General features: G+C 61.0%; 4 protein-coding genes across 7 annotated transcripts; all 4 read left to right on the top strand.

Annotated features, from left to right (window-relative positions):
• Nucleotides 1–10,656: 10,656 nt before the first annotated feature.
• Nucleotides 10,657–12,988, top strand: C1QA (complement C1q A chain). Of its 2 annotated transcripts, none has more exons than XM_062193156.1 (3): nt 10,657–10,824; nt 11,506–11,672; nt 12,279–12,988. In XM_062193156.1, the coding sequence occupies exons 2-3, from the start codon at nt 11,513–11,515 to the stop codon at nt 12,851–12,853; spliced, it is 735 nt and encodes a 244-aa protein (XP_062049140.1). In that variant the 5' UTR covers nt 10,657–10,824; nt 11,506–11,512; the 3' UTR covers nt 12,854–12,988. The 2 variants fall into 2 exon arrangements, with proteins under 2 accessions (XP_062049140.1, XP_062049138.1); XM_062193154.1 differs by having other exon boundaries at nt 10,674–10,828.
• Nucleotides 12,989–16,856: 3,868 nt separating this feature from the next.
• Nucleotides 16,857–19,641, top strand: C1QC (complement C1q C chain). Its single transcript, XM_062193157.1, has 2 exons — nt 16,857–17,045; nt 18,860–19,641. Exons 1-2 carry the CDS (start codon nt 16,865–16,867, stop codon nt 19,414–19,416), a joined length of 738 nt encoding a protein of 245 aa, XP_062049141.1. The 5' UTR covers nt 16,857–16,864; the 3' UTR covers nt 19,417–19,641.
• A 3,451-nt stretch (nt 19,642–23,092) lies between these two features.
• C1QB (complement C1q B chain) lies at nt 23,093–28,946 on the top strand. Its single transcript, XM_062193158.1, has 3 exons — nt 23,093–23,191; nt 27,218–27,417; nt 28,289–28,946. Exons 2-3 carry the CDS (start codon nt 27,237–27,239, stop codon nt 28,861–28,863), a joined length of 756 nt encoding a protein of 251 aa, XP_062049142.1. The 5' UTR covers nt 23,093–23,191; nt 27,218–27,236; the 3' UTR covers nt 28,864–28,946.
• Nucleotides 28,947–72,301: 43,355 nt separating this feature from the next.
• EPHB2 (EPH receptor B2) lies at nt 72,302–243,260 on the top strand. 3 transcript variants are annotated; one of them, XM_062190599.1, is made up of 16 exons: nt 72,302–72,403; nt 125,415–125,479; nt 127,920–128,604; nt 203,693–203,848; nt 204,843–205,178; nt 215,540–215,664; nt 224,971–225,133; nt 227,955–228,063; nt 228,792–228,859; nt 236,577–236,699; nt 236,991–237,238; nt 238,149–238,364; nt 238,947–239,096; nt 240,179–240,372; nt 241,632–241,787; nt 242,243–243,260. In XM_062190599.1, the coding sequence occupies exons 1-16, from the start codon at nt 72,343–72,345 to the stop codon at nt 242,349–242,351; spliced, it is 2,964 nt and encodes a 987-aa protein (XP_062046583.1). In that variant the 5' UTR covers nt 72,302–72,342; the 3' UTR covers nt 242,352–243,260. The 3 variants fall into 3 exon arrangements, with proteins under 3 accessions (XP_062046583.1, XP_062046584.1, XP_062046582.1); XM_062190600.1 differs by having other exon boundaries at nt 228,795–228,859; XM_062190598.1 differs by having other exon boundaries at nt 72,323–72,403; nt 225,064–225,133.
• Nucleotides 243,261–259,582: the final 16,322 nt, after the last annotated feature.

Genomic DNA, 259,582 nt, shown 5'->3' on the forward strand with positions numbered 1-259,582 from the left:
CCACTCGGCTAAAGACATGACCACAGTCATGATGACCACAGTCATGGGAGGCGCCTTCTCTTCCTGTGCCCAGTCCATAGGTGGACAAAAAACTTGCCGGCTATCACATGGCCAGGGAGAGGCAAGGTGGGATGTGGACATGGTCTGCCCTGGGCGCTTATCCGGGAATGATGGACCAGCACAGAGCAGGGCTCGGGGAGCTGGGTCTCTTGGCGTTGACAGCACCGCTGGGACCAGCTCTGTCACTGAGGCTGGGCCCGGGCTGGAGGGAGGCCTCTCTTCTTTGCCTTTTTTCAAATGGAGGAAATCTCCACTCTATTGCAAAGGACACTACTCCCTGTTCTAGAAGTGGAGGCAGTGAGCCCAGAGACGGGGACAGCTGCCTAAAGTGTAAAGAAACCAAGAGACCTAAGAGAGGCAGACAGAGGGTCAGGGCCCAGAGGCGGGGGTGTTCAAGCTGAGCTCCAGGAATGGGACTGCTTGGGATGTGGAGGTGGGGGAGGGGCAGGCCTGGCAGAGTAACTCCCAGAACAAGGCAGGGAGGGGCAGCTGGACAGGGAGAAGCCAGGCGGGGGCAGCTGGGGCCTCCTGGGCTGTGTGGGCCCTGGGACCTGGGGATCCCAGTAAAGCTCCTGGAGGGACCCCAAGACAGCAGCAGTGATGGGTCCCACAGAAGCAAGAATTTGTCCTGGGTTTGCCATGGCACTACTCCCAAGTGACAGGGGGACGTGACCACGTGTCCATCAGTGCACGGACGAAGAAGCAAACTGTGGCATCTCATTCGCTGGGCCGTAGCTCTGCCCTAGCGAGAGAGGCGGGCGGCAGAACCGGCAGGCCTTGAACACACCAGGCAGGGAGAAATGGGCCGGGGCCCACAGACAGACGCGGTCAGATCCCACGTTCACAGCCCGGACTCATCCGGGGCCCAGAGACAGGAGGCAGAGGCGTAGTGACCAGGGGCCAGCAGCAAGGGGAGACGATGGCAGTGACAGGTGACAATGACACCACCGTCTCCACACCACTGAGCTGGGCATGTAAATTCAGATGTGGTCATCATAACACCTGCTTGGTGATGACCCGGGAAAAGCCCTGCACGCCTGCAAACCCACTCGGCCCTCACGACAACCCTGTGCCCATGCACTCTCACTGGCCCATCTTACAGACGGGAAAACTGAGAGTCAGGGGCAAAGACGCCTGTGCCATTGAGAGGAACCGGGACTCAGAGCCTAGGGGCACTGCGTCACCTCCTTCCTCCTCTGAGGAGCATCCCAAGATTCCTGCCCTGGGGGGACTCTCGTCTCACCATCGCCCTGCTGCCCCCTGACCTGCTATTTCCATGTGTGCCTCCCTCCAGAGACTGTGAGTGCGCCACAGTGGGCCCGGGCAGTTCTCATGCTGGAATTCCGGCTGGCCAGCCTGGGTGCAGAACAAGCGCCAGGGTAGTGGTGAGAGCTTAGGCTGAGGCCAGGACCCCGGGCAGCCCCTCTGGGCCCCGCCAGGATCCGAGCCACCAGAAGGGTTCTGTAAGGATGTTGCCAATGCCAAGGTCAGCCCTGAAAATGGGGCGGGAGAGGACAAGGTCAGCGCACGGCCGTTCCGTGCTGGGCCCAGCGTGTACCGTGTGGGTTGCTGGAAGCCAAGGCGGCTGCAGTGACAACAGCAGCCCAGGATCCTGCAGAGCCTGTCACGGGGCCAGGGGCTCTGCAGACAGCCACCAGGCCATCTGGATGCCAGGGCTGCGCTCGGGACAACACAGTGCCATACCCTCAGCAGGAGCGCTAGAACCTGCTGGAGGGCGTGCACCAGCCACACCACCTTTGCTGCTCTGGACCCCACCTGACTGCAGAGCTCTGGGGCGGGGGGGGGGTGCTTCTCTCGCGTCTGCAGGCATGCAGGGGCTCACATCTCACCGCCGAGTGTGTCTCCTTCAAGCCCGCGGCAGTGCCTAAGCACACCCGGCCCTGGGAGGGTCAAGAGAGCACAGACCACGGCCTTGGACTCTGGATTCCCATCTGGGTTCCAATCCCACCTCTCCTGCCAAACCAGGGATGGCCTTGCCCCACAGGGAGTGAGCTCACCATCACGAGAGGCATGCAAGCAGACGTTGGATGCGCACCTTGGCTGTCATTGCCACTGAGTGAAATCTCCCAGAAGATATCTACGCTGTATTTTATTTTGAAATTGTCAGGTGGAGATAAAACTTAGGTGCAGTGAAATGCATGGAGCTCAGTGTTACCCTTCGACCAGTTACAAATGGATACACTCAGGAAACCAGTGAGGGGTGGGGAGCAGGATACACACTGCTTCCATCACCTTGTGTCGCCACCCCAGCCGGGCATTTGGAGCAGCATTAAGACCTCCCTCGGGACGCCCTCACCTGCTTCCATTCATGGTACCAGCTTCCTATAAAAGCACATCCTGGGGGGCAGCAGTTTGGGGACACGGAGTGCTTGAGTCCCTGCCACCACCTGCTGGGCCGGCATCCCATATGGGCACCAGTTCAGGTGCAGGATGCTCCACTTCCCATCCAGCTCCCTGCCAAGGCACTGGGAAAGCAGAGGAAGGTGGCCCAGGTCCTTAGGCCCTGCACCCACATGGGAGACCTGGAAGAAGCTCCTGGCTCCTGGCTTCGGATCAGCTCAGCTCTGGCCATTGCGGTCATTTGGGAAGTGAACCAATGGAGTGGAAGACCTCTCTCTCTCTCTCTCTCTCTCTCTCTCTCTCTCTCTGCCTCTCCTTCTCTCTCTAACTCTGACTTGCAAATAAATAAATCTTAAAAAAACAGTTACAGTCCCAGCTGTTTCGGAGGAATTGGAGAGGGTGGACCGGAGGATGGAAGATCTTTTTCTTTCTACCTTTCAAACTAAAATGAAATAATCCTTTTTTAAAATAAATGACACAGGGTGAGGGCAATTCTTAACGGAACAGCGAGGTGACTCCGCACCAGTGGCCTTCCCACCAGGCCCAGACCAAAGATGAGGGGGAGCGAGCATTGGAGGTGCGAGCTTTTAAAGAGGCACTCACTCTCAGGGCCAATTCTGCCCTTAGACCCTCCTGAGAGTCAGCGCCTCCTTACATTTGAGCCCTGGAGACCTCACCGCCCTTACAAAGTCCAGGCATGAGAGCTGGGGAGAGGTCAGGAGCAGGGTGACCACACGCCTACATGGCCCACCGGGGAGCCCCCCCAGGGGGCAGGGCCTCTCCTGAAGCTATGGGCAGGTCTTGATTCTCTCTAATGAGTTCCTTCGTAGGGAGCACCCACCATGTCAGACACCGCACCTGCTATCCAGCCCCCACTAAGGCTCCTGAAGCAGAAGCCACAGGCCAAGGTCGTCCAGGTGAGTCCCCTGGCGCTCAAATTCAGAGCCTGTTTCTCCCTCAGCCTCGTCTATTGCAGCAAGACTGAAGGTGCACTGGGACTGATGTGGAGCCCGGACCCTCTACCGCGCTGACCGCCAAGCCCCGCCCCCTCCCCACACACACCTGGAGGACACGGCCGTCCCCCCTCCCCCACCTCCGGGGCTGCAGCCAGCACTTCCGGCCCCGACAGCCCTTCCCAGGAGCTGTGAGGGGTTCATTTGCATACTACAGGTTCATTTGCATACTACTTAGGAAAAGCCTTCACTTTTCCCACCTGCAGCAAACTCCAGGCTGATTAGCTCTTCCCACATTGGAGAGTTAATTACTCTCCCGCGTAGAGCCCGTGTTTATTTGTAATCAGCGGAGGGCGGCGGGAGGGGGAGGAATGGGGCAGAAGCAGCTGTCATTAGCCCGAATTCCAGAGCGGCTGCAAGGTGGGCAAACGAGGGAGGGAGGGCGGGCTCGGAGTGCACAGCCCGGCTGGGCCGGGTTCGCGCCGCCCTGTGACCCCGTGTGCCCTGGGCTGGCCCCGGGCTTAGGGGCGTGTTGGACAGAGGCCCACAGCAAGCATGGAAATGGCCATGCCCGAGACGCGAGACCCTGGGACAGGACGCTCCCAGGGCCACCTGAGGACGGGCTGGTAGAGAGGGTCCTGGTCCCCGAGACTGGGGGCCGGGCGGCTCTGCTGGCACAGGGACCTGGGCTTTCGGTGACACAGCGGCCCCTCGATGGGTGGGCGTGGCAGCAGTAGGGGCTCATAAAAACGGAAAGTCTCTTCTTAGAGGTCAGAGCCACGCCCGGACGCCAATGCTGGACTGGACCCCAGCCCCTGCGGCCCCCACCCAGCAAGCCCAGCCTTGCCCCCTCCCCCAAGGCCTTTCTCTGGGGCCTTCTACCCACTTGTCAAGTGCCAAAGGATCATACCAAGGTTGGGGGGAGGGCTCTGCCGACACACCGAGGCTGGAGGGACCCCCACCAGTAGTCGGGGCTCCAGAAAGGGTCGGACCGGGTGCCTGGGTGCCCCAGGGCCCCGTTCCAGATACAGAGGCTCTAAGCAGCCCTGCAGATGCGTAGGTGGGGCACAGCCCAGCTCCCCCAGGTGACTCTACCCCACAAGAACCCCAGCTTTGGTCCAATGCCCCCATCATTTTTACAAATGGGGAGGCTGAGACCCAGGACAGCGATCTGTGCAGGGACACTGAGCACTGAGAAGTGAACTTAAGTCCCCAGAAGTGTAGGGTGAGCCGGCGCCACGGCTCACTAGGCTAATCCTCCGCCTAGCGGCGCCGGCACACCGGGTTCTAGTCCCGGTCGGGGCACCGATCCTGTCCCCGTTGCCCCTCTTCCAGGCCAGCTCTCTGCTGTGGCCCGGGAGTGCAGTGGAGGATGGCCCAAGTTCTTGGGCCCTGCACCCCATGGGAGACCAGGAGAAGCACCTGGCTCCTGCCATGGCGGCCATTGGAGGGTGAACCAACGGCAAAAGGAAGACCTTTCTCTCTGTCTCTCTCTCTCTCACTGTCCACTCTGCCTGTCAAAATATGAAAAAAAAAAAAAAAAAAAAGAAGAAGTGTAGGGTGGAGAGAAGACCCCAGGAGGCTGCTTGCCATGGCCCCGGTGTGGGGTTCAGGGTCGGGGAGCTGGGCTGGGGTTCTCGGCCCCAAGGAGGGCGCTGAGGCTCAGGGAAAGAGGAGCCTCCTCCCCCGACTCCTCCCCACCCTGCTTTTGTGGGGGAGCCTCGGGGGTGGAGTCAACAGCAAGAATTCTCTTAGTATAAGTGCTGGGGAGGCGGGCGGCTTCAAAACATTCATGGAAAACGTGTATCCTGAAAATCTATGCGCAGAGTTCAAAACATTTTTACGCTAAAATTATTCCCTTTGCCACGAGCTTTTGGAAGCTGTTGTTTATCTGAAATTTAAATTGAGCTGGGAATCCGGTGTTTTTTATTTGCTAAATCCAGCAACCCCTAGACCCACGCCCTCTTCACCGCTCTCAGCCTGTTTTTCTTTGAAAATGAACCAGTGGGGCCAGCGTTGCGGTGCAGCCGGTGAGGCCGCCGCCTGCAGTGCCAGGATCCCAAATCAGCTCCGCTGCTCCACTTCTGATCCAGCTCCCTGCTAACGCGCCTGGGAAAGCAGCGGCAGACGGCCCACATGCTTGGGTCCCTGCCATCCATGTGGGAGACCCAGATGGAGTTCCTGGCTCCTGGCTAGTACCTTGCCCAGTCCAGGCTGTTGCAACCATTTGGGAAGTAAATTGGCAGATGGAAGATTCTCTCTCTCTCTCTCTGTCACTCTGCCCTTCAGATAAATCTTAAAAGAAAAAATGAACCAAAACCTACTCTGTAAGCTTAACGAGTAAACTGAGTGAGAAAGATGCGTGTCAAATGCCTGGAGCTGGCAAACACGCGGTTGGAGTCCCTGCAGCCTCTGTGTGACCTCTTTGCCGGCTTCTTCCTGAGCTGCGGATTTGGAGCCACCTGCAGGCTGCCCAGGGAATGGTGACCCCGTGTGGGGAGGTAACTCTACCACCCTGGCTGTGTGACCCTGGGTGTGTTACTTGCCCTCTCTGAGCCTCAGTTACTGCATCTTGTAAAAGGGGTGCCTTCATAGCGCTACCACCCTGGGGTTTGTGATGGTCAAGTATGACAGCGTCTTAAGTACCCAGTACAGAGCCCTGCACGCCCCTGATCAGTCCTGGGAGCATCTTGCAAATTTACCAAGACTTCAGCTTCCAAATACCCCAGAGAGGGCAGTGCTTATCCCAAAGACACCACAGTGGTCGCAGCTTTCTCTGTCCAATCTGCTGAGCCCTCCTGCCTCTGTGAGCCCTGGGGAGCTTGGCAGGCATGTTCCAGAACCCGGGCTGCACCCCCAGCAGGTGGCAGCACCACCTCCAGGTTGGCTCCCACAGCTGCTCCGTTTGTTTCCCTAACTCCCTTAATCCCCTTCCTGCAGCTCACCTGCCTGTGTGGTGGCTGCCAGGTGCACCTCCCCCCAGGGGTGCTCTCCCCGCAGGGCACCGTGGGCGCCGAGCTCCAGCTGAGGCCGGGGATGAGGGTGTGGGGGGGAACTTTATTTCTTCCTATTTTTTCTTCACTCTCCTTGGAGGCTTTGCCCTGTTTTGTCTTACTTTTGCTTTTTCGTTCCCAAACTTATCAGGTCGCGGCGCCAGCCCCTGAGTGGCAGGTGGGGGAAGAAGGAGCAGGTGGGAGTTTGGCTTCGTGTCCAGCGCGTGCAGGGGCCAGTGCTGTGGTGCCCGAAGCCCCGCCCCTCCCAAGGCCCACTGCCACCGGGGTTTCTTTTTCTTTTTCTTAAGATTTATTTATTTATCTAAAAGTCAGAGTTACACACAGAGAGAAGGAGAGGGAGAGAGAGAGAGAGGGAGAGGTTTTCCACTTGCTGGTCCATTCCCCAATTGGCCGAAATGGACGGAGCTGTGTCAATCTGAATCCGGGAGCCAGGAGCTTTTTCCAGGTCGCCCACGCGGGTGCAGGGGCCCAAGGACTTGGGCCATCTTCTACTGCTTTCCCAGGCCACAGCAGGGAGCTGGATAGGAAGTGGAACAGCCGGGGCTAGAACCAGTGCCCATATGGGATGCTGGCACTGCAGGCTGCAGCTTCACCCGCTATGCCACAGCTTTACCCACTATGCCACAGCACCACCCCTGCACCAGTGTTTCTAGGTGAGACCGGGAACCCCAAACTCACGCAGTGTGGCTCCTGCCAAGTCACACAGCACGAGGGACACAGGCACTGAATTGAGCCCAGGCTGCCTTCAGCCTGTGACTAATGAGGGACTTTATCTGTGAGGAGGAAAGACGGGCGAGAGCACCCATGGCAGCCTCCCCCAGCCCCCCAGGCGCCCCCCCCCCAGCCCATCTTACTGCGTGGTGAGGACGAGAGAGGAAGGAGAGACCCACGGAGCCTGAAGGAGACTGAGCCGATCCCCTCCACGGGAGGAGGGAGAGTGGATGAGGCCAGGCCCCGGCTTGTCTGTGTTTTGGGGGGTGCGTGTGGAAGAGGGAGTTCCGGGCCACGGAAGGAAGAGGGTGTGAGGGTTGGTGTAGATTCTGTGCCCCCGTGCGGTGTTAGGACCGTCCCAGGGCCGGCCGGGCTCAGCGCTTGCATGTTCCCTGCAGCTTTAGTCATCAGAGTCGAGGTGACCCCCCAGGGGGAGAGGGGACGGACGAGCCGTGACGAGCCCATGCCATGAATCCTGCTGCATGGTATGGTCGCAGCCACGTGCGAGGACACGGACGCACAACCCAGGCGGGTTCAGGAAGGAAGCAAGGAGCGAGCGAGCATCGTCTACCCACACAGAGTTGGAGGAGCCACGGCTGCCGAATGGGCATCTCAGCTTACCTAGGGGTGGGGGAGGGGGCGTGGAGCCACCTGCTGGGGGGCCAGCACCCATCTGCGATCTGCGCTTGACCCTGCAGTGGGACACGGGCCGTGTGCGCCGCACGCAAAGCATGGAACATCGCACTCGGGGTCTGTGCAGCTTACTGCATGCAAATCACACGTCAACGGCCTTTAATGAAAACGACGGCAGAAGCTCAGAGTGGCATTACACACACGTGTGACTCTCCGCACTTGGCCGAATACGAGTCAGAGTGGGAATAGATCTTTATCAGGCAGGGGACGGGGCCGGCCCTCTAGGCCCTGCGGGAGCCTAATTCTGGCATGATCTTGGTCACGGACACCTGCTCCTGTCTACGCACCCCACCAGGAGGGAGACTCCAGTCTAACAATTCCATTCCTTTGTGTGCACAGGATGGGGTGGGCGCGCCACTCAGCCGAAGAACAGGGGATCTGTCCCGACCTCAGAACCCTGGCTGCAGGGGCCCGCCGAGAAACGGGAAGACGCGTCCCTGACATCCTTCTCCAGCCGTGAGACTAGCCATTCCCAACACCTGCTCCACGGGCTGATTTTCGGAACCCCGGTCTTGCATGAGACACGAGTCCACATGGACTTTGAGTAATGCCCACCTTATGTCTCGGTTTTCCTGCGACTCCGCTCTGAGATCTTGACCTTGCAAGCCTCACAGGGGTCTCCCGCCTCCCCCACGAGGCCGTGTTCTGGAGAGATGGGACCAAGCGCCCGTCCCGACGGCCTGAAGGTGTCCCAGTGGCGAGAGTCACAGGGCTACCGCTGACCCACTTTCTTTTTGCCGCCACACTGCACGCGTCACTCCTGCTGCCTTTTATTCCTTGGGAGGTGCCACCACCCACACTTGGAAATGAGGCCAACAGATAAGCGGCGTCCTTTCAAAGTCAGATTCCAGCGGTGTGTGACAAGCCCTCCTGAGGGTCACCTGCCACTCGGGGGACCTCACTGAGTGTTTGCTGTTGGTGAGGTCCCGCCTCTGTAAAGACAGCTGGTGACCGGTGAGAACCGATAAGGTGCAGATGATCTTTGGCCGAGATGCAGATGGGTTCCCGCCGGTAGGGAAGACAACGCCACGCTTTAGCGTTTATTGCCTTATAGAACATTAGCCGGTTTCCTATCTCACTGAGCGATCTCAGGAATATTCCAGAATCCTTGTTGTTTCTACTGCAGTTCTCTGTCCGTGGGCGATTTTTTCATCTTTTGTTGAACAAGCTTTGTTAGCCTGCTTCACTAATAAGCTCCAATAAAATAAAATAAAGCCACCCTCCTGGGCTCGCTCTCACTGTATTTCTGTAAGATCTGGGAGTTAATATTTTTGACCTGTCCTCATGCCAACCCCACCCCTTGCTGTGTGACCTTGGGCGAGTCTCTTTGTCTCTGGTCCTTGGGGTTTTTCTTGTTGTTAAAGTTTATTCAGTTGTATTTATTTGAAAAGCAGAGTGACAGAGAAAGAGAGATCTTCCACCCGCCAGGTCATTCCTCAAATGCCCACAACTGCTGGGGCTGGGCCAGGCTGAAGCCAGGCACCAGGGACTCCGCCTGCCTCCCACATGGGTGCAGGGACCCAAGGACTTGGGCCATGACCTGCTGCCTGCCAGGCGCATTAGCAGGGAGCTGGACCGAAGGGCGGAGCAGCCGGGAATGGAGGTGGCGCTCTGATAGAGGACGCCCGCGTTGCACCGGTGGCTGAATCCATGGCCAAGCAAACACCCTTAGTTTCGTTCCTCCTCCCCCTCCCTCTCCTCTTCTTCCCCCCCCCTCCTCTTCCTCCTTCTTCTCCTCTTCCTCCCCTTCCCCCTCCTCCTCCTCTTCTCTTCCTCTTCCTCCCCTTCCTCCTTCTCCTCCTCTTCCTCCCCTTCCCCCTCCTCCTCCTCTTCTCTTCCTCTTCCTCCCCTTCCTCCTCCTCCTCCTCTTCCTCCCCACATCACCCTCTTTCTGGCAGAATAATCCTCAGGAAAAGAAAACAGCAAGTGCGCTCCCGGGAAGCAGCAGAACGCCCCCGCCGGTGTGGACCCAGCAGGCTGGCCTCCGGTCTGGGAGCGGCAGCGTCTCACCCTAAGGAAGAGTGGGCAGGGTCGGAGCCGGCAGTGAGGACGTGCGCTGTGCTGACAGGTAGTGAGCTGCCCGTCTGTGAGGGGGTGTAGGCAACAGTTCTGCCCAGGTGGTGGACGCCACAGACTGCTGTTTCATTAAAATGTCCATAGACGCTAACCATTGCACACTCACCATGTGCCCAGTGTTTTGCGGGTGCACATCATTCAAATGTTCTATAGGGGCCGACTGTGGTGCAGTGGGTTAGGCCTCCGCCTGCAGTGCCGCCATCCCATATGGGCGCCACTTTAAGTCCCGGCTGCTCCACTTCCGATCCAGCTCTCTGCTACGGCCTGGGAAAGCAGTGTAAGATGGTCCAAGTCCTTGGGCCCCTGTACCCGTGTGGGAGACCTGAAAGAAGCTCCTGGCTCCTGGCTTTGGATCAGCCCAGCTCCAGCAATTGTGGCCATTTGGGGAGTGAACCAGCAGATGGAAGACCTCTCTCTCTCTCTCTCTGTCTCTCTGTCTTTCTCTACCTCTCTCTGTAACTCTGCCTTTCAAATAAATAACTTTAAAAATAAACAAATAAAATGTTCTGATAATCGGATGAGGTAGAACCTGTTGTCCCCATCTTACAGATAAGAAAACGGAGGATCCAAGAAGTGGATCGCTTTCCCGGGACACGCTGGGACCCTCGCTCCCCCGCTGTCCTTTCTTCTTTGTGGGAACACTGCTGCCTTCACCACCATGACAAAGTCCTGCCGGTGACTGCGCCTGGAGGGATCCCTCTCCGCCCCGCCCCCACGCCCACGCCCACACCAGCCAGGCTGGGACCGGACAGCGGATGCTCTTGTCTTGCTGACGTCTGCTCAAAATGTCCCTGGTGAGCTGTGGCCCCTGGGGAAGTTGAGGGGGAGGTCCGGAGAAGGGCAAGGGAGAAGGGATGTGAAACTTGGCCCCCATCCCGCGCCACCCCTGCTGGCTGTCACGCCAGGGTCCCTGGGCAGAGGGCAGGAGCATCCAGTCCCAAGTGGACAAGCCGAAGGCAGGTGAGGCCGGAGCCCGGGAGGGAGGGGCAGGGCAGCTGGGTGGCTGGTGCAGGCGGCCACGAAGCAGGCAGAGGCCGTGGCTGGCTGGCTCTGGGCCAGGCCAGGGCTGGGGTCGGGCAGCTCGGAGTCAGCACCCAGAATGGCTCAGGGGAAGGGACCTCAACCCCCTAGGGCCAGGCCTGGGGGAGGCGAGGAGTGAGGCGGGCCCACAGTTCCTGGGCCTTGATCCCCCCAAACTGAAGGAGCTGGGAAAAGCCTCGAGGTGCCGGAGCCCAGGAGGGGGCCGTGGGGGACAGCGAGCCCCCGGGTGCAGAGCAGTGAGCAGGCACCGGTGTCGCAGTGTGTCTGCACAGCTCCGCCACCTGGACGTGAGAGTGTTCATTAAATAAGGAGCCAACGCTCGATAAATATTTGTTCAATGAAATCGATCAGCCATGGGAGTGTGTGAGTGTGTGCGCCCGGGGAGGGGGGGGGAGAGGGGAGACGTCCACCGGGGTCTCAGTTCTGGAGGGCGCAGTGGGTGCTGCGCTTGTGGCCGGGGCCGGGGCTGAGTATGACCCTGCGGCTGTGCCCGGTGCACGCGTGTCTCCGGGTGCGGCTGCGGTTCTGGGTGTGTGTGCGGGAGAGGGGAGCGGGGGGACCGAGAGGCGCCCCTCATCGCACCTGTGTCTCCGCAGGCACCACATGGAGACCTCGACATGGCTGCTGCTGTGTGTGCTGGCCACCTCCCTGAGCTCTGGGGTGACCCAGGGCGTGTGCCGAGCCCCTGACGGCAAGGACGGGGCCGCGGGGAAGCCTGGCCGACCCGGACGGCCGGGCCTCAAGGGCGAGCGAGGAGCGCCCGGTGAGTACTGAGTAGCCTCCCTCTGCACCTGGCCTCCAGGTGTTGGCGTGGGCGTGGTGCTGAGAGGCAGGAGTCCCTGTGGGCCCCCCACAGCCCCTTCAGTTTGTAACTGGCCCTGGGGGTGAGGGGGGAGTCCTAGCCAGGCCTCTCACCCCCCCACCACTGCCTCACCCTTCTCCTCCAGAGAATGGGTTGCTCGGAGTGGCTCACGTTCTAGAAAAAGCGCTGAGGGTGACGGAAAAGGGAGGAAATCGGGGCAGAGGGAAAGGAACGTCCTGTGGGGTCCTCGGGGCCTCCTGGGTCGTGGCAGACCAGATGGCTGGGCGGAGACGCTGGCAATCACCTGCGCCCAGGCATCGGGGTAGGGGTGGCACGGCGGGGGCAGGGCTGCTCCCGGGTGGTCCCCTGGCGGCTGCCTCTCTCCCAGGTGCCGGCTCACACTTCTCTGCATTTCACAGCAGAGACCCAGAGAGGTTGAGACACCTCCCTTAGGTCACACAGCCAGTCAGAATCCAGGTCTTGAAGGCCCAGGCGCTCCCCTGCGCTGCCCCATTCAGGACTGGCAGGCGCCCGACTCTCACCTCCACCTGCCCTTTCTCCCCTCAGGGGCCCCCGGCATGCGGACGGGCATCCGAGGCCTTAAAGGAGACCCGGGAGAACCCGGCCCCCCCGGGAGCCCTGGCAAGGTGGGCTTCCCAGGGCCCAGCGGACCCCCAGGCGACCGCGGCCCCCAGGGCTCCAGGGGCCCTAGGGGCAACCCAGGGAACATCAGAGACCAGCCCCGACCGGCCTTCTCCGCTGTGAGGCGGAACCCCCCATCGGGCGGCAACGTGGTCATCTTCGACACGGTCATCACCAACCAGGAGGAGCCGTACCAGAACCACTCGGGCCACTTCGTGTGCGCCGTGCCCGGCTTCTACTACTTCACCTTCCAGGTGGTGTCCAAGTGGGACCTCTGCCTGTTCATCGTGTCGGCCTCCAGGGGCCAGACGCGCCGCTCCGTGGGCTTCTGCGACACCAACAGCAAAGGCATCTTCCAGGTGGTGTCGGGGGGCACGGCGCTGGAGCTGCAGCGGGGGGACAAGGTCTGGATCGAGAGGGACCCCGCCCAGGGCCGCATCTACCAGGGCACTGAGGCCGACAGCGTCTTCAGCGGCTTCCTCATCTTCCCGTCGGCCTGAGCCTCCGGCTGTGCCCCCCCCGGCCACGCCCACCACCCCTCGCTGTCGCTGAGCTGTCGCTGTCACTGTAGCCGTGGCCACCGGCTCCTTCTCAGAGCTCCTCCTGCAATAAATGTTCAGCCTCCGGCTGCTGGGCCTCTGCTCCGGTTGCTGCCCCAGGCACTGGGGGGAGGCCCGAGGGAGGGAGAGCAGGCCCGCCCTGAGCGCTTTACCTGCTGTGTCCAGCAGGCTCGGGTCCCCGTGCCGCGCCTGCACCCTGACACCTGTCACTCCGTGGTCTCAGTTTGTACCTCTGTTGGCAGCGCCCACCTCCGAGGGTGGCCTCCATAGAAGAACACTGGGACGGGTGTGGGGCTCCCGGGAGCCTGCGGGAGTTTGGGCTGCCTCGTGTTTACACCCCAGCCCTGAGGTAGGAATTGGAGGCCCATTTTGCAGATGGTGAAACTGAGGCCGGGGGAGGCGGGAGGCCCCAGGCGCCAGGCCAGTATCTAAGGGGAGGAGCTGGGACCCCACGCCTGCTGGTGAACACACTCCTTCCGGTGTTTACCCCTGCCCAGGACAGCTGTACCCAGGAATCACACAGGTGCGACTCTAGCCCCGGGCCAGGAAGGCGGGTCCAGGAATCAGAGAGGAAGTGTTTGGCCCAGGGGCACCCAGCACCCTCCCTGCGGCCTGGGGGCCTGAGCCCAGCCCTGGACTCTGCCCAGCAGACACGGAGGCGGGGCGGCCTTGACCACTGGTGGTGCTGCCCCAGGGCCCCCGCAGTCCCCTGCAGGGGCTGCTCCGAAGGCTGCCTGGGGCGTGGGGGAGGGGAGGAGGCCAGGATGGCAGCCTCGACACGGTCCAGGGCCTTGTGCCGTGAACACATGAACACGTGTGCACACACGTGAACACATGTGTACACACATCAGTCGCAACACATGTGTATGTCACACACATACACCACAGCCACACACAGGATCACACATGCATACACCACAGACACACATGAGCACATCACAGTCATGTGTGTGCACACGCATGCGTCCACAATGGCCACACACATGTACATACATGCACACACCACATGCACGTGTCCATCAGTCACATCCATGCATATGCCATGTGTGGTACCAGATATGCACATGTGTGCTTCAACCACACATACATATACCACACACCACACACACATGCATACATGACACTGACTCACGTGCACACACTACAATCACACACACACATACGCACGCGCGCTGAGCGATGCCTCTGGGCTCACACCAGCCCCCTCCCCCCACACACACACTGGGGGTGCCCAAGCTTTTGTCCCAGCACCCTTAGCACCAGACATCCGGAGAACACCTGCGACCCCTCTGAAGTCCCCCCCAAAGACACTCATACCCAGGGGTGCAGTCCCCTCACCTGCCACGTGCATGGCCTTAGACACGCTTGTGTTCCCGTGTGAGACCCGGATGCAGATTTGGCCTTGACTTCTGCCCAGCTCAGCCATCTAGGGGTGAACCAGCCGATGGAAGACATCTCCTTCTGTCTCTGTCTCTCTAACTCTGCCTTTCAAATAAGTAAATAAATCTGCTTTTTTTTTTTTTTTTTTTTTTGGACAGGCAGAGTGGGTAGTGAGAGAGAGAGACAGAGAGAAAGCTCTTCCTTTTTGCCGTTGGTTCACCCTCCAGTGGCTGCTGCAGCCGGTGCATTGCGCTGATCCTAAGCCAGGTGCTTCTCCTGGTCTCCCATGCGGGTGCAGGGCCCAAGGACTTGGGCCATCCTCCACTGCCTTCCCGGGCCACAGCAGAGAGCTGGCCTGGAAGAGGGGCAACCGGGATAGAATCCGGCACCCCAACCGGGACTAGAACCCTGTTTGCCAGCGCCGCAAGGCGGAGGATTAGCCTGTTGAGCCGTGGCACCGGCCATAAATCTGCTTTCTAAGAAGCACTCGTGCTCCCCCATGCTGACCTCCTCACGCCTGCACCCACACGGGGCCATCCTCAGAGTTCTAGACCTCAGGCCACAGCCCTGCACCCAGCTCCAACTCCCCCTACTCCCCCCCCAGCACACACCTGGGGATCCCCGCGGCCCTGCGCTCACTCCAGGTGGGCTGTGCCCGCGCCTGCCTGTCTTTGGGCCACTTCTCTGAGCCGGTGACACTCAGGTCCCCACCAAACACAGGAGGACACCGAGGCTCCGAGAAAGGAGCTGCTCACCCAGGGTCCCTGCAGGACTAGCCTGCGAGACGGGAGGCTGGCCGGGCAGACCCCAAGTGGCTCCTTCACAGCCATGCAACTCGAAGAAAATGTCGGGGCAAACGGGGGTCCCCGAGTCAGGCCACGGAAGGGCCTCGCCTGCCTCTTCCCCAGGCAGATCTCGGCCCCAGCCCCAGCCCGGACCGGGCAGGACGGCTGAGCGTGGGCCGAGGCTGCCACCTGCTGGACAAGGCAGACCTAAGCGCAACAGCCATGAGGACAGAGGATGGGAGCCAGTGCCGGCCCCACCCGCATGATGCACATCTGTCCAGTCTGCTCCCCTGGCCCCCAGCCGCCCAGGGCCTTGCCCGATGCTCCACAGCCCTCACACCGCACGACAGACGGGGACAGTTGGGGTCGCCACTCAGCGAGGCAGGCGCTGAGCGCTGGACTCCAGCTGGCGCCTGCACGGGGCTGGGCATTGTGCCTGCAGGATGCACTGCCCCGGGTCATGTGAAGGAGGGATCCAGGTTCAAGCTCAGGGCCACGGAACTGCTCCCCAGGAGTCACACGGGCAGCAGGAATGGGGGGAGGCTGGGACCCTCTTCTCCCTGCAATCCCATCTGAGAGGCAGGAGAGGGGAGAAGGTCTCTCAGCTCTGCCAGCCTGGCAGGGACTGGCAGCCCCTCACCAGAAAAACAGGCTCCAGGAGCAGAGGTCGGGGTGCCCGGGGTTAGCTGGGGAAGGCAGCCATGATGGGAAAGGTGAGATCAGCAGGGAGACAGGGCTCCAGCACAGGAAGAGCACCAATGCTCAAAGCCTGCCCCATATACAGAAGGAAAGACTGAGGCCTGGAGAGCCAATGATTCGCTAAAGGAGACAAGCGAGCAGCAGGGCTGGGAGGGGAGGCCGAGGCTGCTGGCTGCTCTGGAGCAGCCTGGCGCCACCGCACAGCTGGCCCCTTCGGGACACCCATCACCATGTATGGCACCTGGGATGGGACATGGACGTCTCCGAGCCCTGTCCTCCTGCTCGGCAGGTGCCCACGAGGCTTGTTCCTGGGGACAGCAGAGCAGAGGGGTCAGAGCGAGGCTTTGGACTCCGACAGGCCGGGCAGCGCGTGGCTCCCAGCCAGGACTCCTGTCTCATGGATCGGTTTTCTCGTTTTACCGGCCGAGGCGGGGGTGGGAGGGGGTGGTTACAACTTCGTCCTAGGACGCAGGGAAACAACTGAGCCTCACACAGGGCTGCCACTGACAGGCTGGGCCTGCCTCGGTGGCCTCTTTGGGCTGGGGGCTTACACGCGCACGCACACACACGCGTGCACACACACGCGTGCACACACAGCCGCCCTTGCAGGCAGTGGACATTTCTTCATTTCCGTCCCTGTGGACCAGGCAGGGACAGGGAGGGGCACAGGGTGTCGCTGGGGTCAGCCTGGCTCAGCACCCGAAAGAAAGTGTGGAGTCAGGACAAATTCCGAGAAAGGGGATGTGGGAAGTGGGGCGAGGGGCGGGGCGGGGGCCGCCCAGCCCTGCCCTGGGCAATCCGGGTTCCGGCCACCCTGACACGGAGTCCTCCTGCCTGGGAGAGGGGACGCAGGTCTGAGGACAGCTCGGTGAGCCAGCCAGAAGCTCCCCGCCCAGGTGAGGAGGGGCCTCCATCCAGGGGACACCCAATGCCAGCTGCTGAAGCATGGCACCAGGGACGGCTTGGTTGGCGTATCCCAAGGGGGCTGGGGCGGGGGCCACGGGGTGGGTCCGAGGACAAGCAGGGCACCCGGGGAGCAAGGCCAGGTGGGCCACCTCCATGCCTTCCCTGTCGCTCCCTCCCCAGCATGGATGTGGGGCTCGGCTCCCAGTCCCCGCTTGGGCTGCACCTGCTGCTGCTCCTGCTGGCCTTGCCACTCGGAAGCCAGGCCAGCGCAGACTGCTACGGCATCCCGGGGATGCCAGGCCTGCCCGGGACTCCCGGAAAGGACGGGCACGATGGGCTGCCAGGGCCCAAGGGCGAGCCAGGTGAGTCTGCTGGGGGGAGGGGCAGGGGCACGGATCCGTCCGAGCCAGCATGGAGGCCGGAGCCCCGGCCCCCCAGGCAGGAAGTGTGCTGCCTCCTGCCACAGCTGCCACCCCATGGCCGTCGCCTCCTCTGTCCTCAGAGCCCGGCTTCAGGCCTCCCTGGAGCCCCACCTCTCGGCATCTCCTCTTCCTCATCTGTGCCAGGGAGTGGGCTGAGCACCTGCCGGGCAGCCGGGACCAGGAAGAAGCCTTGGTTAACCTGCACAGGGCTCTGCGTGCACTCACCCCACGGAGGTGGCAACCCTGTGCCCTGCTCTGAGGCCAAATCCCGCCGGGATCGATTCCCCCTCATTTGGCCAACGTCAGAGCCTGGGCTCAGAGAGGTTGAGCAACTTGTCCGAAGCCGCACAGTGGAATCCTGTGCACCTCTGCCCTCCTGCTCGCTGCCCCCTCCAGTCCACCGCTTGGCAGCACCATGACGGGTGAGAGCCAGGGGCAGGGCCAGGGTCACCGGATGCTTCTGCGACCCCGCGTGCTCTCTCCTGCTTGTCTCCCAGCGCCTCTCAGGATCTCTTCTGTCCTGGGCTCAGAGGGGAGGTCGCCTGCTCAGGCTCAGCTGACCTGCAGCCCAGGTCCCACTCAACACTCCCAAGTCACACGGGGTCTGTCCCCGATGGGGCTGCACACACATCCAGCCCGAGGGCCGGCAGGGGTGGTCAAGGAGGGCTTCCTGGGAGAAGAAAGCAGCGTCAGACGTTAAAGATGGGTGTGGTTTGAACAGAGGCTCAGTCCATCAGTTCATCCAGGATTCAGCTGGACTCGGGTTCGAGTCCCGACTCCACACCGGCTATGGCCTGGGGCCGTCTCTGGCCTCAGCTCCCTTCTCTGTAACATCAGGGAAGTTGAGCCAGACCGGCCGTCCCAGGGGCTGCGAGGGGTGGGGGAGCTGGGGATTGCAGCCCCTAGCCGGTGGCTCCCACGGGTCTCCCCACAAGCTTTCCCATGAGCCAATGCTGGCGGGGGCGGAGCCGGCCCAGGAGTGCAGGGTGTGGGTGTCCTGGGGGCTTTGCGGTTCGGGAAATGTCAAGGGACCTCGCGACAACAAAGGAGACAAAGTGGCTGAGACTTGATTCAGGGCCGGTGGGGGGTGTGGAAACCTACACGGGATAAAACCCTGTTTGGGAACACACATGTACACATGCGTGTGAACACACACACGCACAAACATGTGCGCACACACAGGCGTGCAAAACCGGCGCAAGCTCCGTGGACTGCGAGAATGTCGGTGCCCTGGTTCCGATTTGTCTGTTAGTGACACGCGAGATGGGCCAGCAGGGGAAACCCAGTCTCTTTCCTCCCCCCAAGTTCCTAGGAAGCCACCATCATTTCCAAATAAAAATTTGCACAGATTACAAAGCCGAATTAGGCCAGAGGCCTCGCAGGGGCCGCCGCGGGCTCATCGGGGCTTCCTAGGAATCGCGAGCCATCTTGGGATACGGGTGGAGCTTGGACTTTTGGCTGCCCCCCACCCATAACCCCCCCCCTTACTTGGCGCAGCCACCCGCGGCCCCCCCTCCCGTCTCGGCCTACTTCCTCCGTGACAAATGGCGGAGCTGAGCCAAGAGGCGAGGTCAGAGGTCAAGCCCGTGGGGGAGGCAGGACCTGCCTCGCCTTGGGCTACAGCCTTGCTCCTGCACCCCTCGGCCCGAGAAGACTCCAGAGACCACACACTGCGGTGTGTCCCGAGGACACCCTAGGGTCCCTCTGGCCTGTGCCCTGCCCTCACCGCCTTCCTGCCTTCTCTCTCTACCTAGGAATCCCAGCCGTCCCGGGGACACGAGGACCTAAGGGTCAGAAAGGAGAACCGGGCACACCTGGCCACCCCGGGAAAAACGGCCCCATGGGAACCTCGGGGCCGCCGGGGGACCCTGGCCACAGGGGCCCCCCTGGGGAGCCGGGCGTGGAGGGCAGGTACAAGCAGAAGCACCAGTCGGTGTTCACGGTCACTCGGCAGACCGCCCAGTTCCCAGAGTCCAACAGCCTGGTCAGGTTCAACACGGCCATCACCAACCCTCAAGGCGATTACGACACGAGCACCGGCAAGTTCACCTGCAAAGTGCCTGGCCTCTATTACTTTGTCTACCACACGTCACACACGGCCAACCTGTGCGTGCAGCTGTACCACAACGGGGCCAGGGTGACGGCCTTCTGCGACCACATGGCCAACGCCAAGCAGGTCAGCTCGGGCGGGGTGCTGCTGCGGCTGCAGGTGGGCGATGAGGTGTGGCTGGGCGTCAATGACTACAACGGCATGGTGGGCACCGAGGGCTCCGACAGCGTCTTCTCCGGCTTCCTGCTCTTCCCCGACTAGGGGCACAGCTGTCCCAGCCCCTCAGCTGCCTGCAGCCTTGCCCAGGCCTTTGTCCCCACCTGATGAACTCCTCCTCCAGGAAGCCCGCCTTGATCCCCTGTCCTAGGAGTTCTGTCTCTAAATTCACTCCTTGTACCCAATACCTTCTGGCACCCTCACTGGCTTTTTTCAGATCTTGAAAGAAGCAGGGGGAAATAGAAAGAAAAAATAAATCGGTAAACATGCCTGGCTGATTCCTCACTGTGCGTTCCTGGGATGCTGCAGCTTTAGCGAGGCCGCGGCCACCCTTGGCTGCGGGGCTGGACTTGGGGTGTCTCGCTGGTCCCCAGGGGCTGGCTGCCGTCCGGAAAAGCACTGAGCTCCCAGGTTCACGTGAGCGCGTGCGGTCTCCGGGCCCCTGCTGGATTTGGGGTGCATTTGCCACGGACCGGGTGTGGACTCAGTAGGCTCAGGCAGACAAAGCTGATGGGCTGGATGAATGGGTGAATGGGCAAATGAACCACTAAAGACAGAGCAAATGGATAAAAAGTCGTAAAGAGGCCTCCCACAGCCCCACGCCTGCCACGCCACTGGCATCCCGTACCAGAGCGCTGGTTCGAGTCCCGGCTGCTCCACTTCCAATCCAGCCTCCTGCCAATGCACCAGGGAAAGCAGTGGAGGCTGGCCCAAGTGCCTGGGACCCTGCACCCACGTGGCAACCTGGATGGAGTTTCGGGTTCCTGACTTCGGCTTGGCCCAGCCCTGGCTGTTATGGCCACTTGGGAAGCGAACCAGCAGATGGAAGAGTTCTCTCTGCCTCTCTGTCTCTCCCCCTTTTTCTTTCTCTCTATCGCTCTGCCTTTCAAAATAAATCTTGTTTAAGAAGAGTCATAATAGCTAAGACCTACTGAGCACTGACTATACACTAGGCATTACGCTAAGTGCTTCACGTATAATAACTCGTTTAACAGTCATCGCCGTGCTCTGAGGTGGGCATGAGTGGATGGGGGCACGAGACAGAGAATTGGCCCCCGCCCGTCTGATACCCCAGAGTAGCTCGCAGATTCTGGGGGCCCCAGAAGTTCATCTAAATCCACGGCTGCCCACAAGCCCCCGAGATTTGGCTTTGAGGCTATGGATGGGGCCCAGCTGTGCCCAGCTGCCACAGCCCCTGAGGCCCAGGGAGGCCTCTGTTCGCTGGCTCAGGTGCAAAAAGATAAAAGGCATGATTCCTGCACAGGCTTGGGATGCCCGCGGCAGAGCATGGAGGGAGCCTGGGAGGGGCTGGTCCACGGGTCTGGCTTCTCGGTGTGGTTCCCGGAGGCCCTGGCTGGGGAGGGGGGCTGTCAGAGCAGGGGCTCCAGTGAGTGCTTCTGTGTGGTCAGGGCCCCTCTGATGCTGGCCAGCCCGCAGGAGGGCCAGAGAGAGAGAGAGAGAGAGAGACCTATGCCGAGGGAGAGCAGGTGTCGAGAGCCAGGGCCCCAGCCCGCCTCACAGAGCCCGGACGCCTCTGGTGGGGCAGGGCCCAGGGCACTGGGCACAGCCTCCGCTGCTCCCCCAGCGTCCGCCACTCAGCTGCCCACCCGCTCACTGGCCTCGCAAGGCCACATGGGTACCACTTGCCTCTCATGTTGCTTTAGTTTACAAAATCAATACCGCGCTTGTGTAGCCGCAGCGTCAGATCAGAACCCCGTGCCCGGGAAGCAGCGGCTTCTTTATTTTCCATGGCTGTTTCCTGTTGTCGTCCCTTTGTCGGCAGAGGTAGGCCTTTTGAGAGCACCAGCTGGCCCGCCATGCCGGGAGCAGTGGGGGGAGGGGGCTAGGGCGGGTTGGGGGGCTGCGGGGGGGACGGAGCCAGGACCAGATCCTCAGGCTGGGAGGAGTTCGTAATGCAGGGAGCTGAGGGGTTCAGGTCTTTGCCCGCCGTCTGCAGGGATAGGGCCCCCTTAGGCACAGCCCAGAGACCAGCGGCTCCCACGCAGGGGGCCAAGGCCCAGGGTCCCCTGAGAGCCCAGGCTCCGTGACTGCCTTTCTTCACATCAGGAACGCGGTGTCAGTGCTTGTGTTGGGCGCCTGCCAGCAGGGGCCGGCCAGCCAGGGGGGCCTGACCCGTGGGTTACAGGAGACAGGTGCCCCTGCCTCCCATTTAGGCACGAGGAGACTGAGGCCTGCGGCCACCAGGGCTGCAGCTCCAACTTGGACGTAGCCGATTCTAAAGCCCGGGCTTGGCCCCCTCGCTGCGTCCTGTTCTGAGCCCTCCTGCTTCCACCCTGACACAAGCCAGGTTTCCGCACTGCCGTCTGTGGTGGAGGAATTGGAGACCCCGCCCACGTGGGGGGGGTTCCTCAGATGGGGCCTGCACCTGCAGCCTCCATTCCCCACCCCCACTCCCCGCTTCCCGCTGAGAACCCGCCCGTTTCTCTCTTCACCCCCTCTGGCTCCCTTTGGGTCTGCAGGTGGCTGAGCCCAGAGCCCTTTCCTTCGCTGTCACCTTGTGCAGTCAGTGCTAAACGCCCACCAATCAGCATCCGCAAGCTCTGTGACATTTTTTTCTTTTAATCTCCAAACACAGACGTCAAGAGGCCTCCCACACCCCCAGCTCCCAGTGCTTGGGGGCGACTCTGCCTGGGCTGCTCCTGGGGCGGGGGGAGTGCTCACTATGCCAGCCTTCCAACCCTGCACCTGCCCCTTCCACGGAGTGTGGGCGCCAGCGATCGCTTCTTTCTGGCGACATTTATTTCAAGAGCAATAAACCTAGCGTCATCTAATGTTAAACACCAGCGTCCCCCCGTGGGGACCGGGGCTGCGGCTCACCCGCTCCGCGCTCTGTCTCCAAGCTAACGATCAGCATGTGCCGATGAAGACTGGCCTCTCCGGGCCTCTGTTTCCCGACATGTCAAAAGAGGAGGCTGGGCGAGGTGTCCTCCAAGCCCCTATCCAGCCCTAGGCCAGCCTCATCCCTGGATCGGCAAGCAACAGGCCCCTGCCTGTGCCTACTATTGTCGCCAGCTTCAAGCCCGGCTGGAGGCAGAGGCAGGGGCATAAATAAGTAATGAGCACATTTCAAATGCATTATTAGATTATTTTCTGAGAACAGGGAAAGAGCAGAAGTGCAGAAAGGGGAGGAAGCGGTAGAGATGAGCTCTGACCCGGAGCCTGGGCTGAGAGGGGTGCTGACGGTGAACACGGCCCCCACCTCCCCGCTCGCCCCCACACGCCCCTTCCCCTCCGTGAGCCCATCCATGGTCCTCCCAGGGGCCCGTGGGACCTGTCCAGCAGGTGCAATCGTGGCCCCACCACATGGCAGAGAAAACTGGGGCTCCCGTGCTTGCTCTCGGCTGAGAGTTTTAACTAGTAAGTAGCAGAGCCAGGATAGGAATCAGGGTCCCTAACAGCACCCCAGCAGCCACAGCGCCCGCCGCTGGGAGTACGCTGTCCCCTGTGTAAGATCACGAGGCCAGGGAGCCACCAGCTGTAGAGCCCCACCACCACCACCACCACCCCCACCCCCGGACAGCCTGTGTGCCCCACAGCTGCTGAGTCGGCGAAACTCAACTCGCCACCCCCCACCCGCAGTTACAGTAAACCCCTCCAGGAGGCAGAAATGGGATCTGAAACTGCCTGAGGGCAGCAGGGCGAGGGGACAGCAAGGAGGACAGCGGAAGGGGACACCCAGGGGAAAGCCCTTCCCGTCCCCAGGCCATGGAACTTCCGCTTTGGACGGAGAGCAGCAGGCTCCGAGCTCCTGGCCCCACTGCTGCCCAGCCCAGAGGCCTCGCCGGACACCGGTTCCCAGGTGAGGAGGGGGCTCAGAGCCTGGGGGCGGGGAGGCAATGGTTCCCAAAGTATGGGCCTGGCCACCTCGCCCGGGTGTTCTGCCGAGCAGACGGCTGGTCTAACCCCACAGGCAGGTAAGTGGGGGCCTCCGGCAGACGGCTCCGTGGTCACAGGCTCGAACTGCTGGCCACCTCTGTCAGATCCTCCTGGGCTGCTGGAGCTCAAGCTCCCTGGGGGCCCAGTGCACGCCCTGCTCCACTGTGCAGGTGTCCCGGAGTGGCAGTGGGATTAGAACCCGGGCCCCTCCGAGCAGCGCTGTGTTTCCCAATGCTTTGTTGCTCTTGCTCCCTGGCAGTGAGCTGAGAGAGCTCGTTGTGGTCCTGGCAAGGAGCGAATATGGTGAGCAGTGGAGCTGTGAGTCCAGGAGGGACGCGGGCTCGGGCGCCGCCCCAGGGGCCTGTTCCTCCAGGCGCCGCCGCACGGGGGAGTTCAGGGTCAAGTCAGCAGGGCTCCAGCTGGGGGCTGCAGAACGGTGGAAAGGTCCATGCTGGGCTGGCACAGCCGGAGAGGCCAGGCCAGGTGGGTTTTCGGGACGCAGTGGCTCCTGCAATGGGCTAGAATCAGGATCTCCCTGCTCCCCCACCCCAGCCTCCAGCTTCCCCAAGGAGCCGGTCTCATCAGGACCCTGTTCTCCAGCCCAACAGCGCCCCCACTGGCCAGAGCTCGCCACCCCCTGAGCGAGCCCCTCTCCCCGAGCTGCCATCTTCCCTCCAGGGTCCCACATGCAGGGAGTCTTGGCTGATGGGGATAAGGATAAAATGCTGGCTGGCGCTGTGGCTCACTAGGCTAATCCTCTGCCTATGGCGCCGGCACCCGGGGTTCTAGTCCCAGTTGGGGCACTGGTTCTGTCCCGGTTGCTCCTCTTCCAGGCCAGCTCTCTGCTGTGGCCCGGGAGTGCAGTGGAGGATGGCCCAGGTCCTTGGGCCCTGCACCCACATGGGAGACCAGGAGAAGCACCTGGCTCCTGGCTTTGGATCAGCGCGGTGCACTGGCCCCAGCAGCCATTGGGGGGTGAACCAACAGAAAAGGAAGTCCTTTCTCTCTGTCTCTCTCTCTCCCACTGTCCACTCTGCCTGTCCAAAAAAAAAAAAAAAAAAAAAAAAAAGGATAAAATGCCTCATGCTAATTATGCATTTCCAACACGCAAGGCTCTGTCCTCACGCCAGCCCTTCCAGGAACAGATCCGTCTTAGTCCCATTTTACAGGAGGGTAAACTGTAGCCAGAGAGAAGTGACTTCCCCCATGCCCTTCTGAATCCTGGGGGCACTGCTTCCCTTGTGACCACGGTCGCTGGCCACCTGCTGGCCATTTGTGCGTGGACAACAGGAACAGCCTTCTCTGAGCATGACCACGGCCCCAGCATGCACTGCTCCCAGCGCACCCTGTAGAGTCATCTTTCTATCAGACCACCCGGCCCTGACACCAGCATCTCACCCACCAGGGACAGGGGCCTCTTCACCTAACGCCGAGTTTTCAGATCCAGCTCATGTGGGCTTGAATCCCAGGCACACAGGATCGCTGTGACCTTTGTCTCCACGGCCCCTGCCCAGCCCGGTACTGCCTGGATCCCACGGCTGTCCTGGCATGGGGCAGGGACTAACCCACATTCCCACTTTTTGGAATTAATTAATTAATTTGAAAGAGCGATAGAGAGAGAGGGAGAGACACAGAATGAGAGACAGAGAGACAGCTTCCCTCTGCTGGTTCACTCCTAAAATGCCACAACAGCCAGGGAAGAGCCAGGCCCAACCCAGGAGCCAGGGACTCCACCAGGGTCTCCCAGGTCAGGTGGCAGGGGCCAAACGCTTGGGCCATTTCCTGCTACCATCCCAGGAGGAAGGGATGCTGGTGTCACACATGGCAGCTTAACACACTGTGCCTCAACACACGCCCGTTTTAAGAGTAGGGATAAGCCGCAGTCTCTGTGGGCTGAGGGGCAAAGAGGGAAGGCTTCCTGGAGGAAAAAGACGTTGGCACAATCCTGAGAGTTGGAGAGCGTTGGCTCACGGCCAAGGCAGAACGGGTGCCCCCTGCAGGCGCTGAGACGCTCAGCCCTGAGGTAGTGCAGATGGTGGGTGGAGGCAGCCCCGGCAGGCAGAGATGTCAGTGAGGGGGCCGGGGTGAGCACTGGGCCTCCCAGTGGTCGGTGAGGGTGTCTGCCTCCCAGTCAGAGTGCCGTGTTCAAGTCCCGGTTCTGGCTCCCGACTCCACTTCCCTTGGAGGCACCTGTGACGTGCAAGTACCTGGGTTCCTGCCGCCCACGTGGGCGACCTGGATTGAGGTCACTGTGGACTATCTGGGGAGTGAGCCAGTGGATGGGAGCTCTGTGTGTGTGCATGTGTGTGTGTAGCTGTCTCTGCTTCTCCAACAATTTTTTTTTAATTTAGGTTGAAAATTTCTCAAAAAATTAAACATAGAATTACCACAAGAATGGGAATTCCACGCCTAGGTGTCCACCCACACGAATTACAAACAGGCACTCAAATCCTTGCACACGCGTGTTCACGGCAGCAATAGTCACAGTGGCCAGAAGGCAGGGGCCGTGCGGAATGTCCGGCTCTGAGGAGCGATGAGCAAGAGCCTGCTCTCCCACACGTGGAGCCCCACGCAGGCGCAGGGAGGCGGGCCGCACTGACTCCCGCCAGCACCGCCGGGGGTGACCTTGAGAACATCACAAATGCCCACCCTGTAGGATTCCGCTCGTGTGAAATGCGCAGACTCGGCGCACCCCGGAGCCAGGAAGCGGACTGGCGGTTGTCAGGGGGCTGGGGCCGGGGCTTCGGGAGAAGCTGCTGGCTGCCCAGGGTCTCAGCTGGGGGTGAGGAGACTTTTTTGGGAGCAGACGCGGGCGCCGGGGGCACAACGCTGTGAGCACGTTAAATGTCATCGAGTGCTCGCTTGAACCTGGTCAGCTTTACGTTGCCTGACTGTTGCCTCAATCGAAGAAAGCATAGGCTCAGAGTCGGACTCCAGGGTGTTGAAGGTCCCTCGAGAGTGGATGCTTGGGGCGCTGGCTTGGCTGACCGCCCAGCATGGGCCGCCGGCTTCCTGCTGGGTTCGGTGCGATGATGGGCCCGGCACCACCCTCTCGCCAGAGCCGCAGCTCCCGGAGGCACCTGGGCACAGTCCCCACCCCACAGAGGTGGTCTTGATTGCCGCCGGGACACTTGCTTTGTTCCTTGCTGTGTGACCCCGAGCAGGCGGCCGGGCCCCCCGGAGCCTCGGTGCCCTCTCTGAACCGTGGAGGCAGAGTGGCCCACTGCAGGCTACACCTGCAGGCTCACCGCCTGTCACTCTGACCCCTCCCCTCCCTGCTGACCCTGAAGCTTCCAACCCGTGCCCCATCTTGGGGCTTTCTCCCACCCTTCCGCCTTCCGGAACATTCTTGCCTTTCAGCCCCTCCCGCACCTTCGGAGGACGGCCCAAACACCACTTCTCACAGAGGCCTCCCCTGTGGAGGAGCCCCTCCCAGTGGGGGACTTCCCCTGAGACTAGCCACCCCCACCCATCTATGCAGGCATGCATGCGTCCACCCATCCATGTGTTCACTGTTTCCCATCCCCCAGACACTGAACTCGGTGCTGGGGACACAGTGACACACAAGAGAGATATGGTCCTGCCCCAGAAAGAGAAGTAGTCATAGACTGAGCTTGGTGCTTGGAAAAGCGAGGGGAGGTGCTGTAGGCACATATGGATGGGTGGGTGGATGAATGGATAAATGGATGGATGGATGGATGGTCAGACAGATGGATGGATGGTTGGATGATGGATAAGTGGTTGAATGGGTGGAGGGGAGGGGTGGGTGGGTAGATGGGTGTACGGGTCCATGGGTGGGTGGATGGGCAAGGTGGGTGGGTGGGTGGGCATATGGGTCCATGGGTGGGTGGATGGGCAAGGTGGGTGGGTGGGTGGGCATATGGATCCATGGGTAGGTGGATGACAGGAGTCGCCCTGGTAGTGACCTCCCACCTCTTTCCCCCTGCAGGAGGCAGCAGACTGTGGTGATGAAGAGCCCAAGGGGCCGAGTCCTGGCACTGCTGCCACTGCTGCTCCTGGGTCTGCTTGATGCTTCCCAGGCTCAGAGCAGCTGCACTGGGCACCCAGCCATCCCTGGAACCCCGGGCATCCCAGGGTTACCCGGCTCTGATGGCCAACCTGGGACCCCAGGGATAAAGGGAGAGAAAGGTACAGCAGGCTTCGGGAACACACCAGTGTCTCTCTGGCCAAGACCCCATCTCCTGCTTCCCAAGTCGCATTTCTTACCTCTGAGATTGCAAAACACCTGCCCACCCGTCCGCCCACTGAGCCCTTGCAACAAATCTTCCAGGAGGGAATTCCTATTCCCATTGTACAGACAGGAAAACTGGTGTCCAGAAAGGCTACTGACTTGCCCAAGGCAGCCCAGCAAATGTTCAGGCTGAGACCAGACCGTGGCTCTCCAGCGGGAGAGAGAGCACCCAGGTAGCTGCCCGGCCCTGGGTTAGAATACGCCTCCGGGGTCATTCTGGGGTCGTACCTCCTCACCTGTGAAATGGCATCCAGGCAGCGAGTCCTGCTGTTCCAAGGAGATGCTCCTGCTGTAACGGTGGAGGTGGCAGAACGCGCACAGGCGTCTGTGTCTGTGTCCAGAGCCCACGATCTCGGGCACTGCTCTCTGCCACTTTTCTGGAAAACAGGTTTTTGTTTTGTGCTGTGCTAAACCAAGGGCTGCTTGGGGTGGTGGAGAGAGAAGGCTTCTGAAGTCCACCTCCGGGTGCAGCAGGAGTGAATGAATGCTGCAATTGATTAAGGATGTCTGCATGGGTGTCAGAATGGAGAGGGATAGCACGCGGGCCAGGAATCCATCATCCGTGCTCAAGGCTTGCGCCTGTACAAGTTGGGGTGCAGGGAGGCCTAGTGCACCTCCCTCCCCAGAGCCCTCAGCCCCCAGTGCAGAATGCTGGGCTGCACACAGGCTCTCCAACTCCTGCCCCCTCCTTCTCACAGATGGGAGGCCCCTTCCTTTGCTCTCCGTTGACCTCTGACCTTCTCATTTCTCTTCTGCCTGTTTTTCTAGGACTCCCAGGACTAGCTGGAGACCACGGCGAGTTTGGAGAGAAGGGGGACCCAGGGATTCCGGGGAATCCAGGAAAAGTGGGTCCCAAGGGCCCAGCTGGCCCTAAAGGTGCCCCAGGAGCTCCCGGAGCCCCCGGCCCCAAGGGTGAATCGGGCGACTACAAAGCCACGCAGAAGATCGCCTTCTCGGCCCTGCGGACCACCCACGCCGCCCCGCGCCGCGACCTGCCCATCCGCTTCGAGCAGGTCATCACCAACGAGGAACGCAGCTACCAGCCTCGCAGCGGCAAGTTCACGTGCTCCGTGCCCGGCCTCTACTATTTCACCTATCATGCCAGCTCTCGCGGGAACCTGTGCGTGAACATCCTGCGGGGCCGGGAGAAGCCACGGCACGTGCTCACCTTCTGCGACTACTCCTACAACACCTTCCAGGTCACCACGGGCGGCGTGGTCCTCAAGCTGGAACTGGACGAGGAAGTCTACCTGCAGACCAACGACAAGAACAACCTGCTGGCCATGGAGGGGGCCAACAGCATCTTCTCTGGGTTCCTGCTCTTCCCAGATGCTGAAGCGTGACTCCAGGGGGGAAGGGCAGGCTGAGCCACATCCACCCCGCCCCGCCCCGCCCCTGCCGGCCACGCTCCCTCCCCCCAGCTCCCCCGACCCCCGCTCCCCCGGCCCAGCCAGAGCACACAGGAGAGCTCTGTGCATGTTGCTGAGTGAATAAACTCTTCCAGACCAAGGGACGGGGGTGGACGTCAACTCTGGTCCCAGCACCCGGCACATAGTAGATGCTCAGGAAAGCTGGCCGAGCGAATGACTGGACAGTGCATGGATGCGTGGATGATCTCTGAAAGTAGAAGCCCCACCTAATTGGAGGTGACCAGAAGGCCAGGCGCTGGCTCCTGTGTTATGGCAGCCACACAGTGGGAGGCGGGGCCGGGAACGCCGACCATGCTGCCCCCACTGGCTAGAGCCTTTCCTCACTCCCTCTTCCACGCTCACCTCCTCCCGGGGACAGGTGCACCACGCCTGGGGGCCGGAGGAGGCTGAGGCGCTGAGGGGTGAGGAGGTCACCCACAACTCCACAGCTGGGGTTCAAGTCTGAGCTCTCTTTACAGCAACAGGCCAGGGCCAGCCCCAGAAGCGGCTTTGCACCTGTAACCCACACTGGCCCACCAGGGGTCATAGTTGACCCTGGAACTAGAACCTTCCCTTGCAACTCTCTCTACACCTCCCCATCTTACCCAGTCACCCAGTTACAACAGTTGTCTCTGCCCAACAGCTTCCGCGGCTCCCACCGCCCACCGGCTGTAGTCCCAGCCCACAAGCCTGGCTTCCAGCCCCACTCCTCCACCAAGGCCCTGCTTTCCCGCCGCAGCACCCGCCAGCTCCCTGTTCACCCACCTGGAACTTTCCGCTCTGTCGGCCTAGCCATCCTTAAAGCTCACTCAGGCCACACCTCCTCCCCAAAGCTGGACACCTCTGACCCCACCCCATGCCCCATTTCTCACTCCTTCCCACGTGAGCATGCGCAGCCAGCCTCTGGCTTTTCACTCACACCCACCTGATCCCCCCAGCTAGGCTGTGAGTCCCCTACCCGGCTCACCGCTGAACCCCAACAGCACCCAAGATGCTCTTCGGCCTCTCCATAAAGACTCACTGCCGGAGGGGTGGAGAGCGCAGGACCCGGCCCCAGCCGCACCTGCTCTCCACAGCCCGCATCCCTGCCCCTCGCAAGCCCCTCTACCAACAGGACCCGCAGCCGCTCGCTTGGGGCACCCGGCCTGGCCTTGGTGACCTGTCCCAACCCCAGACTCTGCAGCCAACACCTGGAAGCTTTCCCCCAGGCCCGCCCTCTGCTCAGCCGCTCTGTCCAGCGATGCCAGTGCCAATCACAGGGCCCTGCCATGTTTTTGTGTCTCCTGCTTTAGGTGTGTTAGCTCCTTTCATCCCCAAGGCGTCCTCTAGGAAGTGCATAGCACGCTCCCCGTTTTACAGATGAGAAACCTGAGGGTCAGAGACGGCAAGTCATTGGCCCAGCGTCACACGGCTGGCGAGTGCACAACTGGCATTGGCACCTGTTCCTGTTGGCCTCAGAGTTCTTGGTAAACATGTAGAGGTGTGACCTCCCTACCAGGCCCCTCCACTGCACCCCCCCAGCCTCTCATCAGGCCTCAGGGTCCACATTCTTCTTTTTTTAGACATTCATTGAATTTATTTGAAAGGCAGAGGTACATAGAGAGATGGAGAGAGAGAAAGAAGTCTTCCATCCGCTGGTTCACTCCCCAAATGGCTGTAATGGCCAGGGCTGAGCCAGGCTGAAGCCAGAAGCCAGGAGCTTCTTCTGGGTCTTCCACCTGGGTGCAGGGGCCCAAGCATTTGGGCCCATCTTCTACTGCTTTCCCAGGTCCATTAGCAAGGAGCTGGATTTGAACTGGTGTCCATACAGAATGCTGGCATTGCAGACAGTGGCTTAATCTGCTACACCACAGCGCAGGCCCCTAGGGGTCCACATTCTTGAGCCCCCGCCTCCAGGTCTGTCTAGGCAAGGATGCACTTGACCCCAGGGGCGCATCTGAGTGCTGGCGCCAAGCAGGTACAGAGAACCCTCCCTGCACTGCAAGGACCCAGGCAAAGCCAGCCACGGCCAGGAAGTCAGAGAGCCTCCTGCCCCTGCCTGCTAGTGCCAGGGGCTTTTCTCGGGCCTCGGTGGTCTTGCGGCGCCAACACTCCTCTGCCCTTGGACCACGAGCCCTGACCCTGACTCCCATCCCCCGCCCCCTCAGGACTCAGGACAGTGCCCCTTCCTCCCCGCCCACCCCGGCTTCCCGATCTGCCGGAATCCAAGGCTCCGCTGCGTGTCCAGTCTTGCCCATGGCAGCTCAACATTGCTTACTTGACACAGCGTGCACAGGGATCTAAACTCCTCACCTCTGTTGTGGCTCTGCTCCAAGCAGCGGGCAGGGGTCCCCACCAAGGGCAGATGGGTGATGGGTGACGTCACAGGAACCTGGATCAAGGGTAGCTGGGAGCCCAGAGGTGACAATCAGGTGAGCCAGGAGCAGGTGGACGACCCAGTCTCAGTGGACACTGGACACCCTGGGCCAGGGCTGCCTCGTCTCCCTCCATCCGCTGTGCCTCTCTGCAGAGTGGGCTTCTCCACTGTGTGTGGGTTTTTTTTTAAAGATGTATATTATTTATTTGAGAGGCAGAGTTGTAGATCGAGACAGAGAGAGAGAGAGAGAGAGAGAGAGAGAGAGGGGTCTTCCATCTGATGGTTCACTCCCCAAATGGCCACAATGGCCAGAGCTGGGCCAATCAGAAGCCAGGAGTCAGGAGCAGCTGGAACTCGAACCAGCACCCATAAGGGATCGCAGGTGGAGGCTTAGCCTACTATGCACGGTGCCCACCCCAGGTCTCCCCACTGGTAAGGCAAGTAGATGGCCCAGGTGACACCTTGACCCCACGCTAGCCCCTGTGCTTCAGATTCTAACACCTGCCACTCCCCGTTCCCAGCACTGGGGATCTGCTTGGCCCAGCGTGGAGCAAGGATCCTCCTTGGCCCAATAGTGGAGACCAAGGAGGAGCAGGGCCTAGAGCAGAGCAGCTGCAGGTGCTTGAACAACACCTGGCGATGTGGGGCAGGCAGTCTGAGCCAGCAGCAGAATGGCCAGGAGGGGTCGCTACAATCTGCATTTCCCACTGCTGCTTCGGAGACCACACAATCGCTCCCATTCTACAGATGAGACTACTGAGAATCAGAGAGGGGCTGTTACTTGCTCGTGTCACACAGAGGACCCAGGATCTACATGCAGGTCTGCTGAATCCGCGCGGTTAAGATCTGGGCACTGCCACCCAGACTCCCAGGGCCCAGCCCCGCGGGCGCAGGCGGCTCTCAGGCCCCGCCAGACAGCTGCCACCTGCTGACTCCGGCGCCAGGTGGCCTTCTCCACCTCCACGCGCTGCACTGCAAGCAACGTGCCCTCCCCTGCACCCTGTGCCCCACGTGCCTGGAGCTGGCTAAGAGGAGGGGAGCAGGGTACAGGTCAGAGAAAGAAGCGGGGCTCAGCTAAGTCACAACAAGCCCAGCTATGCGCACGTCCTCTGCCCCGTGTCTCCTCCACACCCACGGTCCCCTTCTGCAGATGGGAACACTGAGGCACAGCAGTTCAGTGACTGGCCTGGGGAGTCACAGAGCTGGGGTGGATGCCTGCAACTCCGTGCCGCATTGCAGCAGCAGGAGTCTCCCGGAGGGGCTATGTTGGGCCGCGGTCAAGGGCACTGGCTCTTGAGTCAGACAGACCTCAAGTTCAAATCCTGCCTGGTTCTCACAGCAGCTGCGTGACCACAGCCAGGTGACTGTTCTGTCCCCCTGCAGACGCGTTGGCCTCGGCTGCTGTCCCGGGTTCGGTTCCTAGGGAGCAAGGCTGAGCAAAGCTGAGGTCTTTGAGCCACGTCTCCTAGGAGAGACAGGCTGATGGTGCCAGCCGCGCTCTGAGCTCGCTGCCACCAGGGGGAGCAGACACCAGCAGAAGGCCGCCGGAAGTGGCCCCGCGGGCAGGTGGACTGTGGGAGCTCTTCCCCCCCCCCCCCGCCCTCCCCACTCTCTGGGTGGGCTATGAACTTCCAGGGTAGGGCCGGGGGGCGGGGGTCAGCTCTGCAGGCCCAAGTTCCGCTAAGCCAGCGTCCTCCAAGTGTGGTCCAGCATCGCACGGCCTGGGAACTCGTGGGAAGCGCCAAGTGCTCCGGCCCCACCCTGGAGCGGGGGGGGGGGGGGGGAGGGGGGCGGGGGGAGGCGGCCGTCTGCGGGTTTTCAACAACCCTCCAGGGGGTTTCCACGCTTGCTCCAGAGCGGGGGTCTCTGAACTTTCTCTGTGAAGAGCCAGACAGGAAATAGTCCAGCCTCTGCGGCCACCCGGGCTCCGCTGCCGCGACTCCGCCCTCTTTCAGTGCACGGATACAGCCCGAGCAGCACCCTGTGCCCGCCAGCATCCGTGGGCTCCACCGGCCGCCGACGGAAAATTCTGGGGGGAAGATCGCTTCCGTGCTGAAAGGTGCCCACTTTCTTCTTGTTCCCTAGGCCACCCAGTGTGGCGACTGTTTCCATAGCCTGCCTTGCCTTGCCTTTCCTTTTTAAAGATTTATATATTTATTGAAAGTCAGAGTTACACATAGAGAAGGAGAGGCAGAGAGAGAGAGACAGAGAGAGAAAGAGGTCTTCCATCCGCTGGTTCACTCCCCAGTTGGCCACAACGGCCAGAGCTAAGCTGATCCAAAGCCAGGAGCCAGGAGTCACCCATGTGGGTGCAGAGGCCCAAGGACTTGGGCCATCTTGTACTGCTTTCCCAGGCCATAGCAGAGAGCTGGAGCAGAAGTGGAACAGCCGGAACTCGAACCAGTGCCCATATGGGATGCCGGCACTGCAGGCGGTGGCACAACCTGTTGCACCACAGCGCCGGTCCCACCTTTCTTTTTTAAAAACATTTATTTTTTATTTATTTGAAAGGCAGAGTTACAGAGAAAGAGGAAGAGAGAGAGAGGTCTTCCATCTGCTAGTTCACTTCCCAAATGGCCATGACTGCTCGGGCTGTGTCAGGCAGAAGCCAGGAGCCAGGAACTCTGTCCAGGTCTTGCACGTGGGTGCAGGGGCCCAAGTACTCGAGCATTAGCAGGGAGCTGGGTTGGAAGCGGAGCAGCTGGACCTCAACCAGCACCCATAAGAGATGCCGGCATTGCAGGCGGCAGCTTAACCCACCGCCCCACGACACCAGCCCCTTCCATGACATGTGTGTTGTATCAGGCATTGTTGGTCACCTGGAGATGATTTGAAGAGTTCGGGAGGTTGTGCCAATGCCGCGGCATTTTCCATAAAGGACTTGAGCACCCATAGTGCTGGTGTCCTCCGGGGTCCTGAACCAATTCCCCCATGGGGACCACGGGATGACTGTGCGAATAAACAAACAGATGTAGCCGAGTTCAGTCAATCCTTATAGACACTAAAATTTCAATTTTCTGTAACTTCCACGTGCTACAAAATATTTCTTTTGGGGACTGACATTGTAGCATGTGGGTTAAGCCTCCTGCAGCACCAGCATCGCATATGGGCACCAGTTTGAGTCCCAGCTGCTCTATTTCCACCTCAGCTTTCTACTAACACTCCTGGGAAAAGCACCAGAGGATGGCCCAAGTCCTTGGGCCCCTGCACCCACGTGGGAGACCTGGATGAAAGTTCCTAGCTCCTGGCTTTGGCCTGGCACAGCTCTGGCTGTTGCAGCCATTTGGGGAGTGAGCCATCGTATGGAAGATCTCTCTCTGTCTCTCCCTCTCTGTGTAACTCTGCCTTTCAAATAAATAAAATAGATCTTTAAAAAAAAACTCTTTTGATCTTTAAAAACGTACACACCATGCTGAGCTGGTGGGCTGCCCGCCAAGGTGGAGTTTGCTGATCTGTGCTGGCACCTGGTGTGGCTCCCAGCTTGCAGGAGAGAACAGGAACTGGAGCCCAGAACCGGCCCACCTGGAGCCTGTGCCCACCCATCGGGCTCACCGGCCAGATGCCAAGCCCAGGGCATACTCTGCCAGACTCACTGGGCCTCCATGCCCTCGACTGTAAAATGGGTGCGGCGGTCCCTGCCCTGAGCCACAGAGGGCGCTGGGTCTCTGATTTTGGCGGCAAGCAGATCCCTGGCAATGTCTGGGCCCCACCCTTGAGGTCCTATCCCACCATCTGCCAGCACCGGGAGGGACCTGGGCGTCTGCACTTTTCTCAGGTGTCCCTGCGGGTTCCGGCACAGGTGGCTCCAGCCCCAGCGCGGGGACTGAGCTGATGGATGGGGAACTGTGACCAGGGGCTCACCGGCCTCTTCTTTCCAGAGTTCAGGGGCTGTGTCGGGGTGAGAGAGGGGGAGACAGACCTCACGCCCTGCAGCTCTGCACAGGATGAGAAATGGTGGGGGGCGGGGGACCCCGGGGCTCAGGAACTTGAACGACAGTGGACTCGGAGAGGCTGGGTTCAAATCCCACCCTGTGGAATGCCCAGCTGTGTCTTTCCTGGGCTACAGGCTCCCTTCCTGTCACCTGGGGGTGACCAGCACACGCACCCCAGAGAGCTGGGCACGGTGGCGCAGCAGGTCCAGGTACTGCCTGGATGTCTGCAGCCCAGGGTGCCTGGGATTGCGTCCCGCCTCCGCGTCACAGCCAGCTTCCTTGGAAGGCAGCAGAGGACGGCTCAAGTACCTGGGTCCCCGCCACCCCACGTGGGAGACCTGGATGGGGCTCCAGGCTCTTGGCTTCAGCCTGGCCCAGCCCTGTCTGGTGCCGGCATTTGGGGATTGAACCAGTGGATGGAAGGTCCGTCTCTCCCTCTCTCTGCCTTTCAGGTAAATGGGACTGTTATAAAGCTGCCGAGGGTCAAATGGGATCCTGTGTGCAAAGCTGCCGGCACCCAGAGTTCTCCACAAGTACCAGCTGCAGCGACAATGCTGGGTTGTTCTAGGAATTAGTGCACAAAAGTCACCTGGGGTTTTGCTACAACGCAGGTTCTATTTCAGCAGGTCTGGAGAGAGGGCCTGACACGCTGTTGGGGGCAGCCGGCTGCCCAAGCGGGGCCACAGTGCAAGTGGTCAGGGTCGGGGGCAGTGGTAACCCGGGGGAAATGCACCTCTCTCCTGCGTGGGCCGTGGTTGGCACAGCCCAACAAGTGCTCCTTCTTCTACTGATTGATGGGATTGCTACTGGGGGCACTGCGATTACATTCTGATGGTGACGGGGGCTGGGGAGTTCAAGGGCAGGCAACGGAAGCAGCTTCGCGCGGATGGTCCTTGTCCCCAGGGCTGAGCCCTGCTGTCTCCCTCCTCGCCCCTCTAGCATCCCGCTGACAATGGGGCACCGGGTGCCCTGCTTTAAACCCCGGCACCCATCACACGCACACACACAGCAAGCTGCGAGCTGTGTCTATTTTAGCACATAGCCAGGAGGCATTGTCATAGGCAGCCCCCTTGGCCAGGAGCAGGAGAACAGGGGCGTTTGTTCAAGAAACCCAGCAGGGCCACCAAGGGAGGGGCAACCAGAGCACGGAGACCTGGCAGAGCAGGATGCACCCTGGATGGGACGTCCAGGGCTCCCAGTTCTAAGCTGGCCTCAGCACCCCACTTCCTGTGCGACCTCAGGCTGGTCGCTAGCCCTCTCTGAGCCTCGGACTGCTCCCAGGAGGAAAGCGGTGCGCTAGATGAGGGGCAGAGGCAGAGTCCCAGGCCCGGGCCAAGCCCGTTGACCAGGAGCAAGGGGAGTTGCTGATTTAAGCCAGGTCACCCGCAGGGAGGAGCAGCAGCCACATCCCCATCACACATGGCTTGTGCAGGAGCCGCGAGGCCCCAGGAGGGTGGCCAGAAACTGCAGTGCCACGGCCCAGACAGCCTGGGAGGTCCACGTCCTGCAAATGAATGAATGGAAGCACAAGTGCGGGAATGAATGATTGGTTCATTCATTCACAGTTGATCCATGTGTGAATGAATGGATCGACTGATGCCTCTCGCTTACTCCAGCGAGCAGAGGGCTTGGAGTCAGAAAAGACTCCAGTCCACACTCGCGTCTGCTCTGACGTCAGCCAGCCGGGATGAGGGCCCAGCCGGTGAGGGCTGCAAGGTACAGGCTTCTGGCCCTGGCCTTGCCCCCTGCCAGTACAGTGTGACAACGACACAGGCAGCGGTGATGCGATTGCCACCATAAGTCACATAGAGGTGCCTGAACGTACACAGAGGACATGCGTGGGCAGCGTGCAGCTCCGACGCCATTTCTGCAAGGGACTCGAACAGCCGGGGGCAGGGGATCTGTAGGAGGTCCTGGATCTGATTCCCTGTGGATACAGGGACACCTGGACACGCCGCACATGACAGGGAACAGCTTTAGGTGGAAGGGACGTGAGCGAGACGGACAGACTGCCCTGCCTAGGAGGACGGGGAACACAGGCCCTGTGGCCCGGGACGATCTCCCTAGGAAAGCTGGCATCTGGAGGGGAGGCACAGGCAGGCAGCGAGAAACTTCCAGAGCCCGGGGATGCAGACATGGGCCTGTTCAATCCACAGCACCCTGCCGCGGGCACGAAGGCAGCCAGGCTGGCTCCCGTCCTCGCCTCCGCCCCGTGTCCCCCTGCCGCCCCACCTCGACTCCCCGCCGAGCTGCCCCCTAGCGTCTGTGCATCACGGGGTGGGGGGTGGGGAGGGGGTGGGAGGAAGACCCTCCAGGCAGCCCAAAGCAAGCAGAGGAAGCCAAGTGCCATGCGCTGAGCACCTACTACGCACTTGGCTGACCCTCCCCGGGGCCACAGAGACAGGGCTTGCTCAGATTCTAGTGCTCTCAGGCCTGGGTTTGAATCCTGCCCACTCCCCGTCAGTGGCCGTGGCACTGTGGGCCGCTCCCCTCCCATCTGACCGACCGCCCGGGACTCCCTCCTCTCCTTGTCAGCTGGGCAGGCATCCTGGTACCAGGCCCACAGAGCAGCCTACTGCAGGGCAGGAGCTCCGAACAGGGAGTCCCGAAACCAGGGCTCCAGTCCCGTGGGGACCACCCTTTGCCCTCAGTTTCCCAATCTGTGAATTGGGGCGATGATTCTGGGCCAGCTTGGCTCAAGCACTCCAAACTTCTTCCAGACGGTGAGGGCTGCGCTGTGGGGGAAAGAGAGGCTGATGCAGAGCTGAGGGGCAGAAGCCCAGGGCCAGAGAAGCCCCCAGCGCTGTGCAAGTCCGCCAGGAGGCCCCGAGCAGACAGGAGCTCATGGCGCTACAGGCCACGCCCCGGAAGAAGGGGCCGAGAGCAGGGCGAGGGAGGGGGGGCCGTCCTGTGCCCGAATTGCCGGCAGCTCACAGCCACCTGCCCCCACCCCCTTCGTTCTGAGCTCTGCTCCGAACCCTTTCTCTGCCTCACGTCATTCAACCCCAGAGGGGATTATTGTGCCCATTTCACAGGCGGGAAGCTGAGGTGCAGGGAGGCGCAGGACCTTGGCCTGCCTCGGAGTCGGCACGTGCCAGAGCCAGGACGGGGCTAAGACAATGTGGCAGCCAAGCCGCCCCCCCGGAAGCGCGGAGGGCGGAGATCTCTAAGGAGTGCGTCCTGCGCCCCCGGCTCAGGGCTGGCTTCCTCAAAGATCGTCTTCACTCGCGGCAACAGCAGCCCGGTAAGGACAGCATCGTCATGTGAGAGAACACAGAGGCCCAGAAGCACGAGGTGCCTGCCCCGGCCACACAGCTGGGGCGGGGCGGAGCTGGCTTCTGTCCCAGGGCCAGACAGTACCCTCCCCAGGGACCCTGGAGCAAATGTCAGCAGCAGGATGCCTCTGTAGAATTCAGGAACACCTCTCGGGCACCGCCCCAGGGCAGAGGCGAGGGGTCAGGGCACAGCTGAGGGTGTTGGGCCCCACGGGGCTGTCTTGAGGCTCCCACAGTGCCCTTCTATCATCTGCTGGGTCCTGGGCACGACACTAAGGCTTTGTAGCATCATGGTGTCCTTAGCTGGGATGCAGGGACCGTTGTCATCATTCCCATTTTATGGGGCTCAGAGGGAGCGAGCCCCACGGGCCACACATTCCCTCCCAGGGAACGCCCAGGCTCCGGGCGCTCAAGCCGTCTAAACTGCAGGCTCAGTGCCTGGGCACAGCAGGTGCATGACCCCGCCCCTTCCTGGTTCCTGCACAGGACCCTTAAAGGGTTAAGTCCCCAGTGGCCTGGCCCATCCCTGTCAACCCCCATCCTCACCGCTGCGTTAGGAGGGCCAGACCGGCCCCTTGCTCCAGGCGGCTGTAGGATTCTCTGCTCAGTGGTCCGCACTCCAGATATTAAATTACTCATAAAATATTTGGCCTGTCCCCAAAGCAGCCGCTGCCTCCTGCCTGCACCGCCACTCACCTCCCAATACCAGGTCAAACTGAGCAACAGAGACGGCAAAGGGGGCCGGCAAATGAACCAACTACATCTTGGGGGATCTGGGAGCCCAAGAAGAAAGAGGCGCTGGTGGGACTGGGAGCTCCCAGGGGGAGGGGCCTGTCTGCAGCCCCCTGCCTGAGGCCCCCAGGCCTGGCCCGGGCCCAGCACTGTGGCCCAGGTCTCAGGACTGCAGGGTGTGAAGAGCCATAACTGTTGACCACCCCAAGTCCTCTGGATAAGGCCAGTGGTGACCTGGAATAGGTTCCCATTGTCTGAGGGGCGAGTGGTCCCTCCTCTCCTCCTCCCGCCCCCCACTCTGTTGCCATAGCAACCGCGGTGGGGGGTGGGAGGCTGGACCGCTCTGCTCCTGGCCAGGCTACCCGGCATGCTCTGCTCTCACCCAGTTTTCTCCCTCGCTGCCCCTGGGCAAGTGGGGGTGGGTGGGCTGGCTCCTGCCCTTTTACCAGTCCGCGGAGGGTTCACATCCAAGGGTCATCACCTCCAGTCCCCTGCCTCCAGGCAGTAGGTTTTCCTGTATTGCTCCCAGGAATGGGACTTTTATGAGTGTGGTTTGACAGAGAATGATTTGGGGGGTCTCTCTCCAGCCCCCTGGAGTTAATGAAGTCTGTTAAGCCATGGGATTAGAAGGTCGGGGTCATGGGTGCAGCCCATGTTTGCAGAGTAACACCCCACCCCACCAGAGCTCCCACCAGCTGTTCTAGAAATGCTAATGCTGGTCGTCTAGGGAACTGGGGAGGGAGTGGGCGGCGTGTCCCGAGAACAGCTCCTCAGAGCCCAGGCCCCGGGGAGCTCGTCTCCTTCCTGCGCAACAGGGGACATAGCTTCCCGATAGTCAGGCCTGAATTCCTAACTCCTGTTGCCGAGACCTGGAGTTTCACAGCTGACTCCGAAAGCTCGGCCTTTGTCCTGGCTCTGCCTGGGGTATGCTGCCACCAGGTGGCGCAGCCTCCGCCCGCGCGTAGGGTTTCCCTGGGACTCCAGAAGATCCTTGCCAGTTTCCATTCCTCCACCACAGCCTATGAAATGACACTGCTTTTGGTTTTTAGATTAAGATTGCAACAGGGGTGGACTTTTTTTTTTTTTTTTGACAGGCAGAGTTAGACAGTAAGAGAGAGACAGAGAAAAAGGTCTTCCTTTTTCCGTTGGTTCACCCCCCAAGTGGCCGCTACGGATGGTGTGTTGTGGCCAGCGTGCTGCGCTGATCCGAAGCCAGGAGCCAGGTGCTTCTCCTGGTCTCCCATGCGGGTGCAGGGCCCAAGGACCTGGGCCATCCTCCACTGCCTTCCCGGGCCATAGCAGAGAGCTGGCCTGGAAGAGGGGCAACAGGGACAGAATCCGGCACCCCAACTGGGATTAGAACCCGGAGTGCTGGCGCCGCAGGCGGAGGATTAGCCTAGTGATCCACAGCACTGGCCAGGGGTGGACTTTTTGTAAGACAGCCACATCCCACATCAAAATACTTGGGGTTGGGTCTGGCGCTGTGTCACAGCAGATAAAGTCACCATCTGCAGTGCTGGCATCCTACATGGGCACCAGTTCGAGTCCCAGCTGCTCCTCTTCCAATCCAGCTCTCTGCTGTGGACTGAGAAAGCAGCAGAAGATGGCCCAAGTCCTTGGGCTCCTGTACCTGTGTGGGAGACCTGGAGGAAGCTCCTGGCTCCTGGCTTCAAATTGGCCCAGCTCTGGCAGTTGCAGCCATTTGGGGAGTGAAACAGCGTATGGAAGACCTCTCTCTCTCTCTCTGTCTCTGTCTCTGTCTCTGTGTCTCTCTCTCTCTAGTTCTTTGTAATTCTTTCAAATAAATAAAATAAATCTTAACCAAAAAATACCTGGGATTGAGTCTGGGCTCTGCCTTCCAATTGCTGCTTCCTACTAAGGCAGACCCAGGGAGGCAGCTGTGATGGCTCGTGCTGTCAGGGTCCGGCCACCCTGTGGGAGACCTGCACTGACTTCCGGGCTCCCCAGCCCCCACAAGCACTTGGGAAGCCAACCAGTGGATGAGTGCTCGCTCTCACTCTCACTCTCGCTCTCACTCTCGCTCTCGCTCTTGCTCTCGCTCTCTTTTAAAAACAAACAAAGTGGGCCGGCGCCGCGGCTCACTAGGCTAATCCTCCACCTTGCGGCGCCGGCACACCGGGTTCTAGTCCCGGTCGGGGCACCGATCCTGTCCCGGTTGCCCCTCTTCCAGGCCAGCTCTCTGCTGTGGCCAGGGAGTACAGTGGAGGATGGCCCAAGTGCTTGGGCCCTGCACCCCGTGGGAGACCAGGATAAGCACCTGGCTCCTGCCATCGGAACAGCGCAGTGCGCCGGCTGCAGCGCGCCTACCGCGGCGGCCATTGGAGGGTGAACCAACGGCAAAAAGGAAGACCTTTCTCTCTGTCTCTCTCTCACTGTCCACTCTGCCTGTCAAAAATTAAAAAAAAAAATTAAAAATAAAATAAAAAAATAAAATAAAAAAACAAACAAAGTAGGTGCAGGCATTTGGTGCCTAGGATGCTTACATCGCATTCGGAGTCCTGGGTTCAAGTCCCGGCTCTGCTTCTGACTCAGCTTCCCACTAATGCTCATCCTGGGAGGCGGCAGGCGATGGCCCACGTGGGAGACCAGCTTGGGCTCTCAGTCCCAGCTGTTGCAGGCATTTGAAGAATGAACAAATGGAAAAAAGGTCTCTCTCTCTCTGTCCTTCAAATAAATAACTTTTTAAATGAAAAAATATATTTAAAAGATCAAATCATTCCCCTTTCATCTGTGGTTTCATTTCCTGTTGTGCCGACTGTGGCCCCACTATATTAACATTTCTCTCAATCCTTTTAAGAGCGAGCGACTGCACTCACACAACCTTGATTAGTGTATTGTTGCAATTATTCCATTTTATTATTGATTGTTAACCTCTTATTGTGCCTAACTTAGAAATTAAACCTTATCTTAGGTATTTGTGGATAGAAAAATACACAGCCTCCATCAGGGTTGGGACCACTCGGGGCTTCAGACACCCCGCGGGCGGTGGGGACAGCCACCCAGAGCCCCTGTGTGGCCTCCGGGAGCAGGCTTTGAGCAACTCTGCACCGCGTGAGAGGAGCCGGGCGACCCGAGGGCGACTCCCGGCTCAGCGGCTTGTGGGCCGTGTGACCTTGGCCGCGTGACTCTCTCTGTGCCTCGGTTTCTTCGTCTGGAGGTGGCGGAAAGCGCTGCCCCGCAGGGTTCGTCTGAGGACTTAGCGCAATCACTCAGTGAAGCGCTTAGAATGGTGCTGGCCGTTAAAAACATCGGTCATCAATATTTAAAAGTGACACAGGGAAGTGGAGCTCCCAAAATGACTCCTGCCCCGGGACTCACACGCAGCGTCCTCCGCCCGGGGTTTCTAATCCGGGGAGGCATTTCAGGGCGGCCCTGCCATTGCTCATCGCCTGCCCAGACTCCTCCTCCAGCCCCCACAGCCCACGTCCCGTCACCCTACCCGTCGGTGGGGCGGGGGAGGGTGTCTCCCACTCCTCAGCCACTGCAACCCCCTCCCCCGCCTCTTCTCCTGCTCCCCTGCTCCCCAGTCCCCTTACTGCTCTAGAACCCTTCCTGGCTCCCCAGGCTCCTGGCTTTCAGCCCCCTCTCGGGACGCTGCTCCCCACTCCCAGAGCTGGAACCCCGGGGCTCTCTGTGGCCTGAGCAGGGGCTGCTTCCTCCCACCCCAGCTCCTCCCTGCTCCCCCTGCCTCCTCCCACCCCCCGGGAAGCCCCTGCAGCCTCCACACAGGGTGCGGAGCCTTGTGGGCATCCCTGAGCCCTCTGCACGCCGGGGGCCTGTCTCAGCACAGCCGGGGCCTCCAGGGATGGATCCAGGAGGTCATCTTACCCTGTTTGGGCCTGGAATGTTCTTGTTTCCAGCTTTTAAAAAAATGTATATTTGGTGCTGGAGCTGTGGGGTAGCCTGTGACACCGGCATCCTGTATGGGCACTGGTTCAAGTCCCGGCTGCTTTACTTCCATCCAGCTTCCTGCTGATGGCCTGGGAAAGCAGTGGAGAATGTCCCAAGTGCTTGGGCCCCTGCACCCACGTGGGAGACCCAGAAGCAGCTCCTGGCTCCTGGCTCCTGGCCCAGCCCTGGCCTTTGTGGCCATTTGAGGAGTGAATCAGTAGATGGAAGACTCTCTCTCTCTCTCTCTCTCTCTCTCTCTCTGTAACTCTTCCTTTCAAATGAATAAATAAATCTATTTTTAAAGTACATTTGTTTATTTTCATCTACCTGAAAGGTAAATGGGAGCTTTGCTGAGATGCGTGGGTCAGGGCCAAGGGTGCACAGGGCAGGATGGGCCTGAGAACCCTGGTCGGGAACTCTGTGCCCGGAACCTCCCTCTGCGTCCATGTGGGTGCCTGGGGCAGAACCTAAGCCCATGGGGGAGGCCACCCCGCCCTCTTCTCTCCCAGCTTCCAGACACCCTTTCAGGGTCTCCCAGCGGCCCCCAGGCCTCAGCTTGCCCAGCTCCTCCTGTCTCTGCTGGCCCCAGGTCAACCACACTACCAAGATCACAGGGGGCCTCGACGGGTGCTGGGGACCCCAGAGTCCTGACCGCCGGCTGCCCTGCTGTGTGACGTGGCCGGGTCTCAGCCCCCTCTGGGCGTCAGGCTCTCGGCAAAGTGGTGGCCGTGGTATGCGGACCCTGTGTGGGCCGGCCTCGGGGCTCCCTCCTCCCCGCACCCAGCCCCACCGTGCGGGAGTGCTTGCAGTGGCATCCCGGGGCCAGGGTGCCGCTGTCTCCAAGGGCGCTGCTGTCAGCTGTGACCCCTGCGCCCCCAGAGGCGGCCAAACAAATGGCCTTTGTGGTCCGGGCGCTGGCGGCCACGGTAGCGGCACAAAGGGGGGGAAGAAAGGCCGCAATCCTCTTAGGGCTGCCCGCCCAGCGTTCCCACTGCGGCCCATCTGCTCCCGGGGAGCCGGCATGCGGGCTGCTGGCCCCGCCACGCAAAGCAAGCAAAGCTGCCTAGGAATGAAAGACAGGGGCCCGGGCCAGCCCAGATCCCCGCGGCAAACACAGGCCTGGCCCGGGGCCTGGGAGGGGGCAGGGCTGATCCCCGGGGAGGCCGCAGTTAAAAGAGCTGCCCCAGGAGAGGGACCCAGGGCTAATCCCTGCCTGCCCCGCGCCTCCCCTTCCCACACCCCTGCAAGGGACAGGGGCGAGTGGGGTGGGGGTGGGGGCCAGGATCAAAGGTGCCCCCTCCTGTGCCGGGCTCTCCCTGGGGCCTCTGTGTGCACCCCCAGCCTTCCCTCGAAGCACTGCATTCTATACACCCGACCCAGGTCACCCAGCTGCTACCCCACACCTCTGGGATCTCAGCTCCGGGCCAAAGCCAGTAGCTGAGGTTCCCGGAGTTTATCTACACTGGGTGCTCCCCCACCATCTCTGTTTCTTACTGCCACCCGCTTGACAAATGGGGAAACTGAGACCTGTAGGCAGAAGGCGATTTGCCGCAAGTTGAAGATCTGCCCGTGGCCCCAGCCTGTGGCCCAGCCGCCACTACTGGTGCAGCCATGGGCTCCGGCGCCTCGCCCTCCCTGTGCACCCCGCCCCCACCCCTCCCAGGTAGGCTTCCCCCACCAGGTGCAGAGCTGTGAAGAGCACAGTTCTGAGCATGTGACGACAGTCCACCAAAACCAGATCTGGGCCTGGCACACAGTAGGTGCCCTGGTGCGAAACAGCTCAGCGCAGGCGGGGCCCAACCCTCCTGTCCCCGCTGGTTGGGGTTTGCCTAGCAGAGCGAGGAAGGGGCCGGGATGAGCGGGAGGCGGTGGCAGCTGAGTCCAGGCTGAATCCCTCCCAGGGAGGGGGCGCAGACCAGCTGCCCCCACCCCCACCCACGCATGGCCCAGAGCCCAGGCGTAGAGGAATCCGGAATATCAGAGGCCACTGCTGACTCCTACACACACACAAATGTCGCACACGCACAAGCAGATACACATATTCACGCACGCTCACACAAGGCACACACATACATCTAATACACACTTGCACTCACACATATTCTCTGTCTCACACACACATGCAGATACACACGTTTGCACACACATTCACACACATACAATCATACACACACGCACACACTCATATCTGGACGTACAAACATGCACACTCACATTCTCTCTCTCTCTCTCTCACACACACACACACACACACACACACACACGGCTCCAACGCCAACCATTGTACAGATTCAGAAACTGAGTCTCGGTAGGGTGGCTGTGGCTGGCTGCAGGTCACCCAGCTCCCGCGCACAGCCCGGCCTCCGGCCCCTCTCTCCTGTCCCCTGCAGCCCCCACCTTCCCCACAGCCTGCCGAGCCAGGAGCGAGGCGGCTGGTGGTTTTTGTCTGGCTTTTTCTCTACTCATTTATTTATTTTCACTTTGAGAGGCAGAGAGGCTGAATCTGGAACTCCAGCTGAGTCTCCTCCATGGGGACCCAAGTACTTGAGCCATCACCTGGGCCCCCTGGGGTGCGCCCTAGCAGGAAGCTAGGGGAGCCAGGACTCAGACTGCGATGCGGGTGCCCCGAGAGGCAGCCTGACGACTGTGCCCCAGGACTGCGCTGTGGCTGGCGCGTTCTGCTCCCGTCGAAACTGGCTGTGCTGGGGCCGGCGCTGTGGCACAGCGGGTACAGCCACTGCCTGCGACGCGGTATCTCACGTGGGTGCCGGGTCTTGTCCGGCTGCTCCACTTCCGATCCAGCTGCCTGCTAACGTGCCTGGGAAAGCAGCGGAAGATGGCCCAAGTGCTTGGACCCCTGCACCCATGCGGGAGACCCGGATGAAGCTCCTGGCTCTTGGCTTCAGATTGGTGCAGCTCTGGCTGTTGCAGCCAATTGGAGAGTGAGCCAGTGGATGGAAGACCTCTCTCCTCTCTCTCTCTTTCTCCCTCTCCCTCTCCCTCTCCCTCTCCCTCTCCCTCTCCCTCTCCCTCTGTAACTCTGACTTGCAAATAAATAAATGAAATCTTAAAAACAAAAACAGCCTGGCTGTGCGGATCTGCCCTCCCCGCGCCCAGAGCTGGAGACGGGCTCTGCTCAGGAAGTGGAGCAGAGTCCACAATTCTCTCTCCTCTCTCCTTCCTACTTCCCACCTTTCCTTGCTTGCTCCCCCTGTCCTGGCTTCTCTCTGCATCTCGCTCTCACTGCCCGTCTCCCTCCTCTCAGCCCCGGCCCCATGCCCCCCTACCCCCGCTGGGTGACTGTGGGTCTGCCCTGCTCCCTTCTGTGCCCTCTGCGGGGAGCTTGCTTCTGCTGTGGGGCCCGGGGTGGGGCCAGGCCAGGGTTGCGCTCTGGGGCCAGCGCCAGCCCGGTCACCACCTCCAGGCAACCCCTTCTCCCCTTGGTGGGTAGCAAGAGGCATGACCGCCAAGAAATCCCTGTCCCCCCAAAGCTGAGGCCACTGAGTTGGGTGAGAACTTTATTTCCCTTTGAAAATGATCCCCCCTCCAAATCCCGGGGCCTCGCCCAGGGCTCCCAGGCAGCCCCTCCCACAGCAGAGCCGGCCTGTGGGGCCTCACTGAGCTACCCAAGGTGTCACCAGATGACCACAGTTAACCTTGGCCTTGCCGGTCATAGGAGGCAGGCAGGCTGGGTTCAAATCCCTCCCGTTCCCCGCCCCTGGCTGAGGGTGTTGGACAAGTTCCTTCCCCTCTCTCGGCCTCCTTGTCCCCATCAGTAAGCCAACGTCACTGAAAGCGGGAATAAGTTGACATTTTCCTGAAGTCATGGAAGTGGCGATTCTCATGCAGGTCACTGAGTGACTGCTGTGCACAGGCCGTTTGCATCCACAGGGAAACTGAGGCTGGGAGAGGGGAGGCAGCCCGCAGAGGGTCCAGCCGCCCACAGCAGCGGTGCCCAGGCCCGAATTCCAGCCCGCATCTCGGCTGTGTTCCATGCACGGTCACACTCAGCCAATTCCAGCAGGGAGATCAGAAGCTCACTTCCCTATTCACAAAGAGAATTTCTCATTACAACGTGGCCCACGGCAGGGGCTGCCAGAGAGCCAGCCACGGATGCCCAGGAAACAGCACGGGCAATCCCAGACATCCTGGCCGAGCCTCCGCAGAGCACTGGGGGCATCAGGGAGGGCTTCCTGTAGGACGAGTGGACTCAGGCCAGCCTCGCGGGGAAGACAGGCCACCAAGGAGGGCTGACCGCCGCTGCTGTGCACTGAGCACCTATTCCGTCCCGGGCACCGTGAGGCACTCTGGGAGGATGGAGAGCCCAGCCCCACTGTCCGCGGGAGGAAGCGGGGAACTAAAGGCCCTGGTGCACTGACGCCGCGTGCCACCGGGCTGCACTGCTCCCATGGGATAGTGTGAGCGAGCGTGGGGGCTGGGCAGAGGGGCACAGCACTGTGCTCTGTCATGAGCAATTTGTCCACAGCAACACGCGCGGGCGGTGGAGTGGCTGAGTCCACAGGGCCGGCGGCTGGGGGGCAGGTGGAGCCAAGGGTTCCTGCCTCCTCCCAGGCTTTGAGTTGGCCAAATACTTTGTGGGCTTTGTCTGTGCAACAGGCACCGCCCCAGACACCAGGGGCACGGCGGCAGGGACGATGACAGCTGCTACCCAGCCTCACGGAGCTGACCCCCTGGGGAGAACTCTGGGTGGAGAACAAATACATGAGTCAGTAAATAAGATCCCGTCTCGGCTGTCTCAGGAAAGTGCCCCCCACCCCGGGCCGCCGGGAGGCTCCGACCTGTGGACATTCCCTGTCTCACCGACCCAGGAGCCGAATTCCGATGCTGTGGGGGCATTGTGGGGGTAGGGCAGGAGGGCCAGGCATCCCCTGATGGCTCCCAGAAGAATCCTTCCCTACCCTTCCAGCCTCCCGCCTCTGCCCCCTCTCCACCCGGCCTCCTCTCTGTGCTCCACTCCTTGGGGCATTGGCCCATTTCTCAGAGCAGGAGATTGAGGCTCAGAGAGGAGCAATCACTCAGCCAAGGTCACACAGCCAGGGCAGAGGGAGCCAGGGCAGGACGCCGGGTCTCACGGATCCCCAGGGGCCACAGGGCTCTGTGCCACGTGCAAGCTGCAGGGAGCCTCACTGTCACTGCAGCCGCCTGGAGGGGGGACCACTCCTGGGTGCAGCAGCCTCCTCACTCCTCGGGGGACGTCCTGTTCCCGCACCATCGACGCCCTGCATCTCCCGTTCATCCCACCCCCAGTGCAGGAGTGGGCACAGGCCCCCGGCCTGGCCGATCGGCACACTTCATCCTTCTCTGCCTTTGGTGACTTTTTGTCCAGAAGTGGGCGTGTGGGGCCGGCGCTGGGACGCAGCTGGCTGAGCCTCTGCCCACCATGCCAGCACCCCACATCAGAGCCCCACTTTGAGCCCTGGGTGCTCAGCTTCCAATCCAGCTCCCTGCGAATGCACCTGGGAAAGCAGCAGAGGACGGGCTTTCTGTGCAGGGAGAGCTCTTGTCAGCACAGGTGGAGAGAATCCTTGCAGATAAAGCCTTGGAGAGGGAAACAGGAAGAGGCAGATGACGGGGACATCGCTTGAGGACCTGGGTCCAGCCATGCCTGATGCCCACAGGGACGCACACCCATCACCTCCTTCTATCCACCCCACCAGACCCCGGAATCCCTGAGTCACACGGGCAGCCACCCCGTAAACGCTTCGTGAGTTGGGAAGATGGTGGGCTGGAAAGGCATTGAATCCCTGAGCCCGGTGCACAGCGTAGCCTCCCCCAGCTCATCCTCACTTCCCCAGGATGCTCCCAGAAGGCGACAGCCAACACGAAGCCACCCACAAGCAGGGGTTGAGTAGCTCCGGTCATTCACTGGACACTCCAGTGAAAGCGGAGAGCGGGCTGGCTGTGTGCATGCACCTCGCACCTCCGCAAAGTCCGGAACGCCTGCGTGAGAGCGTTGGAAGCCAGGCGCTCTGCGTGTTCTCGCCCGGACACTGCAGCGTGGACCATGCCTCCGGGAACAGGTCACCTCTCGTGGGCCAGTCGCCTTCACGCCAGCTGCGCACGTCCTTAGGCCAACAATAACGATCAGGAACATTTAAGCATTTGCTCTTCTGCCATCACTCTTTGCCGAACAAGTCTTACTCATCCTTCAGGGTCCGGCAGGCAGCAGCACGTCCATCGTCCATCATACAGAAGTGCCTGGGGGCCGGTGGGTGGAGCCACCGCCTATGACACCTGCTTCCCACATGGGTACCGGTTCGAAACCTGGCTGCTCAGCTTCCTATCCAGCTCCCTGCTAATGGCCTAGGAAAGCAGCAGAGGATGACCCAAGTGCTTGGGCCCCTGCACTCGCATGGGAGACCCGGGTGGAGTTCCCGGCTCCTGGCTTCGGCCTGACCCAGCCCCGGCTGCTACAGCCATTTAAGGGAGTGAACCAGCAGATGGACGGTCTCTCCTTGTCTCTCTTTCAATCTCTAGGTGTCTCTCTCTCTTCCTCTCTCTCTCTCTCTCTCTCTCTCTCACTCTTCCAAATAAATACCTGAATTTTAAACAACCAAAACCAAAACCAGGGGTCAGCATCGTGGCACAGCAGGTTCAGCCACTGCCTGTGACGCCAGCATCCCATGTGAGCGCTGGGCCAGGCCTTGGCTGCTCCCCGTCCCACCCAGTTCCCTGGGAAGCAGCAGAAGACAGCCCAAGGAGGGGGGCACCTGCTCCCACGGAGGAGACCAGGTGGAGTCCCAGGCTCTTGGCTTCAGCCTGCCTTGCCCTGGCACTCGCTCACTCTCTCTGCCATCTGGGGAGTGAAACAGCAGATGAAAAATTGCTCTCTGTCTCTCTGTGTTTCAAATTATAAATAAATATTTTAAAAAGAAACAGAAATGGTTGGAAGTTTGTCGTCGCCTTCTCTGCCTCCCTAGACCCCTTTCCCACCGTCCGCTGTCCGACCCTCCCTCGGGGACCCCTGGCACCCTGCAGTGTGACCTGTGCCTGTGCCTCTGAAGCACACATCTCTGGAGCAGGCACCATGCTTCATTCATTCATTCATTCATTCATTCAACAAATATTACTGGGTGCCTACTGCACACAGGACCTAGTGAGCATGGGGCTCGCTGCTGTGTGCTGGAGCAGGGAGACCAACGAGAAGGCAGGCCTTAAAATAATGTGTGTCATGACAATGGGGAAGTGGGAGCCAAAGGATGAGGCTAAACCTGGGTCATGGGGAGAGGGGCTGGGGAGGACTTCCACATAAAATGTGCAAAGGCCCTGGGGCAACAGGCTGTGTTTCCCAGAAGGGAAAAGAAACCTGGCAGCCTGGACCAGAGAGCATGGGCGAGGCAGGCAGGCGGGGCCGGAGGGAGCCGAGGGGCTTGTGTTTCAGCATGCAAGCCTTGGGCAGCCACTGAGTGTCGCGAGGAGGGGACAGGTAGGATGGAGACTGTGTTAGTTAGGAGACTGAAGGGACAAGCAGAGCCAGAGGCCAGTTGGAGCACGCAGCAGGGCCCAGGCAGAAACAAAGGCGGGGCCTGGGCCACGGGGTGGCCGGCTGGGGACTTGCTGGAAGGAGTGGGGGCAGGGAGAAGGCACCAAGGCGACCCGGAACTTCCCTGTTTTGCCACCTGGGACGGGGGACAGAGGGCAGAAGGCGGGGAGTGAGGGGCAGGGGGCAGGGCTTGGACTGGCTTTAGTTTGGACACACTGAACTTCAGCAAATGTGGCTCCATCTCTGTTTTCAGCCTTTTCCCAGATGCGACGCCTGGCCCTTCCTGCAGGAAAATTGTGCCCACTCTGCAGCCTGCCCCTGGGCCCCCGCCCTCCCACGCCACCCACAGGGAGCTCCTCCTGACCTGTGCTTATGCTCTGTCCTCGGCCTGGAGCCTCCTTCCGGCCTAATTCTCATGCTCCGTGCACCTCCTCCGAGAAGCCTTCCTGATTTCCCCCAGCCAGGAGTGTGCGTCCTCGGCATGGCTGTCACTGTGGGGCTCTCCGACACGCGCTCCGAGTTGGCAGAGCCGAGCAGGGAGGCATCGCGCCCTCCAGAGACTGGAGCTGCCTGTGACTCAACTCTCTGACCCTACATTTTCATCTTATTTATTTATTTATTTATTTGAAAGGTGGAATGGGAAAGGCAGAAGGGGGGAGAGGGAGAGAGAGAGAGAGAGAGAGAGAGAGAGAGGTCTGCCTTGCACTATTTCAAATGGCTACAATGGCTGGGCTGGGCCAGGCCCAAGTCAGGAGCCTGGAGCTCCATCCGGGCACTTGGGCCATCACCAAACGGCTCTCCCAGGCACATTGGCAGAGAGCCCAGCGGGAGTCAGAACAGCCAGGACTCGAACCGGTGCTCAGATGTGGACTGCGGGGTGTCCAGATTCTCAAACCCGGGCAGAGGCTCCCAGCCGGGGAGGAGCCGCCGGGGCTCCTCCTCCCTGAGACCCCTGGACACTTGGGTTCCCGGAGCGCCCTGCCCCCTTCCGCGTCCCCAGCGCTCCTCCGTGCTGAGCCCCGGCCAGGCCCCTCCCCGACAGTTTCTCCCCGGGACTGGCGTGCTCAGCCGGGCTGCGAGAGGCTGACCGCATGCACTCCCACGCTGGGCCCTGCCCGGCCGGCCGCAGCCCCCAGGCCGTTCCCTCCAGTCCTGACAGCTCTGTCCGCAGCGACACTGTCCCTCCCACGCCAGCTCTGAGCCCCGCACGTGGGAGGCCACAGACACTTCCAAGCCAGCAGCTCCGAGCGCCAGTTCTGCCCCGCCTCGGCAAGCTGGCGCCCGGGGACCCAAGCTGGGGCCTGGGTCTGCTTCCCACCTACTCAGGCAGAACCAGGCTCCAGGCCCTGCCTCCCAGCCCCCACCAGCCCCCACCCCTGCGCCTGCTCCCAGCTCCTCCGCTCCCACCCCTGCCAGGAAAGCTGCCTCCTCACCTGCCTCCAGGATTTCCTCTCGGGCGAGGCCTGGCATCCTCCAGACCCCTCCAGGGACTTTGCTTGTGAGGCCACAGGCTTTCCATAAAAATGAGCCCGACACCACGTCAACCCCACAAAGCACTCGCACTTTCATCTGGGAGAATCTCGGTTTTCGCAGAAAGACGCCATAGGTTTTAGCTTGTCACGGCCTCCTAGTCCTTTGGGATGAATCAATACATGAGCGTGTTTCTGTTTTTTTCGGTCTTCGTATCTAATATAATAAATACAGTACTGGTGGATAGTACAATAATCACCCGCTTAGCAACTTTTTGAAGCCTCCTGTACGCAGGGCTTTCAAAACTTTTGCACCAAAACAAGCTTACCTTTTTTAAAAAAAAAATATTTATTTATTTACTTGAAAGTCAGAGTTACACACACAGAGAGAGAAGGAGAGGCAGAGAGAGAGAGAGAGAGAGAGAGAGAGGTCTTCCATCCGCTGGTTCACTTCCCAATTGGCCACAGTGGCTGGAGCTGCACCAATCTGAAGCCAGGAGCTTCTTCTAGGTCTCCCATGCGGGTGCAGGGGCCCAAGGACTTGGGCCATCTTCTACTGCTTTCCCAGGCCATAGCAGAGAGCTGGATCGGAAGTAGAGTGGCCGGGACTTGGACCAGCACCCATATGGGTTGTCGGCACTGCAAGCGGCAGCTTAACCTGCTATGCCACAGCGCCGGCCCTTTTTATTTTATTTTTTAAAATGTTTGTTTTTATCTGCTTGAAAGGCAGAGTGACCGAGAGAGAGACAGACAGACAGACTGACAAAGAGAGACAGAGAGAATCTCCCGGCCACTGTTTCACTTCTCAAACGCTTATAGCGACCAAATGTGGGTCAGGCTGAAGCTAGGAGTCCAGAACTCGATTAGGGTCTCCCATGTGGGTGACAGGAAGGCAAGCCCCTGGGCCGTCGGCCACTGCCTCCCAGGAGCCGAGTAGCTGGGCCTCGGGCCACAGCTCCCAGGGCTGTGGACACCGCAAGCAGCAGCTTGACCTGCTGTGCCACAACATTGCCGTGGTGGCCTTTGTTTTTAAAGATGCATTTTATTTATTTGAAAGGCAGACTGACAGAGAAAGAGAGAGACAGAGATTTTCGCCCACTGTTTCATCCCCCAAATGGCTGCAAGAGCTGGGGCTGGGCCCAGGCCAGGCATCTGGGTCTCTCCCATGGGTGGCAGGGGCCCAAGGACCTGCGCCATCTTCCACTGCCTTCTCAGGTGCGCTACAGGGGCTGGACCGGAAGTGGAGCAGCCGGGACTCAAACCAGTGCTCCAGTATGCGAAGCTGGTGTCTCCGGCACTGGCTTAGCCCCTTGTGCCACACGCCAGGCCCCACACAAGTGCCCTTCCTGAAGTTCTCTAAAGGTGCTGTTCCTTCTTGGTGCCCAGCTCTCTGCGCACACTGTCGCTCTGCCCCAAATACGCTCCTGGCTATCACCATTCCATCTTGAATCTAAGAGTCAGGCATCCCCTCCTCCAGGAAGCCCGCCAGGATGCCTTTATCTGAGCTGGATGCCCCTGTGCTCCCACCGCCCTCCTGCTGCCCTTGGTCAAGCTCACGGGGCTTCCGCAGCCTCTGTGAAATGCTGTGTGTGCTGAGTCTCCCCCACAGCTTCCCCCGCAAGCTCCGTGCCCGTCGGCACCCCCGAGCCGGGCACAGTGAGTTTTGGAGCTGAGTGAACAGCCTGGCCGGGTGGATAGACAGCACTCCCTCACAGGGGAGCTTCGAGGCAGCTGTCAGGTGACGTGTGTTGGAGGACAATGAAGAGGTTTGCTTCCGGTTGGGGTTCATACAGGCTAAGCCATCGGGCTCCCTGCGCTTTGGCGAGCTGGCGAGGGTACCCCAGAGTATGTGGGACAGCAGACTCCAGGGGTCGTGCTTGGCCCGCACACCCACATCCTGGGTTTGAGTCCCCGCCCACTTCCACCCCAGCTTCCTGCTAGTGCACACGCTGGGAGGAGCAGCGATGGTTCCTGCCGCCCACGTGGGCACCTGCATTGAGTTCTGGGCTCTCGGCTTCCTCCTGGCCCAGCCCCAGCTGTGGTAGGCGTTTGGGGAGTGAACCAGGGGGCGGCAGATTTCTGTCTATCTCTTACCTATCCGCCTATCCAACTCCCCATCTAGCTTGCTTCTGTTGCTTTGCCTTTCAAACACATACAAATAAAATAAATAAAAAATTTCAGGAAAGAGAAAAAAGGAATTGAAAAGGAAATTCAGCGGTTAAGACGCGGATTGGGACGCCTGCATCCCGTAGTGGACGGCCAGGGTCCGAGTCCCAGCTCGGCCTCAGATGCCGGCTTCCTGCTGGTGTGCGCCCTGGGAGGCAGCAGTGACGGCCCAAGTGCGTCGTCCCTGCCGCCACGTGGGAGACCCGGATGGAGCTCCAAGCTTTCGGCTTGGACCTCAGCCAGCCCTGGTTCTTTGGGGCATTCGTGGCATGAACCAGGAGAAGGAAGACGTCTCTGTCCGTCTCTGACTCCTTTTCTTTGTGTGTGTCTCTCTGCCTCGCAAATAAAATGAAAAGAAATAACCAAATTTTACAAGTTGCTGTAAAGATCTTTGGTACAGTTATCCACCGTAGGCACATTCCACATACTTCCGGGAGCCCCCTGGTGTTTGTGAGATGGAGTTAATGCCAGGCCCCTCCTCTCTGCTTCCAGAAAGGGTTTGTAAACTGTGGAGTCCGTGCAAGATCCCCGCATACCTGCCAGAGATGGGAAGGGTCGGGCAGCATGGTCTTAATTAGATTGCTGAAAAACAGCTGAGCCACAGAGGCTGTGGCTGTGGGGTAGCGGGTAAAGCTGCCACCTGCAGTGCCAGCATCCCATACAGGCACTGGTTCAAGACCCAGCTGCTGCACTTCCAATCCAGCTCTCTGCTAGGTCCTGGGAAAGCAGCAGAGGATGGCCCAACTCCTTGGGCCCCTGCACCCACGTGGGAGACCAGGAAGAAGCTCCTGGCTCCTGGCTTCGGATCGGCACAGCTCCGACTGCTGCAGCCAACTGGGGAGTGAACCAGTGAATGGAAGTCTGTCTGTCTGTCTGTCTCTTGTAAATATCTTCTCCGAATAAATAATGAAAACAAGAACCAGCTGAGCCATGATTGCGCCCAACTTCCTCATTTTACAGGGAGGAAGCCGAGGTTCTGACCGCAGGGGGCCAGTGTCACTCATCTCCCGGCGTCCAGTGACACGGAGCACAAGAGAGGTGTTTGCCGTTTTGATTCACAGCCCCTGTCTCTCACAAGGGGCCCCCGAATCAGGGGACAAGTCCTCCCCTGGGCATCAGAAATCCTGGTTCCCAGGCTGGCCTGACCGAACTTGAAGATCCGCCCTTGGCGCCAGTCAACATCAAGAGCTGGATGGACAGGCTCGGACAGCTGTTTGGTCCCATCGGCCAAGCGCGTAAGGAAAACAAAAAGCTGTTTCTGTAGCATTGACCTACAGGCAGAAGGCAGACAGGAATCTGTCTCAAAACAGTTGACCAATAGGCCTGAGGAGAACGGATCCAGCATCCCGAAAGTATTCCAATGCGAGACGATGAAGTCAAAAGCCCTCGCCCCGGAGCTGGCAGGGCGAGCGGAGAGGGACACTGCCCGCTCCTGATGGCACTGGCAATACTGTCCGACCCTGGAGCAGCCAAAGCCTGCGAATAGGGTACGTGCGTCCGCTTGCCTAGGTTAGAAACGCCATCTCTAGGACTTTATTCTAAGGAAGTAAGGACAACTTGAGTGCGGGAATGTGGTTGCTTGGGGCGGGGGTGAGAGAATAAATGTCCAGTCAGAGGACTCGGGGGCCAACTGCCCCCCCGCACACACACACACACACACCCCAGACAGAACGCCCCGCAGCCGCCGGCACGAGCCAGAGCCGGAGCCGGAGCCGGAGCCGGAGCTATGGTGTTGCAGTCACAGTGGCCACGCTGCCCCGTGAAATGTGCTTTGCTGCTCCTTTGCCGATTCTGTTTTTTGGAAATGTATGGTGGAAAACAGGGAGGATGTTCGCTAACAGACGGAAGTGCTTATCCCTGGTGCTGGGACTGTGGCCGCCTTTTCGGGTCCATTCCTCCTGAAATAAGAGGGCGAGGTAGCCGCCAATCCCTCCCAGCTCTGGAATTCTGGAATGCGGGCCCCTCCTCGGCCTGGGGCTCACTGACATCAGCGCCTCCCTCTCAGCCCCAGTGTGGATGGTGACACGCACAGGTGACAGCCAGCAGAAGAGCGAAGCGGCTGTCTCGGGCGTTGCTGTGCGGCTCGGCCGGGTCGTCAGCAGTGGAAGGTGCCGGCGTGTGTCATCCCTGAGACGGCCTCCCGGTGACTGCAGAGGCCGGAAACCAGGTGTCAGAGCAGACAAAGGAGTCCTCGGTGCGTGAAATGGGACTTGGACCCGGGCCTGCCTGAGCCTGGAGGGCCCCGCCCAGCCAGACGGCCCAGGGCAAAGCCAAGGGGGGTGCACCTCCAGGATGCAGGGAGCCCCCACCCCCCGGGGGGGGGCAGGTGGGGAAGATGAGGGCCCCAGAAGTGAATCAGAAATGCCTGGAGACCCTCAGAGGGTTCCCACATTTTGGGAACCCCTGCTCCTCAATGCTTCCTATGGCGAGAGACCATTTTGTTTTTAAAATTTCCAATCTGTTGCAGACAGATCGTTCCATCCAAGACAACACACATGAATTTGCAGTGCGGTATCCTAAGTGGTCAAATTCATAGGGAGTAGGGGCCGCCCGAGACACCCACGTCCCTGTGGGAGCCGGGTGGAGCCCCGGCTGCCTGCTCACGCGCACCCTGGGAGGCAGCAGGTGCCGGCTCAGACGCTTGGGTCCCTGCCACCCACGCGGGACACCTGGCCCAGCCCCAGCTGTTGCCGGCCTTTGGGGAGTGAAGACCTCCATCTGTCTGTGTGTCTCTGTCTCTCCTTCTCTCCCCCACACCCGTCTTTCAAATACAACAAATTAAAAGAAAAGAGAGTGGAATGGTAGTTACGGGGCCTGGGAGGAGGGGGAGCTGGGTGCCCCCGGAGCTCCTGTTTGTAAGAGGAGAAAGCTCTGGAGGTGTGTCCACACCACTGCGAACTGCACACTCTACAAACTGGCTGCAGGTGCCACTATACGTGTTATGTGGAAATGACAGTCCCTGCTCCGAGAAGCATCAGCGCTCACACGGCAGGAAATGCAGGAAACATAGCCGTCTGAGGACACGCAGTAAAATCATCGTTCAGCGGATGAAGTATTGGACACGGGCACCCGCGCTTGGGTGGTGTGGCTTCTGCGCAGCTCTGGAGCCAGCCGCAGCCCCCACCCGCCCATGACCGGCACAGACCTGTATCACACGCACACACAGTGACTCCTCCCTGAAGGAGGTCAAGGGGCGAGTCACTGCCTGCGACGCCGTGATCCTGTATCACAGTGCCAGCTCCCATCCCAGCTGCTCCATTTCTGATCGAGCACCTGCTGATGCACCTGGGAAAACAGCAGAGGATGGTCCAAGTGCGTGGCTCCCTGCCACTCATGTGGGAAACCTGGATGGAGTTCCTGGCTCCTGGATTCGGCCTGGCCCAGCCCTGGGGTGTTGCAGCCATTTGGGGAGTGAACCAGTGGATGGAAGATTCTCTCTCTCTCTCTGATGCTCTGCCTTTCAAATAAATCTTTAAATAATAAGGAAAAGAAAGTGTGGAGCCCCGGTGGCTTGGCCCAGCTCTCCATCTCCCCCGACATCCGCTCTGGTGTCTGGCACAGAGGGAAACATCTCTCCCCGTGTCCCGCCCTGCGCTGCCCCGGACACAAAGGCAGCCACACACCAGTGACACAGCAGCCGTGGGCTGTGTGGCTGCTGACATCACAGATGGACGCAGCTCCGGGAGGGAGGAAGGAGAAAAGCCGCTGCTCCTGGGCACAAGGAAAGACTAATTAGCTGGCTAACCCCTTCCTCCCCAGGAGCACCAGGCATCCACGGCCCCGCCCCTCTCGGATCCCCAGCCATGGCTGCCGACAAGCTTAGGCGGCACTGAGAGTCCACAAGCCTTGCACAGGGCAGCTGCACGTGGTGCAATACAAAATAATCCACATCACTCTGAACTCTGGAGCTGTGTCGGTGCAGTTAGGAACGCACGTGGAGCGTGGCAGCCACGGCCCACGCGACACGGGGGTTCGGCCTGGATATTGCTTTGAGAGACTGTAAAACTCCAGATACACACGTGACATGATTTAGATGGAGAACCTAAATGGTTTGTAATATTTTCTACAATTGTTGTCATTTATCATGGGCAACCCCATCACGGCGTTTAAGCTTGCTATGTAAAATTCATGGCTCATTTCCTAATCTAAACATTGCTTTTAAGAATTTTATTGACAATTTGTTGCTACATCCTCAACAGAGCAAGTGTTTCCAAGTTGAAATTAATTAAAAACTCTCTGAGAAATACAATGGCTCGAAGAAGGCTGTAATTTCGCATTACCATCAACAGAACAAAAATTACCTGAAAAATCTTGATTATAGCAGCACAATTACTGATTTTGCTGAAATGCAGGCAAGAAAAACAAAATTGATAGAATAAATATATAATAATGTGCGAGTCATCCATATTTTTATTTTATTACTCATCCACCCGCCAAGAAACTTCCCAAACAATAATGACGTGCACTCGTCCTAGGTAGTCTGCTGACTTCCTGTCATATTGAAGCTGTAGAGTTACCGGGTCAGCGATGGGACACAGCAGGCAAAGCCGCCACCCACAACGCCGGCATCCCACACGGTCGCTGGTTCCTGTCCCGGCTGCCCCACTTCCGATCCAGCTACCTGCTAATGGCCTGGAAAAAAACAACAGAAAATGGCCCAAGTGGTTGGGTTCCTGCACTCATGTGGGAGACCTAGAAGAATCTCCTGGCTCCTGGCTTCGGATCGGCCCAGCCCCGGTCATTATGGCCAATCTAGGGAGTGAACCAGCGGACGGAAGACCTCTCTCTGTCTGTCTCTCCCTCTCTCTTGGTAGGACTATCAAATAAATAATCTCTAAATCAAATAAATCAATCTTTAAAAGTTAACTTTCAAACGTATAGCATTACATATGTTTTATATTCCATTATAACATGCTGCACGTAATCACATTTTGCTCCACGAGAGACCACACAGACAACAGCGGTTCTGGAAGCTTCTGTCTGCTACATCACAGCTGCCTTCCTTTGCCTATCTGAACTCTGCAGTGCCTGCACGGTGACAAAATCGCCTGTCTGGGTACAGAGTCCCATCAATAGGCAGCACATACCTCTAGCTGCCGTGTTCTAACTGCTGATTAGCTTGAGCCCCAGCTTTGAAAGATTCCCATGTGTGGCACACAGAGCTCTATGCCCCTCTTGCCCCCACACACCACAATAGTCGCACAGTTTGGCCAAGGAACCTGCCCAGGACTGGGACCGCATGTGATTCAAAAGCCTTGTTCGGCGTGCAAACACGCATTTAGTGAGCACCTGCTGGGAACCAGGTCAGGATGTGCCATGCACAGCCCCTGCTCAGGCCTGTCCACGGTCAGCACCTGCGGGAGGTGGACAGCAGAGTGGTCACTCCCACACCAGTTTGTAATTCGAGTGGGCCATGCCTGAGGGTCACTGACATCTGCTCTGTGTAACTGTGACTTTGAAGTAAATAAATACATCTTTAAAAAAAATTACAGTGGCCTGACTCGGGTGTTTTCAACTTTATAACAGTGCAACACGCTGGGTACTCAACAGAAAAACCTCGCTTCCAATTGTGAGTGCTGCTCTGCCCTGGGGTTGCTGACACGCTGTCCGGTCCTCTCTCGTGATGCTGGGCAGTGGTGGGCACCGCGGCTCCAAGTCAGCCCACCACCAGCAGGTGCAGCCGCCCATAACTGGGCCCCAGTGTCTTATAGGATGGGCGGCTTCAGCACCTTTGTTTCATTAGTGTCAGAGGCAGAGAGACAGAGAGATCGCCCACCTGCTGGTTCAGTCCCTAAATGCACGCAGAGGCTGGGACTGGGCCGGGCCAAAGCCAGGAGCCAGGAGCTTCATCCAGGTCTCCCACGTACGTGACAGGACCCAGCTCCTCGAGCCGTCACTGCTGCCTCCCAGGGTGTGTAGGAGCAGAAAGCTGGAATGAGGCCCAGGCGCTCTGATGCGGGATGCAGCATCTTGGCCCCTTAGGCCCAACGCCCACCCCTGGGCGCATTTTCAGCTTAGGAGGGGGTTTTTCAGGAAGTAAGCTCCATGGAGCACCTGCACTTCCCTTTCCCAGAGGGCTGAGACCCAGAGAGTCTCCCTGGCCCAAGGTCACACAGAAAGGGCGTGGCCGAGCTGGGCGCGCACAGATGCCAAGTTCAAGTTCCGCATCCTGAAGCACCTGGGGCCATCTGAGAAGCCATGGAAATGGAGCAGGCTGGGCGCAAAGGTAGCCAGGCTTCCAGGAAGAGTGGGTGGGAGCGGGTGAGAGGGGGCTGGGGTGGGACAGGTGCAGCCGGCGCCCAGAAGCCACCGCTCAGGCGTGGAGTGCGGAGGGAGGAGGCAGGGAAGGGTGACGATAGCCCCTGGGGGCCGGCCGAGGTTTCCAGCGGGGTGACTGGGAGGCTGGGGGTGGGGGCGCGCTCTGGGGTGGGTGGGACTTGGAGGAGGCCCTGGGGACAGTTCCTCAGGCAGAGGAGGGAGGCGCAGGTCTGGAAAACAAACCAGGGCCGGCGCTGCGGCTCCCAGGCTAGGGGTGGGGGCAGCCCTGACTCCACCCCTCCAAGCTGTGCACTCTGGGGCTATCGCCAACCTCTCTGAGCCTCATTCCCACAAGGACAATGGAGCCGGGCAGAGCCCCTTTGTGCCCCCCGCCATGTTTCTTTGTCTTCCTGAGCCAGCCAAGCCCGGCTGCAATGTGCCGGCCAATCCAGGAGTCGCTGGCTGCTCAAATTCCAGTTTCGATTCATTACCGGGACGGCAAATGGACAATGCGCTTGCTCAGTCACGCGAGCCCAGTCCGCGTTCTCAATAGCCACGTCCCGCTGGGTGGCTCCCTACGGGACGGAGCAGGAGGGACCGCGTTCATCTTGGTGGAAAGTTCCGTTGCACAGCTGCCCTGGGTGATGGAAATGGGCAATTTTTAAGTTTCTTTTTTTTTTTTTTTAAAGATTTATTTATTTATTTGAAAGTCAGAGTTACATAGAGAGAGGAGAGGCAGAGAGAGAGAGAGAGAGAGAGAAAGAGAGGTCTTCCGTCCGCTGGTTCACTCCCCAATTGGCTGCAACGGCCGGAGCTGCGCCGATCAGAAGCCAGGAGACAGGAGCTTCTTCTGGGTCTCCTGCGTGGGTGCAGGGGCCCAAGGACTGGGCCATCTTCTACTGCTTTCCCAGGCCACAGCAGAGAGCTGGATTGGAAGAGAAGCAGCTGGGACTCGAACCAGTGCCCGTATGGGATGCCGGCGCTTTAGGCCAGGGTGTTAACCCACAGCACCACAGCGCCGGCCCCGACTTTTTCTAGTAGACACATCCGAGCAAGTAAGAAGAAACAGGTACAGCCGATTTTAATAACACATTTTAGTTAACCCAGTGTATCGCGAATATCATTTCAACATTTCACCAGCACTCTTTTTTAAAGATCTGTTTATTTATTTGAAAGAGAATCTTTCATCTGCTGGTCCACTCCCCAAATGGCCACAATGACCAGAGCTAGTTCAGGCCAACGTCAGGAGCACGGAACTGCATCCGGGTCTCCCAAGTAGGTGGCAGGGGTCTGAGGGCTTGGGCCATCCTCCACTGCTTTCCCAGGCGCATTAGCAGGGAGCTCAATCAGAAGTGGAGCAGCCAGGACTCGAACCGGCGCCCATCTGGGATGCTGGTGTCTCAGGAGATGGCTTAACCTGCTGCACCACAACACGAGCCCCTCACTAACATTTTGTTTTTAAATTCATGAGATGTTTTACTTTTTTCTTACTATGCCTTTGCAAATGGACATGTATTTTTGCAGCTGCACACATCTTAATTCAGACAAGCCACTCTTCAAGGGCTCACCAGTGGTCGCCGCACTGGACACAGCAGTAATAGGATGAGGCCCGAGGGATTCTGGGAGTTCTGCCTCCTTCATCTGTGGCAGTGCTGTGTGACCTTGGGCGAGTTCTGCAGTCTCTGAGCCTTGACGGCTCACCTGTCTAATGGCCCTGATGGCCCGTAGGTGACATTCTCTACGTGAAACAATTCTGTTCTGTTTGTGACGTATACCCTCTTGTCATCACCTGCTCTGTCGCTACCCGAGCAGTGCAGGATCACAGCAGACGGCGCAAGTGCCCTAGCAGGCTGAGCTACACGGCAAGGCCAGGGTCTGCTCATCTCTGCCCCCAACCCCATCTGCCCCGGCTGGCCCAGAGCTCCCCTCCCTGTCTGGGCTTCCTCCTGTGGTTAGACAGGTGTGAAGCTGCTCGGTCTGGTGCCTGCCCTCACCCCCAGGGCCCAGTTCTGAGCTCATGACTCAGGCTCAGCAAACATTGGCCAACCGTGAGGCAGCTGGTGGTTCAGAAACCCAGGCCTGGTGCTGGCGTGGGGGTGGGGAGGGAAGGGCTGGGCTGGGAGATAGGGGGCTGCTGTAACTCCATCTGCTGCTGGGGGTCGGGGTGGGGGTTCCGTTCCCTCCCCAGGCCTCAGTTTCTCGAGTGTGAAATGAGCAAGTCAAACCTGATGACAGCCAGGAGCTCATGCGCCCTGGCGCTATGGGCCTGGGAGCAGCCGGGGTCGGCTCAGCCATGGGGGCACAGCCGCGGCGGCCCTCCTGGACATGGCCGCTCCCCAGAAGACAGGTGTGGCCGCACCTCGGCTGTCCCGAGCTGTGTTTGTGGAGCTCCGAATGGCTCCCAGATCCTTCCTGCTGCAGGTGCTCTCCATGTGTCTGCTGTTGTCACACAGATGTAGGAGGGGACTTCAAAAACCCATGGAAAACAGAATTAAAAGATATGCATATTTTGGTGCCAAAAATTTCAATGGATAGGAGGGAGTCTTCAAAAAGTTCATGAAGGGGCCGGCGCTGTAGCGTGAGGGGTAAAGCCGTCGTCTGTGATGCAGGCATTCCATTTGGGCGCCGGTTCGAGTCCTGGCTGCTCCACTTCCGATCCAGCTCCCTGCTCATGTGCCTGGGAAAGCATTAGAAGATGGCCCAAGTCCTTGGGCCCCTGTACCCGCATGGGAGACCCGGAAGAAGCTCCTGGCTCCTGGCTTCAGTCTGATCCAACCCCACTCATTGTGGCCATTTGGGGAGTGAACCAGCAGATAGAAGGTCAATCTTTCCTTCTCTCTGCAATTCTGCCTTTCAAATAAATAAAATTTAAAAAAAATTCATGGAAAATGAAATTAAAAAATATTTTGATGCAAAGAATTTCAAAATCCATGCATAAGTGGGGTCTTCAAAAAATTCATTGAAAATATGTAGCATGAAAGGCCCTTGCATGAATTTTTTTGCACCAAAATAAACTTGTCTTTTAATTCCATTTTCCAGGAATGTTTTGAAGTGCTCTTGAGCAAGTGTGTGCGTGCATATGTGTGTGTATGTGCGTGTGTGTGCATGTGTGTATATGTGTGTGTGCACATATATTGCTGTCACGTTCGTACGTTGTATTACTTATAAGGCGCTTACCCTGACTGAATTATCATGACCTTGAGCCCACACGGAGCCAGCAGGAGAGGAGGAACCCGGGCACTGCCGAGGCAGCTGCTGGACTTGGCCACTCGGTCCCCACATCCACACCAGGCGGTGCGGTCGCTGAGGCCTGGAGCCTCATTCCCCCAGGGCCCCATGGCCAGCGAGCGGCAGAGCAGGGGTTCAAACCCCGTTCTGCCTCCTGCCCTTTCTCTTCACCGCTGTCGGTGACTGGAGGGAGACCATTCCAAACGCCCCCTTCTGGGAAAACCTGCCCCTCCCCCGCCCCGCCCAACTCCTAGGAGCTCTAGCCCGGGGCGGGGCCCTGGGAGGTTGGGGTCCCTCCCACCGCCTCTGCTGTGGTCCGCACCTGCCTGCAGGGCCATCAGGGCAGTGGGGGAACCAGGCGCTCAGAAGTCTGTCCTTTCTCCAGCCTCATTTGCATAATCCCCACAATCCAATGCAGACCCGGCTTCCCTTTGTGATCTTAATTAAGTGGAGGGGAGACTCCTGGGCCAGCAGAGCTGGCTCCTGTTTGCTCCCCATTGTCCCCCTGTGATGCCACCTCTACTGCTTTGTCCCTGCAGAACTGGAATTCAGGAATAAAAGGTTTGACCTTCCACCCGCGAGTCCCCCATTGCTGGCTCCCCACGGGGCCTGGGTCCATGAGTGTTGAAGGTGCACATGGTGACCCAGCAGAGCATTTGCACTTAAAATGAATCCTAGAGGCCAGTGTGGTGGCACAGCGGGCTGAGCTGCTCCTGGCAACGCCAGCATCCCATATAGGCGCCAGCTCATGTCCTGGCTGCTCTGGTTCCAATCCAACTCCCTGCTAATGAGCCTGGGAAAGCAGCGGAAGATGGCCCAAGTGCTTGGGTCCCTGCCCCGCCCCCATGCAGGAGACTGAGAGGGAGCTTCTGGCTCCTGTCTTCAGCCCGTCCCAGCCTCTACTGTTGAAGCCATTTGGGGAGTGAACCAGCAGATGGAAGACCTCTCTCTCTCTCTCTCACCAACTCCCTTTCTCTTTCAAACAAATAAATCTTTAAAAAAAAAATTAGAAAACAGTAACGAATGCTGGAGGAAGAGAGTAGAATAGGATGTGAGTTAGCAGTGAGACAGACGAGCTACTTCCCATCTCAGACGGTTACAGGGTTGATCTCTGGCCGGCCTTCCAGATGGTTCTAGAGAAACAAGAATGCCCACCTCGTCTCCCGGGACTCCCCTGGGGCACCTGGTCCCAGCCTCCTAACTCGAAGCCCGAGGCCAACAGCCTCGTCCAGTGCATAACCTGGAGACCCTGGCACCTCCCCTGCCCTTGAACTTGAGGAGGCCACTTCCCTTCTCTGAGTTTCTTCATTCACACAATGAGAAGAGTGGAGAAGCCAGGCTCTTCTGAATGTAAAACCCCAAGGTTGTCATCCCCAACACGGGCCGCCTGGACGGCACAGCGGAGGGTGGAAGCCACTTCCCAGGGGCGGAGCCTGTGCAGGGGATGTGGGGAAGGCCCTCAGAGCTGCTGCCCCTTCTCTCGTCTCAGCTCCTCTCCCAGACTCCAGACACCGGTCCCCACACGAGGGCAGGAGAGGATGAGCGCCAACTCCGCCGCAGCTCACCAGGGGATCCGCGCAGAGCTGGTCCCTCTCCCGGGGCTCAGAAGTGCTGCCCTCCCCCGCCTGCAGTGTGGTCCCTCCCCGGAGGCACGGGAGGCAGTCCAGTGGAGGTGAGTGCCCAGGGGAGACAGGCACAGGAGCCCAAGCAAACCCCCCGGGGGAGCGCGCAGGCGTGAAGGGACTAACATGTGCCAAGTGCTCTGGGTGGCCCGGGCAGCCGCGGTTACTGTTACCATCATCCCCACGGTTAGCGAGCCCCCAGATTCTGAATCGTCTGAGTCCTGTTCCGCCTCCCATTCTCGGTTCCACCAAGTGCCGATCACGAAGTACAGATTCCTCATTTTTGATTGGGAAAGGTGTCCTTCCAAAAACTCCTGCGTCGATGTCTTGCAATGCCGAGACTCATCCCAGATCTTATGTCACCACCTCCTAGAAGCCTGCCTGCTTGTCATCCTTTCTCCTCTCCACCCATCCACCCATCCTTCCATTCACCCACCTATCCACCATCCATCCATCCATCTGCCCATCCATCCACCCATCTATCCATCTGTCCATCTGCCCATCCATCCGTCCGTCTGCCCGCTCACCTACCCGTCCATCTGCACTTCCTTCCTTCTTTCCTTCCTTCCAACCTCTCCTCCCCCAATTCGGCAGATACCGCCTGAACACTTCCTTTCTCCTCGGCCCCGATTGAATGTGAGCTGGCTGCATCTTTGTCCTGAAACTCCACTCCTGGGCCGGAACCTTTGCAGGGAGCTCAGCTTCTCCTGGCTGTGTGAGTTTCCTTGCAGGGACAAGGGTCCTTAGAGACTGGGGCTGCCTGTTAGCCTTCTGCGTGCCTCTCTGGCCCCTGTGCCCAGCTGTGTCTGGGCACAGGTGGGGGCCGTGCTCCCGGCCTTTCGTGCCTCCACGCCCAGCTCCCCCACCCTGCCGCACCACTCCCACCAGGCACCCATCAAAACTGCACTTTGAAACTGGCAGATTGGGAAACGCCTGCCCAGTGAACCTCCATAAACTGCGCGGCTCTGGGCGCTGGGATCAAAGCCTCGGGCTCGGGTGCGACGTGGCAACCTTTCTCCCAGACAGGGCCCCTCCAAGGCTGGCAGAGGCGCGTCGTTCCCCCGGCCCCTTTCATCTTCTAACAGGGCAACGGAGGCTCAGGAAGCCACACAGGCACTCAAAGCCACGTGGAGAGCTGCCAGGGGCGTGAACTCTGGTGCCCTAAAATCCAATCTGGTGCCTTATTGACCACTGCACACCCAGAGGCCTCAAGAGGGTCTTATCCCAGGGACCCAGAAGCCTGGTGCCCAGCCCAGCATCCATGGGTCTGCGGAGTGACCTTAGCTGAGTCACTTCCTCTCCAGACAGCAGCTTCTTCCACTGTGGAGTGGGGAGGGCGGCCAGGATGGCGGGAGGATCACAGCAGGTGCCGGAGACCGGCTGTCCCTGCAAGCACACACCCCCACCCCCATCTGAGTCCTTGCCCCCAAGCCGGGTGACCCAGGCCCTCCCAGCTCCTGGGAGGAGGACGCCTCTGCTCCGGAGCTGCAGTAACTCCCAGGGACACCAGGTGGCAGTCGAGAGACTGGCTGCTGGGAGCCGCAGCCCAGCCCAGCCTCCGAGTCACAAAGAGCCAGCCACAGGGCTGGGGCGAGGAGTCAGGCGCTGGCTGGACCGGGCCCTCCTGGGTACTCCTGCAGCCTCTGAGTGGCACCCAGGGTGGAGCTGGGATGGCAGACGTCTGCAGGGGAGGCAGGAAGGCCCGGAAGCTGCTGGCCCTGCGGCCCATCGTATTCCCGGAACAGCACCCTGCTGTGTGCCTTCCCCAGTCTCTGACAACCAGGGGCGAGCTAGGAGGAATGGGGACAGGGACAGGCACCGGGCACAGCCCTGCACACACAGCAAGGTGACAGTGCTGCTCCCTGCGCCCGGAAAGTGCCTGGCAGGAAGGGGCTGGAAATATTCACAGTGGCTCTGGGCCTGGGGAGGTTCTGGGTGATTTTCATTCTCCTTTTGAACTCTTCTCTAGCCATTCTGTTTCTAACAAAATATGCATTACTGTATCCTGGAAAAAATGTGTTTTTATAAAGGAGGAGGAAAGACATTAGCTGTCAAGAGGCTTTTTTTTTTTTTTAAGTATTTTTGAAAAGTATTATTTGAGAGCAGGCGGGTGAGTGGAGAGAAACAAGAGTTTCCACCCACTGGTTCACTCTCCAAATGCCAGGTCCACCCAGGCCTCCCACATGGGTGGCGGGGACCCAAGTCCTTGAGCCATCCCTGCTGTCTCCCAGGGTGTGCGTCAGCAGGAAGCATCCCAGGGGCATTGTAAGCTTGAGGACGAGCGCCCACCCCCGGGGGCAGTCACCTCCCCGGGAAAAGCCTGCCCCCTTTCCTCCGGCAGGGGGAGTGACTGCCTTCCCCGTGCCCTTGGCGCGTTGGGACAACTTGTGTCCAAGCTCCCTTTCCACGGCTGCTCATAGGCTCGCCCTGGGTCACTGGGTGCCGCCCCTGCCCACCGCCGTGGTGGAGCTGAGATAGGCTGAAATATACACACCGCATTCCGTAGATGGAGTGGGAAAAAAAAAAGACCACAAGATGGTTCATCAATCACATGTTGAAATCACAATATTGTGGCTATGTTGGGTTAAATAAACAAGTGGAAATCAATTCCACCTGTTTCTTCTTACTTTCAGTTAGGGACTTTTGTGTTTCCATTGGACAGCGCCGGTCCGCCAGCTTCCGGAGCGCAGGTGTGTGACTCTCCCCACGCAGGCCCAGGGAGGGGAAGGGCCCTCGGCTGGGGTCACACAGCCAACTGGTGGCAGAACTAGGACTTGGGCCAGGACTCTGTGCTGAGACCTCCCCCATCCCCGGCCTGGCCCGAGATGCAGGGGTGGCCCAACGCCTGCATGAGGCTTGCAGATGGGCGTCAGAGACCTGGGGACACCGAGAGGCAACTTCTGTCCCCTCTACAGGCTCTGTCACTCAGGACGACACTGTCCCCTCGGGAGCCCCTCGCACTGCCTTGGGAGAGTCGCGGGGGCCTTGAGCCCCCTCCGGCATGGCTGAGGTCCTCAGCGAAGTCTTCTTCCCACAGCAATGGGAGAGCCAGGGCCAAAGGCGACCTCAGACAAATACCCTTTGCCAATGCCCTCATTCTGCATCTGTGGCAAGTGGGGCCCAGAGAGGGGGAACGCTCTGCCCGAGGTCACACAGCAAGGGAAGGGAGGACTGGGGCCTCCGTCCACGGGGTACAGAGGCCAGGCCAGCCCCACAGACCAGGACGGTGGCCTGGGTTAGCACCCGGGCTGCCCCCCGGCCCTTCTCAGCCAAGTTCGTGCTGCTTCCCTTGCATCCGGGCCACCTGCTCCCTACTTAGAACCCTCTGTGGCTTCCATTCGTGCTTAAAATACGCAATCCAGGTTCACCCTCCTGGCCTTGTCCCCCACATCTCCGTTGCCTGCCGACCTCAGCCGCTGCTCCTGTGTGGGGCCCAGGCCCTTTGCACCTGGGGTTCCTCACACAGGGACCTCCCTGCCACCGTCTGTAGCATCCAGCTTTCAGTGGTCACACGCCCCCAGGCTGGAGCGGTCCCTTACCCACGGCAATCACTGCCCCGTCACCCTGTTCCCTTGGTCTGGTCTTTTCCCGACCTTTACCACGCTCACCATTCTGTTGTACACCAGGGCACCTCTGAAGCTCATGGGAAGATTGGACGAAAAGGAAACGTGTGTTTTCCATGAACTCGTTGAAGCCTGTAGGCTCCTGGACAGCAGGGCCTTGCCCGCCAGGTGCACGGCTTAGTCCCCGCCTCCCCGGTGCCCGCCTTGCAGGGAGGTGTCTGGGTCGTGTCCGTCAATCAAATTTGATTGACAGAGACGCGGACAAGTCAGGTCACCGAAGCCTCCCTCCAGCTGCACCGAGAACCAAGTCTGCAGCGTGTCCTTGGGTAAGTGCCTTCCCCGCCAGGGCGGGAGGCGCGGCATCGCCACGCTGCCAGGAGGCTCGCAGGGGAGGCTGGGCGCGCGAGCACGCGCGAGCTGACGGGTGTGAACGCCGCTCTGTAAACTGTTAAAGCGTGATTGCAAATGCGAGGAGGAGCTGTTGTCATTAGCCCAGGCGAGCTTACGCTGTCTCCCCCTCCCCCTCCCCTCCCCCTCCTCTTCCTCCTCCTCGGAGCCCAGGCCTCTCTGGGCCTCCTGCTCTCACTCGGGCACTCCCCACAGGGAGCAGCTCCCAGGCTGGGATATGCAAATCAGATGCCACCCCAGGATCAGAGACGCCAGCCAGGGCCCTTGGGGCTGATCAGCTTCTGGGAAACCGTTAAGCAGAGGGGTTGTCGCGAGCTGGGAGGCCGGTGCCTGTGGCAGCTCTGGTGGCGGCTGTGATGGGGCCGAATTCCAGGGTCCAGAGTGGCGGGCAAGGGAGCCAAGTGGGCTGCACAGCTGCCCAGAGACCAGGGAGGAAGGGCCTGACCCAATGGCAACATCTAGGCTCCCTGGAGGATCTCAGATGGGGAATAAAAGAACCTTTGGACAGAAAGGGATGGCTGAGAAGGGGGACTTTATTACCATCACTGTTGTAATGTTTAATACGTAAGGGGGCCGGCGCCGCGGCTCACTTGGTTAATCCTCCACCTGCGGCGAGGCATCCCATATGGGCACCAGGTTCTAGTCCCGGTTGCTCCTCTTCCAGGCCAGCTCTCTGCTATGGCCCGGAAGGCAGTGGAGGATGGCCCAAGTGCTTGGGCCCTGCACCCGCATGGGAGACCAGGAGGAAGCACCTGGCTCCTGGCTTCGGATGGGCGCAGCGCACTAGCGGTAGTGGCCATTTGGGGGATGAACCAACGGAAGGAAGACCTTTCTCTCTGTCTCTCTCTCTCACTGTCTAACTCTGCCTGTAAAAAAAAAACAAAAAACAAAACAAAAAAAAGTAAAGACCAGAGACTGATGGATATTTAATTACATAACCTGAGTGAACCACTCTCTCCCTTTTGGCCTCAGCTTCCTAAACTGTAAAATGGGTGTGGGAAGTAGACCAGATGACTCCCTGAGCTGGAGGACACAAGGGGACTAGCCCTGGAGTGGGGCAGATGAGCGAGGTGGGGGCGGGGAGGTGTGAATTCTAGCCCAAGGTGCTGTGTGACCTTGGACAAAGAGCTGATCTGGTCCTCTGCTTCCTCATTTGTCTTTTCAGCCCTCAGAGCTAAAACAGTGAGGGGGGCACTGTGTAAACAGCACCCAGGTCCCCCACAGATGCTGGTCATGGGGGGGCGGCTGCTGGGGTGGGTGGTGACAGGGCCCCCCCTAGAAAGGGCGCAGAAAGGCTGGACCCGCCCGGCCAGTAAGCAGCTGGGCCCCTGGGCGCACTGGGGTTGGTGCTGCTGGGAGCCCCCTCTGCCCCAAGCTGGGACGGGTTCCGGGTCCCTCAAGGCCTGGGCCCCCTGAAAAGTAGACTAGCAGGACCGGAGGAGAGCAGGAGCCGCACCCGGTGGGTCTGGACCCTGGCACGCAGGCTTAGTGGGGGGAGCCTCCCCTTTCTCCTCCCTGCCCACTCCCGAGGTCACTCCCCGCCTTAGGGTGACCTCCTCCTGGTGGCCTTTCAGGACGATGCCCATGTCACATGGACTCTCAGAGATGCCAAAGGTGACCCCATCTCCCCACCTTACGCCCCCTCCGAGCCCAGAGCCCATTTTCTCAGTCTGGACTTTCTGGGGTGGGGGGCTAGATCCTGAAGGGATTGGGTGGCACCCAGTGAACTCCAATCGCCCGCCGCCTCTCTGCCGGGCTCCTGCACCCACCGCACAGGGCGCCCGGCTCCCGGTTAAGTCTCATTTGTCAAGAGTGCGGCTCCCAAGGCCGGGGCCCCCCCTGCAGCCAGCCCACCATCCAGCCTCACAGAGCCTGCTAATGATGACGGTGATAAAGGCTGTCAGAGCGGGCTGGGCCCGTGGAAATGGAACAAGGGGTTGTGTCCTCCCTGGAGGGCCAGCCAGGCACAGGCCCGCTCCATGGTGCCGGCTGGGGTGAGGGCGTCCCCCAGAAAGCCCACCCCCACCGTAAACTGCACGGGCACCCTGCTCAACAGAGAAGGAGAAATCCCCCGTGCAGGGGCTGCGGGAGGGGCTCGCGCTCGCTCAGAACAAGGCCGCGAGGGGCAGCCCGGGGTCTGCCTGCCAGGGCTCGGCCCACCGCTGCCAGCGGGGACGCCCCCAGGCCCTCGGGGCAGCGCCAAGGCCCACTCCCCGAGTCGCAGGCCCCGGCGCCTGGGAAAGCCGCCTGTTTTGTTCCCAGTTCTCCCCCCACCCCTCCATCACCACCACCGGTTTTTTTTTTTTTCTTCTTCCCATTCATAGCAGCTCCGTCCCTTTCGAAGCCGCAGGGACCCGGGTGGCAGGGCTGAGGCGAGGGGGTGGCACTCCCGGGGCCTGACAGGTAGCGTCCGCCCCGGCTCGGGGCAGCCCCCTTCCCTCGCCTGCCCCCCGGGTCCCCTCTCCCAGCCCCTGTCAGCCGCGCCAGACGCTCTCCGGCTTTGCAGCATTCAATAAAAATTGAGAAACATTTGGGCTGAAATCGCTGCTTTATCTGGAGGAGCCACAGCGCCGGGAGAGACCACTGCGGCGCGGGGGGGGAGCCCGGGGTCGCGGCCGCCCGGGCGCGCGGGGTCGCTGCGCTCGGCCGCGCGCGCCGCCCCCGTGGGGGGCCCTGCGGACGCGGAGGGCCGGGGGCGCGGGGCGGCGCGCGGGCCGGGGGGCGCCGGGGCGCGCGCGCGGGGGGCGGCGGCCGGGCCGGGCTCCCCCCGCGCCCGCGGCTCAGGTGGGCCGTGCCCAGCGCTGGCGGAGCCCGGGTCCCCGTTCTGCCCGGGCTGGATGGCTCATTCTGCTGGCTGCGCGGTGGCGGCGGCTGTGTGTACGCCGCGCCTCGCCGCTCCCCCCGGCCCCCCGAGCCCGGGGCGCGCGCTCCCGCCCGGGCCGCCCGGGCCCCGCGGCGCCGCGGCCCGAGGCCCCGGGAAGCGCAGCCATGGCCCTGCGGAGGCTGGGGGCCGCGCTGCTGCTGCTGCCGCTGCTCGCCGCCGTGGAAGGTGAGCCGGCGGGCGGCGATGGGGGGCGGGGAGCGGCCGGGCACGGGCGGCCGCCGGCGCCCACCTCCGCCCTGCGGCCCGCAAAGTTTGCCCGGGGGCTGGCGCGGGGCGCAGGTGGCCGCGGGGAGGTGTGTCCGGCCGCGCCTGGGGGCGCGGGCCCCGCGGGCGCCCGGGGGAGCGGCGGGTGCTGATTGACTGTGCCAGGAGGAGGCGAAGGGACCATCTTGCCGAGGCTTTGTAGCCAGCCCGGCAAGCGCCGCCCAGGGCTGGGGGCTGCCCACGCGCGCTCGCCTCCCCCCGGCCCGGGCAGCCCCCCTCGCGCGGGCCTGGCCTTGCTCGGCACCGGTGGAGGGCCCGCGCGGGCTGGGGGGCCCGGGCGCGCAGTCGGGGCCGCAAAGTTTGGCAGGGAGGCACCGCGGCTGGCTGGGGTGTGTGTGGGGGGGTCCCCGGTCCGCGCCCCCCGGGACGGGGCCCGGCGCCCGGGAGAGCGCGGACTGGCAAGAGTGGAAGCGGGAGCGCCGGCCCCCAGCGCTGGTGCCTGCCCGTCGCCCGCGGCGTACAATGGGGTCTCCTCCCCCGGAGGGCTGCAGGGTGGGGGGGATGGGTCGGTGGGCATCTCTCGGCTGCGCGGGGTCTCCGGGCACCCCTGCCGGCCACCGCCCCGCGCGCGTTAGAGCCCAGCGTGGCGGCTGGAGCCCCGGGAACTCTCCAGCTGCCTCCAGGGCCGGACCAGATGCTCTTGCCATGTGTTGGCCTCGGCCGGGGTCGCCGGGCCCGCTCCCCATGCTGCCCCCCGACCCCCAGGCGGGTCACGCCAGCGAGCTTGCTCGGGAGGGAAAGTTAGCGGGGTCTGGGCGTGTTCCCCGGGAGCGGCCCAGCGTGCGGGCCGAGAGCTGGATGTGAATAATGGCTCTGGGGTGGCGCGCGCGTCACAGTTTATGAAGTACTTTGCACCGTGCGCGCTTCTCTGTGGTTTACGGCGTGCTGCACCGTTGACAAGGTACTTTAAGCTTTGCAAAGTGCCTTCCCGCCGCAGCTGTGTTGGCTCCTTCGGAATCAGCCTTCCCGGGAGGCCAGGTGGGCGTGATTCCTGGCCCCTGGGAACCGCCGGGGCAGCCGAGCCTTAGAGAGCCCAGTGCCCCTCTCTCATCCAGGTCTGGGGCTTTGAAGTTGGGCTGCCGTGGCTGGCTTTTCCCGCCCCCCCCCCCCAAGCAAGGTGAGCCCGTGCAGGATCCTGCCGCTGCTGCGGGGCTGAGTACCCTCTTCTCCGGCCACTTTGGGGTGACCGGGAGCCCCTCCCCCTCTTGCAAACTTCAACACAACCTGATCAGACCTGGCCCCGGAGCTGCGGCCTCTGGAAGTGACATGGGCGGTGTGACTTTGGTGACTTCACTGGCCACGCTCAGGGGCTGGGGGTGGCCCCGGAGGCCAGCTGTCCTCTGGCTCCTGTGGCTTCCCAGAGTGGGTGCCGTGCCGCCCCGTGGGCCCCGGGTGTGGAGGGCAGCCCTGGGCCCCGGCTGCCGGCGGGGGGTCCCAGGAATGTGGCAGAGGGTACCACTTATTAGCTGTGGCTTTGGAAATGACTCATGCGCTGGCCCCGCTATACGTTGCGATGTTTACAGTATTCTGGGGAGCTGGCATAAATATCGCTATTTAGGTTGCAGTTGGCGGTGCTGGAGGCAGAAAAATTGGCCCCCGTCGCCTTGGAAGAGGCCTGGGTGTGTTTTTAATTAGTGCGGGGTAGGTGGAAGGGCCGCATCTGTCCGGCCGTGGCCCTGGCAGGGGGTGCTTGGAATCTGGTGGGCTGTGGCCAGACTGGCCCCTGGCCCTGGGAACAGGGCTGGCCGGCTACTGACGTCACAGGAGGAGCTGGCTGCCCGGCCTGCCACTTGGGGGCAGGGTGGGGAAGGGAAGCCCTGGCTGGGTGAGAGGAGGGCGGCAGGGGGCCTCCACACCTGGCTTAGGGCTCTTCCTCTGCCCTGGATGCCAAGAAATCCAGTCCACTGAGGCCAGGGGGCTGGCCAGCAGGAGGCGGGGCAGGTGTGAGGTGGTCAGGGGCTCTGCCGGGTTTCCCGGGGGACCCTGGGCTGGCTCCCTGTCTACAGGAGCCCCAGGTTCCCTGGGCATACAGTGGTCTAGCTCACCTCGTGGTTTCCTCTCCCTGCCTCAGTTTCCCCATCTGCCCAAAGGGGCACCCTCATGCCTGTCCTGCCCATCATATCAGGACAGGACAGGCGAGTCTGTCCTGAGGGCCTGGGGGTGGCCTCTGGGGGGTGGAGGATGGGATGGGCGCAGCCGGGGGCACGGGGGTCCGCGTGGGAGCAGCAGTCTGGAAACCGGGTTGGAGGCTTGGGGTAGCCGGAGTCATGGGGCTGCCATTCCCTCCGCTGCCCCTCCTCCAGCCCTCAGCCCAGAGCAGGGCCGTCCTGACCGCAAGGCCCTGGGGAATCCCCACTGCAGCCTGGGGAAGGGGGAGAGAGGGTGTGTGTGCGCGCGTGCGTGTGTTGGGGTGGTGTTCTTAGCATCTCCCCAAACCAGGAGACCTCGTAAGCAAAGCCAAGCGCGCAGCCCCTGAGTGGGGGCTGAGAGGGGAGAGAAGCAGAAGAGGCCGGCCCGCCGCTAGATGGAATCCCGAGGTTGGGGCTGGAGAAAGCTCGCCTGCCCTCTCTGCTCACTTCTTTTCCAGGTCTTGCTGAGTTTCCTCTCTGGCCGGTGTGAGCCGGGTCCTGGCGCGGGCAGGGAGACAAGGGACACGTGGGTCAGGGACACGGCTGGCAGGAGAGACTGAGATGCGGGGCCCCGGGAGCTGCTAGCAGGAAGTTGTACGCTGCCTGGGGCCGCTGGGCAGGCGGCGATGTCGTATTTTACAGCCTTAGGCTTTGCCGCCTGTCGTCACTGCCCCTTCTCCCTGCTAGGCGCTTTCTCAGCCACCTGTCCTGCCTACGAGCCACGTCCCCAGGAGTCAAGGTCGGCTTTGGGGCTTCGCGTGGTGCCGGGAAGAGGAGCCAGCGGGTGGAGAGACTCGGAAGAAGCAGGGACCCCTCTGGCTTATGTGGGGCCCAGGGTTGTGGTCCCACAAGCTCTGCTCAAACGACACCTCCTCCGGGTGCCTTCCCTGATCATCTACAGCAGACCCAGTTCTGCTCCTTGCTCTGCCACCGGCTTCGTTTTGCTTTGCAGCACCCATGGCCACCTGCAGCGGTGTGGGAGACTCATCCGTCTCCTCGCTCGGTATCTGCTTGGCCCCTGGGCCGCCCACTCCAGGAGCCAAGAGGCTTTTTTTAATCTGCTGTGGTGTGGCCTCCCCAGCCACAGGGGGCTCCTCCCGGTAGGAGGTCTTCAGCTAGGCAACCCTGAATGAATTGAAGGTGGAGTGGCCCAGTGAGTGGAGAACGGGACCCAGATGAGGGAGGGAGTCCCCCCGGGGGAGGGAGACACCCAGGGACAGCTTGAGCCGGGGTGCGAGGAGGTCTGGGGAGATAACGCATGGACCAGTTCAGCTCCGGCCAGCGACAGGTTCAAGTGTGCCGGCAGAAGCCACGTGCGCCTTAGACGGGCGGGGTGCGTACCTCTCCTGTCCCCGCACCTGTCTCTCCCACCTGAGGCCTGCCCCGCTGCCCCTACCTCTTGGGCGCGAGCTAAGAACCTGCGGCCCTCCGTGGGATTAACTGGGAACTGGCTTTGCTTTCATGTTTGTTTCTTCGGCTTCTCGGTTCTGAAGGAGACCTGCTTTCGTGCGCCCGTCTTAGCCAGGAAATCGGGGCTTAGATTTAAGACCCAAACGCTACGGAATCTACAAGCAGGCTGCTGTGTTCATTCACTTCGGCTTGTACTGTGAGAGTCGCCGGGCCCCTTGCTGGGTGTTGGGTGGGAGAGGGGCGTCGGCTGGGTGGGGAGCAGGGCCTGCTGACCGGTAGCCGGCATGAGGCCCAGCCTCCTGGGCCCGATCCCAGCACTGCGCTTGGGGTGCTCTGGGACAGGAGCTCAGAGCCCCCCCTCCCCCAGCATCACTGTCCTCTGGGACTCCCGTGGATGCCCCGGGAGTGTCAGGCACGGGGCCGAGTGCCTGTCGGTGCGGTCTGTGATGGCTGGGTCCTTCGGTGGCCCCCAGTTGAGCTGCCCAGGCCTTGGGGTCTCCTCCAGTCCACTCTGGTGCTCCCCACTTCCCCTGGCCCTGGGGCAGCGGCCCCACACGTGTGGGCGGACTCCGGCACCCCCTCTGCCTCCTCTCCGGGCTCCGGCGGGGTGGGGGTGCAGCTCCCTAAACCTTGAGGTCCAGGCTCATCTGGAACTGTGACAGGATCGGTGCTGACGTGGCTTCCTGGAGGGGCCTGGCCTTGCCCCAGGTTCCCCCTCGGCAGGCCTAGGTCGGTGCCCAGGCTGCACTTTAGCAAGGTTCGGCCTCGGTGCCAAGGCGGGGCCGGCTGCTCAGCCCGGGACAGTTGCAGGCCAGCTCTGCCTTCCCAGAACTCACCTGGAAGTTCAGGCCTGAGGCCCGGCACCCGCACACAGAAAGGCCCCAGTCAGGAAGGGGCAGGTGGAGGAGGTCTGGGCTGGCAAGGCAGGGCTCCTGACGAGAACCGAGGGGATGCAGATCATGGCAGGCTTCCTGGAAGAAGTGGCCCAATGTTGTGATCTGATCTGCTTGCCTGGTTTGGTAGATGGGGAACAAGGGTAGGAAATCCATGGGGCAGGTGAATTTGCTCCCCAGGTGACACAGGATTCCCGGGAAAGAGGCAGGAAGCTGGCAGAGGCTGAAGTGCAGCCGGCCAGGGCTGCTCCTGGTGCGTGGAGGTGGCTGGGGAGGCCCGGCGGGAAGGAATGTTTGCACAGCTCCCAGGGGTGCGGCGGCCGTTGGTGGAGGCAGCACCTGGAAGCTTCCTGATTGGGATCAGCTCAGCGGTCTGATAAGGCCGCCTGGGAAGTGGTTTAGGGCCTTTTAAAGCGGCTGCCTTCCGGAGGGGGGAGGGGAGGGGCATCAGCGCCCCAGTCCCCGGAGCCTGGGCCTGGGGATGCAGCCCCCTGGGAGTGGGGGGGAGGCTTGCCTGCTCCATGGCCTGGAGGGGCTTCGGAGTCCTCATCTGTAAGCTGGAGACGCCGCTGGCCGAGGCCGGCGGTGAGGGTGAGTGAGATGCCGCAGGCTGCGACCGGCGGGACCACGGACACGCGGCTGGACCACGGACACGTGGCATGCCGGGTGTTCCTTGGTTGTCGTAGCTAAGCTGGGTTGGAAGCACGCACTCCATCTCTGACACTCCCTGGCCCTAGAGCCTGGCGCTGGCCACCTACTCTCTTATTCCGGAGGAGTGGCCCTCGCTGTGTGTCCCCCTGGCTGGTTGCTGCACCTCTCTGAGGCCTGGGTCCCCGGTCTCTGGAGGGAACATCCGCTGAGCACACAGTAGACATTCGCGGTTGCCCCCTTGGGTGGTGGGACACTGGCTTCCTGGCAGTGCACCGGGGGTGCTGGCCCGAGTCTTCCACGGCCAGGGTCTCCCTGCAAGGCCCCTTCAGCCGGCCTCTGTAGGGGCCGTGCCATCCCCTCCCTGAATCCCGGGGTCAGCGTGCCCTGCTCCTCGGTACAGAGCCCGCCAGGCTCCCGCTCCCGTGCCCTGACGATGACACCAGCCGTCCCGTGCCAGGCGCGGCCCTGAGGGCGTTGTGGGTGCTGTCCTGTGGAGTCGCCCAGCAGCCCCACAGCTGGGCTCAGAGAGTGACAGGTCCAGGGATCCCCAGGGAGTGGTGGAACAGGGATTCAAAGCTTCGGCTGGGTAGTTCACACAAGCCACTTGCAGAATGCTCCTCCCGGCCCGGCTCTGGCGGGGGTCTGGGAGGCAGGAGTCCAGCCTCTGACTCCACCCACATCCCAGCAACACGAGCGAGCGGGGAGCCGGTGAGTCATGCAGCTGCCATAAACGTGCAGTCTGTCATTTCAGTGAGGACCACGCGGCTGTAGCTTAGGCCGGCGGTGACGCTTGGCATGGTGAGGAGCGCCGCGGGGAGAGTGGACACCGTGGGGCACTCGTGGTGCCATTTGCAGCCTGCGCTGCCAAACAGACACCAGCTCCTCGGGTTTTCCCAGCAGCGCTGGAAGTAGCCAGGAGCCCTGGGGCCCATTTGAGAGATGGGGAGACTGAGGCCTGGCAGATAAAGCCAGCAGCTTGACCAGGCTTGCCACCCCAGAGGACAGCAGTCCAATCTGAATTCTCAGCCAACATTTGAAAATCAAGAGCAAACCTGTTTTTGGCTTCTCTGAAAAGCAGACAGCCTGGCTACGCCGGGCCCACGTCCGCAGGTGGCCACAGTTGGCTGGGGCCAAATAGCGGCCGCCTCTTCAGCTGGAGCGCGAGCCACCAGCTTGCCCTGCGCTGGGGTCACTCCGCGGCCCCTGTGGGGTCAAGTGTGCCTCCTGGTCCTGCCCCCACACACTGTTTGACCCTGGGGTAAATTGCTTGGGGTGCTCCCTGGACCTCAGCTTCTCCTGTAAACAGCGGGGGGTGGGACACAGCGGTTTGGGAGGCCCCTTGGCTCCGGGACCCGGTGCCCAGTGTCAGGCTCGAGGCCGGGGCCAGGGGGCCTGTGCACATCCTCTCCGTGACCAATTGCCAACCCGAAACCTATCGGCTTCCAACAGCAGTGACTGAGCAGCTCTGGTGCTTTGGTGGACGGGCGGGGGCTCGGGGGCTCCATGGGCACAGCTGCTGCTCCAGGGTCTCACCTGCAGCCTTGCCGCCCTCCCTGGGTAACGCAGAGTCACGTGTTGTGGGTTACACTGTCGAACAAGAAGCTGGGCTCGTCTTTGCTAACTGAACAAGAACTCAAGCCCAACAAAAGACTCGCAGAGAGCATAGATCGCGAGAGTGAGTCCTGGCGGGGACCCGGCCCCAGGAGCAGCCGGTGCTGGGAGGGAGGAGGGGAGGGAGGTGAGCTGGGGTTACGTGGACAGCAGGGGCGCGGGGAGAGCCCGTGTTCGGCCTACAGAAGGCAGGTGTGGGCTAAGCTGCTGCCTACGATCCCAGCGTCCCTTGTTGGAGTGCTGGTTCCAGACCCTGCTGCTCTGCTTCCCATCCAGCTCCTTGCTAATGCACCTGAGAAAGCAGCAGACGATGGCCCAAGTGCTTGGGCCCCTGCACCCATGCTGGAGACCCGGATGGAGCTCCTGGCTTCGGCCTGGTCCAGTCCTGGCTATTGCAGCCATTTGGGGAATGAACCAGTGAATGGAAGATCTCCCTCCCTCCCTCTCTCCATGTTTCTCCTTCTCTCAGTGCCACTCTACCTTTCAAATAAATAAATATTTAAAAAATAAGGCAGGTACTCCCCATTCCTGACCATGTTGCCCTGCAGAAACCAGGGTCCACCTTTGCCCAGTCGGGTTTGTAAAAGTCTGGAGTTCATGGCGAAGCTCGTTACTGAGGTGCTTGCTTGGTTTTGTTCTAAAACAGCCCTGGCCAAGGCAGCCCCCTGTGCCGCCTGGATTTGGCACACCAGCAGAGGATGGCAGGCTGTAGCTCAGGTGTTTGGGGGAAGGAGGTAGCAAGGGTGTTGTTGTTCCATTGTACAGATGGGGAAGTTGAGGTTCAGCGCCGTGATGACTTGCCCATGGTCACATAGCTGGATGGCAGCTGTTGGAGCGTGACTCCTAACCTTGACCTGGGGAGGGGGTCTCTTTTCCTGTCATTTCCTGCCATGGTCTGTGTTTCTTCACCTTCCAGAAGAATCCCAGAGCATCCGACTGTCTGGCAGGCATCTGCCACGTTGCTTGTCTTCCCAGGGCTTCTCTGTGCGGGCAGAGTCGGTAGAATGGAGAGCTCCCGGGCTAGGTTGGCTCTGTGGCTCTGACGTCTCCACGCGGCCTCACGTTGGCCCTTTCAACTTGCCTCTTGCAACCTTGGTTTCTTCAGCTGTGAAGTGAGGTTAGGGAAGGCTTCCTGGAAGAGGCAGCGTCTCAGAGGATGCTTCAGAAACAACCAGATGAGGAAGCGGCGGGGCGGGCGTTCCGGGCCCTGGGTCCAGGCTCTGCAGAGGCCGGCGGGTGTGGGCTGTGCCCAGGAGCTGGCGGGGTCCTGTGTGGCTGAGAGCAGGGCGTGCCAAGCACCGGGGTGGGGTGCAGGCTGCCTGGCCCCCGCAGGGAGGGAGCGTGGGGTCAACATTCCCATTATGGCGACGACATATGTCCGCAGCACCAACTTGTCACTTGGCCTGGGTCCATGGGAAGCCGGAAACGTGTAAGTGGGGAGAAAGCGGCTTAGCGCACAGTGGGGTGTGTCCCGCCTGAATGGAGGCAGGGCCTGGGAACAGGCTCGGCCAGAGCCTGCGGGCCCTTTCTGGAGCCCACGAAAGGCCGTGGCCCAGGGAGTCTGTTCGAGTCAGGCCCCTGGCCCGTCCTCCCCCTCGCTTGTCGCCGTCAGCGGCAGCTGTCACTCCCCACGGTCTCAGATGGCAGCTCCTGCGGTTCTGGGGAGCGCAGTGGAAAAGAGCTGCCAGCGAGCCCCCGGCCCTGGGTGCCCCTGGCCAGCCGGAAGTGCAGCCGTGCCAGCCGAGCCGAGAGGGTGATGGTGCTGGGCCCGCTGGCCTGGGGCCAGCGTTCGCATCCCGGCTCCCCTCTTTGTTGCTGGGCCCTGTCCCGCCACCTCGTGAGTCTTCTGTGAGGATGGTCTCGCCCGCCCCCGGTGTGGCTTGGGGAGTCAGAAGTGGGGGGGTGACTCACAGCAGAACGGGAAGTGGGGGTCTATGCGTGGGGTTGCTTGCAGCAGAGCCTGCCCACAGACCGTTAGGGGCCCTCGTCTTTTTCCTCTGAGCTGACGCATATCCAGCCGGGGCGGCAGGTGCGCCTTCTCTCCCAGCTGCAGGGGGACGTGGCACCTTTTCTCTAGGGATCGAGAAGGAATGACCTGGCCACAGCGGCCAAGTGATGTGAGGACTCAGCCTCGGGACCCCCAGAGGCCACTGTGCCGTTTCACACTGCACTCCACTCCCCACCACCTGGGCCCTCTTTTCCCCTTCTCAGCCTGGCCGATTTGCGCTGCTTCATAAGATCATGTTTAAACCTCTCCTCCTGTTTGAAGCCTGCCTTGACCTCTCTCTGGCCCCTCCCCCTCGGTCCTGGTGGCCCCTGTGTCCTTGGTCGGACCTTGCAGGCGCCCACTTAGACCGTGCAGTGTAGTGCGTCAGCAGGTCTGATTTCCTCCCTACCGGGGAGGTCCTTAGCCGTCCTGGTGTCCTGGTCAGGTGGAATGCGGTGCGGTAGGGGGTGAGCAGCTGAGCCGTGGATGGGTGGTTGAGTGATTGACAGTTAGATAGGTGTGTGCATGGACAGTTACGTGGATTGGCTGATTGAATGAACTGGACAGGTTGTTGGGTGGAAGATGGATGGATGGATGGATGGATGGATGGATGGATAACAGGATGGTTTCTTGCAGATTCCGTAGGTTGGATCATTGAGTGACTGGATATGTAGAGAGACAGAGATAGATAGATAAGTAGCAAAAAATGGTGTCTTGGAGATTGGATGATGGGTGGATGGATGGAGGGAGGGACGGACAGACGATGGCAGACGGCTGCATGTTTTGGATAGCCGGGTGGATGAATGAACAGATGAATGAAGAAGCCAAACACCAGACTGCCGCTCTCCCCCTTGGACTCCTTCTGGTATCTGGATTGTGACATTTCCTTCTTCCCATTTCTGGCCCTGCAGAGAGCTGGCAAGTAGCACGCTCCCCAGGTTGGGAGGAACCTGCTGAGCCATTGCCTGTGGATTTGCTAAAGCCTCTGCACTGGGGCGCTCTGGGGAAGCCGACCTCCAGCGTGGGTTTCCATAAAGTAAATCCTGTTTTCCCAGTGACTTGGCTCGCACTTTCCGAGACCTGCTCCTGCTGTCAGGGGCTGGTGACAGGTGGAGGGAAGAGTGGAGCCTCCCCTGGGCCCCGGCTGCCCGGAGCCTCTCCTCGCTCCACCTTGAGAGCAGACCTATGGGGGCCAGGAGCACAGGAGCTTGAAGCCAGGGGGACAGGCAACAGCAGGCGGACAGATTTGGCATCTGGTCCCAGAAGCCTCTGCTGCTGCCGGGAGGCTGTGCTGGAGGCTTCTGGGAGAGCGCGCCTGGCCTCCTGCAGCCCGCTCTGTGTCTGCTCGTCTGGCCGTGTGTCCTTCCTTCCCAGAACCCCACCTCCTCGCCCCCATCCATCCATCTGTCCATCTGTCCTCCCATGCAGCAGTCAGGTTTGGGAACCTCTAGGGTGCCGGAGGGCATGGAGAGACACAGGCGTTCTGCTGGCCAAGCGCTACTTATATCCTAGCTGGGGAGGGGCAGGGCCTCTCTCGTCCCTGCCTCCCCCCTCTCTCCATCTCTGCCTCCTTGCTTTCCTCCTCCAGCATCAGTGCCATCGTCCCAGCAGCCTCCCCACAGGGAGCCCCCTCCCCACCGCCAGTGCTGGGCACCCCCCACCCCCACCGCACCTACTGGTGCTGCCCTAGCGGGTGCCCAGCATTCCCTCAGCAGGTGCATGGTGGTCATGGACACTGTTTTAAAATTGTTCATTTTTTGGCCAGCGCCGCGGCTCACTAGGCTAATCCTCCACCTGCGGCGCCGGCACCCCGGGTTCTAGTCCCGGTCAGGGCACCAGATTCTGTCCCGGTTGCCCCTCTTCCAGTCCAGCTCTCTGCTGTGGCCCGGGAAGGCAGTGGAGGATGTCCCAAGTGCTTGGGCCCTGCACCCACATGGGAGACCAGGAGGAAGCACCTGGCTCCTGGCTTCGGATCAGCCGCAGCACGCCAGCCGCAGCGGCCATTGGAGGGTGAACCAATGGAAAAGGAAGACCTGTCTCTTTGTTTCTCTCTCTCTCACTAACTCTGCCTGTCAAAAAAAAAAATTGTTCATTTTTATTTGAGAGAGAGAGATTTTCCTTTTGCTGGTTCACTCCTCAATGCCAGAGCTGAGCCAGGCCGTTGGCAGGAGCCCAGAGCTCCATGTGGGTCTCCCATGTAGGGGGCAGGGACCCCAGTACTTGAGCCACCATCTGATGCCTGCCAGGGTACGCATTAGCAGGACACAGAGGAGCCAGGACTCAGACCAGACTCTCCGATATGGGCCGTGGGCGTCCCAAGCAGCTGTGCCAAACGCCCCGCCCCCTGACACTCGTCTTCCGGGTGAGAACAGGCAGGTTCAGGGATGGCCGTGTGCTGGTGCAGATTGAACACCCCTATTCCAAAACTCTGAAATCCCAACGCTCCCCAGGTGTGAGGCTTGCTGAGCTCTGCTGTGATGGCCGAGCAGGAAGTCCCGCCCCCCCACCTGCTGTCGCCGTCAGGACACACGCACGGGGGAAACACTGCGCGTGGGTGGCGTGTATGTGAACCACAAGTGAATTTGTGTTTAGAGAAGGGGGTCCATTCCCAAGATATCTTCTTAGATAGCTGCAAATGTCCCCCCGGGTCCTGTGTGTGATGTGCGGGGGGAGGGGGGGTAGCGGGGAAGACACGGGCGGCTAGGTAGGGTTCTGACACACACTGACTGCAAGGAAGGACGTTCTTCGCGGAGGGAACAGCCTGTGCAAAGGCCTAGAGGCCAGAGAGAGGCTGGTTCCCGGGAGCCACGGGCCATAGTGAACGGAAATGGGAGAGGAGACTGGCAGAGGAGCTCGGAGCCCGGTCAGAAAGGCCTTGAGTGACAAGCCTGGGTGAGGACAGAAGCAGCAGGGAGCAGGGGAGTATCCAGGAAGACGGCCTTGGAGGCTGGCGTGGGAGGACGGCTCAGCCTCAGGCTGCCCGGGCCTGGTGCAGGCTACTCCTGCCCAGCCAGCTGCTCCAGCGTGGGGAGGCTCAGCACAGAGCTGCCACCTGGAGGGCGGGCCAGAAGGGAGAGACCGTGGTAGAAAACAGGCGGAGAATAACCCTGGGGCTGGCCAGGGGAGGCAGCCAGTCGGGCCGCGCCCTGGGACAGCCGCATCCCAGGGGGAGTGCCTGGCTCGCATCCCAGCTCCTCCGGGTCTGACCCAGCTTCCTGCTAGTGCACCTGGGGGGCGGCATGCGGGGGCTCAAGGGCTTCTGTTCCTGCCACTCATGTGGGAGACCCGGATGGAGTTCCAGCGCGGGCTGCCGTGGACATTTGGGGAGTGAGTGGAAGCGGATGGGAGACCTCCGTCTCTGCTCCTCTCCTTCCTGTCCCTCTGCCTTGCAGATAAGTCAGTCAATAAATCCCTTTAAAAACCCTAATACTTCCTGCCTGCCCTCTCCCCATGCTGAAGCCCTGCAGCGCTCGGGGAGCCCCTGGGGACCCTGTCTCCCCTCCCCCTCCCCGGTGCTGCTGCAGGGTTCAGGCACCTTGCTGGGGCCCAGTTCTTCCAGGGAACTTGGACAACCCTAGAAGCATCCCAGAATGCAGAATGTCTGGGCTGAACAGGAGGGGAAACTGAGGCCCAGGAGGGCCCGCCAGCTGTCGGGGTCACCCAATGACAGTGGCAGGCTGCGGCCCCCAAAACGGTCTCCGAGAGAGACAGAGACTTTACCGCAGGCGGCGCCCGTTCCAGGAGCCTTGGCCTTGCCCTCCTGGGTCCTTTAACAGCTGCCTTGGGCCCTTTTGAAAGTCTGGTGGCACAAAAATAAGTCGTGGGCATTTTAAAAATTACATAGGGGCAGGCATTTGGCGCAGTGGTGAGGCTGCCGCTTGGGGGACCCACAGCCTGTACTGGAGTGCCTGGTTCAAGCCCCAGCTCTTCTACTTTGATCCACCTGCCTGGGAAGTGGCAGATGGTGACTCAAGTACTTGGGTCTCTGCCACCCACATGGGAGACCCAGTTGGGTTTTGGGCTCCTGGCTCTGGCCTGGCCCATCCCTGGCTCTTGCAGGCATTTGGAGAGTGAACCAGTGGACGAGTCAGTCTCTCTGTCTCGCTCTCGCCTCTCTCTCTCTGTCTTATAAATTAAAAAAGAAAAAAATTAGTTCACCGCTCTGACCCTTAGTTGACCCTGCTGTAAAATGGGGGTAATGATAGAAACCACAAAGACAAGACAGCATTTAGCCATCGGTTTCTCCCTGGAAGAGCGGAAGTGCCTAGAGTGGTAGTAGGTGCATAGTAGTTGCTCAGGGAACGGTTCCTGGATGAATGAATGAATGAATGATGGGCTCCCTGCAGCCTGCCCGGCAGCGCCCAGAGCCCTTGCAGGCAGCATCCCTGTAACCTTCAGAACGGCACCATGGAGTGGGCGCGGGAATCCCTGTTTGCAGACATGGAGGCCGGGCCTCCGAGGGGGTCCCTGTGACTCGCCCCGGTCCTGGTTCCTGGATGACAGCCCCAGGACCGGCAGCCGGCTCCATGTCTCTGCTGCAGAGCTGAGTGAACACGATGCTGCGCCTGGGGCCCAGCACGAGGTGGGGCTGGCTGGGCGGTGCCCCTGCCCCGTCCTCGCCCCTCCCCGCCCCTCTGCACGGCTCAGGCGCAGGAGGCTCCCACGTGGACTCAGTGGGGGAAGCTCCAGGGCCAGGCGCCCAGATGGGGAGCCGCCCCCGACCCTAAGGGGGTCTCCTGCTGCTCCGTGCCGCTCTGGGCCCATGGCTGCTGCAGAGCCCACATGGGCCTTCAGGTGGTTTCGCCGGCGTGACAGCGCCCAGCGGCCCGCTGGAGGGGCGTGCGCCCTGCGTCCCAAGGTCTCGGCGCCCTGCGTCCCGAGGTGCGAGGCTCCAGCTGCCCGCAGCGGGCCGGCTGCTGGTCTGTCTGGAACGCTGTGCAGACACAAGCACAGCTGTGTTTATTCCAGAAATTTTACATCCTGATCATCTGCTCGCTGGGGTACTGCCTCCCGGTCAGGATCACAGCGGAGGCCCCGCCGAGGCTCGTCAGTCCCTGGGGCAGGTTGTAGTCCTCTGTGACAAGTGTGCTGTGGGGCAGACCTTGGCCAACGGGTGGACCTCAGCCAGCAGGCCCCCAGACGGCTTCAGACTGCTCCGCCCCGGGGCAGCAGGTGCTGGGGGCAGAGGAGCCTTGAGCCTGGCCTCCCCCAGCCATGGCCACCCCAGGGCACAGAGGCACACAGACCTGTGTTAGGGGACTAGACGGGACTGGGTTTGGCACCCAGCTGTGTTGTTTCTCTAGAACATTCCCATGACTTGTATTGCTTTGGGGGCAAAGAGCCACGCTTCCCGTGGCCCAGAGGCCCTGCTCGGCTTGACTGTTGCCCGTTCACAGCTCCGTCACCCACCTCGGTGTTGCGCTTGTGGCCACTCTGGCTTCTCAAACCCTCACAGTTCCTAGGCTCCCCACCACAGGGCCTTTGCACGGGCTGTTCCCTCACGCTGGAATCACCAGGACAATTCTTACCCAGGGGCCGTCTTCCTCAAACCCCAGGTAGCTCCATGGGCTGATGTTTCATTTGTCAAAGTTTTGTAATTTAACAATAGTTCATGCATTGTTTGAGCATCTTTCTCTCCCACCAGACTCAGCCCCCTGACAGAAGCAGGGATCTTTATTTTATTTCATTTTTATTTATTTGAAAGAGTTACACAGAGAGAGAAGAGGCAGAGAGAGAGAGAGAGAGAGAGAGAGAGAGAGAGGTCTTCCATCTGCTGGTTCACTCTCCAATTGGCTGCAACAGCTGGAGCTGCACCGATCTGAAGCCAGGAGCCAGGAGCTTCTTCCGGGTCTCCCACACAGGTGCAGGGGCCCAAGGAGTTGGGCCATCTTCCACTGCTTTCGCAGGCCATGGCAGAGAGCTGGATCGGAAGAGGAGCAGCCGGGACTAGAACGGGCATCCATATGGGATGCCAGCACTGCAGACGGCAGCTTTACCCGCCGTGCCCCGGAGGCAGCGACCTTGACTGAGTTGCTTTGGGCGCAGGCTCCCCGGGCCCGCTGTAGCGCCTGGCCCGGAGCAGGTGCCCGGTGCCTGTGTGTGAGCTCAGGGATGAATGAGTGTGCGGTTCCTGGAGGAGGGTGGGAGGGCAGCCTGCGAGTGTTCTCTGTGGTGACAGTTGGCAGAGTGCTGTGACACCCATCATGTCTGTAATTGAACAGGCTGGTATTGAAGTCTAAAGGGGCTTGGCACGGGGCCAGGCCCCAGGGTCGGGTGTGGGATCCGAGGGGAATCGCAGTGTGGGCCTGGCCTCGGGCAGCTCACGCGCTGGATGGGCACCGCCCCCTGGGAGGAAGGGGCCCCTGGGGACTGTTCTCAGGGATGGACCGATGAGACTCCACCCCTCCAGGAGGGGCAGTGATTTGGGAGGCGACAGAGCTGCCAGGGGGACGGAGGTGCCCCGGTGGACACCGGCCTGGGGCCTTCAGCTTCGCCATGGTGCCCATGGGAGGTGTTGGGGCTCTCTGTGGGCGAGTGCCAGGGGACACCAAGGGCTGTTCTGCCATGGAGCTTTCCTCTCGTGGGTACGACTGACGGCCGTGCCTGGTGAGGAGGCGGTGGGGGGCAGGACTCAGGAGGGGACCAGAGCAGAGGAAGGTGGGCAGGGCCAGCTGGAGGAGGCGATGTTTGAGCGGAGGCGCAGGGGGGCGTCCAGGCCAGCAGGGCGTCCGGGCAGGGACCGCAGTCCAGGGAAAGGCCCTGTGGCCAGAATGTGCAAGGGGGCAGTGGGGCTGGGAGCAGATGACAGCAGGGGACCAGGCAGGACTTTGGCTTCCACCCTGGCTGTGACGGGAATGGGAGCGTTTTTTAAAAGATTTATTTATGTATTTGAGAGAGTTACAGAGAAAAGACACACACACAGAGATCTTCTATCCTGGTCGCTCCTAGATGGCTGTAACAGCCAGGGCTGGGCCAGGTCTAAGCCACGAGCCAGGAGCTTCTTCTGGTTCTCCCACATGGGTGGCAGGGGCCCAAGCACTCGGGCCGTCCTGCACTGCTTGTCCCAGGTGCATTGGCAGGGAGCTGGATCGGAAGTGCAGCGGCCGGGACATGAACCGGAGCCCATATGGGAAGCCGGTGCTGCGGGCGGCGGCTTTACCTGCTACGCTGCAGCGCCGGCCCCAGATGAGGGTTTTGATCAGGGAGAAGACTAGAGTTCAGAAAGCACTACTCTGACTGCCACGAGGGGACCGGCAGGGGGTGATGCAAGTGATGCTGGGGCCCGGGTGGGTCAGGCAGTGCCAGGACTGCCTGCAACTGGCCAGCGGTGCTCCTGATCACTTCCGGCAGAGGTCCCCTGGCCCTGGCCTGTGGCCACCCAGCTGCCCCAGGTGGCTCTGCTGGTGTTCGCGGCTTGGAAGTGTCTGGCTTCTGGCTTCTAACATGAATTAATAATTGATCGACAATTTGATCTCCAGTGCCTCCCGGATCATCCTGGGGGGAGTGGAGGCCAGGGAGCAGGGGAGAGCGTGGCCTGGACCCAGGCCTCCCTGTTAGGATGTGATGGGTGACTTTGTTCTTGAGGCTGGGGGCTGTGTTGGAAGACAGCTGACCTGGGACCCTGCCTGCACCCCGGCTGGTCCTGGTGTGACTGGGGCAGCCCTGACCTTGGTATGTGGCTGTGAATCATAGTCGATGGTCAAGACGCGATCACTGGGGTGGGGGGGTCACTGAAGCTCGGGCCCCGGGAGGCCTCTGTGCCGAAGGAGCCCCCAGGGGAGTCTGCCTGGCGCTGGGTTTGGGCAGCACCTGCAGAGCCTGGGTGGCAGCTGCCCTGGAAGACAGCACCCCCTGGGAAATGACAGGCGGGACCTCAGCTCACGCCTGCCCCTGCGCCTGGTCTGTGCTGCGGGGGAAACAAGAGGCCTCTCCCGCTCTCCCAGGGTGGAATAAGGAAGCCCCTGGAAAGCGCTCCAAGGGCGGGGCCGCCTCTGGCTCCCCTCTGTCCAGATGTGTGGGCCAGTTGCCTCCCCGGGGTGGGCGCCAAGAGCCGCGGGGGCCTGGGAGAGGTGGGGGGGGCGGGAGAGGATGGGGGGCGGGAGGCAAAGGGTTTGGGAAGGGTGTGGGGGGCCCCCGGCCAGGGGCGGCTCAGACAGTTCTCTCTAATTTTTGAGAAAGCCTTTCCCTCATCTTCATATAATTAAGAGTATTTTTAAAATGCCTTGTTGATATAAAAATAGTCCGTTTCTACATGACCTCACTTCATTCCAAGGCCCGCCACACATAGGAGCGTGCGCGCACACACACACGCATGTACACACGGACACACGTGCACACACACGGAGCTAGATTTAAAGCCACCCTTGGCCTTGACGTGAAGAGTCCTGGGTTTTGCCTACCCAGCGGAAAGTATCTTGTGACGCCGCACCCACACGTGTATGGCCCTGGGCACTCCCCAGGCGTGTTCACACTCGCTGTGGCCCCGGGCGCAGGTGACCGTGACCCACCCCATGGCTGCAGGACCATGCTGCCTGTGCCTTGTCACCGCGGCTCCCGCCTGGGACCTGGCCCGCTACCCACGCAGACTCAGCCAGTGCTGAGGCTCGGAGAGATGGAAGAATTATTTGCCCAACTGGATCGTCCCCGGAGCCGCAGCTCCGGTTCTGTCCAAAGTCCCACCCCTGGGCCACCTTTCCAGGAGAGCGGGACGCAGTGTGGCCATGGCCAGAGAGTGCGTGTGGAAGGGCACGCGGCGACACGCATCGCCACAGGGCACGTGTGTCAAGTGTGAGCTTCACAGCGCCGGGCCTCATGACGGCCGTCGTGTGTCCTGCCGTCCTACTGTGTGCTCCCCACGTGGCCTTGCTGCTGGCTGTTTTAGGGGTAAGAAAGCAGACTCCGAGGGGGCCCCGTGGCCTGAGTGGCAGAGTGGGCTCTGAACCCACCCCCTTCCCACGCGAAGCCAGCGCTGCTGACTGCATCAGGCTGGCGTGGTCGGTGGGGACGGAGCTGGGCGTGGAGCCCAGGCCTCATTTCAGCCTCCTGGCCTCTAAAAAGAATACCACGGCCAAGAGGCCACCCTCGGCGGGAGCGCCTGAATCAGGGAGAACGGAGCTGTGCCCCGGCCCCCACGCGGAGGCCAGCCTGGGGCTGCGGTTGGGGGGCTCATGTCTCAGGCCCCTTTGGTAGGGCCACTGCCCCCTCGCCTCTGTCCCGCTCCATGCTCCCTGCTGGCCTGGACCACCCTTACGGGCTGGAGGCCGAGAGGCCGGCGGGAAGGGCCGTGTTTGCTGGGGCCCTGCCTTCTCCTGGGGTCACGAGAGCCTTGAGAAGCGGCTGCCAGGAGCTAGGAGTCTGCTGATCCCAGGAAACCGGAGACGCACGCCGGCTTCTCCTGTGCACTTCAGGCGACGCGCAGATGGCAAGCTTCCGCGTCCCGCGCCTCCGCGCTGACAGCCATGATGACGGCCCTGTTTTACTGAGCATCTGCTTTGCGCTGGGCAGGAGGCTTGATGCTTTTACCTCCATTTCCTCGTAACCCTGCAAGCTGGGGAGACCGAGAGGGTGGTGCTCACAGGGGCCGCACAGCGGGGACTCGGCCCAGCTCTGCCTGGCTCCCGGGCCCCGCCCCCTCAGCCTCTGGCCTGCTGGCTTGTAGATGCAGGCTCTGGGGCCAGTTCATTTCCTCCTGGAAAGGGCGGGCTGGCTTGTCCTTGCAGGCAGGTGCCCCCTCTCCTGCCCCCCAGGGCCTGGTTTGCTGGAGAAGCCCCTCCCTCAGCGCTGTCCATCATCTGGCTGATGGGATTTTGTCTTCCTGGAAGCTGCTCCTCCCGCCCAGGGAAGCCTCAGGCCTCTTTGGAAATGGGTGTGGCCCAGAGCAGGGCTGGGGGAGAGGGCTAGGGGGTTGAAAATGCCGCTGGGCCGAGGGCAGAGCCTCCACTTGTTCTCATTAGCAGCACAGCCTCAGGAGGACAAGCCCATGGGCCCTGGTGGGCTTGGGTTCCAATCCTACGCTGCTGCCTCGGTGCTCAGTGACCGCAGGGGCCACTTTCTCTCTCAGTTTCCCATCATGGAATGAGGATGGAGCTCTGGTCCCGGGAGGCCGGTGCTCCCTGCAGGTGCTTGTTCATTGGTCCTGGTGGCCGTGGTCGGAAGTGGGGAAGTGGGGGGGCAGGCAACATGGTTACACCTCCGGGTGCTCCCTGGCAACGCTGCCCTGGACGGGAGAGGGGGCCAGAGCAAGCAGGCCCGCCTCGGGGAATGCTTGGGGACAAGGAGGCCCCTCTTGTTGGCCTGCGTGGGGAAGGAGGCCCAGGGCTGGCCCAGTCACTAAAGCCTGTCCCCTCCCAAATCATTCTGGAAGCGGACAAAGGGCCCGGGGGCCCCCACCCCACGGCCCAGCGCGATTCCCTGGGGGTGGGAAGGGGGCTGGGAGCCTCAATGGGGCTGCGGGCCGGAGGAGGCCCCTCCGCAGCTTTAGCACGCGGCCCTCGGGGGTGGGGCGGCCTCTGCGGCTCGACAAGTCTCAGCCGCGGACGCTGCGGCAGGGTCACCGCAGATAAAGGCGCTGCCCAGACCCCGGCACAGCCTGCAATGGGGCTTTCTTCCCGGCGCGCTGTGGGGATGCGGCGGGGGGTCGGCCGGCCTCGGAGGAGAATGGAGCCGAGGCCCCTTCGAGGCTCAGCGCTCCACCCGGCCCCTCCAGCCCCTCCACCCCCACCACCAGAGCCCTGGGGGGGGGGGGCAGGGAGGGGAGGCCTGATTGGCTCCGACGTCTCAGCTGCGCCTTGGCAATGACCCGTTGGTTTGGGTGGATTCGGAGGGGAGACAGCTGGGGACTTGGGGCTCCCCCCAGAGGCCTCCAGGCATCTGAACGCAGCCACCAGCCTGACAAGGAACGCTGGGCGAGCTGCCCTCTGCCTCAGTTTCCCAGTCTGGCTGCCTGTGGCTCAGAGGGGACAGCACCTGGCAGAGCTGCGCCTGCCTCATCCTGGCCCTGCCTCCCCCTGCAGCCCCGCCTGACCTCGGGGCCTCCCCCTTCCTCTCCTGGACCCCACTTCGCCCACCCGAGCCTTCAGACTGCATTGCTCCCCGCTCACATCGCCGGCCCCTGGTGCTGCCCCGCCTGTCCATGGCCTCACCCACAGACTCCAGGTTTCTTGAATACGCATCACAGACCCCCGTGTCCCTGGTGGCTGTGGAGACCCCTGCTGCTGCCTGGAACAAACGCCCTCTTCTCACTTCTCTCTCCAGCAAACTCTTACTCATCCTTCAAGGCCCAACTCTTAGTATCCCCTGCTCTGTACCTGCCCACAGCCTTTTAGCTACAACTCCTTCGTAGAGGGCCTTGCAGCACCCAGCTGTGGCTAAGTCTGTCCAGAGCGGCCCCCCGCTGGGCCAGAACGAGGACCCGGTCTTGTCTCCTTCATCCTCGGGCACAGAGCCTAGCGAGCGGCTGCCACCAGCAGGTTCTGAGTTGATGTTTTATGAATGGAGGAATGAATGAAAATGCTGTCTGCCCATAAAAATGACTTCCGGCTTTCACAACTCAGCGTGACACCCACAGGACCCTGGAAGTGGGAGGAAATGATGGTGCGCGCGGGCTGTTGAGACGCGTGGGAAACGAGGTGGAGCCGTGCCGGGCTGCAGGGGGGCCCAGGCAGCGTGAGACAGCCCCGCAGCCCCCGCGAGGCCCGAGCTTCCTGCCCTGCCTTGCGGTGGGACCGAAGGGACTTGTGGAAAGAGGAGGGGCGGGGCCTGGCCTGGCGTGTCTTGCGTCCGTGGTCCCCGGCTCTGATCCCGGCTAATGCAAACTTGTGGGTGGATGGGTGATGGCTCGAGTAGTCGGGTTCCTGCCACCCACACGGGAGACCTGCATGGAGCTCCTAACTGGAGCTTCAGGCCCCCCAGCATTGCTGGCGTTTGGGGAGTGAACTGGTGGATCGGAGCTCTCTCTCCTCCTCTCTCTTCTCTCTCTCCTCTCCTCTCTCCCCTCTCTCCCCTCTCTCCCCTCTCTCCCCTCTCCTCCCTCTCTCCCCTCTCTCCCCTCTCTCCCCTCTCTCCCCTCTCCCCCTCTCTCCCTCTCAGAGGGGAAGAAAGGAGTACGTTTTAAGCTAATAAAGAGGACCCGCACCAGCTCATCTCAGAGGTGAGAAATCTCCGCTTGGGGCTGCGGGGTCCCTGGGGCCTCCTCTTAGGGGACAGTTGGCGCGGCAGCGGGGGTGGCTGTTTGCACCTGGGGGCTAGGCCGTAGCTCCTCTTCCTCTTTTCCTTCGTCGTCCCCTTATTCCTGAGTGTCTGGCCCTGTCCAGATCTGTGTTGATGGCCATCCCAAAGCCAGGAGACCTGGTCCCCGAACGCTGAGTCGCTGTGAGTGCCGGTGGGGTCACCAGAGTGCCGGCTTCCCTCTCGGGGCAGGCCCGCGTGCAGCTGCTGAGCCAGGCTCTCTGCTGCGGCTCCGTTACAAGCCTGCGAGCCCACCAGCGGCCCCATTTCACAGATGAGAAAACCAAGCTCTCGGGAGCAACGTCGTTTCCCGATGTCGTCTGGCTGCCGAGCCGCTGAGCCGGGATTGAAACCCACGCTTTCCTGTGCTGGGGCCACACTGTGCCTTCAGGTGCTCATTCGTTGGTCAGGTCAGCCTTTCAGTAGCCATTCACGGAGCACAGGTGCCGTGACAGCACTGTGGCTGCTGACCACTGTTCACTGAGGACCTGCTATGTGCCAGGCTGACACCTCCAGGGGGCGACACTTGACGTAAGCATTGGCAGAGAGGGGGCCAAGCCAAAGCCTCCTGGGAAGGTCAGACTCAGGGTCGTGGGGTTCTGCGGTCTGGTGGGGTGTGGACGGCGGCTGTGACCTCAGCCCCCAGCCTCGCAGGGCACCGTGAGACGTGCACGGGGCTTTAGCTTCCAGTCTTAGCTTTACCACTTTTCCACGTGGCCACCCCACCCCCTCCCTGAGCTCCTGTCTGAATTGGGGCTGGTCACTCCGGCTGTGTCCCACGCCGGAGGAGCTGGCCCTGGCGAGCGGCCCCGGGGCTGGGGCTGGGCGCGCAAGGGTGCTGTCCTCCCCCGATCCCCCTCCCCGGATCGCGCCCAGCCTGGCCCGGAGCCGCCCTGGGCGCCGATGAGTGATTCATCGCCTGACGCTGCAGAAAGCTGGGCCGGGCCCACGAGGGCTGCCCGGGGTTTGTGGTTTTGAACGCAGGGAAGAATTCCCTGCTCGGCTCAGGGCAGGATAACTGACTTGTTGAGAGAGACATTTTCACGAAATAAATCCTCGGAGAAGCCAGGCGCTGAGGCGGGAGGCCTGGCGAGGGATTATCTAAATAAACCCTGTTTTTGAAGCTCCAGGCCCCGACGATTTGCCTGAGCCGTTTGTTGCTTCCTTGTACTCGGCTTGCGGTCCCCAGTGACCCCGCGATCTTTCTCGGCGGTGCCAGCGCAGCCAGGCCCTCTTTACCTGCGTGACGGCCCCGAGGTTCGGCCTCGCCCGGATCATCTTCGCTGGGGGTCACGGGGAGGCGGGAGGGGGGCTTCTTTTGGGACTGTGCATCCTCATTGGCTGAATGTATTTTTTTAAACAAGGTTACTCTGGGCATTTGGGAGGGTGGTTCTTACGGCGGCGTGGGACCGTCCTGCCCAGGGCGGGCTGCTTAGCACCCCAAGTCACTGCACTCCACCCCCCCCCACCTCCAATCCCTGAAAATCAGCTCCCGGGCCTGGGAGGCCGGCGGTTTGGTTTGCTCGTGAGCTTGGCTTGTCATTGTAACCGCCTGGGCTGGCCCCATGCCGTCAGGCGACTCTGTGCCCACTGGATACCCACGAGTCTCGCGGGGCCTGTGTCCTGCCACTCTGTGCGCTCCCCCTACCCTTTCAGCCCTCCTCCTGCCCTCCCCACCCCTGCAGCCCCACCCTGCGTCAGCCCTAGTCAGCATCCCTGGCGTGGAGCTGGCTCCCCCACGCCTACTGATGTGGGTGGCCTTGGACTTGCTCTTGGGCTCTTGGAGCCCCGTTTTCCTCGTCCTCTGGGTGGAGGCCGCCATGGGGTAAGCCCTGGGGACGCGTGAGCCGGCCAAGCTTCTGCTGCAGAGGCCAGATCCCAGCCGTGGCTCCCTGGGCAGGCGAGGAGTGTGCGGTGAGCTCAGGGAGTGTGGGCTCTGGGGCTGCTGCCGGCCCTGGAGACCCCCCCCACCCCCCCATCCTCTGATTCCATCAGTGTGCCCCGATTGCCCCCAGCGGAGGGTGGGGAGACGTCTCCTCCCTCACCGCTGGGACCGTCCCCTGCCCTGACCCCTGCAGAGTCCGGCCCAGCATTTTACCCCCTCCCTGGAGCGGTCTGTTTTCCCTCCACCTGACTGCCCATCCCCCACCTCGCCCCCTAGTCTCCCTGTTATCTAAATCCCAAGCCCTCCTGTCTCTCTGCAGGAGATAAGGGGGCTCCTGGCGGGATTAGCGTGGTTGCAGGGTGGGTGCATGGTTGCAGGGTGGGTGCGGGCTGCCTGACACTCCCAGTGGCTCCCTGCACACAGTAGGCCTTTAGCCGCTTGCGGAGTGAGTGGCGGGACCGCGGGCCCCTCTGTCCCTCCTGTCTGCCAATTTGGGGTGAAATCCAGACGGACGCAGGGCGTGCTCGCTGTGAGGCCCGGGGTTCTTCCCCGCGAGGGAAGGTGATCCGTGTCTCCTGTTGCCTCCCGCCCGGTGCAATACAAAAGCAAGAGCAGCAAGGCCCGTGCACCTGCGTGAGCGCTGAAACCACGCCGCACGCCGGGCCGCGGGTCCTCGAACCCATCTGCCAGGCAGGCTCTGTCCTTGCCCCTGTTTCAGAGGCGAGAAAGCGAGGCTCGGTGTGGTGAAGGCACAAGTCCTCGGCCCCCTGGGGGAAGCCATAAATCAGGACTTGAACCATGGCCCTGCATGTAAAATCAGCACCCCCTCAACAGATGGGAAGACTGAGGCTCAGAGAGAAGTGCCTGCCCAAGGTCCCCTGGGGGTGGTGGGCCAGGTCCAAGCTGGGGCCGGGCTGAGGCCTCTGCTCACCCTCCGGACCTGTGTGAGCCCAAGGGCCGTGTTGGCGCTGGGAGGCCCTGGGCTTGCTCGTGCTGTGGTCAAGTCGTGGCCACTGGACGCTAGGCCAGCTGGTGTGAGCGGATGGCGGGAGTGAGACAGTCCGGAGAGAGACGCCCCCTTCTGCGCGCAGGGCGGGCCCAGGGCCAGTTGGGCCTGCTGGGGAGTGTGGCGCTGGAGAGGACAGAGGCTCAGAGCTGGGCCCTGAGCTCTACCCCACCCCTGCCCCCGCCCCCTGGAAGGGGAATGGAATTTATTGATTGCTGGTCCAGGGGCTCTGAGGTTGTTTCTCTGGGCAGAGAAGTTCAACTCCAGGTTTCCCCAGGGTCCTTGTTCCCCTCCTGCTTGGACACGGGAGCCACCCAGTCCCCGAGCCCCTAGCCGGCCTCTGTGGGTGCCGACTGTGCCCTTGGTTACCAGTGTTGGTCACGTGAACCCCGATCTCCAGCACCCTGCGAGGCTACTGCTGACCTCCTGGGCCCCGGCAGAGACACCTCCCTGAAACCCAGTTCCCTCCTCCGGGGGGCTGGAGGGAGCTCGCGGGCACGCGGTCGGCTGCCTCTGCCCCCTGTGCACATGGTGACATCACCAGCTGCTGTGCTATCTGGGCCAGTGGAGGATGGAAGTGTGTGGATCTGAACCCCAAATTACAACCTAGGAAGCCTCACAAAGGGTTTGGAATAGATTTGTGAATTTGCTTCTAATGCAACTCGCCCAGTGGTACTAAAAAGGATCAAATTATATTTTATTATTAGCATAATGAATCACTTCTGTCCAAATCAACCCAAATCATGATTCCCCTAAGAAGCGGATAGGAGCGAGGACGTGAACAGATCAGTCCCAGGACGCGGCAAATAGCGTTGGCGTTTCCATAAAGCTATGCGCTTAGTAGGCCGGCCGGGTGGTCAGTAACTCCACCCCTATTTATTTTTTATTTTTTTGGTTATTGATTTTACTTATTAGTGGAACAGACAGAGGAGTTCCTATCCGCTGGTTCACTCCTCAAATGTCTGTAATGGCCAGGGCCGGGCCAGGCCGAAGCCAGGGGCCAGGAGCTCCATCCAGGTCTCCTGCGTGGGTGGCGGGGACTCAGGGACTTGAGCCAGCACCTGCCTCCTTGCAGGACACGTGACGACCAGAAGCTGGAGCCGGGGGTAGAGCGGAGACTTGGACCTAGGCGCTCCAGGTGTGGGGTGCTGGGCCGGACGCCTAATCCCCACCCCCTGGTTACTCAGACCTCTAGGAAGAGAGTGCCTGTGCTCACAGAAGCATGAGGGCCAGATTGGAGCGTTCGTAGCGGCCTTGCTCAAGCTAGCCCCAAACGGGCAGTGGCCCACGACCATCAGCCAAGAACGGCCCGATGGCGCGGAGTGTGCACACTGGGCTGCTCACTCGGCAACACCGAGAAAGGACCCCCAGTGTGAGCGCACGGCATCCTGGGGAAATCTCCAAACACCGTGCCGAGTGGAAGCAGCCAAAGGAGACCTACTAAGTGGTTTTGTTTCTAGGAGGGGAGGGTCGTGATGGCAAGTGGGGAGGGAGGGGTTCGGAGGAGGGAGGCATCCGGGTGGTCATCACGTGGGCTTATGTTTGTGAGATTGACGGCGCCGCCGTACACCTGAGATCCATGCACTTGACCGAGAGCCAGTTAGACCTCCGCTGACTCCAAGCCCCGCCCCTGCCCGCTTGCGAGCGGTCACTCTGAGCCTCTGTGAAGACAGGTCTGGCGCAGTGGCAGGGACTTCCTGGGCCGGCGGCACCCATAGCACAGGGTCTGGGTTTGAGTCCCTGCCCCTCTCCCTAGGCAGCTTCCTGCCCGTGTGCCTCCAGGGAGGCAGCAGGTGATGGCTCAAGTCCCTGAGTCCCCACCACCCATGGTGGAGACCCAGATGGAGCTCCTGGCTCCTAGCTTTGGCCTGGCCCAGCCCCAGGAGTGCAGGCATTTGGGGGAACAAAGTAGCAGAAGGAAGATGGCTGTCTCTGGCTCTCTGCATTTCCAATGAATACAACTCTTTTTTTAACAAGAGAGGTGAGCAACCTGCCCATCACAGAGAGAGAAGCATTCTGGTGCTGGGGCCTAGCACTTGCTGGGTGCTTGGCGTGGGGGTCTTCGTCTCGCAGGATCAGGTGGGGCCTGGGATGCATCAGCAGCCACGTGCTCAGGAGGCGCCTGGCTGCCACTCACTGGAGTGGCTGACGCTCCTCTGGTTTGCCTGACAACTTCAGCTTATGTTTCAAAGCCTGCCTCCCTACCCTTCCACACCCGGGCAGGCAGTCTGCAAAGTGGATGCTGCACTCTGTCCATGGCGCCCAGGCTGGGTGAGAAAAGCCTCCGCCCACACAGCTGTGGGCTCCGCTCTGATCCAAACCCAGCCATGGCAGAGCACCTGCTCTGGGTCAGGAACTGTGCCAGGGGCCGGGCCGGACACCTGCCTTTGTGGTCCTCAGAGGCTGGGGCAGATCAGACCATCAGCAAAGAACTTCACAGATAAGGGGCAACTGGGTTCCTTTAAAGAAAGATTTATTTGAAAGTCAGAGTGACAGAGAAAGGGAGAGGGAGAGATAGATAAAGACAGAGAGAGAGAGAGATGTTCCATTCACTGGTTCACTCCCCAAAGGACAACAGCCAGGGCTGGGTCAGGCCCAAGCCAGGACCCAGATCTCCATTCTGGTCTCCCATGTGGGTTGTAGGGGCCCCAGCACTTAGGCCATCCTCCTGCTGGCCATAGCAGAGAGCTGGATCAGAAGTGGAGCAGCAGGGACTTGAACCGGCGCCCATATGGGATGCTGGCACTGCAGGCGGCAGCTTTACTCACTACACCACAGCACTGGCCCCAGCCCCAACAACTGCACTTTTTGGTAAAGATTTTTTTTTTATTTGAAAGATATATAGAGAAATAGAGACAGGGAGAAAGGTCTTCCATCCGCTGGCTCACTCCCCAAATGGCAGCAACTGCCAGAGCGGGGCTAATCCGAAGCCAGGAGCCAAGAGCTTCCTCCGTGTCTCCCATGCAGGTGCAGGGGTCCAAGCACTCGGGCCATCCCCCACTGCTTTCCCAGGCGCATTAGCAGGGAAGCGGATGCCAGCATTGCAGGCTGGGGCTTCAACCCGCTGAGCTGTAGTGCTGGGCCCCAGCAACTGCATTTGTGACAGCTACCCAAAAAGAGCAGGGTCCGGTAGGGAGGCCAGGGAAGACTTCCTGGAAGAAGTGACGCGTGTTGCCTGAAAGCTGAGGGAGAGCGGACATGGCTGAAGGGAAGGAGCCTGCACCAGCGGGGAGTAGCAGCCCAGCAGGAATTGCTGGTGGTGACTGCCTGGAGGACCTTGGCGGGGGAGGGGCAGAGTGCAGCCCACAGAGGCCAAGGGGGCCTACTCCCTCCCACCCTGGGAGCCAAGGAGGCCATCCCAGCGGATGGTCCACCTGGGAGAGGTCGTAAAATTGGCCTTGAGCAAAGAATAACAAAAGCTCCACCGTCAACCTCCTGCTGTGAACCAGAGACTGAGCCCCTCCTGCAAGGGAGGCACACCCCTACCTCTCTGGTGGCCAACGCCAGTGTCTTCCTTTGACCTGGGGGGGGGGCGGCTGGATTCCAGTGGGTCCCCCCACCCCCACCCCCACCCCCAGAGCCCGTTCTGGAGCCTGGTCCCGCACTCCTGAGCTGCCCCACCTGCCGTCCTCTTGGTAGGGGCTTCAGAGTCAGATGAAATAGGAGGTGACGGGACCCACGGTCAGAGCAGGCAACCCTCAGCGTAAGCCTCTCATTTTATAGAAGGGGAAACTGAGGCCCAGAGGGGCAGGCTGGCCGGCCCGGGGCAGGCTGGGATCGAAGCTCGGGTTTCTGCATCAGCAGCTTTGGGGCAGAGCCCTCAGTGGCCAGGGAGAACTGTGTTCTGCTCGGACCCGGAGCCTGGGCGTGGAGCCCCCTGGAGCCCGAGCAAGGCCGGATCCCGTCTGCCTTGGTGGGCGCAGCAGCAGCCAGCACGAGCCACAGGGAGGCCCAGGCCAGGCTCACTGCATTTAAAAATGGCTGAAGTTTGCTCTGCACTCCCTGAGCACCCCAACACTCACTGAATTAGGTGCAGATTTCTTCCTTGACAGCGCCCCCAAGTGGTGAATACCGGAGGCTACAGATTGAATCAAGGTGTGTGGATTCTAGACCCACCAGGTTGTTCAAGTGATGTCACCCTCACAGGGCAATTCAGAGGGGCTTGGGGTCTTGCACAGCCCTGGGCAAGGCAGGCACGGGGCTCTGAAGTGACCCACCTGCTCCAGAGCCAACACCTGTGGCTGGTGTGTGGCCGGTGAGCTGGCACTGTCAGACCCCGCTGTCGTCATCATCGTAGGGGCTTCTGCCAGGGGTGCGGGCTGCAGAGAGCAGGAGGGTGAGCCATTGGGGGTTTTCTTTTAGATTTATTTTATTTATTTAAAAGGCAGAGCTACAGAGAGAGAGGGAGAGATACAGACAGGTGTCTTCCCTCGCTCCCCAAATAGCCGCAGTGGCCAGAGCTGAGCTGCATCCAGTGGTGCAGCTGGGACTTGAACCAGCACCCAAATGGGATGCCGGCCCCGCTATACTGACCCTTAATCACCATGCCAGTCTGTCAGGCCTTTTACAGGTGGGTTGTTTTTTATATAAGATTTATTTATTTCTTTACTTACTGGGAGGCAGAGTGACAGACAGAGGGAGATCATTCATCCACTGGTTCACTCCAAATGCCAGCAACAGCCAGGGCCGTGCCAGGCTGAAGCCAGGAATCCAGGACTCCCTCTGGTTCTTGGAGCCCAAGCACTTGGGCCATCACCCGTTGTTGTCTTCCCAGACCCATATCAGGAAGCTGGATCGGAAGTGGAGCAGCCGGGATTCGGACCAGGCACTCCGGTGAGGGGTGCTGGTGTCCCAAGCCGTGGCTTTAACCCCGCTGCACCACAGCACCCACCCCACACGGGGTTCTTCGTTGGCTTTGCACAAGGCTGCCACCTGCCCAATGACGTGGCTAAGGCACAGAGAGGGGAAGTGACTTTCCCAGAGTCACATAGCTCATTGGTGGCACAGCGGGGTTGCCCAACCTCATTGTCCTTCTCAGCTCCCACGGCACAGTGGGTTCTAGAGCTCACAAGTAAGATCACTCCAGTTGACAAGAAGGCCGCACCTGAGTCCCCCAACCACACAGAAATCTCAACGTCAGGGCTGGTGTTGTAGCGTGATGGGTAAAGCCACCACCTACAACGCTGGCATCCCATATCGGCGCCGGTTCAAATCCCAGCTGCTCCACTTCTGATCCGGCCCCCTCTTGGTGCACCTGAAAAGACAGCAGAAGATGGCCCAAGTGCTCGGGTCACCTGCACCCACGTGGGAGACCGGAGGAAGCTCCAGGCTCCTGGCTTCTCTGTCTGGCCCAGCCCTGCCATTGCAGCCATTTGGGGAGAGAACCAGACAGATGGAAGACATCTGTCTGTCTTAAACAAATCTTTAAAAAAGAGTCCTAGTTCAGATTCTGGCTCCACTTCTTGTATCCACTTGAGCAGCTCGTTTAGTCCTCTCTTGCCTCAGTTTCCCCATCTGTAAAATACAGCAAGTCTGCTCCACTTCATTCCATTACTGAATATTCAAAATGTTCCCACATCTGAGTCTCCAATTCCTGGCCCAGAGGAGCCCTTACTAGGTTTTGGCTTGTGTTATTTCCGCTCTTACCTTGTTTCCTTTCTCTCCTTGGCTGCCAGGAAGCTCAGAGCAAACATTGTTTCCTAATTGGGATTATGGCTCTGTTTTCTCTTTCCCTTACTGCAAAAGGCTCTCTGGCTGTTCTTTTTAGGTAAATTTGATTCAGATGTCCTGATTTCTATGTGTGTGTGTGTATAAATATATATATATATGTATAAATTGTAGAGTTGCCTCTGATCCTTTCTAGAAACAGCAGAATGTGCACGAGTTCCGCAGCACTGACAGGGCAGGCCGTGCGTGTCCCCAGGGCCTCTGGGAGCTCCTTGTCTAGTGGCCTGTGTTGTTCACTCCTTTGTTCTCAGGGGCTTGGCTGCTTATCACCATGTGCTGGTGCCCCAGGAGGAAAGGGAACCGAGGGGAGGGGCTGGGCTGTGCGGGTTTTTTCTGGAATCCTCACCCTCGGCACTGCCTTGCCCGGGGGTGGGAAGCCAGCTCACCCTAAACCGCCAGCAGCAACCTGGAAGCGAGCAGAGCCGAGGGGTTCGGTGCTGTGCCAGCGACGGCAGGTGTTGCGTGGCTGCCTGGTGTCACAGGTGCCCCGTGATCAGCCCTCACTGGGGGGAAGTTGTCCCTCCTGGTACCCCTTTGGGGGAAGGGGGCAGGAAGTGGATGGAATCAGGCCCAGGTGCAGAGAGGCAGGATAGCACTGCTCCTCCTCATTCATTCGTTCATTCATTCATTCAGCTGCACCTCCCCTGGGACCCAGAGCCTGCCCTGGAGGCTGCTGTACTGAGCCCAGTCCGCTGGCCCCGCCCTCCGGCAACATCTGGAAAGCTGGGGGAGGGGAAGTGCAGGGAGTGCCACAGTCTCGGCCATCAAGGCAGGTGGCTTGACACGGAGGTTTTTCTCAACTTTTGAATTTATCTGTGACAACACCTGCCATTTATCGGGTGCTAAGTGTGCGCCCGGAGCTGTGCGAAGCCCCCGACCTGCTGGGCTCATTGATCGGCTTCTCCCAACACCGGCACAGCGCTGGCAGGTGGAGGGCGCGTCCCTTAGGAAGCAATGAGGAAACAGACCTGGCAGGGATGGGGTTCGCCCAAGATCACGCAGCTGGCAGGTGTCAGAACACCTAACCTCCGGCCCTCCACTCAACTCTCAACCTGGAGAGACAGGGTAGGAGAGCTGCCTTCGGGGCAGGGCCGGTGGGGGGGGGCGGCGGTAGGAGGAGCGGATGGAGGGGGCTGGAGCGGAGGCCCTGACCCTCGTGAGTGTGTGTGTGTGTGTGTGTTTAAGATGTACTTATTTATTTGTGAGTCAGGTTTGCAGAGAGAGAGAGAGAATCTTCCATCCACTGGTTCACTCCCCAAAAGGCTGCAATGACCCAGGCTGGGCCAAGCCGAAGCCAGGAGCCAGGATCTCTATCCGGGTCTCCCATGTGGGTGCAGGGACCCAAGCACTTGGGCCATCCCCTGCTGCATTAACTGGGAGCTGAATCAAAAGTGGAGCAGCCGGGACTTGAACCAGCGCCCCTATGGGATGCTGGCACCGCAGGTGTTGGCTTTACCCGCTGTGCTTTGGGATGGCGCGGGGGTGGGGGGCGGGGAGCACACAGCCGTAGTGGTGAACAACACAGAAGCGCGCAGTAGGAAAGCGCCGGTTCCCTGTCCCCCACGCCTGCGATGACTCACGGAGAGGGTGTTTCCTGCCAGCACGCCTGCGACACCTCTGACAGCCCCAATCTCCCTTCCAACTGGCGAGAGCGGCCCCCAGACTCAGAGCCGAGTGGAGAGCCGGAGCGTTGGCCAGCGTTGGAGTTTATTTCACAAACACATACGCAGTTTTACATCCTTACTGCCCCTCCCGGGGCCAGGCACGCCAGGAGGCCGAGGCCCAGAGACGTTAGGGACCTCGTTCCGGGTCACTGGCAGCCAGTGAGTGTCGGAGCAAGGCTTAGGAACCCAGGCCCTTCGCCGCCTCCCCGCTCTGCCTCTCCGGAGGAATCTGCTGGCTTGCTCCTTACAGCAGTAACCCACTTTTTCCTTTACGAGTGAATTTATTTCAGTAAAAGTCAGTGAGTCCATTTAAAAGTCAAGTGTAGTTCAAGTGGTCACGGGGCTGTGACCCGTCCTAACAGCGGTTCAGGAAAGACGGAAGCTTGAAGAGAGTGGGCAGTCCGGACAAAGGTCCCTTAGCAGGTGCACTCACGAGCTGCCAGGGCCGCGGGGGGCTCTCCCCTGCCTGCCCACGCCCATCCTGGGCTGCGGGGGTGCGCAGTGGAGGGACGCGGAGCTGTGCTCCTTGCTCAGGGGTGCTCACCTGCCTGGCAGAGGCCCAGAGCTGTACGGGGATCCCTTTGTCTCTGCACTTCCCAGAACAGGCCGGCCCCGGCCCCGGCCCCGGCCCTGGCCCCGGCCCCAGCCCGAGTCAGCACTGGGGCGGCCAGCTTCCTCCCCAGGTCTCTCCCTCTCCTCTCCAGGGTTGTTCCAGCCCGAGCCAGGAGCTCAGTGCTCAGTGAGCAGGTCATACCTTTCCAGAAACTTCCTTGGCCTTTGTCTTGGGAGCCACAAGCTCACCTGGGTTCAAGTCCCGGCTCTGCCGGTCCCCACCAGGTGCCTTCTTCAGATTTTGCTGGCTGCCCCCATCCCCCCCCCCCTGTAAAACTCGGGGGCGCAGATCCAAGACCATTGGCGGGGCGGCTGTGTGGCACAGACAGACGGGCGGGTGTCCCCACTCCGCGGGGAGCGTGCCATGGGGGCCCCCATTTGTCCTAGGGGCCGCCAGGATTCTGGTGTGTGAGGATCCTGGGAAGCAGAGGGTGAACTCCTCATCGAGCCCAGCACAGAGATGAGCAAACCAAGGGCTGGCTTCTCTCAAAGGCCGGCACTGCCCTGGCATGCTGGCTTCGGGCAAGCTCCGTGCGGCCGTGTGGCTGTGTGCCTCAGTTTCCTCGCCTGTCCAGTGAAACTGACCACATGGGCATGGTAAGACGGGCCCGTGGTGAACACTCCCTGAAACGTGGCTGTCACGGTGGACGGAACAGCTCCTCCACGGTGGACCCCGTGGACGGGACTCGCCCGGGGCCCAGCAGGAGCCTCTGGGAAGGGGCTGGCCAGGGCCGGAGCCCCGGCTGGGGTTTGTTTGCCGTTCCTTCCTTCCACCTGCCGCTGGCTGAGGCCGCACGAGCTCCGCACCCCTGTCCCCCTCCTTCCTGGCTGTGTGACCCTTGCTTGGCAGTCACTTCCCCTCTCCGAGCCTCAGGCTCCCCACCTGTAAGATGGGCAGCCTCACCAGGCGGTCGTGTAGGTTGAATGAGCCGATGCGTGGGAGACGCTCCACGTGGCCTGGCTCTCGGCGGACACGCCACCCGACGTGTGACCACACTTCTGGTTGTCATGGAATCGTGTCTCACGGGCCCAGTCCAGTGGCTTTGCCCAGCGTGAGAGAAAGTCAGGGTCACGCCCTGTGGGTCCACTGCCAACCTGGGAGGCGGAGGAGAGCCGAGCTGGGCGGCCCTGGCTGTGTGCAGGCTACGGGGGCGGTGGGGGGGGGGTGGCGGGAGATGAGGCTGCTGAGTAGCGGGCCCCCTGGGGACAGTTTGTCGGGGAGCTTGACAAGGTTAAGGCTCTTCCTCGAACATCCTTTCTCTTCCCCTCAATAACCCGCCACGGATCTATCATCCCTGTATTTATCTAAACCCTTGCTGGACCCATTTATATCCCGGCCTCTCCAGCTTCGCCGCCTAACGAGCTCCAGATGTGTGGAAGGGGCCTTCCCGAAACCTCCCCCTGGAGCCCGGAGGGTGCTGGGGCTAGGGAGATGAGGCCAAGGGGTGGGGAGCGCCCACAGCCCCACCCCACCAGTCCTGGCTTCACCCCAGCGCCGGCCTGTGACCCTCCGATTAGAGCTGGCATTAGACTCCTGCCCCCGGGGTGCTCCGCGTGCAGGGGCCATCCCAGAGATGCCGTCCCGCGGTGGCTGCGCTGGGAGAGCCGCGCCAGCCAGGAAGTCCTCCAACCGCAGAGACCAGGAGCGTCCCCCGCCGGACCAGGGCTTGTCGGGCACCACTGCCTTTTTCTCCTGTGCCTCCCCGTTGTCCGTCGCTATTGCGGCCATCTCGAGCGGTGTTCTAGAAACGGCTCCCCGTCTGTCTCCTGGAGCCCGGGGCTCCCGCTCCCTCTGCTGGGCTCCCGTAGGAATGTGGGGATCCAGAGACACAGGTTGAGGGGGCCGGGGAACAGGCAGACGTGCGGGGTGTGTCGTGCCGCTGAGCTGAGTGCCACTGGGGGCGACAGGGGCCTGCACTTCCGAGTTGCCAGCTGCCCTCCCCTGCACGTTGTGGGCAGGACAGGCTCCTCTAGGCCCGTGGTGGGCAGCTGGAAGTCCCAGGGAGGCAGAGAGAGGCGCTCAGGTGAAGGGGGCCCCAGGTGCAGGGCCACCGAGGCCCCCTGTGTTCAGCGAGCCCAGCGTGGTCGGGGCCATGGGAGCCCAAGCCGGAGCCTTTCTCCCATGGGATATGGGGTGGGAGGGGCAGGGAAAAGGGCGGAATTCTCACTGCTGAGGCCAGGCCCTCGGCCTCCGTCCCCTGTGCTGGGTGTTTCAACCAGGACTGGATGGGTGCAGGACAGGGGGTCCTCCCATCAGATGGCCAGGGGCCACACTCAGCCATGCTGTGGTCTGATGAAAGAGAGCCCCAGCCTCCCCACCTGTCTGCCTCCTCCCGCCTCCCCCACCAGACCCAGTGCCCCCAGGGGGGACCCGGATTCTTGCCAGGAGAGGAATGACACAGGGCAGGGCGGGGACCAGCTCACTCCTGGGGAGGATCTCTGGGTTCTGTTCGCTGCCCTGGGCCTCAGTTCCTTCATCTGGAAAATGGGGATAATGCAGCACAGATCTCACAGGGGTGTTTAAAAGATTAAGTCGACACACACAGCTTCCAACTGTGCGCTGGGGTGATTCATGCTCACATGATTGTTAGGGAAAGAGGAAAAGGGCTGACCTTTCTTACAAGGGCCAAGCACTGGGCCTGCAGCGTGCACAGCTCACCCGCCGCCATCCCCACCGTGATTCTAGGAGGTGGTAGGAAAGCACAGCCTGACTTGGGGACAGGGTGGGACATGGGGACGCGCAGCGAATGGAGCCAAATCTTGGGGGCTGGGGAGGGTGCTAGCGGCGGTGCGGGGACAGGATGGCTGGGCACGCTCAGGAATTCCGGGGGAAGATGTTCACTTTCTCCCCCGGGCCCTGGGGAGCGCCGGCAGCAGGGAGGGACGTGATAAAAGGGGTGTTGGGGACGGTGTGCGCCGCTGCGGTTTCCCCGCGAACGGGCGGCAGGAAGCCTGGCTGGGCGGCTGGCCCGCGCAGGTCCCCTGGGAGATGCGGCTGGAGACTGACCCCCAGGACCCTGCACCAGGGCCCAGGGTTGGAGGGGCTCAGTGGGCCCAGCGCCCCGGGCCTCCCCCTGCCCACGGGCAGCTTTATCTGGGCGGCTCCGAGGGCAGCTGGCTGGGCTGAGAGCGCCTGGCCGCCTGCAGATTTATGAGGTGTGGGGGAAGCTGCCGGGTGGCGGGGGAGCCGGGGTGTCCAGGGCCGGGTCTGAGGGGAGAGCCGGGACGCGTGCTGACCCCTCTCCTCCTTGGGGCCCTGCCAGCCCCTGTCACTCCGCTCCTCATTCCTCAGAGCCTGCCCCGGGCCGGCCTCGGGACACAGCACCTGCTGCCCCCGTGTCCCCGACGGGCTCCCTGGGAGGGGGCTGCGCACACAGGGGCCGCGTCCCGGAAGCTCAGACGTGAGGAGGCTGTGGGAAGAATGTGCTGGACTCTTCTGTGCCTGGGTCGAAAACAGGCGAGAAGCCACGTGCTGAGTGCCAGCCCACTGGGAGCCCTCAGCTCCGTGCACTTGCGCCCCTGTAAGCACCTCACGTGCCCAGGAGCGCGACTCGGCGATCCCCACCGTGACTGCCTCGGGGAAGAGCCCTGACTTCTTACGTCATCCTCTATGTCTTTGAGAGGGAGAGAGAGGGAGAGGGATAGAGAGAGAGAGAAAAAGAGAGAGAGGTCTCTGTCTTCTGGTTCACTCCCTACATGGCCGCAATGGCTGGAGCTGGGCTCATCCAAAGCCAGGAGCTTCTTCCAGGTCTCCCACGTGGGTTCAGGAGCCTAAGCACTTGGGTCATCTGCTGCTGCTTTCCCAGGCCATCAGCAGGGAATTGGACTGGAAGTGGTGCAGCCAAGACTCGAACTGGCGCCCATACGGGATGCCAGCGCTGCAGGCAGAGGTTTAACCTGCCATGCCGCAGCGCTGGCCCCGTCTGTGCTGTTGTGACGTCTGCTCATAAGCATACACTTCTGTGCACTTAAAAACCTTGGTTAAAACCCAGGATAGTGGCAGGGATGTGGGAGACGGAGAAGGGCAGGCCTTCCCCACGCTCTGCGGTGGGGTCTCGGCTGCTGTCACGTGGGCCTGAGTGTGCTCTGGGCTGGGGTCCGTTTGGATGCTGAGGTCATTCTCAGTGCGAAGCCTTGCTCTCTGGGAGGCGCCCAGCCTCACATGGAGGAGCTCACACAGTAACTCCAGGGAGTTGAGGTGGGTTGGGCGGTCAGGAAGGGCTCCCCGGAGGTGGTGACCATTGAAGGGTGCTAAGTCCCCTCTGACAGGGGACTGTCAGAGGACTTTCTGGAGGGGAAGCTAAGGGCACATTCTTCAGCCAGGCAGGGGTGTGTCCGAATCCTTGTCCATTTGTTTACAGCGGAGGGACTCCGAGCACGTGTCGTCGCCTTAGTTTTCTCTCCTGTGTAATGGTGCGAACAGTCGGCTGTGCTCACCAGCTGTAAGCTAGTTCCTCTTCTCTTTTTCACATATGGGGATCCCCCAAAGCAGGGTGATGGCCCCTGAGAGCTTAAAAGCCCTCTGCCAGCGGGCTCTGGGCCAGGCTTTGGGTCCAGGGCACCTGTAGGTCTGGGAGTGGCGGGAGGGTGAGGAGAAGCCAGGACCCTGCCCAGCATCCCGGCAGGGGGGATACCCTCTGCCCACCCACCCGCAGTGCCAGGCAGCTCGGACAGGCAATGAAGCTCCCCCATTTTACAGCTGAGAAAATTGAGGCTTAGAGAAGGTCATGTTCGGCTGATTCAGACGTTATCCTCTCACTCAGCCACAGTTCTGGGAGCCTGGGGTGGGAGGACACAGACAGGGGCCTGGGGGAGCCCAGGGGATGCCCTTATAGGCAGGCCCTGGCCGCTGGCAGAACTGTGACAGGTCAATCCCAGGCCTAGCGCTAGAGCTCTGGGGACGCGGACGGCTCTGGGGAGGCAGGGTCTCCAGCCAGACTTGTGGTTTTACAAAGTTCCTCCTGACCCAGCCAGGCCTCTGTTCCCTCTGTCCCAGAGCCAGGGTCCCCGAGACTCTGCCTCGTGCAGCCTGGCCACGGGAGAGCAGGCCTGTGCCAGGGGAGATGAGTCGCATGGCAGCCGGGCAGCCGAGCGCGCCCAAGGAAGGAAGGCCTCCGTGACTCTGCCCGGTGCTGCAGCCCCCCTTCCCCTCCTGTGCCCCGGGGCCTCGGCGCCATCTGCCGTGACCCAGGACAACGGCAGCCCCGGGGAGGCGGCTCCATCTCGGGTCAGGATGCCAGATACATCTGTGGTACCGGCCGGCGAGGGAGCTGCCATCCAGACTGGGGGCGGGGCGGGGGCTTGTGCAGAACACAGACCCCCAGCCGCCAGCCTGGCCCTGTGGGGCGGAGGGAAGGCTGGGACTGGGACTGGGAAAGTGCTCGGGTCTGAGCTGACGCTTGGGGGCTGTCACCTCGTGCCAGCACCTGGCGCTGTGGAAAGCTGGCCGATCATGGGGAACGGAGCGCGGGGCGTGGAGGAGCAGGCGGGACGCTGGGCTGTGGCGGGGGCTGGGGGGGGGCTTGTGCCCTGGGTTTCCATCTGACTCTAACCTGTTCCCCGAGTTGTCTTTAATGAGCATGTACTGCATTTGCCGTGGAAAACACAAGCAGGAGTGCGTGTGGAAGGGAGTGGCGCGGAGAGGGGCGAGCTGGAGACCCGGCCTTGTGTCCGCCCGGGGCAGCAGCTCCCTATCTCCTGAGCCTCAGTTGCCCCTCTGTAACCTGGGGATCGGAAAAGCTCCACGCGTGGCTGGGAGTATTGAGTGAGCTCATTGCCCCTGCTTCCCTGCTGGGGCCCCGGGGGAGCCCCCGCCCCTTCTCTGGCTCAGACCCTGGCAGGGAAGGCTGGCAGGGGCTTTCAGGGCTGCCCTGGCAAAGCCCACTCTACAGATGGGGACACTGAGGCCCCGGGGCAGCTGCAGGGTCCCAGCCACGGGAGGGGGCGTGTGCGTGCCTGCTGTGGCTTTCGCTCCCTGTCTGCGCCTTGCTCAGTGTGAGGGAGGGGGCAGCAAGTCCCCATCTGTGTTTTCCAATAAAAGAAAATGAAAATTGAAGCGCATTAAAAATAGCTCAATTGGGATTCCGAGCGGGCTCCGAGGCCTGCTGTGGCAGCGCCACCCTGCCCGCCTCCCCCTCCCCAGCCTGGCACCGGCGCTGCTGCCGCCTGGAGTCATCTGAGGCAAACGTCACCTGGGGACGCAGGGGAGACGCCAGGGTGCAGGCGGCGTCCTCAGAGCACCGAGGGCCACCAGGGACCCCCAGTCCCAGCTCCCGGCTCTTGGGGTCCCACTGCGACGGGAGAGACAGGCTCCGAGCTGTGCGTCCCTGGGTGCCACCCCCCCCCCCCCATCCCCAGAGCCACAGCTGGAGCCTCCTGAGGGTGCCCTGGGACGCCTGTGGCTGGGAGGAGGACACAGTCTCCCTGGGCCTGCGTCCCCGTCTGCTCCACAGGACGTGATGGAGGCTGGGCGTGCTACAGGAGCGCCCTGTCCCAGCCGTGCGCCCGGGAAGCCCCGGAAGCCCCGGCTCCTCCCAAACCGTGGCGTCCAGGCTGGGAATGAGGAGGGTTTGGGAGGCCCCCGCGGCACGGGACCTCGGCCAGCCATTCGCTCCGGGCCTGGCCAGGGCAGGGACTTGCCATGGCCCTCTCAGGGCGGGGGGAAGCTGTGCGTGTGGAAGGGGGCGTCTGGCCGGGGTGCTGGCGCCCTGCCTCCCACATGGTCTCTCTTCCTCCTGCACCTGGGACCAGCTGCAGCGCCCACACTCAGGGAGGCAGACGTGATTCCTGCCTCGGGGTCTAGGGAGCACCCCAGATCCACACAGGTGGGCGTGGCCTGGGCCTGTGCGGGGGGAAGCCGGGCCCCACGCTGCTGGACAGCCTTGGGCAGGTCGCATCATTTCTCTGGGCCTCCGTTTCTTCATCTGTAGAATGGGACTGACTCTAGTTTCTGCTGCCCAGGACTTTGCGGGGATGAGATCTTGGGCAGGGCTTGTGACAAATGCTTAATCCACAGTAGCCCTGCGGGGTGCTGTCCCGTCCACTGAGAACACAGAGCGTTGCTGGGCCCAAGTGACTGGGTGCACAGGACCAGCCCCCAGCCAGGCCTGATGGGCACAGTGGGTAGAACACCAGAGGCCGGCGCCCGCACCCCACCCTCTCTCAGCAGAAGGCCTGGGGCCACGCGTTGGGGCAGTAGCAGGTGCACAGACACCACTTTCCCCCTTGAGCACGGCGTGTGGGACTCTGGCGGCTGCCCATCCCGGAGCTCCAAGTCTGGAGTGGGTGGGTTTCCCGGGCCTGAGCGGGTGTCTCTGGGGCCCCACCGCCCCGGGAGCTCCCCGGGGAGAATCCGTTTCCCAGCTCCCGAAGGCCGCCTGCGTTCCTGTGGCCATGGCCCTTCCTCCATCCTCACAGCGCTCTGCCCCGCCTCTGCTTCTGTCCTCACATCCGGGACTCTGGCCCTCCTGCCTCCCTCCCACGAGGCCACGTGGTGGCCCAGGTGGTCTCCCTGTGTCGGCACCTTCGCATCTCTCGAGTCAGATCCACCTGCAAAGTCCCTTTGCTATCGCTGGTCCGAGAGATTAGGACTTGGACAGCTCTGGGGCGGGTGGATGACAACATAATTCTGTCATCCATGGACGAGAAAGCTGGAGTCGGCCTCAGCGCTGACCAGAGGGGCCGGCTGATGGTGACAGTAACACAAGTGGGGGCTACGAGACAGCCGGGCAGTCATTTCTAAGCACTCATAGCAGCCAGGGGCTGGGCGGGTGCTCCCTGTGTATGACGTCATCGCTGTCCAAGCCACCTGCAAGGCAGGTGCTCACATGTCCGCTTCCCATAGGCCAGAAAGGGGAGGCAGGGGCTGCAGAGCAACCCCTGTGTGTGGGACAAAGCCCCTGGCGTCCACTCTCGGCCCCGCCCTCCTGCCCAGAGCGCCAGTGGCAGGCGCGGGGCTGTGGCCGGGCAGAGGCCCAGGGGTGCTCAGCGAGGGAGGCAGTGGGAATGGGAGGACGGGCAGGTTGGGGGCAGGGAGGGCTGTTGGGCCTCCATGGCAGTGGGGTGTGTATCCAGGTGGGGATGGGGAGAGGGGGACATAGTGGCCCCCACACTGTGTGGTCAGAACACGACCTTGGGCCAGACCTGTCCTGGGGTTTTTCTGTAGAACGGAACTCCTGCGGCCAGGCCTCAGGAGGCACCTGTGCCCTGAGACCTCTGAGCCCACGCCGGGGGCGTCACATACCAGGAGTTCAAGGCCCCTCTCTTCCCAGGGAGCTCTCTGCCTGTCCACGGGCTTTCAAGGACCTGACCTGTAGTCGGTGTGGCTCAGTTTGCCATCTTGTAACCATCTCCAGGTTGTCTGCCCCCCCCCCCCCAGGGCACTACCTTCCTGCAGCACCCTAGTAACCCCTCAACCCCAGCCTGTCCCCTCACAGCCTCTGTACCCCCAGAAGGCGCCACTCCTCAATCCTGGCCAGCTCCCCAGGGCAGGGACGCAGGGGACAGAGGCCAGGTGCGGGAGGAGGGACTCACAGGAGCACGCAGCCCCTCCCCGCTCGCTCCGAGGCACAGGAAGGCGTCCCTAGGAACTCCCTATTCCGGGCGTCCTCTGAAGGGGTCTTCCCGCCTCCCCGGAGAGCCCCGCTGCAGCCAGCGGGGAACGGGACAGATAATTGCAACGTGAAATGAGGCCGAGTGAGCGCTCCCCGCCAGGCCCGGCACGGGGACTCCCTGAGCGTTCATGGGAGGCAGCGGGGAGGAAACCCCAGATGGCTCCGAATCCCAGCACTGCCACCAGCTCCCTGGGGACCCCAGGCAAGTCACGGGGGCCTGGTACACAGTAAGCGTTCACAGTTGCACCCCTAGGTCCACAGTGCAGGGCTTTCGGATTAGGATTGGTACCCCATTCCAGTGCAGCTCCCCTGCCTCCCCTCCCCCTCCCTGCTAGTTTCCCTCGGAGCTGCCCTGGGCCCGGCAGCCTGGGCAGAAGCAGCACTGATGCTAAGTGGTTCTGGCTTCCCTCCGGTGAGGCTCGCTTGCGGGGCCTGGGGCTAAGAGCTTTGCATCCACACCTGTGAGTAAGGTATGGTTCACTGCCCCCATTTCCCGGGTGAAGTCACTGAGGCTGTGTGCATGGGGGAGGGGAGGCCACAGGCAGGGCTCGGGAGCCCTGTGGGCCTGAGGGGCCCAACCACCGCACACCCGAAACCCACCAGTGAAGCGCCCGTCCCCCGCGGGCTGCCCGCCAGTGTGGCCGGATGCTTGAGGTTCCAGATCCAATTTCCCAATTAGAGCAGAAATTCCCGGCCTGGCTCCCAGCGCTAGTGAGTCTGACGGGGCGCCTGGGCTGCCGCCGCCCCCAGTACTAAATTCCCGGTGAGGAGGCACCCCAGTGTGGGGCCGGGGAGCCGGGGGCCGCTCAGGGCAGGGAGCAGGGCCTGGCTGTGGCCCGTGGGCCTGTGGCCTCCAGCTGAGTGGCATGGCTAGCAGCGTGGGAGGGTGGCTGTCGGGCTTGCTTTGAGGGGACGCAGGGCTGGGCCTGCTTGTGGCTTAGCCCAGGCCACCTGCTCGTCATCTGACACGGCCTCTCCTGTCCCTTGGTCGCCCTGGCCACCAGCTGCCTTCACATTCCACTTGGCAGCCCAGCGTTGTGGACCCCAAGCAAGCACAAGCGAGGGAAGCGCATGACAGTCATTCCAGAGCGGGAATTGGAGCCCCCAGAAGGGGCAGCGGACTCAAGCTGGGGAGGAGTGGGTGGTCAGGGAAGGCTTCCCGGAGGAGGACATGTCTGAGCTGAGTCTTCAAGGTAAACAGGAAACTTCCAGGTGAAGATGGTGGACACCCCGGGCAGCTCCAAGGAGGTAAAAAGAGCCCGGCCGGCTTGAGAACCTCCTCCCGCCCGCCTCTCCTAGGCCCTCGCCCTGGCGGTGCCCCCATTTCTCAGGCAGGGGCAGGACCCAGGGCCAAGGCTCAGCAGGGGGAAAGTGGGGCTCAGGGAGTGAGCAGACTGGCGTGGAGGGTGGTGCCGTGGGGCCCAGAGCCCGGGACCGGCCAGCCTGAGGCCTGCGATGGCGCCCAGGTGAGGGAGGGGACCCTCTCCAGCGTGGGCGTGGCATCGCCTCTGCCACCGGAAGCCAGCTCCGCTCCTGACACTGCACAGAGGCTGGGGGACCCGCAGCTGTGGGGCGGGGGGCAGAGGGGGGAGGCACCTCTCAGGGGAGGGGACTGCATCCTGCCCACTTCCCACCCCCGGGCATCGGCTTCCCCTACTGAGTCAGACCATGCCTGCTTCCGGTTCTCCTCCTGCCACTCTCCGATCTGGACGCCCACCCTTGCCGACCCCACCCCACGCCCGGCCATGTCATGGGCCCCCACCAGCTCACGCCGGAAGCTCCCCGGCCCAGCTCTTGGCCTGGCGTACCCTCTCGAAGTGTCGGGTGGGTAGGAAATGAGCAGGAGTTGATGGGGAAGCCAGGATGGGGCAACTGCTGAGCGGTGCCCCCGGGAAGCCCCTGCCCCCAGAACGCTCCCTCGCAGGTCCCAGCCGTGCCTGCTCAGCCACTGAGCTGCCTGGTGGGGGAGAGCGAGGCCTGGAAGTGCACCGAGCAGAGATGGAGTCCTGCGGGGGGGGCTGCCTGTGGAACGGATACAGTCACTCTCAGACTTGGGGTGGGACCAGCCGTGGCTTGGGGCAGCCCTCCATACCGCCCTGCTCCCGGGGCTGCGCCGCCTCCATCAGTCTCAAAGAGGCGTGAGACCAGCCCCTCCAGGGGTCTCAGCTCTCCTCGGGCCTGGCATCCGCTCTTCCCTTGCCGGGAGCACCGCCCCCCTACTTCCTCCTCTGCTCCCTTCTCAGTGTTTGGGGCCCAGGCCAGGTGTCACTCCTCTGGGTTACCTCTGACCCCTGGTTAGGTCCCTCTTCTGCCGGAGTCTCCCTTACAGGCTGTGGAACAGGGGATGGGGCGGGCTCGGGGGTCAAGTTCTCCACAGCCCCGGCCCCATCCGTGCCTAACGTGATGCGGAAGACAGATCTCCAGGCCCTGGGGGGCCCCTGGGGAACAGAAACCAGGTTCAGAGGCAGTAGGACGGGACCTGGGAACCTGGGGTGGCAGCCTGAGCAGGGCCAAGTCCAAGGCAGACCCTGAAGCTTAGAGAGTCCTCAGGAGTTGGGTGTGGGAGCCACGGATGGTTTAGCATTTGCTGCAAATCATTAAGTTTCTTGAGATCAGCCACAGTGTCTGTCTTATTTTCCAGTGTTTAGCATGAACCCGACACACAGTAGGTGTTGGACATATGCAGGCTGCCTGGATGGAAGGGGTGGGTAGCAGGTGTAATAGGGACGAAAGTGAGGGAGGTCAGTGGGGGGATGGGCAAGTGCGTGGGCAGGTGGGGCGGGGGAGGGAGGTTGGTTTGCTGGAAAGATGGATGGACGGACAGACAAACGCCGGAGGCGGGTGCTGGCCATACAGATGAATGGGTAAATGGGTGGTGGGTGACGGATGAATGGAGGCCGTGAGAGGATGGGGGCAGGAAGCATCCATTCATGCTGCTGGGCGGAGAGTTTCAATGGCGGTGTGGATACGAGTGGGCGAGTTGGGTCAGTGCACGGCTGGGTGGGGAGATGGACAGATGGACGGATAGGCGGATAGCTGTGTGGGTGGGCAGATGTCAGGTCGGTCTGGATGATGGGGAGCCCCGGGGGGGGGGCGGGGGGCCAGCAGCATTCCACGTGGCCCAATGCCTGCCACCCTGCCCAGAAGCCGAGGGGTGGTCTGGGTTCTAGAATTTGAGTTAATTGTCTTGCGCTGGGGGAAACCGGGGCCAATTAGGCAAATGGATGGAGGCACAGCAGGCCTGCTAATCGCCTCGGAGCTGACGGAGCCCCCTGCACCCACAGCGGCCTCGCCGTATTGATTTGTAATTCACACTCCACTCACACGCAGAAGGATTTGAGGTGACTCAGACCGATCAGCCTGCCTGCGGAGGATGGTTCAAGGCGGGCGACCGAGCGACCAAGCCGAGAGGTGTGAGAGAACCTGCCTCCCGCTCCCACGTGGGCTGCGCGGGGCCGGGCAGCTGGCCGCGGCTCCCCGAGGCTCCCTTGTCCCCACTGTGGGGAAGGCAAAGGCAGGGAGCAGCGAGGAGGGGCTGCGTAAGCAGGATCCCAGTCGTGTGGCCTGTGGCTGTGTGGCGGATGGGGTGCGGGGCAGGGGGGCTGGTGAGTGGATGCTGAATGGGACCAGCGAAGATTTCTCTCGCAGCGAGCCCCCAAAGTGAGGGTGCCTGGGACAGCGCCGGGCTTGGCACAAAGCCAGTGCTTACTTTTTTTTTGTTTCTTAGAGATTTATTGCTCTGATAGGCAGAGTGACAGAGAGGAAGCGAAGTCTTCCATCTACTTGTTCACTCCCCAAATGGCTGCAATAGCTGGGATTGGGCCAGGTCAGAGCCGGGAGCCAGGAACTTCCTCTGGGTCTCCCACGTTTGTGGCAGGGGCCCAAGCACTTGGGCCATCCTCTCTGCTGCCTTCTCAGGCGCGTGAGCAGGGCGCTGGATCGGAAGTAGAGAAGCCAGGATTCGAACCCATGCTCCAGTATGGGGTGCTGGTGTCGCAGGCTGTGGTTTAACCCCTGCACCACGACGCCAGTGCCCAGTGCTTGCAGTCACACAGCCAGCCCAGCGGCATTGGCTTAGGCATGCTGCGTCATGGCCCGTGACCTGAAACCTCCAGGGGGAGGTGTGGGTACTGTGCACGTGCTCCGTGGGAGGGGATTGCGGTGTCCACAGGAGGTCCTGGAACCAGTCCCCAGCGAGTAGCAAGGGTGACTGTACAGTGTACCAGGCCAGTGCCAAAGTTCCTGGAGAGAAACCCCAACACCCAGCCTGCCGGAGTAAGTGAGAAAGTGCGTTGGATGTCTGGGGAGAGCTGGGTTGGGGGCGGGGGGCGAGGTAGAGAAGCTCATGGCCGACACGGTCCAGGAGAGGGTCTGATGGGTCAAGTGAAGCCATGGGGAGGGTGACAAGTACGACAGCAGGATACACACAGGACCTGGGAGCCCAGCTGCAGGGCTCATCAGGGAAGGCTTCCCAGAGGAGGTGACGTTTGAGACTCATCTTGAGGGACGTATGTGTTTGCGTGTCCCCGGCAGGCCAGGCCTCAGTGCTGGCTACACAGTGGGGCTCTGGTGGGCAGAGGGGAGGTGTAAGGCTCTTAGCACCCACATGCAGGAGGCGCCAGCAGTGACCGCCTGCGCTCCGGCTCTGCCGCGCCCTGATCGGCCACTCACTCCCCAAGCTTTCTGGTGTCTCGTCTGTAACGCGACCCTGGTGACGGGTCCCCTGTCTGTGGGCCATGGCGGGACCTCGTGGGATGAGGTAGCACAGAGTTCTGCACGGTGCTGGGCTCCCACGGACACCGGTACTGCCGATCCGCAGACACGAGGGGTGTGCGTGTGCGGGTTCGCTTACGTGAAAGGGCCTCAAAAAGTAGAGATTCCGGGGCAGAGCCTGGCGTGTCGTGGGGACGGATCGCGGGCGGCAGGCCTGGCTGCAGTTTCTGACTCGCTGTGTGCCCTTGGTCAGGTCGCCTGGCCTCTATGGGCCTCAGTTCTCTTCCGTATGAAATGGGACCAGGGCCAGGAGTCCCGAGAACTGAAGGAGCTCCCCCTGTGTCCCCCTCCCCCTGTGTCTCCTCCTTCCCCCCCCCCCCCAGCAAGCCCTGGTGTTCATTTACCACCACCCCGCCCCCAGCAACCCCGGCCTGGACCCCCATCCATCATCCTGTCCTTTGCGGAGGTTAAGTGGGTCCCCAAGCAGCGGATCCCAGCGCTCCCGCAGCCCCGGCTGCACAATGCGGCCCGCTGTTAGCGCAGCCCGCTGGCCGCGAGGATTGGGTTTCAGCCGGGCCGGCGCTGGCGGGTCCCCAGGCCAGCAGCGGCGGGCGGGCGGGGGACAGGGTGGAGGAGCCGGCGGGCGGCGTGGTGGGCCCGGGCCTGAGAAAACACACGCCGCCCCGGGCGGGCCGCGGAGCCCGGCAGGAGCGTGTGCCGGGGCAGAAGGCTTTCCCATCAGCAGGGTCCCCGTCGTCCAGCCTGAGCCCCGAATCTGGGCTGCAGAAGCAGTGCGCTGGCCGTTCCTGCCTCGGAAGGTTGACGGGGCTGGTGTGGCCCCTCACTCGAGCCCCAGGCCCTCTTAGGCTCCCACCCTCATCTTGTCAGCAGGGGTCTCAAAGCCTTGTCAGGCTAACCTGGGTTTGACTCCCAGCCCGGTTTCTTTCTAGCTGTGTGACTTTGGGCAGGTCTTTGTGCCTCTCTGGACTCAGTCTCTTCATCTGTGCAATGGGTCCACAGGGCCAGCCGTACAGACTGTGCAGAATGTGTAGCTCAGGGCCTGGCCTGCCCACCCCTGTGCCCCTGGGAGATGGAAGCAGTGGCTTGGCCCCTTCCTCTTGGGTGGTACAGCCTGGTGGCTTCTGGGACAGAACCCGTGTGGGTACATCTTGCCCAGCCCCTTACTGGCCATGTGGGCTCCCAGATCCCACTGGACAGTGTCTGCAGAGCACCTGCCGAGTGTTAGCGATTTTCCCTGTGGGCCTGGTGTGGCCCCTCCTGGCACCCAACCCCTGCTGGGGTCCTGAGAGCAGCCTGTGAGGTCAGAGGGGGAGGAGTCTGTCCTCATTTTACAGGTGAGGGGGCGGGGCCTCAGGGAGGGGAGCCACTCGATGGAGCCTGGCAGTGGCCTTGAACGCTCTCTCCTCTTGGAACATCTAAGTTGGACCAAGGAAGGGTGGTCTGATGTCCCAGGCTGGGGATTCCCACTGGGCTTGGGTTCGAGGCGCCAGGAGCTGCTGGGAAGACTCCAGATGACTCCTGCTCAGGCCCCCACCAGGCCGATTTGCTGCCTGCTGGGGGCTGCTGGCCAGTTTGGGGGCAAAGACCACTCAACCACCTCCCCACCCAGCTGGCTCCCAGGCTGAGCCCCCAGCAGGGCTACTGTGGGGCCGAGAGTTCTCGAGACAGAGGCGTCCCTATCCCCATCAGGGATCCTCCGTCGCTCCCCTCAGCCTGTAGACAAGGTCCCAGCTCATGAGACCCCCCACATTCCCGCTCCTCCTGTGCTCCTTCCACGTGGGCCGCCCAGCCTGGAGCCCACGGCCAAGGCCGCTGTGCAGCTTCGCCATGGCCCAAGCCGCCCCGCGCCTGACATTTCATTCTGCCCGGCCCCCTCCCCGAGACACTGCAGGCTCCCAGCTTAGGGCTGACCCCTTCTTTGCCCGGGTTTCCCTGGCCTGCACCAGCTGTGTCCTGGGCCCTGCAGCACGTCCGCGCACCGGGCACTAGCCCGGTAGCTCCTGGGGGAAGGGCCTGCTGACCCCAGTGCCCAGCACGGGGCTTAGCGCACACTGGGTGGAGTAGATGTTCACCCGATGAGCCTAACTTAGTAACTGAACGCAGCCTGGGCAGGGCGACTGCCAGGGGCCGGCGATCAGGGGAACGTGGAGGGGCCACGTCTCCAGTGCCCCAGGGAGCGTAGCACCTGCCGCAGCAGAGATCGGGCTGGCTGGACGATGAGGCGGTGGCAGAGAGAGGCCGGGAGGTCACCGGCAGCCCGTTGGGCAGGGGCCTGGAGTACACGGTACAGGAGCTGGGGTCATCTCCTGCAGGCCTTCAACTTGGTTAAGATCCGATCAGACACAGGCGTGAGAAGCCCCAGGCGGCCACCGTGTGCAGCTTGGGTGCATCTACCATGAGCCCGGCCCCCTTGTCAGTGCTGGGGCCGCGGTGGTGATGAGGGCCCTGGCAGGCGTCAGAACAAGACGACTCACCTACGTGATGTCACTTTATCCTCACACAGACCCATTTGCGGACGTGGAAGCTCAGGCTCCAGGAGGGGCATTGGCTCCCTGGCAGTCACGTGGCTGAGAAGGCCGGAGCCCATGTTCTGGCCTGCATGGTCTCCACCCTGCCCCTCTGCTGCTGTCCCCCTCCCCCCCCCCCCCCCCCCGGCCTCGCGCAGGCCTAGACGGGGGCGAGAAAACGCACAGGCACATTAGCCCCCGTGATCTGCTCGTCCTGTGTCACCTGTTTTCTAAGGGGATGGTGTGGCATCTTAGAAATGATACAGATGAGGACACGGGTGTGGGTTCACATCCCAGCCCTGCCCGTGCGCCCCCCAACTTCTCGTAAGATGGCATTTCCAGTGCCCCAGCCACTGCTAGGCACACTGAAGGCGCTTCATGGAAGCCCCCTCTTCACACCTTTGGCGCTCTCATCTAACCGACGGTGGTGCAGACAGCCAGAGCTGCCCAGCGGTGGCCTGGGGAGCCGGGGGCAACGTCTAGCCGGCCTGCGAGCAGGGCCCCCTCCCGGCCCCCTCCCGTCGGCCCGATGCTAACGACTTCAGTGTGTCTTCCATTTGAGCTCAAATATTTCTGAAATGCACACTGCAGTTCCCACTCGCCGGAGGGCCGGCCGCCCCCGCAGCCTGTGCAACCGGGGCCTCTCGCTCGCTTGCTTGTGCGCCGGCTCCAGGCGGGAGAGGCGGTGCGGGCGCAGGCAGACCGCGCCCTCTCTCACCCTGAGGAGCGTGCTCGCGGGCTGGTGCCCCCGTTCCTGCTGTGGCCTGTGCGCCAAGAATCTCTGTGGCCTCCCCTTGCTCATCTCTTCACTGGGCTCGGGGTGGGGGGTGGTTTCTGGGAGCCCTGACCATGGGATGGGGCGGGCTGGAGAGGGAGATAGCAGCGGTGGCAACAGGAGGTGGGCAGGTGGGCACGGCCTCGGCTCCCTGCGTCAGCCCCTGGGCAGTGCCCTCAGCCACGCTCAGCGCCAGCTCCCCCCGCCCCCCGCCCGCGAGTGGCACTTCCTCCACGAAGCCATACCTGAACGTGGCCTTCCCTTCCTCTCCACCCACTCCCATTCCCATAGCTGACAACGCACCGCGCACAGCCCACGTGTCTTGTCACATCGCATGGTGATTAATTACCTGTGGACAGGGACGCCAGCTCCCCAGCAATGAGGGATTGGCACTGTCACAGCAGAGGCAGCTTGATGGAGCCCCGTGGCCCCCAAAGCGTGTTCGGCGGTTTGCGGACGAACATTTTTAATTATAAGAGCCTTGTGTTTATTTCCCTTCTTTTTATGGAAGGTGATATTGGTTTTCCATTTATAATGATTACTACCCCCCCCCCCAACTCTTTAAAATGTGCTTAAGAGAAAAGAGGCGGTTGGAGAAAAATAGTAAGTAGCAGGAATGGCTGACGTCATCCAGCATCATCCACGGGACAGGCCCGAGGCTGGCGGCCCTGACGGAGCAGGGCACTGGCTCCTGTTCCCGCTACTCTGCACCAGGCCCCTAGGACCCCATGCACTTCCCCTTCAGGGACACACATGGCCTCTGAGGAGGCCAGGCAGTTACTACCCCGGCCAGCTGTGGGTGCTGGGCCATCTCGAAACCCCCGTGACTGAAGAGCTATAGGGTGCCGAGTTCAGGAGGACTTCCAAGAGGAGGTGATCCGAGTTGAGACGTCACAGCTAGGGAGCATGAGGGGCAGGCGTAGCAGGTGTGGAGGGGCGAAGGTTCGAGAGGGAGAGCACCGCACAGTCGTGGCTGCCCGAGCACAGCTGGGAAGAGACGACATGAGTGGCCCTGGGCAAGTTCCTGAGCCCCTGCTGGCCGGTGACATAGGACAGTGTCAGGTACCTCTTGGCATTACTGGGAGAATTTTGCAGGTTTCTGGCCCTCACTGGGGCCTCCGTGGAAATGAGTCCCCTCGCTCCGTGGAATCTTGGGATTACAGGGGAGGCGTCTGGGCTGTTGTGCTGGTGGGGGAGCTGGGCCCACCTGGGTTCCCGAGGCGAGAGCTGGTTGCCCCAGATTCCCCAGGGAATTGAGTCGGACGGTTGCACTCGGTTTGAGAAGAACAAAGGGGAGCTCGGGGCATCCCAGGAAAGCAGCGTGGGTCGGGCTGGGAAGGGCTCCTTGGAGGCGGCGGCCGTCGGGAGAGAGGGGCTGATGTTTCTCAGATGCTGGGCAGCGTGGTCTGGGCGTGGGAAAGGAGCGGGCCGAGCCCCCGCCTTCACATCAGGGGCCCCATGGGTGCAGGTGCCAGGGTCAGCGGGTGTGTGTGTGTGTGTGCCGCGCTCCATCTAAAAATAGCTGCCACTTCCTGGGGGGTCTCCTTGGTGCTGGGCTCCAAGCTAAACTCCTCCCGGCTCACTGGGTCCTCACGTCCACACTGGGAAGGTATCTGGGCCATTTCTTGCTGAGGAGACGGCCCAAGGGTGCACGGCCAGGCGGGGGAAGAACGAACCTGTGTTAGAATGCAGCTCTCGCTGGCCTCCGGGCCCGGAGTGCGTGTGCTGCTCCCCGGCCCTGCGTGCACAGGTGGAGGGAGGCAGGGCAGAATCAGACCGCAAAGGGCCAGGGGAGGGGGAAGCGGCCCCAGCCCAGACTCCCCAGGCCAGGGCCGGGACTGGCAGGGAGAAGGAAGCAGGGGAGCTGCCGCCCTCCGCTGCCTCTCGTGCCCGTTTACCCTCACTGGCTGTGAGCCTGCAGCCTGCGTCATCCGGGCCTTCGAGCCCCTGCCCTGGCGGCTTCCCACCCAGCATGGGCCAGGTAGAAGGAGAGGGGCGTGGTGGAGCCCCTGGGTGAGAGCCCAGTGTTTGAGCCCCTGCTTTCCCGTGTGACTTCTGACAGATCCCTGTTCCCTTCTGGGTCCACGTTTGCATCCGAACAACGAGGAGGTCAGTTCCCAGCCCCTCCCACCTGGGCCACACAGAACCCTCAAGTGCGTGTCCTCTGGGTCACCCAGGAATCCAGCCAAGGGGTGGGGCTCGCCTCCCCCCACCCCGACCCCACTCCTCTGCCTCGGTCCACACCGCTCCCTCCCGGCAGCTGCTCCTCCGGCCCGGCCGAGAGCCCAGCTTGGCGAGGCCGATGAGGCCGATGAGAGAAAACAGGTTAAAAGTTCAGCCCTTGTTCTCTCCAGGAAGAAAAATCTGTAGCATTCCGAGTGTGAAAAGGAGCCCTTTTTTGCAGCTCCAAAGCATCATAATAGAACTTCGCTTCAATTTGTCATCAAAAAGATGCCCTTGGCACTGGCTCCACCGTCCCTGGCATCCCCCCCCCTCCCCCACGCCGGCCCCAGCGCCAAGAGACCCAGTGACCACAAACACAAGCCACAGGCGGTCTCAGGGACACTTCTGCATCCTCTCTTGTCAGCTCTCCCGTCTGGCTGAGGTCATCTCTGGGCAAATGCTTCCTCCCCTCCCCACGCTACACCCCCACCACCGCCCTGCCTGTCATGCCCTCGTTACCTCCCGTTTGAACCTTCTCACTGGCCTGGACACTGGCACCCTGCCCCCAGTCTCTTGGCACCAGTTTCTCCTGCTCAGGCCATCAAATTAATTGTTCTAAATGCCCAGAAGTGGATGGGGCAGGAGGCTGGACACCTGCCCCGCCACCAACTCCTCTGTGATCTCTAGCAAATCTCTTTCCTTCCCTGTGCCCCAGCTGCCCTATCTCCAGACAGGGGCAGGTGGCTGCAACACAGATGGTGGGCATTCATGTGGGCCAGGGACTCTGCTGTGAGAAACCCTGGGTGGCCACAAGTGCAAGGATTGATTGGTGATGCCTGCCTTGGGAGCAGAGTGGAGAGCAGCTCTCTCATCTGCTAGCTGGACTGAACAGTGTGCCCGTCCTGCTGGGACCTGCTAGGTTCGGCGCGCACCTCATCTCCCCTGGCAGACTGAATTGCTCCACAGGGGGTCATGCTGCTCCCCACTTCCTGTCCCAGGGCACCCAGCACAGTGCCTGGCACATCGCGAGTGTCAGCTAGCCAGATGGCTGAGGGGACAGTTTCAGTCCACTCAACTCAGAAATTATTCTGAGGGTCCTCCGTTGTGGTGCAGCGGGCTAAGCTGCCACGTGGGACTCCCACGTCCCAGATTGGAATGCCGCTTGATTCTTGGCCGCTCTGCTTCTGACCCAGCTCCCTGCTAATGTGTCTGGGAAAGCAGCAGCAGATGGCCCAAGCGCTGGGCCCCTGCCATCCATGTGGGAGACCCAGAGGGAGTTCCTGGCTCCTGGCTTCAGTATGGCCCTGCCCCAGCCACTGTGGGCCTGAGCTGAACTTGGGTGGGTGGGTGTGGGCTCTCTTGGGCTCTGTGTGCCTCCTACCCTCTGACTGCTGGTTCTGGAGCTGGCCTGAGTCTCCTAACCCCTCTGCTGGTGCCTGCCATCCACAGCCCGGCACCCTGGGCACATCCTAGGCACAGAGTTGGCAGAGCCCTGGGGAAGGCCTCCAGGGGATGGGGACACCAGGAGGACTACAGGTTCTAGGAGGAGGGAGGGTGCCCTGACAGGCTGTGAGGGCCAGGCAGGTGAGGTGTGGCTGGCGCCAAAGCTCACCCACGTTCCAGGTTTTTAGAAGTTGATGCCAGCTAAACAGTGAACGGATATACAAAGTGTGATGTACACAATTTTTTGAAGATTTGTTTTATTTATTTGAAAGTATTAGAGCTGGGCCAGGCCAAAGCCGGGAGCCAGGAACTCCATCCTGGTCTCCCACATGGATGGCAGGGGCCCAAGCGCATGGGCCATCGTCTGCTGCTGTCCCAGATGCATTAGCAGGGAGCTGGATCAGAAGTGGAGCAGCCAGGACTCCAGCCAGTGCTCATATGTGATGGTGGCATGGCAGGCAGCGGCTTAACCTGCTGCACCACAACGCCGGCCCCTGATGTAAAATTTTGAGTGGTAGTGTACCCTTTGACACCCATGAAGGAGACCCCAGGTTAGGACCCTGACTCTACGGAAGAGGAGGGAAAGGCCAGTACCTAGGTTAGCTGGAGGTGATTGGCTGGGAGGGTGGGACTTGATCGTAGGTGGAGGAGCTGCAGTTGGGCCTACAGGGGTGGAACCTAATAGAACCAAATGATTGGCTGGGACGTGAGAGTAGGTGGGGTTAGGGGGTGGAGAGGCGGAGTCTAGAAGGATAGCCTGCTGTCTGGGGCAATGGAAGGGAAAAGGATGCAAAAGGGAGGGATCTCAGGGCTGCTGCAGAGTGATTGACAGCAGCTGGTAGGTGGGCCGGCCCATGACTCTTGGCTCTTCCCCACAGAAACCCTGATGGACTCCACCACAGCGACGGCTGAGCTGGGATGGATGGTGCACCCTCCGTCAGGGGTGAGTCGGGGCCTCCCAAACCCCACTTGGTTCCCCCCAAGATGTGTCAGGCTCCGCTGAGGGCCTGATCGCCCCCTCCAACTCCAGCCCCTTCCCCACGGCTTGGGGCCCAACTCAGCTGAGCCAGACCCCTCACTGCCCACCACCCCCAAGTCCTCTGCCTTTGCTAGGCACCAGTTGCCATGACAACATGCAAGGATGCCCACGAGATCCCCAGGCTGTACCCACACTCCGCCCATTTTATACATGGGGAAGCTGAGGCTGCTCAAGGCCCTGTAGCTAGGTGATGGGGCTCAGGCTGTATCCAGGGCTGGGACCCCGCCCCGGGTCCCTAACACCACGCTCCCCCTCCCTGGGCTCCTCCTGTCTCCTACGCTGGGGCCTGTGCTCCCCTGACCGTGAACTTCCCCAGAGCAAGGCTGGGTGTGGCCTGAGATTCCTCTTCCTCCAGCCACAGCCAGCTCACCGGTCTCTCCGAGCTCCCTCTAGTTTCCTCATCCATAAATGGGCGCGATGAGGCCTTCCTGCCAGGACCGCTGGGCGGTCTTCTGCCAGGTGAGCGATGCGCTGCTGCCCAGTATAGAGCACCGCTGATCGTAATCGCGCCGAGGCCGTCGCCTCTGCGCCATCATTCACTCCCGCTGCTCTCTGTGAGCTGTAGACTCCGCCACTCGCCCTGCCCTTCCCCCCACCCCAGCTCCTCCATCCCCCAGGACTCAGCTGCTGCCCCAGGGCGCTGCAATCGCTCACCCCCCCCCCACTTCTCCCCCAGGCCTGCGCTCTCAATAGGCAGGGCCCCAGGGTCAGGCCTCTTTCTGTGGCTCTTTCTTGTCACCAATTTTCCATCTGTGAAGGCGGCAGGGCCCGCAGCCCCACCCTGCCAGTAATGAGGCCAGGCTGGGCTGCAGGGCCCCCGGACGCAATTATTTGGGGTGTTTAGGCTGCAGGGCCTCCGCATGTTAATTAGAGAGAGGGGAGAAAGGCAAAGTGCTCTAATTAAGTGCTCTAATTAAGTTCTGAAGAAGAGCAGTGGTTGTAACAAGGGGCTGACTTTGTCACATGGTGCCACCAAAAAAAAAAAAAAAATTTAATGTAGGGAGCTTTGGAGTCGCCATTGCGGTAGAGATGGGGCCTGCAGGCTCCAGCCGGCTCCCCACGCGCCTGACCCTCCTCGGGCTGGTGGCCCTCACTCTACGCCATGCCTGCTCGGCTCTGAGAATCTGAGCAGTAGCACACAGCGCGGCCACTTTAGGGGGACCCTGCTCCATCACCTGCCCCCAGAGTCACATTAGGCAGTTGGGGAAATAGAAGCCCAGAGACAGGAAGTGACTTGCCCAAGGTCACACATATTGTGAGCAGAGCTGGGGTTAGAACCCAGGGCTCCTGGGGCGCAGCTGTGTCCTTGTGTTCCAGGCAGCGCGGGCGAGCACACGGAATGGTCTGGGTTTGCCTGATCTGGGCCTGTGTCCTCGCCTGTTTGCCCTCTACTCCCTCAGTGGTAGAATCAACCACGCACGAGTGATTGTCAAAGGCGATAGTGTCAGGGCACCCAGCCCCGGGCCCGGCGTCGGCGGGGAGGGGGCGTTCTGCTGTCACCCCCAGGCGAAAGCAGCCCAACAGCATGGGGCCCCCACCCCAGAGGAGGACAGGATAGATGGTGCCCCCTGCAAGCTCTTTGCCTCTGGGGAGAGCGGACCGGGCGGGCTGGGTACGCCGAGGGCCAGGGAAGAGTGGGTGAATACAGGATCCCAGGCAGCCGGAGAGGGGCTGGAGGTGGGCAGAGTGGGAACCAAGGCCTAGCCCCAGGGGTCTTTGAGGAGTCTCGGGGGCCCCGGGCCCTTGTAACATTCCTCACCCGGCCTAGCACCGCAGTGCTGACCTGAAAGCCCAGAGCAGAGCTGCTCCATGGGGAGGGCCCTGTCTTCCCCAGCATCCGGGGAGTTCGGGGGGGCTGGTAGGGGTGGGGACTGATTTCCCCCGTCAGACTGGGAGTCCTGAAGCCCAGGGCTGTGTCTCCCTGCTCGCTCAGGGAGCTCCCACAGGACGGAAGTCCGGTCCCCTCACCACGCTGGCAGCCCCCGAGCCCGGAGCTGTGCCCGCTTCCGTCAGACGGCGCTCCCCACGGGCAGCACCCCCACTACTGTCCCTTTCGGGTGGGCACTTCTGCTTTATCAGGTTAGCGGACCCCTGACAGTGAGGGCCACGGCTCCCACGCGGGCCAGGAGCAACTCCAAGGGCAAGCCGTGTGCCTTTCCCACCAGATTGGCGTGTCCCCCTTAGAGGCTGGGAATTCCCCAGGGCCATGTCTCCCCTCTCAGACAGCCTGGGAGTTTCTGATACCTCCGCCATCAGCCCGGAGGATTCCAGGAGGAGGTGGACTTGGGCGCTGACCGGGGGCGGAGCCGCTTCCTCCCCGACCTGACCAGCATTTCGCCCGCAGTGGGAAGAAGTGAGCGGCTACGACGAGAACATGAACACCATCCGCACCTACCAGGTGTGCAACGTGTTTGAGTCGAGCCAGAACAACTGGCTGCGGACCAAGTTCATCCGGCGCCGCGGCGCCCACCGTATCCACGTGGAGATGAAGTTCTCGGTGCGTGACTGCAGCAGCATCCCCAGCGTGCCCGGCTCCTGCAAGGAGACCTTCAACCTCTACTACTACGAGGCCGACTTCGACTCGGCCACCAAGACCTTCCCCAACTGGATGGAGAACCCGTGGGTGAAGGTGGACACCATTGCCGCCGACGAGAGCTTCTCGCAGGTGGACCTGGGCGGCCGGGTCATGAAAATCAACACGGAGGTGCGGAGCTTCGGGCCCGTGTCCCGCGCTGGCTTCTACCTGGCCTTCCAGGACTACGGCGGCTGCATGTCCCTCATCGCCGTGCGCGTCTTCTACCGCAAGTGCCCCCGTGTCATCCAGAACGGCGCCGTCTTCCAGGAGACACTGTCGGGGGCCGAGAGCACGTCCCTGGTGGCCGCCCGGGGCAGCTGCATTGCCAACGCCGAGGAGGTGGACGTGCCCATCAAGCTGTACTGTAACGGGGACGGCGAGTGGCTGGTGCCCATCGGACGCTGCATGTGCAAGGCGGGCTTCGAGGCCGTGGAGAACGGCACCGTCTGCCGAGGTAAGGGCCGCGGCGGGGCACGTGCCCCTGTGAGCGCGGGACGTCGCTACCGCTGCAGACGCGGGCCTGGCAGCCGAGGGCCCAGGCGGGCCAGGGCCTGGAGCTGACCGTGGGGCCCCCGCGGCCAGGGTGTCCAAGCCCTCTCTTTGTAGGGGTGTGGGGAACACTTCCAGCACATTGATCTATGCACGCGTGCGCGCACACATACACACACACACACACGCACGCACACGACAGGTGCGACACCAGATGATCGAATCGGTTGGTGTGAGGATACAGCTTTCTCGTTGTCGTTATTTCATGATTATTTATGACGGCAATGGTGAGGTTTTCTAAGGAGACGAGCTAGAATAGATCGCCCTGCTGTGTGAATGACTTAACATGCACGGAGCTTTTACTCCGTGACCAGAACAAGCCAGGCTGTGCGGAAGTGACCCGACAGGAAGCGCTTTCGCCTCACCCCATGCCACCTGCCCGGCATGGCCCAGGTTGAGGCTCCTCCCTCCGGGAACCCAGGAGCTGGGAGGCTGCTGTGGGCAGGGCAGAGGGGCGGGGAGAGGGTGGCAGGTGAAATTCATACCTGTGGCGGCCCACATGGTCCACCTGTACACACGCCGGGGGGGCGGGGCGGGTCACGTGGTCACTGCCTATTCAGAGAAGGGCGTGTGCATGTTCCCTTGAGCCGGGCTCCAGGGCTGCCACGGGGACTGTGCTGAGCGCTTCTGTGAATGAACTCATTTAGCCCTCACGGAGCCCTTGAGGGAAAGAACTGTTTTACATGGAAGAAAAAAATGAGGCTCAGAGAATCCCTGCAGAGAGAACGGGGAAGATCTGGCTTCTTACCCAGGCCAGAGTTCGCGGGAGGGAAATATAGCACCGGTCTTGGTGACTCTGGCAAAGACTCGGGCAGGGAGTTTGCAAGCATAAGGAGTTTGGAGAGGCACGAGGCAGTGGTGGGAAGGCTGTGACGGCACGGGCAGAGCTGGGTTCAAATCACAGCCTTGCTGGGGGAAGCCCAGGGACGCTGGCCAAGGGCAAGGCCCACCTGCGTAGGGCGGCTATGAGCAGTTGAGAGCGTTATCGGGGTTCTCAGCACACAGGAAGTGCTTGCTAGAAGCCAACTATGCAAAGCCCACTTGCGGCAGGTGCCTGCCTATGAGCTGGGCTGGCAGGGGTGTAGGGGATTAGGAGCCTCCTGGTGTGCCCCAGGTGTGTCCCAGGGTGCCTCCAATGCCGACCCTATCCCACTGGTAGCAGGGAGTCCATGGAAGTTTAGCCTGGGGATGGTTGCCATGAGGCTCCCCTGCGGCTCCAGCCTCCTGCCCTGTGTGGCTGTGGGAGGATGGGGGAGGGGAGCCGGGCCCTTCCTCCACAGTGCTGGGGTGCTGGTGAGCAAGGGGTGTGGCCAGTGAAGCAGACCTCTGTGAAGACTGGCTGGAGAGTGGGGAAGGGGAGGAGCCTGCAGGGGATTCCATCTGCAGGGAGGTGAAGGTTCTAGAAAAGAAATGGGGAATCTGGGAGAAAAGGCTGCTCCCTTGGGGAAGGTAACAAATTTGGTTGTAAATCCGTGAATGTGGATGTTCACAGCCTTGGAAAACGGCAGGGGTGGGGGCAGAATGCGCCAATGGGAACCCGTGCTTCATTGTTGATCCCTTAGTCACTCACCAAACTATTACCGACTTACGCTGGGCATCAGGTAGCGGGGGAGACATACCTGTGAATGAACAAAGCCCATGACGCATTAGCCTTGTTTGAATAGAAACTGCTGGGGCTGTGGTGGGCCCAGAAAATGGCAGAAGACTCCACCAAGGAGGCGGCATTGGCCCTGAGTCTGGGGGGTGCTGGGGGCTGTTGAATTGGTTCCAGGACTTCTGAGGGGCGGGTCTGCATGAATCAAGACCAGGGGACATGAGTTGACTTGACGTGGCTCTGGCTAGGGGCTTAGGAAGGACCCAGGAAGAACTGTTGCTGGAGGGGGGCTCGGAGAAGGGGGTGCACTGGGCACCTCCTGCTGCACATGTTACCCTGAAACACGGCCCACAGTCACTATCGCCGAGATTCTGAGCAACCCGGGGGTGGCTGAGACGGGGTTTCCAGCTAGGAGCCTCCCATGAGTGTGCAGCTAGGGGCTGCAGCACACCTGCGGGCTCGGCTCGCCCACGCTCCCTCGCGTCTGTCATTCTTGGCAGGCGTCTCACACTTGCAGTGAGCCCAGAGAGCGTCAGAGGCACCCAGGACAGAGCCACAATCCGTGTCACTTCGGCCGTGTGTCCTCCCTTACAAAGCAAGATGGCAAATTCAGCCCCTACTCCAAGGAAAGCCATGACCCAGGTGTGAGCCGCTGGGGCCATCTTGGAGGTCACCTGTCATGGGCAGCATCTCGGCCTCAGGGAGTGCGGGTGCCAGGTGACGCAGGAGCAGCAGGTGCCCATGCAGCTCCGTCCCACGGCCCTCTCCTCCTCCGGCCCCGGGGTGAATGGGGACCAGACCGGGAGTGATTAATGAGCTCCAGGAGCCCAGAAGGGCTCCAGCTGCTGCTGTGGCCTGTGCGGCAGCCACCCAGATGTGAGGCTGCCCCAGCCCGAGTGCCTGACGGACCAGGCCGTGGGGGAGCGGTGGCTGCAGCTCGCGCCAGAATGGCGGCCGAGCACTTTCTCGTCGTCCAGCTCGGGGATTCTCGGCCTTCGCCATGGATCAGAATCACCCAGCAGGACGGTGAAGATGCCGGCTCGTGGGTCTGGCTCAAACCTCTTCCCCAGGGCTAGTGGTGTGGCCCCGGGAGGGTCCCCAGAGCCAGCACTTGCCACTGGCAGCCTGATGGTTCTCTAAGAGGCCATCAAACACAGGGAGTGACAGCACACCCTCGGCTGGACAAGGGGGTGCCCACGAGCCCATCCCCCGCCCCGCCGCAAACCAGGGAGCACCGTTAGCATAGTCTCTAGGAGGCTGTAGTTTAAAGGGTCCATTGAACACTGGAACAGTTGGATGGGGGAAAGGTCCTTGCTTTGCTAAGATAAATTAGAGCACTAAGGCTGGAGCCAGAAGGCAGGTGGGGAGTGGCCGCCATCCCAGGTGGGCAGTTGAGGCTAAGAGGGGGCTGATTCCTCATTCGGCGAGTGGCGGACAAGACTAGGGGCAACACCAATTTCCTCTGGTGCCCACTGTGTGCAGGGCACAGTGGGACGGGGGGAGTCTGGAGACACCAATAATTGAGTACTTTTTGTATGCCATTTGGCTCTCTCTCTCTCTTTTTTTTTTTTAAAGACTTTATTTATTTGAAAGGCAGAGTTACAGAGAGAGAGAGAGAGATAGGGAAAGACAGAGAGAAATCTTCTATCCACTGTTTTACTCCCTGACAAGGCTGCAACAGCCAGGGCTGGACCAGGCTGAAGCCAGGAGCTTCTTCCCGGTCTCTCATGTGGGTGGCACTTGGGCCATCTTCCACTGCTTTCCCAGGTGCATTAGCAGGGAGCTGGGTTGGAAGTGGAGCAGCCAGGACTCAAACTGATGCCCATATGGGATGCCGGCGCTGCAGGCAGTGGCTTAACCGACTGCACCACCACACCAGCCCCCATTTAGCTCTCTAATAAGCAAGTATTGAGCACCTATGCCATTTAGCTAATAAGCACATATTGAGTACATTTACGGGGAAAATGGCAATGAAGATCACCTTGGTTCCTGTTTCACGTAGTTGAGGAATTTCCATGTGGACAAGGCAGTGAGCAAAGCAAGCTTTGCTGAAGTCAGAAACCTCCTGCCAGGGCAGTCAGGAGGGGGCTCCAAGACAGAAGACCCCAGAAGCTGGTGGGAGTGGAGTCTTCTAAGCACAATTCCTGGAAGGATCCAAGGGCCGGGAAAACCCAGCAGAAGGCCAGAATCCTATTTTGCCTGCTCTGGATAAAACAAAAAGCCTTCCAAAGGCTGGGTTGGGTAACTTCTTCTTTCTATTCTCATGGCAAAACTAGGAACTCAGGAGGGTGGAATCAGCACTTTTGTCTTGCTAAAGGCAGCTTCTGGGGGGGAAAAGCACATATTTTGTACACCTTTTCTCCTTCTAACAGGGACCCGGCCTATCAGCCTCTGTAACTCGCTGTACTACCACTGTGTACCAGCAGCTCTCCTGCAGGCCTGGGAGCCTGGCACACGCTGGGTGCCGGGGATGGCAGAAGTGAGCAACACAAACACATCTGTTGCCCTCCCGGAGTTTTTAGTCATGATGAACGGATGGGAGGAAAGAAACTCAGTATGGACTGTGATGGGTAGAAGGGGAGAAAATAATAAAAATCAGGAAAGTGCTCGGAGAAGGTGCCATCTGAGCTGAGCCTGCTGCCCCAGCAGGGGGGGAGGGGGGCAAGGGCGTGTTCCCAGGCTAGGGCCCCCAAGAAAGCTGAAGACTCAGGGTTTGGCCTCAAGTGGCTCTGGGCTGGGCCGGGGACGCACATGCTGGGGACAAGGCAGAGCATGGTCCTGCCGAATGAGGGCCGTCAAGGCTTGCTGGGAACACCGGGGAGAAGGCGTCTCCTCTGACCTGGGTCCCCAGTGGCTTTCCCCGTGCCTGCCTGGGGCCCTCCTGGCCTGGAGGCTTTGGGTGGAATGAGGCCCTCGACTCAGGGAGGACTTGGTGGTGGGGGAGGGTGGGAGGAGGCGGGAACTGTGTGGACCAGGCCTGAGGTGTGACAGCACGGGACACTGGGCAGATGGCAGGGGCTCTGCTGGGTGAAGGGGATAGGGCCCTGCTCTCACTGTTTGCCTGGTGCCTGATGCCAGCCTACAGTGGCCACACGGCTGCCACTGGCCGTCTCCTGGTCCCCCCCTCCCCAACCCCACCCTCAGGATCACAGATTCTGCTGGGGCTCCCTGCAGCAGGTACGCTGGAGGGGGCAAGGGATGCCCCGGGGCCCTGAGTGGGTGTCTCTGGCCCCTCCCGGCCCCTCCCAGGTTAGACTGTAAGTGTGGCCCACCTCCACTTCGCCAAGTGGGTCTGCCTGTGTCCCCATTTCCCTTGGTCTTTCCCGGGCTCGGCCTCAGCAGGAGCCTGCCCGCCCTTGGAGGCCCTGCCTGCCTCTCTCCGCGGCTATAATGCATCCAGAGGCAGCTCCGCGGGCAGTGTGATGGCTGCGATGCTATCCGGGTGGAACGGGAGTTTTAATATTTAGCTTGGATGGGGAGAGGGGCCGCGTGCCAGCTCGGGGCGGCTGCACACGTGTATGCTCGCCGACTCCGGCTTGCTCTTCCCGGCTTGCTCCTCCCGGCTCCCAGCTGCTGGCCTGCTCCTCCAGCCTGGTCCTCTTCTCCACCTGCCCCGCCCTGCCTTGCAGCCCCCAGCCCTGCTCTCTCCTCCACCATGGCCTCTCCTTGACCTTGGCTTCTCCTAAGCTGTGTGACCTTGGGCAAGCACTTGACCTTCCCACAACCTCTGTCCAGAGTAACTGAGAAAGATGTTAGGGAAAAAAAGAATTGGGAGTTTTCTGGGACACTGCCTTTGCCTATGAATGGCCCCCCATGTGGCTTTTTTTTAAAAGGTTTGTTTATTTAATTATTTTGAAAGAGTTACAGAGTGACAGAGAGACAGAGAGATCTTCCATCCACTGGTTCACTCCTCAGATGGCCACAACGGCCAGGGCTGGGCCAGGCCAAAGCCAGGAGCCAGGAGCTTCATCTGGGTCTCCCACATGGGTACAGGGGCCCAGGTACTTGCTGCTTTCCCAGGCCATTGGCAGAGATCTGAATCGAAAGTGGAGCAGCCGGGACTCAAACCTGCGTCCCCATGGGATGTGGGTGTCACAGGCCTCCGCTGTACCTGCTATGCCACAACTTCGGCCCTGCCCCCATGAGCTTTTTAAATTTCAAAATAACTTCTTACACAGAAGCAATGTGGGTTGTTTGTAGAATCTTTGGAATGACTGATAAGTAAAAAGGAGAAAATTAAAGTCACCCACAGAGAGCCGCTGGGAGTGGACCGGCCTCTTCCAGGTGTACCGATGAATATTTATACCTATTGATTTTTTTTATGCTAAAGATGAGTGAGGACGTTGAGCTCGCTGACCGCCCCCCCCCCCCCCCACCATTGTCCTGGGCTGTGTTGGAGCTGCAGCCTTACTGGCGAGGCTCTTAGCACCCTGGGGGAAATGCCCCCTCTTTTTCTTTTTAGTTTATTATTTTCTTAAAGATTTATTTTATTTATTTGAAAGAATTACAGAGAGAGAGGGAGAGACAGAGAGAGAGAACGAGGTCTTCCATCTGCTGGTTCACTCCCCAAATGGCTGCAACAGCCAGAGCTGGGCCAGGCCAAAGCCAGGAGCCAGGGGCTTCCTCCAGGTCCACAGGTGCAGGGGCCCAAGGACTTGAACCATCCTCCACTGCTTTCCCAGGCACATTAGCAGGAAGCTGGATCAGAAGTGGAGCAGCCAGGACTCGAACCAGCGCCCATACGGGATGCGGGCACTGTAGGCGGTGGGCGGCTTTACCCGCTACGCCACAGCTCCGGCCCCCAATGCCCACTCCCCTTGCCATCCCTCTGCGGATCCGTGGGGAGGCTCCCTGCTGTGTGTCACCGTGCCCAGCGAATGCCGGGGTGAGCGCTGTTGCTCCTGTTTCCCGGCCACTCGCTGTGCTGCCGCTGTTTGCGGAGGCTGCACTTCCAGGCCACGAGCTGTGGGGTCCGCAGAGAGGCTCTTTTTCTGGGGCTCTGGTTTCGCGTTGCCAGATCACCCCCAGGAAGGCTGGGCTGTGCCGGCCTCCTGGCCGCAGCCCGTGAGAGCGCCTGATTTCCCGTGTGCTCGCCAGCCAGGGACATGACGCCCGCGGCTCAGTTTTCTGCTTTACTCCCAGAATCCCATGCTTCCCCAGCCCAGGGAGGGAAGGGGCCAGAGGCCAGAGGTCCTCTCTGGGCCCTCAGGGTTGGATGCTGGGCCACCCTCGAGGTGGTCTCCTCCCCACAGAGGCTGCACCAGGGGCCCAGATGTGTCTGGGGAAGCGTGCGGGGGTGGGGTGCGCTCAGGCCGGGATGAGGAAAAGGAGAGAGGCGGCCAGCTGGCAGGGCCTGTGCCGCTGGGGAAGGCGTGAGGTTGGAATGCTAAGTGGGAGGGAGGCCCAGACCACCCCCCCCCCCAAAAAAAAAAAAAAGTTGAGTTTCTCTTCAAGGGCAGGGCGGAGACTCGCTGGGGAGGCAGCGGCTGCTGCAGGGGCCCTGCACCCCCAGACGGAGGCCGGGCTTGGACCACACAGGCCAGCCCTCTAGGATGGGGACTCCGGCCAGCATGCTCACGCCGAGTCTGTGCCCTTGAACCCTGGACGAGAGTCACACAGCTCCTGCACTGCTCCTTTCCTGTGCACCCATTGGTCCGTCCGTCCGTCCGTCCATTGTGCGACGTGCGCTGGGCGTCACATCTGATCTCTCTGCTCCCTGGAGGGTTCTGCGACGCCTTCGGAGACGCCCAGAGGGCGCCCACACTGAGTGCGGCCGTGTGCCAGGCAGCGGGGCCCTCTGAAAGCTCAGTCGTGCCCCCAGAGGCTCGCCTCAAGGACCACCCAGTCTGGAGACGTTGCCAGGGGTGTCCGTGGACAGGGAGAGGGGACAGGGGACAGCAGAGTGGGCGGAGGGGCCCGGGCGAGCTGACAGAGGCACCTCCCTCCCTCCCCGCTCCTGGGGAGTGTCCTCCAGGACAGCAGGGGTCAGGGAGGGCTCTGGAAGAGGGGTCACTTCGGTGGAAGTGGGAAGTAGCAAGGCAAGGAGGAGGCGGTGCAAAGGCCCAGAGGCCGCCAGAGTGGGGTCCCTTCAGTTCTCGCTCCTCTCCTGCTGGCTGACCGGGAGGATCCGCGTCTCCAGGGGATGAGATGATTTCTTGCTCATAGTCTTCATGTTCCTGGCAGTCTGAGCGGGAAATATTGGACAGTTTAGCCTCTGGATCCTCATAACAGCACTTGGATTTTTCACTTAAATAACACTCCCCAAGTACCTCCTGTGCACTGGGCCCTGGGCCATGTATGGAGGCTGCTGAGGGGACAAAAGCCCTTCCTGCCCTCCTGCCACGTCCAGTCTAGGATGCAGGGACAGCTCCATTCGTAACTAGGCCTGAGGGTGCTTAGCAGGGAGTGGGGGAGAGCTGGGGAGGCTTCCTGGAGGAGGAACCATTTTCCCAGAATGGGAAGAACCAAGGGCAGAAAAGGAAACAATCCAGGAAAAAAAGATGATTTGGCAGTGACATTGATCTCTTCTTTCCCGTTGACATCCAGACTAGGTGCGGCCAGCCAGGGAACAGCTAAGGGGTAGGGGGAGATGGGTGGGAGGGGCTGCCAGGAGTTCACTTCCATCCCCATCAAAAACCAAGGGTGGCCGACTCTAACGGGAGTCCTAGAGGCCCGGGGCCCACCCACGTACTTCCCGTCTCTCACGGAGACTGCACTGGACGCTGACTCCATTCTGCAGATGGTGAGACTGAGGCCAAGGGAGCTGGCTGCCCAAGGCCACAGGGCCAACAAGTAGCAGAGCCGGCCTCGGACCCTGCCCACCTAGCTGGGACGGTTTGCTAAGCTGGAGTGAGCCAGCGCCAGAATGCACCCGCCTTCGAAGCCTGGGGCCCGTGCCCTGTCCACCCGTCCACGGAGCCCACCCCAGCAGGGCGCGATGGGGAGAGCCTCCATTTCCTTACCTGAGCAATGGGTATAGGAAGCCCCACCTCTACTCTGGCCCCTGAGGAGCCCCTGAGCTGGTGGAAGGCAGGACTTTGCAGAGAGCTGGTTGGGGGGCTCCCGCTGGGGGCCGAGGGGCTCTTCCCTAGCCGGGGGGGTGGGGGCTTCTCCAGGAGGAAGGAGGCTGGGCCTTGAACAGAGCTGTTTTCTCACCGAGAGATGTGGGGCAGGGCGGAGGGCAGGCCCAGGGCAAGGCTGGGGGTAGGGAAGCCCCCAGGGCCGCCTCCTCTTATGCTGGGGGCACCCAAGCCTCTGAGGCAGAGCCCCCACACCCGGCCAGAGAGGAAAGTCCCTGGCCGCCCCTTCCTGGCAGTCACCTGCTAGAATACCGCGGGGATGTGGAGGCTCGGCCAGCGTCACACCGTCAGTGCCTGGTGTTTTAAGATTTATCTACTTATTTGATTTTTTAAGAGACTTATTTATTCAAAGGGTAGAGTATCAGAGAGAGAAAGAGATCTTCCACTCTCTCCCCAAGTGGCTGCAGTTGCCAGGGCTGGGCCAGTCAGAAGCCAGGAGCCAGGAACTCCATCTGGGTCTCCCACGTGGGTGCAGGGGCCCAAGCACTTGGGCCATCTTCTACTGCTTTCCCAGGCGCATTAGCAGGGAGCTGGATCGGAAGTGGAGCAGCCGGGACTCAACCAGCACCCATGTTAGCACTGCAGGTGGCGGATTAACCATAGCACCGGCCCCTACTTTTTTATTTTTTTTAAACATTTATTTATTTATTTGAAAGGCAGAGTAACGGGGGGTGGGGGTGGAGCAGAGAGATCTAGGGTCACTCCCCAAATGGCCTCAACGGCGGGGCTGAGCCAGGCCAGAGCCAGGAGCCTGGAACCCTGTCCGGCTGTCCCCTGTGGGCAGCAGAGACACATCTGCTATGGCCTGTGTGTGCACACTGACAGGGAGCTGGGATCAGAGCAGAGCAGTCAGAGCTCCAAGGGGCACCTAACATGGGGTGCGGGCAGCCCCGGCAGCGGCTGCACCCCCACACCAGCCCCTGCCCCCCACCCCGTTTCCATTCCTTCTGCAGTGTCCCCCGCCCCTCGGTCGCCCCTACCTCATGGAAGAGGAAACTGAGGCTCAGAGAGGAAAAGTGGCTACAGAGGGGGAGGACGTGAACCCAAGCCCTCGGGCCCAGGAGCCCCTGCCGCCCCCGGGGCTGAAAGCCGTAGGTGGACAGCGCTGGGCCTGGCTGCCTCCCCGGGGACCCGGAACAGCTGGGAAGGCCCCACCTTCTGGCCGCTGCCTTTTCATCCGCCGCCGGGCCTCAGGATCTGGCGAGAGCGGCCCGTTTATTGAGGAAGTTTGTGCATTTAACAGTTTAAGCCTTTCTAAGCCTGTGGTACAACAGGATTTGGGAGCCGTTAACAATCCTGTGTGGTTAAGAGATTTTCATTGCTCCGCTCTGCGGCAGCTGGCTCCGCTCCCACCGGCTCGCTCTGGCCCCCGCCCACCGCCAGGGCCGCCCCTCCCACGGGCCCTTTGTCCTGAGCCCGCCCTACCTCAGGCCTCCAGGTGACAACTTCGACCTCACTGCTGAGCTTAGGCCCAGAGAGGGACAGGGAGTAGCCCAAGGCCACACAGCAGGTGCTAGGCTTCCACTGAGGTTCCTGTCCCTTCTCTCCTACCCCCTCTCTGGGGAGGGGTTCACTCATTGTTCATTCCTTACTGGCCCCTGGAAAACCCAAACCCAAATCAGAGTGGGGGCGGGGAGGGGGGCGTACCCGGCCAGGTGCGTTCCCGGGTCAGATGCAGAGCCGGATTCAGAGCCCAGGCCATTTTTGGCTGATCTGGTTTCCTCCCAAGCTCAGGGGGAAATGCCATTGGCAATTATAATGCCTTACACATGCGCATTCGCTCCTCCAGCTTTGTTCCAGAAGACCCTGGAGGCTGCTTTTGTGCAGTCTGGTCTCACCCCATGAGACGCTTTGATGTGAGTGACGCCCACGTGGCCCACGTGAGGGAAACACGGCAAGGCAAAGGTTATGGTCACCGCTGCAGCGACAGGGACACTGAGCCAGGAGCAGGGTTCACTTCGCCTGCAGCCCGGCCCCGCGGCCCCTCCCAGGCTGCGGCCTGCTGGAGCCCTGGTCTCTGAGATGGCCAGCCTGAGCCTCCCACCCCCACCCCGAGACCCCACAGGAGCCCCACTGGTGTCTGTCCCACCCGGGACAGAGGAGGTGGCTGCCCAGGTCCTCACTGCCCAGAGAGCCGGGAACAGGCCCCTGACAGCCTGAACGCTGGGGGAAGCCACCCCGAGGGCTGGCCGGGCTCCTGGGCTCCCTGCCTTCGGCCAGGCCTTGCTGGTCTGCCTGGGGAGCCCCGAGTGGGCTGGGGGATGTCGCTGTGTCTGCCACAGGGATTTGGGCTCTGGTCAGGGCAACGCGTCCCGCCAGCGGAGCAGCAGGCCAGGAGAGAGCCATAGCCGCACCTGCAGCGCCCCGCCCCTGCTTTCCCTCTGGTCCTCTCTGTCCCCTCACACCCACCCCGGAGGAAGGGGCTGAGGCGACTGTTGTACAAACTGAGGCCCGGAGCACAAGAGATGCGGTGGCTTGTCCCTGGCCCTCCCGCCGGGCCTCATGGTACAGAACAGAAGTCGAGCCCAGGGAGGAAGCGGACATGAATTGAGCTTTGGTACGCACCAGACCCTGTGCCTTGGGTGTGGCGTGACCTGTTCTGCTGAGTCCTCAGAGCCCGCAGAAGTTGGGTAAAACTACAGAGGAGCACGTGGAACTCAGAGAGGTGAAGCAACCAGCCGAGGGTCACACAGCAAGGAAGGGACAGAGGAGCCAGAAACCTGTACTCGCTCTACCGGAATATTTGGGCTTTTTGTTTGTTGTACTTACTGATGGATTGATTGATTGATTGATTGGAAAGGCAGAGAGACAGGTGGAGAAAGATCTTCCATCCGCTGGTTCACTCCCCAAATGCCTGCAACAGGCACAGCTGGGCCAGGGCATAGCCAGGAGCTAGAAACTGCATCTATGTCTCCCACGTGGGTGGCAGGGGCCCATGTGCTTGAGCCACGAGCTGCTGCCCCCCAGGGTGCACATGGGCAGGGTCAGAGGCACAGGAGCAGGCGTCCCAAGTGGCGATTTTAACTCTGCCCCAAGCCCACCCCTCGGGAATACTTGCAGAGTTAGCACATCTTTCCTACAATTGTTATCTCGTTTGATTCTCTACAACCCTAGGCGGTGACAGGGGTATTATCCCCACTGTTCAGATGAGAAGGCTGAGGTTCAGCAAGTTGAGGTGACCGGCCCAAGGCTCGCTGCTGGGAACGGTGGGAGCTGGACTGGGGTGAGGCCATGTGTGGGTTGGATTCTGACACCCAGGCTCTGCCCTCAGGGCTCCGCTCCCGCCCCAGCCCCCTGCAGACCATTCACATCAGGGCCCTGCCACCTGATCCCAGCAGAGCAGCCCTCGTCACGGCCACGGCGAGGCCCACGTTGCGGGGGGGGGGGGGGGGTGTGCAGTTCGTGGGCCGCAGCGTCCCTGACCTGCCAGCGACTGTGACGGGACCACACTCGCTGCCGGCTCCCTCCCTGGGAGCTCGGAGTCTGGATCCCACTCGTCTCCCACCTCCCAGTCTCCCCATCTGGCAGGGCTGCTGGGCCCGGTCCTTGGCCATCCCCCTCCTCTCTCCCTGGCTGGCTCCGTCCAGGCCCGTGGCTTCAGATGCCTTCCCCGGGCTTCTCTCCAGCCCAGCCCTCGCCCTTGGCCCTTGACTCACCAGCCCACCTGCCCCTCCCCCTGTTTGTTCCCCCCCTGCCCAGAACCCCTGGGGCTGCCCACAGCAGAAGCCAAGGTCCCAGCAGTGGCTGCAGGCCCTGCATGCCCCTCCCCCCCTCCCCCACGCCTGTGGCTTCTGCCCGGAACTGGTGGCCTTGCCTCAGACATCCGGGCCCTCATCAGGTTTCTCCTGATGCCCCTTCCAGGAGGCCCCCGGCACCCCTGCATTGGCGCATGCTCCCGGGGGCTCTGGACGGCCCTGCATCACCAGGGCGGGAGCCACCCGCTGCCCCAGCTGGATGCAGGCGCCACAAGGGCAGGTGTGTGCTGTGTTCGCCGCTGCAGTCTCCCATTTCCAGGCTGCACTGTCAGTACTGTAGCAGAGTCCCGCCCCGCCCCCCTGCCAAGCACAGCCACCTGGCCCCTCCGTGAGTGCCCAGGCTAGCAGAGACCCTGGGGGAGGCTGGGCCTTGCTACCACCTCTGGAGGGCTCCCGGGGGACCGGCACGGCTGGGCTACCCCGCAAGTCTGTGGTTGGGACAGATGCTTCTAGGCACATCTGGAGGGTCTTGGTGTTTGGTGCTCGGGGGTTCCTATCAGATCGTAAATCTGGGTGGGCGTTTGGTGCAGTGGCTAAGCTGCCACTTGGGACATCACATCCCGTATCAGAGTGCCTGGCTGGAGTCCCGGCTCCTCCGCTTTCAACCCAGCTTCTGCTGGTGTGCACCCCGGGAGGCAGTGGGTGGTAGCTCACATGCCTGGGAGACCCAGATGGACTGAGTTCCTGGCCCCTGGCTTTAGTCTGCACCAGGCTTGGCTGATGCAGGTATCTGGGGCATGAACCCATGGGTGGAAGATCTGTCTGGCTCTCTGCCTTTCAAATTAAAAGCAAATAAGTTAATAAATAAATAAATAAAACACCTTGACAAGGCCACAGTCCCGGCGGAGCTGGCGGCGTCAGAGGGTCTCCTTTCAGGCTTGCTCGGGTTTTGACCTGAACAGCTGTCGGTTCAGCCCCACCGCCTACCGCCCAGGCCCGATGGGTGCAGACCCTGCCACCTGGTCCTGGACCAGCTCTGCAGGAGGCCGTCTCCCGGCCCAGGAGCTCTGGGAGCCACCGCGCAGGGTCTCTGCAGGCACGCAGGAGAGAGGGGAGCTCCCCCCCCTGCCATTGCCTCCCCGCAGCCAGCCTTGGGCAGGTCCTCTCCCTGAGCCTCAGTGTCCCCACAGCTGGAGGGCCCGGCCATCCCGGGGGTTCAGGGAGAAGGTGGGGAGGGGCCGTCCAGCTCCAGGAAGGAATAAGCCAGCCCAGTGCCCGGCAGAGTCCCTGGAGGGCAGGGCAGTGTGGACATGACTAAGGAGGGGGCGGGGAGTGGTGATGGATGACCAGTTGCCAGTGGGCCTGGAAACAGCAGGTGCTTAGTGTGTGCTTCTGGAATGGCATTTTTTATTTTTTGAAGATTGTATTTATTTATTTGAGAGACAGAGACAGGGAGAGACAGAGAGGCCTTCCATCTGAGGTTCCATCTGAGAATCAGGGTGAACCTCTGATTCTCGGGCCTGGTCCTGATGGTGCCCAACGAGGGGCCATGCAGGCAGCTGTCACTGTCCCACCTGAGCCACACTGTGAGCAGGAAGGCCACCTGGGTCCCAGCACTGGCTCTGACACTTACTACCCATGTGGCCCTAGCCAGGTGACTCACCTCTACGGCCTCGATTTCCTCATCTATAAAATGGGTACAATAGGAAGTGGAGAATCAAGGAGACAATGAGAGGCACATCTGGCCCCGCAGCTGGCACGCGACATGTGGGCTGTGCAGAACTTGCTATCTAAATGCCCAGGGCCATTCCCGTCCCCTTATTGTGGATGAAGAAACTGGGTGCAGAGAGAGTGACCACACAGCAAGTAAGTGGCTGCCGCTGCACACCAGTTATTTGATGGGACATGAGGTATGGCCTGAGTGAGGCGTGGGGGCCACGCGGGCCTGTTTTTGTCCCTTTGCAGGCCTGACCTGGTACCTGTCAGCGTTGCACTGGCTCCTACTAGAAAACCCACCTCCTGTTTCCTCCCTTAAAGCCAAGGCCATCGGATGAGCAACATTTTAACTGGCTAAGAGCAACATTTTAACCAGCTAAGAGCCCCGGCTGGCCTGCCTGCACCGCCTGGGCAGGCCCAGTAGCTTTGGGAGCCCCTCACCCGTATCCCTGGCAACCGAGGCCCTGCACCGCCCTCCCCCACACCCTGCTGTCAGGGCCGTCTGTCTGTGGAGCTCCCCAGAGACCCAGGAGGGATGTGCATGTGAGTGCTCGGGCAGCGTGGAGCGTCCACGTGCGCTGGGCCTGCTGGGGGCGTGTGTGCCCGTCATGCACACACGTGCCCACTGATCCACACGCACTGGACCGAGAGCAGGTATGCACGTTTCAGGGATGCGCCCTGACAGGCGCCCTGGAGCCCTCTAGGAGTCGTTACCACGCTATTGGCGCGCTCCCGTGTGCTCCTGCCTGGCTGGTCCCAGCACACTGTGTGTGCTGCGTCGTCAGACAGGTGCCTGGCTAGGCAGGTGTGTGCTGTGCCAAACAAGCGTGTGCGCGCACCGATGGGCAGGGGGGTCCCGGTCACCACAGCGTGAGCACACTCGGCTGTGGGTTCATGTGGGTGCACACGCACCACGGGGAGATCAGCCCGAGAGTATGGGTACAATGTATCCGGGCAGGGCACATGCACTTGAAACTAAGCATCTGTGCGTGTGTGCGTGTGTGTGCGTGCATGCTGAGTCACACACACACACACACACACTTTCTGGGGGCCAGGATGTCAGGGCCATTGATTTTCTGTCTCAGAAATTCCCTTTGAGGTCCTCTTCATGTCTCTTTTATGAACCAAAGTCAGCAGATCCAACATTCTTACAGCAAATAGGGCCGTTTTGTGGCTCCACTCCCCCGCCATGCACCAGCTCACCCACGGCCACCCAGACCTGGGAGCCCGGGGTGCAGGGGCAGCGCAGGCTGGGGGCCGGCTCCCTGCCCAGGCTCTGCTGTGTCCCCGCCGCCTGGCCTCAGCCATCTCCCACCACTCGCTGAGTCTCAGGCCCTTCGTCTGCAGACAGGCACAGGGCGGCCGTGAGATGTGCCCGGGGAAGCCCAGCCCAGGCTGGGGGTTGATTGCCATGCCCCTCTCGCCTGTCCGCCCAGTGACACCCAGGGAGCACTTCCGCCTTCTTCAGAGAGAGGCTGTTTGGCGTCTCTCTGATGGACAGGCTGCCAGAGCAGCTCTGGAGAGAGGTGCCCATGAGCTGCCCCAAACCATGGGCGCTTGGCTGAGGGCCCTGCCTTTCCTCCCAGCTGCCACCCCTTGTGGCAGCTGCTGCTGACCCATTCCACAGAGGAAGAGACCGAGGCCCAGGGAGCCACAAGGACTTGCATAGGGGGCAGGTGCAGGCTGGGGTTGGACCCCTCCCCCCAACATTCCAAGCAAGCTCCCTAGAGCACGTGCTAGTTACAGGCCAGACCTTGAAGGGTGCCCAGACCGTGGGCACCGGGGAAGCAGGGGTGCAGGGGTGGGAACCAGAGAGGCCTCGGGGGCCCTCCTGCCCCTTCCGCCAGCGCCCTGGCAGGTCCCCGCCCGCGCCTCCCCTGCGCGCGCGGCAGCCCCTGTGGCCCGCGAAGAATGCCTCCCTTTATCTCACAGACGCCCCTTGCCTTTGATCCCCCTCGCTCCCGCGTTTCTGCTGACCTCTGCGTGTTGGGAATCCAATGAGAGGCGTGGGCGCCGAGAGTGACAGGCGCGCCGAATCCCGCCTCGGCCGCGGCGAGCACGCTCGGCCGCCTGCGCACGGCGCGGGGCCTGCTTGTCATGCTGCGCCCTGCGCAGGGCTTTGTGCGGATTAGCTGCGGGGGGCGGGGCGCGCCGCAGATGGGACCGGAGGGGCGCTGGTGAATGTCACGCCCCAGCGGAGAGCGGGCGGGAGAGACGGACGGGCGGGCCTTGGGGAGGTGTGGGCAGCCCTGGCCGGTGGGGGTGTTGGGGAAAATGGTGTGCACTGGGGTTATCGGGTCCTCACTTGAGGCTTGGAGGGCGGCGCTGGCAGCCGAGTTCAGGCCTGCACACTGCGGCATGGGGGGCTGGGACCGGGACCTCCCCGGAGGAGGGGCTTTGCCATCTGATTGCAGGCCTGGGGAATTGTTTTAAAATCTTCATTTGCAAAACGCTTTACCTATGATGGGGCCAGGGCGGCCATTGAGAATTGGGCTAAAGAACTTTCCACCACCAGCCCCCCAGGCATGGCCTAACAGCCCTTCCCTGCCCACCGGAGTTACCCTCCTGCTGCGTGGATGAGGAAGCCGAGGTGTGGAGGGAAGAGAGGTGTGGCTTTATTCGGTGGAGCTGGGATTCTTCTGTCACAGTCACCTGTCACTCTGACCTGGCCTCCAGGGAGAGGGAGAGCCGCACCGGTGGAATACAGTCTAGGCCTCAGTGCTCAGACCAGGAAGTGCCCCGGCCCCTTTGGGAATGACCCCACGGTGTTCCAGGCCCCGAGGGGCTGTGACACGGCATCTGCCTCCAGGAGCTCACAGTGGAGAGAGGCAAGGGGGCTACCATGTCCAGAGGGCCGAGTGTGGGAAGGGGCCCACAAGGGTGGATAGGACTGCACCCAGCCCGGGCGTCCTAGAGGGCTTCCTGGAAGACGGGGCATCAGAGCTGAGACCTGGAGGACACACAGAAATAGCCCGAGGAGGCCCGAGATATCCCTGAGCAACAGGGCAGGGGTGAGGCTGGAGGGGACAGGGCACCTGCCACCCCACCGCCATGCTCCTTCTTCAGCTGGACTGCTGGGCAGGGCTGACCCACCCTCCCACACAGGGCCCTGGCCGGGCTGTGCAGCTGTGGCCACCGCCTGGGCCTGGCAGCGCTGGCAGCCTTTGGATGCTCGAATCTTCAGTGGGATTCACAAGAAAGAGGTCAGGAGGCCGCAGGGTGAGCGAGCCTGCCCAGAGCTGGCGCCTCTCCTGCGGGGCTGGGCTCCTCGCACAAAGCAGCAGCAAGTCCTCTTCCCCAGGCCCAGGGAGTGGGCATCGGCCACCCTCTGCTACCCGTGAGAAAACAGGTGCAAAGCAGTTACCTGGAGGAGCCAGCGTTGGAGTGTAGGACCCCAGTGCGGACCTCCCCAGGCGCAGGCCCGCAGCCGGGGCAGCCGTGCGCTTGCTCGGCCCTTCTGCTCCAGAGCCCTGCCAGCCGTAGTAGTTGCCCATTCAGTCAATCAGCCCCCCACTTCTTCATTATCTAGCGCCTTTCTTCCCCCCAAATAATGACTCTGCACCACCCCACCCCCTCCTGCCAGGGAAGACGATTAAATATGAATTCATCGCTCAGCACAGTTCTTGGGAAATGAAATGCAGAGCGGGTGGGGACTCAGAGAGTGAGAGAAGACACCGGCCTACCGCCCACACCTGCCCAGCCCCGCACACACTCACCACTCCCACTGCTCACAGCCCAGGCATCCACGCCCCTCCCTCCCGGCTCCTCTGGGGCCACCCCTGCCCCTCGCCCCTCCCTGCTCAGGCTGGGGCTGGGGCCCTTTCCAGGCGAGGCTTCCCTGGGCTCAGCCCCAGCCCCCCACACCCCTTCCTGCCACCCCCTCTCCGAACTTGATCCCTCCCCCTTCCCGCGGCCTCTTCCCTCCTTTTGTCTCTCCCTCCCACCCCCTTTTCTCATCCCCTCCCTTCTCCTCTCTTCTGGCTGCCTTAAGCCAGCCTCTGCTCTTGGCCGTCCACCCCCCCTTCCCTCTCCTCCCCCAACCTCTCCCCTTCCCCGACTTCTTCCCTCAGGCCCTAAGGGCATCGCTGTCTGCCTGGGTGTGCAGTGACCTGGGTGACTTGAGCTGGAGAGTGAAGCCGCCTCCCTCCTCGCCCTGGACACACTGAGGTCCACAAGCAGACTCCCTGCCTTCCCGCTTGGGGAGGGACCCAGCCTCTGGGCCGGGCTGGTGGGACCACTGGCTGGGCTCAGCACTCCCCGTTCTCCAGGTGACTTCCTGTGCACACGAGCACACCCAGCCCAGCCCCAGTTCAGTCCCCCTCTGTGCCTTGAGCAGGGGTCTCCATGTCTCTGGATCTTAGTTCTGTCGTATGTAAAATGGGGATGAGAGGATAGGCACAATGGTGTAGCAGGTGCAGCTGCCACCTGCATTGCCAGCGTCCCATATAAATGCTAGTTTATGTCCCAGCTGCTCCACTTCCTATCCAGCTCCCTTCTAATGACCTGGGAAAACCAGCAGAAGATGGCCTAAGTGTTTGAGCCCCTGCACCCATGTGGGAGACCTTGATAAAGCTCCTGGCTCCCAGCTTCAGCCTGGCCCAGCCCTTAGCTGTTGCAGCCATCTGGGGAGTGAACCAGTGGATAGAAGAGCAATCTCCACTCCCTGCCCCCGCCCCCTGCCACCTCTTTGTAATTCTCACTTTCTTTTTTTTTTTTTTTTTTTTTTTGACAGGCAGAGTGGATAGTGAGAAAGAGAGACAGAGAGAAAAGTCTTCCTTTTGCCGTTGGTTCACCCTCCAATGGCTGCTGCGGCCGGCGCACTGTGCTGATCCGAAGCCAGGAGCCAGGCAGGTGCTTCTCCTGGTCTCCCATGGGGTGCAGGGCCCAAGCACTTGGGCCATCCTCCACTGCACTCCTGGGCCATGGCAGAGAGCTGGCCTGGAAGAGGGGCCACCGGGACAGAATCCGGCACCCCAACCGGGACTAGAACCCGGTGTGCCGGCACCGCAAGGCAGAGGATTAGCCTGTTAAGCCACGGCGCCGGCCGTAATTCTCACTTTCAAAATAAATAAACTTTTTTTTTAAAAATGGGGGGCAAGAAAGCGGACCTGGAAGGGTCAGATGGGCTAATGCTGACGAAGTGTGCAGGTCCTGCCAGCATGTAGTAGGTGCACAGGGGTGGAATATGAAAGAGAAGACAGGCTCAGCCACCAGCACGGGGCAGATGAGCACTGGCGTCCCCTCCCGCTGCTCTCAGCACACAGGTGAGGCCCGATCGAGCCCAGCAGTCCCCAAGGTCACTGAGGGCAGCCTGAGGGGCCAGGCTCAGGGGTCACAGGGAAATCTGGCATCAGAGGACCTCGGTCCTGAGTGATGTTGGGTCCAGGAGCTCAGTGGGGACTACTGGTGGGGTCCAGCCCCAGGCGTGGCTGCCTTAGTGTTTGTCAGGGTCAGGCATTCTCCACTGTGCACCCTGTGCCTCCCCTTCCCGGCCACTCCCCTCCAGGGCCACGTCATCCTCCTATCATCTGTGTCCCCGTGCTGGCTCCAGGAGGCCTGGCCCTATCGATTCTGAAGGCGCGGAGCAGAGTGGAGCCCTGATTTGACCTGACCCCATTTGTGTGCTCTTGGACCACTCCCAGCCTCTCTCAGCCTCAGTTTCCCCATCAACAAGAGCCTCCTGGCCAAGAGTGGGTGAGGGGCCAGCTTCTCCCAGGCCAGCTCCCATGGTGCTCCCCAAGGCGGATGGTCCAGACCTGCTCTCCCCTCACAGACCCCCTTGGACACCTCCCCCTTCAGGAGCCGGCCTCCCCTCCCACCACCCGAGGGCTCTGGCCCAGGAAGCTCTTGCCCTCTGCCCCCCTCCCTCCACCTCTCCACGACCACCCAGCCCAGCCAGCTGGGCTGGAGGGGATCAGAGGCTGTGAACAGCCCCCTAGCTCCCGCCCACCCTGGCCCCAGGGGTCAGCAATGCTTCCAGTGTATGTGTGTGTGTTGGGGGGTGGGAATCAGGCAGGTGCATGTGTGTGCACGAGAGAGTGCTGGCTGGCCAGTGTGTGCCTGCCGGGGCGGGCTGGCTGCAGATGAGGGTGAGCCTGGTGAAGGAGAAGACAAAAGAAAGCAGCTTGGGCTGCCGGGTGGGAAGCCAAGCCCATTTGTATGCAGCAGGGAGCAGGGGCCCAGCAAGGCCGCTCTTCAGAGAAGTCTCCACTCCCAGGCGCTGGAGGCAGAGCTGAGGCCATCCCAGCCTGCAGAGGCCTCCCTCGCCCTGCATCCTGTCCAGCCCTCATGGGACAGGTGGGGACAGTGATGCCGGGAAGCCACACAGCAAGTCACTGGCCTCCTGCCCACTGCGTGCCTGCCTGCCTGGGGGATGGCAGCCAGGTGCCAAGCTGGCCAGAGGATGACTCCTGACTGTTGGCGCTTGTCAGGTGTACTGTGCAAACAGTTACACAGAGAGGCAGAGGCGGGGGGGGGGGGGGCTTCCATCTGCTGGTTCACTCCCCAGATGGCTGCACCAACCAGAGCTAAGCCCATCCAAAGCCAGGAGCCAGGAGCTTCTGCCTGGTCTCCCACGCAGGTGCAGGGGCCCAAGGTCTTGGGCCTTCTTCTACTGCTTTCCCAGGCTGTAGCAGAGACCTGGATGGGGAAGTGGAGCGGCTGGGACTTGAACCGGTGCCTATATGGGATGTCGGTACTGCAGGCGGCAGCTTTACCCACTACGTCACAGCGCTGGCCCTGCAACCAACTGTTGATACCTTGGTATCGTTGCATAACCTACAAAGTGTGTGCTGCTTTTACCATCCCCCTTTCCCAGGCAGAGCAACTGAGGCACAGGCAGGTGAAGTCGCTGCTGCAGAATCACAGCTGGGGTTGCTGATGAGATCGTTCAAATGGGCCGCGCCTTTACCGCCTCATTCCCACGGCCCAGAGTCTATGCTTGCTGTCCCCCTTAGAATGCAGAGTCCTCGAGACGCAGGGGCTGCCCCAGGTCTGAGCACCGTGTGCTCAGCAAAGGCCCAACAGTGCTTGCTGAGTGAGGGAATGAATGAATGCATGAATGAATGAATGAGATGTCCCCCAGGAAGCTGCGATTCCAGGCCCCAAGAGCCCAGCTCTCTCTGCAGGGTCCTACTGCGTGCGCTTGGTCCCTGCCGCCCCCGTCCCCACCCCCACCAGGCAGGTGTCGGCTGTGCCCTCCGCAGGGCCAGGCCCCGTGGGGACAAAGCGGAGGGCGCGCCTGGGCGGCCCAGCCCCTGCACAGGCTGAAGCTGCTAACAGGCTGGGAATCTCTTTTGTCAAAGCCTGCGCTGCCTCCAACCTCCTTTAATTAAAGACAATTAGTGCTTTCAGCCCCTCTGCACGGCTCAGCTCCCCTGTTTGCAAACACACAGCTGCGGGAGCTTTGTGGGCCCCCCCACCGCCACCCCCAGCCCCGCTTCCCCCGAGACACACAGAGGTGCCTTTATTATCGGCACTCCGGCTGCTGCAGCACCAAGAGGCGGGCGCCCCTGCTTGAGGGAAGGGCGAGGAGGCCCCCCCCAGGGGGCAGGGGGAGCAGGGGTGGCCCTGCACATGTGGGCCATGGGTCCCACCCTTGGAGGAATAGCGAGCGAGTGCCAGGCCCAGCTTGGTCCAGGGGACCTGCTGGCTGCCTTCCCTACACTGTCGCCTCCGCTCCACTGGGTCCTGCTTCCTGAGGGTGGGGCTTCCCTGGGCACTGCCAGGCACGCATGCTAGACCTGAGTACTACCTTGGGAAGGCAGGAGAGGGGAGAAGTGGCACCTATTGAGCACCTGCTGTATGCCAGGGTCCTTGCTAGATTGACTGCACAACCTGATTCTGCAGGATCCCCATCTTCTAAGCAGAGATGCTAGGTTCTCCGAATGGCCCAGGAACGCGGCCACGGCTGGCCAGGAAGTGGCAGAAGCTGCATTTAAAGGCAGGCTTTCTGGCCAGAGCATACTAGTTGGGTCTCAGCCCATCGCTGGCCTCTGGGTGTCGGGGAAGGCACCATGACAACCAGGCCCTCCAGGAACTCCAGGCAAAGGGGAGATGCCCCCAACAGCCCGCAGTGGTGGAGGGCAGCAGTGGCCGGTGCAGAACTGGCCAGCAGCTCCGAGGAGCAGGTGTCTGCAGGGAGGGGCGGGAGCGTGGAGCTGCCTCTTCAGGGATGAAAAGTTGCTCTCAAAAGGGAGGACCGGGGCCGGCTTTGTGCGGTGGTGAAGGGACCGCTTGGCACACCCCTTCCCAGGTCAGAGTGCCTGGGTGCCAGTCCTGGCTCTGCTGCCAACCCCGGCATCCTGGGAGACAGCAGAGGACGCCTCAGGCACCTGGGCCCCTGCCACCCAGCTGGGAGACCCTGAGTGAGATCCGGGTTCCTGGCTTCAGTCTGGCTCCAACTGTTGCAGGCGTTTAGAGAGTGAACCAGTGGATGGAAGATCTTTCTCTGTGTCCCCATCTCTCTCTCCTTTTCTCCCCCCCCCCTTTTTAAAAAAAGATTTATTTATTTAAAAGGCAGAGTCAGAGGCAGAGAGAGAGAAAGAGAAATCTTCCATCCACTGGTTCGCTCTCCAAATGGCCACCGCACCCAGAGCCGGGCTGATCCGAAGCCAGGAGCCAGGAGCTTCTTCCAGGTCTCCCACATGGGTGCAGGGACCCAAGATCTTGGGCCATCTTCTGCTGCTTTCCTAGGTCACAGAAGAGAGCTGGATTGGAAGAGGAGCAGCTGGGACTCGAACCGGTGCCCATATGGGATGCGGGCACTGCAGGCGGCAGCTTTCCCTACTATGCCACAACACCGGCCCCATCTCTACCTTTCAAAAAAAAATAAAATAGGCCGGCGCCGTGGCTTAACAGGCTAATCCTCCACCTTGCGGCGCCGGCACCCGGGTTCTAGTCCCGGTTGGGGTGCCAGATTCTATCCCGGCTGCCCCTCTTCCAGGCCAGCTCTCTGCTATGGCCCGGGAAGGCAGTGGAGGATGGCCCAAGTGCTTGGGCCCTGCACCCCATGGGAGACCAGGAGAAGCACCTGGCTCCTGGCTTCGGATCAGCGAGACCCACTGGCCGCAGTGGCCATTGGAGGGTGAACCAACGGCAAAAAGGAAGCAGGCAGGTGTCACCACACCTGTGGGCTGAGGGCACGGCGCCTGAGCCTGGCCACCCGCGGAGGGCAGTGCTGCACCTACCCCTTCTCAGCTCCCATGGGAAACCATGACTGGCACTGCTCACCTTCGTAGCCCAGGGTCTGACGGTGCCTAGCACAGGGCAGGGCCTCCGTCAGCATTGGCTGAGGAAATGAAAGGGCCCAGTGAGGGCAGGTGGGGGCCCAGCAGCTGCGCCCATCTCCCTTCCTGGGCCCAGTGCAGACATCACCAATCAATCATGGTGTTCCTTCACCCAGTCCAGAGAGCTGCAGGCAGACGCTTGGGAGCTGGTGTGGGGGGTGAAACACCTGCCACCAGGTGGTTATGTCCATCATTCGTATTTTGCCAATGAGGTCATCCAAACAAGATGCTTCTAGAGGGAGGAAAGGGATAGTAACACGGACAGAGTGATTTCCACACCTCAGGCAGGGCTGGGTCTCTGCGTGGCTCGCATTCCTGCACGATTGCTCTTTGTCTCTCTCTGTGCCGAGGGGAAGCCGAGGCCCAGAGAAGTGAAGGCTCCCACCCAAGAACACATGGCGCTAAACCCAAGGAGTGGCACCGCAGAGGCTGTGGGCCGCTGCCCACCCGAGGGGCTGTGTGCGTGCAGCGTCGCCGGGAGGCCACAGAGCTGAGTCAGAGGCAGCAGGGCCAGCCAGGCCTGGGATCCATCTGCCTTTCGGCAGCTCCGGGCCCGTTTCCTCTGGCCTGGACAGCTTCCCGGCGGGGCCTCTGCAGGCCCTTTCATGTCCCCTGGCGCCCCCAGCCCCACTTCCTGCGACCCCTGGCCCTAGCCCGACCCGCTGCACTCAATTTCCCAAGATGAGTTGCAGAAGCGCCACGGTCTGTGTGCAGAGACAGTGAAATTAACGAGCTGCTCCCCGGCGATTGGCAGTTTGCAGGCATCAGCTGGCCTGGAGTATTTACTCGGCACCCTCGCAGCGAGACAATTAAGTGGAGCTTAGGCTGGGGTGCAGAGGTGTCTCCAGATCAGACGCAACCCTCCTAAGATGTTTTTCCAAGGGATCAGTGCCTGGACCGAGTTTCCATGGAGCTGCAGTCTTTATTCAGTCTTTCTAGTAGATGATTTATTAATATCCAGAGCGCGCATATCTGATGTATGTCCACTCACTGGTAGCATTCGCCGTGGGCCAGGCGCCTAGCCGTGTACCGGTGCCAGGTGCGAGGATTCCTCCCGTTTGCGACTCGCCCAGCAAGGCCGACACAAGGCGGCCAGGATCTGACCAGGACTAGCTGCCTCTTTCCCGACTTTTGAATATACATTTTTATCTGTTTTCACTTTTATTTAAAAGGGGAAGGCTGAGGGAGGGAGGGATCTTCCATCCGCTGGTCCAGTCCTCAAAAGACTGCAACTTCCAGGGCTCGCCCAGGCCGAAACCAGGGGCCTGGAACTCCATCCGAGCCTCCCATGTGGGTGGCAGGGACCCAAGTCCCTGAGCCATCACCTGCTGGCTCCCCTGGTCTGCGTTAGCAGGAAGCTGGAATCGCAAGTGGAGCCAGGACTTGAACCCAGGCCTTGGATACGGGACGTGGGCTTAACTGCCGTGCCAGACGCCTGCCGCCGTGTTTGTGTGCACAGCGCTGTGTGAGGCACCAAGGCCACGACAGTAGCAAGAAAACACCTGGTGTGTACCACGCACCTGCAGGCAGAGAAAAATGAGACCGCCCTCCCTGCCCTGGGAATTCTGTTAAAGACGTAGGAAACCAGCCTCGGTGGGGCTTGGACGGCTGTGTAGGAGTCTGCCGGGTGAAGCTGGGCCAAGGGGCGTGGCGGGCAGAGAGCTCAGTGTGGACACTGCAGGGCTCCCTGTGCTCGGGCAGTGGCTCACGGCTCAGTGTGGCTCGGCGCTTTCCCTGGGATTGCTGGGGCAGCTGCTGTGCTGGGCACCTGGGCGCTGGCTGTGGGGATGGAACGGGAGCCCGTTGTGGCCAACAGGACCTCCGGCGGGCAGGGGCAGGGGTCCCCCAGTCCTCTGGACCTTTCTCCTGTTTCCCAGGCCTCTTGGCAGCTGGGAATAGGAGGGGCCAAGCTGATTGCTTAGCCATTGAGTCACCTCCTCCTGCTGCCCTCCAAGAGTTTCCATTCCACCTGTCCACCCTGTACTCCCAGCCTGGGCCACTTACAAACTCACTGTGTGGCCTGAGGGCGGTCACTTCTCCCTGGGCCTGTGTCCCCAAGAGCTGAAGACAGAACTAACCCAAGGGGTCTCCAGCACCCCTTCCACCTCTGCACCCCGTGGTTCCCTGGGGATGGATGGGGAGTCTGTCTCTTGGGAATGTCCCGGGGGTGGAGATGGGGACAGGGAATCCCCATGACAAGGGCTGTATTCGGGATCCCACCCAGCCCAGCGGAGCTGTCCAAGCGGACAGTTTCTCTTCCCATCTCTCTGCCTCCCGAACCTTCCCCGCCCAGTCCTCACCTTGTTCCCCGGTGCCTGATCGCCCCCGAGGTGTCGCTTAGTCCCCGTCACCCCTCCTGTGGCAGAGGAAGACATGCAGCTGCAGTGAGCTCTCAGACACCCAGACAACCCCATGGGGCACAGGAGACCCGCCGCCCCAGGTCCCCTCCCCGAACCTGCCCAGCCCACTGGCAGCTCCCGAGTGGCCTTGTGAGATGCTCTGCTCCCTGCTCTTGGGGGTGTGACCGTGGCACCTGGTACCAGGACTCAGAGGAAACGGTGTGCGCTGGGTTTGACAGCGCACTTGCTGTGTGACCTGGGTGAGACCCTTGCCCTCTCTGGGCCTCCATTTTTCTCATCTGTCAAATGCGAGGCTTTGGGTCGGTGAATGGTTGTTAGCCCCAGGTGAGTATGAGACCCACCTGGCCGCTTATTCCTGGTCCTGATGCTGTTGGGCTGAGGGGAGGCCCAGCCATCCTGTGTTTTGGGTGTCACTGGTCCAGGAGACCCTGGGGGCCAAGGTGAGCTCTGGCATCTGTGAACTCTGCACAGTTTGCTTCCTGGGCCCTGCCATGGTCACGACATCCTGGCTGCCTCTGGCAGGAAGCGCCGGTCGTTCCCTCTCAGCACGGCTGCCCCCTGCCCTCTGTACTCATGGGTGGCAGGACAAGGGTGAGCTACAGAGAACCCCACCTGGGCCCTGGGTTGGAGGGCGGAATCTACCAGAGGCAGAGGCAAACGTGCCCATGGAGTCAGACCTGGGCTTCGGGTCCCACCCCCAGCCCCACCGAGCTGTGCACCAGGGAAAGGCAGCTGACCCCTCAGAGCCCTGGCACGGCTGTAAGATGCTGGCATCGCACCTGCTCTCTGGCTGCTGGGGGAGTATGACGTTATAAGATGGAGGTGCTACCCATTAGTGCCTCCTGGGCCCCAGGAGAGAAGGCAGCCACACAGGGAGCAGGGGAGCTAGGACCTGGGACCCCGCCAGGGCTGTGGGGGGGGGGGGGATATGGTGCCCCTTGGGCCCACCTGGGATTTTCCACAAGGCTTCTCCTGGAGTGGGTGCGGGGCGCATTCCGAGATGCGGATGGGAATTCTGCACAGGCAGCCTGGGCACAGGGGAGGGAACTGAGAGGGGCGGGCCCTACCTCGCTGAGTGGGAGGAGCTCTGAGAATGAAGGAAGTTGGGGACGAAGGCTCCTAAGATACAGCGAGATGACCGCCTGCTGAGGCCGCGGGGCGGGAGGCCTGGGCCGCCTCGGGGTGCGGGGACACGGCCCCCAGGCAGAAGGGCCGCTGGAATCGAGCTGCATCTTGGCCTCAGCCTCTCCAAGCCTCGGTGTCCTCCGAGTGGGAGTGGGCACAGGACGCGCTGTGAGGACTGCAGGAGGCCCTGGGACATGCCCGGCGGAGCTGGGGTGCAGCTGCTGCTGACCTGTGCCTGGTTGGGGATCAGGAGCGCCGGTACCTAGCAGGGGCTTCACAGTGTAGGTCGAACGGCCACACTGGAGACCTGGCGGGTGGTCACGCGGCTGGCGGGAGGGACAGACAGACACGGGGACAGCAAGTGACAGGAGACCGCGCTCCTTGGGCACAGGTGCGTCAGCTCTGTTGTGTGTCTTTCCAGCTGCTGACATCCGGTGCCCTTTTTGTGAAAAAGTCCGTTTTTATTTATTTGGGGAGTGGGGAATATCTCCCATCCACTTGTTCATTCCAAATGCCTTCAACAACCAAAGCTGGGAGCCAGGAGCGCCATCCATCTGGGTGTCCCCTGTGGGTGACAAGGACCCAGGCACTTGAGCCATCACCTGCTGCCTCCCAGGCACATCAGCAGGGAGCAGGATTGGAAGCAGAGCTGGGACGCGATCCCAGGCATTGAAACGGGGGGCAGGTATCTCAAGTGGCAGCTTGAGCCGCTGGGCCACAATGCCAGCCTCTCTAGGATGCTTTTTTTTTTTTTAAGATTTATTTTATTTATTTGAAAGGCACAGATACAGAGCGAGGCAGAGGCAGAGAGGGAGACGTCTTCTATCCACTGGTTTGCTCCCCAAATGGCCCCAACAGCCGGGGTTGGGCCAGGCCAAAGCCAGGAGCTTCTCCTGGGTCTTCCATGTATGTGCAGGGACTTGGGCCATCTTCCACTGCTTTCCCAGGCCATAGCAGAGCTGCATCGGAAGTGGAGCAGCCACAACTTGAACCAGCGCCTACATGGGATGCCAGCACTGCAGGCGGCAGCTTTACCCGCTCTGCCACAGCACCTGCCCTAGGCAGTATCTTAACAGGCTGTGCCACAACGCTGGCCGCATGTTGCTGGTTTTTTTTTTTTTTAATTTATTTAAGATTTACTTATTTATTTTAGAGGCAGAGCCACAGACAGACAGAGGGAGAGACAGAGAAAGAGGTCTTCCATCCGCTAGTTCACTGCCCAGATGGCCACAGTGGTGGTGGTGGTGGTGGTGGGGAGCTGTGCCAGGCTGAAGCCAGGAGCCAAGAGCCAGGATCCTCCTCCAGGTCTCCCACGTGGGTGCAGGGGCCGGCCCCAAGCACTTGGGCCATCTTCTACTGCTTTCCCAGACCATTAGCAGGGAGCTGGATCAGAAGAGGGGCAGCCAGGACTCGAACTGGCGCTCACATGGGATGCCGGCAGGTGGAGGCTTAACCTGCTGTGCCACAATGCTGGCCCATTGCTGTTTATCTCACTGAGTGCCAGCCTCAGGCATGGCCCAGTGAGGAGAGTAGCTGGTTGGTGTCAGCTGCTCGGGCTCATCTGGGGAACCGTGGACAGACCATTGCAGTTCAGCGTGCTGGGTGCTCCCATGCAGGCCCACACAGAGCGTGCACTGGGAGCAGGGGGAAGGGGCCCTACCACTGCCCGGAGGAGGTAGCCCTGTGCTGGAGGTGGGGCAAGCAGAGGGAGACTGGCAGCCCCCAAGCACCTGCTTTGCACCCCCTCAGTGCATCGTGGTGACCTCCTCATGCCCAGTTTCCTGGAAGGACATGGAGAGGGGCATGCATGCCCCAGCTCAAGGTCATGGCCAGGCGGCCGACTGCTGCCCAGCTGCATCTTCTTGCAGAGCTGCCGTGCCAGGCTGGGCTCTCTGGGCCAGCCAGGCCACGGCAGCCGTGGCTTAGAAGGTGTGGGGTGACCCAGGCTGTTTCGCTCCCCAAGTGCACGCCGGCTCATCTGGGGCCAGTTAGCACCGTGGTGAGTTTTCTTCAAAAGCCCGGCTGGCCCCGTGCCTGTCACCATGGCGACAGCTCTGGGTGGCTGAAGCCAGCCGCCCTCCATGGCCACGCGTGAAGGCTGCCAGATGCTGGGGCCGGCGCCACGCTGGGCGGGGAGCCCTCAGGCTCTCGTGGAGGGCAAGGGCGAGGGTTGAAGTCCAGGTCGCGTGAAAAGTGCAAAGGTCTGACAACTTCCCCGGCGCAGACCCCCGGGGGCGGGGCTCCCTCCGCCTCCCCAGCCCCCCAGTACCCTTGGAACTGGGGAAGGTTTGTGTGGGGGAAGTCGCGAGGTTGGACTTGAACCTGTAGCCAAGTCTCAGGGGCTGCTCGGAGATTCCAGAGGCCCTTCAGGGTCCAGGATGTAGAAGTTTCCAGAGAGCTTTGCAGACCCTGGGCGAAGACCGCCGAGGCGGGGTGGGGGTCTGGGGCCAGTGGCTCTGCTGGGAGCCCTGGGTGCCGCCAGAGAAGGAGCTGAAGCCGAGCAAGCCCCCAGCTTTCTCCCCCAGGTCTTCCGTCGGTGAAGCGGCCAGGTCTGCCGGCCACCTGCTGTTCTGAGCAGCAGGAGTGTGGGTGTTAGCTGCAGGGGGACAGGATCCAGAATCTGGCGTTGCCACTCACGTGCTGTGTGACCTGGGGCCGATTACTGATCCTCTCTGGGCCTCCTCATCTGTAAGATGGGAATTATAGCAGGTGCGCCCACCCAGGACTATCTAACCCTTCCCCAGCTGCCCCTGGGTGTGGCTCTGGGGTCTCCAAGGGGGAGGGGGATAGGTGGGCCTTCTGTGATTGGCCCGCCAGCCCTCCTAAAACCCCAGCTCCCTGAGGTGCAGCCCTGCTGTGTGCTGTCCCCGGGGAGAGGCCGAGGGCTGCTGAAGCCGTGGTCGACCAGGATGCCCGCTCCTGCCCCTCCCCCCACGGCGACTTCTCTCTGGTCAGGTCCCCTTCCTGCCTCTGCCCCTTGAAAGCCCATCTCTGGCACTCTCCCTCCAAATGCTTATGGCTGGCCTGACCGCCCTGGCCCCACCCCACCCCCACCCCGTACCTCCGTTGGCCTCAGGTTGCCCTGCCTTCCTCGTGGCCCTTGCTCGTGCTGCTCCCTGGAACACTGGTCCCCACAGCTCCTCCTCCTCCAGCCGCCGCTGTCTTTCTCATGGCGCCGATCATGGCGGTGCAGTCCGCCCGGGCCTCTGTCACCACCAGGGCCAAAGCTCTGGCTTCCAGGTGACGCTGCACAGGTGGGGTAGGCACGCAGCGTGGGATCACATGGGCCCAAGACTGGGCTGGGTCTCCACCCAGGGGGTGCTTGGCAAGCCCCTGAGCCTCCATGGAGTGGGAGGGACAACTGGGGCTCTGGCCACCTCCCAGGGCTGTCGTGAGGGTCATGAGAGGACGGGTAGGGCCGAGGGGGCAGAGGGGACTGCTGATTTGCCCAAGGCCAAACCGGGACTTGGTCTGAGGCTGCTAACTGGGGCACCGCCGGGGGCCTGGAAGCCGGCTGCAGCCCGGCCTGTCCTGGGGGCCCCTCCGAGAAGCCTGACCCACTTGCAGAGCGGCCCGCGGGCAGGCTGGCTCCCAGCTGGGCTGATCCCCGGGCAGCTGACTGATGGGCAGAATGCACTGCGCCTTCTCGGCCGACAGGAAGATCGATACCACGGTGGGCAGGCAGCCCTGCTCGATGCCACAGCGCGTCCCCGGGGCTGAGAGTGGGCCAAGAATAGACGGAGCCAGGCCTGCTCCCTCCGCAGGGTCAGTCCAGGGCAGGCCGAAGTGTTGTGGCTTTGATGGGCCGCCTGTTGCATTGCTGTCCCGTGAGCTCCTCTGAGTTTGCTGTTTGTTTGTAACACGTGTTAACCCTCTGAGTCCTACAAGCACCGGGAACAGGTGCCGATGTCCTCATTTTCCAAGAGGAAAATTCCCCGATCGCATGGCTACAGCGTAGCCCAGGTAGGATCAGACCCCGGGCCTGCCTGGCTCCAAGCCCAGCTCCGTGCTAGGGTGTCCCGCCGGGACTCAGTGCCTTTCCCGGCCCAGGGCCGTGTGCACCCGCAGGCTCCTTCCTGCTCAGAATCCCTCCCCAGCCCTCTGCGCTCTGGGCACTGGGACTTCGGCTCTGGAGCTACATGCAGTTTCCAGGGCTGGAATGCGCCCTGGCCAGGAGCTCCGTGACAGGTGAGGAGAGGCGCCTCCCCAGCAGGTGCCTGGGCACAGCCTCCCTCTGCCAGAGTTAAAGGTGAAAGGTAAAAGGTGAAAGGTGGGCCTGGCCCCCCAGTCACCCTGAGCGTGGGCCACCTCCCGCCTGGCATCAGTTCCAGGGACCCGAACCTGCGGTTGCTGTGGTCTCAGCCTCACTGCCCACCCTCTACAGGCCTCACTGCCGTGGCCAAGGACAAGCCTGCCCCAGCGTCTCTCAGTGCCACACTTCACAGGTAGAACAGGCGAAATCTCAGCACCAGGGCCGGCACTGCGGTATACCAGGCAAAGCCACTGCCTGCAGTGCCGGCATCCCGTGTCGGCACTGGCTCAAGTCCCGGCTGCTCCACTTCTGATCCAGCTCCCTGCAGGTGCACCTGGGAAAGCAGCGGAGGACGGCCAGAGTGCTTGGGGCCCTGCACCCACATGGGAGACCCGGATGAGGCTTTTGGCTCTTGGCTTCGGCCAGGCCTTGCCCTGGCTGTTGCAGCCATCTAGGGAGTGAGTGAACCAGCAGATGGAGGATTTCTCTCTTTCTCTCTCTCTCTCTCTTTCTGTGTAACTTTGACTTTCAAATAAATAAATCTTAAAAAAAAAAAAAACAAAACAAAACCCTCAGCACCCAGCTTCCCAGGGTGAGGCTGGGAGGTAGAACAGGTGATTGGGGCCCTGTCTCAGCCCTCCAACCTTGGCCACGAAGGTCAGTCTGTGTGATAGGAAGAGTGTGGGTCTTTCTGGCTGTGTGACCTTGGGAAGATACTTAACCTCTCTGAGCCTGACTCTACCATCTCCCTTCCAACAGCTGGCCGTTTCTCGCTTGCCAAAGCCATGTGGTCCATCCATGCCCAGGGCCGTCATGCTCAGCCCACTCACCCTCACTCTCAGAACACCTGTCCACCCCCAGTTCCCTCTTCTGTGGCCTCCCACCCCCTCCATCCTCCATCCTCCCCTCTCCCCTGGCCTGCCCCGCGGTCAGACACCAGATCCGTCCATTTTCCCTCCAAATAGTCACACTCCCCCCGGCCCCGCCGCTGCCCTGGTCCAGGCCATGTCATCGTCTGGATTTGCGCACCTGCCTCTCACCAGGGTCCTTCCCTCTTCCCCATCAACCCATTCCCCTGGCAGCCCCGGTGTGTTTTTGAAACATTCTTGCTGCAGTTCTAGCCACAGCTCTCCTCAAATGTGCTGTGAGACGTCGAGTGGGTGTCTTTCCCTCTCTGTGCCTTGAGTGCCAAGGACCTGTAAGAGATGGAGCTGAGCCACATGGCATCCCAGCGCCCTGCCGGGCCTCTCAGCAGCCTCTGCTATCTGTGTCTTCTCTCTGTATCCAGCCATCACCTCCCACCATCTCTGTGTCAGCCTCTCTGGTGACCCCAGATCTCCTGTGAGGGCTGAGGTCTCCTTTATGCAATTCCAGATCCAGGTCGAAGGGCAGGCCTGGCAGCTCTACTGGCTGCCCCCCCACCCCGACCACAACCCGTCCTCCCGCGAGGGGACCCGCCATCTGCCCAGCCACAGTAGCACCATTAACTCACCATGAGTCAACCAGGCTATAAATAAGTAAAGGGGCGAGGGCCCCCCGGGGACCCACCCCCAGCTGGCTGCCCCGTTTCTGGCCAGAGCTGGGGTCTCGTGTGCCCCACGCCCGACGCAGCCTGACAGATCTTGACATGCCATCAGGGTCCCCAGAGAGCGGCGGGGCAAATTCCCGGGCCTCCGCCACCCCCATTAGTGTCAGTAATTGCCAATCAATTTCCTGGGAGCCCGGTGAGGAAGAGGCCCCTGGGTGTCTCCCGTGAGGAAGCCGCGTCTAATGGCTTTAGGTGGATTGCTGCAAATTGATTGGCTTTTTAAAGATGGAACGTTGGTATTTCTCCCAGGGTCCTAAGCACCCCTCAGGGCCGGTTAGGCCGAAAGATGAGCGATGAGGTTGCAACTTTGCCGTACCAGGCCCTTTGCGCAGCCTCTGTCCCACACGTGCTTCCTGAAGCCACAGCCACAGTCCCGTGTCCAGAGTGAACCTGCCCAGGGCCTCCCCGAGGTCGGCAGGTTGAAACCTCAGAACAGATTAACGAGATCAGCATCACCCACCCTGGGAAAAGACGAGACAGGCTCAGGATGGTGGCAAGGCTGGACTGAGGTTGCACAGGCAGTGTAAGGGACACTGAGATTCGAACCCAGGTCTCTCTGACATTGTAGCCTTGGTCCTCACATTCTTTTTTTCTTCCTTCCTTCCTTTCTTTTTTAAGATTTATTTATTTATTTATTTATTTGAAAGGCAGAATTACAGAGAAGCAGAGAGAGAGAGAGAGAGAGATATCTTCCATCTGCTGGTTCACTCGGCCACAATGGCGGGGGCTGGGCCAGGCCAAAGCCAGGAGCCAGGAGCCTGTTCCAGATCTCTCACATCAGTGTGGGGCCCAAGCATGTGGGCCATCATTTGCTGTTTTCCAGGCACATTAGCAGGGAGCTGGATTGGAAGTGTAGCAGCCCGGACTTGAACTGACGCCCATATGGGATGTCGACACTGCACAGCGCCAGCCCCTGATTCAGGGTTGTTATCCAGGAATGGGGGAGGTCAGACGGTAGGACAGTCGTAAGACTTCCAATAGCATCATTCTGAGCCGCCCCCATTAACCATGAGCCATGGTCTCATAAACCATTGGACCCAGCGTCCTGGGAGCACAGGATAGGAACCGGAGGTCCAGAATCAGTCAGCAAATGGGAGAGTCAAGTTCACAAGCCTGTCTCGGGAACCGCAAAGCCCGAGTTTCACCTTCTGGCCCTCTGCATTCTTGGGGCCTTCCTCCTGGTTTAGGGATTGTCCCCTCCTCTTCCCTTCTCCCTCGCCTGTGCTGTGGGGTGCTTATGCTGTGGGGCTCCCTTTGATCCCTGGGTTGAGTAGCAGGATCGGATTCTGTTCCCAGCGTCGATGTTTTAAAGATCTCTGGCCTTGGCCTTCGTGTTCTGCTCTGAGGGTCGTGACGTCTTTCTTGTTTGGAGAGTCAGTTGCGGGATACTCAGAGCTGAGGGTTGCTTTTGCTTAGTGAGTGTAAGCCTTGGGCCACATATTCTGGGGGTGGCACTTGCGGAAGGAGCAGTGGAACAGGAGAACAAAACCCTAGGGCCCATGGCCGACGCTGGGAGGGAGGCGTGAGCTCCGCTGTCTACCAGTTACAATACTACAGTAAATGTGACTCATTGTTCCCCATTGGTAGACAGTGACTCTTAGGTTTAAAAAATAGCATATGTGGTGCAGCAGCTAAAAGCCCTGGCCTGTAGTGCCGGCATCCCATATGGGTGCTGGTTTGAGTCCCAGCTGCTCCACTTCCAATCCAGCTCTCTGCTATGGCCCGGGAAAGCAGTAGAAGATGGCCCAAGTTTGCTTGGACCCCTACACCTGCATGGGAGACTTGGAAGAAGCTCCTGGCTCCTGGCTTCAGATCAGCCCAGCTCTGGCTGTTGGGGTCATTTGGGAAGTGAACCAGAGGTGGAAGACCTCTCTCTCTCTTTCTCTTTCTGGCTCTACCTCTCTCTGTAACTCTGTCTTTCAAATAAATAAAATAATTCTTTAAAAAAATAGCATAAATACAAAAGTAAAAGCAAAAACAAATACAACCAAAATCAAAGTAGAATAAATCCAAAAAGAAAAGAATAAACAATTAGAGTGGATCCAGCCATATGCCCTCCGAAAGAGACACATCTAACACAAGAGGGTAAAGGATAAAAGTAAAGGGACAGGAAAAGACCTGCTATTTTTATTTTTATGATAAAAATAAATAAAAAATAAGACGAAAGGCCTACAATGGCATGTGATGCACCTGAGGCCATGTGGCCCCTACATCGCACGGGTGTGATTTGAACCCAGGTCTTTCTGTCCCCTAAGTGCCTGCTACTCTGGGAATATCCTGTCGTCTCCGATGGAGGTGACCAGTGTTACGCCTTCGGTCTGACCTGGGGCCAGAGTCCATCAATGCGGAGCAGGCTGGAGCAGGTTGGAGCGGGCAGGGAAGGGCAGCCAATGCTGGCCCTAGGGTTTAGTCCCGGGCAGGGCACGCACCACCCTGCAGGCCGGAGGCTTGATCCACTGACCCCCAGGTGCTGGCTACGTGTCCCCACCCCGGCCTGCTGTCCAGCTGGCTCCGGGCCTAGTGCCCCCTGCTTCCTTATCCCCTCCTCCAACAGAGACAGAAGAAGGAGGACCCAACACACAGAGCCTCAAGGTGGCGACTCATGCCTAGAATGCCCCCCACCCCTGTGCCTGGAGGAGAACGCAAGCCCGGGGCTCCTGGGAGACAGAGCCGCTCAGACCTGCGTGGACCCCACCTGGTCCCACAGCAAGGGCAGAAGTGGGGCCAGAGAGTCCTCACTGCATCTTAGGAAGATCTGGGTGGGGGCCTGGGGCCAAGTCTGAGCTCCTCCAAACCCCTGCCCACAGCAGGCCCCAGTGACACTCCAGACAGACCCCACACAGGGGCCCAGTCACATCCCAGACAGACCCGGCACAGGGGCCCAGTCACATCCCAGACAGACCCGGCACAGGGGCCCAGTCACATCCCAGACAGACCCGGCACAGGGGCCCAGTCACACCGCAGACAGACCCGGCACAGGGGCCCAGTCACATCCCAGACAGACCCGGCACAGGGGCCCAGTCACACCCCAGACAGACCCGGCACAGGGGCCCAGTCATCTTGGCTGTCACCTCCTCCAGGGAGCCTTCACAGATCCCTCCTTGCTTCTCTAGAATACTGGATTTGGTATTCTGTTGACACACGTGTCTCATCTGGCATCACAGGTCTCAACCTAAGGTGTGTGGATGACTTTTTTTATTTATTTCAAAGACAGAGTTACAGAGAGGCAGAGACAGAGAGAGGTCTTCCATCGTTGGTTCACTCCCCAAATGGCTGTAATGACTGGGGCTGGGCCAGGCTGAAGCCAGGAGCCAGGAGCTTCATCTGGGTCTCTCATGTGGGTGCAGGGACCCAAGGACTTGGGCCATCTTCCGCTGCTTTCCCAGGTGCATGAGCGGGAAGCTGGATCAGAAGTGGAGCAGCCGGGACTCAAACCAGCGTCCACATGGGATGTCGACACTGCAGGTGGAGGCTTTAACCCTCTGTGCCACAGCGCCAGCTCCGCAGGGATGACTTTAGGGAGGGCTACGGATTCACTGAAATCATTCACAAAGCGTCTCCGTGTGCGTGCGTGGGGGCCGGGGTGCAGCAGCAGTAGTATCGGATTCCCTGGAAAGTCACCGCTCTAGGCTGCGGTGCTTGCACTGTTGGGAACTGTGTCTGTCCTGTGTCCTCAGCCGACACGGATAGAAAAGCAACACCGGAAACAGAAGCCAACGTTCAGTGAGTGCATTTGGATGAAGAATTCCGTGGGCGACCCTGGTAACTACCTCCCCAATCTGGCTAAGTAGAGGTGGTGGTGGAGACTCCACTGCGCCTCTGCCCATATTCCTTCCCTGCCCTGAGTGTTTGGTAGACGTGCGTGTGCGAGGCGTGCACAGAGGAGCCGGGGCAGGTAGAGGGAAGAAGGACCAATGAGCGAGTGGCTGCTGCGTGTGCGAGAAGACGCAGCGGAAGTCCTGGTGCTTCCTTGGGTGCCGGATGGAGCGCTGGGCAGGCAGACTGGTTGATGGCTGAGCGCACAATGATTGAAGGTCAGGAATAGAAGGGTGGATTAACGAAGGTAGCGGTAGCTGTTTGGAAGGGGCTGGAGAGGCAGGTGGGTTTCCAGTAAAAGGGTCGGTGGAGAGGCGACAAGATGAGTGCAAGGTTCACAGGTGGATTTGTAAATGGATAGGGAGACGTGTGGCCGGCTGGTCTGAAGGATGGACAGGTGGACGCACAGACAGGTGGATGGACAGACGGACAGATGGAGGAGTGGATGGATGGACGGACGGATGGATGGATGGCCAGGTGGACACACAGACAGGTGGACAGGTGGACAGATGGACGGATGGGTGGACGGATGGGTGGATGGACGGATGGACAGATGGATGGATGGCCAGGTGGACAGGTGGACAGATGGACGGATGGGTGGACGGATGGACGGATTAATTGATGAATGGGTGAGTGGGTAGAAGGAGAGGAGGGCCCGAGCGCAGGCAGCAGCGACAGGGAGCCCCAGGCCGTCTTGATTCCAGTCTGACGTGTTGGGGCCTGGCTGAGCGGGTCCTTGCCTCAGGTCCAGGGTCTTTCTCACAGCGCCAGCGCTCAGCAAGCTGCTATAGGAGGGAGACAAAGGGAGTGGGCAGATCCCCGGGCCGGAGCGGGGCGGGGGGGATGGGGGCCCCTGTTTACTCGGCTCCGGAATGGAGGCCCAGCGAAGGGCTGTTCATATTTCTCTCTTGAACGGGGAGCTGACATTAATGAACAGCTAATTAACATCTTGGAGTGCGATGGTTCCAGTGTCAGTGTCCCTAATTAGTCTCACGCTAATCTGCTTTAATTAACTGTCCCTGTCGTGGTTTTAATTTAATTTTCAGCTGTAGCCTGGGACGGCAGCCCTGTGAGCATTCCGTCCCAGGGCGCCCGTGGCCGGGGCAGGGTGGGCTGGCCAGCGCCGGGTTCCCAGGGGCTTTGCCAGGCGGGGCTGCCTGCGGGGTTGGGCAGAGCTGGTGAGAGAGAGCCTGGCTCCTCCCCGGCCTCTGAGGCAGAGGACTTGGGCATGGTTCTCTTTCCCTTCCTTCTCGAGGGAGCGCTCTCCCACCCTCGGGAGCTGCCAGCACGTTTGAACGCCAGGAACGCGGTCTGCGCGCTGCACCTTGCTCTCAAAGCAGCTCCTGGAGACTGGCTGCGGTTCAGAGACACCTGGACCCAGGCCCCGGTTCTGGCACTTTCTAGCTGTGTGACTTTAGGAAGAGCACTTGGCCTCTCTGAGTCCCTGAGAAATGACCAGCTGCTCCCACCAAAGGCGCAACATTGCAGCAGCGACCCTAATGCCCTTCGTGGCCCAGGCACAACACACGGGGCGCAAGCATGGGGAGGGCTGAGGGCCAGCCTGCCTGAGGAGGTGAGAAGAGCCCTCGCCCGGGAGTCAGGGTACCCAGCTCCCGCTCTCCACCTCTCTGGGTTTGTGTCCTGGTCCCGTCCATAGGTTAGAAGGGGCAGGGGAGAGGGGACCCAGGGCTGTGGCCAGGGCTGGGGAATGGCTCAGAGGACCCTGCAGGTGGAAGACTGGGCAGAGTCAGGCCAGGTGAGGCCGCGGCCTTTTGCAAGGCAAAGCAGGGACCCCTGGGAGGCTGCGTTGGGTACAGGCGGGAGACCAAATCCACACCTGTCCGTGGGCGGAGCCGAGAGGTAGACAAATGAGGGGCCTTGAGCAGGTGGTCAGTGAAGGGGGAGGGGAGGGGAGAGCCCGGAGCTAAGTCAGGACCCCGTGTCCCCCAGGGAGAGTGCGGAGGCTGGAGCTGGACGGGAGAGGGGGCCTCTTGGAGTTGAGTGTGGCCCCCAGGGGTTTGAGCAGGGGCGCGGCTGTTGCTGGAGGCGAGTGAACTGGAGTGAGGAGGCAGAGGCCTGGGGTGAGGCCGCCTTGTTCCTCCGGGGAGACTCCCGTCGATGCACAGAAAATGCACACTCTTTAAAAAGGCTGGTGTGGGGAGTCCTCTCCCCCCCCCCACTCCTCCCAGGTCAGCCCTGTCTCACGCTTTTCTCTGAGCTCTCCAACCCCAGGCTGGGGAGGGGCCAGAAGTACCCCCCGGGGTGCAGGACTCAGGAGCCTGGAAAATCCCTGTGTTCAGATTTTGATGCTGCACACACACAGAGTGTTGTTCTGACTCGATGCCCGGATCTCACAGGGGGTGGGGGGGGACACCTTGCCACCTCCCCCCTGCACCGGAGGCTGCAGAGGGCGTCGCCAAGGCCCCCTTGTCCCCGGCCCAGGCCCTGCTGCCTCTCGAAGCTGCCTTTGCACCCAGCATCCACTTCTGGCTGGTCTCGGGATCCCAGCCCAGGGAATGTCTGTGAGTGGGTGGCCCACAGCCCCCTCCCCCTGACTGTGACCTCCAGTTGACCTTTGCCTTGGGTCCAGCAGAGCCAAACCAGTTTTTCCTGAAATTCTTAGTAAATGAGTATGGAATTCAGAGCTCCCCACTGAAGCCCCAGATCCCCCTCCAAGGAGAATCTCATCTTTCTCTAGGCCCCTCCCTGCACATCTGCCCAGCTTGAACTCCGCCACCCCCAGAGAGCCCTCCCTGGTTTCCGCGGACAGATGTGTGGATCAGTCCATCCTTGGAGCCCTGGAGCGTGTCCCCTCCCTGGTCCTCTCTCCCAGTCCACACGCACTGCAAGACCGGCTTTGCTCCCGCACATCTCTGGGTGCCCTACCCCCAGCCTGGCTCACAGCAGGGCTCCCAGGAGCCAGTGACAGAGACTTAGCCCCGCCCCCGGGCTGGTGGACGGACCAGCACCCAGAGCTGCACTCTCGGCCTGGCCTGTTGCGTGGGAATCGCACAGGCAGTGGTGGCTTTGCTGTCCATCAAGCCTGGACGTGACCCCTAACCTGCCTTCGCTTTTCCCATCCGGGAAACGCACAGTGATGGCACCCACCTTGTGGCTCGCCGAGGGCAGCCGTGTAGAGGGGCTGGGACGCGGAAGTGCTCGGCGCTCCCAAGCCAGAGCCCTGGCACCTCTGCTTCCGGGGCAGTGATTCCTGCGTCCGGCGTGGAGGTAGAAGGAGGCCGGTGTTCAGCTTGGGGGCCTGGTGACCCTCTTCTGCCCCCTCTCCCATACCCCTGGAGACAGCTCAGCCAGGGCTCAGGCTACAGTAGACAAGCATCGAGGAGGTGACCAGCCCCTCAGCCTTGCCCTGGGGCATCATACAGAGACCCACGCCCCAGGGACGTGCAGGGGGAGACCCCTGGAGGCAGAACCAGAGCTGCAGACGTGAGCAGCCACAGTCGTGTGTACATGCTTGCACACACATGTGTACATGCGTGCATGCTCTCCCCCCCACTCCAATCAGGAGAAAGGAACGCCACTCCCCCCACCCTCACCCCTGGCCCCAAGACCTAGGCGCTCCGTTCTGTCTGGGTCCCGGAGGCTCCCAGGGCTCACGGTTGTTGGAGGTCTTGTGCCTGCCCTTACCTGAGGGATCTGGGGACTGTGTGGCAGCTGGGTGCCTTCTAACTTGGGGCTCACGAGCAAGTGCGCTCTGTGGGCTCCCTGGGCCCTGGCCGAGGCAGCAGCCGCAGAGCCAGCTGTGCCGTGACTCACCCAGCAGTGGGGGTGGGAACCAGCGAGACACCCAGCCCGGCCCTTGCCACCGCCGCCATGACCTGACCCCCACCCCACCCCGCCTGATGCCGCCGAAGCTCCTGGGGCCTCTTCTCCCTCTGCATGAGCCAATGCTTGTTGGCAGAAGAGGCCAGAGGGCTCAGACTCCGGTTGGAAGCGGGAGCCCCTTTGGAGGGGCCCGCAGCCCAGGGGCGAGAGAGAGGAGCAGGACAAGGTCAGGGAGCCCATGATCACGGTGACCGCGCAGAATGGGGTGGCGTGAGCATCACAGCCGGGCCAGTGCTAGCGTGGTGCCGGCTTCACCAGGCTCTCATCCTGGGAGCAGTGAACCTGGCAATCGTGTGGCCACAGGTGCCCAGTGAACACGGGGAAGCAGCAGTTTTCGATGTTGCAAGCATCCGGAGGTCATGCCCCCCCCCCCCCCCCCCCGAATTCGAGCATTTTCCCCGCGTAGACTATTAGAGTGGTAGCCTTCTGAGCAGGAAGTGTAGACAGGGGCAGTCGCCCAGCTGTAAACACACACACAGGCTCGCCGCGCGGGCAGGAAGCTGTCCTGTAGAATGTCACGGTCCAGGCCGGGAGGCTGGTTCCGTCTGCACGCGTTTCGGTGTCAACGGGAATGAGAGGTGAGAGCACCCCGCGGCGGCTTGAGCTAGCAGCTGAGCAAAGCGGGCGACATCCACGCACCCACTGCTCCTCGCCGCAGCCCCTGACGTGGGCAGGGGAGGGCCGGGGACAGGAACCTCACAAAGCCCCCAGGCCCTGCAGTCTGGGCCGGCCCAGCGGACGCCCGAGGGAGAAGCGTGGCTGGCCTTTCTCCTCGAGTTAATGTGGAAGCCTTGGATCTGCTTCCAGTGTGTGGGCAGGAGCCTGCAGCCCGACCCCCGCCCGGATTCCTAGCCAGGGCGTGAGGGGTGGTGTGTGCCCGATCCCCAAGGCCGCCCCCATCTGCCCTGCTCTTCACCTGCCTGTGGGGCACAGATGACCACACCGATGTGCACCAAACACCCTCCCCCCGCCCCCATCACTCATCCGTGGTCCGCTCCGTCAGTTGTCATTTCTAGGTCATCTTCTGAGGGTCAGGGCATTTTCCGGCCACTGGGGAGATGGACATGAGTCATGACAGCTCCCTGTCCTATGAGAAGGATGGTGGGGCCACTGGGGGATGCACAGAGAGCGCTGTGAGTGGGGGTAGGGCCAGGGGATGCATGGTCAAGGCATCGAGGAGGCCTTCCTGGAGGAGGGGCTCGGTTTCAGAAATGGCAGAATCTGAGTGCAGGGGGAGGGCGGTAAGGGAGCAAAGGCCCAGAGACAGCCGTGTGTCGGGTGTGTTCAGCAGCCCCCGATGCTCTCGCTTGGGCGACAGTGACAGGTGCCAAGTGACAGCAGCGGGCGGGAGACTGAGCTGAGCACTGAGCAGAGGCCTTGAGGCCAGGCTGAGGGGGCAGGGCTGTGCAAAAGGTTGGGGCTGCCGGAGCTCCCGACGGGCGGGAGGGGCGGACCAGAGCTTACGATTCACTTACCCTCCCTTTAGAAACCAGAAACTACAAATTCCTTCCCAGGACGGAATCGCCAGCCCCGGGCTGGGCTCCAAAAACACAGAGAAAGGGCTGAGCAGGGACTCCAGGCTGCACGCCGGGGTGCCGGCTGCAATGCCTTTGTCCTCAGAGGAGGGGCAGGGGCGGGGCTCGGGCCTGGGACGGGAGCCACGGGGGAACCGCACCAAAGCTCCCTGCCAGTGCCTGCAGCCTTTGTGGAAGTCTGCTGGGAGCAGGAGGCCACGGCGCCCACAGAAGGCCCAGGCGGGCCTGCACGCCCGTGTCCGGCTGCTCTTGTGTTGCTGAGGGAGGGGGGCGGGGGACCCTGCCTCCCCCAGCCTCAGTTTCTCCGTTTGTAACGTGGGACTGTGCACACAGCCTGCCTCGCAGGGCTCCCAGGAGGGAAAGGATGCCTGGTCCCTGCCAGGCTTGTTCCCTTCACGCCTGGAGTCAGCAAGAGATGGGGTCCGGCCACCCCATTTTACAGCTGGGGAAACCGAGGGCCCGGGCCCAGCAGCCGGTTTGGAAGTCAGGTGCCCAGAGGTGGGAGCCAGGTAAAGGAAAGGGCTAATGGTCAAGGCTGGCTGCACGGTGTGACGCCAAAGTCTGAGCGTCTGAGCCAGGGCGGCAAGGAGGCCCGCGCTGGCCGCCTGGCCGTGCTGCTGCGGTGACCGCTGTACTGCGCCTCCCAGAGTGTCTCGTGCGTAGCAGGTGCTCAGCTTCTGGGAGGGGCGTGTGCCCAGGGTAGAAGCCCAGCGTCAGGATGGGGCATGGCGCTCCCTGCCATTTCTCCCTGCGTCTGGCACGGCGGGTAAGCTTGGGACACCTGCAGCGGAACGCCTGGGTTTGGGTTCTGATCCAGCTCCCTGCTAATGCACCCAGGGAGGCAGCTGGTGATGGCTCAGGTAGGCGGGCCCCTGCCTCCTGTGTGGGAGATCCGGCTTGAGTTGCCAGCCCCAGGACCTGAGCAGTGAACCAGCAGATAGGCGGACGTCTCTGCCTCCCACTGTTTCTCCCTGACCCTCTCATATCTGTCTCTCTCTCTCTCTGCCTCTCAAATCAAATCAATAAACACTGATTTAACAGATGGCAGCATTTCACATGAAAACGCGGCTGTAGGCATAGCTTAACAGTCACCCAGTCAACAAATGTTTATTGAGCTCCTACTATGTGCTAGGCAACCTGCCGGGTCCTTGTCAATGATCTCATTGAAACTGAGCCTTCCTTCCAAGTAAGTCCACTGTTGTTCCACTTTACAGGTGAAAAAACTGAGGTTCAGGGAGCCTGAGTGTTTGGCCTAAGGTCAGACCGAGCAGGGCAGGAATCCTAGTGCTTGCCCGCCCCTCCCTTACCCTCTACCATGCTGTGCCGGCTTAGACGCTGTGCGTCCCTCACTGAGAGCATTAAAACGGAGGATCCACGCTGAGTGTTGAAACCCAGCCCCCTGCGTGGCTGTTCTAGGGGTTGCTAACCTGGGCTCCCTGAGGAAGGCACGACACAGGGTCCACCCTGGAGGGCTTGGGAGGGGCTGTGTCAGGCTAGGCTGCAGACGGTGCTGACCATGGTGGGTTCCGGGGGGGGGGGGGGGGGCGGCCCCGCCCCCAGCCAGAGGCAGCCAGGATTCCATTAACCTGATTCTCTGCCCCACATAAACCTGCAGAGCAGCCCCGGGAGGGAGGGGGACCAGGGAGGGGGAAGAATTGGGCTTCCCCAGGCCCCAAACGGAGGAGCCAGCGGCACCGGTTTCCGCTCTCGCGGTCCAGGAGGACTTCAGGGCCCCTGGCTGTTTGAGCAGGGAGTGGGGAGAGAGATGGGGAGGCGGAAAGTAGGGCCGGGAGAATCCAGGCTGGGTGCGGCCGCGGGCGGGAGAGGAGGCTCCTCTGGGTCCTGGGACCCTGTGCGTCAGCCAAGGTGGCCTGCCGCGTCATGCCACCTCTCTGACCTTTAGGTTCCTTCCTGGCCATGAGGACAAAGGGGCGCCACCTCTGTGTCACGGGGCAGCTTAGCAACCCTGGGCCTGACACCCTGGGTGCTCAGGCTGTGAGCTTGACCTAGGGCCCGTCTCAGCTCGCCAGGTGCGGTCACACCCACTCTCTCCTTGGCAACGGCACTGTGCAAGGTGTGCAAGGGATCCTATCAGAGATGTCCAGAGTCACAGAGTCACAGAGAGTGTGTCCCACTCCCCCCCAGCCAGGCCGCTCCTCTTCGGGCTGGCTTGCTCCTCTCCTCTGTCAGGATTCAGGCCAGCTGTCTCTTCTTCCAGACCACGCAAGAGCTGGTTCAGAGCATTTACCAGACACTGTCACATTGTCAGGACCCCGAGGGCCCTGCGTGGTGAGAGGGCACCAGAAACAGTGCGGTAATGACTGCACCTGCCCAGGGGGTCACACCGGTGTGCACACACTCACATGCGTCAGAGAAGTACATAGTTACGCAGTGTGGGTCAGCGCCTCACACAGGCGGAGGGAGAACTTTCTGGAACAGGATGGATTGAGCTATGGTGGCTGCCCTTCTTCCTACCTCCATACAAACACATACAAATGCTGGAGATGGTACTGATAGCTTCTACGAGAGAAAGGAAACGCTTTGACTTTATCTTTTATTTCATTTAAGGAATTTTTTTTCATAGTAATGGAACAAACACTAGAAGATAGGAGGACTTAGAATGGAACTAAAACTGAGCCAGAGGGGCAGGTGTGGTGGCACAGCAGGTTGAGCCACCATTGGGGGTGTCCAGAGTGCCCAGGATCGAGTCCCGCCTCCTCCTTCTGACATCTTGCTAATAGCCTGGGACATGGCACCGATGGCCCAAGTAGCTGGGCCCCTGCCACCCACATAGGAGCCCCAGTTGGAGTTCCTGGCTCCTGGCTTAGGCTTTTCAGACATTTGGGGAATGAACCAGTAGATGGAAGATCTCTCTCTCTCTCTCTCTCTCTGTCATGCTGGCTTTCAAATCAATGAAAAACATAAAAATTTAAAAACAAAACAAATCTTAGCTCGAATGAGGAGACATAGTCCAGCTGTATCAGTTTGGCAGAGGCAAGCCTAGGAGGTAACGGCACAGAGGGTGGAGTAAAGGCACAGAAAAGGATGTGAAGAGTAAATCCCGGGGCCAGCGTGGTGGCGTAGCAGGTAAAACCACCGCCTGCAGTGCCGGCATCCCATATGGGCACCAGCTCGTGTCCTGGCTGCTCCACTTCCCATCCAGCTCCCTGCTAATGCGCCCGTGGGAGACCCAATTGGAATTCCAGGCTCCTGACTTTGACCTAGCCCAAGCCATTTAGGGAGTGAACCAGGGGACGGAAGATTCTCTCTGTCTCCCCTCGTGTGTATGTGTGTGTGTGTGTAACTACCTTTCAAGTAAATAAATAAATCTTTTTTTAAGAAACAAAACAGTGTTTTAGATTATGCTGTGAATGAGTACAAGTTCACAATTATTGAACATTGTCTGTAAGTAAAGCCTCTCTTTGCTCCTAACATCTTGTCTTAGCATCTTTTTTTTTAAAAAAAAAAAAGGATTTATTTATTTTATTTGAAAGTAGACTTACATAGAGAGAGAAGGAGAGGCAGAGAGAGAGCGATGGTTCACTCCCCAATTGGCCGCAACAGTCGGAGCTGCACTGATCCGAAGACAGGAGCCAGGAGCTTCTTTCAGGTCTCCCATGCAGGTGCAGGGGCCCAAGGACTTGAGCTATCCTCCACTGCTTTCCCTGGCCATAGCAGAGAGCCTGGGAAGTGGAGCAGCCAGGACTCAAACTGGCACCCATATGGGATGCTGGCACCACAGGTGGCAGCTTTACCCACTGTGCCACAGCTCCAACCTCTTAACATCTTTTTACTCCCTGATAACTCTCTTGCTACGGGTTTTATTCCTCTTTTTCTTTAAGATGTATTTTATTTATTTGAAAGGTAGAGTTACAGAAAAAAGAAAGCGATGTCTTTCATCGCTGGGTCACTTCCCCAAATGGCCGCAACAGCCAAGGCTGAGCCAGGCTGAGACCAGGAGCCTGGACCTCCATCTGAGTCTCCCACAGGTGCATTAGCAGGGAGCTGGATCGGAAGCGGAGCAGTCGAGACTTGAACCAGTGCCCATGTGGGATGTAGGCATCATAGGCAGCGGCTTAACCTGTTTTGCACAACACCAAAACACTTTTTTAAAAACTATTTGATTTGTTTATTTGAGAGGTAGAGTTAAAGACAGAGAGAGGGACAGACAGAGAGCGAGCGAGAGAGGTCTTCTATCCGCTGGTTCACTCCCAAAATGGCTCCAATGGCCAGAGCTGGGCTGATCCGAAGCCAGGAGCCAGGAGCTTCTTCCGGGTCTCCCACATGGATGCAGGGGCCCAAGCACTTGGCCATCCTCTACTGCTTTCTCAGCCCATAGCAGGGAGCTGAATCAGAAAGTGGAGCAGCCGGGACTCAAACTGGCGCCCATGTGGGATGCCGGCGCGGAAGGCAGAGGTGTAGCCTACCATGCCACAACACTGGCCCCAAAATACTTTCTTTTAAAAAGCTGATACACTTGCAAGAAGAAACTGCCAAACCAAATCCACATTCTCAGTGGGATATTTTAACATAGATATTTTAGCATTTCTCAGAAATCGTTTGACTAAATAGACACAAATTATTAGACCCCAGTGACCTAATTAATAGGACTCCTGCTTCCAAGAGACAAAGAAGATACACATTTGTTTCCAGTTCTGCCGCACAGAAAGGCTCATACAGGCCGCAGACCTCCCCTAGCCTGCGGCTCACCCGCGGCTCACCTGCACAGCGGACACCCGGAAACGAGGGGCTCTGCCGGGGCCGCCAGGTGCTGAGGGTCAGTAACCTGGGTAAACTATGTCGAGTTGGGGTTAGCAAAAAGGAAAGCTCCTGAGAGCTCAGATTTCAGCCTTCATGGGTGTTGCCACAGTCTGGACAAGAGGACTCAACTCTGCGGCCATGACCTCTATGCAGAGGGGCTGAAAGCACTGTGACTGTGTTTCAATAAAACTTTATTTGCAAAAGCAAGTAGTGGGCCAGGTGTGGCCCATAGTTTGCCCGCCTGATGCAGGCAACAGCAGTTTGTGGAGACACAAAGAACAGCGATAGGCGGGGTGGGGTCTCACCCAGTAGTGGAGCCTCTTGGCAAAGGCAGGACAGGGGGCCAGGCGCGCACGCGTGTGCAGACACACAGACACGTGTGCGCGTGGCGGCAGGTAGATACACAAAGGCTGAGATGTACCCCCGAGCACACTGTCTGCACACGACGGGCGTGCTGCCACACACGTAAGCAAGCCGTCCGGAAAACGAGAGGTCAGGACCCCGGGCTGGGGCAGGCGCTGGGCTGGGGATGAGGATGCCAACTGGGACGGCCCTGTGCCCTGTCGGGGTGCCTGGGTCAGGTCCGGCTCTGCTCCCTGCTAGTGTGCACCCTGGGAGGCAGCAGTGAGGGCTCTGGTAGCTGGATCCCCGCCACCCACGCAGGAGACCCGGATTGAGTTCTGAGCGCCTGGCTTCGGCCTGGCCCAATCCCGGCTGTTGCATCCATGTGAACCAGTGGATGGGAGATGTCTCCCTCCCTCCCTCCCTCCCTCTCTCTCTCTCTCTGCTTTTCAAATAATTAACATAAATAAATCAAAACTTTTTACAAAGGCTGGCACCCAGAAGCATGCCCAAGGTGGCTTCTATTATTCATGAGGACAGGCTGTGCTGCAGACAGCCCGGGGATGGGCGCAGGACGCCACCCACGTCCCACGCACGCCGGGGTGCAGGTTTTGCGGGAGAAAGCCAGGCTCGCCAGGAGGCCGTCATCGCAGACAGCAGGTGCCCAGAGCGGCCCTGGCGGGGACGCTACAGAGCTTTCTCCCGGGACTCCAGGCCAGCGAGCAGAAAGGGCGTTTGAATCTCTCCGCACGTCTCTGCGGGCCGGGGCGCATGTGCTGAGTTGGAATTTTTCAACTTCATCCTTTTTTTTTTTTTTTTCCCTGACACATCCATCCCAGAAACATCTGTGAGATAAAACAGAGAAGGTCTTCTGAATTCAGCTCAGAGTTGGCCTGCGCTCCCAGCCCAGCCAGCGAGACATGAATCACCAGCCGGGGGCCCGGGGCCCCGCAGGGCGGCCTCTCCGGAGGGGCCCTGGCCTTTCCCGAGTAGCTGCTTTTGATTTCCCCGAAGCCTTCTGATCGTCTACACTCCACAGAGCGTGTGTGTCCAAGGGGAGGCGTGCTGAGAACTCAGCCTGCGCGGGAGTGGGGGGTCAGCCGCTCCTTCCCGGGGCTCAGCGAGTCCAGCTCTGCTCCCCACTCGGGGGCACCGGGAGCCACCAGGCAAGGAGTCAGGGGCCCCCGCGTGTCTCCGTTTTCCAGCTACTTGAAAGCACTGGGGGAAGAAGAGAGCTACGTGGCTTTGAGCGGCTGCCACGGCAGGCAGTGCGCTTTGGTACCGTGACTGGTGGAATATTGTTGTGCAGCCAGCAAGGGGGAGTGGGCGATGGCTGCTGCTGGGTTGGGGAGCAGCCAGCAGTTCACTGACCCTGGCCTCCTGGGGGCCCTCGTGTGGCCGCAGCCTCCGATCCACCAGATGGCTGACGACCTGAACCCTCTCTCACCTTTTCTGTGTGTTGCAAGGAAACCAGTGGACCTCAGAGCTGCAGCGCCTGCCCCCTTGGCCCTCACAGCGTGCACCAGGGCCTGGGAGGGGGTGGGGCCAACGCTCTTGCTCATTTTTGTTGTCTGGTAGACAAACTCATACTGGGAACCTGCTATGCTGGACACTGGAGAGACTGGGAATAGGACTGAGCCCCCCCCCCTTTTTTTAAATAATTATTTATTTGTTTGAAAGGCAGAGTTTCAAAGAGGCAGAGGCAGAGAGAGAGAGAGAGAGAGAGAGAGGTCTTCCATCCGCTGGTTCACTCCCCAGATGGCCGCAACAGCCAAAGCTGTGCCGATCCAAAGCCAGGAGCCAGGAGCTTCTTCCAGGTCTCCCACATGGGTGCAGGGGTCCAAGGATTTGGGCCATCCTCTACTGTTCTCCCAGGTGCATTGACAGGGAGCTGGGTTAGAAGAGGAGCAGCCGGGGCTCGAACCAGTGCCCATATGGGATGCTGGCACCGCAGGCAGTGGCTTTTACCTGCTACGCACAGTGCCGACCCCCTAAGCCCTTCTTTAGGAGCCAAGAGTCCCAGGGGGTAGACAGCCCGGGCTCCAATAAGAAAGGCAGCGAGAGAGCAGGTGTTCAGCCTAGCGGGTAGGGAGAGCGCGTCCCATACCCAAGTGCAGACCCTGGGAGAACAGTAGAGGATGGCCCAAATCCTTGGGCCCCTGCCACCCACGTGGGAGACCTAGGTTGTGTCCCTGCCTCCTGGCTCTGGCCCCAGCCCAGCCATTCTGTGCATGTGGGGAGTGAATCAGTGGATACGAGTTCTCTCTCTCTCTCAAATAAATTATAATTTTCAACATATTTTTGAAAGGAAAGGCAGAGCACTTCTGTGTCCTTAGAAATGCAAAGTCCCGGAGGTGCAGGAGATGGGAAGTCAGCCCTGTGGTCCCCGTGGCTGGAGCAAGAGCAGGACAGGGGTGCCGGGGGAGGACCCCTGGGCTGAATTTGAGTGTGCAGCCACGAGGTGTGCAAATGCCCCAGGGCACCTGCTCAGCAGAGTGGGAGTGGAGAAAGCAGAACTGTTAAGAGACCCCAACCTGTCCGGAAGAAAGCAGCCGAGGCCCAAGGAGAGGAGGCAGCTTCCTCACTGTCACAGGGGCCGCCGGGCTCCCCAGCTCCTGTCCAGGGCCCTTTCCACAGTCAGGGGCCGGGAGCTTCACCGACTTGCCTCCCCTCCGCACACGCAGACGGACGTGTGTGTGGAGTGGGGGCAGCTAGTGCTGAGGAGCTGGTCTGCAGGCCCATTTTCCAGGTGGGAAAACTGAGTCACAGGTGACCAAGTAACATACTCAGGGTTGTGTATCACTGAGAGTGAGATCACAGCAGGTCGTGTGGAGCTGGGAACGGCAGAGGGGGTGCCAGCCCAGCCGTTTTCCTGTCTGTTTCCAGGCCACCCCAACTTCCTAAGGATGCTCCCCTTCACCTTAGCCCTCCCCAGCTCCTTCCCAGAATCCTTAGCAATGCACCAGCAGCCCTGGAGGGGCAGGAATCCCACTCCCTCCCCCACACTTGGAAGGGGCTACCCTTGTTTACGCAGCTGCTGTGAGCCCAGGCCGGGGTCACAGGGGGACCTGGGAGGCCTGTCGCACAGCTGGCGCCCCGCTGCTCAGGTCTCGTGACCCCTCCCCTCCCTGTCTGGTCCCCCCTCAAGGAGGTGGCCCCCGGTGGGGCTCGGCCTCTTGAGCAAGGGGAGCCCGGCTCCTGTCACATCCCTTTTGTGCCTCTGCTCTGTGGTCCCGCCTGAGAAGCAGAGGTGGCCCAGGACAGAGCGCGTGTTGTGGAACCCCAAAACCCAGGCTGGCGCCCCAGCTCTGTGTGGTCCCAGCAGGTCACCCGTGCTGTCTGACCGACGGCAGCAGCCACCCCTCCCTCACCAGAATCCTTGAGAAGCTCACATGCAGTGAGCAGTGTGAAAATGCAGCCCAGTCTGTGGCTGGGACCAGGATTGATTGACATGAGGGGAACGCCCATTCAGAGGGGCCCATTCAGCTAACTGCGGTGGGGGCTGGGGGCAAGCACTGGCTGGGAGCCAGAGACCCAGGGAACAGGGTGGCCTTGCCCTGGGAGCTCTGGGCAGGCATGTGCACGTCTCTTTGAGCCCCACCTCCCTCCTGTTTAAATGGGGTAACAAGTTCTCCCTCCCAAGTTCCATAATGACCAAGGACTCACCCATGGGCTTTCCTGAGCCCCTGCTGTGCGCCAGGCCCGGGACTGGACCAGGGAGAAGTCACAGACTAGGAAGGGGCGGGTTCAGAATCCTGAGTGTTGGCTATAACCAAGTCTAAGCTGCTCCTTTTGCAGATGGGAAAACAAAGCTTTAGAGGGTGAAAGGATTTTCTCAGGATGTCAGAAATGAGGTGCACCTGTTGCTACATCTCTTGGGTCCAGAGCAGACATTGCAAATCAATCACCGCACGCTTCTCAGCATGCCAGATGCTACTTCAGGATCCTGCTCAATCCAACCATGTAGGCAGCCACCCATCAAGTGATCAGAGTCAGAGGCCAAGCTATTTGCCTATGAACCCTACACCCTGACCCTGCACTTGCCACAGCCCGCTTGGCCAGAGCGACTTCATCACGCCCTTTGCCTGTCCCTGTGTCAGGGCCAAACCCAGCTCTTGCAGAAGATCCACCGAGATCCAAAGGTGACTAAGGACTTGTTGCTGTCAGCAAAAGGCTCGATGTTCTGGAGGGAACGAGGCCAAAGAGGAGGTAGTGGTGCTGTGGGAGGTTGTCAGGAACGAGGTGAGAAGCTGGCACCCTGGCTGCACAGGGGCAGGGCAGAGGGAGGCTTCCCGGAGGAGGGGACACTGGAGTTGGCGTTCCACCAGCAAGCAGATGACAACTCTCAGGTCCCATGGCAGCTTCCCTGGGGATGAGTGACAGCATGGCTGCTGAGGGGAGGACAAGGTGTCACCCCAGGGGCCACCAAGCCTGGTAAACATTGAGAAGAGGCGAAGTTGGGGTGGGGAGGAGCGCCTTAGAGGATGGCTTTCCCAGTTGGGCTTCGGAAAGTTCACGGAAAATGGAAGTAAAGGACAATGTGCATTCCCACCATCTCTCTGGGGCTCCCTCGTACTGTCAGACCCGTGGTGGGCACACCCGGCACACCCGGCACACCCGGCACACTCGGCACACCCGGCACGCCTGGCACGCCTTGGCGCACTGCTAGTTATTTATTTATTTGACAGATAGAGTTAGACAATGAGGGAAAGAGACAGAAAGGTCTTCCTTCCGTTTGTTCACTCCCCCAAATAGCCACTACGGCTGGCACTGTGCCGAGCTGAAGTCAGGAGCCAGGTGCTTCCTCCTGGTCTCCCATGCAGGTGCAGATCCCCAAGCACTTGGGCCATCCTCCACTGCACTCCCGGGCCACAGCAGAGAGCTGGACTGGAAGAGGAGCAACCAGGACTAGAACCTGGCGCCCATATGGGATGTTGGCACCGCAGGCAGAGGATTAACCAAGTGAGCCATGGCACTGGCCCATATTTATTTAACATAGGTCATCACTTACTGCGCCGGAAATCCTGATAGTGTGGGGACTCATGTGTCACCGGAGCCTGGCACAGCGCAGTGCCTGGCTGGGTCACAATGATAGGTACCTGATTAACCTTGAATGGATGGATGGGTGGACGGATGGATGAATGGGTGGGTGGGTGGATGGGTGGACGGATGGATGAATGGGTGGGTGGAAGGGCAGGTGCATGGATGGTTGCATAGATGGACAGATGGGTGCTTGGATGGATGATGGATGGATGGATGCATGGACAAATGGACGGACAGACGAGCGGATAGATGTCATGCAGCCTCTCTGAGCCTCTTTCCTCTTCTCAACACAGGGAAATGGCAGCAACCTGCTGTCCTGGCGACGCGGCCACGGTTCAGTGAGGTGAGGCGGCAGAGCCCCCACAGACCTCACATTCCAGGGGAAAACGGAAGGAGTCAGGACCACCGCTGATATCTCAGTGTAGACACTCGGGAGAGCGCGCCTGCCTGGCGGATTCTGTAGCTCTGCCAAGATGCCCACAGAGGGAGGAGGGCACAGGCATTCGGTCCAGCTGTGAAGGTGCCCGTGCCCCGCGCCCCGGTGCCGGGGGTCACTTCCCAGCTGGCTCCTGTCTGCAGCTCCCACCGGTGCAGACTGGAGAGGCGGCAGCAGCAGCTCAGGTGGCTGGGTTCCCACCACCCATGTGGGGGCCTGGAGAGCATTCCTGCCTCCTGGCTCTGACCCCAGCCGAACCCCGGCCATGGCAGGCATGTAGGGAGGGAACCAGAAGGTGGGAGCTCTCCGTCTCCGTCTCCGCCTCTGTGTCTCTCCTCTCTTCTCTCTTTGCCTCTCAAACAAATAAAATAAAATAAAAGGAAAGAGAGGGCCTGGAACACAATTGTTAGAAACGTGGGTTGGTGGCTGGCACTGCAGCTCATTAGGCTAATCCTCCACCTGCGGCACTGGCACCCCGGGTTCTAGTCCCGGTCGGGGTGCCGGATTCTGTCCCAGTTGCTCCTCTTCCAGGCCAGCTCTCTGCTGTGGCCCGGGAGTGCAGTGGAGGATGGCCCAGGTCCTTGGGCTCTGCACCTGCATGGGAGACCAGGAGAGGCTCCTGGCTCCTGGCTTCTGATCAGTGCGGTGCACCAGCCAATGGAAAAGGAAGACCTTTCTTTCTGTCTCTCTTTCATTCTGCCTATCAAAAAAAAAAAAAAAAAAAAAAAAAAAAAAAAAAGAAACCTGGGTTGGAAAATCCCCCAGATCTTTGAAAACATGGAAGGGGGGGCCAGCGCGGTGGCATAGCGGGTAAAGCCACTGCCTGTGACTCCAGCATCTTATATGTGCACCGGTTCGAGCCCCAGCTGCTCCATTTCCGAATCAGCTCTCTGCTGTGGTCTGGGAAAGCAGTAGAAGATGGGCCAAGTCCTTGGGCCCCTGCACCCATGTGGGAGACCTAGAAGAGGCTCCTGGCTCCTGGCTGGCTTCCGTATGGCCCAGTTCTGACTGTTGTGGTCATTTGAGGAGTGAACCAGCAGATGGAAGACCTCTCTCCCTTTCTCTCTCTCTCTCTCTCTCTCTCTCTCTCTGCCACTCTGCCTTTCAACTAAGTAAATAAATCTTAGAAAAACAAAAACACCGGACGTGACAGCCATGCAGACAGGACACAGTCACCTGCAATGACGTAGGTAGTAGTGCAGGGTCCTCTGTGCGCCGGTACCGCTGTGGGTGCGCGACTCGCTGCTCTCGGGAGGTGGTGTGCAGATTCATTCATTGTGGATGGCGGGAGCAGGGGAGGCAAGGTGAGCTGCGACACCCCCGTGGGCCTCCCAGCCCCTCCTGCCCACGGTCGTTTCTGGGATGAAGGCCTGGGGTCTCCACGAGGGCTCTTGCTTTAGTACACGCGGGTGTAGACGGTGCAACATTGGGATTCCCAGACAGAGACGCAGCCCGGGCCTCTCGGAGGAGTGAGCCGGGCTTGGGGGAAGCAGACGGGCTGCGGTAGGGTCGGCGCCAGGGGCTGGGCGAGATCCGAGCCTTCCCTCGGGGGGTCTCTGGTTTCTCGGGCAGCTTGAGGAGCCCCAGCCTGTCGTTGGGCGGGGGGCGACAGGGCGACCCCAGAAATGGAGCACAAGGCTGCCAGGAGCAGCTTTCTTCCCTTTCAACTTTTTGCCAGGGAGCGACGTGGCCACAGGCTCCTCGCAGCGCGGAGAGGAGGCTCTGCCAGCCCCCCGGGCACCTGTCCCAGAAGCCTAATTACTGACTGGCTGGGCAGCCAGCTCGCTGATCGCCAGTCCTCGGGGAGTGGCACGGCGGCTGTGCGGAGACTTCGGAAGGAAGGGCTGTGTGCCCTTGGCAGGAGGGTGAGAGGGGGCGGCCTCTCCCCGCAGCCTCCATCCACCCAGGGTGGTACCCAAGGCTGAGGATCCCACCTCCCTCCCTCCCCATCACCACCACCTCCATCTGCTGTCATCTCTGTCAGCACCGGGGCCCAGCCTCCCCCCTGGTCCCTCCATGCCCCCCACCGGGGCCCAGCCTCCCCCCTGGTCCCTCCATGCCCCCCACCAGGGCCCAGCCTCCCCGAGGTCCCTCCATGCCCCATGCCCCTCCCCAGGGCCCAGCCTCCTCCCTGGTCCTCCTATGCCCCCCACCGGGGCCCAGCCTCCCCCCTGGTCCCTCCATGCCCCCCACCAGGGCCCAGCCTCCCCCCTGGTCCCTCCATGCCCCCCACCGGGGCCCAGCCTCCCCCCTGGTCCCTCCATGCCCCCCACCGGGGCCCAGCCTCCCCGAGGTCCCTCCATGCCCCGTGCCCCTCACCGGGGCCCAGCCTCCTCCCTGGTCCTCCTATGCCCCCCACCGGGGCCCAGCCTCCCCCCTGGTCCCTCCATGCCCCCCACCGGGGCCCAGCCTCCCCCTGGTCCCTCCATGCCCCCCACCGGGACCCAGCCTCCCCCTTGGTCTCCCCTGTTCCCTCCACCGGGGCCCAGCCTCCTCCCTAGTCCCTCCATGCCCCCCACCGGGGCCCAGCCTCCTCCCTAGTCCCTCCATGCCCCCACCGGGGCCCAGCCCTAACTGGGCAGACAGAGGGGCCTGCTCACACCCAAGCCACTGCCCAGCACTGCCTGACCCAGCTCCCCTCCCTCCTCTAATGCTTTCCCGTCGTACCCAGAGCCAGGCTCAGTCTCCCTTCTGGGGCCGTGCGACCCAGCTCTGGCTCCTTCCCCGTGCTCAGCCCCATCCCCACTCTGCCTGCTCCGCTCACCTCCAGCCGCCAGGCCTCTCTGCGGCCCCTGAGACAGCCCAAGCTTACTGGAAAGGGCTCCGCACACTCTGTTCCCCTTTGGCTTGAGTCCCTGTCCCTGCACGCTCAGATGTCACCTCCTCTGAAAAGCCCCTCTGGCAGCCCAGCTGAAGTGCCCCTCCCCCACCATACCCATTCCACCCGGCTCACGACCCGGGACTTGTTTGGCATGTTCATTGCCATCTTCCTCACTGGACTGTAAGCTCTTGCGGAGGGACCTGACTTGTCTGGGTTGCTCCTGTGTCCCCACAGCCTGTCCCAGCGAGGAGAAACGGGGCGGGGCCGGGGCTGTCTCCGGGCAGGTCTGGGCACCGACCAGCTGTAACCCTGTTTTGCCCTCCCCGGGTAAAGCCCAGCAGCTGAAGGAACTGAGCCTCGGGGGTGGAGGCGGCTTTGCCAAGGCTGCGCACAGAGCCGGGGCTGGCCGCCTCCCGGTCCCTGCTCTGCCCTGTCCCTGTGTGCCTGAAATGGCTGTTGTTGCCCAAGAGTAGCGAGTCCCCGCGATGTGCCTCAGCCACAGGAGCTGGCGCCGGGATTTGAACCAAGACTGCCATGTTCTCGGCGGGGCTGGGGGCTGGCAGGCGGCCCGGGCAGCGGCCTGCACTGCAGGGGGCTTTGGGGTGGGCCGGAGGTGCTCCAGTTTGACAGCAGGGCCCAGGGTGCGACCCCGAGGGAGGAGATCACATTGATACCATCTGTTTATTGAGCACTTACTGTACTCCTGCAGTGGCCTCGGTTTCATAGGTGTGAACCTTCTCCCTGGCCACCCAGAGGGACAGTGTGGTCATCCCCATTTTGTAAGTGGCGACACTGAGGCTCACAGAGCTGTTCGGCCTAGCAAGTTCAGCCAGGAAGTGCTGACATAAGCCCAGGCAGGCAGCCGGGCTGTGGTGTGCAGAATGCTAACCACTGCACCGCACTGCCTCTCGGAGGAGGCACAGCTGGACAGAGGCCAGAGCGGCCAGGTTCAGGCCAGCAGAGGAAACGAAGCTGCAGCCAACCTGAGGCCCTCAGCTGCTGCGCCTCGGGGCCGCAGCTGGTCCCAGGCCTTTGGTGAGCTGCGGTGAACCCCGGCCCTGCCCACGCCCCCTCCCGTGAGCTCCTGGCTGAATGCTCGGGGCCTCAACTCCCCTAGCTGTGAAGCAGGGCTGGGAGTTCATCAGGGTGTCTGGAGGAGAGGAGGGGCTGCTGCAGCCCCCCCCCACACACACCTGGGGTCTCCCTCCTGGAATGGGGAGTGAGCCGTGGGCTGGGCCGTGAGCTCCATTTGAATCCCTTCCCAGGCAAGGTGGTTGAGACAAGGCCTGGGACACTGGCGCCCCCTAGTGGAGCTCCACTTCTGAAACCGCTTCCTGCTGACCGACTCCGTGGCAGACAGCAGGTGACGGCCTGAGTGCTTGGCTCCCTGCCACGCACGTGGGCAACCTGGGGTGAGCTCCAGGCTCCTGGCTTTGGCTTGGCCTTGCGGTGGCTGCTGTGTGCACTTGGGGAGTGAACCAACAGATGGAAGACCTCTCTCTCTCTCCTTTTCCGTCATTCTGCCTTTCAAATAAATAGACAAAACTTTAAAAAAAAAAAAAAACAACCTTACAAAATAAATAACTAAAAACAAACTCCCTGCCCCCCACTTCCTGAGCCTGCGCCCCCTCCCAGTGCCTCGCTGCTCTGTGCCTGTGTCCCCTGAATGGGGATCATCTCAGTATAACCTGAGATTCTGTGAGTGAACCCAGGTGAGGCGCTTACTGCGCCTGGCCTGGCATAAGCACTAAGGGGGAGCTGTTACTTATCAGAGCACCCCAGAGGTGACAATGCGAGTGCTGGCCTCTCCTGGGGCCCCGGAGACACTCCCAGACAGCGGCTCCGAGAGGTCAGGGAAGCCCAGCGTGGACGGCGTGGTCACAGGCCCTCACCGGGTGACAGCGTGCACCGTCTCCGCGTGCTTTCTTCGCACCAGCTGCCTCCCCACTCTGCACCTCCAGTTCCCCCGGGGATCGGAGCCCTCCCCTGCGGGTGCCAGGGCCAAGTGCGTGTCAAGTTTACGAGCTCTCGGAGCTGCTCTTAGGGACAATCGGGGCTCCCCGTTTTTATGAGGGCTGAGATAAGGGAAGGGTTTATGGGCTTAGAGGTTTGTCATCGTTCTGTTCTCAGCTTTAATCTCCCCTCCTCTCTCCTCGGCTCTCTTGGTTTCCTCCTCCTTTACACACAGACCAGGAACAGCAGCCCCAGGCCCCACAGACACTGTGCAAATAAAAGAGACGTTTAGGGGAGTCCCGCCGAAGCCGCACGGAGCGGTGACGGCTCGGCGGTGGCTGTGTCGGGACAATTTGTCGTAAAGTCTCCGGCTGTCGGCCAGAGATCACTCAGGCTGAAAATCTTGCTGCCGGCTCATGCTTTCAACTTTTGACCCCTTCAGACTGAGAAGGTGTGGATGTTCGCAAGCTTCGGGGAGCAGAGCGGCCGGGAGCCGCCTTTTAAGAAGCCACTGGTCCCTGCACGGGATCAGTTCCACCCGGAGGAGCCCTGCCATGGAGCCTGGAACAGCCGGGTCTCTGTTCTGCAGGCTGCGGGCACGGATGGGAGCTGGTGCGGGCGGGCGAGCGGGGGAAGGAGAGGGGCTTGGTGCTGTTGGCCCTCACCCCCTCACCTGCCCGTCCGGCCTGGTGCCCGGGGGCCTGTACCCGTGCGTGCACGCAGTGGACAAGGAGCAGGGCCACACCATGGCCACCTCCACACCCTTGCCCCGGCTGGTCCCTCTGCCCAGACAGCCCTCCCCTTCCTTCTTTCGCCCTGTCGTCCTCCTTAGCCACTTTGAGGATCCGTGGGGTTCAGCGCATGTTCCTGGGCCCTGACTGCTGCCCTCATGCTTGGGCGTCTCTCCCCTGGGCTCTGAGCGCAGCCCCGCACCAGCCTCGTGCGATGGAGTCAGTCGGTCCCTGCCTTTGGGCTCCGGCACTCCCCTCCCCTTCTCACACCGGCTCTGCCCCCAGAGCCTGTGCCGCTAACTCCTGGGACACTCGGTGCCCCAGTGACTTACAGGAAGTGCTTGGCCTGGCACACATTGTGTGTCACTGGGCAGTGGCTGCCGTTGTTAGCAGGTGCACAGTGGGGACTCCATTGGGCACAGCAGTCAAGATGCTGCTTGGGAAGCTGCAGCCCTTAGCAGAGGCCAGAGTTCGAGTCCTGACTCCACTGCCAACTCCAGCTCCCAGCCAGGGCACACAATGGGAGGCAGCAGGTGACAGCTCAGATACTTAGGGCCCTGCCGCCCACGTGGGAGGCCTGGCTGGGAGCTGGCCCAGCCCCAGCTGTTCTGGGTACATTTGAGAAGGACCAGTGGAAGGGAGATCTCTCTCTCTCTCTCTCCTTCCCTCCCTCCCTCCCTCCTCTCTCCCTCTCCCTCTTCCCTCTCTCCTCTCCCCTCTCCCCTCTCTCCTCTCCCCTCTCTCTCTTTCTCTCTCAAATAAGTAAGCAAATGTGGGTTTTTGTTTGTTTGTTTGTTTGTTTGGCAGGCACAGGTAGACAGTGAGAGAGAGAGAGAGACAGAGAGAAAGGTCTTCCTTCCGTTGGTTCACCCCCTAAATGGCCGCTACAGCTGGTGCGCTGTGCTGATCCGAAGCCAGGAGCCAGGTGCTTCCTCCCGGCCTCCCATGAGGGTGCAGGGCCCAAGCACTTGGGCCATCTTCCACTGTACTCCCGGGCCACAGCAGAGAGCTGGACTGGAAGAGGAGCAACCGGGACAGAATCTGGCACCCCAACCAGGACTAGAACCCAGGATGCTGGTGCCGCAGGCGGAGGATTAGCCTAGTGAGCCGTGGTACCGGCCAGTAAGCAGATGTTTTTTAAAAAATGCTGTTAAAGTCAGCGCTCTCTCCTTTTCAATGATAAAGAGAGGGGACAGTGACAGCAAGGAGGAAGAGAAGAAAACAGAGGGGAGACAGGGCACGTGTCGGAGGGGCTGGGAGTGAGCAGGCGAGAGCTGGGCAGGCTGCTGGGAGGAGGGGGCTGAGAGCCCGGGGGCTGGGAGCCCCCCTGGTTTCCCAGCTCAGCTGTGTCCCGTGTCACCGCGGGACCTCAGCACACACACACACACACACACACCCCGCTGCTCTAATGTCCCTCCTCTCTTTGTCTTCTCAGACTCTTTCTGGTTAAGTTTTATTGATTTGAAAGGCAGAGCTACAGAGAGAGGGAGTTCTTCCATCCACTGGTTCACTCTCCCAATGGCTGTAACGGCCGGGGCTGGGCCAGGCCGAAGCCAGGGGCCTCCATTCAGGTTTCTCCTGTGGGTGGCAGGGACCCCAGCACTCTGGCCATCTTCCTCTGCCTTCCCAGGCACGTGTTAGCAGGGAGCTGGATCGAAAGGGGAGCAGCCAGGACCCAAACTGGCACTCATATGGGATGCCAGTGTTGCAGTCGGCAGCTTAACCCACTGCGCCACAGCACCGGCCCCCCAACTGCACTTCTGGTGTTGACAGACTCCTGCCTATCTGTGAATGCCCTGTGCAAATGGCCCCTGCCCCGGAGAGCCTTGCGTGGCCCCCCCTAGTGCACCATAGTCTCTGGACAGGGAGCATCAGGGCCAGAGACAGAGTCTGATCCAACCCTGTGCTTGTGCCCAACACCAACCCGGACGCAAAGCAGTCGTTTAGAAAATGCTCGATGAGTCTTCTTACTGAGGACGTCTATCCTCAAATCAAAGGTGGCCTCGGTGATGCGGCACACCCACGTGCACACTCACACATGCACACACACACACGCTCTCACATCGCCCATGTCCATGGGGGCTCAGAACTGGTGGCAGGACCTGGGCGAGCAAGAGGGGTCTCGTGCTCCTCGGAGATGCAGCCAGGGCTTGGTCTGGGGTGAGGCGGCCTCCAGAACCTGGCTGGACGCCTCTGAAATACTGCAGGGACTGCGCACAGCCCGGCCCTCGGCCCCTGCCAGCGCCACCTAGAGGTGGCTGCCGACGTTCACCGAGCCAGGGGCTGAGCTGCCCCGGCCACCGCCCCCAGTGGCCCCCGGCGGCGTGGACCGCCTTCAGACACGCTCACGGCCGCTTCTGCCCGCACAGCAGGGAGGGTGCCGGGCTGTCACTCCACTGCTGCGCTGACGATCACAACCACACTGGCTTTTTCAGCAGCTTTTGGCTTGTGGTCAACTCGAACCCCCAGATCTCTTTCACCGGGAGGGCTGCCAAGCCACATCTTGTGTGTTTGATTTATGGCTTGGGTTAGCTGAGGCCTTATTTCTGGTCCCCAGAAGCCAGCAGGAGGGGGCAAGTGCCGGGTTCTGGACCCGTCGTGGGAGAGCCCATGAGAGAGTGGGTGACGCCCCCTCCTTGTTTTTGTTTCCTGATCCCTTCTCCCCGAGGTGCCAAATGCCAGCGCCTCCCGAGCAGGACTGGCATTAGTATTCGAGTCACGGTCCCTGGGCCAGCCACGGGTCCAGAAAGCACCCAGGCAGGGCAGGGAGCGAGAGCGGCAGGTGTTGGCGGATAAGGCTCCCAAGGGCAGCGGCACTTGGTTGCTCTGAGCCTCAGTTTCTCGTTTGCAGAATGGAGTGGACAGGTCTCAAGGTCATGGCATCGGTAGGCACGGTCGTTCCTTCTGTCTGGGAGCAAGCGGGTGTGGAGCGGCCGGCGGGGAGGAACCGGGGCACTGCGATGCTCTGACCTTTGCCAATGCTGTCCCCTGCCCTGCCACATGCTCTGTGCTCCATGTCATCGTCCCCGCCGAGATGCCCCCGATGTCCAGTGCCAGCCCTTGCACGTCCCCTCCGCAGCACCACAGCCTCAGGGCGTCCTTGTCGTGTGTCCGTTGCTTCTCGCCCTCTGTCTGTTATACCGCGGGCAGGGACCCTGTCTCCCCATCGCTGTCCCCACAGCCAGGACCCAGCAGTGAGTGCAGAAAGACCGCTAGGGACTGTGGCTCGAGCCACAGACACGCGTGTGAAGGGTGCCGTGCGGAACCCAGGAGAGGAGCAGGAGCCAGGCCCCTCCCCTCCCCGGCCTCGGTTTCCCTCGCTGGATGATGAGGCGGTTTTTGCAGCCCCAGCGGGCAGCGCGTCTCAGGGCAAGGGGCGGGCACGTGCACTGCGTCTCTTGCCTGTTGGGTCGAACAAAACCACTTCTGCCAGGAATCTCTCCTGCTTTGTCACTTTCTCCATTGGCCTGGAAAAAAAAAAAAAAAAAAAAAAAAGCTACCCGGCGCAGGCCCAGGCCTGTGGAACCCTTGCTGGAAAAGTTCACAGCCCCGTCCTGCCCCGCGCCGCGGCGAGGGGCCCCTGGAAGGTGTGTGGCAGCTGCTCCCTGGGGGGCCGGGGACGGGTGTTGCCTTAACCGAGCTCACCGAGCAGGTAAAAAATTCCAGACGTGTTCTTCACTGACAGCTAATTGTGTCGTTTATTAATGACCTTGGCTCGGTGGGGGCAGGTGGGAGGCGGGAGGAAGCAGGCGCAGTCCTGGGCTCCCTCAGGTGGGGCTGATGACCACGTTTCTGGAGCCCGGAGAAGAGGGGAGGCGTGTGGCAGGAAGTGGCCCTGGAAAGGCCCCCTCCCTGGCTGCAGAGGGAAGGGGGCTTCCCCCCCCACACACACACACCCCCAACGCAGGAGCAGCTGGGACAGACAGAAGGACGCAGGGGTGTGAGGATCCGGCCGCTCGGGTTCTGGCTCAGAGCAGGGGACCCCCGCCCGTGAGCAGCTGGGGGGCTGCCTCCCATGTCCACTACCCCCTCGTGGCACCAACTCGATCATCCGCCAGACCCTGCCCCGGTGACCCACTGCGCCACCTGTCAGTACAGCAGCCAGCTGTGCCTGGGGGCTGGGCCTGGCTCTGCCAGATGTGTCAAGCTTGCTGAACGCCTCCAGCTCCCCCTCGGGCACATCAGTATCTGTGAGTCCCAAGGGTCACAGGCTAGGAGGCTCTGTGACCTTTGCAAGCCGGGCTGCAGGGATGACCCCCAGCTGGAGGGAGGAGGCACACAGTCGCCACCCATTTTCTCAGGAGGTTGGGGTGTGTGGCTTGAACCCCAGTTATAAGTAAGGAGGTGACACTCAGAGAGGGGCGTTGTGCAAGGTGCCCGGGCAAGGACTTGAACCAGGCCAACGAGGAAGCATGTGCAAAGGCCCTGAGGCTCGCCGAGGCCAGGAGGTCCGTGTGGCTGCAGTGGAGTAGCGGCAGGAGGGCTCAGAGCCGCGTCGCTGTTGGGTTTTCTCCCGGCTGAGATGGGAGCTGCGGGAGGCCTTGGAGCAAAGCAGCAGCGGGAGCTGACTCCTGTCCTGCAGGCCCCGCTGGCCGCTCTGTGGACTGTGGGGATGTGGCAGGGCAAAGGCAGCGGCCAGGAAGCCACCACACCCCCTCTAAAGCTGGGCATCGGGACCCCTGGGCTGCAGCCCCAACTCCTGCCTTGCCTGGGTCGCACAGTCCATACTAAAGAGAGGAGCTTGGCTCGCAAGATCCCAAAGCTTCTGTTGGCTTCCAGCGCCACGGATTCCGCCTGCCTCTCTCGCCTCTCCAGGCCTCCAGCTCATACTCCAGCAACACAGTGCTATTTCATACCTCAGTGCCTTTGCACAGGCCACACCCCCTGCCCATGGCCACACCCCCGCCTCTCCCCCAGCAGCCCTGCCCATGGCCACACTCCCAGCAGCCCTGCCCATGGGAGTCCACGTTTTTCAACAGGACCCAGGCTGGGGTACCTGTACCAGAGGTTTTTTTTTTTTTAAGCTTTATTTACTTATTTGAAAGGCACAATTACAGAGAGAAAGGGAGTGACAGAGAGGTCTTCCATCCACTGGTTCACTCCCCAGATGGTTGCAACAGCAGGGGCTGGGCCTGGCCAAAGGCAGGAGCCAGGGGCTGCCTCCGGGTCTCCCATGTGGGTACAGGGGTCCAAGCACTTGGGCCATCTTCTCCTGCCTTCCCAGGCCATAGCAGAGAGCTGGATTGGCAGAGCAGTCGGGACTCGAACCGATGACCGTGCGGGATGCCGGCACTGCAGGCAGTGGCTTTACCCGCTGCGCCACAGGGCCGGCCCTGCCTGGGCAGCTTACAGGTCACACTGATTTGTCGTGAGCAGTGATAGAACTGGGTGGCCGTGGCCTTGGGGCTGCAGTCAAATGGCAGCTGGGTCTCTGGTTGCCAGTGTTCCTGGGCCTCTGTCTCCTCGTGTAGAAACTAGCGGTGATTCCTCCCCTACGGCCAAGGTCAAGGTGAAGCCAGCCTGGCGCGCGCCTCACCCAGCCCCTGGCATGTGTAACTGTCTGGGAGCACTGAAGTCAGATTCAGGCTGCGGACCCAGTGCCTTTGAACCTGAACGTGGCCCAGACCCCAGCCCGTGTGCCCTCCCAGGGGCTCGGGGGCGGGAGAGGCGGGAGTGCGGTGCAGCCGCACCGTCCCCAGCCCCGCCTCTGCCCTCCGCTGCACCGGGGCCCAGTCAGCCGGCCCAGCCCGTGCCGTCCCCAGCCCTGCCTCTGCCCTCGCCTACACCGGGCCCGGTCAGCCGGCCCTGCCCGCCAGCAGCCGCACGGCCACGGCGCTTGGAAATGGCCTTAATTGCTTCTCCAGAGTGGGGAGCCCCCGCAGGCAGATAATTAAAAAGTTCAGAGCTTGATTAATTGGGAGGAAATTGCAGGAATGGGGCTGCCTGCTGGGCGGGGGAAACGGCAGCCCCTGGGTGGAGGGGGGGCGGAGGGGAGGGGCTGGGGAGGCTGAAGGGAGGCTGGCCAGAGCTAGGGCTGGGGGCCCCACACCGGGCCCAGGGGCTGCAGGCGCCAGGCTGCGAAGCACTTTGACCGGCTCTTGCAGGTTGTGGGGTTCAGAGTCCGGCTCCCCAGGGGGCCGTGCACTTTGCCCATCCCCCCACCCCGATACTCACACTGTATCTGGAAGCAGACCCACGACAGCTCGCTGGCCCGAGGAGCTGCTGCAGAGCGCCTGCTCTGTGCCAGCGCTGTGCCAGGCAGTTAGCAGGGCAGGCTCAGCGGCCGAGCCCTCAGCTGGGCGGGCAAGGTGGGAGAGAGACAGACGTCAGCCAAATGCCAGGGACGGAGGTAGGATGCCTTGAGAACTGTGCCGTGGGGCCTGGGGAGACACCGGGTGGGGTGGGATCCAGAGACTAGAACGAAGTCTCCAGGCCACCCACGCGCTGAGCAACCTTAAGCACAAGATTCCACCTTTAGAACTACAGTCAGTCAGTCAGTCAACAAACGCTCCCTAAGGCCTCCTGTCCATCAGCTCTCCATCAGACACCAGAGCCAAGAGGTGCCAGACCTGTGGGTGCCGCTGTCACCAGCCCCAAGGAGAGGAAGGCGGGCCTGAGGGTCACCCGGGAGCCTGGCAGAGGTCACCGGCAAGTATTTAGGCACCAGGGAGGGAGGCCCCAAACCCAGCCCAGGTCCTGGGAAGGCCACAGGGTGATTCGGGCTAGAGCCGTCCTGATTTCTGAGAGGCAGAGGCAGACACAGACAGAAGACTCCCGTTGGCCACGTCACTCCTCAGACGCCCCCACGCGTGGGGCTGGGCCAGGCGGAAGCTGGAAACGCAGTGCAGGTCTCCCACGTGGGCGGCGGGAGCTCAGTGCCCTGAGCCATCCCTGCTGCCTGTAGTAGCCAGAAGCTGGAGCCAGGAACAGAGCCGAGATCCGAACCCAGGTGCTCCGGCGTGGCGCGTGGGGCCGGGGGCCTGCCCCTGGGCTGGGATTTGAAGGGTGAAAGGAGCTAGCCAGGCTGGAGCTGGAACAGCATTTAAGGCAGAGGGAACTGCCTGGGCTAAGCCCCAGGCACAGGACAGCTTGTCCAGGGCACAGAACGCCGTCTACTGTGCCAGGAGCCAGGCTGTGGTCAGGAGTGCGGTGGCGCTCAGGCTGGCCAGGTGGACCAGGCGGGGAGCCGGAGCAGGCTGGACTGTCGGCGGGCCCAAGGGAGCCATGGAAGTGTTTGGAGCAGAGTGGTGCCTGGGCAGATGGCAGGGCTGGCCTGGGAGGTGCCCCTCAGGCACGGGAGAGGCGTGTTAACGCACTCCTGCCGCCACCTTCTGACTGTCATCCTGACAGCTGGGCTGGGGGAGGAGGGCGCAGAGTGACTGACATCCCCTGGGGGGTCCCATGGGGGCTGCCGTGGCAGGGAGAGAGCCCTGAGATGCTCCCTGGACTTCACCTGCTGGCCGGGGTCTCCCTGCTCACTGGGGAAGGAGAGGGGTAAATGGGGGGGCACCCTCCATCCAGTGGGAACACTGGGGCCCCTGGGGTGGGTGCTTTAGAAAGAACCAGCCCGGCCCGTGGCTGGGGCCCTAGGACTCCGCCTTCCCTTCTGTGAGCCTGTTTCCCCGTCTGAACGGGGGTGACACCCTGACACCCCCTGCTGCACTGGCGGCGGTGAGGACCAGTGAGGCCGTGGGCTGGCGACGTTCCTGGCCCAGCCCTGAGTACAGCATGGGCGCCCAGTTCCAGCCCAGGTTTTGTTGTTGTTGTTTTGTTTTTAATATTTGTTTATTTGAAAGGCAGAGTTACAGGGAGAGGGAGAGACAGAGGGAGGTCTTCCATCTGCTGGTTCACTCTCCGTGTGGCCGCAACGGCCGGAGCTGGGCTGAGCCTAAGCCAGGAGCCAGGAGCTTCTTCCAGGTCTCCCATGTGGGTGCAGGGGCCCAAGGACTTGGGCCATCTTCCACTGCTTTCCCAGGCCATAGCAGAGAGCTGGATTGGAAGTGGAGCAGCCAGGACTTGAACCGGTGCCCATATGGGATGCCGGCACTGCAGGCAGAGGCTTAACCTACTACACCACAGCGCCTGCCCCCGCAGCCCAGCTTTGCCCATGGTACCAAAGACCAGGCACCCCGCCCAGCCCAGCCTCAGGAGTCTGCCTGCTGGGTTAACCTCAGCGGCAAAATCAGGAAGCATACAAAATGCTAAAGCCACTTTGCATGAGCCAGACCCCAAAAACGTCTCCCGCTCAGCCGCAGGAACACGGCAAGCCCTGCACACATGCAAATTGGCTTCCCCCACTGCAGCGAGAGCTCGGGCCCAGCGCTGGGTACCCAAGCCCGGCTACAGCCAGAACTTGACAGCTGCAAGCGACCATGAAGGTGGCCCCAGCCAGCTCCTGCCTCTGACAGAGCCGTCCCCTCCAGCCTGGACAGGAAGTAGCCGAGGGCGTAAAGCCTCAGTCTCCCCAGCCTGGGCCCAGGACCCCTCCCCACCCGCCCAAACCCCCCTCCCCAGCTCAGACCCAGAGCTCACTTCCTGGGGATCCCAGGGCAGGAGTGGGAAGCAAATGCATCTCAGGTTCGGCCCTGCTGACCCAGAGCCCACTCGCCGTCCCCTCTGCCCGCAACAGCAGGTGCCCGGTGAAAGGCCGGCCCGCCAGCACCCTGCCCACCTGTGGCTTCTGTCGTCTCGGCACCTCAGGGCCTGACACATACTAGGCGTTGTTGAATACATTTATTATTATTTTTTAATTTATTTGAAAGGCAAAGTTAATAGAGACGGAGGGAGAGACAGAGAGAAATCTTCCATCTGCCGGTTCACTCCTCAAATAGCCACAATGCCATGGCAGGACCAGGTTGAAGCCAGGAGCCTGGAACTCTGCCTGATTCTCCCATGCGGGTGGTAGGGGCCCAAGCGCTTGGGCCATCCTTCACTGCTTGCCCAGGCACATTCAGCAGGGAGCTGGATCTGAAGTGGAGCAGCCAGGACTTGAACCAGTGCCTACAGGGGATGCTGGTGCTGCAGGCAGTGGCTTTACCCACAGCACCAGCCCCCCGTTGAGTACATTTAGAAGTCACCCTTACCCCAACACCACCTGAACTCCGAAAGACAGGGACTGGGGCCTCTCTCCACATCTCCAGGGCCCAGAACAAGCAGCTGACAGGCGGGACATGTTCGGAAAAGCTTCTACAATTTTTAAATTATTTTTGTATAAGCCAAGTGAATGCAGCTTGGGCATCCCTAATCCAAAATTCACCCCCAAATCGAAGCTTCTGGAACTCTGCCGTGACACCTCCAGTTGAGTTCCACACTGTGAAACTGTCGTGCGTGAAATTACTAAACGTGCTGTTTAAAATGACCTTCGGGCGGCGTGACCAGGGGGTCTACGGAACGCGGATGAGTTTCCTGTTTATAGTTAGGTCCTCCCCCCCCCCCCCCCCCCCCGCCAAATATCTCCTTATGGATGTGCAAAGATTCCGAAATCCAAAACACTGCAGGTGCGAGCATTTCAGATAAGGGAGATTCAGCCCGTACAATGACGGCAGACGCTGGTATCACACTTTAAAAAAAAAAAATTGTTTATTTGAAAAGCAGAGTGACACAGAGAGAGGAGATGAGAGAGAGAGAGAGCTCGCATCCATTGGTTCACTTCCTATAGCCTGCAACAGCCAGGGCTGGGCCAGGCCAAAGCCGGGGACTCCATCCGGTACCCACAAACTTGGGCTGTCTTCCATTGCCGCCCCAGGAGCATTCGTAGGAAGCTGGCTCGGAAGTGGAGCAGTCAAGGCTTGAACCGGGTACTCGGATACGGGTGCAGCTGTCCCACGTGGAGCCGGCTCCTGGTGTCCCACAGCAGTGTTTCCATTAACTCATCTGATCTCCCGACAAATGGAAGATCATTGTTCTTTATTTATGTTCACTTTATTTCAAAGGCAGAGGCACATAGGAGAAGGGGGTGGGTCTGCCAACCCTGGTTCACTCCCCACATGCCCAAAACAGCTGGGGCCTGGCCAGGCTGAAGCCAGGAGCCCAGAACTCCACCCAGGTCTCCAAGCACCTGAGCCATCATCATCTGTTGCCTTCCTAGTGTGCACGTGAGTGGGGAGCTGGGTTGGAAGCAGCCCCAGGACTGGCATCCAGGCACACTGACGGGGGATGTGGGCACCCCGAGGGGGCGCAAACATCCACCCTCAAGACCAAGATTGCCACCCATTGCACAGACTGGAGAGTGAGGACAGAGCGATTAGGGGGGTGAGGAGAGGCGGGGCTGGGCCCTGGCTGCAGCAGCATGGTCCGTGCCCAGTTCAGCTGTCATCAGGCCGCCTGCGTGGTGTGGGCAGCGCAGCTCGGGGCAGCGCTCCGGGAGGGCGCCGTCTTGCCACTGCGTCCGCCCAGACCCCTGGCAAGGCAGAGGGGTGCTTGCTCTCCAGCCTGACCGAGTGGGCGACTGCATGGCAGCCTGCGCCGGCTTTGGGATGAGAGTGGCATCGGGGCGGAGGGAGGCAGGGGCAGCGGGCCAGCCATTGAGGCTCTGAGGAGCACCCGGTGCCAATTAGCAGCCTCACCATGCCAGGCCCAGATGGAACCCTGCCTCGGCCTGACTCGGGGCTCGCTCGGTCAATTATCACCTGTCCCCGGAGCCCAGGGGGTGGGGGGGAGGAAAGATGCCTCCCCACAGCCCTCCCGCCTGCCCCGCCCCGGCTGGCTGCCACCCTGCCTTGGGTTGCCTGGCCCCGGGCTGTGGGTGGAGACAGGAGGCAGGTGCAGGCCAGCTGCTGGGGGCCGAGGTCCTGGGCTTGAGGGCTGCGCTTCCCCTCTGCCTCGCTGAGTGACCCCTGTAAGCCTTGTCCTCCCTCGGCCTCCAGCCCTGACCTTCAGCCTCCCGGTAAGTTCTGTGGCCTGTGCTGTGCTGTTTGGATGCAACGTCTCAGGAATCGCAAAGATCTGCTGTCCAACCCCAGCCCTGCCATTTGCTAGCTGTGGGGCCTTGGGGTGGCCACTACATTCCCTATTTCCTTATCTATGAGGGTGGCACCTACTTTGCTGGGGGGGTCTTGTGGATTCATTGAGAGAATCTGTCAAGCCCTTCGTGCCACGCCTGGCACTGGCAGAGCCCATCATACGTGGGCATTGTCCTTGGGCCTCACACACGCACGGTGGGTGTTTGCTGTGTGTTCTAAGGTTCCGCTCTAATTCCACCCATTGCAACCCAGGGCCCCCGTCCCCAAGTTGCTTGCGAGAGCCGATGGTGCACGTTTGTTTCCGATTGTGTCCAGGGATCTCAGGTTGGTGGCTGGGAATTTGGTCTGGTGGGAGGCATCGCAGGACAGAGATGGCCAAACACCCCGCACCAGACCACGGCTTTTTTCCCCTGCTCCACGGCCAGGCCCCCGCCTGCGGAGCGGATCTGTGCGCTACAGTGGAGGTCTCTGTTGGCTACTGCGGGAGACTCCCAGAGGTGCCCGTGTCAGGTCCACAAATCCAGGGGGCCAGGAAATGGGCAGAGGGGCCCTTGTGTGCGGCCGGGATGTCTGAAACTGCCAGCAGACAGGAGCGGTGACAGATGGAGCTGCGAAGATGCGCAGCAGGGTGGCCAGCCCTCCCCGCTGGCCTCGGACGAAGGGAGTCGCTGGGGCACAGGACTTCCAGTTGAAAGGGCAGAAGCATTTGGTCACCCTGGAGGCCAGGTCCTGGTGACAACCGCGGGGAGAGCAAATGAGTGGTGGAGGCACCAGAGGTGACCCGAGACGGAGCTCACACTGGTGGGACCCAAGCAGGCTCGCCCTTGGCTAAATATCCCCTCCCTCTCCTTCCCATCTGTAAGGGGCACAGTCACTCAGTCCCCCCACGTCCTGAGCACCTGCTATGCTCCGCCAACTCCACCAGGAACTGAGCACCAGCCTGGATCCTCTTCCTCTCTCCAGGTGCTTCGTGGGTGTGGAAAAAACAACACAACAGGTTTCCCAACGTAGTCACAAACTGTGGTGTGGGCCCACGGAGGAAATGGCCAAATCAGAGGCAATCACAGAGAATCGCTTTAGCTGAGGTGGTCAGGGTGGCTTCTTGGAGGAGGTGACATTTAAGCTAGGGCCTAGAAGAAAAAGAACAGTGTGGCAACGGCCCAGAGGTGAGAGCCTACTTGGTGACTGGTGGCCTGGGGCACAGTGAGCGAGGGCAGGCAGCAGGCAGCAGGCCTGGAGGCCCTGGGGGTTGGTTGCTCAGGCCCTGTGGCCCGGGTTGGCTGTGTGGATTTATTCTGAGTACCGGAGAAGCCACTGGCGCATTGGAGCAGGGGTGTGGTGGGTCTGACTCACTCTCGAAGGGTCACTCAGGCACCCAGAGGACCGAGGAGAGGCCACGAAGAGCAGAGAGCCCCCTCGGACTCCCCCTGTTGTCTGCACCATGCGAGCATCATCAGCCCCTTCTCTGGATGAGAAGACCGAGTCTCAGAGAGGGGACATGTCTGTCCCTGCCAGAAGCTCGGCTGCCCGCGTCTGCGTCTTCGCTTCCCTCTTTTCTTCCCACTTCTGCACGTGAGATTCGGGTGTGAGCAGGACTGGGTGCCTTCCCGCCCCAAGAAGCTGGGAGCAGGACGGCCACTGTGGATGGGGGGTGGGGAGAGGCAGCTGCTGCAAGCCTGCATCCCAGCACCCGCCAGGGTCAGGATCCGTCCGTGCTGCCAAGCACTTGTTCGCATCTGTCTGCGCCTCTCTGGGCCTTAGTTTCCCCAAATGCCGACAGAGGAGTTGAGCCGGCCACTCCCCAGGCGCAGTGTCCCGTCCCTCACCCACTGGGTGCCCAGCACTGGGTGAGGTGCTCACAGCACAGCCAGCGGGCAGGTTCAGCAGGAGGTAAAGCAGGCACTGAAGATGGCCTCTTAAAAGGGCTCAGAGAGGGCGCTGCAGGCGTCAGGGGCAGCGTGGGCCAAGGCCAGAGCTGCGGGCGCGCCGAGTGCCATGGGGCAGCATGGGCCAAGGTCAGAGCTGCGGGCGCGCCGAGTGCCATGGGGCAGCGTGGGCCAAGGCCAGAGCTGCGGGCGCGCCGAGTGCCGTGGGGCAGCGTGGGCCAAGGCCAGAGCTGCGGGCGCGCCAAGTGCCGTGGGGCAGTGTGGGCCAAGGCCAGAGCTGCGGGCGCGCCGAGTGCCGTGGGGCAGCATGGGCACTGAAGCTGGAGAGACAGGTGGGCGCCAGCCCCTGGGGGCCCTTGGGGCTCAGAGGTCAGGGCTCCCCGTGGGTGCTGGTTCACTCCCCAAATAGCCACAACAGTAGGGGCTGGGCCAGGCCAAAGCCTGCAGCCAAGACACCAATCCAAGTTCCCATAAGAGTGGCAGGGGCCCAAGCACTTGGGCCATCCTCTGCTGCTTTCCCAGGCGCGTTAGCAGGGAGCTGGATGGGAAGTGGAGCAGCCGGGACTCGCCCCAGTGCTCTGATAGCAATGATGGCGTCACAAGTGGCAGCCCCACCCTCAGTGCCGGCACCCTGGCCCCGAGGCTGTCGCCACAGCACTTTCACTGAGACGTCTTCAGAGTGCAGAGCGGGGTGGTTTTAGTGTCTTTGCCGAATCGCACAGCACGAACTGCGGGGCGCTTCCTCACCACCAGCCCTGGGCGGTCCCTGTCCCCTGTCCCCAGCTCCCTCTCTCGATGGGCCTGTTCTGGGCACGTCCCCTATACACGGAATCACACTTCACTCCCTCACTGAGCACGGTACGCTAAGGGTCACCCTGCTGCAGCCCGTGTCAGAACTTCCTGCCTTTTTGTGGCCGAGTAATATTCCATTGTATGCCGCTGTGGCTTTGTGGGGGACACGGGGGCGGTGTGGCTCTGGCAAGTGGACAGGGAGGCCAGATGGCCACAGGAGGCTCAGGGGTGGGGGGGGAGAGCTCATGAGATCCCCGGGCTGGGGGTGGGGCGGCGAAGAGGGGGACAGAGAAGAGCGGGCCCTGGACACAGAAGCCCGGGCTGGCAACACAGCCCCTGGGGCCGCTTCCGGAAGGGGTGGCCTGGGGAGGCTGAGATGAGGCCAGGACCTGATGAGGGACACAGGGCAGCCAGGGAAGTGGTCCAGATGGAGCGGCTGGCGTGGCGGGGAGGAGAGAGCAGCCGCCCGCCAGCCGGGCCCAGGTCCGGGCCAGCAGATGGAGGGGGCGTGCCGAGCCGGGCAGGCTCTCCAGCCGAGCCTGGTCTCGGCGCCAAGATCCTCTGGCATCTGTTGGGATGGTTCTAGACCTTTGCAGGAGCCCTGCGCCCCTGCCCTACAGAGAAGGAAGCCGAGGGTCAGAGAGGTTGGGCGATCAGCCTGAGCCCAGGCTGCAGGTGCCCGGGCGGTGCCAAGCTGGCGGGGCTGCCCCTTCACTCGGTCCGAGAGAGAGGCTGGGCGGGAGGATCGGGGCCCCAGCACCGGCACAGCAAAGCTTGGAGGGTCCCTGCAGGTGCCCAGAGCAGGGGCTACACAGCGTGTAGTGGTGGTAGTGGTGGGGGGGACAGAAGGGGCCTCTGGGGCAGACAGTGTGGGTGGCTCCCGGCTCTGCCACTGGGAGCCCTCATCCCGGGACAGCCTTCATTCCCGCGCCTGATAGCCTTTTCCCGGCCACAGGCCAATACGGTCAGATCCCAAAGATGGGGCTGGAAGGTAGCCCTTTACATGTCTGTCCCCCGGGGCCCTGGCTGCCCTGTCTCCTCCATGGAGGCCACCCTGACTCCCAGTGGTCATCGGTGTCACTGTACCTGCTTGTGTCAAGGCCCCGTGCACCCCCTTGCTTCTCTGTAAGGCTGAGACCCCCCACAGGGCCTGGGGACAGTGACATCAGCTGGCGTGGCTGCTGACTGACGTGCTGGCCACCATCTCTGGCCCACGTCTGGGAGCTCGGGGGGGCGGGCACCATCTCCTGGCATCCCGGGCCAGCTGCCCTCGGTTTATATGCTGAAGTCTCACTTTTTTAAAAAAAATATATATATTTTAACGGCAGAGTGACTGAGAGAGACAGAGACACACAGAGAGAGGTCTTCTGTCCACTGCTTCACTCCCCAAATGGCTGCAGTGGTCAGGGCTGGGCCAGGCTGAAGCCAGGAGCCTTGAATGCCATATGGGCTGCAAGTGTCTGGGCCACCTTCCACTGCTTTCCTAGGCGCACTGGTAAGAAGTTGGATTGGAAGCAGAGATCCAGAGTCGTGGGATGCTGGCGCCGCTCACCGCTGAGCCACAAGGCCACCCCCAGGCTCTGCTCCATCCAGCAAGCCCTAGGGCCATAGCAGCAAGTGTGCCCCACCCCTGAGCCAGAGGCTGTGTGCATCGCATGGAACCCTCACGGCCAGGGAGGAAATGCAGCTCAGAGCTTGAACATCTAGCTCAGGTCCCTTGGCAGATGGGATCTGAACTAGAGGACTGGTTAGTACTGCCAGGCATTGTCCTAAGCCTTTTCACATACATTAACCAATAGAAAACTAGAGATAGGTGTTGTTGGACGAAGAAACGGTTTAAGTGACTTGGCCGAGGTCACGCCGCTCGCACAGGTGCATCTGGGGCTTGCCAGGCAGCCTGTGCGCTCACCGCCGCGCTCACTGCCTTTCTACCCACACGATTCTCGAAGCGCATGCTTGTTCTGCGTAAACAGGCAGCTTCAAGAAGGCCCTAGCTGCAGAGTGCCCGGATCTGGGGTTGGCTCCGGGCAGGTAGCCTGGCCAGGAGACCTTGGGACGAATAACCGCGGGGGTGGAACGAGGTGCTAGGAACTCCAGGGGTGCTCCAAGCGCCAGGAAAGGCGGGTGTCGGGGGCGGGGCTGGGGGAGGGGTTGGCAGGTGGGTGGTTTGCTAAGACAGCCCGTGAAGACTAGGGCTGGCGTTTGTGTGAGTTACGGACTTACCAGGAAACGGATGCTGAGGGAGAGCGAGTCATTTGTCAAAGGTCATGCAGCACCCAGGTGTGTGTAGTGCGGGTGAGGACCCTGGATGGCTTGGCTGCATTCCGTCCCAAGGAGGGTCTTTCTGCTGCAAAGCTCTTCCCCGCCCGCCCACTCGCCCCTGGCACAGTCCCGCCCAGGCATCTCAGCAGGCACGAACATAAGCCCAAGGAGGCAGAGACTGCACAAGGGCCGGGCTTAGAATCTCCTGATTCCCAGCCCAGGGCTAGCAGGAAGGGGAGAGGGTTTGAGCACATGTGCACATAGGTAGCTGATCTTCTAGAACCAAGCTGCGGGGTCTGCACCCCAGAGAACCCAGATTCCAAAGGGGGTCCAGTGAAAACACTGCCCTCCTCAGGCTGGACCATCAAGCAACTCCAACAGCTATTGATGGGACGCCTGTCCTGGGCAAGGCACCGTGCCAGGTACCTTGCAGGCTTATGCAAAATGCTCACAATGGCCATAGCACCACAAGTTGACAAATGAGGAAACTGAGTCCCAGAGTGGTTAAGCCACTTGTGCAGGGTCACACAGTGAGTCAGAGGCCGAGCAGACTCAAACCAGGCCTGTCGGATTCCAGAGGCAGCGTTCTTTTCTGCTCTGCCACATCAGCCGCCGCCTGCCCTGCGCAGTCCTGGGACTTTTCTTCTGTGATGCAATCATGGTGGTCTGGAATCACAAACACAGTTACAAGAACAGGGCTCACCCAGACCTTAGAAAGCCAGACTGCACCCCACGGCCCCTGCCCCAGCTCTGCAGGGGCCTCCTGGCCAGGTCACGTTGATGCTAGCGGCTGCCACACAGCCAAGCTGGGGTGTGGGGAGGAGGCCCCTAGGGTACCCCGCTGAGCAGGTAGCTTCAGGGACAAGAGACCGGATAGTTGGGGCCGGTGTGTGGCACCGTGGGTTAAACTGCCGCCTATGATGTTGGCATCCGCTGTGAGCTCCAGATGGAGTCCCGGCTGCTCCACTTTCGATCCAGCTCCCTACAATGCACCGGGGAAAGCAGCAGAGGGTGGCCCAAGTGCTTAGACCCGCAGGTTGGCTGGGCCTTCCCCGCATCGCGCCCCTGAGTTCTCACCTCATTTCCCTGATGACCCGCCTTGTCTTCTCTCCCAGCCTGCCCATCCGGAACCTTCAAGGCCAACCAAGGGGACGAGGCCTGCACCCACTGCCCCATCAACAGCCGGACCACTTCAGAAGGGGCCACCAACTGCGTCTGCCGCAACGGCTACTACAGAGCCGACCTGGACCCCTTGGACATGCCCTGCACGAGTAAGTCCCGGGCACCCAGAGCCAGCGCCTGCCTGAGCCCAAGCTGGTCCACGGGACAGGACCGGGCCGGCTCAGGGGTGCAGCAGGCTGTCCTGAGTCGGAGCAGCCTCCTGGTGGGGGTGGGGACCGGTGCTGGGGTGGTCATGCCCCCAGCACACAGACATCCGCGCTGACCTCTGGCTCCTCCCCCCTTCCGCTAAGGCATGTGCAGGGTGAAGTTCAAGGTCTTCGTTCCCAAAGGCCCAGGGCAGAGGAAGAGCCACGGGGCAGCACACAGCTGCCCACGGTCCCAGGGTTCTCAAGGAAAGGGGTGACTCAGAGGGCAGGCTGACAACCCCTGTATCAGTCAGGAAGGGCATTCAGCTGCAAGGAACGGAGCACGGCCCCCAGTGGCCAAATCAAACGGATGATTCTCTCCCAGAAAAGATCGAGCTAGGTAGTCACCCGCCAGAGGTCGGAATGTCCGCCAATGGCTGCTTCCGCCTTCCAGAGCTCCCATCTTTAAGGTCAACTCTGTAGCCCAACGCAGCTGCTGGAGCTCCAGGCATCACGCATGCTCTGGGCAGCATCCAGGGGAAAGATCAAAGGGACGTGCCACGCTTGTCTGTCTCCCTTTTTTAAAAAAATAAGAGCCCTGTGCAACCCTTCTGTTCTGTATCCGTGGCCAGCACGCAGGCACAGACTGCTGGGAAATATGGTCTTCCAGCTGGGCTCCTTACTGCCCTGAATACAACCAGCCCCGGGACGGGGCAGATGGGGAAAAATAGAAACCGGGCAGGGCTCCTTGAAGTCACAAACTGTCCCTGGCACCCACGCTGAGGAGCCCCGAGGGAAAGGTTTAAGCAGGTGCACAAGCTGCTGAGTTAGGTTCTAGAACCTCCCTTGGGTGGCTGGAGAGAAAGGACTTGGAGGAAGCCCCGTGGGAGGCGTGGGCTGGAGCCAGGCCGAGGGGCCCCGCTGACCACCGCCCTCTCCCCCACCCCCGCCCCCCCAGCCATCCCCTCGGCCCCGCAGGCAGTCATCTCCAGCGTCAACGAGACCTCGCTCATGCTGGAGTGGACTCCGCCACGCGACTCCGGCGGCCGTGAGGACCTCGTGTACAACATCATCTGCAAGAGCTGCGGCTCGGGCCGGGGCGCCTGCACCCGCTGCGGGGACAACGTGCAGTACGCGCCGCGCCAGCTCGGCCTCACCGAGCCGCGCATCTACATCAGCGACCTGCTGGCCCACACCCAGTACACCTTCGAGATCCAGGCCGTGAACGGCGTCACCGACCAGAGCCCCTTCTCCCCGCAGTTTGCTTCGGTGAACATCACCACGAACCAAGCAGGTGAGCGCCTCACGTGGGGTGGGCGGGGAGAGCCCAGGGCCACAGGGCAGCCTCCTGGGTCCTTACACATCCCGCCCTGCGTCGTCTCCGCCCAGCCCTGGGCTTGCCGGGGAGAAGCCAGGACCCAGCACGGCTGGGGTGGTCTCAGCAAGGTCAGCGGAAGTAGCATCCATCGCTCTGCACACGTCCCACCAGGCCACAGGCCACACGAGCCACGAGGGGCCTGGGAGACGCCAGCCTCCCCCCTACCTGTCTGCCCCGCTCCCCTTTGCTGGGTTTTTAAGTTAGGCTGGGGGGTTGTGGTTTTATCTGCAAATGGTGGCAATGTTGCCATGGCCAATGGCCGTGTGCCTACCCCTGTCTTGGGGCCGTGGGGGCCCTGAAGCCCCCTGCAACTGAGGCCCGGAGGAAGCTGACTCCAGGTGGGCAGCTACTGGTGCAGACCCCCTAAAGAGACCATGGAGCCTCTGCTGGGAAGCCCAGCTCACAGCAGCGCTGGAGGCAGGGAGACGCTCACCATCTGGGGGGGCTGAAGGGGCGACCTCCAAGCCCAGGAGCCTGCACAGGTGAGCGTCAGGGAGTGGGGTCCGGGCTGCGGGGTTGGGCTCCTCCTGTCTGGAACGGGCTGGAGCGGAGAGTAGGGCTGGAGCCGAGTATGGAAGGTGGGGGCGGGGGGCAGAGGAGCCCTAGGACTGAAAGAGGGACAGGCCCTGGGTTAGCAGCAGGGGCCCCAGCTTTGACCCCAGCTTTGCTCTGAGACCTTGGTGTGCAGGTCGGCTCCAGCTGCAGGAACATCGTGTAACAAAGTAGCCTGGACCTCAGCCTTTCACAGAGACAGGCTGGTCTTCCCTCTCAGCCGTCTGTGGGTCAGCTGGGGTTTGGCCGGGCCTCCTCTGTGCCAGCCAGGACTCCAGGAAGTGGGTTGCATTTAGTCTGGGGCTCCTGTCTCCTCCTCTGATGCCAGCAGCCAGCCCAGGCTTGGTCCACTCAAGGCTCAGGGTGGGAGCGTGGGAGGAGCTGGGCCACACACGCAGCCACCCGCGTTTTCTGGGCCACAGCGGGTCCTGTGGCCGATGGAGAGGCACTGCGCACCCACGGTGGGTGAGCCCTGCAGGACCTCACCTGTCAGCCCAGGAGGAAGTGGGATGATGGATAGAAATCACTCCCTGCCTCTGGGCCTCAGTTTCCCCACCACACTGTGCATCAGGACTGTGTGGGAGCTTTCTCAGAATACACACCCCTAGTCCCTGCCCCAGCCCCAGCCCCAGCCTCAGCAGTGAGCTCCGGGAATCCTCATTTTAGACAAGTATCTCTTACCCTCAGTCAAACTTGGGGAGCCCTGGGATAAGTGAGCCTAAGGCCCGTTAGGCCCTCAAAGCTCTGAAGCTTTCTGGGTTGTAACAAGCCTCGCCCCCTCCTCTTTGGCTGAGCCCCTTGGAAAGCCTCATTCGCTCACGGCCGCTCAGGGCCAGCGGGGCCTGGGCAGCCACAGCCCCCCCAGCCCCACCCCAGCCCCCTTTGCCACGCGAGGAAGCTGAGCCCAGAGAGGTGCAGGCCCTTATGCAAGGTCTCGTTACTAAACAGACCCAGCTCGGAGCCTGTGACTCCCAGTCTGCATGGGAGAAGACACACAGTACCTGCTCTTGATTGGGGCGCCCTGGCTGGGGAGAGGCGACGTGGGTGCAGAATCTGTGTACACAGTAGCATGAGTGAGCCCCCAAGGAGGCCCTCGGGGGGACGAGAGATCACTGGCAGGAGGGCTCATTTCTTCCTGGGGAATGAGAGAAAGGTGTATGCCATAGGGCTTCCTGGAAGAGGAGGCATTAGAGCTTGACTTTGAAGAATGGAGAGGCTTCTAGTGGCACAGATGGACCTGGGCAGGCAGGAAGGTGTCCCAGGGGGAGGAGGTGCAGGAGGCAGCCGGAGGGAAAGTTCTTTCTGTTCAGCAGAGCGAGCTGGCCTCGCTACTAGCCCCTGGGTGCTCCCGAGCGCATGACCTTGGATGAGTCACAGCACTGGCTCTGGTGGCCTCTCCGTCGCAGCTCTGGTCACCCGCTCCTTCAGGGTCAGCTGTGAGGGTGCCTGCTGGCAGACGCAAGGTCACTGCAGGTGGCATGGTACAGGTGGGCACTGCAGAGGCCGAGGTCACTCGGCTCCCTGGGTCTTCCTGTTATCCTGCCTTGTGGGTAAAAGACATCATGGCCCCTGAGAGCTCAGTGCCCGGCCGGGGTCGCCCTGGGTGGGAGTGGCGGAACTTGGAGAATCACAGGTACAGACCAAGGCCCTCAGGGCTTGGTGTTGGCCAGTGAGTGCCTTCTGCAGTGCCGGGCCAGGCAGAGCAGGTGGCCCAGGCACACTCCGGCCGAGCCAGGCATCTGCAGAGGGCTGATCGCTTCGGAAGCTCTCCCAGCTGCCTGTCCATGCGGGTCGTGTGGGAGAGACAAACAGCCCTCACTGGGCACGCATGGCCCTTTCAAAGCCGCCCTTCAGCGGCTGCCCTAGATCATGGCAGGCCAAGTCTCCCGCGCCCCGGCCACACCGCTCTCCGTGGCACTGCTCCACCTGGCTTCCTCGTGGAAGGACTTTCCACTCGCCTGCCACCCGTGTTCTCTGATCTCCCACCCTGCTGTGGGGCGGGCAGACGGCAACCAGCCGGCTCCGGCTCCAGGACTGGTATAAACATGCACTCACCTGCTTCTGCCCCCACGGGGCCAGGAGGATCAGAGAGAAGTGGGCCAGGGGAGCCCCGGCTGCGCCCGTGCCTGGGGTGGGAAGACGGAAAGGGAGCGCGAGGCGGCCGCTCTGCCTCCCCCAGGCCGAGCCCTCTGCATGCGCCGGCCTCTTTGATCTCCCACGCATTCTGCAGGGAAGGTTTGTGCAGGTCTGCAGCGTCGTGCAGGGGGGAGATCAGCAGTCAGCCATGGAAGCCCTGGCGTCGGGCGAGACGCTCTCCCCTGGCTCCCAAGTCTCGGGGGTGGCCGGCCAGGCTCTCGGGTCCCGGCAGGCAGTTCTGGCTCGGGCGTCGATGTGCCAGGGCTCCCCTGCGTGTTTGGGGGTTGACTGCTATCCCCTGGTCAGGAGTGGCCCCGGCTGGGACAGATGGGGCAATGGCTCTGTGCTGTGTGCCTCGGCCTGCAGCAGGTGGACCGGGACCTGGTCACGTGGCAATCTCAGGGGACCAAGAGGTGGACGCAGGCGAAGGGCTCCTCACAGTCTTACCAGGGTTGCTTGGCCAACCCCAGGGTCAGAGGGAGACCACACATGTCCCAGGACAGAGGGCGCGAGATGACCAGGTTAGTGTGGTGGCTTAGAGAGGCGGTGCCAGTGTGTGGAGAGCCTGGGGTGCTGAGTTCCGGCAGCTCTGTGGAGTCACCTGTGGTCCAGCCTCCTCAGCACACAGCTTCTTGTCCTTACGGAACAAAAAGGCTGCAAGGGAGCCAGCACTGTAGCGCAGTGGGTTCAGCCACCCTCTGTGACACTGGCATCCCTGTGGGCTCCAGTTCTAGTCCCAGCTGCTCCACTTCCAATCCGGCTCCCAGCGAATGCACCTGGGAGAGCAGCGGAGCATGGCCCAAGTGCCTGGGCCCCTGCACCCACGTGGGAGACTCAGATGGCGTTCCAGGCTCCTGGCTTCAACCTGGACCAGTCCAGGGCTGCTGCAGCCATTTGCGTGAAGCAGCAGATGGAAAACTTCTCTCGCTGTCCCTATCTCTCCCTTTCATTCTGTGACAGTGCCTGTCAAATAAATGAACAAACCTTTCAACCAAAAATGGCTGCAAGAGCTCCAGCTATCACATCTTTGTCATAAGCTGCAGGATAGAAGAAGAGTGAGTAGGGCAAGGCCTCTCTCACTCTCCTTCTCTCTCTCTCTCTGCAGAGAGAGTAAAATCTCGCAGTCACTGGTTCACTTCCCAAATGCCCACACAGACAGGCCTGGGCCAGCCTGAAGCTGGGAGCCAGAGCTCATCCATGTCTCCCATGTGGGCGTGGGGACAGCCACTTGAGCCCTCACTGCTGCCTCCCAGGGTCTGTGTCAGCAGGAAGCTGGAGCCGGGACTCAGCCGAAAATCAAACCCGGGCACTCCGGCGTCCTAACCAGCCTCTTAGCCACCGCCCTGCCCAGGCCCCTCCCAGAAACCCCAGCCACGACCTCAGCGTAGAGCTGGGTGGCAGGCACATTGTCCATCCCTTCTCACGGCCGGGGAACTGGGGACAGAAGAGGCCGAGGGCAGGTTTTCGTCCTCTGAGTATCTACCACACCTGTTACAGGTGAGGACGCTGTGTCCAGACACAGAGGTCATGGCCTGAGGTCACACAGTGGCCTGGGGGTGGCAGAGCCAGGACCTGAACCCTGAAAGCTGCCTGCCTCCCCTCCCCCGTCACCACCACCAGCTCCCAGGAGCCTCTGCGCATAGCGCTGCGACCTGGGGCTGACCGTGACCCCCAACCCCAGACTCTGGGTGGAGACCTGCGATGAGCACTTTAAAGACCTGGGCCTTCCCGAGGTCCCTGTCACTGTCCCATTCTACGGAGGAGAAACTGAGGCAGAGAGGGCTGAGGCAAAATGCTTGGGCCACCTGCTCGAGGCCTTGCTGGTCCTGGTGCTGTGGTCGGATGGGTCCCACCAGGCAGCCCCCAGGAGGAGACGGCTGGGTAGTTCCCCCGCAGAGCCAGAGCGTGGCCTCGGCCTGCTGGGTCGCGCCGGGTAACCAGGGAAGAGAGCCATCCTGGGCGGTAGAGTCCGGCAGACCTGGGTCCCCTCCCGGCCCTGCACTGCACCCCACTCTGCGTTTGCTCGTCTGGAGAATGCTGAGCCCCAGGCACTGGGGATGAAGGGTGGGATGAGACACCAGCAGGCCCCCACCTTCAGACGGGAGGGGAGGGGCCGGCAGGGAGGGCACCTTGAAGAGGCAGTGGTATTTGGGCTGAATGAAGACACGGGGGAGTGAGGTGACCTGTGTGGATGGGGCTGGGGCACGGGGTCGCATGGAGGAAGCGGCAGGTGCAGGCCCACATAGCACATGCAGGCTTTGCTCCTGGGCAGCGGCTTCAGGAGGCAGGTGCCTGGGGGGCACGGGGAGGGGGGAATGTGCGAGCCTGGGGCTGGGGCTGGGGCTGGGATCTCACAATGCCCGGTGCCCTCTCCCCTGCCTCTCAGCTCACGGGGCGCTCTGCCCAGGGCGGGGTCCCCCTCCCTCCTTGGAGCTCAGGGCTGTAGAGAGGACGCTGACCAGCAGGCTCTCACGCTGGCTCCCCCCAGGATCCGAGTCCCAGGAGGCCTTCAGGGAGCACCTGGCTCAGCCCCCTGCGTGCCCCAGAGCACCCAGAGGACGGCCGCTTCCCCAAGCCCCGCTTAACAAAGGCAGCAGGGCCCCTGGCCACCTGCTCCAGCCCTGAGACCCGCCTGGCCGGCCTCCCCCTGCCCCTCTCTCGGCCACAAACCTCTTTTGTGCTTGCTCCCTGGGGCTCCATCTCTGTGCAGAGGTCACGGGCACTGCTGACCCCGTCCCCCTGCTGCTGTGCAGGCTGGTAATTGAAAATTCCAGAATTCCCTGCTGACCAACTTACAGGGAAACCCGACACCCCAGGGTGGGCGGCAGCGGCAGGAGGGGCCCAGAACATCCAGCTGTTCCCTTTTCTCCACCGCTAATCCCGCCGGATTCCAGGAGAGAGGCCAGCCCTCCCCGCCCCCCTTCCTCCATGGCCCCCCGCGGCCCCTGGCTGGATCATCTTCCTGGCAAATGCCGCCTCCTTGCCACGCCCGGGTTACCGGGCTTAGGGGATCAGAGCCCGGGTGAGCTGCCTGAAACTCAAGCCTGCCAGCTAAGCCCACCAGGCCCAGACCTCCATGGCCGTGCGGGTCCTGCCTGCGCCGACGGGCAGCTGAGCCCCCGGGAGCTGGGGTGGCCGGGTGAGCAGTGGCCGAGGCGGCAGGTGCCGGTGGAGTTAGCTTCATGGCAGGACAGGAGCCGTGGCGGGGCGTCCTCGGAGGTCCTCGGAGGTACGTTGGTGTCCAGACCTCTCTGGGCAGCCTGGATCAGCTGCAGCCAATGGAGGGGAAAGGGTGGAGTGGGGGGGACCAGGGTGGGCCTGGGTTCACACTCCTGCTCCATCGCTCACTTAACCTGTGCGACGGAGCAACGTGCTTCCCTCTTCCCTCATCTGTGAAATGGGTGTGATAACAATACCAGCCTCGCAGGCTGGAGCTGAGCGTTAAATGAGTGGCTAAGGTGCAGCACCTGCCTTGGTGGCCGCTGCACGGTCCCACCCTTTGCGGGTATCCCCCGGGCACACAGGAGTGTCGGGCTGGGTCCCTCCTGCCTCCTGTCCTGGGGAGCCTTGGCCCTGTCCCTCTCCTAGAACCACTTGTGCCGCCGCGGCAGGACTCAGCCGAGGGCCCCTGGTAAGAGCAGGCCCTGCAGTGAGCAGCACGGGCTCAGCAGAGCCCAGCAGTGAGAAGCAGCCGATGGGCGGAGTGTGAGGCTCGGGTGCTCCGGACCCGAACCCTCGTCTGGACCCCGCTGTGGGGCCTCAGACAACCCCTGCCCGTCTCTGGCCCTGAAGCCTCCCAGCGCGGCCCACAGACCGTTAGGAATGCAGATTCTCAGGCCCCGGACCTGCTGAGTCAGACTCCCTGAGGGGAGGGGGCCGGGTCTCCTGGCTACCCCCCCCCCCACTCCCCTGCCAGCTCCGGTTTGAGGGGAATGGAGGGGCCATTGGGAAGTGAGAGGGCAGGGAGGAACAGGGCGGAGCAGCCCTTCCCCCGCTCGGCACCGGACCCCCTTGGCCAAGTCCTAACCGGGGGCTCGGGCCCAGGAGTCTCCACACTCGGGCCACACCACGCCTGAGTCTCCCAGCCTCCCCTGTGAGCGCCGCTGCACCCAGCCCGGAGCCCCTGGAAGGCAGGGAGCCTGTGAGGTTTGTCTCCTGAACGCACCCCAAGGACTAAAGGACTCAGCCCTGCCTGCCTCCTGTGCGTGCCTGGTGCCACCGCCGCGCCTCTGGGGGGCTTCCCCCTCCGTGCTCACAGCCGCCTGGGCCCGTGAGGACCCCACTGGACAGGGGTGAACGCTGAAGCTCCGATCGCTGTGAAAAGCACCGCCCAGAGCCACACATCCGCCTTGCCTGGTTGTCCCCTGGGGGACAGGTCCAAGGTGCCTGGAGGATCCCCCTGCCCAGTAGCAGCCTCATCCCCAGGCCCCTGGGGGCGGGGGTAGGGGGTGCGTCTCAGCCTCTCCTGACCCGCTCCGTCACACACGTGCTCAGCACTGCGTTGTCTGAGAGGGGCTGGGGCCAGGGGCTGCTTCCCAGAGCCAACACAACAGATGAGCCCCCAGAGAACCCCCCGGCACACCCACAGGCCCGCACATGTAAAACTCCATCCCGAAGGACCCTCCTTTGTTGCTGTTGGGGAAAGCTGACCACTGCCGGGCCAGCAAGGATGCAGACAGCCCAGGCCCAGCAGAGCACAGAGTGGTCAGGGGCAGGGACGGCACTGGGGCTGGACATGGGGTCCAGGCATGAGGGGACAGGACAAGAAGCAGGGTCTAGGCCGGCGCCGCGGCTCACTAGGCTAATCCTCCACCTTGCGGTGCCAGCACACCGGATTCTAGTCCCGGTCAGGGCGCCAGATTCTGTCCCGGTTGCCCCTCTTCCAGGCCAGCTCTCTGCTGTGGCCCGGGAGTGCAGTGGAGGATGGCCCAAGTGCTTGGGCCCCTGCACCCCATGGGAGACCAGGAGAAGCACCTGGCTCCTGGCTTCGGATCAGCGCAGCGCGCCGGCCGCAGCTGCCACTGGAGGGTGAACCAACGGCAAAGGAAGACCTTTCTCTCTCTCTCTCTCTCTCTCTCTCTCTCTCTCTCTCACTGTCCACTCTGCCTGTCAAAAAAAAAAAAAAAATTAAGCAGGGTCTGCTTTGAAGGTACTCAGGGAGACCCAGCATGGCCCCTCTCCAGCTGTGTGACCTTGGGGAAGTCGCTGTGCCTCTCTGAGCCCCGTTTCCTCTTCTGCAAAGTGCAGAGGCTCGAATGTCACAGGGCAGCTGCTCCGTGCACGGTGGCGAATGACACGGTGAGCACTCACGGTGCTGTCCACGTGCTGGGCACCACACCAAGTGCTCGGCTGGATCCCTGGCCCCCAGGGGCCCACTGCCCCAGCTGGGCAAGGAGCTGAGCTGAGGCTGAGCTGGCCCCCTTGGGTGCAAAAGCAACAGATGCTCACCAGGGTGCTAAGACCAAGGTCTTTCCTGCAGTGCTGCCGCTCTGGAGGGCTTGGGACCCCCAGGCTGCTCCAGCTCAGGGCCAGGGGCTTCACGAGAGGGTCCGGCAGGGAGCATCCAACTTCGAGGCCTGGGTCTTCCGGTCTGGCCCGTGGTGCAGGGGAAGCCAGGCCCAGAGAGGGCGCAGCTCCCCGAAGGTCACACGGCCGGTCAACTGCAGACAGGACAGTCTCGGGGGACGGAAACAGAGCAGGAAACAGGTGCGGCATCCCCAGGCTTCGGTCGCAACAGCTGATGTGTGAGTCCCCACCAGTCCTGGCTCCGTGTTCTCATCCCAGGTGGACAGAGCCCCACAGAGCAAGCAGGGGGGTGGGGAGGCGGGTGTCACCCTCAGCCTTCAGGCATCCCTGTGCTGCCGGTGACAGGATCTGCTTGTCACCCTCCAGGGAGGGTCTGTGCCAGCCCTGCTCTGCTGTGGAGCTCAGAAGCCGTGGGTTCAAATCCCGGCACCCCACTGACTGTGATCTCACAACCCGCCAGGCCCCACTCCCCGCCCCAAGCTCCGGCACCCATCGTTACCAGGCTGTGCAGCTCCTACTGCCCCCAGCAGCAGCCAACTCCCGAACACACGTGTAAAGGGCTCGAGCCATGACCGACACGTAGTAGGTGCTTTGTGCACATTTGTTCCACTTGAGAAAGGCAAAAAACAGGTTGGGTGCTTTACGAACTAAGGAGTTGAGAAAAGGCCATGTGCCATGAACTTGAACTCCCAGGCAGCTCCCGGCCCCTCCTGGACCTGGGGAATTGTGCTGAACTGATTCTGAGAGTCCTAGCACAAAACACAGCCCCGGCCTCCTTGTCGCCTTCATCTAACCACTTCCTAATAGCACGAACAGCACCTGCGCTTGGGCTGAGGTAGACGGAGCGGTTGGTTTTACTGAGGTACAACTCACGTGACATAATTCAGTGGCTTAGTGTACTTTCCATCGCCCCAAACAGACCTCCAGACCCTACGTGCCCCCTTCCTCCCTCCCTCTGCTCTATTTTGTGCCTCTACTGATTCACCTCTTCTGAGTATTCCGTATCCACAGAATCGTCCAGTCTGCCCCTTTGTGTCTGCCTTCCCCCTGGGCTGTGTGCAGGGTGCATCCACACCATAGCAGCTATCAGAACTGCGTTCCTGTTCGCGACTGCATACTATTCCATTGCATGTGCCTCCGCCGTTTGTCTAGCTGTGCTCCCACTGATGGGCATTCACGTCGTCTCCACCTTTGGGCTGTTGTGAGTGACACTGCTAGAGGCACGCATATCCAGCATCTGTCTGAGAGTGTGGCGCAAGCCCAGACGGCTCCTGGCTGACAGTGGCTCGGCGTAGGATTTTCTGTTACCGTGATGCTATCATGACACACACTCAGAAGAAACTAGGGTTTGAGTTTTGAACTTGGATCCACTCCTGGGCTAGCACTAGATGCCCTGAACCTGTCTCTGGCAGCACACAGAGCTCTGGCAGCCCCAGGGGCACCAGGAGACAGCGACATGCCGCAGTGTGCCGGGCGGCTCAGCTCGGCTGGGATGTGTGGCGGCTTAGGCAGATTCTGCATTTTCAACTCCAGCATCTTCAGCTCGCAGTAGGTTTATAGGATGGACTTAGGAGCGGAATTGCTAAAATGAATACATAGTTATGGCGGGGACGAGGGGGTGCTGCAACCCCTAGCCCATAGTAGGCCCACAGTGAACGAAGAAATGTGTCTGACACCCTCTCTGCCTCCGTGGTCCCCTCTGCTTCCCTCTCCCAGGGCCGCCATCACCATGTCGGGAGCCCAGTCCCGCAGACTGGAACTTCCAAGACTGAGTGATGGGCACACAGACCCCCGGTTCCAGAGCTGGGTCCCAGTGCCTCTCTGCACTCGCCATGCGTGAGCTTCCCCGGGGAGGCCAGCATTGTCAGGGTGCACAGGTGCCCCCAGGAGAGCTCAGGGGCTGCACCCACAGCCCCTCGTGAGCCCCTCTGGCCCCCGCCAGCTCCCCTGGGCTGGCTGCGTGGCCTGCACCTCTCCGGTCCCACAGCTTCCCGTCTGCCCAGAAACTGCACCGCCTCATGGCCACCCTGACCCTGAGCCCTGACCTCTGACCTCTCTTGCAGCTCCATCAGCCGTCTCCATCATGCACCAGGTGAGCCGCACCGTGGACAGTATCACCTTGTCGTGGTCCCAGCCGGACCAACCCAATGGCGTGATCCTGGACTATGAGCTGCAGTACTATGAGAAGGTAACCTGTCTCCCACGCGTCCTCCCACCAGCCTTCCTGGGCCCCTCCCCAGGTGGACCCTTGGCGGATGCACCTGCCCATGAGACCAGGGCCTGGGTGCAGCAGCAAGAGCGCTGGCCTCCTGGCTTCTGATCTGGCCCCCCACCCCCCCACGCTGCGCGGCCTGGAGTACATGCCTTGACCTCTCTGAGTTTGTTTTTCTGGGCCGGGGGGGGGGGGGTCCGGCCAGCGACAGTCGCAGCCCCTCCCACACCGAGGCACCCTGCACTGGGACTTCGAGGGCCTGAAGTTGTAAGACCCCAGCTTTCCACAGTTGGGTGTGATAAGTCACGATCAGTCCTTTGCTCATTCTTCAGCCGAAGTCTGAGCCTGCTCGGGAGAGCGGGGCCCAGGGCGAGCGGCACCCTGGTTCCGGCTGAGAGGTTCATGCCTTTGCAGGGGAGAGGGTGAGACGCCTCTGAGCTTTAAAATCAGCCCCTCGTTCCTCCCTTGGCTGGAAGGCCCTGGAGCAGCCGCAGGAGCAGCAGCCCAGGCCGGGCAGCTCCGGGTTCCCATCCCAGCCTCATTTCCAGCTGTGTGATCTCGGGCAGGCACTGTTTTCCCTCGGAGCCTTGGTCTCTGTGTGTGTCGAGTGTAGACAAAACCACCTCTGTCTGTCCATCCATCCATCCGTCGGGCCATGTTTGAGACACAGGGAGAGAGAGCGCCATCTGCTGGCTCACTCCTCCGGTGCCTGCAGTGGCTGAGACTGGGGCCAGACCACAGCCAGGAGACAGGAGCTCAATCCAGGTCCCCCGTGGGAATGGCAGGACCCCGATTACTGGAGCCCTCACGCTGCCCGCAGGGTGTGCATTAGCAGGAAGCTGGGGTCAGGAGCGGGAGCTGTGAAACAAATGCGGGCACTCCAGTGGGGGCGCGGGCGTCTTAGCCTCTGCGCTAAATGCCCCTGAGCCGCTTCCCCACTGGGGCCGTGTGAGTCGGTGAGGCGGGCAGGGGCAGCACCAGCGCAGTGCCTGGCATTGGCAGAGGCCAGAGCACTTCCCTGTCCTGTTCCCCTACCTGCTGCGCACTGGGCATGGGCAGCGTGGGGTGAGCCAGAGCGGGCAGAGCTGCCCGGGACGGGGCCAGGAGCACAGGTGGCGGTGGCTGCCCACATGGCTGCCATTAGACGCCCCATAAACCCTCTCCTCTGATGATGACAACTTTATTTTTTTTTAAATTTATTTGAAAATCAGAGATACAGGGAGAGAGAGAGAAAGGTCTTCCATCTGCTGGTTCACTCCCAGCTGGCCACAATGGCCAGGGCTGGGCCAGGTCAAAGCCAGGGACAGGAGCTTCTCCGGGTCTCCCACATGGGTGCAGGGCCCCAAGCACTTGGGTCATCTCCTGCTGCTTTTCCCAGGCCATCAGCAGGGAGCTGGATGGGAAATGAAGTGGTCAGGACACAAACCCGCGCCCATACGGGATGCCAGTGTCACAGCTACAGCTTTACCCGCTATACCACGATGGGCCGGTGCTGTAGCTTCGGCGGTTAAGCTGCCGGCTGCAGTGCCAAGATCCTGTATGGACACTGGTTCATGTCCCAGCTGCTCCACTTCCCATCCAGCTTTGTGCTAGTGCACCTGGGAAAGCAGCGGAGAACGACCCAACTACTTGGGTCCCTGCTACCCATAAGGGAGACCTGGAAGAAGCTCCTGGCTCTGGCTTCAGATCAGCCCACCACTGGCTATTGCCGCCATTTAGGAGTGAACTCAGCAGATGGAAGACCTCTCTCTCTGTCTCTCCCACCTGCCTCTGAAACTCTGCCTTTCAATAAATAAATCTGAAAAAAAATTTAATTTTCATTTTTATTTGAAAGGCGGGGGGCGGGGTTGTGTCTTCCATCTACTGGTTCACTAACACCAGCCAGGGCTTGTTCCAGGCCAAAGCCTCCAGGAGCCAGGTGCTCCGTGCAGGTCTCCCACACGGATGGCAGGAGCCCAAGTTCTCGGGTCATCCTCAGGCTCGTCCTCCTCCCAGGATGCATTAGCCAGGAGCTGGGTCAGCCGCGAGGAGCCAGGACTCCAGCGAGGACCCCGGCACCCAAGGGCAGCCTGACCACTGGGCCACGCGCCAGTCCCGTGGCTGAGGACTTACCCGCTTCCTGAGCCCCTTCAGAGAGCCACAGAGGTTGCAGGGTGTCCCCGGGGCTTCCATTCAGACTCAAGTGTGCCTGACTCACAGGAAGGAACTCCTTTGCAGGCAAGCCCACTGGGAACCGGAAATGGATGGGAAAGCCCTCCCTAAAGGCAGAGGACAGGGAGGTGGGAGAGGTCCCAACAAGCCCTGCAGGAGCCCAGCTCTCTAAGGCCATCGGCCCCCTGCACCCTGTGACCTGCTGGTCTGCCACACTTCGGTGACACTCAGAGTTCATCACACACTTGTCCAAGCCTGACCCAGCTTGATCCTGGCTCATCCTCTCCCAGAGGTCAGGGTCACATCTCTCCCTCCCATCCCCCACCCTCCTGCCCAGCACCCTGGGCCTGGCACGAAGCAGTCGCCTGGTAAACAAGGGTTGGGTGAGTGAGTGGATCCTGGGCCTAGCGTGTGGAGCTCCCCAGCAGAGGCCCCGGGCACCCCTGGCCTTCACTCACACACACACACACACGCGCACACATACACACACGCACACACACGCACACACGCCTTGCTGCCCACTTTCCCCACACCCTGTGCCTCCTCTGCCTGTCAGAGTCCCCAGGGTCCCAGCCAAACGTGCATCTTCTTCCCGTGGACTCTGCCCTTACTCTGAAAACCCTGAGCGCTGACGGCTGCTGGCAGGTGCCCCCCACCCCCACCCCAGGCTGTGGACAGCCAGTGAGCACGAAGAAGCGAGGGCAGAGCCTGCAGCCCCAAAGAGGACTGCGCGGGAGCCTGGCTGCCTGGCTAGCCAAGCACTGGCGTCCCGGCCCCCACCCCCATCCCCATCCCCACCTCCACCCCCACCTCCACCTGGCCTCTCCAATGTCTTCTTCCAAATCTCACCTAGGAGCAGGCTTTGGTTAAGACTAGTGGTGAAGATACCAGTAAGGTGCCTGAGTCCCACATCGGAGCGCCTGGGTCAGTCCCCAGCTCCGGCTCCCGGCTCCGGCCTCCTGCTGATGTGGACCCTGGGAGGCAGCAGTGAGGGCTCAAGGGATTGGGTTCTTGCCGCCCACCAGGGAGACCTGGATTAGACTCCTGACTACAGCCCCTGGCCCAGCCGGCCCAGCCCAGGCCAGGACCATGGCAGGCATTTAGGGAATGAACCAGCCAATGGGAGCTCTCTCTCTCTAATTAACTGATTGATTGGTTGATTAAAAATTGCAGCTTGGGGTCAGCACTGTGGTACAGTGAGTTAAGCTGCCACCTGCGGCGCCAGCTCCCCCTAACAGAGCACCGGTTCTGCTACTCCGCTTCAGATCCCGCTCCCTGCTAATACGCCGGGGAAGGCAGCCGGGGTCGGTCTCAACCCCTGGGCCTCTGCCACTCTGTGGGAGAGCCAGATGAGGTCCCTGGCTCTTGGCTTCAGCCTTGGCCAACCCGGGTAATGGTAGCCATTTGGGGACTGAACCAGTGAATGGAAGGTCCTCTCTCTCTCTCTCCTTTCTCTTACTCTGCTACCTTTTCTGGGGAAAACAAAAGAGAGAGAGACTCAGCTTGGCCACCCCCTCCTCAGAGAAGCCCTCCGTCAGCGCCCTGACCAGGGCCTCCCTCTCCCCGCCGTGGACCTTGCTCCCTCCACTCTGAGCTCCACGGGCACCCCCCGCGGTGGGGATCTTGCCCCAGCCTCTGCTGTGGCCCCGGCGCCTGGCACTCAGCAGGGGCCGGGCCGGTGTGTGTGGGCTGACTCTCTGGGAAGTGGCCAGGCGAGGGCCCGTGGGGCGTGTGGTGTGGACGGCTGTCCTGCCAGGGGCCGGCTGCTCCGGCCCGAGGTGCCGGCGTCCCTGCTCCCTCCAGCGGGCAGAGCTTCGGCAACTCAGAATTCAAAAAGGAAAAAAGAGGAAAAAAAAAAAAAAACCTAATTAAGCAGCTGTGTGATTAAATGAAACTGAAAGTGTTTGTCCCTGAAGACAGGAGCGGAAACGAGGAAACCCATCGCGGGCCCGCCTGCGACCCACTTCCTGCCACCGCGGGCAGGCCTGGGGGGCTGCTGGGGTGTGAACCGGGATGTGGCACTGGCCTACTTTCCACTGCAGCCGCAGCATCCCTGGACCTCTGCCCGGAGGGCCTGGACCAGCAGGCTCTGCGGCAGCCACGTGACCACTGCTCACAGGTCACGGGCACACAGTAGATGTCAAGCACCTGGGCTCCCTGGTCTCATTCATCCTCGTGGTTGGGTGGGAGGGGAAACAGAGGCACAGAGAACAGGCAAGTTGTCCAGGAGCACCCAGGGCATTTGGCACCGCGCCTGGCCCTCCTGCCTCCCGGCTGTTTCCCAGAACTGCTTCCGGGATGACCATCAGGTGATGGGCCAGCCTTGCCCCAGAGGACAAGGGGGCAGGGCAGAGGGCCCGGAAGCCGGAGATCTGCCTGCCACAAGGTTCGGTTGGTGCCCAGCACCAGGCCCTGGGGTACAGAGAGGGGCCAGTGTGACAACAGCTGCCAGGGGTGTGGATGCAGGGTCATTCAGTTTTTATGGTCACTGACTTTGGGTTGGGCCCAGAAACGGTCTCAAAATGAATAACCGTGAGATAGGTTTGATACCAGCCACAGAAGAGCCAGCGTGGGCCCCCGGGGCACCTGGGAGTGCCCCACCGTCCTGGCAGGGGCCAGGGGAAGCTGGCTTTGGGTGACATTTGAGCTGAGCCCTGAAAGAGACAAGGAGTCCACCAGACAGACACATGATGGGAGCAGAGTCATCGCAGGCAGCAGGAACAGCATGGCCAAAGGCCCTGGGGCAGGAATGTGCTGGCTGCAGAGCATGAGCATGGCAGGAGCAACATGAGCAGCCTGAGCAGCCCGGTCGTGGCCGGCCTTCCGGGCCCGGGGCGTCTGGGATGAGGGCCCTGGAATGATACGATCTGACTCCCATGGTGTTAAAGCGCCCTGCAGCTTGCTGTGTGTTGCAAGGGGAACCTGGAGACACGGGGGAGACCCTGTGCAGGGCTCCCACGGGAGCCCAGGAAAGAAAGGTGGTGGCGAGATCGGGAGGCTGTGCAGCAGGGGGGGGGGGGGGGGTGTGAAGCTCACAGAGGCAGAAAGCACATCGAAGCCCGGGGGACCAGGGATCCGCCATGGCTGCCTCCGGGTGGATGGGATGTGGGTTTGTGATTTGCAGGTATAGATGTGGGGCTCACCGGGGTTAGGCGCCAGCGGGGGCAGGAGCGCTCAGAAGAGACAGGACAGCATGCAGAGGGACAGAAGCCAGCAGAGCGCCCAGGTCCAGGGAGACAGCGACAGGGGAGTGGCCACAGAGGGGAAGGAGGAGGCGCAGGGTGGCTTCTGCCGCTGACCGTGCCGGCGAGGCCAAGACGGCCTAGCCACCACCTCCACCTTCCAAGGACACCAGCACCAGGGTGACACGGAGTCCTGGTGCCCCCTTACGTGGGAATCCTGCAGGTGCCTGCTGTAGATTTTCTACCCAAGTGCTGCACACATTCCTAGGAGGGCCCAGCAGGGGCTCCGGAGGAGCGGGTACTCCGTATGGCCTCCTCCCCCCCACCCCCGGCCCCTGCCGCCCCTCTGGGGTTCCCCCTCCTGCCCAGAGCCCAGAGCTGCCAACCGCTCTGCCAGCGGCTTCCGGCCGCCGCTGATGGACAGTGTCAGCCTCGCGGCAGAGCCGGCACGGGCTGTTTCCCTCGGCTCCGCAGTCCCCGGGGACGTGGCCTCCTTGGCAGCTGCCCCAGAGCACAGCGGTGCGGGCTGCACTCAGCTCCCCGGGCGCTCGAGGAGGAGAGTCTCGGTTTCAGTGTCTTTTTAAAGATTTATTTATTTATTTATTTATTTATTTATTTATTTGAAAGTCAGAGAGAGGAGAACCATCGGCTGAGTCACTCCCCCAATGGCTACAACAGCCAAGGTTGGGCCAGGCTGGAACCAGGAGCCAGGAGCTTCTTCCAGGTTTCCTATATGGGTGCAGGGGCCCAAGCACTTGGGCCATCCTCTGCTGCTTTCCCAGGCACATTAGCAGGGAGCTGGATCGGAAGCGGAGCAGCCGGGACAGGTGCTCATGTGGGCTGCTGGCGTGGCAGGTGGTGGCTCAACCCGCTGAGCCACAGCGCTGGTCCTGGATGCCAGTGCGTGTTCGACAGAGGTGTCTACTGGGCAGGCAGACGTGAGCAGAAGGCCCTCCCGACAGGGACAGAGAATGAGCAGGGCGGGGGTGAGCTGGGCAGCCCAGGCGGCATTCTTGTCACCCTCGGATCTGCCTGGAGCAATCTGGCTGCTCGCCCCTTCCCCACGTGTGTAGATTCACCCATCTGTTGAACCCTGGGAGGACTTCCTGTATGCGGTGTTGATGCTAACAGCCAACACACATTACATGTGTTGACATGTATGGTGACAGCCAACATATGTTGCATGTGTTGACATGTATGGTGACAGCCAACATATGTTACTGTGTTGCCATACATATGTGACGTGTACTGCCAGGTATGGTGACAGCTAGCATACATGACATGTGTTGCCATGTGTGGCAACAGCTAACACACATGATTGTGTTGACATGTATGGTGACAGCCAACACACATGAGTGGAGTTGCTGTGCTCAAAAGCTTTACCCATATTTTCCTGGTGAATCTTCACAACCATCCCGTATGGGGCCTGCTGGCGTGACCCCATTTTAGAGACGAGAAGTCTGGTTCAGAGGGCTCACGACGTCAGCCAGTGAGCGCCTCGCTGCCTCTAGGTCTCGGGGTAGAGACTCAGACCAAGGGCGCGCACAGTTGGCGTTGGATTTACTCCCTGGGCAGATTCAGGCACTCCAGAGACAGTGCCCGTCTGAACTCCAAGGCACAAGGCACTGTTTGATCCGATTTTACCTTCACGGCAGCCATGGGAGGTCCACACTGAATGTTCTAGTAAAAACCAGAGACTTGGGGGAGGGGAGCGGTGGTCTTCCCCAAGACCACCATGCAACTCAGTGTAAGAACTGGGCTGTGAAACAGCTTCCCACGCCGGGCTCCATCCCATGCCCGGTTTCAGGGGAGGGATCTGCTCCGGTTGGTTCTGGGGCCTCTCATCTCCTCCCAGTGCTGGGGAACTTGGCACCTCCTGCATCTCTGAGCCGGCACCGGTCCTGTTCGCAGAACCCAACCCCTTTCTTCCCGCAAGAGCAAATCCCATGTTGGACAGCGGCACCCAGTGGCTAAGTCTGGTACTGCGGCCCAGGGTTTGTAAATTTGGAAAAGTTTCACTGTTCATTCATTATTATGTCAATCGTGAGCACCTACTGTGTGCTTGGCCTGGGCACCTGGAGGTGAATGAGATGTGCTCCCTGGTCTTAAAGAAGTCACAGCCTTCGAGAAGACAGGCAGGTGTATCAGAGCAGTCAATGGGAAAGGAGACACGGGACCGGCAGCCCTGGTGTAGACATCGGGGCCGTCTTCCCCCCAGAGCTGATAGCTTGGGCTGAGCTGCCAGACAGAGGCGGAAGGAGTATCTCAGACAGGGACGAGAGTGTCCGGGGAAGGCGGGGCTGCCTGCTAGAGATGTTCAGTGTGTCAGCCCCGAGCATCGCGTGGGCGGACTTGCACTAACACGTTATTTCTTATTTATCTGAATCTCATGTTCAGCTGGGCAGCACCCTGTGTTCCAGGCAGTCAGGGCCAGCTGGAGCCTAGAGGAGGACACGGGGCACATGGCAGGAGTGACTGGCAGAGGCAGCTCAGATGGGTGTGGATGCCAGGCCAGAAGTTGGCCTTCCCCTGTGGGCATCGGGAAAGGACTCTGTCACAGGACCCTGTGCTTGACACAAGGGACAAAGCACAATCGCTTCCTCATGAGCTTACAGTCAAGGGGACCAGATGAGCCCTGGCCTGGGGTCAGGGAGTGAGACAGGAACCCCTTTCTACAGCACCCACAGCAAGTGCTCGGGGCACAGAGGAGGGTGAGGCATATCTGGCTGGGAAGTCAAGGGGGCTTCCTGGAGGAGGGGGCAACTGATCTGACTCAGGGAAGGGCCTTCCTGTGTGCTGCTGCCCCCCACGAGCCATCCGTGCCTCCCCCTGGTGTGGGGGCAGAGGAGAAGTTCTCACAGCCCCTTCTCTAGCCCCGCTTCCCAGATTCACTCTTACCTCCTTGCCTTTGCACCTGCTGTTCCTCCACCAGGAACGTCCTTCCTTGCCTAGGCGACTCCTGGTTGCTCTCTAAGAGAGAGCAGTCACCAGCATGAGCCGATTCATTTTATCTCCGAGCCGCCCCTCTAGGGGGCTCCTGCTGGGATCCCCTGAAAAAGAGACGAGAGAAGTGCAGGGACTGTGCGGGGTCGCCGATGGCCGAGGGGTGGAGCTGGGTTTGAACCCGGGGAAGTCGGGCTCCGGGTTGTGCCGGGAGCCTTCCTGCCGTAATAACGCTGCTTGTGCTGAGCCTCCATGGCTCCTGGAGGGCCCCGTAGCCGGCAGGCACGATCAGAGGCTCGTGTTTCCGGATGAGGGTTCTCGAAGGTGCCCGCATGGCTTGCTTTCCTAGGCTGAGCTCTCTGAAGCCAGGGCGTGTGCCTCGGCCCTGGGTGAACCACAGGGAGAAGAGGGTCCTTGGGGCAGGTTTGCTGAGCAGTCACCATGCACACCCAGCCCGGCCCCATCCCCACGGCGCCTACCATGGGCCCTCTCCCTGCTCTAAAGCAGCCCAGCCGCCAGGGTCCGTGCGTAGACGATGCCACGTGTGCGCATCCGTCAGTGGCTGCTGCAAAACACACAATCCCCGAACCCCGTGGTTTGCAAGCGGCTGTTTTCTTGCGTGTGGCTTCGTGTCTGTGGGTCAGCGCAGGAGGTGGCCCAAGGTCTCCACGTGTTTCTTGTTCTGGACCCAGCTCGTGGCAGACGGCAGAAGCACAGAGACCCAGCCATGTCGGCACCCTCTGCTCGCGTCGTGGCTGCCAGCGTGTTCCGGTGGCCAGAGCAGGCCCCTGGCCGAGTCCAACCTCCGTGTGGCAGAGAAGTGCGCTCTGGCCACTTGTGTGGGCAGCGGTGCCGAGCCACAGGGCAGAAGGCACGGGTGTGCCGTTCTGTTACAGGAAGGGCGAGGGCCGGGCCTGGCCCCGCGCGGCAGGAGCGGGCAGTGTGCTGCGGGCCCACTGTGGGCGGGGCGACAGCCTCACTAACCGCCTTCTCTGTTCCTTGGCAGGAGCTCAGTGAGTTCAACGCCACAGCCATAAAAAGCCCCACCAACACGGTCACTGTGCAAGGCCTCAAAGCCGGCGCCATCTATGTCTTCCAGGTGCGGGCTCGCACCGTGGCAGGCTACGGGCGCTACAGCGGCAAGATGTACTTCCAGACCATGACGGAAGGTGAGCCAGCCCGCCACCGCCCCCACCGCGAGGCCTCTCCGTGCAAGCTGGAGATGGCGCTGCCTCTCCTGGCGCCCAGTGCTTGCCCCGCCCACCCCTCCCCCAGCTCGGGAACCTTTGTGCAGTGTGCAGCCTGCACAGCCGTCCCCGGAGGCCCTGTTTCGGTGGCCCAGAAAGGATGCAGGCGCCTCCATTGCCTCCATGGCAGCAGCTGGACCACATCCTTTCCCGGGCCTCCAGGAGCTCAGCCCTAACTCACAGGGCCACGCTGAGGAAGTCACTTCTGTCCCGTAGATCAGATCTCTCTCATTTATAAAGCTATCTCTCATATGATTTGAGAGAGTGAGCCTGTTTTATCCATGCTCGGCTCCAGTGACTTGCAAGGGGGATTAAGAAGTCTGAAGTCATGTCTGAGTTCTGCCAGAAGAAGTGCTGGGATGGATTAGTAATGTCTACCCCGGGCAGGGCCATGGGAGGCTGCAGCCCGACTGTGATGTGTGTTTCCCCATCTGGGACTACAGGGTCTCTAAGCACCATTCCTGCTCTAACAGTCTTTGAGGAGCAGCATAGTTCTTTTTTTTTTTTTTTTTTAAGATTTTTATTTGTTTATTTGAAAAACAGAGTTAGAGACAGAGAGAGAGGTCTTCCATCCGCTGGTTCACTCCCCAGTGGGCTGCAATGGCCAGAGCTGGGCCAATCCGAAGCCAGGAGTCAGGAGTTTCTAATGGGTCTCCCCTGTGGGTACCGGGGCCCAAGGACTTGGGCCATTTTCCACTGCCTTCCCAGGCCATAGCAGGGAGCTGGATCGGAAGTGGAGCAGCGGGGACTCGAATGGCGCCCATATGGGATGCCTATACAAGGAGCAGCATAGTTTTAAACAATGCGAGCTGTGACGCCAGGCGGGCGGAGGTCCTGGTGCTGTCTCTGCCCCGTGTCACCTCACCTCTCCGCCCCTCAGTGCTCTTGTCTACAAGTGGGAGTGATACAGCTGGCTCACCGTCATCACCCTCACTAGAGGGTGGCGCTAGGTCCCGTGCACAGGTGGCTGACACCAGTAGTGGGCACGGCATGGCTCTGGCTGCTGTAAGTCTGCCTGCATGTCCACGGGCCACCCAGCCCTGGGGCAGCTCTCAGCCTGGGCCTTTGTCTGGCCGAAGCTTTCCGAGGTGCCTGGCCCCCCACATTCCAATCCCCCCAATGGCTGCGACACTCACCTCCTCCGTGAGATGCCCCTTCCCCGGGCCAGCGGCTTCACCTCCCGCCATCCTTCCCCACGTGGGATGAGTGTTGCCGACCAGGGCCTGGGGAACTGTCCCACGAGCCTTTCTGTATTCCTTTACCAAGTACATGTTGAGGCCCTGCCGTGTGCTAAGGACACAGAGCTGACCTCGTCCCCAACCTGCAAGCTCCAGTTCCAGTGGCAACAATAGGATCCAAAGCTCTGATGGTGCTGAAGGCATTGGGAAGGAACCAGGTGCTTTGTAAGAGCCAGACCCATGCTAAGTGCACCCGATGTATAATCTCATTTAAGTCCCTGGCCTTGGGGCGAGCAGGCCTGGATTGCACCTCCTAACTGTGACCCCAGCAAACCCTGACCCTCCTAAGCGGGCAATCATGGGAAGTACATCACCGGACTGGTGCAAGAATCAGACAGGATAGGTGACAGATTGGAGGGGGGGCATCAAGAGCTGGTGCAAAATGGAATTAAAATACAAACAAAAAAACTTCTAATTGCTTTTTTAAAAAAAAATATTTATTTATTTGAAAGAGTTACACACAGAGAGAAGGAGAGGCAGAGAGAGAGAGAGAGAGAGAGAAAGAGAGGTCTTCCATCCTCTGGTTCACTCCCCAATTGGCCACAACGGGCAGGGCTGTGCCTATCCGAAGCCAGGAGCCAGGAGCTTCCTCCAGGTTTCCCACGCAGGTGCAGGGGCCCAAGGACTTGGGCCATCTTCCACTGCTTTCCCAGGCCATAGCAGAGAGCTGGATCGGAAGTGGAGCAGCCAGGACTAGAACCGGCACCCATATGGATGCTGGCACTCCAGACTGGGGCTTTAACCCACTGCACCACAGCGCAGGCCCCTCTAATTGCTTTTTCATAATTTGCCTTTCTATGCACTTTTTGAAGGCCCTCATATGCATGGATCGCAAAATTGTTTGCAGCAAAACAAACATTTTAATCTTAAAGATTGCTTTATTTATCTTAAGAAGAGTCATACAGGGAGATGCAGAGAGGTCTTCCATCTGTTGGTTTAGTCTCTCTGCGTGGCTGCTATGGCCCTGGCTGGTTCATGCCAAAGCCAGGAGCCTGGACCGCCCTCTGGGTCTCCCACATGGGCAGCACCAGTGCCTGCACTCGGGCCACCTTCCGCTGCCGTCTGGGCGCATCTGCAGGGGGCTTGGGTTCTAAGTGCTTTGTGTGACAGCCATCATAATCCCCTTTTGTAGACAAGGAGAGCAAGACACAGACAGGTAATGACTTTGCGCAAGTTCCACCCTGGGGCTTCCAACCCAGGGGTCTCCTCTGCCCTGTCACTCCAAGTGTCAGCTGTTTTTGTTGATTCTCCTACCAAACATGAGCTGAGCATATTATTACACCCATTTGAGAGATGAAAAGTTGAGGCTGGAGCTGTCCTCGGACATGTCCAAGGTGACATGTGAATAGTGGGTGATGGCCTGCTCTCCATATGGGTGTGAGACAGGCCCTGTGTGGGGAATAGGAACAGAGCCTGGGGGTCCCAGGAGACCCCAGGAGCAGGCTGGGGGCGGGTGGAAGGACTCCGGAGCAAGGTGACAGTGCCCCGCTGTGCTCTCTCCCCAGCTGAGTACCAGACGAGCATCCAGGAGAAGCTGCCCCTCATCATCGGCTCCTCGGCCGCCGGCCTGGTCTTCCTCATTGCTGTGGTTGTCATAGCCATCGTGTGCAACAGGTGGGTTGGGGTCCCCAGCCTGCTGCGGGCCTGGCTGCCCAAGATGGAGCTCGCCTCGGCCCGGCCCCTCCTGGTCCACGTCTGTGACCGCGGGAGGCATCCCCAGTGTTGCTGGGGCCAGGGGAGCCCTCCCGTGCCACTGCCTAGATGGCCACCATCAGCTGTTCCTCTCGCGCTGTAGCAGATGCCCGGGACAAGTCCACCCATGAAAGGGCCAGCCTGCAGCGACACAAGCACTTGAGCTTGGAGGGCAGACTGCATGATGCTGGGGCTACAGGGGTGGTGGACGGGTCACCCCACTTTCTGCACTATTGCAGGGCCCTGCTGAGCTGCTGGGACAATGGGGGGGTTAGACAGGAGGCAGGGGAGACAGCGCCCCCAGCGGCTGGCAAGGCGGGGAGGGGACCCCTCTCCAGCTCCCACAAAAGAGACTTCTCCTTAAAAGGGACCCACTGTAGAACAGACTGGACCCTAGGCCAGGTGACAGAGGCCATGGCTGGGCGATGACTTTGCCGCCTGGAAGGGGCTCAGCTGGACAGGGGCCAGGAAAGAGTGAGCCTGGACTTGAGGTGGGAGGGGGGTAGGGACCTAGGCTGCCAGGAAGGGGCAGAAAACCTTCTAGCAGGAGTACGGCTCCGCGGGGCTGCCCCCCCCACCCCCGCCACCTGCTGTGGCTCCCAGCTCCCCGGGCGCCTCCAGGTGGCTCCAGCCCTTTGCTCTTGTTCCAGAAGACGGGGGTTTGAACGCGCTGACTCGGAGTACACGGACAAGCTGCAGCACTACACCAGCGGCCACAGTACGTACCGCCCCGGAGGGCAGCCAGGCGGAATGGCCAGCTGCTCCCCAGATGTTCCAGGCTCATGCTGGCCCCCTGGCCTTGGCACACGCTTGCTCCTCTTCCTGGAGCCCCACCCACCGTACCCGTTCCCTGACTCCTACCTTAGCCCCCATCAGGTTTCGGGGCTCCTGGGGCTTGGGCCTCCTCTTGCTGTGCTGCCGAGGACGGCGGTTTTCCTATTCCCTGAGCGGCACAGCCGGGGTCCCTGAGACAGGAACCACGCCCGCCGTTGGCCCCTGCATCCGCCTGGCGCGGGGCAGGCATGGGTGCACCTTGCAGAATGCACCAGCAATGCAGGAACTGTGCATGCGAAGGGCCCAAGAGAAGTGCAGCTCACGCCCGGATGCCACTCTTCATGCGGCCTGGGCGGAACCAGTCACCGGGGCGCACGTTGGAGGGGAAAGCCCGGTCCTTGCCTCCTCTCTCTCAGCAAAGAGGAATCGCACGTGTCCATCTGTCCTCCGCAGGGTGCCCTAGGGCCCCGCAGGGCCGCTGTCCCCCTCTGTGTGTGCCAGGCCCGGTTCTAGAAGCCGGGGATGCCCGACACACAGAACCCCAGGCTCTGTAGAAGTGTCCTGGTGCCGGGCTGGGGAAGCCGATGAGGCCCATGGCGTCAGTGGGGCTGGCCCCACCGAGGCAGCCGCAGCAGGCCAATTTTGAAGTTGAACATTTTGTATGGCCTGCAGATGACGTTTAAAGATCCAAATGGCCCTTGGCAGAAAAAGGTTCCCCACCCCTGTTAGAGGGAGGGACCAGGAATGAGAGCGACCCCGGGACCCAGCCAGCGTGGTTACTGTTTCCAAAATACCATGCTATGGGGAAGGTGGGGAAGACGGTGAGCGCAGAGTGTGGCTGAGGCCTGGAGGGAGCCACTGCTGACCTCACTGTGAGGGTTTTGTTTGAACAAAGATACAAAGGAGCCTGGGAAGAGCATTTCTGGCAGAGGGAACAGCCTATACCAAGACCCTGAGGCCAGAGCCTGCCTGGCAGGGTTTAGGTACAGAGAGGCCAGTGGGACCGGGACCAAGCCGGGGCAGGACCTTGGCCTAGGCCTGGGAGGGGCTGACACAGGGAGACAGCAGGGGACCGAATCATCTGGGGCCAGACCCGATGGCCGCGGTCACGGTAGCGGCTGGACCCTGAGATACAGTTTGAAAGCAGAACCCCTAGGTTTGCTGCAGGAGCAGATGTGGGGTGCGCAAGAAAGAACAGAGCCAACCAGGTCCAGACTTGAAGCTTCGGGGTGAGGCTTCACGGGAAGTAAAACCCCTGGCCGTAAAGTCATGTGGGATGCACGTGTGAGAGCAATTAAAGGGTCCAATGTCCACCAGACGGCCCAGGGAATGGCATCGCAGACAGGGACGGGACAAGGGCTCTCAGAGCTGAAAAGCAGCGGGAGGCCCACAAGGAACAGCTGGACATGTGGGGCCGGGTGTGGCCTGCGGTGAGCTACGCTCGCATCCCGCATCCGAGCGGCTGGGCTGGAGTCCGGCTCCCCTCCTGGCCCAGCTCCCTGCTAACGCACACCCGGGGAGGGGGGGGTCAGTGATGGCTCAAGGCCCGAGGACTGGGCTCCTGCCCCCCGCGCGGGAGACTCGGGTTGCCTTCCAGGTTCCTAGCGTCTGTGGGCATCTGGGGATGAGCCAGCTGATGTGAGTGCACTCTCCCTCTCTCTCCCAAGTCAATAAATTTTTGAAAAAATGTTTTTAAGATGGACACCTTGAAGTACCCAGAAATAAAACTCGCCTGTGCCTTAAAAGTAAGTCGTCCGTCCCATCGCCCCCTCCAGTTCCACAAGGGATAAAATCGTGCTCCTGGCCGTGGCTGCCCGTGTTCCGGGCACGCCCCGTGCCGGGAACTGTTTCCAGGCTTTGCCCACGTTTATTCGTTTACTCTTTGTAAGTTCCCCTTTGCGGAGGAGAAACTGAGGCACAGAGGCCGCTCAGCTGCTCAGGGAAGGAGCCGGGGTGTGGAGCCCGCTGTCCGCATTCCCCCGAGCTAGACCCAGAGGGGCCCCCGCTTTGTCGCCGGAGCCGTTCGGGAGCCGGGGACGAGAAAGCAGGAGCGATGTATCTTAAAAATAGCCCCCGGGATGTGTCCGCAGACCTCGCTGGGCCCCGAGCTGAAACCTGAGCTCTGAGGAGACTTTGTTCTTTTCAAAGCACTGCCGGCCCTGTGATCCCGACGTGGCCAGCGACCCTGCGTGGCCAGGGCCGAGGAGGTGCCGAGGCCCACAGGTGTGTGACCACCCACACGGTCGCCTGGTTCCCATCCCACCGCAGGGGCTGCTGAGCCAATCCCGGGGCCTGTGGTGCCCAGAGGTGGAGCCAGAGAGAGCCAGGCTTCCCACCCCTGCTCTGCCGCTGGCCCGCTGGGGACTGTGGGAAAGGCATTGCGCCCCTCTGAGCCCTGGCGGCTTTATACCGGGAGTAGCCAGAGCGACAGCTCTTTCATGGGTCCCGAGGATGAGACGGATGGAAGTGCTTTGTAATAATATTTCACGGTAGCCACCTCGTCTTTCTAACAGCGGCACTTTCTCAGTGCTATTTGCCAGCTACCAAGCCCTTTAAAAGATTCCCCATTTAATCCTTGCACTCCTCTTGTGAGGTAGGGACTGTTTTTTTACACCCACTTTGTAGCTGGTAAAAAAAAAAATGCATGGGGTGGGTGTTGGGCACTGTTAAGACAGTGCTTGGGACACCTGCTCGCCTACCAGGGCACAGGGTTGGAGTCACCTCCTCTTCAGTCCAGCTGCCTGTGAACGCACATTCCGGAAGGCAGCAGGCAATGGCTCCAGCCCCTGGGCCCCCGCCACCCACATGGGAGACCCGGGGGGAGCTCCTGGCTCCTGACTTTGACCTGGCCCAGCCCTGGCTGTTGCAGGCATTTGGGGAGTAAACCTGCAGATCAAAGATCTGTCTCTGCTTCTCTCTCTCTCTCTCTCCCTCCCTCCCTCCCTCCCTGCCTTTCAAATAAAAGAAAAATAAATGCATAAAAATTAAAATAATAAAAGTGGGGCACAGAGGTTAATCGCCCAAGAGCTTCCAGCTGGCTCAACACAGTGGCCGATCCTGGACTCAAACTCATAAAGCAGCTGACTCGGGAGCATTGTCCCTGGCAGAGGTAGAATTCAAACCCAGGACTCCAAACGCCTGCCTCCCCCTCCCTCCTCCTGAATTCCCCCGCTACGGCCTGGCAGCCACGAATCACCCAAACCTGGTCCGGTGTCTCCAGTGTCGTCTGTAGACTGCTGAGGGCCCAGCTCGGCAAACTGCCTGGCTGGGCACAGGCCGGCGGCGAGCTCCACACACAAGCGGCTCACCCCCTGTTCCAGGACACAGGCCGGGGAAGCAGGAGCAGCTGGTGGCCTGGTGGCTAAGGAGGAGACCGGTTAGGAGACGGCCCAGGTGTCCACCCCACTGCTGCCTGGCTTGTTCTTTGTTTCTTTCTTTCTTTCTTTCTTTTTCTTGTGAAAGAGTTATAGACAGTGAGAGAGAGAGACAGAAAGGTCTTCCTTCCGCTGGTTCACTCCCCCAATGGCCACTATGGCCGGAGCTGCGCCGATCCAAAGCCAGGAGCCAGGAGCCAGGTGCTTCCTTCTGGTCTCCCATGCAGGTGTAGTGGCCCAAGCACCCAGGCCATCCTCCATTGCCCTCCCGGGCCACAGCAGAGAGCTGGACTGGAAGAGAAGCAACCGGGACTAGAACCCAGTGCCCATGTGGGATGCCAGTGCCGCAGGCAGAGGATTAACCAAGTGAGCCATGGCGCTGGCCCTGGCTTGTTCTTCCCTTTGGCAAGTCGGTTACCTTCCTACGCCAGAGTGCCCTCATCCGGAAAAAGGGGGTGGTGCCAGCTGGTACCAAATAAAAGCATGTCTGTAGGCCAGAGACTGTGGGTGGCGACAGTTTCATAAGGTTCAGCCCAACAGTAGCATTTACCTGGCAGGACTGTTGGCAGAAGGAACTGGGTCAGAGCTACAGAGCACCTAAAACAGAGCACTGAGCATACACACACCATGTATTCACAGAGCCCTGCTACAAACCACTTGGACCCACGTAGTCCAGAGCCAACATTCTAAAGCAAAGGCCCTTAGAATTTCCTGGAGACACCCCCAGGTATAGGTGGAGCGTGGAAATATCCCACACACGGGGATTTTTTTTTTTTTTAAGATTTATTTATTTATTTATTTGAAAGTCAGAGTTACACAGAGAGAGAAGGAGAAGCAGAGAGAGAGGTCTTCCAGAGCTGCGCTGATCCGAAGCCAGGAGCCAGGAGCTTCCTCCAGGTCTCCCACGTGGGTGCAGGGGCCCAAGGACTTGGGCCATCTTCCACTGCTTTCCCAGGCTATAGCAGAGAGCTGGATCGGAAGTGGAGCAGCTGAGACTTGAACCGGTGCCCATATGGGATCCTGCTACTGCAGGCAGTAGCTTTACCCTACCCCCTATGCCACAGCACTGCCCCCCGCCCCCAAGTTGGTTTTGAGCTCCCGCTGTGCGTGCCCAGGGCTCCCTGAACCCACGCCCTCCTGCCCTCCCTTCCTAGCTGGCCACCAGAAGGGGCCTCCCCCAGTTCTATTAACAGAGAGGGCAGGGACCTCATTGTGGCGCAGTAGGTGAAGCCACTGGCTGTGACGCTAGTATCTCCTATGGGCGCCAACTCAAGTCCCAGCTGCTCCACTTCCAATCCACTCTCTGCTAATGTGGCTGGGAGAACAGTGGAGGATGGCCCAATGCTTGGGCCCCTACCACACTGGGGAGACCGGGATGGAGTTTTGAGCTCCTGGCTTTGGCCTGGCCCAGCCCTGACTATTGTGGGCATTTAGGGTGTGAACCAGTCAATGGAAGATCTCTCCTCCCAACCCTCTACCTTGCAAATAAAGAAATATTTTTTTTTTCAAAAGACAGGACAAAAGCCAGTTGCCAAGAACCACAGACCATGCACTGGGTCTGAGCAAAACACAGGAGCATCTCCAGGGAGCGGCTTGCCCAGCTCAGCACTTGGGGAAAGAGGGAGTCATGGCTGGACCCCCAGGAGAAGACGGCATGGCCAGATCCTGGTTGTGCACCACCCAGGAGGCAACGAGCCCAGGAACCAAGAGAACTGGCCCTGGGTTCCGGCCCTGGCTGTGCCATTTGCTGGCTGTGTGGCTCTGGCCAGGTGTCTTAACCTCTCTGAGCTGCAGCTTCTCCGTGTGTGAAATGGGGATAGTGATCCTTTTCTCCGAGAGTTACTGGAAGGAAGCAATGAGATGCGTCTGCGTTTAGGGAACCTGGCACAGCGTGGGGCACAGACAGAGGCTGGGGTGGCAGCTGCTGTTGTGGATGGCCTGTCTTGGTTGTCTGGACTCAGCTTCTCGGACGCGGAGTGTCTGTTGTGCGCCCGGCAAGGGAGAACGGAGAGAGCTGATCCGTGCGCCTTCCCCTGCTCCCAGGCACCCCCACCCCCACCCCACCTCGAAGGTTTGCTGGGTCTCGGGCTTCCGGGAGGCTGCTGGAAAGGCTTGGATCCTACATGGGTGCCTTGCATAGCAAAGAAAAATCCAGAGACCCACGCTCAGGGGTGGATTTTATTTTTATTTATTTGAAAGGCAGAGTGACAGAGAGAGACATCTTCCATTCACTGGATCACTGCTCAAATGCCCACAGCAGCCTGAAGCTGGGAGACCGGAAGTCAGTCCAGGTCTCCCCGTGGATGTCAGGAGCCCAAGCACTTGAGCCATCATCCGATGCCTGCTCCCAGAAGCTGGATCAGAAGCGGAGCCAGGACTTGAACCAGGCGCTCTGATCTGGGACGTGGGCATCCCAAGCGGCATCTTAGCCACTGCGTAACCGGACAGCCTGTGGGAGAATTTCAAGTCCTAACATCAGAGGATTTAAACACGTTCTCCTAAACACAGGGTGGTGGTTTTGTTAATGCTGAGAGACAGTTGAGAGATCTCTCATCCTGTGGTTCATTTTCCAGATGTCTGGGCAACATCTGGAGCTTGGCCGAGCCAAAACCAGGAGCCTGGAATTCAATCCAGGTCTCCCACGTGGGTAGCAGGGACCCGAGTACTTGAGCCATCACCTGCTGCCTCCTGGGTGCGCGTTAGCAGGAAGCTGGATCAGAAGCGGAGGTGGACTGCGCCCAGGCACCTCCCTGTGGGGTGCGGGAGTCCCCACTGTGCCACCTGCCCACCCTGCAGTCTTTCCTGTAAGGGCTTTGTGGGGCGGATGCCTCTGCTCTCACAGCAACTCTGCTATTACAGCATGGAAGTAGCCACAGGCAACGGAATGAACAGGGCCAGGTTCCAATAAAACTTTATTTACAAAACAAGCAGGGGGCCAGTTAGAAGCTCCAACTCCTACATTCCTGGAATGTCTAAACTGGAGTCTGAGCATGGTCGGCTAACAGGTCCAAGGTCACACAACTGAGCAAGGTTGATGGCCTCACATCACCGATCAGCAGTGTCTTACAGGGACCCAGAAATACCAGCTCCAGCTCCTAGGGCTGCTCCCTCCAAAGTGACAGCTCTCAGAGCAGTAGGAGAAGTGAGCAAGGAGCTGGGGAGCCAGAGGAAGGCCTCGGGGCTGGGAGGGGCCGGAAGGGGTGGGCGTAGAGGATCAGTTACCTGGGAGGGGGATGTGGGAGGATCCTGTGTCCCTTCCTGCAGAGCCTCCTGCCGGGTGATGGGCCAGAATTGGGTCTTTGATGTCCTGGTTACCTCCTTGTATCTCAGCACCAAAAATACAAAGATCTATATGGGATCCAGAATCAAATCAGTATGCCCCATGCCCAGCCTCCTGCTGATCTCCAGGGCACCAGGGGTCCAGGAAGGTTTAGACTTGACTAATGGACACAGGGGGTGGTCCCAGGAACTGTGGGTGCTCGGACCCTGGGAGGGCTGCCTGAGCAGGCTGGACAGCCTGGAGGGGCTCCTGCGTGAGAGGAGGATGGAGTTGTCCTTGGCCAGACCCCCACCACAACTGTCTATTGCTTGTTCTTTCTGTACTTTTAAAATTTTTGTTTGAAAGCCACAGAGATCTTCTGTCCACTGGCTCACTTCCCAAATGCCAGCAACAGCCAGAGGCCAACCAGGCTAAAGCCAAGAGCCTGGAACTCAATCCGGGTCTCCCACATGGGTGGCAGGGACCCAAGCACTTGAGCCATCACCTGCTGCCTCCCAGGGTGTGCATCAGCAGGAAACTGGTTCAGAAATGGAGGCTGGACTCAGAGCCAGGCTCTCCCATAGGGGAGGCTGGTGTCTGCCGCACCAGATGCCCGTCCCTTCTGTATTGTAGTTCTGGTTCTTCCCTTTGATCCCCTCTTCCTCTACTTTGCACTCCTGATTCTCCATCAGGAGGGCACCAACCTCTGCATATTTTTATCCTTCTAATGTCCACACCCACAACAGGCATTGCTAGTCGATCCTGACACACTGAGCTGCCCCAGAAAGCCACTCCCAGTCAATCAGAGTTGGAACAAGAGCCAGCACCTCCTTTCCGCTCTCCTGGTCTCTGTTCCTCTCACCTGCTACTCCATGCCCACCTGCCAATGAGGCCGAGAGAGGGGGTCGCCCAGTTCTTCCGGGGGCCGCAAGGAAGTGTCCTTCTCCCCACAGAGGGGCGGGCTTCTGCCTTCCCATGTGACTCAGGATGGGTCAGTCCATGTGACCGAGCCTGGTCTTGTCCCCCAGTGACCCCAGGCATGAAGATCTACATCGACCCTTTCACTTACGAGGACCCCAACGAGGCAGTGCGGGAATTCGCCAAGGAAATCGACATCTCCTGTGTCAAAATTGAGCAAGTGATCGGAGCAGGTAGGTGGCCCCTGCAGGCCGCAGCCAGGGGTGGAGAGACCAGGCCAGGGTGTGCTCCTGGGGCAGAGGGTCGGATGGGAGCAAGGGCCGCAGAGCACCCTCCGAGACCGGGGGGTTCAGAATGACCGAGGAATAAGGACCTTTTGAGAGGTCATCTGGTAGAACGACCTCACCGATGGAGGAAGGGGGAAACTGAGGCATGGGGCTGGGGAGGCGCTTGCACAGCAGGTAGAGGGAAGTGGCCCTTCCACCTGGCCAGTGGCCTCCCGCCTCTCGCTGTGTGTGTCCCAGGGGAATTTGGCGAGGTCTGCAGTGGCCACCTGAAGCTGCCAGGCAAGAGAGAGATCTTCGTGGCCATCAAGACGCTCAAGTCCGGCTACACGGAGAAGCAGCGGCGGGACTTCCTGAGCGAGGCCTCCATCATGGGCCAGTTCGACCACCCCAACGTCATCCACCTAGAGGGCGTCGTCACCAAGAGCACACCCGTGATGATCATCACTGAGTTCATGGAGAACGGCTCGCTGGACTCCTTCCTCCGGGTAGGGGAAGCAGGGAGCGCCAAGGCCCCATGGTGCAGCTGCAGACGGTCAGAGCCCACAGGGGTCCTGGGAGAGCCCTAAGTCCGGAACAGCTTGCAGGCTCGCGCTTTCCATTCCCTTACCATGGCAGGCATTGCTAGTCAATCCCAGCACTGTCTCCCACTAAGCAATCGCTGCATCCTCAGCATGGTTCCCCCGGAAGCCACGGCCAGCCGATTACGGAGTTGGCTCACAGCTGGCCACCTGTTCTCGTGCCCACTCTCAGCCATCCTTGTCTTGAAGCACAGGAGAAACGTGCTCAGGGAAGGGTAGAGGTGGCCCAGCGCCACCCAGGGGGTCAAGGTGAAAGCCTAGACGAGAACCAGGTGTCCGGCCCCTCCCCCAGAGTTTTCACCAGATCTTGGAGCCCCCACCCCCAGAACTATCTAGGCGGGGGAAAGAGTCCAGAGCACAAGACCAACAGATGGAACTTCCAGGTCCCTCGCCCCTCCCAGGGGACCACAGTTAACCAGTTAGCCGAAGAGCTCTGGACTGACGGCCATGCCACAGGCATCTGGGAAGCACCCACTCTGTGCCAGGCCCCTTCTTGTTTAACCCGGAGCAGCCCTGGGAAGTGGGTATGGTTTATCCCCATCAGACACACAAATGAGAAATCAAAACTCAGAGAGGTTCGGTCACATGTCCCAGGTCGCACAGCCAGGAAGGGGCAGGGCCAGAGTCAGGTCAGGTAGGCCCGCTCTGAGGCCCATGTTCTCTCCGCCACCCCCAAGTTGGCCTCACTAAGGTCGGCGGGCATCTGAGTCCTTCCCCAGGGAACCCAGAGTCGGGGCTGCAGGGGCCAGCTCTGGCTCTCCGGGGCTCCTACACCTGCTTTGCTGTTGACCCCGTGTCTCCCCCACTCCTCCCGAAGCAAAACGACGGGCAGTTCACGGTCATCCAGCTGGTGGGCATGCTGCGGGGCATCGCGGCCGGCATGAAGTACCTGGCCGACATGAACTACGTGCACCGCGACCTGGCCGCCCGCAACATCCTGGTCAACAGCAACCTGGTGTGCAAGGTCTCCGACTTCGGCCTCTCCCGCTTCCTGGAGGACGACACGTCCGACCCCACCTATACCAGCGCCCTGGTAAGATGGAGACCGGGAACGCGGCGCCCCCTGCTGGACAAGACCGCATCCACAGCCAGCCCTGCCCGCACCTGCTCCTGCCAGACACCCGGCCCTGACCCCGTGGAGGCCCCATCAACCATCACCCCCTGCCCTCCTGCAGCTCTCGGCCTGGTGGGGCGGCACAGGGAGGCAGAGCGGTGTTGGGAGGCAGGTGAAGGCCCGGCAGAGGGGCGGCAGCTGAGCTGAGAGCTGATGCGCCGGCGGAAGTTTGTAGGTGCCGGGAGTTCACGGCCAGCCTGTGTGACTGGAACGCAGTGGGAGAGGCAGCAAGCAGCAATGAGGAGATGCCCTTGAGTGCCCAAGCTTGGGACACGAGGGAAGGGCTTCCAGGGGACGTGTGGGTGAGGAGGTGTCTGGGTGGCAGAGTGGGACGGGGCAGTGTGTGCAAATGTCCAGTGGTCAGAAGCACAGGGAGAGTTTGAGGAACCAGGAGCTGCTTCCTGAGATTGGCACAGCACAGGGCACAGGGCGGGGGAGTGTTGAGAGAGGAGGCCACACAGGTCAGCTTCCCACCTGTCAGCCATTTGTCCTGTCCCCCAGGGTGGGAAGATCCCGATCCGCTGGACGGCCCCAGAAGCCATTCAGTACCGGAAGTTCACCTCAGCCAGCGACGTGTGGAGCTACGGGATCGTCATGTGGGAGGTGATGTCCTACGGGGAGCGGCCCTACTGGGACATGACCAATCAGGACGTAAGTCTCCGAGGGGGTGGGCGGAGCCTTTCCAGCCAGCCAGATTTTGGGGGGTGGGGACCTCCAGGCCTTGTCCTGTTGTCCTGGGGCATGGGAGTTAGGACCCTTGAGACCGCAGGCCTGGTAGCCAGTGCAGCTCCCAGCCCAAGGTCAGCCGACATGTGTGCGTGCACAGGACGTGAGCCCTGCAGGGGTGGGGATAAGGCCTTCAGGACGTGTGCACCTGCGGCCAGCCCAGGTGTTGTTCACCGCCTCCCTGGGAGGCCACGATTGTTCAGGGGTCAGCAGTGGCCAGAACTGGCCTCACTTGGAGGAGGCAGGGCTGGGTTCTGAGAGCACAGAAGTTAGGGCAGCATGGGCAGGAGCAGCCGGGAAGTCCTCACACGACAGGTGCGACCCACGTGGCAGATGAGCTTGGGAAGTGGGGGCTCCCAGGTAGGGGGAGCAGTCTGTGCCAGGCCCAGAGGTGGCTGTGAGGGAGGATGCTGGGGTGCTGGGCAGAGAGGGAGGCGGGGGTCAAAGCTGTCTGAAAGTCAGCCCAAGGGGTTTCATTGGCAAATGTGCAGACGGGAAGACCTGAAGATGCCTCCTAGCCGGGAGCCACCGTGGAGCTGTGCGGGGCAGCCCGGCCAGGAGGGACGGGACAGACCCACCGTGGGGTCCGAGCTCCTCTCCCTGGTGGAGGAGCAAGGGAGGCAGTGGCGGGAGGCACCAGCCAGGCTGCAGGCTGTGCCGTGGGGCCCGACAGGGGACCCGTCAATGGCATTGACACAGAGAGTGTAGCCACCCTGGGGTCAAGCAGGGGCCAGAGTGGGGTTCCTCAGGGCCGCCAAAGCCAGGTCAGGGCTCACACAGGGGAAGGAGGGTGCAGCTGTGGGGCGGGCACAGGAGGGCCAGCCTGGGGCCCTGGGCAGAGGTTACGGTCAGGGCACTGGATTCCCCAAGATTGGCGGAGCACCCAGATGCCAGCTCACGGGATCAGACCGAACTCTGGGGCCCTCTCTAGGAGGGGGAGGCGGTTGCCATGGCAACACAAGAGCTCAGGCCTCCTCAGATGCACCCGGCCCCTGTGTTGTCCCCAGGTGATCAATGCCATCGAGCAGGACTACCGGCTGCCGCCGCCCATGGACTGCCCGAGCGCCCTGCACCAGCTCATGCTGGACTGCTGGCAGAAGGACCGCAACCACCGGCCCAAGTTCGGCCAGATCGTCAACACGCTGGACAAGATGATCCGCAACCCCAACAGCCTCAAAGCCATGGCGCCCCTCTCCTCCGGGTACGGCTCTGCCCCCGCCCCGAACCACCGGGCCCTGACTGGGCCTCGGCTGCGTCCCGCTCCTGGCAGGTGCCCCCCACTGCCGCTCAGGAAGGGGAAGGCTAGGACCAGCAGGGCTTGGGGGTGCAGGCAGGTGCAGCACTCTGCTGTCAGAGGAGAAGGGCCGTGCACCGTGGGTGGCGGGGGAATCCCTTGTAAAGCTGGGTCAGCAGCTAAGAAAACTAACAAAGAGTTCGGAGTCTTAGCTGGGGGCTCATCACTCCCCTCACGCGCGTCCTGGACCCTCTAGCTTGCATTTGCACGCTCACTGACACAGCCGTGTACATGCACACACACGTACACGTATGCTCAGATGCAGTGGACGCACACTCAGGCCCAAACACCCCTGCTTCCTCACACTCAGCGATACCACACTCCTCACAGGCACAGGCACCTGCACGCATGGCCCGCTCAGAAGTCCACAGTCACCATACACACTCGGGTCAGTGTCCCAAGCTTGGGCTTCGTCCGGGGGTAGGGGGAGTCTCGCAGGCTCACTGGAGCTTCCCTTCTCCCCGGGCCCTGGGGCACGCTGCACCAGGCCGCCACTCACCACTGCCCACCCTGGGCGGCTGCCACGGGCCCCGCCACTGGCCCTGCCCCCTCCTACTCTTCGGCTCCACAGTCCCCCAGGTTCCTGAGGCATAGCCAGGTGTGTGTCCCCAGGATCCAGGGCTGACTGTGCCAGACTCCTTCGGCCAAAGTCCTCCCTCCACTGAGCTCTGGGGGCCAAGAGATCTTCACGCCTGCCACGCCCTTGTCTCAGCCCCTCCTGACTCAGTGGATAAGGCTACCTTGACCTCCAGAGAGTCAATTTCACTCCTTGCCAGGCGGGAAGCCATTGCCACCAGTTTATCTGGGGATGCAGCCTCCTGTAGCACAAACCCCAGTGGAACAGGACTGAGAGTGGCCCTGGGGCAGGAGCAGGAAGTGACCGCTGGAATCCCACCTCCTGGAAGTCAGAGCCGCGGAGAAGCAGCGCCCCCTCTCGCTCCTAAGGTCCAGCGGCCCAGCAGGGCCAGCAGGCTGCCCCAGCTTCGAGTCCTGCACACCCACGCACCATGTGCACACTTACACAAGTTCGAACGCACATCCACACACAACAGAAACACAAACACGCCCACTCCATTGGTGCAAGTAGATAACACGCGTGCACAGGACGCCCGCAGGTGTGTCCGCTCCTCTGTGGGCACGGGCCCTGACCATCCCTGTCACCCCAGGATCAACCTGCCGCTGCTGGACCGCACGGTCCCCGACTACAGCAGCTTTAACACGGTGGACGAGTGGCTGGAGGCCATCAAGATGGGGCAGTACAAGGAGAGCTTCGCCAACGCCGGCTTCACCTCCTTCGACGTCGTGTCGCAGATGATGATGGAGTAAGTGCCCAATACCTCCACTTGTGCCGTCAGCGCCCACTCCCACCCGCCCCGCCAGCCAAGCGGGGGGCCCCAGAGGGTGAGGAACAGGCCGTGTCCCAGCCGGCACATGGGGACCAAGGGGTGACATGGCCAACTCTGGAGTCACGCCCCCTGGCCGTGTGACCTTGGGCAAATCCCAGCACCTCCCCCGGCCTCTGTTTTCTCATCTGTAAACTGGGGGTGAGCAGGGAGCTGAAAGAGATGGCAGGAAGTGGTGCTTTGTGAATGCAAGCTCCCCTCCCGTCCCCGGGGAAGAGGGCAGAGGGGGTCCCAGGTGGCCTGACTCAGTCCAGGCTGCAGCCCTGGCCACCCAACCCAACTCCCCCATCCCAACACCCCAGGCAGCTCTATGGGGAGCCCAGCCCTTGCCACCACCCCCAGCCATCCCTAACACACATGCTTCTCTCCCAAAGGGACATTCTCCGGGTGGGGGTCACGCTTGCTGGCCACCAGAAAAAAATCCTCAACAGCATCCAGGTGATGCGGGCCCAGATGAACCAGATTCAGTCTGTGGAGGTCTGACGGTCACCGCCTCGGCGCACCTGTTCCTCCAGGCCCTGCCCCCTCCGCCCCGCACGCCGCCGGCCCCCCTGGCGCTCCGTCCACTGCAGGGTCCGCCACCTGCCAGGAGGCCGCCGGCAACGGGAAGGACCAAGCAGCGCTGCAGCCACGAGACGTCCCCGAGAACACGCGCGACTCGGACGACGGAAATAAGGGAATCGGAAAAAATAAAATAAAAAGGAAATAGGTCCTGGAGGGGCGGGACACGCAAGGACTATTTTTCAAAGTGGATTCTCATCAGGAAAGCGATGACCATTCTTGGAGAAAGCGTACAAGGGCTTGGGGGGTGCACGCAGTCTGTCCAGCCAGAGACCAGCAGTTTCTCTCCGTCTCCCTGTGGGAAAGTGACCTGGTCAGAGCCGAGGGCACTTTCAGGAATCAGATGTGGACCGGGGAGCCGGGGTCACCGCCTCTCGTGTCCTGGGGCTGCTCACGACACAGCCAAGCACCAGGTCCCCGGGGGCAGGCGGACAGGCAGCCGCCCCGGGGCCTGCTCTGGAAAAATCCATTCCTGCTGCCACTGAGCAGAGACTTTTTCTGTCTTTGGAGAATATTCTAGAAACTCCAACGAGAGACTGTTTCTCCTGCTGGTTCCTGGGGCTGAAACAGGGGGCTTTGGTCCTCCCCGGGGTCGGGGAGAGCCCCGGGCACAGAGGGGGAAGGGCAGCTTTGCTGAAGACGCCCTCCACGCCAGGTCTGCAGCTCCACGGCCAGACCCCGTGCACAACCCGGCAGCCCCGGCGCCGCCGCCGCCGCAGCTGCCACCAGCCCCCAGCCAAGGCCTGCTGCTGCGGTCACTGCCGTCAGCTACGACTGCCACCAAGGAGGGTGGATCCTGCGACTGGGTTTGTTGACAGCACCGCGTGGACTCCGTGGGGGGTGGGGGTGGGGAATTTTGGTCACGGGTGGTTTTGGTTGGGGGGTTTGTGGGGTGTTTTTTTTTAATGACAATGAAGTGACACTTTGACGTTTGCTACCTTTTGAGGACTTACCGACCCTTCTCCAGGAAGAAGGTGCTTTCTGCATACTGACTTAGGCAATCGACCAAGGGCGAGTTTTATATGCACATTTCTGCATTTTTTATACGGTTTTCATCGACATCCTTCCCACCTCCCACCTGCTGCCAGGCCTCACCAAAGCCAACCGCCACGGGGCCATCTGGCCATCCAGAGACTCCGGCGATTCAATGGGGAGGGGGAGGCACCAAGGTGGAGGAGCATCCATCCCACCCCACACTCCACACCCCCCACCCCAGGACTGTTTTTGAAAGCAACAGATTGAGCCGGAAGTGGGCTGTGAGGCCGCAAGTCCTTGCCCACTTCCCTACCCCCCGCCCTCCCCAGCCGACCCAGTACTTCCCAGGCACAAAGGCCCCTTCGAGGTTCCTGGGTGCCTGGAGTGGGCCAAAACCCAGTTGTGCCTCTGGGACTCTAACCCGGGCTGCAATGGAGGCCAGGACCCGGCTCATTCACTGTGATAGCCCAGCCCAGCAGGGGGCGCCCCAGAGGCCCCGGGCAGGCAGGCCCTTTCCCTTCCCTGGGGGGAACGTTTGTGATTTCTCTCCCACCTCCTTCCTGCCTCCAGGCCTTTGCCGGGGCCTGGAGGTCTTGGCTGTGGGAAGCCATCAGCCAAGGGGTCTGGCCACAGGCTCTGTCCCGTGAGCCGAGGCAGGCGCCTAGCAGAACAATCGGTTAGTGAGCTGAATGGAAATAAACGCTTTAGTTATAAAACGGCCCCTGTCCTCTGTGTATTCCAAGAGAGCCTGGCACCCCTGGGGCATGCCGAGTGGCTCCTGATGCCCTTCCAGGATCCTAGGAGTCGCAGGGCTGGGCAGACACGTGCAGGACAGCAGAGCTCCATGTGGCCTTTCTGGCTCCGACCCATCAAAAGCACAGGCAACAAAAGCAGCACTCGCGTTGGAAGTGGCTCGGCATTCGATGCCCTGGGAATCCAGGTGAGCCGCCGCAGGTGCATCAGGAGAAGGGGGTCGACGGGGTGCACTGAGCACGCCTGGCCCAGAGGACAGGAGCTTGGGGCACCAGGTGAGCTGTGAGCAGGGTGGACTTGGGACAGTGCAGGCAGGACGGCCCTGGGGTTCCCTTGGCCACCAGCCAGGAATGCCCCCCTGATCCAGGCCAACTCGGATCTTCTCTGCGGATGGCTCCTCGCACCATTGAGATCAGAGCTTTGCGTGCACGGAAATACTTTGCTGTGGACAGCAAGTCTGATGGAGGAGGGGTGCTCAGGGCTTCCTGTTTGTCCAGGGACCTTCCCTGAGGAGACTGACCCTAGGGAAGGGCCTGCGGTCTGAACGCGGCCAGCCAGGCCAGCCTGTCATCTGTCGCTCACCTGTCCCCGAGGCCGAGCAAAGGGAAGGAAGGGATTAGGGAGGAGCGTGGGCTCCTGGGGGGGACAGCAGGGCCAGCCACAGGGAAGGCGCTGGCCGGGTTCCCACAACCTGGCCAGCAGGGGCCCACTGGCCATCTCTTTGTGCCCCCAAGATGCCCGGCACGGGTGGCAGCTGTCCTGGCACACGAGGTCACCTTCTGGCTGCACTGATGCTGTGTGGATTAACTCTGTCTCCCCAGCCCGCCCCCAACACCCCACCGCTCCAGGGCCCCACAGGGGCTGGCAGTCGGTGCTTCCTGTCAGATGGCTTCCTGCCTAAGCCGATGGGCTGGGCTCCACTAGCCAGCGCGCCAGCGCGTCCGCTCGTCCGTCCTCCAGAGCCCGAGGGCCTCGGTGGCTTGGGCAGCCACGTTCCTGCTTCCCAGAGTACGGGTGCTACCCGGACCCTCTGTCTCTTCTTCAGGGTAACAGACAGACATCACTGTGACCTCCCCTGGGGTGCAGGCGCCACTCCCTTCTCCCCTCTGCAGGGGCAATGCCCCGCCCCCCACCCCTTGCTTGCTGTGGCCAAGCCCCTTCCACTTAGGCTGCCCACTCCCCAGGCACAGAGCCCCGAGCCCTCGCTGCCTGGTTACTAATCCTTTCCTGGCGCAGCCTCCTCAAGTGCCAGCCCCCACCTGCCCGGCAGCGTGAGAGGCGTTTCCGGCTGCGCTCACACAGTTGGTGCTTAACGAAGGAGAGCTACCGGTCAGCACGGGCCGGGGCACCGTGGAAATGGGGCCAGATGCCCTGGGAGGGCTGGGCCTGGCAGAGCTGTGCCACCCACGCCGGTGCCCCCGGCTTCAGGGCCACCCCCACAAATGGGCCATTATCATCGATCAGCAGCAGCCTCTTCCTGCAGGAGTGATATTTACAATATTGATTACCTGGGAAGACACGGCCAGACCAGTTAGAACCGACAGTGGTCACTGTAGGGGCCGTGGGGACACTTAAGGGACTCAGAGCAGGGGGTGTTTACCAATGCCAGCAGTGCCCCAGCTCAGATGATGTCACCTGGTTCTTTCTGGTTGGGCCCTACTCTATCGCTGTCTGGGGGCTCTCTGCCACCCACTTCTGAGCAGTCGTGCCTCCACCCCCTCCCAGACAAGGGGCTCATGGCCAGAAGGCCGGGAGCACCCACCCCTGCCCAGCTCGACCCCGTACCCGGCACAGGAAGGCCCCAGACCACCGTCCACGCCAGGGCCAGGCCCTTGACCACTCTGGACTCTCCCAGGACCCCTGTGGTTCCGAGGAGGTACCGAAGGCTAGAACACTCCTGCAGGACAAATCATGTGCGTGCATTCTCGGGACAGGGTGCAGCCCGATGCGTCCTGACCCCGTGGCAGCCTGCTCCTGCCACTGGCTCGGGACACGGGTCTAGGGAGACACTTCCCCTCTCAGCTCGGCTCCCGACCTTGGTAGCCAGAGCCTCGGCCCTGGGGAGGCGGCGAAACACTGCCTGCACCTCAATCCAGCGATGATGTTGCTTGCTCAGGATTACATAACCAGGAGGGGGCGGAGTGGGGCCCAGAGCCCCCGTCTGTCTGCTTCCAGCGCTCACTCCGCTCCACTCGGATAACGGGAAGCTCTTGGTGTCTGGTGCTGGCTGGTCTGAGAAGGGAGAGCTCAAACCGGCTGTCAGGGAGGGCTTCTTGGACGTGGAGAGAAAGGTCATTCCAAGATGCAGTGGCCAGAATGGTCCAGCACAGAGGGGTCAGGTCCAGGCGGCCCGAGGAGTTGGGGGAGGTGGGGGTCGGTACAGGGGGAGGCTGAGGCAGGTTGGGCGTGAGCTACAGTTCGGCAGAGATGCTGGGGCAGTGAGCATGGGGTTCTAGAAGTCAGCCCGGTCACCCGATGGGGCAGGAGGCCTCCCAGCCACCCATCCCCCAGGAGGCCCTGCTGCTCCTGGTGCCAGCCTCATGGAGGCAGAGTGCCCACTGCTGCTGGGGACAGCAGGGCTGGGCTCTGTGCTGCCTGGGTCCTGAAGGGCCCCCTGTCCTCCAGGCCTCGGGAGCAGGGGGCACAAGGAGGAGGGGAGCAAGCTCCTGTCACCCAGCATGGAGGGGGCCAGGCAGGGCTCTGGAGGTGGGCGCGGACAGCTCCCAGGAAGCCCCTCTCTGCCCCGCGGATCCCTGGAGAGATCACCCAGACCTGTTGGCAAGGGGCTGGGGTCCAACCCTTTCTGACAGTGTGTTCTGCAGACCCTCAAGCCCAGGCAGGAGCCAGTTTGCCCTTCGGGGAGACCCAGGTTGGAATGCTGGCAGCAAGGAAGGCGTCCGCCCTTGTCTACAACACAGGGAGGGCCCCCAGCTTGGGACACGCCCCAGGCAAGGCGGGGCTCAGGGTAGAGGCCACAAAAGTGGCAGGAACAGCCCCTCCTCCTGGAGGATGCTCAGAGGCTGCCCCTCCCGCCCCCAGGCCACCAGCCTGCAGGGCGCCTCTCCACATCCCAGGGTTTCCTGGGTCTCCCGGGCCATTCACCGGGCAGCCTGCAGATTCCGCGGCTCCACTGTGGCCCGGCGCCTGCGTGCTGCAGCCCAGGAGCCTCCTGCAGACACGAGGTCCTCGCTTGCCTTCCCTCGCCACAGACTGCGCCCAGGTCTCTGGTGTGCACAGGGCTCAGGGAAGAGCCGGGCGCTGTCAGCCGGGACGCCCCGATCCCGATGGTGGCAGAGGCTCAGGGTGGCCCTCAGGAAGGTGCTCGGACTGGAATAGCAGAGAGACCCCAGACCCAGAGCCCGTCTGAGGTCAGCCTCACAGCGCGAGGGCTGCTGACACGGCAGGAAGCAGCAGCAACTTAATACTTCAGTTGGGACCCACAGAGACCCCCCAGACCCCACCCCCAGGCTAAGATCCAGGCCTGGCCGGGTGGGCCAAGCCAAGTCAGGGAGTGGCTTCTAGCTGGCCCTGGACGAGGGCGTGGGGAGGCCCCGGGGGCTGCTCAGAGCCGCCGGCCTCTGGGCAGGAGAGGGCTCTGAGCCAGCGGAGTGGGAGGAGGTGAGCGAGCTTTGGAGAGGCGGTCAGAACAGGGCCACATCCGCGCTGGGGGCCCTGCTGCCACGGCGAGCGTCCCGAATTCTCAGCGCCCATGGGTGGAAGCTTCCAAGACTCTAAGGCTGCAAAGAAGATTCCATGAAGGAGTCCAGGCTTTTTAAGATTCCATCCCTAGAGGATTCGAGGCTGTTAGTTCTTGGAATTTGCAGACCCGTGGCTCATCGCTGGTCCCCATATCTGAGGGTTTTTATTTCAAAGAAAAAAGCACAAAGAGAGAGGCAGGGGGAGACGGAGAGAAGACAGCCAGAAACACGCACTAAGAGCAGCTCCATGCTTTGAGTGGGAGTCGAGATGCTCTTGGGCAAGGGCCAGGTGGAGCCTCTGTCCCGGGCACAGGGGCAAAATCACCCTCACCCAGGCCCTCCCCGGGCGAGGGGAGCTGGCCGCTCCAGGCTGTGTCTGGGCAAGGCCCCCACACAGGCTGCAGTGCCCACTGACAGCCGGGCTTGGGGGCCACAGTGAGGCCCAGCCGACTCAGTCTGTGACAGGAGCTACAGAACCAGGGCTTGGCCTCAGAAATGCCCGCTGAGGGCTGACCCCCACCCCCTAGCAGACCCCAACCCCACTTTTCCCTCCAGAGCCAGCCTCACACCAGCGACTGTCGGGTCTCACGCCAGGTGCCTTCCCCCCTACCCCTTGACACTCGGATCACAGCTTCCACGGCCACACGACCCGGGCCCGTTCCAAGGACACCCTCTACCCTTTCTGGTCTTAGCCACTGCCTAGCAAGCTGGGAGGCCAGCCTGAGGAGGTGGCTGTGGAAGGCTCAGAGCTCAGTATATGCAGTCTGGCTGCTTCCCCTTCCACCGTCAGGGACTCTGCTTGGGCAAGGGGGCACCAGACCAAGCCTCTGCAGCCGACCCAGGCTAGGCCTGGCCGGGACGCTCACTCACAACCAGCCTCTTTGGACTCCAGAGAAGAGCAGTGACCGGGTGCCCGGGTCCAAGCCCCACATCACAAGCGTAGCTGCTATGTCTCAAGCGCCAACCACGTGCCCGGCACCATGCTCCTCTTTTTATATGCAGCATTGTCTTCATCCTTAGCCCACTCTGCACGATGGGTCCAATTAGGACTCCTACACCTCCAATAAGGAAACTCAGAGACACGGCATGGTGGCTGTCCCATGTCACACAGCCCGGAGGTGGCCTGACCCCAGCACCTGCCCTCTCAATCACAATGCTATGCTGCTACCAGTGTCCCCACTCAGCCCCTTGCCCTGTCAGATCTCCGGTCCCCAGGGGACCCTCTGTCACCCTCTCTGAGCGGCATCACACTCCCTCCCCGGAGCTGTGGTCGCAGCCACAGGGGGTGGGTGGGGTGGGAGCGAGCGTCTAGACCTCCCGCTTCCCAAGTGTCCACCCCAGCCTGAGCTGTTCAGACCAGAGTTCCCAACCGGAGGCCGCAGCTGCCTGGAGGAGTTCATGGAACCCCGTTTTCTCTGGTCGTGAACATGGGTTTTCCTGACAACGTTGGGGATCAGGGAGGGATGCGGCTGGGGTTCCGGTGGACAGGGCTCAGACCTGGCTCCTCCACACTCCGCCGGCTGCGTCCAAGAGCAACCCTAACGCTGTCCCTCCAATGCCTTTGTAGGACCTTGCTTTTTCCAAAATAAATGTGAATTGTAAAAAGGAGCACTTGCTCGGACTCGGTACATTTTTTGCCCTCTGAGGTTCCCCCAGGGAACAAGTGAGAGAAGCCGGAAGCCCTGAGCAGGGGTCTGAAGTGTGACGAGGACTTTTCCAGGAGCCTGGGCTGGGCTGGGGGCAGGTGTTGAACTTGAGCAGTAGCCCCTATTCTAGGAACACTGTTCATGCTTAAGGGTTGAGTCCTGTGGTCAGGGGTCCTCAGGTTCTCGTCCCTGCTTATTCTGCTGGGCGGGGAGCCCACGACGGCAGGGCCACGTCTGTCATACCCTCAGCTGTGTTCACAGCCAGGTGAGGCCGGACTCAAGCTGGGCACATGGATGTCAGCTGATGTTCTGCTGGAAAAGACGATGGTCAGGAAAGGGTCCATGGGCAAATACATCTGGCAGATTCTGGGTTAAGTCAAGTTGATCGGATTTATTTTTTCTTTCCTTTTTATTTCTATTTATTTGAAAGGGAGAAAGAGAGAGACAAAGCGAAAGAGAAGAATCTTCCATGCACTGTACACTCTCCAAACACCCACAACAGCCAGGGCTGGACCAGGCCAAAGCCAGGAGCCCATAGCTCAATCCACGTGGGTGGCAGGGACTGGAGCCATCACCTGCAGTCTCCCAGAGTGTATTAGCAGGAATCTGGAATCGGAAACAGAGCCGTGACGCAGACCCGGGCACCCCAATAAGTGGATGTGTGTGTCCCAGATGGCATCTTACAGCTGAGCCAAACACCTGCCCCGATCAGACGGCTTTATTTCAGGATGCTGATGCCTCTCTCCAAAGATGGTTCTATTTGGAGGTTTTGGGGGAGTATCTCGAGGAACCAGTGTCCTGGGAACACACTTGGAGAAGTGTCCGGCACGTGGGTAATGCTCCGGCGGTTAGAGGTAGAGCTGGGGTTGAGCTCGCTGGAAAACATCCCCAGGGAAGAGGTCAAAGGGCGCCGGGATCCAGGAGCTGTCCTGTGATTCACTATCTCACTCACTCATTCATTCCTTCAGCCCTGCAAAAACTACCTGCCAGGGCTGCTGTTTAGCCTCACAGTTAGGATGATGGTTAGGATGCCCAAGTCCCACAACCCCTGACTCCAGCTTCCTGCTAATGCAGACCCAGGGAGGCAGCCCTGATGGCTACAGTAGTTGTTGGATGCTTGCCACCCACATGGGAGACCCGGGTTGAGTTCCTGGCTCCTGGCTTCAGATCGACTCAGCCCCAGCTGTTGCAGGCACCTGGGGAGCAAACCAGTGGATGGAAGATCTCTAGATCCATGTCTGTCTGTCTGTCTCTCTCTCTCAATCAACCAGTCTCCCCTTCTCTCCCTCTCTCTCCCTCTCCCTCTCTCACTCTCGCTTTCTCACTCTCTGCGTCTCAAATAAAAATACACATTTTAAAAGTACCTACTGGGGTCGGCGCCGTGGCTTAACAGGCTAATCCTCCGCCTTGCGGCGCCGGCACACCGGGTTCTTGTCCTGGTTCGGGCGCCGGATTCTGTCCCGGTTGCCCCTCTTCCAGGCCAGCTCTCTGCTGTGGCCCGGGAGTGCAGTGGAGGATGGCCCAAGTGCTTGGGCCCTGCACCCGCATGGGAGACCAGGAGAAGCACCTGGCTCCTGCCTTCGGATCAGCACGGTGCGCCGGCCGTAGCAGGCCAGCCGCAGCGGCCATTGGAGGGTGAACCAACGGCAAAGGAAGACCTTTCTCTCTGTCTCTCTCTCTCTCACTATCCACTCTGCCTGTCAAAAATTTAAAAAAAAAAAAAAAAAAAGTACCTACTGGATTCCTGCTACACAAAAGACCCTGCAGCAGACAGCCGGGGAGGGGGGGGGAGCAGAAATGACTTGCACACGCGCCCTGCCCTTGAGGGCTGGTAGGGACACCAGGGCCACCTTCCTGTACAGGGGTCGCGTACCCATGACTCTAGGTTGGTACTAGGAAAGCTGCCGGGAATTCAACACCTGCCCGCACACACCAAGTCCTCGCTCGATGGAGGCGGCCAGCACAGCTCAGGACAACGTGTCCTCAGAGTGGATCTGGCTTCCAGGAAGGCTGCCCTCGGCCCTGAATGGGAGCCCCTCGGGGTGCTGAGCAGGGTTCTTGAGCATGACGGGGGACGTTCCCAGAGGCCAGGGGTGGACAAAGTGTCCCAGGCAGAGGGAATACAGATGCAGAAAACAGCGTTCGACACTCCCCTGTGGGGTGAGTGAGTGCGTACTGTGGCCGGAGCATCTCCTACCGCGCATGGGTAGAAACACTGCAGTGCCTGGCTGAATGGGATCAAGGCCTTTCAGAAGTGAGGCTTCCCACGAGCCCTGCTCGGCGGCCCCGCGAGGACACCCAGACACGGCCGTGCACAAGGAGCAGGCCTTCAGCTGACACCAAAGCTGCCTTGATCTTGGGACTTCCCAGGCTCCAGGACGGCGAGGAGTGAACTTCCGTTCTGATCAGGGAGCCAGTGTCAGGTGCATTGTGTCAAGAAGCATAAATGGACTGAGTCCCGATGCAAGCGATACTGACACTAACACAGCTACCACACTAGAAATGGGCACATCCCCTCGCACCAGTTTGCACACGCCAGCTGGCACGGCCGCCAGCTCCTGGGAGGTGCTGCTGGGCGCTGGGTGAGACTTGGTGCTTCCATGTGAACACAGTTGAGAGGCCGGCTGGGCTACACACCGTTCACACACAGGCCCACAGTCAGAGTCCAGTTTGCAAACTCAAGGCCTTCCTTGGGTTCTTGGAGCCTCTGATCCATAACCCTGACAGCTTCTGTCTGTCCTAGCCTGCTTCCTCTGAGCAGCCTGGGTCTCCTGACTGCTTCTGCTGACCCCAGCCCTGGGCCTGAACAGCTTTGCCTGCCGTCCCCTGCCTACCGCAGGATCCAACCTCCAGGGGCTCTGCTCCCAGCTCAGGGTCACTGGGCCACGTCTCTCTCTGCAGACCCTCCTGGCTCCCATCAACCTTCTTGCCCACCTCGCCGCAGCTGAGACCAGTCTTTGCCCTTCCTGGTTCTACATGGGTGCCCACAGGCCCAGTCATTCCTCAGGGTTGGGACATCACTGCTGCCACGCAAAGAAATGTCACCAAGAGAAAAGAGAGATGCTTCCCCCATCATCTCCTACTGGGTTTGGCATCATGGCTGTGGAGACCCCCCACACCACGGGACTGTACCCCTCTCTTTTGCCCCCCACCACACCAAGCCCATTGGCTGACAGGATGTACCCAGACCAGCCCCGCCCCAGAAACCCCCTGAGGGCTCAGCACGTGGAGTTTGGGGGCCACCAGCTCCTCACCCACTGCTGGCACCTCCTCCCCTGTGGCCCTGGATGGCACGAGGGTAAAACTTGAGCAACTGTACTGCCCAGCCTCTGCTGATGGGGGTCGCCTACACATACGTGAACAGCCCACGGGCACTGTCACCTCTACATACACTCCTTTGTAAGTGACTCCCCCTCTCCCACATGCGTGCCAGTCACAGGCAAAGCTGTAAAACCTGGCCATGTTGCACACAGGCACCCGCGGTGGGCTCTGCCCCACACAGTCCCCCTGCTGGTCTCTCTGGACCCGGCTTCGCCAACCACCCGTGCCGAAGACCAGCTGTGGGTTCCTTTTACAGAAATCTCTAAGCTGCTGCAGATCCAACAGGAAGCTCACTGTGAACTCCAAGCCCCCCTCGTCCACACCTTGTTCCATGAGACAGGCCACCCAACACTTGCTTGGGTGCCATGGCAAGGCCAAGGTGCCAGAGAAATGCAGCTGTCACTCTCCCCATCCTACAGATGAGAAAACTGAGGACATTCCCGCACTTGCACAGCAGTTAGGAAGGACGGCAGCCAGCGTTAGGACCCAGGGGACGGCTCTAAACCTGTGCTGTCTCAGTTCCTGCCACTCTCAGCCACGGGGCTCCCGTTACAGCCACAGCAGAAGACACACACCTGCACACACGAGGGGACGTGGAAAAGTGGGGGAAATGTGTATCCGGAAACAACTATGCGTGGGTTTCAAAAATTACGGACACCAAAATCAACTTGTCCTTTAATCCATTTTCCCATGAATGCCCTGCAGTCCCTAGGTGTGCCTGTCCCCGTGACCCACCACCAGGTCAGGAGGCCGTAGAGCTGCCAGCTCCATCAGGTCCCCCCCCCCCCAGGCTCCCCAGAAGTAACAGCTCTTAGGAATTACGTCATCATTGATGAACTTGGTTGTTCTTGATCTTCATATGAGGGTACTTCAAAAGGCCCACAGGAGGCGGGCAGTTGACACAACGGTCAAGCTGTTGCTTGGGACACCCCAGTGCCCGGGTTTAAGTCCCAGATCCAGTCTCCACCCCAGCTTCCTGCTGATGCACACTGGGGACGATTCAAGTTCTTGGGCCCCTGCCACCTACATGGAGACCCAGACTGAGCTCTGGGCCCCTGGCTCCTTCGTGGCCCAGCCCTGGCTGTGCGGGCATTTGGATTGGGAACCAGCAGATAGACAATCTGATCTTTTCCTCCTACTTTCCTTCCTTCCTCCTCCTCCCTCTGTCTTTTGAATACATTTTAAAAATTTACATCCCAGGGAGAAATGAAACTAAGAGGTAAGTTTGCTTTGGTACAAAAACGTTTTTTGAAAGCCATGCACAATTTTTCATCCCACCATTTGTCGTAAACTTTTTGACCACTCCTCTTGTTATCGCCCTATTTATAAAAACAGCAGGCCCAGGAAGGCCTCCCTCAGACGAGATGTTTGGATGAGGAGCAGCTGAGGGGGTGAGAGAGCAAGCGAGAGGCTCGCCAGGCCCAGGAACAGCAGAAGCAAAGCCCCGAGGCTGCAGGAGGCCAGCCGTGTCCAAGACCAGCAGGATCAGGGAGGAGGGAGAGGCTGGGAGAGCTGGGGTCCTTCCCGGGCCACAATGAGAGCTGGATCTTCCCTCTGCAGGAGCGGGCCGCCATGGAGCGTGTGTGCACACAGGCGCCGTGAGCTGGCTGTTCAAAGGATGGCTCCGAGTGCCCTGCGGAAGGAGGGCGGCTGTGCCAGCTGGGGCTCTGCAGAGCAACAGTGAGTCAGAGGTATGGGAGGAGATTTTATTATAGCGAATGCATGGATGAGATTCAGCGGCCAATCTGTAATCCGCAGGGCCGACCTGCAGGCCGGAAACCCTCGGGTCAGAGCAGATGCTGGGAACCCAGAGGCGGGATTTTCCTTTCCTTAGGGAAAACTTGAGTCGCTGTCCGTGCCCTTCACTGAGGCCCACGCCTGTGGTCGGGGTAAGCTCCTCTGCTCAAAGTCCCAGGCTGGAGTGTAGACGCTAACCGCACACAACACCTTCCCAGCAACACCCGGGCTCACGTTCGGTAACCGGGCACTGCACAGGTAGCTCAGCCAGGTGGACGGCATGCGGGGCAGGGAGGCAGTCAGGAAATCCCAGCAGTGACCGGGATCCTGGAGGGAGAGGCGGGGGGCGGGGGGGGGGAGGCCTGGAACAGGGTTGGAGGAGCAGAGGTGGCAAGAAGCGATCGCATTCTGGCGTGGTGTGAAGGCAAGGCCTGGACGTGGGCGTAGCAGGAAGTGGGGGCTCTGAAGTATTTGTCCCCAGCAACTGGCAAGGCGGGGCCGCCCCGAATGAGATGAGGCAGTGGCAGGAGGAGCGGGTTTGGGGGAGACGAGGGAATTCCATTTGGAACCTAAGTTAGAGACGCCGCTTAAACACCAAGTAAGCTGTTGCGGATGTGAGCCTGCAGTTAGGGGAGTGACCGGGGGTACAGATACGGATGTGGGAGTCGGGTTTGTCCAGGAAAAGCCAGAGAGGCACCGAAGAGAAGGGAGGAGAGCCAAGAGCGACAGCAATGATGGATCCTGGGACCAAAGCTGGGCAGGGTGGCAGGTCAGGGTGGCAGGGCAGGGTGGCAGGGCAGGGCGCTGCAGTGGCAGTGGGACCCGTGCACGTTTCAGAAAGAGGATCCTGGAAATGCAGATCCTGGAGAAAGCGACCCGGGGAGAACAGGAGGCAGCAGTTGGAAGTGGGGGTCCCTAGAGCTAAGACGACCGAGGGGCCGCTGTTGTCAAGGTTGAGAGAATGTCCACGTGGGGTGGGGTGGACAGGGAGGGAGTCGTGTTGGAAGCCCCACAGCAAGCCAGGAACGAGAATATTCAAGGCGTGAGGGGTGGGACCCCCACGCTGGGGAGAGAGCTGTCCAGGACGCAGCAAGGCAGGGAGCAGATCTCCCTGACGGCCTGTTTATGCCAGCAGAGCTGCGTGACCGCGAGACAGGCACACAGTAGAGGCTCAGGCACCACCTGTGCTTGTTGGGATGGGAGGCAGGGGCCTGGCCAGAGGCAGGCGCTAGGCCTCCCTTCCATGGAGCCACTCTGCCCCCTGCAGGTAGGGATGGGTAACAGCCAGGGCTGAGCACCACACAGGAAGCAGAGGAACAAGAGGGCCTTTCCATGTGCCCCGCATCCCATTTTATCGGGCACCTTCTTAGGTCTACACCACCAACCCAGTAATAGGGAAAGCAAGCCCCGTGTTTAGCACTTGGCATTCTCCACGGCATAAACACGTCCACCCAGACCAGCTTCAAACCACCACTGGGAGCCCCTGAACCCGTTACATGCGATTCCCACAAGACATACGCCGTGGCGCACAGATCATAGGGACGTGGCTCCAGACCACGGGGAGTGGCTCTTTTTTGCTATCATAGGTTTACAGAATTTCATTTTCATGATAGCCTTAGCCAGTGGCTCTCAAAATTCCTGAAAATGTGCCGACGGGTGCTTGTGAGCCAGCGTGACCTTGACCTGGGCCGACAGCGCGTTTTCCGGTGGTGGAGACAGGAGCACGCGGATGGGGTGCCTTCGGCCCTCCAGGCCACACTGCATGTGGCCGGGGCGGGCTAACACCCGGGCATGCGTATTTCACTGGACAGCTCACTCAGCTGCTTGCTGGCTTTTATTTATTTATTTATTTATTTATTTATTTTGACAGGCAGAGTTAGTGAGAAAGAGAGACAGAGAAAGGTCTTCCTTTCGTTGGTTCACCCCCCAAATGGCCGCCATGGCTGGCGCGTTGCGGCCGGCACACTGCGCTGATCCGAAGCCAGGAGCCAGGTGCTTCCTCCTGGTCTCCCATGCGGGTGCAGTGCCCAAGGACCTGGGCCATCCTCCACTGCCCTCCCGGGCCACAGCAGAGAGCTGGACTGAAAGAGGAGCAACCAGGACAGAATCCGGCGCCCCGACCGGGACTAGAACCTGGGGTGCCAGCGCTGTAGGCAGAGGATTAGCCTATTGAGCCACAGCGCCAGCCACTTGCTGGCTTTCAAACGTCCTTCTCTCCCAGTGTCTCTGCATCCTTATAGCAAGCACTCCAGGACAACACGAAGATTTCCCCTTCTCCTCCTCCCTCTTCCAGGCCGGCCCCCTGGGAACACCAGCCGGAGTCGGGACCCTGCCTCTCTTGACTGCAGGGACACTAAACCCTGGCGTGAGCCTCCGAGGCCACAGAGGCAGCCCGTGGACCGGGGGAGATGGAGGGACACACGCTCAGCACAGTGCCCCACCTCGAGTTCACACGTGCCGCAGGGAGAGGTACAAGGAGCGGCAGCATCCCAGAGGCCGAGCCGGGAGCTCCCTGACCCACTGGTGAGCACAGCCGAGTTGGCTCCCTTCGCTGAGTCCCATGGGGTGTTTCGCCCTTGTCTTCAGGACGGCTGGGACCGTTACCTAGACACTGCCTGACTTCACTCCCAGCTTCCTTTGGTGCTGTGACTCAGGGGTGTGTGTGTGTGTAGGGGGTGGTGCTCACTTGTCCCTGACACCCGGAACTGCGGCGGGAAAAGTCACCCCTTGGGCTGTGAGCATCCCAAGTCTCTCCTTAAACCCGCCCCTGCTGAGGCAGCTGGGAGGTCCTAGGTGCTCGGGGAGTGAGCTGATCCAGCTTCCTCTCTGGCCTGGGTGTGAGCTCATCCCCTTGACGGGGGCTCTTGCTCCTGCAGGTGCGAAGGGGCTGAGGCCTCACCCCCCAGCTCCTCGGCCACACACCTTGGCTTGGGTCTTTCCTATAGGGATGCCTACTCCTCCCAGGTGGAGCAAGACATCCTAACACCTTGCTTTTCCATGTCACCTGCAGTCCTCCAGGTCGGCGTGAGCAGCACACAGTTCCTGCAGCCGGTCCCGCGTGTGTCTGTCCTTGCCCGGTCCTTGCCGCCTCCCAGCTGCCCCGGATGATTGTTAGCCCCTGGCCCATGGAAGACCGGCAGGTGGCTCCACCCCCAACCCCAGTCCTGGCTCTGCCACTATGTGGCACCTCAGCACGCGGCTGCCCTCTCTGGGCCTGACTCCCCCACTCAGCAGACAGCCCCTGAGCACATGCGTCCTGCACCCGGGGAGCTGAGGTTCCACCCGGGTGCACGAGAGCTGAGCTGCCCGCCTCTGCCAGCTCCACGGCCCCTATGCAGTCAGGTAAACAGAACGGCGAATGGTCAAAGGTGCCGGGGAGGAGACCGGCAGGGCTGCAGGAGGCCAGGTGCGGAGGGCGGTGGCTCTGCTACCATGGCGAGGGAGGCCGCTCCTGAACATGAGCCCAGGCTAAAGCACGAGAAGGAAGCAGCCGCATGGAAATGTGCGGACAGGCAGGTGCAAAGGGCCTTTGGCTCGAGCACGCGAGGAGGGCGTGGACGGAGTGTTCTTCGCCTGCTGCACCCAGGCTCCAAGCAGGTGCCTGAGGACCTTGTGGGGCACCATGTTGGGCCTCGGCCGTGTTCTGCCTCCCAATTCCACTTCTTCCAGAATAATTCTGCTGTTAGCTGTTTTAAAGATTGGATTTAGATGTGCTGTTTGAAACAAAAATTACATAGCTTAAAAATATTCAGATGGGCCCGTGCGGTGCAGTAGGTTAAGTCACTGCTTACAACGCCAGCCGGTTCGAGTCCCGGCTGCTCTGCTTCTCAAGCAGCTTCCTGTTAATGCATCTGGGAAAGCAGCAGCAGATGGGCAGAGTACGTGGGCCCCTGCCACCCGCGTGGGAGACCCGGATGAGGCTCCTGGCTCCTGGCTTTGGCCTGGCCCAGTCCTGGCTGTTGCAGTCATTTGGGGAGTGAACCAGCGAATGAAAGATTCTCCACGGTCACCTGAGCCGTGGCCTCTGCAAGCCAGAGAGCTCCCAGCTTCCGTCTGGGACAGCTGTGCTGCCGCTTGGGACACCCGCATCCCAATCACAGTGCCTGTTTCCAGTCCTGGCTCCTCCCCCCGACCCAGCTCCCAACTGATGTGCCTGGGAAGACAGGGGGAGATGGCCCAAGCGCTTGAGTCCCCATCACCCACTTGGAAGACCCGGATGGAGTTCTGGGTACTTGGCTTCGTTCTGCTCCAGTCACAGCTGCTGCCAGCATGTAGGGAGTGAACCAAGTCCTCTTCAGACCTGTGCCAAGGTCCTGGGGTCTTTTGCAGGGCCACCACAGTGATCTGGGAGGCATGAATTTGTACCAGGACACACGACACGTGGCAGAGGGGCTGGAATTCAGCCCTGCCATGACCACTGGGCCCTCAGGGTGCTGCTCTCCCTGCTGCCTGCTTCCAGGCCTCTCCAGTCTGGGGTATCCCCCTTCTCTCCTCCAGTGCCCCCTTATGATGCTGATCTCCTCCCTGCTTTGCACAAGTTTAGGCTTAGACAGAAATAGCATTTGCCTTTGAACAGCTTCTTAAAGAGAAAGAGGAAAAATGGGGGGAGGCTTCAAAAAGTGCATAGAAATGGGATTAAATGTGGGTTTGGGGTAAGCATTTGGCTTAGCAACTAAGATACTGGTGTGCCACACTGGAGCACCTGTGTCCAGTCCTGGCCACTGTAGGCATTTGGGGGATGAACCAGCAGGTGGGGGTTTCTCTCCCCCACCCCCTGCTTTTTAAATAAATAGTTCTAGGTGCAACATCATTAGTAGTAAAGTGCAAATTAAAGCCACAATGGGGCAAGCACTGGCAGTGCTTGAGACACTACTTGGGACGCCCACACCCTGCGTAGGAGAGCCCGGGCTCGGGTTCCGGCTCTGCTCCCAATTCCAGCTTCCTAATAATATCCACCCTCAGAGACAGCAGGCGATGGCACACTTTGGTCTCTGCCACCAACTTGGGGGACCCAGATGGAGTT

This window comes from Lepus europaeus, chromosome 5 (genome assembly GCF_033115175.1).
Source record: "Lepus europaeus isolate LE1 chromosome 5, mLepTim1.pri, whole genome shotgun sequence".
Classification (NCBI taxonomy): Eukaryota; Metazoa; Chordata; class Mammalia; order Lagomorpha; family Leporidae; genus Lepus; species Lepus europaeus.

What these genes read in the sequence shown, in the direction of transcription:
- C1QA (XM_062193156.1), top strand. Translation starts at nt 11,513, where the DNA reads ATGGAGACCTCGACATGGCTGCTGCTGTGTGTGCTGGCCACCTCCCTG. An exon ending in GGGCGAGCGAGGAGCGCCCG is followed by an intron (nt 11,673 to 12,278) that starts GTGAGTACTGAG and finishes TTCTCCCCTCAG; the next exon opens with GGGCCCCCGGCATGCGGACG.
- C1QC (XM_062193157.1), top strand. Translation starts at nt 16,865, where the DNA reads ATGGATGTGGGGCTCGGCTCCCAGTCCCCGCTTGGGCTGCACCTGCTG. An exon ending in AGGGCCCAAGGGCGAGCCAG is followed by an intron (nt 17,046 to 18,859) that starts GTGAGTCTGCTG and finishes CTCTCTACCTAG; the next exon opens with GAATCCCAGCCGTCCCGGGG.
- C1QB (XM_062193158.1), top strand. Translation starts at nt 27,237, where the DNA reads ATGAAGAGCCCAAGGGGCCGAGTCCTGGCACTGCTGCCACTGCTGCTC. An exon ending in AGGGATAAAGGGAGAGAAAG is followed by an intron (nt 27,418 to 28,288) that starts GTACAGCAGGCT and finishes CTGTTTTTCTAG; the next exon opens with GACTCCCAGGACTAGCTGGA.
- EPHB2 (XM_062190599.1), top strand. Translation starts at nt 72,343, where the DNA reads ATGGCCCTGCGGAGGCTGGGGGCCGCGCTGCTGCTGCTGCCGCTGCTC. An exon ending in AGCTGCAGTACTATGAGAAG is followed by an intron (nt 215,665 to 224,970) that starts GTAACCTGTCTC and finishes GTTCCTTGGCAG; the next exon opens with GAGCTCAGTGAGTTCAACGC. An exon ending in GCACTACACCAGCGGCCACA is followed by an intron (nt 228,860 to 236,576) that starts GTACGTACCGCC and finishes CTTGTCCCCCAG; the next exon opens with TGACCCCAGGCATGAAGATC.